The sequence below is a fragment of the Colletotrichum aenigma genome (assembly GCF_013390185.1).
Source record: "Colletotrichum aenigma strain Cg56 chromosome Unknown KSG_Cg56_contig10, whole genome shotgun sequence".
Classification (NCBI taxonomy): domain Eukaryota; kingdom Fungi; phylum Ascomycota; class Sordariomycetes; order Glomerellales; family Glomerellaceae; genus Colletotrichum; species Colletotrichum aenigma.
The window spans coordinates 474233-701435 of NW_023500916.1; the positions used below are offsets into that span (position 1 = coordinate 474233).

General features: G+C 50.7%; 64 protein-coding genes across 64 annotated transcripts; 31 read left to right on the forward strand and 33 right to left on the reverse strand.

The window, feature by feature from the left end:
• Positions 1-251: 251 nt before the first annotated feature.
• On the reverse strand, positions 252-1561 carry CGCA056_v013982 (Satratoxin biosynthesis SC1 cluster protein 4; the record flags this gene model as incomplete). The annotated part of the gene is made up of 3 exons (XM_037329224.1): positions 252-648; positions 705-800; positions 870-1561. The coding sequence occupies 3 exons, from the start codon at positions 1559-1561 to the stop codon at positions 252-254; spliced, it is 1185 nt and encodes a 394-aa protein (XP_037171933.1).
• A 2434-nt stretch (positions 1562-3995) lies between these two features.
• vpr-6 (Minor extracellular protease vpr) lies at positions 3996-7029 on the forward strand (the record flags this gene model as incomplete). Its single annotated transcript, XM_037329225.1, has 6 exons — positions 3996-4154; positions 4208-4549; positions 4601-4664; positions 4722-4824; positions 4886-5000; positions 5050-7029. The coding sequence occupies 6 exons, from the start codon at positions 3996-3998 to the stop codon at positions 7027-7029; spliced, it is 2763 nt and encodes a 920-aa protein (XP_037171934.1).
• A 437-nt stretch (positions 7030-7466) lies between these two features.
• Positions 7467-9250, reverse strand: CGCA056_v013984 (Maltose permease MAL61; the record flags this gene model as incomplete). Its single annotated transcript, XM_037329226.1, has 3 exons — positions 7467-7676; positions 7731-8989; positions 9046-9250. 3 exons carry the CDS (start codon positions 9248-9250, stop codon positions 7467-7469), a joined length of 1674 nt encoding a protein of 557 aa, XP_037171938.1.
• Positions 9251-10826: 1576 nt separating this feature from the next.
• Positions 10827-11417, reverse strand: CGCA056_v013985 (uncharacterized protein; the record flags this gene model as incomplete). The annotated part of the gene is made up of 1 exon (XM_037329227.1): positions 10827-11417. One exon carries the CDS (start codon positions 11415-11417, stop codon positions 10827-10829), a length of 591 nt encoding a protein of 196 aa, XP_037171939.1.
• Positions 11418-11453: 36 nt separating this feature from the next.
• Positions 11454-11756, reverse strand: CGCA056_v013986 (uncharacterized protein; the record flags this gene model as incomplete). Its single annotated transcript, XM_037329228.1, has 1 exon — positions 11454-11756. The coding sequence occupies one exon, from the start codon at positions 11754-11756 to the stop codon at positions 11454-11456; it is 303 nt and encodes a 100-aa protein (XP_037171936.1).
• Positions 11757-12452: 696 nt separating this feature from the next.
• LIP4-2 (Lipase 4) lies at positions 12453-14116 on the reverse strand (the record flags this gene model as incomplete). The annotated part of the gene is made up of 3 exons (XM_037329229.1): positions 12453-12810; positions 12866-12996; positions 13052-14116. 3 exons carry the CDS (start codon positions 14114-14116, stop codon positions 12453-12455), a joined length of 1554 nt encoding a protein of 517 aa, XP_037171937.1.
• Positions 14117-19088: 4972 nt separating this feature from the next.
• Positions 19089-22706, forward strand: LRRC40 (Leucine-rich repeat-containing protein 40; the record flags this gene model as incomplete). Its single annotated transcript, XM_037329230.1, has 2 exons — positions 19089-20996; positions 21045-22706. 2 exons carry the CDS (start codon positions 19089-19091, stop codon positions 22704-22706), a joined length of 3570 nt encoding a protein of 1189 aa, XP_037171931.1.
• Positions 22707-25178: 2472 nt separating this feature from the next.
• On the forward strand, positions 25179-27344 carry het-6-9 (Heterokaryon incompatibility protein 6, OR allele; the record flags this gene model as incomplete). Its single annotated transcript, XM_037329231.1, has 1 exon — positions 25179-27344. One exon carries the CDS (start codon positions 25179-25181, stop codon positions 27342-27344), a length of 2166 nt encoding a protein of 721 aa, XP_037171932.1.
• Positions 27345-27869: 525 nt separating this feature from the next.
• Positions 27870-29360, forward strand: CGCA056_v013990 (uncharacterized protein; the record flags this gene model as incomplete). The annotated part of the gene is made up of 1 exon (XM_037329232.1): positions 27870-29360. One exon carries the CDS (start codon positions 27870-27872, stop codon positions 29358-29360), a length of 1491 nt encoding a protein of 496 aa, XP_037172482.1.
• A 1350-nt stretch (positions 29361-30710) lies between these two features.
• CGCA056_v013991 (uncharacterized protein) lies at positions 30711-31250 on the reverse strand (the record flags this gene model as incomplete). Its single annotated transcript, XM_037329233.1, has 1 exon — positions 30711-31250. One exon carries the CDS (start codon positions 31248-31250, stop codon positions 30711-30713), a length of 540 nt encoding a protein of 179 aa, XP_037172481.1.
• Positions 31251-36120: 4870 nt separating this feature from the next.
• mxe (Interferon-induced GTP-binding protein MxE) lies at positions 36121-37742 on the forward strand (the record flags this gene model as incomplete). The annotated part of the gene is made up of 4 exons (XM_037329234.1): positions 36121-36351; positions 36404-36580; positions 36636-36949; positions 37193-37742. 4 exons carry the CDS (start codon positions 36121-36123, stop codon positions 37740-37742), a joined length of 1272 nt encoding a protein of 423 aa, XP_037172138.1.
• Positions 37743-51328: 13586 nt separating this feature from the next.
• On the forward strand, positions 51329-52628 carry bio2 (Biotin synthase; the record flags this gene model as incomplete). Its single annotated transcript, XM_037329235.1, has 2 exons — positions 51329-51649; positions 51702-52628. 2 exons carry the CDS (start codon positions 51329-51331, stop codon positions 52626-52628), a joined length of 1248 nt encoding a protein of 415 aa, XP_037172483.1.
• Positions 52629-53551: 923 nt separating this feature from the next.
• On the forward strand, positions 53552-55542 carry smtB-1 (Succinyl-CoA--L-malate CoA-transferase beta subunit; the record flags this gene model as incomplete). The annotated part of the gene is made up of 6 exons (XM_037329236.1): positions 53552-53823; positions 53884-54095; positions 54145-54863; positions 54920-55002; positions 55055-55133; positions 55180-55542. 6 exons carry the CDS (start codon positions 53552-53554, stop codon positions 55540-55542), a joined length of 1728 nt encoding a protein of 575 aa, XP_037172478.1.
• A 277-nt stretch (positions 55543-55819) lies between these two features.
• CGCA056_v013995 (uncharacterized protein) lies at positions 55820-56788 on the reverse strand (the record flags this gene model as incomplete). Its single annotated transcript, XM_037329237.1, has 1 exon — positions 55820-56788. The coding sequence occupies one exon, from the start codon at positions 56786-56788 to the stop codon at positions 55820-55822; it is 969 nt and encodes a 322-aa protein (XP_037172477.1).
• A 1172-nt stretch (positions 56789-57960) lies between these two features.
• Positions 57961-59731, reverse strand: POX9 (Peroxisomal catalase; the record flags this gene model as incomplete). Its single annotated transcript, XM_037329238.1, has 2 exons — positions 57961-59115; positions 59165-59731. The coding sequence occupies 2 exons, from the start codon at positions 59729-59731 to the stop codon at positions 57961-57963; spliced, it is 1722 nt and encodes a 573-aa protein (XP_037172480.1).
• A 1247-nt stretch (positions 59732-60978) lies between these two features.
• On the reverse strand, positions 60979-62928 carry CGCA056_v013997 (uncharacterized protein; the record flags this gene model as incomplete). The annotated part of the gene is made up of 7 exons (XM_037329239.1): positions 60979-61083; positions 61137-61348; positions 61403-61820; positions 61877-62145; positions 62196-62305; positions 62372-62722; positions 62786-62928. 7 exons carry the CDS (start codon positions 62926-62928, stop codon positions 60979-60981), a joined length of 1608 nt encoding a protein of 535 aa, XP_037172479.1.
• Positions 62929-63998: 1070 nt separating this feature from the next.
• Positions 63999-65072, reverse strand: fsdC-1 (Trans-enoyl reductase fsdC; the record flags this gene model as incomplete). Its single annotated transcript, XM_037329240.1, has 1 exon — positions 63999-65072. One exon carries the CDS (start codon positions 65070-65072, stop codon positions 63999-64001), a length of 1074 nt encoding a protein of 357 aa, XP_037172476.1.
• A 940-nt stretch (positions 65073-66012) lies between these two features.
• cocE-4 (Cocaine esterase) lies at positions 66013-67954 on the forward strand (the record flags this gene model as incomplete). The annotated part of the gene is made up of 5 exons (XM_037329241.1): positions 66013-66289; positions 66343-66421; positions 66475-66821; positions 66877-67066; positions 67114-67954. 5 exons carry the CDS (start codon positions 66013-66015, stop codon positions 67952-67954), a joined length of 1734 nt encoding a protein of 577 aa, XP_037172475.1.
• Positions 67955-68087: 133 nt separating this feature from the next.
• On the reverse strand, positions 68088-69910 carry sed2-0 (Tripeptidyl-peptidase sed2; the record flags this gene model as incomplete). Its single annotated transcript, XM_037329242.1, has 2 exons — positions 68088-69259; positions 69310-69910. The coding sequence occupies 2 exons, from the start codon at positions 69908-69910 to the stop codon at positions 68088-68090; spliced, it is 1773 nt and encodes a 590-aa protein (XP_037172038.1).
• Positions 69911-70990: 1080 nt separating this feature from the next.
• On the forward strand, positions 70991-72241 carry SAP2-1 (Candidapepsin-2; the record flags this gene model as incomplete). The annotated part of the gene is made up of 1 exon (XM_037329243.1): positions 70991-72241. The coding sequence occupies one exon, from the start codon at positions 70991-70993 to the stop codon at positions 72239-72241; it is 1251 nt and encodes a 416-aa protein (XP_037172039.1).
• Positions 72242-72414: 173 nt separating this feature from the next.
• On the reverse strand, positions 72415-73884 carry CYP505A3 (Bifunctional cytochrome P450/NADPH--P450 reductase; the record flags this gene model as incomplete). The annotated part of the gene is made up of 1 exon (XM_037329244.1): positions 72415-73884. The coding sequence occupies one exon, from the start codon at positions 73882-73884 to the stop codon at positions 72415-72417; it is 1470 nt and encodes a 489-aa protein (XP_037172036.1).
• Positions 73885-83652: 9768 nt separating this feature from the next.
• On the forward strand, positions 83653-87196 carry CGCA056_v014003 (uncharacterized protein; the record flags this gene model as incomplete). Its single annotated transcript, XM_037329245.1, has 4 exons — positions 83653-83727; positions 86342-86413; positions 86492-86670; positions 86869-87196. The coding sequence occupies 4 exons, from the start codon at positions 83653-83655 to the stop codon at positions 87194-87196; spliced, it is 654 nt and encodes a 217-aa protein (XP_037172037.1).
• Positions 87197-89518: 2322 nt separating this feature from the next.
• On the forward strand, positions 89519-89800 carry CGCA056_v014004 (uncharacterized protein; the record flags this gene model as incomplete). The annotated part of the gene is made up of 2 exons (XM_037329246.1): positions 89519-89677; positions 89738-89800. The coding sequence occupies 2 exons, from the start codon at positions 89519-89521 to the stop codon at positions 89798-89800; spliced, it is 222 nt and encodes a 73-aa protein (XP_037172034.1).
• Positions 89801-92025: 2225 nt separating this feature from the next.
• Positions 92026-93192, reverse strand: CGCA056_v014005 (uncharacterized protein; the record flags this gene model as incomplete). Its single annotated transcript, XM_037329247.1, has 3 exons — positions 92026-92232; positions 92286-92597; positions 92647-93192. The coding sequence occupies 3 exons, from the start codon at positions 93190-93192 to the stop codon at positions 92026-92028; spliced, it is 1065 nt and encodes a 354-aa protein (XP_037172035.1).
• Positions 93193-94073: 881 nt separating this feature from the next.
• On the forward strand, positions 94074-95740 carry CGCA056_v014006 (uncharacterized protein; the record flags this gene model as incomplete). Its single annotated transcript, XM_037329248.1, has 4 exons — positions 94074-94133; positions 94201-94707; positions 94768-94929; positions 94988-95740. The coding sequence occupies 4 exons, from the start codon at positions 94074-94076 to the stop codon at positions 95738-95740; spliced, it is 1482 nt and encodes a 493-aa protein (XP_037172032.1).
• A 315-nt stretch (positions 95741-96055) lies between these two features.
• CGCA056_v014007 (uncharacterized protein) lies at positions 96056-96367 on the reverse strand (the record flags this gene model as incomplete). The annotated part of the gene is made up of 1 exon (XM_037329249.1): positions 96056-96367. The coding sequence occupies one exon, from the start codon at positions 96365-96367 to the stop codon at positions 96056-96058; it is 312 nt and encodes a 103-aa protein (XP_037172033.1).
• A 3480-nt stretch (positions 96368-99847) lies between these two features.
• Positions 99848-101067, forward strand: MAN4 (Mannan endo-1,4-beta-mannosidase 4; the record flags this gene model as incomplete). Its single annotated transcript, XM_037329250.1, has 3 exons — positions 99848-100031; positions 100103-100467; positions 100528-101067. The coding sequence occupies 3 exons, from the start codon at positions 99848-99850 to the stop codon at positions 101065-101067; spliced, it is 1089 nt and encodes a 362-aa protein (XP_037172030.1).
• A 1209-nt stretch (positions 101068-102276) lies between these two features.
• CGCA056_v014009 (uncharacterized protein) lies at positions 102277-105006 on the forward strand (the record flags this gene model as incomplete). The annotated part of the gene is made up of 2 exons (XM_037329251.1): positions 102277-104080; positions 104828-105006. 2 exons carry the CDS (start codon positions 102277-102279, stop codon positions 105004-105006), a joined length of 1983 nt encoding a protein of 660 aa, XP_037172031.1.
• Positions 105007-105121: 115 nt separating this feature from the next.
• Positions 105122-106133, forward strand: CGCA056_v014010 (Uncharacterized protein; the record flags this gene model as incomplete). Its single annotated transcript, XM_037329252.1, has 2 exons — positions 105122-105261; positions 105314-106133. 2 exons carry the CDS (start codon positions 105122-105124, stop codon positions 106131-106133), a joined length of 960 nt encoding a protein of 319 aa, XP_037171467.1.
• A 3331-nt stretch (positions 106134-109464) lies between these two features.
• On the forward strand, positions 109465-110680 carry CGCA056_v014011 (uncharacterized protein; the record flags this gene model as incomplete). The annotated part of the gene is made up of 2 exons (XM_037329253.1): positions 109465-109471; positions 110256-110680. 2 exons carry the CDS (start codon positions 109465-109467, stop codon positions 110678-110680), a joined length of 432 nt encoding a protein of 143 aa, XP_037171466.1.
• A 5616-nt stretch (positions 110681-116296) lies between these two features.
• CGCA056_v014012 (putative oxidoreductase) lies at positions 116297-117071 on the forward strand (the record flags this gene model as incomplete). The annotated part of the gene is made up of 2 exons (XM_037329254.1): positions 116297-116640; positions 116705-117071. The coding sequence occupies 2 exons, from the start codon at positions 116297-116299 to the stop codon at positions 117069-117071; spliced, it is 711 nt and encodes a 236-aa protein (XP_037171469.1).
• Positions 117072-118842: 1771 nt separating this feature from the next.
• Positions 118843-119230, forward strand: CGCA056_v014013 (uncharacterized protein; the record flags this gene model as incomplete). The annotated part of the gene is made up of 2 exons (XM_037329255.1): positions 118843-118926; positions 119045-119230. 2 exons carry the CDS (start codon positions 118843-118845, stop codon positions 119228-119230), a joined length of 270 nt encoding a protein of 89 aa, XP_037171468.1.
• A 10935-nt stretch (positions 119231-130165) lies between these two features.
• Positions 130166-133987, forward strand: CGCA056_v014014 (uncharacterized protein; the record flags this gene model as incomplete). The annotated part of the gene is made up of 1 exon (XM_037329256.1): positions 130166-133987. The coding sequence occupies one exon, from the start codon at positions 130166-130168 to the stop codon at positions 133985-133987; it is 3822 nt and encodes a 1273-aa protein (XP_037171749.1).
• Positions 133988-137085: 3098 nt separating this feature from the next.
• CGCA056_v014015 (uncharacterized protein) lies at positions 137086-137820 on the forward strand (the record flags this gene model as incomplete). The annotated part of the gene is made up of 2 exons (XM_037329257.1): positions 137086-137139; positions 137188-137820. The coding sequence occupies 2 exons, from the start codon at positions 137086-137088 to the stop codon at positions 137818-137820; spliced, it is 687 nt and encodes a 228-aa protein (XP_037171748.1).
• A 962-nt stretch (positions 137821-138782) lies between these two features.
• CGCA056_v014016 (Uncharacterized protein) lies at positions 138783-139845 on the forward strand (the record flags this gene model as incomplete). The annotated part of the gene is made up of 3 exons (XM_037329258.1): positions 138783-139025; positions 139168-139579; positions 139637-139845. 3 exons carry the CDS (start codon positions 138783-138785, stop codon positions 139843-139845), a joined length of 864 nt encoding a protein of 287 aa, XP_037171471.1.
• Positions 139846-140976: 1131 nt separating this feature from the next.
• Positions 140977-143293, reverse strand: CGCA056_v014017 (Uncharacterized protein; the record flags this gene model as incomplete). Its single annotated transcript, XM_037329259.1, has 3 exons — positions 140977-142389; positions 142442-143239; positions 143291-143293. The coding sequence occupies 3 exons, from the start codon at positions 143291-143293 to the stop codon at positions 140977-140979; spliced, it is 2214 nt and encodes a 737-aa protein (XP_037171470.1).
• Positions 143294-144659: 1366 nt separating this feature from the next.
• Positions 144660-146101, reverse strand: CGCA056_v014018 (putative serine carboxypeptidase; the record flags this gene model as incomplete). The annotated part of the gene is made up of 2 exons (XM_037329260.1): positions 144660-145604; positions 145664-146101. 2 exons carry the CDS (start codon positions 146099-146101, stop codon positions 144660-144662), a joined length of 1383 nt encoding a protein of 460 aa, XP_037171751.1.
• A 661-nt stretch (positions 146102-146762) lies between these two features.
• Positions 146763-148598, reverse strand: liz1-6 (Pantothenate transporter liz1; the record flags this gene model as incomplete). The annotated part of the gene is made up of 9 exons (XM_037329261.1): positions 146763-146920; positions 146979-147078; positions 147125-147235; positions 147287-147476; positions 147525-147879; positions 147927-148103; positions 148154-148256; positions 148316-148382; positions 148441-148598. The coding sequence occupies 9 exons, from the start codon at positions 148596-148598 to the stop codon at positions 146763-146765; spliced, it is 1419 nt and encodes a 472-aa protein (XP_037171750.1).
• Positions 148599-148957: 359 nt separating this feature from the next.
• Positions 148958-150568, reverse strand: dmoA-3 (Dimethyl-sulfide monooxygenase; the record flags this gene model as incomplete). The annotated part of the gene is made up of 4 exons (XM_037329262.1): positions 148958-149660; positions 149718-149900; positions 149948-150018; positions 150293-150568. 4 exons carry the CDS (start codon positions 150566-150568, stop codon positions 148958-148960), a joined length of 1233 nt encoding a protein of 410 aa, XP_037171986.1.
• A 720-nt stretch (positions 150569-151288) lies between these two features.
• On the forward strand, positions 151289-152478 carry aflW (FAD-binding monooxygenase aflW; the record flags this gene model as incomplete). Its single annotated transcript, XM_037329263.1, has 3 exons — positions 151289-151531; positions 151583-151984; positions 152041-152478. 3 exons carry the CDS (start codon positions 151289-151291, stop codon positions 152476-152478), a joined length of 1083 nt encoding a protein of 360 aa, XP_037171648.1.
• A 2659-nt stretch (positions 152479-155137) lies between these two features.
• On the reverse strand, positions 155138-155794 carry CGCA056_v014022 (uncharacterized protein; the record flags this gene model as incomplete). The annotated part of the gene is made up of 1 exon (XM_037329264.1): positions 155138-155794. The coding sequence occupies one exon, from the start codon at positions 155792-155794 to the stop codon at positions 155138-155140; it is 657 nt and encodes a 218-aa protein (XP_037171987.1).
• A 2597-nt stretch (positions 155795-158391) lies between these two features.
• On the reverse strand, positions 158392-159822 carry CGCA056_v014023 (uncharacterized protein; the record flags this gene model as incomplete). Its single annotated transcript, XM_037329265.1, has 1 exon — positions 158392-159822. The coding sequence occupies one exon, from the start codon at positions 159820-159822 to the stop codon at positions 158392-158394; it is 1431 nt and encodes a 476-aa protein (XP_037171988.1).
• A 9039-nt stretch (positions 159823-168861) lies between these two features.
• CGCA056_v014024 (uncharacterized protein) lies at positions 168862-170274 on the forward strand (the record flags this gene model as incomplete). Its single annotated transcript, XM_037329266.1, has 1 exon — positions 168862-170274. One exon carries the CDS (start codon positions 168862-168864, stop codon positions 170272-170274), a length of 1413 nt encoding a protein of 470 aa, XP_037171982.1.
• A 220-nt stretch (positions 170275-170494) lies between these two features.
• Positions 170495-172734, reverse strand: ALOX15 (Arachidonate 15-lipoxygenase; the record flags this gene model as incomplete). The annotated part of the gene is made up of 2 exons (XM_037329267.1): positions 170495-172361; positions 172430-172734. The coding sequence occupies 2 exons, from the start codon at positions 172732-172734 to the stop codon at positions 170495-170497; spliced, it is 2172 nt and encodes a 723-aa protein (XP_037171983.1).
• Positions 172735-180012: 7278 nt separating this feature from the next.
• On the reverse strand, positions 180013-181128 carry azaJ-1 (Dehydrogenase azaJ; the record flags this gene model as incomplete). Its single annotated transcript, XM_037329268.1, has 1 exon — positions 180013-181128. The coding sequence occupies one exon, from the start codon at positions 181126-181128 to the stop codon at positions 180013-180015; it is 1116 nt and encodes a 371-aa protein (XP_037171984.1).
• A 3775-nt stretch (positions 181129-184903) lies between these two features.
• Positions 184904-186610, forward strand: CGCA056_v014027 (uncharacterized protein; the record flags this gene model as incomplete). Its single annotated transcript, XM_037329269.1, has 1 exon — positions 184904-186610. One exon carries the CDS (start codon positions 184904-184906, stop codon positions 186608-186610), a length of 1707 nt encoding a protein of 568 aa, XP_037171985.1.
• A 2656-nt stretch (positions 186611-189266) lies between these two features.
• FMO3 (Dimethylaniline monooxygenase [N-oxide-forming] 3) lies at positions 189267-191376 on the forward strand (the record flags this gene model as incomplete). The annotated part of the gene is made up of 5 exons (XM_037329270.1): positions 189267-189437; positions 189521-190015; positions 190072-190321; positions 190375-190764; positions 190817-191376. 5 exons carry the CDS (start codon positions 189267-189269, stop codon positions 191374-191376), a joined length of 1866 nt encoding a protein of 621 aa, XP_037171989.1.
• Positions 191377-191556: 180 nt separating this feature from the next.
• On the reverse strand, positions 191557-191988 carry CGCA056_v014029 (uncharacterized protein; the record flags this gene model as incomplete). Its single annotated transcript, XM_037329271.1, has 2 exons — positions 191557-191818; positions 191870-191988. The coding sequence occupies 2 exons, from the start codon at positions 191986-191988 to the stop codon at positions 191557-191559; spliced, it is 381 nt and encodes a 126-aa protein (XP_037171990.1).
• A 1151-nt stretch (positions 191989-193139) lies between these two features.
• CGCA056_v014030 (uncharacterized protein) lies at positions 193140-194584 on the reverse strand (the record flags this gene model as incomplete). Its single annotated transcript, XM_037329272.1, has 2 exons — positions 193140-194304; positions 194370-194584. 2 exons carry the CDS (start codon positions 194582-194584, stop codon positions 193140-193142), a joined length of 1380 nt encoding a protein of 459 aa, XP_037171436.1.
• A 1824-nt stretch (positions 194585-196408) lies between these two features.
• On the forward strand, positions 196409-198086 carry CGCA056_v014031 (putative feruloyl esterase; the record flags this gene model as incomplete). Its single annotated transcript, XM_037329273.1, has 2 exons — positions 196409-197138; positions 197221-198086. 2 exons carry the CDS (start codon positions 196409-196411, stop codon positions 198084-198086), a joined length of 1596 nt encoding a protein of 531 aa, XP_037171546.1.
• An 826-nt stretch (positions 198087-198912) lies between these two features.
• ACTTS2-0 (Trans-enoyl reductase ACTTS2) lies at positions 198913-200013 on the forward strand (the record flags this gene model as incomplete). Its single annotated transcript, XM_037329274.1, has 2 exons — positions 198913-198972; positions 199033-200013. 2 exons carry the CDS (start codon positions 198913-198915, stop codon positions 200011-200013), a joined length of 1041 nt encoding a protein of 346 aa, XP_037171441.1.
• A 521-nt stretch (positions 200014-200534) lies between these two features.
• Positions 200535-200915, reverse strand: CGCA056_v014033 (uncharacterized protein; the record flags this gene model as incomplete). The annotated part of the gene is made up of 3 exons (XM_037329275.1): positions 200535-200624; positions 200687-200795; positions 200872-200915. 3 exons carry the CDS (start codon positions 200913-200915, stop codon positions 200535-200537), a joined length of 243 nt encoding a protein of 80 aa, XP_037171435.1.
• A 1960-nt stretch (positions 200916-202875) lies between these two features.
• On the forward strand, positions 202876-204755 carry rglA-1 (Rhamnogalacturonate lyase A; the record flags this gene model as incomplete). Its single annotated transcript, XM_037329276.1, has 6 exons — positions 202876-203009; positions 203064-203441; positions 203506-203557; positions 203608-203792; positions 203844-204486; positions 204543-204755. The coding sequence occupies 6 exons, from the start codon at positions 202876-202878 to the stop codon at positions 204753-204755; spliced, it is 1605 nt and encodes a 534-aa protein (XP_037171434.1).
• A 754-nt stretch (positions 204756-205509) lies between these two features.
• Positions 205510-205958, forward strand: DPM3 (Dolichol-phosphate mannosyltransferase subunit 3; the record flags this gene model as incomplete). Its single annotated transcript, XM_037329277.1, has 3 exons — positions 205510-205557; positions 205624-205692; positions 205797-205958. The coding sequence occupies 3 exons, from the start codon at positions 205510-205512 to the stop codon at positions 205956-205958; spliced, it is 279 nt and encodes a 92-aa protein (XP_037171433.1).
• A 293-nt stretch (positions 205959-206251) lies between these two features.
• Positions 206252-206696, reverse strand: CGCA056_v014036 (uncharacterized protein; the record flags this gene model as incomplete). Its single annotated transcript, XM_037329278.1, has 4 exons — positions 206252-206344; positions 206401-206411; positions 206467-206612; positions 206665-206696. 4 exons carry the CDS (start codon positions 206694-206696, stop codon positions 206252-206254), a joined length of 282 nt encoding a protein of 93 aa, XP_037171432.1.
• A 1467-nt stretch (positions 206697-208163) lies between these two features.
• CGCA056_v014037 (AB hydrolase superfamily protein) lies at positions 208164-209222 on the forward strand (the record flags this gene model as incomplete). The annotated part of the gene is made up of 2 exons (XM_037329279.1): positions 208164-208558; positions 208610-209222. The coding sequence occupies 2 exons, from the start codon at positions 208164-208166 to the stop codon at positions 209220-209222; spliced, it is 1008 nt and encodes a 335-aa protein (XP_037171431.1).
• A 248-nt stretch (positions 209223-209470) lies between these two features.
• Positions 209471-209982, reverse strand: yjgF-0 (2-iminobutanoate/2-iminopropanoate deaminase; the record flags this gene model as incomplete). Its single annotated transcript, XM_037329280.1, has 3 exons — positions 209471-209537; positions 209590-209747; positions 209818-209982. The coding sequence occupies 3 exons, from the start codon at positions 209980-209982 to the stop codon at positions 209471-209473; spliced, it is 390 nt and encodes a 129-aa protein (XP_037171452.1).
• Positions 209983-211150: 1168 nt separating this feature from the next.
• Positions 211151-212915, forward strand: CGCA056_v014039 (putative transporter; the record flags this gene model as incomplete). The annotated part of the gene is made up of 5 exons (XM_037329281.1): positions 211151-211355; positions 211415-211797; positions 211855-212133; positions 212202-212577; positions 212632-212915. The coding sequence occupies 5 exons, from the start codon at positions 211151-211153 to the stop codon at positions 212913-212915; spliced, it is 1527 nt and encodes a 508-aa protein (XP_037171440.1).
• A 453-nt stretch (positions 212916-213368) lies between these two features.
• Positions 213369-214613, reverse strand: CGCA056_v014040 (uncharacterized protein; the record flags this gene model as incomplete). Its single annotated transcript, XM_037329282.1, has 1 exon — positions 213369-214613. One exon carries the CDS (start codon positions 214611-214613, stop codon positions 213369-213371), a length of 1245 nt encoding a protein of 414 aa, XP_037172128.1.
• An 81-nt stretch (positions 214614-214694) lies between these two features.
• CGCA056_v014041 (uncharacterized protein) lies at positions 214695-215799 on the reverse strand (the record flags this gene model as incomplete). The annotated part of the gene is made up of 2 exons (XM_037329283.1): positions 214695-215070; positions 215114-215799. 2 exons carry the CDS (start codon positions 215797-215799, stop codon positions 214695-214697), a joined length of 1062 nt encoding a protein of 353 aa, XP_037172129.1.
• A 367-nt stretch (positions 215800-216166) lies between these two features.
• CGCA056_v014042 (uncharacterized protein) lies at positions 216167-216971 on the reverse strand (the record flags this gene model as incomplete). The annotated part of the gene is made up of 2 exons (XM_037329284.1): positions 216167-216456; positions 216533-216971. 2 exons carry the CDS (start codon positions 216969-216971, stop codon positions 216167-216169), a joined length of 729 nt encoding a protein of 242 aa, XP_037172126.1.
• Positions 216972-217913: 942 nt separating this feature from the next.
• On the reverse strand, positions 217914-218506 carry CGCA056_v014043 (uncharacterized protein; the record flags this gene model as incomplete). Its single annotated transcript, XM_037329285.1, has 2 exons — positions 217914-218276; positions 218351-218506. 2 exons carry the CDS (start codon positions 218504-218506, stop codon positions 217914-217916), a joined length of 519 nt encoding a protein of 172 aa, XP_037172127.1.
• A 1464-nt stretch (positions 218507-219970) lies between these two features.
• Positions 219971-221659, reverse strand: CGCA056_v014044 (Satratoxin biosynthesis SC1 cluster protein 4; the record flags this gene model as incomplete). The annotated part of the gene is made up of 7 exons (XM_037329286.1): positions 219971-220257; positions 220315-220385; positions 220445-220833; positions 220884-220951; positions 221006-221042; positions 221099-221275; positions 221531-221659. The coding sequence occupies 7 exons, from the start codon at positions 221657-221659 to the stop codon at positions 219971-219973; spliced, it is 1158 nt and encodes a 385-aa protein (XP_037172131.1).
• Positions 221660-222622: 963 nt separating this feature from the next.
• On the reverse strand, positions 222623-223423 carry CGCA056_v014045 (UPF0651 protein; the record flags this gene model as incomplete). Its single annotated transcript, XM_037329287.1, has 1 exon — positions 222623-223423. The coding sequence occupies one exon, from the start codon at positions 223421-223423 to the stop codon at positions 222623-222625; it is 801 nt and encodes a 266-aa protein (XP_037172132.1).
• Positions 223424-227203: the final 3780 nt, after the last annotated feature.

Consider the following 227203-nt stretch of genomic DNA (forward strand, 5'->3'; position numbering starts at 1 on the left):
GGTACCTTAAACTGAAGTTAGTACTGCAAAGTAAAAGCCGGTCAAGCTAACCAGCTTCTCTAACGGCAACGACGTCGAAGCACGGACACACATGCCAGTATGAATCAAGTCCGATGAGATTGAAGAGATATCAAACTAATTGGGGTATATGCCAGGATCCCAAGATCCTCATTCTCAATCGCCAATGCAATGGTAACGCCCCGCAACCCAAATCGCTTGCTCGCTTGCTTCATATCGCTCGGTCGCTAGTTTCATACCATCTCCGTAGCGTCAACAGGCTTCTGCGGCGTCTTCCTCTCCGACGACACCCGATCAAGAGATATCCTGTCATCATCCCCATCCTTGAAATCAAACGGCGCGTCGTTCTTCAAGGGCCAGTTCCGCGTCATCGTCGCCGTCATGGGCACCAGGCCCTCCTCTTCTGGAACGTCCTTGACAGCCTGTCGCCCGAAGCTCTTGCGTCTTGTGGACCTGGGCACCGTGGGTGGCAGGTTCGTCATGGCGGCGGCCCTATCGAATACTGTGGGCGAGTTGGGCTCGTCGTCATTCATCGCAAACCGCTTGGAAATGCTGGGAGCGACATGTCTCATGAACGCCTTCAGGAAGGGCAGGCAGGTGCAGATGATGCCGACGTTGGCCTCGACCACGCTGTGAGAGCAACGTTAGGCACAGGGATCGATGAGGGGAGAGAGGAAGGTACGTACCACCAAATAATGCTGATCGATGCGGTCCAAGTAAAGTCAGAGTTGTTGAAGCCTATCGGGATCATAACCATTCGGACGATGCTCGGTCCGAGAACACTAATAGGCACAGCCAGTCAGCACTCGTTCCTCATTCTAACCTCAATAGACGCGGAGCTTCGGACTTACAATCCACCGGCCATCAAGAAAATCGTCATCTCAATCTTCTTGACCAGCCGTAGAGACAATGGCGAGAGAATCCAGATGGGAAGAAGCAGGATTGCGAGATCTGTGGCGACATTACACACAGAGAGCATCAACCACCACATTGCGCGGTCGACGCAAGTCCCCGGCGTCTCGGGCTCCCAGATCTTGGCCATTGGCGTGCAGAGGTAGACCCATCCGAGAGCACCAGCGACAGAGTAACCTATCGTGGCGAACATGACGAGGTAGACTGTTATTCGAACCATTGGCTTGAGTGGGAAGCGGAGGTAAAAGACCAATATCGACGCTTTTGTGAATAGAATCGAGAGGCTGTAGGCCGCCAGGTCGGTCATGCTCAGCTTGTGGAAGGCGACGGCGTCTGCCCTGGATACGTCCCAGATGTGGTGTCCCGCTCCATTGCGTGTCTCATAGACCTGAATGACGGAGTACGCGGTGGCAAAGACTAGGGCAATGAAGATGAGGTCGTCGTCGAGCTGGTGGCGATGAATCACGACGCGGACGGTGTACAGACGAATACCACAGAAGATGATGGCCAAGAGGTTTAGCAGAATCGTTACGACGAGAACCTGTGGCACGAGGGACTCTGAAGGGTTTTCGAAGTTCGAAGTCACCCCCGGTGGGGGCGGCGCAGCGCTGATGAGCTCGTCCTCACTCATTGCTGCCTTGTCATGATGAACCGGTTTGGAGATTAGTAGGTGAAAGGTTTGTCGGTTGCCATGAACGACGTAACTTGCAGGACTGAAGGATCAAAAAAGGCGTCCGTGGATATTTACCAACCCTGAATCGCGTCTTCGGGTCTGAGATCTTGGAATCCTCTCCCCTGTCGTCACGGAGCCCCGTGGGAGCTTTGAAACGTTGATGATTGTTTAGTCGCACTGACTGGTTCGACATCCATCATTCAACCTACAAGTCACGTTTCCCAATCGGCAAATGCTACCAATCGTCGCTTCATCCTGGAAGCTTATCCGGCTTAAGCCTGGGGTTGTCGCGGTTCCGGCAGCCAAGCATCATTTTCCAGGAGGGGAGGCGCGGCGAGTTTGGTGTTTCGGGAAACGGCAGGCAAGCGGTCGGCATCTTGTTACGGTTCCTGAATGTAGTTACCCCTTGTGCCTAGATAGCCCTGAAGATCTTCCCCCTCGCCAAGTGCTTGGTTGGATTAAGCTTGAGTCTAGGGCCCGCGAAAGAAGCATCGGGAGGTGTTTCCGACTATCCTAACTGGACGCTAGCGCGGGAGGGGAACAGCCGCAGAAGGGAGATGGTGCGGCGGGCAATGTTTGTTTCCAAAGCATAAACACACGGCGTGATAGAAACAGAGAGCGAGAACATCGCGATGTGCCGCGCTAGCCATCTGAGTTTTGCCGCGGCGGGGAGCGTCGCGATAGGTTGAGTAGCTTCCGTCGGCACGTTGTCAACGGTGGGAAGTGGGAGCGATAGAGATTTAGACTCCCGCCGGCGACTTATCAAGCTTTCAAGGCGGATCAAGGGCCTGCGTCGAGATCCAGAGGGTAGCGTGGCCGATCGTGTTGGAGGATGGTGGCGAAGCGAATCGTGTCGATGTTTCCCGCTTCGGAAGATTTCTGATACAATTCGTCGAGCATCCATCCCGGACCTGATGCACATCAACCCAAAGCTTAACCTAACTTCGGGCGGTAGAAGCACCAGCCCAGCCAACAAACTTCCAAGGGCCCTCACCCACTGCACAATTCTCCGGCTGGCAGTGGTGCTGCCGTTGGGACGGCGGCGAGAAGGGGCGGAGGAACTCAGCTCGAAGGCGAGGTGTTGGTGTGCAGGCTGACGATTGGCGGTGTCTCTTCGCGGACCAACCAGATAAGTCAAGATCGACGAGTCGTCCCAAGATAGACATTAGGAAAATGTAAGAAGGAAACGATATCGATGGGTTGGGTGATGGGAATCTTCAGCATTCGCAGCAATTTTGCCTTCAGAGTTGGCTCAGCCGCTCTTGGGAATTTTGATAGACACCTCCAAACGGCACATCGTCAACAGAAGGGACGGACTCTCGGCTCTTCGTCCAACAGCCGATGACAAGGGATGACGTCCGGTGGCATGGGCTGACGGTAGTCGAAGCCGATATATTGACGGTTTCAGACCAAACTTCGAGTTCATGTCACGGGTTGCGGGGAGAGCAGTCTCAGCCGAACGAAGCGATGCGCGCACGGTAGTTGGACTCCGGCACATCCTGATGTCGACATTGACGGGTGCTGTCATCTGTCTGAACGCTCGTCTTATCCCGCCAGATCGGAGTGAGAGATCAGCACGTAAGACTGACATGTCAAAGCCGTCGTCGATACGGTCTGCGATATAGCTCCTGTGCATCGAATTCTTGCAATGCACCGGGCACGCGTTTCTTGCAAGAAAACGTTGTTGACACTCCTAAAATAACAGAGTGTGGCCGGGAGGTTCGTCTTTCGTCAATAGCCGCTCCGTGTCCGGTGGCTTGGGCGGGCCCCGATTGGCATGCTCGGCGTGAGGCGCGGATGCAGTGCTAGGGAGCACAGGGGCCCCGTTCCTGCAGGAGACTTTGGAGAAAGAAGAAGGTCGTGATAAGGTTACATTGCCCACGGGGCGTGCTAAGCCCAAATGTGAAGTTGGCTGTGAATCGGCTCATCCCGACACGAGAAAAGGGAACGGTGGAGCCGACGTCGGCTTCTTGGTCGAGGGGTGTCTTAAATGAACTGCAGATAGGAGCATTCGGAATCGCGATCGTCGCTCTCGGTGTCGACTTATTGCTGTAACGTGACGTGCTTGTTTACCGTCTTGAGCGACCTGCAAGGCGCAGATAGGAGCAAGATCGCTTTGCCAAGATGCTTAATGAAGGCCCTTGTCGGCTGCCCATGCTAATAGGGTCGCAGCGCCGAAATACGAACAACGATATTGCATTGCCCTGCATTGCCTAATGCACCAACTCGCCGGTCGCGCGCTGGATATCGAAATTGGGCTGCCGTGATATGAATCGCGGAAGATGTGATGCTGTTGTATATAACACGATGACTCCACGAGGAGATGCAGTGAGCGTCCCTCATCGCCAGGTCTCCTTGTGATCCGCGTTTTGTTGTCGGTTGTAGTCCCAAGATGCATCTATCGCGTCTCCTTCTCGCGGTCTCCGGTGTGACCGGGGCCGTCGCCCTCCGTGACCACCCCTTGATGCGCCGGGCCGACGACAACGCCCCGGAGACGGCCGTGAACAAGACCACGGTTGAGCCGAAGCGCTTCATCGTCGAGTTTAATCAGGTGTGTTATGTCCGTGCCTCATAACCCAGACAACAACCGCTCACACCATCCAGGGAGCTGATGCCGCCGCCGTTGCCGACGATATCGCCAATCAGCGCGGCGCAAAGGTGCTTCGGGTATTCAAGAGTGACGTCTTTACCGGCGCGGCTGTCGAGACCGATGTCGAGAACATCGACTCGCTGCAGGCGCTTGAGCCTATCAAACAGGCGTGGCAGGGACGAAAGTACAAGCTGGCGCCCAGCGCGCCTCTGGCGTCCTTCAGCGAGAATGCGACGGCCATCGGCTATGATGTCCACCACATGACGGGTGTCGACAAGCTGCATGCTGCCGGTGTTCTGGGCAAGGGCGCCAAGGTTGCTGTCGTCGATACCGGTATCTGGTACACCCATGAGGCTGTGAGTGACGATCGAACGTCGGAGATCTAGAAGTTGTCTGACACCCTTCAGCTTGGTGGTGGCTTCGGCGATGGCTTCAAAGTTGCGGGAGGGTATGACTTTGTGGGTGACGGAAGTAAGACCCTCTGATCGGAGTAGTTCCTTCGGATGTTGAGATTGACCCGGTTCTCAGCATGGCCAAATGAGGGCGAGGTCAAGAACCCAGACGCCGACCCCTTGGACCAGCAGGGTCACGGAACACACGTCGCCGGTATTATCGCCGGCAATAGCAGCATGTAGGTTGACGCGAGAGATGCCCTCCACAACCAGCGCGGACCGATTTCTGACACCCTTCAGCCTTACTGGAGTTGCTCCCGAAGCCACGTTGTATGCATACAAGGTGTTTGGCAGCGTCGATGGGACGGACGAGGACACCCTAATCGAGGCTTTCCTCACGGCGTATGACGCCGGTGTAAGTAGCCTAAGGTTTCGGCGATCGGCTTCTGCTGACAGACTTCCAGGTCGACATCATCACTTCGTCTATCGGCGGCATCAGCGGTTTTACGGATAACGCTTGGGCCGTTGTAGCCTCGAGGCTTGTCGACAATGGTGTTGTTGTCACGATCTCCGCAGGCAACGACGGCCAGGCAGGTGCATTCGCTGCCAGCAGTGGATCATCTGGCGAGCATGTTGTTGCAGTTGCGTCAGTTGAGGCCGATGTGTTGGCATCGTCGTCTTTCAGGGGCGTCTTCAATTTGGACGGGCAGTCCAACGAGACTCGTATCGCCTACCGAGCTGTAGAGGACTGGTACCCTTCTGATGTGAAGGACTGGCCTATTGTGCCCCTGACCCTCAACGTCAGCACGGCCGATGAGGCATGTAATACTCTCCCGCCTGGCACTCCTGATCTGACTGGCGTTGTTGTATTGGTGCGCCGAGGAGGCTGCAACTTCGATCAGAAGCAGCGCAACCTCGCTCCTTTCAATGCCTCCCACATTCTTTTTTACAGTAACGACATGCCTTTGGTGAGGCCTACCACTGAGGACACCAGCAGTCTAATTGCCATGGTCGAAGCTGGTGTTGGTGCTGCCATCATCGGCACCATCAAGGCTGGCGGAAACGTCACGGCTGACTTCACTGAGCGCCCCATCTTCAACATTGTTGGTATCAAGAACGAGGAGAACGGCGGTGTTGCCAGCTCCTTCACTTCCATTGGTGCCACCAATGATCTCTTCATCAAGGCTGACGTCGCGGCGCCCGGCGGTCAAATTCTCAGCTCCTATGTTGGGGGCGGTTACTCCATTCTCAGCGGGACGAGTATGTCATGCCCGTATGTTGCCGGAGTCGCTGCCCTATACGTCAGCAAGTTCGGTGGTCGCAGTGTTCACGGTCCTGAATGGGCGAAGAGTCTTGCCATGCGCATGATATCTTCCGGCGAAGCCATCAAGTGGGATGATGGCGCGCTGGAGAACAACGAATATCCCTTCTATGCTTCTGTCGCCCAAGTCGGCACTGGCCTCATCAACGCCAGCAAGGTGCTTGATTATGAGACCACGCTTTCTTTTGCCAAATTCGCCCTGAACGACACCCACCACTTCAGCCGATACCACTCCGTCGACATCACCAACTCTGGAACCGAGCCGGTGACCTACAGCTTTGAGCAGCAAGAGTTTGGCGGTATGAACACCGTCAACCTGGACCCAACCGCCTGGGGAACTCCCAAGATCGCGTGGGGTGAGGAGGTCTTGGCCGCGCCACAGAAAATGAAGCCTCAGATCTCCTTCCCTGGCGCCGTCACCATCCAGCCAGGAGAGACCAAGACCACCCAGTTCAACTTCAAGTACCCCGAAAGCCAGGATCTCGACCCCGACAAACTCCCCTTGTACAGTGGAAAGGTCTTGATCAAGGGTAGCAACGGCGAGACGCTCGGCGTCCCGTACATGGGACTGGCTGCTGACCTGCACAAGGATATCGGCATCATGTTCCAGTACCCGGTCGGGTGGCCACAGATGACATCCACCCGAAGTGACATTCCCATCGCTCAGAAGTCCAACTTCACCTTCAACCTCGACCCCGAAGTTCAGGACTTCCCCAACGTGTACACGCGTGCCCAGTATGCCACGCGAGAGTTGAGGTGGGACATCTTTGAGGAGTCATGGACTGAACGGGATTGGAAGTACCCTCCTGTCGTCGGCGAGGCAGGCTTCGTGGGAGCTGCGACGAGCTGGTCGAAGGCGCTGGGCAAGAACTACATCGATCCCAGTGTCGACGACCCCAACGACCTCATCACCCTTCCCATGCGTGATGTGCCTAGAGACATCGTAGGTTTATACGGTACAGAGCTGTGGTGGCTCGGACGATTGGCGAACGGCACTCAAGTCTCGCCGGGCAAGTACAAAATGCGGTTCGCTGCTCTTTTCCCGTTCGGAAACCCAGAAGCCTCAGACAACTGGGACGTCTTCGAGACCCCGGCTTTTGAGGTTCTGCCATTGGAGACTTGAATAGACGGTGACAGTTATGATAGAGTTTCTTCCACAATTTCTTAATGTAATAAGAGGACTTGCACCTTGCATAAATTTCCAGAAGATTCGATTCATCTTGCTTTGGGTCGATCATTGACAGGAATGCCGCAAGTTCTCTGGTATCCCAAACTGACATATGAACGTTGAGTAGCGACGCTGGACGAAGAATCTGATGTATGTTCTTCATTGGTATTTTGAGGTTAGCGCATCAAGAAGAGATGTCACAAACGGGAGAAATGACTGAAATGGATTGCATCAAATATGGTGATCTCATGATGGGTATTAGATTTCAATCAGCGCGGAGGCGTCATCTTAGCAGACGACCGCCTCCTTACTTGGTATAAATAACAATAAATGGCAGCGACCCTAGGCTAGGGCGGGATGGGGTATCTATGATATTGTAGTCAGACGACAGGTCAGATTTTCTCTGTTCGGCCTCCGACATTGTGGGTCTGCTCGGCCAAGAAGACTTCATCTTGGGTAAGCTGGTACTTGGCCGACTTGCGGGCCGAGATGCGCTTCTGGAACATGACATCCATCTCACCGAACGTACGGCCCTTGGTCTCGAACAGACGGAAGTATCCCCAGATGAAAGTGAGAGTCGCGAGAACAGCCCAGAAGAATGCCTGGTACCGAGTTAGTTCATGGTACGACGAAGAACGGGGTTTTTGATAACTTACAGTCTTTCCCTTCAAATTCCAGTCACCGGGCGCGAGCATCTTCGGTTGAATCAGGCCACCGCAAATGACGTTGCCGACGTAGTATGTGCTGCGAGCCAGCACGACAGTTTGGGTACGGAGACGTGTAGATCCGACCTCGGACACGAGCGTGTAGACGATGGGGCCGACGGACATGGAGTAGGCACCGAGCCAGACGATACAGAGAAGGGACTGCGCCCAGATGATGCCTCCCTTCTGATTGGGGGCGACGGACAAGAAGCCGATGATCCAGAGGATGAGAACGAGGAAAGCAAAGCCGGCGAGCCAGATGGTGCGACGACCAAGCTTGTAAATGTAGAACCACGAGATAATGGTACCAATGAAGGCAATGCCGGTGCCTCCCAAGCTGATGCCGTACGAGGCGTCCTCCCCGATACCGGTCTGTTGGAAGAAGAAGGAGCCGGAGTAACAGAGCGCGCCACCGTTGGTGATTTGGGACATGAAAGCCATACAGGCGATCTCGGTACGTCGCAGGTTTGTGCCCTTGAAACAGTCGAACAAGCTGGCGCCCTCCTGCTCCTGGATCTCGAGCTTGTTGGTGTGGACCATCATGGCAATCGTGTTCTCGTGGTTGAGGTTGTGCTCCGGCTCTGATAGTCGCTCCAGAGACTTCTTGGCTTGCTCGAGCTTACCGGCGCGCACCAGATGCCAGGGAGACTCAGGCGCCAGGTACGCGGCGATGGCCAGGGGAATAGGCCAAACCCATTGAATGGCGAAGGGGATCTTGTAGCTCCACTCGTCGGTTCGGTTGACGAGACCCTTGAGGACACCGGCAGAGATGAACTGGCCGATACACCAGCAAAGGTTGACGTATGAGGTGAGGTACCCACGAATGGCCAGTGGCGTGACCTCAGCAGCGTAGGCTGGACCAGTGGTAGCAAAGACACCCCAGGGGACGTTGCACAGAACCTGGCCCACCAACTGCACCTCGATGTTGTGAGCGAAGAAGACGACGAAGACGAAAGCGCTGAGCCAGAACAGTGATCCGATGAGAATCCAGCGGTGACCGATCTTGGGGGTGAGGTATCCGTTGAGCAAAGCGCCGATAATGTTGGCCAAGGCACCGAGACAGTTGAAGCGCTGCTGCCACATGGAGGAGATCTGGTATCCGTGCTCGTCATCGAGGAATTCACCGTACTTCAATCGGAATGCTGGGTAGCCGTAGAAAGAGCTGAGAAGAGTAACATCGTAGCCCTCCATGATGACGGTCGTTGAGATGACTGACGGTAATGTTAGTTCTTGCGCCGACAACTCGGAACGAGGCGCGGAGACTCACGAATGGACCAGAAGGCGGCGCGCTTGTAAGTCCTCAGACCCTCCCAGACGCTGAAGCTGTGTTCGACGTCGGTAGCCTGGGCGGCTTCGGAGTTGAGGACCTTGTCATCGAGGGCGGCATCGTTGTACTGGCTGATATGGGGAGCGCCCTTCTCCATGTGGATGGCGTCGTGCGGCTGGGAGGCCGTGTTGATGTCGCGAGACATGGCTGCTGGATTGTCCCGGTTGCTTGAAGATGTTGACGGTTGGCAAGCTCCTGAAGCAGAGTCGTATCGAGAAGAGAAGGCCGATCAGAGGGTGGGCTGGGGGAGGGGCGATTGGGGTATTTTAAAGTCGCGTCGAGGCGAGATCAACGCTGGTCCCAGACGGCCGGCTTCTCGCGCGTCTCATACCACGGTTGCAGAATGCATGGTAGCAGCAGCAGCAGCATGGGATGGAATTGCAACCACTCGATCCCCATCCCCGTGGAGAGCATGCTCGCTTCCCCAGGCTTGGCCCCTTGCCAGCCATTCCCCAATCAGACGAGTTAGGGAATGCATGACTGTGCCGTGCCAGAAGACTATGCCGCTTGGGCCCAAGTCAGGCCGTACTCACGGGACCGGCAACAGAAAGGCAGGCCATGTGCAAACCGCAACCCGCAGTCGAGTGGAAAGGCGATCCGGGGCCCGGGGGTCTAGCGGCGGGATTGACGGTCTTGGAGGGCCATGACTGGTTGCAGAGGCCGGAGGGAGACAACTGCGGAGGAGGTCGAAGGGGGTTGGCGAGATCTGAGTGGCCAGACAATGGCGGAGGAGCCAACGGTAGGCGGGGAGGGGAGAGAACGGCAACGGTACGAGGCCGAGGGATTCGGCTGCCAGGGCTAGGATTGATTAGGACAGATGCTCGTCTGAGGCGTAGAAAGCGTCGTGGGGAGGCGGCGAGTTAGGAACGTCGGACCGTCGACTCTGGGGGGAGTCTTGAGGGACCTCTGGCAGGGTTGACTTGGCTTGGGCAGGTTCCAAGGCGACGCGACGGAGGAGGACGGACGACAGATTCTCGAAGCTTGACTGATCCTGGGCTGGCCTGGGGAATGGATGCTGGCGAGAGGATGGCTCGATTGGTGGAACTTTTCATGGAGATGGAAATTGATGGGATGGCGATGGGGTGTGGCGGGACGAAGGAAGGAACCTAAGGACTGGCCTGGACGTGGATCGGAAGAGATGGGTGGGGCCATCATCGCTGAAGTGGGACTAGCGTCATCTGAAGAGGATTAGCGCGTGTTAAGCGAGGCTCGGGGGATGATGTGGGGTAAGTCTGGGGATTTAGTGGCGTGATGGGCCGCACTGGAGTCTGGAGCCGCTGAGGAGTCGCTGGAGCCAGTGGAAGATGCGCTGAAGTTGGAGAGGTAGGTAGGTTCCCCAACCTGCACCAACACCAACACCACCACCACACCCTCTTCATCATTCATCATTCATCCCAAATACACCTGCTGTCACCCTCCAACTTCCCCTCAGTTTCCCCTCTCGGTGCGGAGAGAAGGCAAGTCATGATGTTGGCCTGAAAGAGGCAAACAGCCCAGAAATGCAAGAGAATTGGGGGGAGTTGCAGCTGCAAGTTGGTCCTGAAAGGAACCCCTTACCTGTGCCAATTTCCAAAGGTTCAATGAAATGTGACGGTACGTACTTAATTACCTCGGAAAGCTTAGGTAACGAGAGTCTGGCTGGACCAGGAGCGGGAGAATCCACTGCCTGCCCGGTCTCTTCCGGTCTGACGAGCAAACAAAACATGAACCAAACACAAATCTTATCCCCGAGAACATCGGACAAGTTGTACGATTGCGATTGCACTGCTGCCTCTCAAGCTGCCGATATCCCATTTCTGGCTTGCTTCCTCGTGTCCTGCGATGGGACCGAGACCTAGAAGGGTGTCGTCGTCGTGAATATCATTCTGAGTCTGGCCATGCGCCTTGCCAGTAGAAACGGCCTCAGCATCGGCGCTCTCCGAGACCGCCATGTCCGTGCCTCCCTTCTGCGTCTGCTCTGCGTGCTCGGCCTTTGAGGAGGTCTCCTCGGACCTTTGGGCATCTATGTTGTCGACGAGCATCGTGTCGTCGCCCAAGTCTTTGGCCACACCGTGCATCTCACTCGAAGTCTGGTCCTGATCTCCGGACTGAGCCTCCGCAGTGGAAAACAGCTTGACATAGTTGCTATCCCCAACCACCAACTGCGTGAAGTTGCCCTCTTCCGTATCGGTATACTTCACAAGCTTGAACGCCTTGCGCTTCGACGTGGGACAGAACCCATAGTCATGGTGGTCGCGATCGTGCCAGTGGCAGGGACGGAACCCGTCAAAGAGCCATGGGCAGTTCTCCTCGACCCAGTCGCCCGGGTCCATCTTGGCCTGCTGCCACACACACTGGTTGCAAGATGCCTAGACTTGCATACCGGTGCCTCGCAGGTTGCGAGGGTCTTTGGCGGGGAAGCGCTCGAACCACCACCGGTACCGCGTCTTCCGGCAGCGGCTGCAGTAGTGCGTCGATGTTGAGGTGTCGGGATGGACGGGGGTGTAGTCATCATCGGACTCGTTGTCTTCTTCGGTCTGCTCTGCATGAACATCGGCGCGGGTGTCGTCGGCGGAATTAGCTTCGGCGTAGGGAGTGGTGATGGCGTCGCTGCTGGCAACGTCGGTGTCGGCGGGGACCGCACCCTCCTGATGCTGGCTTCGGCCGTTCATCGTATCCATCTACAAATCATCAGTACCTACGCCAAACATGATGGCGGACGCAGTACTTACCGCTTAGCACTTCGAAGGCAGTGCTTGAGTAATGTCAAGACGGCGTCGTTTGATGATGGCGGTGGCAGTAGGTTGCTCTCTGCTTTTTCAAAGTCCTCAGGAAAAGTAAACAAACCCTCTGGTTGGTCCAGATGCTCGACGACTAAGCGGCTGTGAGCCATGGCGAAAACGAAGATTCTCTGCTGCACCATCACCAGCCGCATTGACCGGGGTTAGTTTATTGCGGCTGTGCGAGGGCGGAACCTCCAATCTCGATAGAGGTTCAGAGCTCATTCAAAGGCGACGTTTTCGAAGCCTTCTTCAACATCCAGCTGTTCGATATTCAGTGCCTTTCCAGGAGCTTCGCTAGACAAAGAACAAGGGTCGAAAGCTGATAGAGGGGTGGAGAGATTCTCAGAATCCTCGGCGATGGAAAATTCCCCAAAGACAACTCGTCTCTTTGAGATTCCGTTCTCTTACATCCGCAAAAAAAGCTCTTGAATATCGCAATTGTCAAAATCTCTATGCCGATTTTAGGGAAAAGCAAACGATCCGCCCTAGTCTTGCATCAAGTAAGACACGTCTCGATACGAGTCGAAAATGAAGTTGGTACATCTTTCTTATGTCAAATGTATTTCATGTAATATATACATCGAATTACAAAAGCCCCTGGTCAGCACAGCCCTGCTCGATAGAAGCCAGGGTCCTGCGTCCGACAGTGGCATTGTTCTCCCCGTAGGTCCTCACCTCGCGGTCCTCGGCCGTGTACACAGGCCAGCCGATGGCGTCCAGTCCGGCGGTCGAGTCCTTGATGAAGGTCGTCAGGGCGTCCTCCATGACGTGGCTGAGCTCGTACTCGAAGGGGGTCGAGTTGCCCCGGAAGTCGGCGTGCGTGCCGAAGATCATGGGCAGCTCGCTGCCGTGGTAGGCGCCCATCCACGGGCGGGGCGATGTGTTGTTGAAGACTGCGGCGTAGAAGAAACGGTAGGTCGTTCTTCCAGCGGCGAGACGCTCGCTGGGGGGTTCGTCAGTTTGATGCTCTGAGGGAGTGAGAGGCAAGGGGGGGTTACTTGGTGGTCTTGGTGGCCGGGCACCAGAAGTACTGGTACGAGAGCTGGTCGGCGACGGTCTGGTTGGGACCGCTGACGTTGTAGGGGGCGAGGAAGAGGCCCTCGTCGTGGTTGAAGCCGATGATGGCGGGCTGTTGTGAGTCAGCTTCTAACAATTCTTCAACCAAAACACGGAGATCAACGTACCAGGTCAGAGAACTCGCCAAGGGCAGCCTTCTCAGTGTAGTTGGCGAACACAATCTTGTTATCAATCACGGGCGAGAAGCCAATGGACGGAGTGACTCCAGAGTCCTTGAACGTAGCCACAAAGTTCTCGAGCTTCTCAGCGGGGATCTTGCGCATACACGCCAGCTCCGCCTCCGCGGTGGTCTGGTTGCCGCACCCGAGCTGCTGCGCGACAAAGGTAAAGTTGGACTGGATGTCGTCGTGGCTCATCAGCTGGTCCAGGTGCGCCGTGCCCGAGTCCATGACGAGGCCGCGTACGATGGGGTCCTGCGGGTACGCGAAGCTGTAGTAGTCCACCGCGATGGAACCGGCAGAGTGGCCCCAGAGCGTCATCCGGGAGGCGTCACCGCCGAACTTGGCAATGTTGTCGCGCACCCACTCGATGGCGAAGCGCTGGTCGAGCAGGCCGAGGTTCTGCTCCGTCAGGGCGGCGGAGTTGGGGAAGCCGAAGAGCTTCATGCGGTAGTTGAAGGTGACGAAGATGTGCTCCTGCGAGCGCTGGATCCACTTCTGCGGCATCTGGTACGGCACGTCGGTGCCGCCCGTCTCGAAGCCGCCGCCGTAGAACCAGATGATCACGGGCAGGCCGGCGTCGGTTCCGTTCGCGGCCGTCTCGCTGCCGGAGACGGCGGGGACGGCGCCGGCGGGGGCCCAGACGCTCGCGGTGAGGCAATCCTCGTCCATGCCGGCGGCGCCGATCATGAACTCGGGGACGTCGACGCGCTGGATGGCCGGGTGGATGGAGATGTACTGCCAGCAGGAGGGGGGCAAGGCGGTGGCGTTGAGGACGGTGGCGTTGGCGAAGGCGTTGCTCGACTGCGGGACGACGTACGGCTGGGGCGGCTCCCAGCGGAGGTCGTCGAGGGGCGGCGCGGCGTACGGGATGCCCAGGAACTCGGCGACGTTGGACGCGTCCGGGGCGAAGCGGCCCTGGACCGTGAGGCCGTTGTCGAGGCGGACGCTGGGGCCTGCGCTCGCAGAGGCGAGGAGGCCGGCGAAGGTCGCCACGAACTTTGCGTTGCACATCATGGGGGGTTGATGATGCCGGGTGGCGGTTGCACTCTTTTGGCGATCGATGGAGGGGAAGCCGAACCGAACCGCTGGAGTTGAAGACACAAGAGGCTCTCTCTCCCCGGGTCTTGGCTGCAGACATCAACGATATATATCTCTCATGCTCTTTTTTTCTCTCACTACTCACTTTTGCCGTCATTCATCAAGGGATTCGCCGGATGTCGGGGGGAAACCAGCTTTCGTGATTATCGACACGGGCATCCCCCCTGAGCAGAGGTCCATCGAATGGACCGATGCTCCACCATCACCGCGACTCTGCGGTGCCTATTCGGGAAATCTGGATGTTGCACGGATCGCATCGTCGGAAATTGCTGGGCAGAACCCCACAATCTTCATCGCTGACACCGGCACTTCTCCGCGTGTTGGACGGGCCTCATTGGGCGGTTGCGGCGATGTTTGCTCCTTTTATGGGTTCGGACGAGTCAACCCCCTGGCCGCGGGCATCCACCGAGGGGACCTGGCGATCAGCAATCGGATGTCATCCAAAGGCCTCACTTCGGACAAGAGCATGGCTGGAGGGGTTATTGAATCCACTTTCGCCGTGAGCCGTTGTCGTCAGCCATCTGTCAGCGGATTTTTCGCTTCGAGGTCCGAGATGGGGGCGGTCGAGTGGGCGTATTTGATGTTGTACGAGCGAGTCTGTTGGCGGACGTTAGAACTCAGTATGAAGCGTTGAAACAAAAGAGATGTCAGGACGACATTTTGGATTCCGAATACCTCTGCTGTGAAGATGCGTAGGATGATGTTCTCGGTGTCGAGGCTTTGGATGTCGCCTAAGCGCCTGCATCGAGGGCACGAGCAACGAATGGGCAAGTCGCGGCAGATCTCAATGCCGATGATGTTCTGGGAGAAGAGTATTTCTCAGGGCCGTCGGAAGAATTCAAAGCAAACTTTGAGAATTCAAAAGCGAATGTCAAATATTCTTGGCTGTCGCTGATGAGACTTTGATCTCGATTGCCTCGACGTATGGTATGTGGTTCGGCTGTCTCGTTTTCTTGATTATCACGATGTCCGGGCTCTTCGAGAAAGTACCTTAGCTCGTCTGTGAAGCCGAACTCATCAAGGATTCTTTGACTGAAGGGATTCAATCTTCTCTGTGCTTCGTTCAGAAACCGTCCAAACATTTCTACCTTCATCAAGTCCATTGTTAGCTTGTGTCTCACTCCAAGTATTGTGAAGGGACCCATCTAGGAACCATAAATGATGTGCCATTGTCCCTCCGAGGTAGTCTTCTCCTTCTACCAGTTTCTCGACAAGTCTGCTAAGTCTCAACTGAGAAGTATTCCCACCAAACACTAGCTCTGCTTTCTTCGACTTACCCAACAATCCCTTTCAGTCTTTCAGCAACAAGTTAGCCAAGTCATGGGAGATCATGCACCTTTTGCTTGAGCTGTGACTAGTGATGGGTGGGGAGTGTAGGTAGACTCGGGGCAGCTACATGATACCAGTGGCCTCAGGATGACCTCTCCATGATGGCCACTTCTCGACCACGCGCCGACCATGCACCAGCACTGGACATCGACGACTAAGCAGAGGGTGAAGCTGCCCTTCAGCTGCCCCCTCGAGTCCGGTCTCCCAAAGAAAATCTCTGCAAGCTGGATATTCTGGAAGCCCCTTGTGTGTTCACACCATATCCATCCCACGAGACAACGGCCAGCATGGAGGAAGAGAAGGTCGACCGTAGCAACTACGAGAGCTTCCGACGCTTGCCCGACGTCGCGGTACTTGTTTTGACCTTCTGCCCATTGCGGACCTTAGCTGACAGAACACAGGTAGACGAGTTGGGCAGAGACGAGCGATTCAAGTGTGACGGCCCCGAGAAGCTCGAGGATGTGGATGATGTTTGGCGCAGAAAGGCACCGGAGCTCTATGTTGACTGCCCACCACGAGTCAGCCGCGAGGAGGCCGAGGCGAAGGAGGCGAAGAAGTATGCGATGCGTCTCGAGGCCGAACGCGTCGATGACCTTTTTCGCTCTCTCGCCGCTAACCCCATCGCCGTCAACCCCGTCGCTGTTTACTCGCTCACGCCTGCGCTTGCGCTCACGCCCACACATGCGTCGTCCGTCAACGCTACTGGGGAATACTGTGACGACGGCGACGGTGAGGGAAGAGACGATAATGAGCATGGCTGGTAAGCACGATACCCCAGACGTCGACGGAAAGCTGATCTAACACTCGTTTAGGTCGAGCCTCTCCGTCATCCCACCTACCCCCACCCCGACGCCCGCTCCGTCCGCGACCTTTGCGGATTCGTCCGTCATCCCCGGTTTCGGAGAATACCAGGCCGAGGACGATGATGCAGAGGGAGAGTATGAGAGCGACATGTACACACACCCGTCATTGGTGCCTTGAAATGTGCTAACACTTGTTTAGGTCGCACCTCTTCGCCAGCGAGTCTCTCGCTCCTGCCCCTGGCACAGCCCGAGCCTTGGCTCCGACCCCGACTCCTTCTCAGACTGCTCCGGTGCCCGCTTCGTCCGTCGTTGCTGTTGGCGAGCAATACCAGGACGAGGACAAGGACGGCAGAGACGACACTGGTCCTCTTGCCTTTCCTGCCCCCCTTTCAGCCCCGGCTCCGACTGCTTCGGTTCCAGCTCCGAACGTCGGTGTTCCCGCTCCTGCTCCCGCTACTGCCGGCTCGTATCCGACTCTGGCTCCGGTCTCAGCTTTGACAGTCAGTGGCCCTGCTGCTGTTGCTGGATTTCCCGCCTTCCCTCCTCCGGCGACTTCAGCTCCAGCCCCAGCACCAGCCCCGGCCTTTGCTGCCGCTGCCGTTCCCGCTGCCGCTGTTCCCGGTCCGGCTACCGCTGGCTATCCCGCCATACTCCCTCCTCCGAACTTCCCCCCCATCCCCGCCGGTTTCCACCTTCACAGGGCTCGGGGTCGCTACTTCCTTACCGGCCCCGACTGGACTGGCGGAGTGCCCAACCCGCCTGCCATGAACTTTCTGGGATTGAGAAAGCTCGACGGGGCGGCCAACGAGAACAGCGCTTGCCGTTTCTGCAAATGTAGCAAATGGCTGTGGTTCCCAACATTCTTCCAACGAGTCGAAGATCCGCAAGGCCTCAAGCACATGTGCAATCGTTGCGCCTGCCGAGGTAGGACGTCCAACAGGAAGGAGGTCGGTGACCAGGAGTGGGCGAGGCAGAGGAACCAGTGGCTAGTGGTCAACCGGCCAATCATGTTCTGCTTGATCAGAACGGGTGTCTGAGGGCGGTGTGCCCGCGGCCACAGCTCGGGGAGGGGCCTCTGTGGCAGAAGTCCTAGGGAACGATGTTGTTCCTAGGCAAGGAGGGTGAAGATGAGTGGAAGTTGAGGTACGTTCATGTCTCCCTTTTTCGTCTCCCCCTATCGGCATCTACCGCCTGTGCCGTCAAGACATCAGGCTGGGAAGCGAGGCGAGGCCTCCAGGGTTGTGTATCACACTCTGAGGGGAACTTGATGATGAGCATAGATACCATCGATGAGCATGACGCTTGGATGAGCCTGATGCAGGATCTGGTCCGGTGTCACGTCCGATCGATATGGGCCGGATGCTATGACCATGCGTTGGGCCCAACCCCTGGCAGCTCTGGGACGGAACACTGGTTCCTGGATCGTGTGGCCGCTGGTCTCGGCCTCCCGGGCCGACTCAGGGACTGCCCCGGCTATCTAGATCGTCTGGGGCTGGCCGGCTGCCGTCAGGAAGAGGGGGTTGAAACGCTTTTCGAGATGCTGTCGAGTCGGAGATTCAAGGCTGACCACGGGAGATGAAGCAGATACGATTCCGATACGATGCTTTCGCATTTGCCAAGAAGTGCGAGACTCAAATTATGAAAAGAATCAATCACAAAAAAAGGAGGAGAAAGAGAGTTGTGAGAGTATTGTTGGTAAGTCTGTGTTTTCAGTCCACTCCAGTCGGAGCCTGCGTCGTCTCCGCCATTGTCTGATTGTCAAACGGACACCCTCGACTCAAACCAACCAACGGCAATCAACTGTCTCTCTCTGCGGGTGACCTTCCCCTGTCTTGAATTTGATTTCAGCTGCAGCAGCCCCTCGTTCGGCAGTGGGCGGGAATGGGTGGAAAAGGAAAAGACATGCAGGAACACCACGCAAAACTGACTGTTGGCGCTAGGATCAAGACGCTTGCCCCAATCGGAGTCGCCAGCTGGCATCCGGCGAGACCACGTGATCCCGCCAGCCGTTGGAGATGAACGGGTGGGAACGATGCTCCTGCCGTCGTTGCTGCCCAATTGGATGTTTTCAAAGGGTACGTACCGCCAGATTGGGGCCGAAGGTGGTCCGGGAAATTGGACAAGCTCGCCTATCCTTGTCGCTTTCCCTGCCCAGCGCTCATCTCTTCCTTGCTCGCAGAAGTCTGTTCGCGCAGCCGCCCGACCAGACGACCAGAACCCCCCCCCCCCCCCCTAGCACTGCTCATTATCGGTTGAAGGGTCCATCTCGTTTCTCTTCTTTGGGGAGTGGAGGACATGCAGCGAGGCCATTCTAGGTGAGTTGGCCACTGTTCTGTTTGTCGTCGTGTCCACGATCATCTTGCAAACGCAGCAGCAGTATGTACGATTACTGACTGGTCCTCGCCATTCTTCTGCAGCTTCCCAAACTCGTTTGCCCCCCCCCCCCCCCCCCGCAACGACTCGACAGCTTTGTTTCTGTTTCTGTTTGCAACGACACACGCTCAGCACGCGACGTGACATCACTCTAATTACCTTTGCTAGCTCCCGACTCGACTAGAGCAAACGGAACGCCTCCCGCGTCGACTGGCGCACGCGCTAAAACACACGCCTTGCTCCCGAATCCGTGCGTTCAATATTATCCAAAATCCCCTCTCCTTATTACCAGACAATCGACCCCGTCTGTCAGCAATTCGCCGAACTTCTGTTCTGCATGCTTTCCCAGCAGTAGCAGAAGAACCATATACGCCGCAACAATGGACGAGAAGCAGGCGTCTGGGAGGCCTAGCGGGATCCCGAGACTCTCTCGTCTACCCGTGCCCAAGCCTACTCCCGTCGCCAACACCAAGCCAGCTCCTACCGTGCGGCCTTCTCCTTCTCGCGATGGCCTCAACTCTGGTCTTCGAAACCCCCGTCTTCGACCCGCTGCCTCGCGAGACCAATTGGCACCGGCTCCTGCTCTTAAGAAGCCAGAGCCCCGGCCTGCCCCGAAGCTGAGACGAGAGATACCACCACCGTCCACGACTACGAGAAAGCCCGAGGCGAGAGCTCCTGTCAGCTCCTTGAAGAGCGTTCGCAGCATCCCACGACTCAACGCGGCCGAACCGACCGTCACGAAACCCCCGACGCCTCCAGAAGATGCCGAATACGTCGTTGTGTCCCGCCCGGCCAGCTCTTCGGGACGTCCATCCGAACCCTCTGCTTCGACACCAGAGGTGCCGCCGTTGCCCCAAGATTCAAGCTCTCCTCCCCATGACGCCGAACCCGATCTCCCAGACTTCGGTACGCCGAAGTTCAAGCCACGACCATCGCTTGCCGAGAGAACGATGGAGACCCTCTCCCAGCTGCAGTCATCGCCTGCTCTAAGCAAGAAACCGTCCTCCTTCTTTGATCAAGAGGGCGTCCTGCGACCCCGTTCTCGGTCTGGCAGTGGGAACTCGAGGCCTGGCTCAAGTTACACCTCCGACAGCTCCCTGCGCCCAACCTCGCGTCACAGTCGACCAGGCTCAAGCTCCGGCCCCGAAGAGAACCCGCTCGCCGCTCGAGGACACATGGCCGCACCCCGACCTCTGGGTGCCATCGAGGGTACACCGTCAAGGCGGGTGTCTGGTATCAGGTCTCTGAAGGCACCAAAAGTGAGGGCCACTCCGCAAGCTTCCCCGTCAGCACGGCCGTCTTCATCAGGGATCCCAGCCTACCAGAGCCCCAGCCCAACGAGAAGTGCAATTGCTATGCCCCCCCCGACAACGACAACTCCGGTGGCTGCGCGTTCTCTGAAGCCCCGAGCATCCGTCAACGGCCTGTACAAGAAGCCTTCCCTCCCAACATTGAGCCAACAGTCGCCAGCGGCAGCCGGCTCTCCTTCCCTGAAGCCAGCCCCGAAGCTGAAGTCTGCTAAGTCATATGGTGCTCTCCGAAAGCCTACGCCCACCAAGTCGAGTCTCCCTGCTCCTCCGACGCTAGCTGAGCCTCCTACCAACGAGTTCAGGAAAGCCTCAGCCTCTCTACGCGATCAGATTGCCAAGGCTAAGGCTGCGAAGCGTGCGGCGGATCGTCAAGCCGCAGAGGTCGCGGAAGTCACGGAGGTCACGGAGGTCCCCGAGGCCGAAGAAGCAACTCCTGCTCCTGCTCCCATTTCAACGCAGGAATCAGAAGTACCTGATCTACCGAAACCGCTCAAATCCCCCATTGTGCCAGCGGACGAAGGCTTTGACTTTGGCATTGGTGTTGCCATGACCACCGCCCCTGCCCCCTTTGACACCAGTGACCCTTTCAATACCAAGCGATCGGAGAACGCGACAGGAAAGATCATCCAGCAAAGGATCGGAGCTGGTCGAAGCACCGGAAGACTCAACATCGCAGCGCTCGGCTTGAAGGAGATCCCCACCGAGGTTCTCAAGATGTACGACATGGAGTCTATGGGCACGTATGACGGCTCATGGGCCGAGAGTGTCGACTTGACAAGATTTGTGGCTGCCGACAACGAGCTAGAGACTATTGCCGATTCGATTTTCCCCGATGTCCCGCCCGAGCAGATGGCCGAAGACGAGGGTTCCAGCGGCAACATCTTTGGTGGCCTCGAGGCCATGGATTTGCACGGAAACTCGCTGATTTCCCTGCCGATGGGATTGAGACAGCTTCGCTTGCTTACATCCCTCAACCTGGTAAGCCTTCACGTTTCACTTCACGGATTCACAGCTAACATGCAGCAGTCGCAAAATCGACTCGCCAATAACTGCTTGGACGTCATCACCGAGGTCACTGCCCTCCGCGACTTGAAGCTTGCCAACAACCTCTTGTACGGCCCCTTGGACCCCAGCTTTTCCAAGCTTGAGAACCTCGAGATCTTCGACCTTCACGGCAACGAGGTCTCATCTTTGCCCGATGGAATCGAGAATCTCTCCAGACTTCGCATTCTCAACTTGAGCAGCAACAGCTTTGAGTCGCTCCCGTTCACAAGTCTTTCCAAGCTGCCCCTGACGGAACTGCTTGCCCAGAAGAACAAGTTGTCTGGCACCCTCATCGAGGCCGGAGTACAGGCTCTGTCGAACCTCCAGATGCTTGACTTGTCTTCCAATCAGCTTACCTACTTGGTGTCTCCGGGCGCCACCATTAGCCTTCCTTCCGTTCACCAGCTCGTGCTGTCCATGAACCGACTCAAGGAACTACCAGATGTCAGCTCCTGGATCAGTCTCCTTACTCTGACCGCCAACGAGAACGCCATCCCCGAGTTCCCCACAGGCTTCACTAAGCTCGAGAAGCTCAGGAACGTCGACTTTTCCGCCAACGACATCCGCGTGGTTCCGCCCGAGATCAGCAGGATGGACAACTTGACCATGATCCGCCTCAGTGGTAACCCGTTGCGTGACAAGAAGTTCGTCTCTGCTACCACGGAAGAGCTGAAGGATGTTCTGGCCGGCAGACTTGAGCCACCTCCGCCATACCAGGATGAGAACGCCGAAGCCGCCGCCCCTGATTCGACCGACTTTGACGATATTGCCGACGGGTTCGGGAAACTCACCATCAAGGATGCGCCCCCGTTGCCTCCCGTTCCTGCCGATGAGGAAGAGCGCTCGGATGATAACTTCGCCACGCCCCCGACGTCGTCGACTACCTCACCTGCACGTGCTCGTTCCCAGACTCTGTCCAAGGAGACATGGCCTGTCAAGCCGGGAGGCCTTCTGGATCGATCCAACACTCAATCATCCTCATTGCACCCTGTCGTCTGCTCAAAGGTGGCGGCAGACAACAAGGTTCGCGAGGTCCAACTGCACCACAACCTTTTCACTTGCTTCCCGAACTCGCTCTCCTTTTTCGCTGAGACCCTTGGCGCTTTGTCTCTTGCCCACAACCAGCTCGTCGGCGAGACCTATCTGACCGAGGAGCTCGAGTTGCCGTCCCTGCGTGAGCTGAACCTGGTTAGCAACCACATCACCAGCCTCGCCCCGCTGACCACGCACTTGAATGCTCCGCAACTCGAGAAGATGGACGTTTCGCTGAACCGCATCACTGCACTGCCGCCTAACTTGCGACTGGTCTTCCCACGTCTGGTAGTCCTCATGATTGCAAACAATCACTTGATCGAGCTGGACCCTGATGCCATCAAAGGCCTCGAGGTTGTTGACGCTGGCAATAACGACATCGCTCACCTCAACCCGAGGATCGGCCTGCTCGCCGGCGCCGGCGGACTGAAGCGTTTGGAAGTCTCTGGCAACCGCTTCAGAGTTCCCAGGTATAGCGTCCTGGAGCGTGGCACGGAGGCGACATTGCGTTGGCTCAGGGGGCGGGTGCCTGTAGCGGAGATGGCATCCTGGAAGGAGAGCCAAGGCGACTCGGGCAACGGCTCCGACACCAGCTTGGCTGATGTTGACTAGATGGAGATGGCATCGGACGGTTCGGGGGATTTGCTTTCGGGGTTTGGGGCCTTTTCTTTGTGCTTCTTGCACATACTATTCCTTACCACTTGTGGCGCGCCTAGATACCACATTGTGTTTTGAGCCAACGGAGTTGAGGGATCTTTGTCATCAGTCGTCTGATATCCTGTACTACTACTGTATAATACTTTACTGTTAATATCAACTAGAGAGAAGGGTCTCTCGGAATTATGGTTTTCGTTCCTGGTGATCTAAATTTTCGGTGAAGCGGGCCGTAAAACATGGACACACCATGGCTGCCTGAACTGCCGAAGAGGTTCTCAATATTGATCTCGTACCCTTTCAACCTGTTCCATCTCCGCAATAAATCCGTCCCATGGTCATATAAGGCTGACTGTCTCCCAGCCCTCTCCTCTCGAACTTCCCTTTAGTGCCATCGATTGATCGACAGTCTACACACTTCGATTGCTTCATTCCAACGCTTGTACAAATCAAACAACAAACTTCGCACTTTGTTTAGACACCTCAAGATCCGTCCACACAAACACTTCCGTACAGTTATGTCGCCCTACGAGGACCTCAAGCTTATCTCGACAGTCACCACCGAGCGTCACCATCGCCATCGACTCAGTGAGGCGCCTTCTGATTGGGAAGCCCGCGCTATGCGTTCGAGGCTTTTTTCTGGGACTGAGGCGCAGCAGCCGGACTCTGCCGCCGACGATGAGGGGGAGTACGTCTTCATCGCCTCGTCTGAGGTGTCTTCTGCCGAGGACGTCCATCACGATCAGGCCTCCGCTGTCACCGATCCAGCGCCTTCATCTGGTACGCAGCAGCCGGAACCCGCCAAATACGACGACGAGCAAAAGGAGGGTCGACGCGATGATATGGCTTCGCCTTCTGACCGCGAGGGCCATGGGCAGCGTCTAGTCAATGCTGCACCATCAGACTGTGGCAGCTCTGCGCCTTCGTGGCGATGTATGCAATCTTGGCGGTGGTTCGGGACAAGTGGCTGGTCTATATGAGATCTACCCCTGAGCAGAGGAAGCCTGAAGATACGACAACCATGGCGGCGCTTAGAGATCTCGGCACGGCTGGCGCGGCGAAGGCGGCGCGTGTGGCGCTCTGGTGTGCGGTGGGAGAACTTTTTGGCATCACTAGGCTTTTCTTGTCTTTGATGGAGAAGTGGGAGTTTTTCGGACTGTTGGAGGGCTCGAGGGGTTTGGGACTGTGGTGAAGTATGGTTGAGGTTAGGTTGCCTCTTGTTTTTTCAGCGTCAACGACCCCGGCGGTGGGATACACAACTTAGACAGCGGACATCAGATATTAATGTTTTGACCCCTTCACTACACAATTAAAGGTGATGATCAATCCCGATGTGATGACCTTCAGCCTTTGTAAGTGGCAGGCTTGTTGTGCATAGTTATCCTTTCTGGAATGTTGAAATACGATTCCGTAGGTCTTCTCCGCCACCTTGGAAACAGCTGAGATTATTGAAACTCTATAGCTGCCGTCATCGCTATTATCTTGTGAAAGCTATCTGCCCAGAGGGCAAGCATCGGCTCGAATTTAAGTCCATCGCCTTTCACACTGACTGAGTGCGATAACAGAAGCTGGAATCATTTGGAAGGGAACTGAATTGGACCAGTCGCAGTACTGATTCAGAAATTGGGAATGTGATTAACTTCCAGCTCACACAAAACCCATGAATCTTGATGAAGTTGCTATGCATCATTGAGAAATTTTCGGAGTTGGCTTCTGGAAAGATTGAATGCCGGTTGAGGATTAGGCATCGTCGATTATGGACAACTTGGCTCTGGAATCCTAAGAAAAGAATCTATCATCTTATTCAAGTACTCAGACTTATGAAGAAAGTGACATTGCACCGATGCGCGTAGAATTAGATCAGGCTGAGACTTGTTTATCTGCACGAATGTTCCTACACATGCGCCATTCCAGTAGCTCAGGCTTGGCGACGAGGATGGGAGAACTCCATCAATTCTCATATTTCCGAAGCTTTGACGCATAAAGGTTTTGAAGGTTGGTTTCTTGTGGCGTACCAGTCTATTCTGATGGTCATTTTCTAAGAGGCCAGATTCTCGTCGCTGGATCTCCCAAAGATACGTGTATTAGAAACCGTCAACTTCAACCCTTTCCCCGGAGCCTGACATGATGTCGCATTCTCATTTCTTGCCGAGTGGTTCCCTTCCGCAGCTAGAAGCAGCTCAGCAGCCACATCTTGGCTTCTCAGGATGGCGGATTTTCATTCGCTCAAATACCGCCGATTCACGCCCTGTAAGCACCCACTTGGAGTGGCATGGTCTAGCTGCACGAGAATGGGTATTCGTAACGGTAAGCACAGGGTCTGCAGACAATAAGAAGCCATCGACGGCCCGGTCCTCTCTCCACGCTGAGGGATCCTCGGCCTATCAACTTCATTCCGACTCTGCGCTAAGTTGCGCGCCCCACTACGCGATGGACGATGCGACCGCAGACTTCTTCCAAATTGCGGGGGAACGTGAATACTGGACCGGATATGATATTGGCAGGGAGTTTGAGCTTGCAAAGATTGACGATCACGACTGGGTACCGGAAGAAACGAGAGCAAAGGTGCGCGAATGGGCAAAGACGAAGACGGTCCCAGTCCGACCCTGTGATGATGGCCAGCAGAAACCGTACAGGCCCATCATCGATCCGTACGAGATACGAGTCCTCGAGGTCAAGCCGGGTACCAAGGGGGATAAGCTCCGAGGCTTTCTACACCACTGCTCGGTCGAATACGTCGACCCCGAACCATACAACCAGTCCTTCATCAGGGTGCGCTACGCGCTCTCGATGGACGATCTCGTTACCCCAATATCCTACACTGCGTTGAGCTATACCTGGGGCGATAACATCGTCGACGCAATGATCGAATGCGACGGCCACAAAAAAACAATCACCAAGTCTCTCGAGTCGGCCCTCCTCCATTTCCGTAAAGAAGACGAGTCTGTGATGTTGTGGATCGATCAGATCTGCATTGACCAGGGCAACAACGACGAAAAGGGGCAGCAGATCCCCCTGATGTCAAGAATCTACCAGCGTGCCACCAATACTGCGATCTGGCTCGGCGAAGCGGGCGAAGGCTCTGACGTGGCGATCGAGCTCCTCGAGGAGGTCAACATCCGGTTGCAGTTCACGACGGAAGACGATATTGACCCGAAGGAGTTCAAGAGGATCGGCCTGCCGGAACCTGATTCACACGATTGGCGTGCTCTATGGAAGTTGCTGTCACGGGAGTGGTTTACGAGGGTCTGGATCATCCAAGAGGTCATTTTGTCGAGGGATCCATGGGTTGCTTGTGGTGACTCGCTCATCACTTGGGAGAATCTATCCAGCGGGTGCATGCAACTTGTCACGACTGGAATCTCTGCGTGGCTGCGGAAGAAGGCTCCTGAGTGGGCTGTTGAGGAGGCTGCCAAGGATGCTGGAAAAGCGGTTGCAAAGGAGGCTACGAATGATAGTAAAACGGATGATCGAGACATGTGCGAGCTGGCGTGGCAGCTTCACCGGATGAAGCAGTCAGCCCAAGACAGCGATAACACGCTGGTGCCGCTGCTCGTGCAGTCCCGTGGGGCGCAGTGCTATAATTCGAGAGACAAGGTGTATGGATTGCTTGGGGTGGTCAACGAGGATCATCAGGCCGCGGTGAAGGTCAGCTACGCGGACGACTTCCCTGCTGCGAAGCTGTACCAGCAAGTCGTGGCGCACCATGTTTCTCAACACCCCACGAGATGGGCACTGCACGAGGTCCTGGCGTGCGTGGACCATGATTCACCCCATTTGCCCTCTTGGGTCCCGGATTGGAGCAGGCCTCGTCTGACAGTTGCGTTGGGATACACGACTGCTTCCCAGGGGATTTACAGAGCCCATGGGAGATTTGAGCGGAAGATGTGGATTAGCGAGGATTTCAAAGACTGGGAACGGTTGCCTGTACGAGGCGACGAGATGTCTGTGAAAGGGTTCCTCGTCGATACCATCTCTACAACCAGTTGGGTTATCGAGAACCCTGATCTTACGTTCGAAAACCCAATGAATGGGAATCAGACACTGCTCGAGGTCTGGAAGTTTGTTTCTGAGATGGTGACGTACCCGCAGCCGCACACGCTATTCTCTGCGCTGTGTCAGACTCTCGTGGCGGGGAGAAACGACACCGGGAAGCAGAAGTGTCCAGAGTCGTACGAAGAGATCATCAGCCTTTTGCTGGACGCGTCAACTGGCATGGAACCTTCCATCTCTGGACAGACCTATACCGCGCGGCAGAAGATGCCCAAAGGAAAAGGCAGGCTAGAGTTGGAGAGGCTGAATAACCACAAGGTGGGATCTGCTGGGGATACTTTCCAAGAGCTTCGCACGGCGATGGTTAATGCGTTGAAGAATCGGAAGTTGGGCGTCACCGAGAAGGGCCATCTGGGATTATTCCTTGGGCATGCCAAAGTTGGGGACCAAGTGTATGTCCTGGAGAATTGTCATGTGCCGTTCGTGATGAGGAAGACGGATGGTGGGAGGTTTCGACTTGTGGGGGAGTGCTACGTGCATGGAATGATGCATGGAGAGGCTATCGGCTCAGACGCAAGTTTGACTGAGGTGGTTCTCATTTAGGAAGTTGAGTGTTCCAGAACTAGCTCAGAAACCAACGACGAAGACGAGTTGTGCCCGAAGAGTAATGCGACCCGTTTCTGACATCATTCTGCATGCTCAGCTAGACTCAGCTTATGCCATAGCTTCAGCCACAGTCTATGGTCTATTTTGTATGATACCTAGCATCTGACAGGCCGTCGAGCAGTAGCGCGTCAGCACTCGGGACGCTGAATCACCCGTTCTTGATACAGAATGTCTTGAATCCCACCGATTCGGTTCAGATTCTAGCCGAGCTTTTGAAGTCGGTGCAATATGTGCGACTCGTGATAATTGGTTGGGTTGCTGGGTGCGTCGTTTGAACAGCAATACTACATAAACTATATAAGTTAAAGAGCATATTAATCATGCCAGAAGTCAGGCTCCCAAGCGCAATCTGTCCACCCAGATAATCACAAGCTACTATCCACTCACCCTTGCATGCATCTTGACCAACTCTGTCAACGATAAAGACCTACGAAAATACCACCCAATACGTTCACGGTTAACATGCGACTACAACTACTTCTCGCCGCGATGGCAACCATTTTGGTGGCCCAAGCTGCAACCGACCTTAACCTTACCAGCCTGAACGCTAGCACAACCTGTGATGATACCTGCAAAGAGCTCGTCCTCCGCGTTTCCTCCTGGGAAAAGTCACAAAGAGCTTCAGACTTCTCCTTTTATGAGGTTCCGACCAACTTTTCCAACACCATGGTGCCAGGCACCGTCTTGTCCCTTGAGCCGACTACGAATTTGACGAGCTACACCGTACCAGCACCCTTGACCATGTCCCGAATGATGTACACGACTGAAGACCTCAACGGTACCATAATTCCCGCATCAGCGTACATCCTGTGGCCCTCAAGCCCGCTCAAAGCTCTGGACTCTGATTCATCAAACTCGACCTATTGGCCTTTGGTCGCATGGGCACATGGCACCTCAGGAGGTTTGGCGCCATGTGCACCGAGTTCCTACCGAAACCTGCAGTATCACTTCCAAGTTCCATACCTACTCGCTCTCCAGGGTTACGTCGTGGTAGCACCGGACTACGCAGGTCTGGGTGTTGCAAAGCTTCCCAACGGCGACAACATCGGCCATCCCTGGGCTGCGGCACCTGCCCATGCTAACGACGTTGCAAACGCCATTGTTGCCGCACGCAATGCTTTTCCTGAGCATCTCAGCCCTGTTGGGCCATTTGTTGCCATGGGCCACTCCCAGGGTGCTGCCGCCGTATGGTCGTTCACAGAAAGGCTGGTCGACAAGCCCATTCCAGGATTAAAAGGCGCTGTTGCCTTTGCACCGCCAACAGATATAATCAACCAGACCAGGAAGGCCATAGAAGATCATCAGGCAAACAAGACCCAGTTATGGACCAACACCTTCTTGAGCCTCCAGCCGTCCTTGGCAAAAGGGATAACGGCGGCGTATCCGGGATTCAACCTGTCCGGATTGACCGAGGCCGGACGCGACAGATGGGTCAATGCCCAGGAGGCTGTACAAGGCTGTCTACCCACGAAAGGAATCTCAGGCATCGGCATCCCATTAGGTCAGCTGGCATACCACGGCTGGACGGAGCAGCCGACTGTGTTGGACTTCGAGAAGAGAACCACCGTTGGGAGAAAGCCTTTCAAAGGCCCTTTGTTGATTCTGGCCGGGGATAAGGACTCCGTAGTTGACTTCAAAAACTTGGAGGTCAACGTGAGGGAAACGTGCGCAATGCTGCAAGGTGCCGGTGTCCACGAGAGTCTGGAGTTCTTGGAGTACACTGGGCAAAATCATTTCCCCGTCATCCAAGCGAGTCAAGGTAAGTGGCTTGGCTGGATCAGAGATCGCATTTTATCTACTGCGAGCATTAGCCACGGATGCAACTTTGGGACTGTGCGAGGGTTTCAACGCGAAGAGGCTATCAACTCCGTTTTCCCGAACTTTTTGGTCGAAATAGCAGGGCCTGGTGAAGGCTGGAAGTACAGTCTTCGAATTAATCTTGGCTTTGATTAGAAAGGTAATTTAGAAGGGTATGGTAATTCGTGTGCCTTAGAATCGGGGAAAGCTTTTGTTTTACCAGTTTTCACGCATTTCTTTGAGTTTCTCAATTTTGAGCGTTATTACCCGAATTGCCCTCGAAAAGTGGCAAAGACTACGTACGGCCTATAGATGAAGGGCAAAACTTGGACTACTCGTTTCGATTCAAATATACAGCAAATTCTTCTCGATTAGCAAGACTTGATTCAACACAATTTCAAAAGCTTGTGAGTCCGGCGTGGACAACATTCTCAAAAATGCTCTCGTTTCACCACAGTTAGTTGACCAGCGTCGTGGAAATCCGAAGGTTCCCAGCTCAGTGGACGAACCCAACACCGTAGAAAGAAATAAGATACTCCTTGACGTAAACGCAAGACTTAAAAATGACGTGAGTTTCCTATGTGCAGATCAACTCAACTCAAGCAGCTGCACAGCACGGGGTTTGGGATGACCCCGCCAAACGTTGTGGTGTGGGAGAATCAGAGCGCGATCGATCCTGGCTTTAGGTTCGTCCCATTCTCAGGGGTTCCGCTATAAATAAAAACAAAAAAGAAACTTGGCTTTTTGCTTAAGTGTAGAAAGTTTCGCTCAGACACCAGAACAACAAACAAGGTTTCAACCGAACTTCTTCTCTTTTTCGTGACTGGTGGAATCGGGTGGGCCTCGTCTTCATCGTACCAGACAGTATTCGGGTGGGAGTATTTGGTTTCAAGAGATTCCCCGGTGGTCTGAGTCAAGGGAAACGGGTCATGCGCCGGCGGTCATTAAGACTGGCATCTCCGTTGAAGGACGTCGCCGCGATTGATTGATGCGTCGTACTCGCGGTCTTTATCTTTTTTGGGAAACAGTTCCTTTGCAGATGAATCAGCTCAACTACGTGTGACCAGGTGTAGATCAATCTAGGTAGAATTACAATGCCCTCAACCTATCCTATCGTACACAACCCTCATCCGTGACATTAGGACAGATATCCGTATTACAAATTAGGAACGGATGTCGCGAACATTATTTGAAGAACCTCAACTCTCTTCACTGAAACTCGTCTAACTTGCGTCGCGCGCGACGCTTAGCCTTCCGCCAAATTGCGAGACCAGCAACGATGAGAAGCCATGTCGCCACTAAGTTTTCATACTATCAGCAAACCGACATGGGTATATGATAGAAGACCTGACTTACCGATTCCAGCCAAGAAACCGAAAATGGCTTCGCTGGATACGACTATGAAGCTTTGGTTGAGACCGAGATCTGGCGTGGTTGGCTGAAGTCTTCGAGGACCACCATCATTCCTCAAATCAGGGGCAGGAGTTGGAAGAACCAACGCAGCAGTCACTGTGACAGGCGCAGGGGTAACAGTGACAAAAACTGTTGTTCTCGGGCCCTCTGAGCTTGGTACCATCGTAACAGTGACTGGCGGCGGCGGTGGAGGCGGAGGTGGTGGTGGAGGACCAGGCGGTCCTGGAGGTCCAGGGGGGCCGGGTGGACCTGGAGGAGGCGGTGGCGGGGGAGGCGGCGGTCCAGGTGGCCCAGGAGGCCCTGGAGGCCCGGGAGGTCCTGGAGGTCCCGGAGGAGGAGGAGGCGGCGGCGGCCCTTCAGGGGGAGGTGGTGGAGGAGGTGGCCCTTCAGGAGGTGGAGGAGGAGGGGTTCCTGGAGGTCGTGGAGTTCGTGGAGTACCTGGAGATGGAGGAGGGGCATCCGGGGAAGGCGGCGGTGGTCCTCCATCCGGGGGTGGCGGTGGTGATCCAGGTGAAAGAGGAGGAGGCGGCGGTGGCCCTGGAGGGGGAGGACCTGGCGCGTTTGGCGGCGGAGGGCCCGGTCTCCCAGGAGGAGGCGGTGGTCCCTGTCGTCTCTCGTGTTGAGAATCAACATCGAGAATCAGATTAGACGGAGGCGACCTCCTGCGGGCCAAAGCAAGACGAGTCATCTTGTTTTCACGTTTCTGTCAATGACAACTGTGAGATATTAGCATCCGTTGCTTGCGATGAAGTCTTTGCTCAATGAGTGTGAAAAGTAAGAAGAACAAGACGAGGCATTTGTCAACTAGCATCCAGGGTGTTGACAGGTCCAAGTAATGGTCCACGTACCGTGTTACCGACGATCCGACTTGTGTAATCCGTTTCTAGTCAATGCCTTGGTGGTGAAGCGCTCAGCCTCGTCGGCTCTTGAAGCGTTAGCGGGATCGCTAAACACGTCGAGCACAAGACCAGTGAGACGGATGGCGGTTGACGCCAAGGAACCGAGATGGGGATTCTACCATAAATATTGGCCGTTGTTGTAAGTCCCCAGTCAGGAAACCTATTCTTGGCGATGCGTGGCGGCACGGAACCCCATCTGATGTTCGGTGCGTCACTTTGGAGATGGTTTCACCTCCTCTGATCCCGAGCCAGTGAGGCTGCAGTGCCTGCAGTAAGTAAAACTCAAACTCGACTTCCGATGAGCGACAGAAACCTTGTTTGAGGCTAAATACAGGATGGACTCTGTTGTGATGCGAGCCTGTCGTACTGGGGCGGGAAGTCGGCGAAGATTTCCTCTGCCATCCCTCTTGCGCAAGCGTGTCACAGTGAGCGGGGGACACTCGATCTAATGCACTCGTTATCGTTGAATTTGAAGACCGAGGGTCGTTTTCTGCCCGTGAAGCCCGGACAATTTCCCCATCTGAACTCGGGATTGCGGCACTCGACAGCAAACAACGGGCGATCGACGGTTTCATCAACACTGATTGACAGCTCCGGCGCCGACATGGCTCGATGATGTTTCTACATGGTCACGAACCGACTCGCCGTTATCATCAGATAGGTCCGGGAGTCTTCCAGACAGCGATCCGGATAACCGACGTGCAGGTATCTATAATTATCGAGGGGTCGGAAAAAGAAAGAGAATATGCTACGGGTGATCTGCATGTCGCTGTCATTGAGCTAGAGCGTTGGCGATCTGTCCTAAGTTAAGTAAGCTTTTGTCCTGCATGTGGTGAACCGGTCTGAATCGTTCCTGTATCGAGGAGGAACTCAATTGATATGACATGACTAGGAGGGTGAGTACCTTTTCTGTCGCCATTGAAAGCTCGCATGAGCTGTTGAATGGCAGATCATCCATGCCCAAGACAGCAATTAATCGACCGCGCTTATCACATTTCTCGAGCTTCATCCCGAATGACATGATTTCTAGCTCCAAAGCTACCAGAGCTTTCAGCTTGAGCTTGAGCTCAAAGCATGTTGAACTTAATTCGGCACTTATAACGCCGAGATAGCACTGGACCTTCCTTCAGTCGCAATAATCCCAATCGTAAGAAGCGGGGCTTGCGTCTCCCCGGATGTTTCTCTGTAGTTTATCAAAGATAGAGCACGGTTTGCCGAGTTGTCCTGTGGGGTGTGGTGGTTTCATGCTGTTCCGGTGGTGGGCACTGAGACTGCCCGCGAAGCTTCTGGACAGGGGTCGGCTCATGCCTAGGGCGTGTTTCCTCCTCCAATATTGGGAAACAAATAATAGCAGGAGATGCTTGCGGGATAAACACCGAATTCCGGAGCATACCACAATCGGGATATTCAGCGTGTTTCCTGTAGCCGCTTTATTAAGCCGAGGAATGCATCCCTCACCTCGTGCCGCCCATCCTGGTGATATCCAGCATTATAGGTGGTGAAATTAGACCTCTCTAGGTGAACTCACTTTCATCAAACTGCACCAACCAAAAGTGGACTGTACCGAGAGGTATCTTGTACGGCGACGCTAATGCAAATACCATATGCTCGCGCTGTGCTGCGCCCGTGGCGGATCTACCCGGCGGGTCCGGAGATTTCCTCTGGGCGAGATGTAGGCGAATGCTTGCTCCATGACCTGAGTTTGGATGCAGCTGGCATCTGCGTGAATGACCCATCTTCTGGCCTTTTATCTCCATTGAGACTGACAATGAAGAGGAGACATTTAAGGCCATACTCGATTGCGATACTCCAAGATCACAGTTCGTGTTTGGTTCAGAAGGTAACTCACTCACCAGTCTTTCTGTATGGAGAGTCGAACCAGACCTTGATGAGGCAAGGCGACATCTCATCATGCTAGATTCCACTACGAGCTCGGCGTTTGAATCTGCACGGCGTCTGACATACATCCACAAGCACCGTTGTATGCTGAGTACAAAAAGGTCCGGATATTGAAGTGTCAATCAAAAGGCGTCGTTGCGGGACTGATGTTCTATGTCCGCGGAGGATCGACGACTCAAGCGAATCAAAATGCCCAGATGGCGGATATGTGGAGCAAACTTGGCGACAAGAGTCATCAAATCCGACTACTAAGTAATGCTTACTAGAGGGAATTTCTTTACACCAATTCTCTAATTCGTAATAATCCTACCTCGGAAGCATCGTCTGCAACCTATAAACTTCTTAGTATTGTCGTCAAGATTACATATTTTGCGAGTTTCATTCACTGAAATTCCGTATTCACAGTGTCCGGGTTGTCCATTTCATCACCGGTTGACAGCGTTCTGGATGTCATAGGCAGAACACCATGCGTCCGTCTCCGCAAAGTTGTTCCTGAAGGCTGCGCCGACGTCTACGTCAAGCTGGAATACCTGAACCCAAGCGGCTCTTACAAAGATCGTATGGCGAGAGCCATCATCGAGGAGGCCGAGCGGAGAGGCGATCTTAAGCCTGGCATGACAGTTGTCGAGGCCACCGGAGGCAGTACCGGGTCATCACTGGCCTTCGTTTGCACCCTCAAAGGATACGGCTTTCGTGCAGTCTGCTCAAACGCTTTCGCTGCCGAAAAGCTGAGGACGATGGCTGCTTTTGGCGCTGACGTCGACATTGTCCACAGCCCGACAGGCAAGATCACCCCGGACCTCTTCCCAAAGATGGTGGAGCGTGCAAAGACACTCGCTGAAGAAGACAAGAGTTATTACGCCGCCAATCAGTTCAGGAATGCCGATGGCATTGTGGGATACAAGAGTTTGGGGCAAGAGCTTTTGGCCCAGTTTCCCGCAAGGCATTGACGCTTTCTGCGGTGCCACTGGCGGGGCTGGCATAATCATGGGAACGGCCACGGTACTCAAGGCGTCAGATTCTAAGACGCACATTGTTGTTCTTGAGCCAGAGTTGTCTTCGGTGATTACCAAGGGGCATGGAGGCACTCATGGTGTAGAAGGAATCAGCCCAGGATTCTTTCCTCCATTGCTGGATAAGTCACTTTATGATGAGGCCCGCGGTATCCCTGAAGAAGATGCACGAAAGATGTGCCGTAGACTTGCCAAAGAAGAGGGCCTACTCACTGGAACCTCAACTGGACTGAACGTTGTTGCTGCTATTCAGCTGGCGAAGGAGCTTGGCCCTGGGAAGACCGTCGTCACAGTTGCTTGCGATACCGGTCTGAAGTATATGAGCGGAGCGCTTTATCAGTAAACACAGGCACGATGTATTCTTCAAAAGAAATGCTTTGGAAGTGACTCCCTAACGATCCGATCTTCCAGGTTTGCTGAATCTGAACTGAGCACTATAAGGTAGAAGATCTGCTAGCCAATCCCGCTTAAGCAAGCTAGAAAGAACCGAGAGAAGGACGCCTCGGTTCACAGAGCAACAAGCGTTGATTTGCTGGAATCGGTGGAGACAGGGATACAAATGAAAGTACGCGGGCAGCAGAACAGAGTGCGCATTTGGCAGGCTGTTGCGTAAACCAATTGACACAAAACGGCAAGGAGTAGACACTAGTTTGTCTGAGACCGGAAATAAATCCTGGACGTGATCATATTCAGGGCGGAAATATTGCGCTCTCCTGCCTGCCGACGAATCTAGCTGAAGTGCAGGTGGGTTTTAGTCCAAGCGGAAGAGTGTGAGTCAACAGCTGAGTTCAAAGAAGCTGAACGGCTATTTAAATATTCGACAAATCGTCAACTCCGTAACCTTGACTTCTGTATATCATCAACAACCATCCCGCCACCCTCTACCAATATCTGCACATAGCTCTGAGTATGGCCTCGTTTGACGCAATCTTTTCATTCAAGTGCGATGCCAATAAATACTGCCGTTATCAAGATGGGTGCTACACCAACCGGAGACAACAATGGGAGAGTCGAAGAGCAGGCTGAGACTCAAGAGGAGATCAAACACCCCAAGGCGTAAGCACTTTTCAATTTACTCCTCGATGACTGCTGTTCCCTTTGCCGCGATTACCCTGCGGCACCCGAACCTTCAGGACTAACACGTAATACAGTCGCTACGCTTTGATTCTCATCGCTGCTTTCATGATCAACTTCATAGTTGGTGGATTGCTCTTTGGGTATGGCGTGTATCAAGCTCTTTACGAGACTATGATACAAGAAGAGGGGTCGCCCTTCGTCGGTGCCACATACGCCGAGATAGACCTCATTGGCATGCGAGAGAATCCATAAAAAGAACAGTTGGTATCAGCACTCATGAAATCTGTCTCGACAACTTCAAAATGCTTCTCTTGATACAATTTTGGTTGGCGCGCGGTTTCTCCAGCACTTCATGTTCTCATCAACGAGCGAGGACTCTTTTCTTTTCCATTACCCCTTCGCGTACCCCTGACAACGCCCCTTGATGGACCCTACCGCCAGGCCCAAGAGTATGACCGGCCACCAAACGCGTCTGTCGCGTCTGCAACATTGCCCATCAGCACTAGGCCGCGCTGGGAGGATGAGTCTATCACTATCGATAATTTGATTTGGCCGGAAGCAAGATCGCATTTTATGCTGTCTTCTCCAGAATCTTTGCATCCGTGGATCATAGCAATGGCAAACAATATTCTTGACCTCGCTGCTCCGAATGAGCTAAACAGTACCGAGACAAAACTCGTTTTCGACACCGTCGACAAACTTTTGCCTCTAGGTCTCAGCAAAATCGCCGATCTACCCCAGATAATTGTTGTCGGAGATCGATCTTCGGGCAAGTCCAGTGTATTTGAAACCATCGCAAATGTCCGCCTCCCGGGGACAGTGGCTAAAGGCCGTTTCGCGACTGAGGTGATCCTTCGCCGAGGGGTGCGCCAAATAGGTAGTGACTACAACGATTCAGTTCGCAGACAACACCAAATCGCCCCACTCACTGAAACTCACAACTTTCAACCGGAAGGAGATCGACGAGTTCATAGGAGAGATTGGGAAACAGATCGGACTTCCAGAATTGGGCCGCAATCTCTCTCTGGATGTCTTACGCCTGGAGATTGAAAGGCCCAAACTTATACCCATTAACGTAGGTCGATCTCCCAGGCCTCTCCCCCACGGCAGCATCAACACACCCAACCGAGGATGAGGCGAGTATGATGAACCTAGTGGCAGGCTACATGGAGAAGCCAAGCAGGATCATCCTGGCCGTTATCTCTGCCGAAAACGAACTGGAAAGTCAGTCCATTGTGCAAGAGGCAGCTAAGTATGATCCTTCCGGGCAGCGTACCCTTGGAGTCATCACGAAGCCGGACTTGATTCATCCAGGATCCCCAGAGGAGAACGAGTATCTGAAGATTGCTCGAAGCCGCGAGGCCGCTCGAAACTTGGGCCTTGGTTGGCACGTTCTATGCAACCGCAAAGATGACGAAGACCTCGATCCGCGGGAGTTTGTCGAGTAGGAATTCTTCGAATCAGGTCTCTGGTCATCAATTCCCGCCTCTGATCGAGGCGTACGAGATCTCCAGGCAAAGCTGAGGCGTATGCTCCACGACCACATCAAGAATGGTGTTCCCATGCTGTTGGGAGACTTTCAAGAAAGCCTATCCGACCGTGAAGTTGAGTTAAGTCAGCTGGGAGAACCGAGGACCACGCCGCAAGATATGCGAGCTTGCCTTACATGTATCAACATAGCTGAAAGGTTCCAAAAGCTTGCCCGCGACGGCATCTGGGGCCACTATGATGATCCGCTCTTCGGTGGCTTTAATGGAACACACAGAAAGCTCCGTTCTCAGCTGCGAGATCTCAACCGAGCCCTTCGGCATATTCTACTCACACTTGGCTCTGCTCAACTTGTCATGGGACGCCCGAATGCCGGCCCACTGCAATACGCGACACCTGCATACCTTGAGGAACTTCTCCAAACTTACACCGATGAAGTCACTTGCCCTCAAATCGTCGCGTGGGCCGACCTGAGTTCTGAACTGGAAACACAATCAGCTGCTAGTCAGGGAACACATCTTCCCCCTTTTGTCAATATGGACATCGTTATGCCGCTGTTTCAGAAACAATCTGCGCCTTGGAAGCGCATTGTGGAAATTCACATTGAGAAGCTCATATATACTCTGAAGGCATTTGTGGACGAAGCTTTAGAGGAGATTATCGGATCGCACGGCTCCAGTAACACAACGAATACGATCCTATCCACTTGTGTAGACACCTTCTTCGACAAGAAAGAAGACCTGCTGTGAGACAAACTTGGAGAAATTATGCGGCAATACAAGGAGGGTTATGCTTTGCCGCTTGACACTGATTTCCAGGAGACTTTGGGAAGGACGATTGCTGAACGCACCACCCCGCAAGCCGGGAACTTGGCGATCTCGGGCCAACAAACCAATGTTACAACAATTTCTTCAGCGGCTCACTGGCATGGGGTAGGTGTCATTTTTGACGGCATGCAAACCATTTACGATGCAAGCTTGGCACACTTGGTACCCAAATACCGTGGCCAACTTTCTCTCGATTTAGTCTGCCTTGCGACCATTCACTGATAACGTCATTAACCTCGCAATCGAGAGCTGCTTGATTCAAGAGCTCCCCTCAATGTTCACATCGAGGCTTGTCAATGATATGACTGATTGAAAAGTCCCGCATATAGCTATGGAATCTGAGTATATCCGCAGCTATCGCTCTCAGCTCGAGGAAGATATCAAGCAGCTGAAGCGGGGGCTCGAGGTATGTCGCCGCTTCCGACCCAGATAAACTGTTGCAAAGTTAAGGTCTACAAAGAAGAGCATTCATGAAACTCGAACGGCAACCAGGCCGACTTCGGCACTAGACGATTTTGGAGCCACGCCACCCTTCACTCAGCCACAAACATTTCAACTACCCTTGAGACGAATCCCAGAGATGCCAAAGCCCAAGGCAGACGTTTCGAAAGTATCATCAGGCGCGGGGCTGTTTGGAACATCAACAGCTGTACCCGGCCTCTCGACTTCAGCAACCGCGCCGCTGGCCCCTTCAGCTGCCCAAGAGACGAACACGTTCACTTTTCGAGACCCGGTAAAAGGTAGAGTCTACTCCTTGGGTATTCCTCTGGAATCTAAGCAGAAAATCGTGCCACGCAAAATGAAAAAGGCAAGGGGAGCTCCATCAGCCTCTTCAAATTCACCTTCAGTCCTAAATGGGAAGGTTTGGGGAGGTTCATTCAAAGAGTCCTTCAAGCCACGCTCACCAGCTCCCAAGACGCGCTTCGGCATTCAAACCACAAAGGACAATACAAGTGCATCCCCGCAGCCTGTAGCAGAGTAATGATTCAAACTAATTCCTAGCTATCAAAGACGGATCGAATACATGTCATGAGGACTGGCTTAGACACTGCATCATGTTGATCCCTACGTCGAAGGCCGAATTACGGGTATACCGCCATTCTCAATACAATGAAGGTTTCTTTTATCATCACATATGTGTCTGCAAAGAACATTTGGGTCTTTCACAGAAGGAGATCAGGTTGGCGGACTATTTTGCCAACTTCAAGAATGAATAAACGCGGGTGTCGGAGGGACGAACGTATGGTGAGAGCGATTTGTGGAGCGCTCATTGATCCACATCAGTTGCATTCTAGATTCCAAGAATAAGTAGATGTTTCATCAAGTATATTATGGGAACTAGAAGCTTTCAGTCTCTTTCAAGAATAGAATATGTAAGTATTAAGCTAACTCTAACTAAGAGTCTTCTATTAAATGAATGCTTAAATTGCTTAACAAATAGGTCCTCTATAGAGGTGGGCAAACCCCTATTATATATAATAAAGGCCTCGTTAGCTACACTTTTAGCTTTATACTACTATAGCTTAACCTCTATTTAATACTCCTATTTAATCTAAAGTAATAAGTTAATACTAACTAAAGAAAAGAAATAAAAAGTAATTAAATAAACTTTATAATATTCTATCTATATAATATTAAGTTTTATCTACTAACTTTATAAAAACCTTAGTATTAAAAAACTTTATAAGAAAAATAACTAGCTACTAAAGGGAAAAACAGTCTATTAGCTATACTTTTTTCTAAACTACTATATAAATATTAAGTTACTTCTTAATTAGCTTAATATAGTTCTAAATATAAATATTAACTTTAACGTTTTTATTATTACTATATTATACCTTTTCATTTTCTATAAATAATTATTATTAAACTTTATAAATAGTATATTTTAAATATTTCTCTAACGTACTCACATAGCAAGTCAGCTAACATAGCAAGTTAGCCACCTTCCTCTACCTTTCAACCTTTTGTATAAGTTAATTCAACCACAACATACGAAATCAATTAAAACTATATATCATCCTCTTCCTCATCACTATCCCAAACTACTTCACAGGTTCGTGCGTTATGTCCAGACTTTCTGTAATTGCCACAGCGTTGCGCGTGTGGTTTAGCACCTTCTGTATAACCCTCTTTCTGAGGGTTATTTTCTCCTCTAGTATTAACACTACTTTTTTCTATTTATAATGCTTCTACTTTAGTAGTATTAAGTAACCCTCTAAGATATAATTAGGTCTTTTTGCTTTTTAGCGCTTATTTAATACTTTATTTACTATATAAAGCCTATAGTTCTTAGTTTTAATAAGAGCTAGTTAGTAGGCTAACTTATTAATACTTTTTGCCTATAGGTTAACTACTTTATATAAAAGTGTTAATAAGTTATTTTAATATATTTAGATCTTCTTTTTAAGGGAGGAAGCATTTTATATACCTTTTAGTATTATAGTTAGTATTTTTATATCCTAAGAGCTTTAGCTGCTTAGCTATAAGTTTAATAGTATTAATATCTTTAGCTTAAAATCTAAGTGAGAAAGAACTACTTTAGGGTTAAAAGGTATAAGGCCTGGTTATCTAAAACTAGCTTATATATTCTTTTTGCCTATTGAGGTAAAGAATACTGCTTTAAAAGTAGGAAAGAAGTTATTCTTAATAATATATAAAATCTATATCTATATTATCTTCTTGATTTCCTTGCTATGTAAATATTTTAAGAAGCTAAAACACCTAATGTTAAGAGGCTAGAGCTTATGCGATAAATGGGGAGGTATATAAAGAGTAATAATACTTTATTACTTATAGTATTTATTAAAGTTAGTTAATTTATAGCTATTATAATTATTAAGGATTAAGAGGTGATAAGAGGCTTTTATATAAGTCTTTATATACTAATTAAAATGCTTTAGCTAATTTAGGCTAATATTATTTATTATCTATCTATTTTTGCTTAGATAGATATATTCTATAGCTAGGAATTAGCTATTAGTATACTAAGAGAGGAGGTGATATTTACCTTTTATAATAATATATAGAGGTATTACCTAGCTATCTATATATACACCTTAAATAATAGAAACCTATTCCTAATTATTAAGCTGCTTTATATAAAGCCTTCTCTTATAATTAGACGTTATAATAACTTTTATATATAATAGTATTCCTATTAGGAACCTAGTCTTATTAAAATTATAGATATTGCTATTAAATATTCTATATTTTATGATTATATTTTATATAAATATAAACTAACCTCATATAATTATAAGATCTTTAGCTAAAGCCTTCTAATAGTTAATTTAATATTAAAATTAAATTTTTAATTAGGGGATATATTATATAAAGTTCTCTACTTATTAAGGTCCTATATATATCCTATTATATATATTTAGAAGTTAGTCAGCTATTTCTTATATATCTTCTTATTACAGAAGAAACCCTTAATTAATTAGGTTAATAACTTATTTAAGAATTACCTCCTCTTGTGTTATAGTTATCTTTATTAAATTTAGTTATCTTTTAGGTTATGCGACGCATCTAGCGCGTCAGTCTTAGAGTGTCGTTCGAGGGACCTCAAAGGTTCAGGCTGCTTTTCGTATAGACATTTTTAGGTCTTTTTCGATAGCCTAGAGGGCAAGGATAATGCGACTTTCAATTAGGGTAGATTGTATGTTTGTACGTGGAGGAAAGTTAGTATAAAGGTTAAAGAGGTAGAAAGTAGGAATAGTGGCTGACTTGCTATGTTGGCCGACTCGCTATGCGAGTATGTTATATCAATATATAAAGTTTATAGAATATTATATTATAATTTCTTTATAGTCTTTTTATAGCTAATTATAGAGATTTCTCTATAATTTCTAAAGAACTACTAAAATCTAGCTATTTTCTATAATATTAGTTTTAATATTATTATTATAAATAATTAAGTATTTTCTCTTTTTAATATTAGATAGTATTAGAGTAGTAAAATAGTACTATTAAGTTTTTATCTATTTATTACTTTTACTAATTTAGTTTTAAAATAGCTTACTAAAGAATTTTAATTAAGCTATTTTACTACTTTTTAAGTATTTTAAGGAAATTACTAATAATATTAGTAGTTATATCGTTTTTAAAGTAAAAGAACTACAAGTTTTCTATTAAAGCTTTCGAGTAAATATAGGCGTAAAACCTTTTTAGGCTATTAAACTAGTAGTAGAACAGCTTAAAGAATAATATATATTAGCTACATATTTTAAATTTTAAAGTAGTATAATCCTTAAGCTTAATATAGCTTTTAATTTAAAATACTACTTTTTAAACGTTAATAATAAGTAGCTTTTTAAGCTAGTTAAGCTAAAAAATATTTCTAATCTTTTATGCTTTAATAAGTTTATAATATATACTTATTTAGCTTTGTTACTTTAAATCTTCTATTTAAGGCTTAATACTTTTTTTAAACTTTTCTTAGTAGTTTTATTAGTTTATTAGTAATTTATTTACTTATTAGTATATATTAAAAGTTAATAATACCTTTTTAGGCTTATTTGCAAAAGAAATAGTACTAAATATTAATATACTTTACTTTAGAGTAAAACTAAAGGTTTTTATTAAGTATAAGGGCGTTTTAGTTATTACTATATAATATTATAGCTATTTCTAAATTATTACTATGAACTACTATGGTAGTAAAAGTATTAATTTTATTTATTTTACTAATTAAGCTTTTAAACTATATTGCTTTTTTTATTACTTATACAGAGCTTTTATATTCAGCTTTATAGGAGGAGAAAATAACTACTATTTATTATTTTAAGTATTAACTAAATATATTACTACTAATATTAAATAAATAGCTAGCTATAAACTAATAAGTATTTATATCTCTAGCTTAATTGCTATTTAAAAAGCTAACTAACAACTTAATAAGCTTTTTATATTTTAGTTTAAATATTATAATACTTTTAAAATATTATAAGATATGTTTAATAGCTTTTTAACACTTCTTAGTTAGATTTACTATATACTAACTAAGTGTTAATATTATAAAGGCTAGGTCTAATTATATATTAAGTATAGTATATATTAGAGAACTAATACAATAAGTATATTATTTCTTCTGTTCTTTAAGTAATTTTTCACTTTCTAGAGCTTTTTAAAGCTTTTTATAGATATACTTATAAGGTTACAGTTTATAAAATTAAAATCTTAAAACATCTTTTTAATATAAGCTTACTAGCTTAAATATAAAGTTTTATTAACATACTTTACCAGTCAGCCGCATATATCAGTCAGCTGCACACTTTTCCTCATCTTTTAAACATCATATAAGTTTTTACAACCAGAACGTAGAAAATTAATTAGCTCTCATCAGCATCTGATTCACTAGACGATCCTACATCTTTAGAATACGTTCGCGCATTATGGCCTGTCTTGCCGCACATACTGCAACGCTGTTGAGCTGACTGACCCTTCTTCAACAGACCCCTATCTTCACCTTCTTAAGGCGCTGGATGTTTCCTTTTGCCCTTTTCTTCTAGGATAACCTGAGATTCTGCTATATTAAGTGCTCTTCTAAGCTTGATATATGTCTTTTTTGCTCTCTAGCGCTTATTAAGCGCTATATTAGCATCCTGAAGTGTGCGCACTTAATCTATTAAAATTGTGATTAAGTGCGCTATTACCTGTGCACCTTTTGCTAGCTAGTTAACTGCTTTAATTATTAGTGTTAGAGAGCTTCCCTAATAAGCTGAAATCTAAGTTTTAATAAAGTTTAATTATAAAAGCGCTTTATGTTAGTTAGAGGGTGTTTATAACTATTAGGCTGGTAGTGTTAAGGGATTAGTTATAGGAGGTGTAGGTGTCTATATATATATATATTAAGTTTTCTAATTATATAATTTAGGTTTAACAGTAGAATATTAGCTCTATAGAAAGCAGATCTAATATTTTTATTTATAAAGATCTTATAATAAGCTTTGTAAAAAGTAGTAAAGAATTTAGACTTTATAATATAGTTAATAGAGAATTTAATAAATAAGTTGATTGTATCCCTATATATATATTTTAAAGGTAAGTATAGCATAATATCTAATAGCTAGAGTAAGTGAGATAAATATAGAGGTATACTGATAATTATAATATTATTCTGCTTATAGTATTTATTAAATTCAGCTGATAAATAGCTCTTATATCTATTAATTATAAGAATCTAATAGATACCTTTTATATAAGCTTAAGTATGCTTTTTAAAATGCTTAATTTAGTCTAAGCTAGTTTTATTATTAGTCTATCTATTAGTAATTAGTTTAATCACTTAATTGCTTAGAAAGCCTGATTCTATTAACTAGTTAGTAAGGTGATAAGACCCTTAAATAATTATAAAAGGTGGGATATATTTCCCCCTTAAATTAATATACTTAATAACTATAGCCTATTTATAGTTGCTAAGCTGGATAGATTTCACTTTTCTGCATCTATTAGTATGCATAATAACTATTAAACTAATAATAACACCTACTATAAAGCTAGTCTTATTAAAGTTATATAGATCCTTGTTATTGATATTATATTTAGCTATTATATTACCTAATAATATAAACCACTTTGAAATAACCTCTAGGTCCTCTTAAAATACCTTTTAATAGTTATATAAATAATTAAATATAATCTTTAGAGTTAGCTATAAGTTAATAAACCTCTTAGCTTAATACTTTCTGTTAACACAGGTATAAGCGTATTCAGGGGCGTGGAATATGCGCCTATATAGTATAAGGTTATAGATGTGGTAATGTTATGATAAAAGGTAATAATTCTGATCATTTATGAGCATTTAATTGAATAGATAAGAATAAGGGAACAGATGTATTGTGATGAGTCTGGTTGTTGTTGTTCGCAGGTTGCATCCTCTAGTAGGGAAAAGTGAGGGGAAAGATAACCTGAAACGTAACCTGCTAAACTGCTAATTACATAAGGTGCTTACGTAACTATACGTATTACATAATCAATATTATAGTTATAAGTTATAATAAATCAAGTATTTTTATATAAGGTTTTATACCGTAAACCTTATTAGTTTATTTTATATAGAGTATTAAAGTAATTTCAGCGTTATTATTATTCTTATATTATTATTATTATTATTATAAAAGAATGTTAGATATTAACACTTTCTAATAAGCATCCTATTCTACATCTATAGCAGGAGATTCACTATATCTTCCACACTAGTAAGTTATAGGGGAAATCCCTCTAAGGCCTGCTTAATAATATATTAGAGAAGTGTTTTCTCTTTAATCAGATTAAGTTTATATTATTAAGGCTAGATATAGTTATAGTGTAGTTAATTATTTATTTTGTTGCATAAAGTATTTTTAGGGATACTATATATCTTTGTAGCGCTTTGCATACTAAGTTTATAACCTAGAGCATATGTTAATCAGATCACCTTAGTATCAAGAATGATCTTATCTTCTTAGGTGTAAATCGGCATTGCAGTTGTTATGATATTACGTGTTAAAGGTTTAAGTGGCTGGGAATAAAGCGCGTCATGGAAAAAGTGCGCGGCTGACTGATATATGCGGCTGACTGATATATGCGGCTGACTGGTAAAGTATGTTAGCCTTATTATAATATACTAATATATTTATATAGAAATAGTAAAGCTTGAGGTTTAATATCTTAAAACGCTAGTTTAATATATTTCTCAGCTTTTAAATTTTAGTTTTATCTAGTTTAGTAATAAAAAGTTATTAATATATATTATAATTAGAAGGTTTTTTTAGATAAAAATACTATTATTTAATACTAAAGCTTAAAGCTTAGTTTACTAAAGAACTATAAGAGAGTTTTATATTAGATTTATAGTGACTATTTTAAGCTATATAACGCTTTTTTTTAACTTATAGATTTTATTATTTGTTTCTTTAAAGCTATGTAGCTGCTTTATATATAGATCTTTAGTGTTAATAGGTCTCTAAAGGAATACTATCTTTATATTTATCTATTTAAGTTTTTAGTTAAGTGTAAGTACTAAAATAAAAATAACTTTATAGCTTATAGGCTTAACTATTAATATAAATATTTTATTATAATTAATGCTTTTTCCTTATTTAAAGCTTTTAATAATCTAATATGCTTTATAGTATAGTAGTTATGTATTAGCGCTACGTTTAATCTTAAAGACCTATTTACCTCTAAGGATATTATAGTTTAATTGAGTGTTAATTAGTTTCTAAATGCTATTATTAATTAAGGATTTCTTTTTACTCTTTATTATAGTATACTATTAAAGCTACTAATAATTTATTTGTATTTAATAATAGGTTTTAGGTTTAATAAGGTTTATAATAAGAGCAGTAAATATGATTAATACTATAAGTAGCTAGGAGTATAAGTTATTAAAGCATAAAAGATTAGAAATATTTTTTAGCTTAACTAGCTTAAAAAGCTACTTACTATTAACGTTTAAAAAGTAGCATTTTAAAATAAAAGCTTTATTAAGCTTAAGGATTATACTACTTTAAAATTTAATATATCTAGCTAATATGTATTATTCTTTAAGCTGTTCTACTACTAGTTTAATAGCTTAAAGAGGTTTTACGCCTACATTTACTATAATAATATTTAAAGTGCTATTATTATCACCTTTAAATAAGGAGGTTTTAACTAAAAAGTGCTAAGATATATTATTATTAAGCAGCTATAAATCTCTTATTAGTATACTAATCTTTAGTATAAAGTTTAAAACTTTTATAGAATATAGATATTAGATTTTAGTAACCTATTTAGTTACTAATAGGGTTTTTATAGAAGGTTTTACTAATATAATATAGTAAGTAATCTTTTTATTAAAAGTAATATTATTAGTTTTAAAAATGCAACCTAAGGCCTCTTTTTAAAAGATATAAATAGAAAGGCTAGCGTAGCTTAATAAGCAGCATTTTCTAGAATAATTAATAAGCTTATAGTGGTGTTTTATTATTTTTAAGGTATATATAAGGTAACTAATAATCTAAAAATAAAATAGATTAGGTTTTAAGTAATATTAAGCTTTATAAAGTGTAATTTTATGTAGTAACTTATTAAATAAACTCAAGGTGTATAAATAATTAATAATATTAAACAGAAGAAGCTAATACTTTATAAGTAGGTAACTATTAATAAATACAACAGTAATATATTGTTAAAGAATTGAGTTAAAACGTTCTATAAGACTATTTAATTAGTGCTGTTTAGTTAATATTACTTGTATTATAATATTATTTATATAATAATAATTAATAATATCTACTGAAATGTTTTTGCTATTTTAGTTTATATATAGATAATATTACTATTATTTAGAGCGCTTAGTTTAAGCTAAAAAGTCTTTTAAAACCTATAGGAACTAGGATGTTTATTATAGTAGGAACATTTAGGAAAACCTAGTGACTATATAGAGAAAAACAATTTAGTAATACTTATTTTAGATACTATTTAATTTAAATAGCTTATAGATTTTAGTATAGATTTAACTAAATAGTTGTCACGGGCTAGAGCCCGGATTGATATCTCCGGCTTCGCCGGAGCAGTTACTGAGATCCTGCTACATTGGACCCACTATTCTGCCGCAGTACGCCGCCTAACCCAGCCTGCTTCACCGCTGTTAGGTGCCTACTCTTATAAAGTCCTTTCTTCCTTCTTCAGCTTAGAATAGTCAATCGACGGCACCTCTATGTTGAACAAGCCTAGGGGCCAGCCCCTTACAATAGTGTAGTTATAGTTTTCACTATATTATTCAAATATAATTAAGCTATAAGGTAGCTTTTAGTATATATAGCATAGAAGTATACTATAGGTTTTAATGTTATTTTAGTTAAATATTTCTACAATTACTATAAGTTTACTTAACTTAGGTATACTATATAATAGTACTAAATCTTTCTAGCTAGTAAATTAATAAAATATAAGATAAAGCTAATAATAAGTATTAAGTTTTATTTATTAACAATATATAGATAGCTTTATAATATTATAGTAAGAATTATAGTGTTATTAAACATTATTATAGCGCTAAGTAAGTTAAAAATGAAAATAACGCTTTGTATAGCTAGTTAAAACATGGAAGTTAGGTTAATATTTAACTATAAATAGTAATAAATATCTTTTAATATAATTCAAAGTGATATTACGTTTAATAGACTTAGTTAATAAATTCTAACTTTTTTAAGTATAATAATACTTTTTATACTATATATAGGTTTATTAGTAAAAGTTTAGGTATTTATAAGTATACTAAGAGTATAAAATATATACTATAAAGTATTAAAGTTAAAAATATACATTTTTTGGAATAGTTTTAAAATAGAGGGAGTTTTAGTTTTATTTAAAGTGTAATACTATACTATAAACTAGAAATTAATACGTTTTAATATATAAGATACTTAAATAAGTAATAGATCTATTAGAATAAAACAACTTTTAGTTATAAATATAAAGAATTAAAAATTACAGAAGCTTATAAGCTAGAGGAATAGTAGATAAAAAAGGAATGTAATATATAGTATTTATTATAAGACTATAAGTTAAAGCTACTAATAATAAAATAGGTTTTAAATTATAGCTTAAAAAGAGAGTTTAGCGTTTATATCTAAAGTATTATTTCAATTTTTCTTTTTACCTTTTTTAGCTTTAAACTTAATATATTTAGTCTTTCTATTTTTATAGCGTTATTTTTATTTTTAATACAGATTAAAATACTTTTTAAAATAAGTAGCCTTTATATAACTTTTCTTTTAGTAAAATAAGTAAATATATTTTAAATATATATTACTAACAAATAAAATAATATTTAGTTATATATATTACTAAATAATAGCTTATTCGTTTTGTTTAGTAGTAATTAGAGTTTATTTAAAAGTAATAGCTAGTTTTTCTAATCTATTAGTGTTCTATTTTAATTGAAAGCTATAAAATCAGTTAAAAGATATTAAGAAAATAACATAGTTCAGCTTAAGTTTAATAAGAAACTTATAAATAAATAGTAGTTTATAGATTTTAATATTAGAGTATAAAGCTTTAAGTTTACTATAAGCTTTATAGAGTACAAATATAAATATGGTGATTATTCTATAATTTATAAGTATTAAAGTTTTATAGTATTTAATTAGAGCTTTAAAACCTACTATATTCTTAAAAGTATATTAATCTTTAAAAATGTTTATTACTATTTAAACTATAAATTAGCTAATATGTTATTTCTAATTCACACTCTAAATATAATAATCTTATCCTAAAGGTATTATTTTAAGCTATTATTAAGATAGAATTATATCTAGCTTATAGTATAATCTTATTTTTCTGTTTAAACAATAAAACATTTTTTGTATTTTTAAGTAGTTTTATTATTATATAAGCTAGAGTAATTTATTAAAAAGGTAAATGATATCAAGTAGTTTACTATTTAGAAGTAATCTATTATCTATTAATTGTATTTTATATATCTATTAGAGAATTTAAGCTTTATAACTTTAATCAAGCTTATAATACTTATTTAGCTTAAGCTTTTTATATTTATTTTATGCTTTTTATTTAAAGCTATTAGCTAATAATTTAAAAGCTATAAAAAGTTTAAAAATTGAAATAAAATATATTAAAAGTTTAAAGTTTAGATAGCTATTGTACAATATTGCTTTATTGTATAAGGATTTAAAATATAATAAAAGTATACTATAAACTTAAAGATATTTAGTCTACTTAGTACTAATAGAATACTATTAAAATATGTATAAAGCTTATAATCATAATAATTAAGGTTCAAACTATAGCTATTAAGCTATAATTTAAAGGATTATTTTATTCTAAGAAAAACATCTTATTATTTTATATATAGTTAAATTCTTCTATAAAATATAAAAATAATAATTTACTTAGAAATTAATATATCTATAGTAATGTAACAAAATATAGTTATAAATTATATTAATATTTTAGTATATTATTTAAAATCTTTAGTATTTAATTTAAAATTACTAATATATTATAAATATTATAAATACTAAATATAAGCTTAAAACTTATTTATTTAAAGCTAGTTAAGAGAAGTTTATTATATTGTATAATTTTAGAAGTAATTCTATTCTATAAAATATGTAGTTTCTAAAATAACTTTAAGCGTTTAGAATTATTATAATAAAGTTTTTAATTTAAATAATATAATAATAACTACTACAATATATTATATAAACTTATATTAAGTATAAGTACTAATTTATTAGCCTCTACTACTAGTTTTAATATTTTAATAATATTAAATTATAAAAGCTTAAAGGTGTAATATTATAAAGTATTAAATTAGAGTAAATAATATTTAGCTTATCTTCTAATTAATAGCTTTTTAGGCTTATAACTTATTAAATAAATACTTAAATTACTTAATAAATAGGTCCTCTATAGAGGTAGGCAAACCTCTATTATATATAATAGACGCCTCATTAGCTACACTCTTGGCCTTATGCTACTGTGGCTCGACCTCTATTTAACATCTTTAACGCTGGTTTGAATCCTCAATTGTTTGACATGCCCCGCGTGTTGCTGAAGCTATCACGCAACGGGACAGGGATAGAGCTCCTCAGTCTCCATCCGAATGAGTGGGCATGACGTACGTATCGCTGCTCGCTGTTATTAAGCGGTCTGTTCACTGCTCACCTAAACATTGGGGAGCGATCCTCATTTTGACTCAACCAAGATGGACTCGGTGATCCGAATGAAGACTTCGCTTCCGTTAAGACGGGAGCAGCAGTCGGGAATTTCTTCGCGGGATCCGCGGTCACTTTTGTTGGGGTTTGGGGGCGGGCAGAAAGTCAACAGTAACAGCTCAGCGAGTCACAGCTCCACCCGGTGGCATCAGCGTGCCGACCGCGAGAGAGCTTGTGCGAGCGGAATTACCCTATTGTATCGTTTCTTTTCTGGATGACCTGCAGCTGCTCTGCCCCTTGCCCCTCACCTCCATCCCTCAACCTCTCCACCCGTTTCCACCAATCCCCGGAGCCACATCCGCTTGGCCGAAGTTACCATGCCGGTGTACCTCTTAGCAGTGCTTCCTGAATTGACTCAGACATGCGACCGTAGCTAACCGCCGGCTTAGCTTGTTCCAGCGCCAGCCAGCCAGCACCGGCCTGGCTTGCTGGGCCTGATCGGTTACTCGGTCACTTTCTTGGTGTTGGCAAGGGGGGACGAGATGCTGATCGACCGATTCCCGAGACGTGTGAACCCTGAAGCTACAAAACCCCTCACCCCTCATTCTCAATGCCGAGTCGAAGCTCTTTGACAGCTGGTTCTTGATTTTGACCTTTCTTCAAGCTTTTGCGGTACAGAATTGACGGGAGAGAACCGGACCGTGACAGCCGGGCTAAGGAGTACATCTTCCCATTGGAAAGCCAATTGCCGAACAACACCGAGGCTTCTGTTTTACTATCCCTGACGCGTCAGTCACGCCAGTACATCAAGGTGCCGATTCAAGAAACACGATAATCATCAGAACGAGAACCAACACAATGGCCGTGGCCAGGAACGTCGTCACACGAGGCCTGCGACGGGCTGCCCTCGAAAGAAATGTTTTCTCCCCACAGATGAGCAGGCGGTCGATGCCGCTCGTGTCCCGGGCATGCATGTCATCCGTTGCCGAAGCCATCGCCGTTGCCCCCGCTCCGCCGCCACCGGTCGAGGACCCAAGCTTCCGCGCCGCCCAACGGGCCACGGAGGCCAAAGAGATCATGCGCCGCGCAGTCAATGCAACGGGAGTTAGACATGACTGGACGAGGGAAGAGATCTCCGCCATCTACTATCAGCCATTGATGGATCTGGCCTTCCAAGCTGTATGTCACTTCGTCCCGAATTCGAACCCCTGCTAACAATTCTTCTGCCCAGGGATCCGTCCATCGTCGATTCCACAACCCCGCTGAGGTCCAGCTCTGTACCCTCATGAACATCAAGACTGGAGGCTGCACCGAGGACTGTTCCTACTGCGCCCAGTCCACCCGTTACTCTGATGGCACCGGCCTGAAGGCGAAAAAGGTTGAGAGCGTCGAGTCAGTGCTGGCAGCGGCACGCACCGCCAGGGACAATGGCAGCACGCGCTTCTGCATGGGCGCTGCTTGGCGTGACATGCGCGGCCGCAAAAACAGTCTCAAGAACATCAAGGCCATGGTCAGCGGCGTGCGAGAGATGGGAATGGAAGTCTGCGTCACTCTCGGCATGATTGACTCCGAGCAGGCCAAGGAGCTTAAGGAGGCTGGATTGACAGCGTACAACCACAACGTCGACACCAGTCGCGAATTCTATCCATCCATCATCTCCACAAGAAGTTACGATGAGCGTCTCAAGACACTGAGCCACGTTCGCGATGCTGGTATCAATGTCTGCTCTGGCGGTATCCTGGGATTGGGAGAGTCGTCAGATGACCGTATCGGACTATTGCACACCGTCTCAACCCTGCCGTCGCACCCCGAGAGCTTCCCTGTTAACGCGCTCGTGCCCATTAAGGGGACACCATTGGGTGACAGGACACCGATCCAGTTCACGAGCATGTTGAGGACCATCGCGACTGCGCGTATGATTATGCCATCCACCATCATCCGCATTGCCGCTGGAAGAAAAACGATGTCGGAGGAGAAGCAGGCGCTGTGCTTCATGGCCGGTGCCAACGCCATCTTCACAGGAGAGAAGATGTTGACGACAGACTGCAACAACTGGGACGAGGACGGCGCTATGTTTGGCCGCTGGGGCCTGGAGCCTATGAAGAGCTTTGAGAAGTCTGAGAAGCCCGTAGCTGAGATTAAGTTGGTTAACCTATGATAAATGACTGATAGAGCAGAAGTATAAATGAGACAGACTGAGCGATTGGGTACTGATAGAAACCGACCCACCTGTGGGCTCAGCTGTGACTCTCGCACTGCATCTCATAAAGGCTGAATCTTTGATCCTTTTCACATGCAAGCCGTTATCTGTCGTGTAGAGAGCCACGTGATCACGTCACTCCTAGCAACAGTTGTCGAAGGATCGCGAGTGCTGTCTAGGTTTCGTCTGATATGATGCCACGCACGAGCCGACACGTTGACACCGAGCTTTGCATACACCCAAACATTTTGCGACACGCAGTTTCTTCCAGGAGCTAGCCAGAACACTCGAAAATGATGGTTAAAGCGGAATCCGGGCTCGTCAAGTATCCCGAAAGTAAAGGTTTCGCGTAGCAACAGCCGCTTTCCGAAGCTATGGCTACTCCGATGATTTGCATCGGGGTTGGCAGAAGCTCAATGCAAACAAACCGCTGTTTGCCCCAGCTTCAATGAGAATTATAGAGAAATACTCAGACTCTCTCCATTGAGCTCTTGAGCGCATGCGTTTGAATGCGCTCTGGAATATTAAAATCCAGGCCATGTGCTGCCATCAATCCGGGGAGAGCAGCACTCCGAACCATTTGTCCTAGCTTACAGAAGAAGTCTTAAGTATGGGACGAGGCCCGTGAGTCTCTTACCTCAGAAAATGGAAGTGAAGGAATGATTCAGTGACAGTCTGATGAGAGCTATCGCCGTTGATGAGACGATTCGGGGCTCACGAGGCGATTCTTCCGCTTCGGTACATGGAGGTGGCATCATAAAGCATGGATGAGCTCCTGCTAGCTTGCTCCCGAGCTTTAGCTCGCCTTCTATTATCTACCAACCAAAGTGAGAGCGATTTGCAAGCGTAATAGTCCACAATTGACGACATCACACGACATCATGGGCTCTCTTGCAGACTATTCGGTGCCACAAGAGGCTAAGGCAGCCTTCATCAGTGGGATTTTGGAGAACCCTCTCATGAAGGACATCCCGAGTGATCTTAAGTCTCTCGGGCATCATGTCAAGTTCGAGGGCACCAGCAGGCCTAGCATTCCCGTTAATTGGAAATTCGCGGAAAGCATTGCCGCATTGAAGGCATACGAGGCGACACTGGTTAATCGATTGATTATGAAAAAGTACAACAGCCAACCAGCAGAAGTCACTATTAACACGTAAGTAAGGCCAAATAGTGTGAATTCCTACTGAAAAGTTTACTGACTTGGAATGGGTAGCGATCATGCAGCATTATTCTTCTTTTCGCCCCTGATTGCCTCTTTGATCGGAGACGACGGCAAAAAGACTCCGATGGCAGTCGCAGGTTTCTTGCCCGAGGTGATGAAGATGTTTCCCAATACAGATTTCCATAGATGCTCTGCGAGCCTTCATAGACAACTTGCGACCAACATCTACAAGACCAAGGACGGGAAATGCTATCAGATGCACTGTAAGTCAGCGATCTCAATGAGATGGAGACGGCTCTAACGTGGAGGCAGCTGGCATTAACCCCGACCCAATCCTCCGGACCCTTGGCATGCCGGCTGACGGCGAGCCGATCGACACATACGACGCTGTGGTTGAGCGCTTTGCGAAGGTCGTTGCGCAGTACAATTGGAAGGAACTCGACGAGCTCCTGAACGAGAAGAATAAGCATGAAGGGTCCATTGCATGGTCATCTCAGGAGTACTTTGCCAGCGAGCAAGGCAAAGCGGTCGCACATGTTGGACTCTATGAGATCGCCAACGCTAATGATAGGTCCCATACGGGAACTTGGTGGCCTGAGAATGATAGCCTTCTCTCATCACCGCAAAGGCCCCTCGCAGGCCTCAAGGTCGTCGACTTGTCCCGCATCATCGCAGGTCCCGCAGTCTCCCGCGGCCTAGCTGAGCTCGGGGCTAGTGTGATGCGCGTTACGTCCCCCCATGTAACCGACATGTCCGTCCTTCACCAGGATCTCAACTGGGGCAAGTGGAATTGCCATTTGGATCTCAATAATGAGGCAGACAAGGAGAAACTGAGGGCCCTCATTCGGGATGCGGACGTCGTTGTTGACGGCTACCGCCCCGGTGTGATGCAAAAGCACGGTTTCGGTCGGGAGGACATCTTTGACATGGTCAAGGGCCGTACTCGAGGAATCATCCATCTCCGCGAGAACTGCTACGGGTGGCATGGGCCCTGGAAGAATCGTGGTGGATGGCAGCAAGTTAGCGACGCGGTGAGTCGAGACGAACATATTTTGGTAAAAGGACTGCGCTGACGTTTGATTCTAAGTGCTGCGGCGTTTCGTCCGCTTATGGTCGGGCTATGGGCCATGATGAGGCTGTGGTGCCAGCTTTCCCAGTGGCTGACTACGGGTAAGTGGAATTACGTTATCTAAAGAAAAACCTTGAGCTGACAATTGAATAGTGCCAGCATTTGTGGCAGCGTGGGTGTTCTGGACGCCTTGATGAAACGGGCGGAGAGGGGCGGTAGCTATGGCGTTGACGTGAGTCTTCCCGGAATCTTTTCCCTACATTTGCTGACCGACAAAGATTGCGTTGAATTATTACACCCAGTGGCTCATCCGCTCTTGCGGTGAGTATCCGGAGCCTGTATGGAAGGAGCTCTGGAAGCGCCATGGTTCACCTGTATACAGGCATTATCATGCTATGCCGTATACGGTGCCAGCCGTGGGGAAGCTTCTTTACCAGCATGATATGGACACCCTCTTCCAAGAACACTTCTTGGAGCCGCGGAGGTCACATGCCGTTGACGGTACTTTCATGGTGGTCAAGCCTGTTGCTCAATACGCCGACAAAGCTGTCGATTTGAAGTTCAATGTTGGCACGAGAGGCAATGGTGTTGACCAGCCGATCTGGCCTACGGATCTTTCTGTCGAAATCGTTGAGAATTAGCAAGGGGCTTGTCTTCTACGAATCCACAGGGGTGATGCACGTTGTTTGCACGTTGGAGTAACCGACTCAAGAATAACAAGAGTTACATTTTAGGAAAGCTGCTATCTTCTAGGTCTTGATATCAAGAGATTACAAAAGAATACGTTTGTTCCACTATTTCCAATCCACTATTTTCGGAAATCTCAGACGTAATTGTCGAGCGGAATCCCTCTGACTTGAAGTCCAAGCGCACTATTCCCCTTCGTATCACAATTGGATTTGCCATGAGATTATCTTATTAGGAAGCTATCTCTTTGCGTCGAAGTTCCTCAACGGCTATAGCCAATTCAGCAGGTGTGATCCCAGCGGGATCACGAAACTGCTTATACGACTCCCCGTCTTTTGGTCCCAATACCCCGGCGTCCTTCACGAACCCCCTATGAGAATCGAAGAAGAACAGTGTTGCATGTAGCTGGTCTGGCGCTACCTCTGTGGTATGAAACGCAGCTGCAGGAATAGAGTACGTATCGTTCCGCACATGCTTCTCGGTGGAGGTCTCGACGGCCTTGAATAGCTTACCTGTGTTTTGGACGATGGAATAAGCTTGATAGGTCTTGTACGTCGCATTCTGCCCCTTTCCATCATTCCACGCAAGTGCGTACCCTGCGTTTGTCGCCTCGTCCACATCCTCAACGGCATCGACTTGATAGGCGTGATCTCGCCCTTCACCCGCGAGAATCCAGCTCTGCGCAAAGGGCTGGTGTGAGTGTAGTGTGAAATCTAGGTTCGCACGCTTGCCATCAGGCATCCAGACGTGCAGACGGAAGAGCTCGTCGATGCTCCCGTCTTTGAGCAGGCTGCAGAGGGGAACGGCCAGCAGTCCTTGAGCGCTGCGGTTTGCGGTGAAGAGGTTTCGGGAGAGATTCTTGCTTGTGAGAGCTGCGCGAATAGTGGTCCATATCAGGTCTAGATCTTCCGGTGTTGCTGGTTGATTCTGGCGGCATTTTTCTCGCACAGAGGCGATTGCGACAGATAGAGAGGCAATGTGGAGGGAAGTCTCATCGAGGTCTGACATGGTTTCTTCGATTAACGAGTTCCATTCTTCGATGGAAATACCCTCTGAATTCGCCTTGTTCACTATGTTGTTCTGTCCTGATGACGCGAGCGCGACGTTGAAGTCAACTCTACTCAATTCCTCCTCCGTGGACTTTGTAGCATTTGCGATCCCCTGTAGGGACCTCAAAACTGAGGATACTGTGATCGACATTCTGGGCTGTTTGTTGGCCATCGTAGGCTTGAAGTGTGCTACTCGTATAATGGGATGTGTATGCACTGGTGAGTGATCATCTGGACACTGCCCATGCGACTACAAGAAGCTAAAGTTCTTAAATAAAAGATCTTGTAGATAAGGCTTTGAGTAAGGCGTTCCAATGGGCTGCATTCTGACCACGTTAGGCAAACAAGGGTAACCAACCAAAGTCGCACATTTGTACGACACAGCCTCACTTGGGGTATTCAGGCTGCAGGCAACAGCCCACTCCGCCCACAGCCATGTGGGAGTCATGCGGCACTTTTTGGAAAGTAGATAATGCATGGGTTCAAGGGGATAACTAGCTATGATACAAAAATTTCTATTGCAATTGCTTCGGTGCAACGACATACCGTTGGCTTTCTGCCTCATGGCGATGTTCTTAAAATGCACCAAAAAAAAAAAAAAAAAAAAAAAAAAAAAAAAAAAAGGTCGAAATAAGAGCTACGGGAGGTCTTATTCCGTCCAAGACCTGGCGGACCTACGGCTACCTTAACTAGATCCAGGTACCTCGAGGACACTGCTGGCAGTCAAACGCAGCGGGCTTAGGAACTAAGTAATCCAATCATTCTCCATCGCCCCGGTTTCCACTCCGACCCTGGGCTCACGCTCATCGCACTGGTCGCTTTTTCAATCTGGCTGTGATTCCAAAAGTTTTCCGTATTCTCTCATCCTTCCTCCAACGAGACACTTCGCGGGACCAAATCGTAGACGAGAAGGTACGTTTCAATCTCTAGATAGTCTAAAATGAGAAGCTTTCAATGCTCTCAGGGCGGATTAGGATAGGCCGAATCCCAGGAGACCGTCTCCCGCCACTGCCAGACAAAGTCTCGCACCGGTTAATGAGGGTTTCGGAGAGAAAGTCAAAGTAATCAATGCAATTCTGCCGCTTGGTTCGATTTATCATTCATCTCACTGGGGTCAAGCAGTCAAGCGGTCGGCTCTTGACTGTATTCTTGGAACGAAGACCTGGGGGTTTGATGTGGAGATGATGCATCACTACTTTGATGTGACCGCCGATGTACTCCCTCGCCGATATATGCATAACGTCTAACACTTAAGTCTGACACCATTAAATATTGATCAATGTTGATGACATGAGATTACATCATGATTAAGCTACGAGACTCTTATTTTCCAACCCCATTGGTACCCTGCGCGGCCTTGTGTGTCCCTGTTACAGGAGCGCCATTGTTGGCTGTCACACTCTTACCCTGAGATACGTTGATACCGTTCGCGTACCTATTCTTCTCATCCTTGGCAAAGCCGTTGTGAGTGCCGTTAAACCTCATGTTGGCAATGCCCTCATACCCCTTGATGCCAGTGCTCTTCTCCAGCCTCTCGGCAATCTCGGGGTCAACCTCCCTGAAGATGGCAATCTGCCTCTTCAATGGTTCCTGTTCCTTGCACAACTCCATCTTACCAGTGACGTTGTTGATGAAACGCTCACGGGCAGGCTCGTCCCATACCTTCTGCCACAACGCGCGAGGAGCAACAAAGTCCTCGGGTCGGATCTCGGATAGGAAGGTGATGGCTTCACCTGTGAAGTGACCATGCGCCTTATCCAAGTCGACGGTGCGGCTCTTAAATTGGATGGGTGCCACGGAGCTGAGATAGTTGGGCCTGGCGCCTTGGTTAAAGAAAGCCATGGCACCGTCCCGCTGGAAGTTGCCCGCGTTGAAGCCGTTCCGAGGAGCGTTGACCGGGAGTTGTTGGTAGTTTACGCCGATGCGGTGGCGATGCGTGTCTGGGTAGGAGAAGAGTCGCGACTGCAACACGGGATCGGCTGAGGGCTCGATACCTGGAGGCATGTGCGCGGGGTTGAAGGCAACCTGCTCAACCTCGGCGAAGTAGTTGACGGGGTTCTCGTTGAGGGTGAACTCGCCAATCTTCTTGAGCGGGTACTTGCCCTGCGGCCAGACGTGCGTCAAGTCGAAGACGTTAATCTTGTCGTTCTCCCACGCCTCCTCAGCCTGCTTGGGTGTCATGGTCTGAACCTCGACGGACCACTTGGGGTAGTCACCCTTCTCGATCGCCTCGAAGAGGTCCTTTCCGGAGTAGTCGGCTGACATGGTGAGGGAATCCTCCTGGGTGATGAACTTGGTGCCCTGCTGGGACTTCATATGGATCTGGGCGTAGACCCAGTCGCCGTCCTTGTTGACGAGCTTGAGAGTGTGTCCTGCATAGCCGTGCATGAAGCGGTAGCCGTCGGGAATGCCGCGGTCACCCATGAGGATCATGACCTGATGGATGGATTCGGGGTTCTGAGACAGGTAATCCCAGAACTGAAGACCATTAGTGGCTGAGTCTGTTGAATACACAAGTAAAACTTACCATAAATGAGTCGTCGTTGTGGTTGAGGTTGGTCTGAGGATTCCTCTTCTGCGTGTGGATGAAGTGAGGAAACTTCGCGGGATCCCTCAGAAAGAAGACAGGCGTGTTGTTCGCAACCATATCCCAGTTACCGTCCTCCGTCCTGAACTTCACAGAGAAGCCTCTCGGATCGCGCTGAAGATCAGGCGAGCCAGACTCTCCTCCGACCGTCGAGAATCGCACCGTGATGGGGCACTTCTTGCCCTTGGTGGAGAAGATGTCGGCCTGGCTGAGCTCGGGAATGGGGTTCGTGCACTCGAAGAAGCCGTGTGCACCACTACCCTTGGCGTGAACGACACGCTCCGGGATTCTCTCCCGATCGAAGTGTGAGAGCAGGTCGATCAGGTGGAAGTCTTGCAAGAGCAACGGGCCGTTCTCGCCGCATCGCTGCGTCTCGTACGGGTGAGGCATGGGCACGCCATTGCTGGTGGTGTAGATAGCATCCTTGGACTGCATCCGTCTGTCCTTCTCGTAGGTGCTGAACTGGTTGGCCACGTGGGCCTGGAATGAGGTGTCGGTGGAACCCATGTTGAACGTCTTTTGTGCTGCGTCGATGGGATGCTTAATGATTCTTTGGACTGTGTCCATTGGGTTGTACTACTATGCGATGGAGTGATCTTATATCTAGAGTCGCGGCTGGAAACATGCCGCCTGTGGCCGGGCTTTTGGCCCTCGTCTTATGTTATGTGTGGCGACCATGGCGACGGGACGATCAAAGTCAATGCCATGACGCAGATGAACATGGTTCAAACATTCCGGCAGCTGCAACGAATCAGGGACTTGATATTACTGCAGTGAGGTCCCGCGATGAGACAGCGGTGCTGTCTTGTGGCGTTCAAGCTATCCCAAAGGAGCCTTAGGGCGCGCCTTAGGGCAGCCGGGATTCTCAAGTCAATGACGCTTGGAGCGGAAGCTTGACCACTCGATGGACTTGCGTTCTGTTCCAGAAGAGCACTTGATCGGCGTTCATTGGCTGAGTAACAGTGGCCATTGGCTCTCAATCACAAATCGTGGTCAGAAAATGGATGTGAAGATGCGTTCACTGCGGGGCAGACAGCTTGAAGACGTGGGCTAGGTGCCGGGGGCATGCTCCCACTAAGCTGGAAACGATGGGGAGCTGTCTGGGGCAACGGCAGAATCTCCATCTTTCAATATGGAATTCCCCAAAGTCCATGTTCAAGAGACACAGAAACTACATATTCGGGGCGAAAGCACCGATCTGCATGAACACGCTCGATGATGTCTGCGAACGGGTGGCCACGGCCCGCTGATGTCATGGACTCGAAGCCCGAGCCAAGAACCGATGACAGCCCCCACTCCCGCCGCAACCCACTCCGGGATGACATCGGCGATGGTTATCGGTGTTTGATAATCTTTAAGAGGTCTAGAACGGCCTTCCGGAGCTTTTGATCAGCAGCCACGTGGAATTGGTCAAGAGTGTGCAACGAAATAAACAGTGAAATAGCATGAATCAAAACTTTTCCCATCTAAAGATACACCTGAGCCATGCATGCCAGTGTCAGTTTCTCTAATTACATATGTCCCAATCGGCAAGCTTCTATCTTTCTTCGAAGCAATCTAGGCGTTCGGATAGTACGTGACCGTTAATTGTGAAGTCGCTGTCGATAAATGAATGCAACGTCATTTGAAATGAGGGATGTCTGTCCCCGTCGACCAAATCGAGACTCGGGCCGGCCTGTCGGCACCGGCAGTTGGTCGAGGACGTCACCCGCCGCGCATGTATGGAATGCCTTTCACACGCGTGCATTATGCTTTTACTCCTGTGAACTACTCTCTTCAGTCTCCTCGTCAACTCTAACGCTATTGGGTGGTGGGTAATGCGCCAGGAGCAAGACACCGACGGCGACAACGGCGAGGGCCTAGACTGTGGTCAGCGGTTGGATGAACAAGTCCTGGAAATGAAACAACTCACCGCATTGCAAAAGAACGTCAAGTTAGGCTTGCCAATGGCCGCCAGGGACGCAAAGATGAGGCCGAACAGACCCTGCGTCGTCAAAGTAGCCGCGCTTTCTACGAGAGTGACTGCACTCAGGGCATCCTGACGCTGGTGGGGCGGGCACATCTCGGTGATGACACCCTTGGCGGCCGGGGCGGACCCGGAGGCAAACGGCAGCAGGAACGCGGCTGTTGGGATGTCAATATCGTGTCTTGCAAATGATATGAGGTGAGTGGGCTTACCAAGATAAACATGCCATCCCTCAGTTGCCCAAGCTGCAAGGGACGTCACGATGCCATCGACGACCAGAGACCATCGGAGGAAGAATAGATCGAATGTGCTGTCTTCATCCTCTTCTTCCGGGGGCGCTTTCGTCGGCTCCGAGGCATTCATCAGCCCGGGCGCCGGGTCCATGTCTTCGGGGTGGGTGGGGATCAAGTTCCGCTCCTCTTCAGTAAGGGTCTTTTGGAGAGCTCCCGCGTGGGTGGACTTGGCGAACCATCTCCTTCCGCCGTCGATGATTTCGGGGAAGATGAACATCAGGAAGACGCCGCGGATCCACGCGTTGCCGGACATGAGGATGCCGTTCTCTGTGGTGCCAAAGTTGAAGCGGGAGGTTGCGTACATCTGGATCAAGATGGGAGCGTAGCCCGTGGCAAACTAGAACATGCTGTCAATGTAACTGTCGCAATCAGATAAGCTGGGGATCAACGTACCACGCCAAAGAAGATACCCAGGGCGAGGAAGACCAAGCCGTAGTTCCTGATGATCTTGCCGTTCTCGAGGCGGTACTTCTGCGGCATGAGGACTTTGATCGGGGCCAAGAAGCCAGATGCGCCCGAAGTCGTCTTTCCATTTGCCTCATCGTCGTTTTCAGGTGGTGAAGGCCAGAAGATGCCGCCGTATGTCGTGGCAACAGCGAAGCAGCCGACGGCAGACACGAACGGGCTCACGATGCCAAAGACATCCCCGATGACTCCTCCCACTGCGATGAATTAGCCACAGCCCGCGATGCTCTCGAGATACACAACTTACGCAAGTAGCCAATGGCTGTGCCAATCATGACCGCACCCTGCAGCCTGCCAAAGACGCCCGTATGCTTTCTTCTCTCAACCACCTCCGCAACAGCGGTGTTCAGCACAAGCCTAGCATCCCGCATTAGCGCACCCTATTCAGTCACTGAGGTGGAGAAGCTTCCGGTCAACACTTACATGTATCCCCGCGGCCCGCCGAGGATGCCGATCAGCTGGGTGTACTGCATCAAATCAATGCCGCGCTGCCCGCCGGTCGAGACGGCGACGATCTGGCACGCGACGCGGATGCCGAGCAGGCCGGTCTGGCTGACGAGGGCCCAGCGGGTGCCCCAGCGCTTGATGAGGTCGCCGCAGATGAAGAGGTTGAGGATGCCGCAGATGGAGGTCGTCATGCCGAGGATGGAGACCTGGCGCGCCGTGTTGGCGTCGATCTCGCGGCGCATGCACTGCTCCGAAGCGGGGCCGTCGAAGGGCGGGTGCGTATTGTAGAACTGCTCGCAGGCCATCACGCGGAAGACGTAGATGATGCTGGGCTGACGTGTCAGTTTTCATGTTCCCTAGCAAGTAGAGATGGTTGTGGATGTCACGCACGGGACTTGTGTGATGCCGAGGGTGAGCGAGACCAGGAACCCGGCGAAGAGGATGCGGTTCGCGGGAGACCACAGGCCGCGGCCGACCCGCTTCACGGCCCCGGCGCCGGACTTGAGGAGAGGTGTCCGTTCATCTGCGGCCATTGGGACGGAGGACGTTTACGGAAGGTGAGGATGCAATTGCGCGATCTACAGCGCCGCCAATGGAGAGCGCGTGGAGGGAGGCTCAAGTAGAGTTTTTAACTGACAGAACCGGGAAGGTCGTCAGGGCAGCGAGGGGGGAGGGAGGGGAGGGGAGGGGATGCGAAAGGGAAACAGGGACAAACGGTGAGGAAAACACGGTTAAAGGAAGAAAAATGGTATTGTTTCCCTTCGGCTGCGGTTCTGTTTCCCCGGATAACGAGTCGCAGAGACCGTTGCGGAATCCCCGCTGTTGCGTCAGAAAAGAAATGGACCTTCCGCCTTTGGGTGCTTGTTGGCCTGGGACTGGAAGAGTCTCTGGTGAAAAGACTGGGAATTGCATGTGGAGCGCCACCGATGACTGACCGACAAAAGACTGTTCGTCTATTCTTTGGGGGGTCTCTTCGGCTCTTCTGGGCGGTTCTGTTGGTGGCGTTGTGTGGGACGAACCAGACACAGCAGACATCAAATGGAGAACAGACAGACACGAACCATGCAAGCAGCAGATTGTGCTGCAGCCGAGCGCGGCGTTCGTCTTGCCGACCCGGTGTGGGATGCTGTGGGGTGTTTGACTTTTCAGAGACGGTCATAGGCGGGAGATAAAGTCGCCGGAGACGTAACCGGCGCTCGACCGGAGCTTGGCCGGGAACTGCTGCTTATCGTCGGTCTGGAGCTGCCGAGGCGCACGGCACGATGATGCCCCGCCGCGGGAGGGCCCGATCCCGGAACCCTTACTGTTTAAAAGATGCCTGGGTTGGCTGAGACATGTGTTGATGATCTTGCTGTTGCTGTTGTTGTCGATGTTAATGGTGACTTGCATGAAGCTCTATGTTAGCTGCTGTTGTCCATGGTGATGCTTGTCACATGAATGACTATGACCTGCATTAGATGGAGTCGGAATTGCCCGAGGGAAACAGTTCGCAATTATTGGATATCATATCTCGATAGCTTCGATCGCGGGAACATGCCTGCTCCGACGCTATCAAACTCCGTCAAAGATAAGCAGCAGGGTGCAATCTCACTCACTCACTCACTCATGACAGCGGATGTCCCAACACCAACTTGCCAAACTTTCCCAGCACCGCCACCTTCTTCACTTCCTCCAGCGCCTTCTCGCCCTCGCCCTTGAACACATCCACCACCGGCAACTCAAACTTGCTGCCGTAGTTGTCCACAGTCCAGTGCACCGACTTCCACATCTTCGCCGCCGCCTCTGGCCTCGCAGGGATCTCGACCGTCGGCCCGCCCCCGAACGCCAGCTTCACCGGTGAATGCGCCGAGGCCAGCGGCATCTTGAGGCGCTTATTCTTCCCGCCGACCACGGAGAGCACGCTCGCGTCCGCGCCGACGCACCGCAGCATCTGCTCCGCCGAGCCGTCCTCGCCCACCGACCCGGCGCAGTCGGCGGCGTACGCAATCGGCCCCGCCCCCGCCTCCGCCACCGCAGCCTCGATCGCCGAGACCACGTCCACCGCGGCGTAGTCGAAGCAGCGCGTTGCGCCGAGTTTTTGCAGAAGGTCGTGCCGTTTGGGCGATGCGGTGACGAAGATGGGTGATGCGCCGCTTGCGCGGGCGAGTTGCAGCATGCACAACCCCACGCTCGTTGACGCGCCCCAGATGAGCAGCGGCCCTGGCGTGAACCCCGCGGCGGGCTGTTCTCCCGGGAGAGGGTAGTTGAAGATGCTGTACAGCCCGTCGGCGGCGGTCGCCACGACGGTGGTGAGAGCCGCAGCGTGGTCGAGGGGGAGGTTGGCCGGCACCTTGAAGAGGAGCTCTTCGGGACAGGCGAGGTACTCCTGGTGGGCGCCGTACTTCCACGGCTTGCCGACGCCGGTGGGCACATGTCCAGCCACGACGTCGCCGGCTTTGAAGGGTGAGCCCGGGTTTGCGCCGACGACGTGGCCGCTGAAGTCGTAGCCCATCACCGTGGACCGGACGCCGAGGTGCGGCGCGTGCTTGACGTCGGCCGGGTTGACGCCTGAGAAGGATACCTTGACGACGACCTCGCCCGGAACGAGCTCGGGCACGGGCACATCGTGGATGATTGTGTAGTTGCAGTCTTGGTCGACGAAGAGGGCGGGCGCTGTTGATTTTGAGGGTAGGGACATGGTGATTAATGGGCTGCAATCTAAGATGAAGATGATTGCGAGAAGGTAAACCGCAAAGATGCACTGATGAAATGCTTCGAGTTGCGATGCCTCAATAAAGTGTTACAGCATCAAGCACTCCGTAATTACATCTAGCGTCCACATCACCCGCTGCCGAGTCCCTTTCCCGGACTATGGACTTTGTCGGGGAGGCGGTGGGACATCGGAGACACACAGCCAAGCCGGCCGTTGTGTTACAAAACGCAGGTATAACTCCGTAAACCCGTCGGCGACAGGACATTTGGCAAACGTGCGACTTCCTCGCGAACTTCGTAAGAGTAGTAATCGGCGAGCGGCACTCTCAAAGTGTCCGTCCGAGCACTTAACACCACGCGCCACGCCGTTGGAGCCTCGGGACTCGGGACCCTCTTTACCATTACGGGACCTACAGACCGACAAGGGATGGATGGAACTCCAGTCTCCAGTGTCTCTGTCGCACGAGCAACTTCCGATGCGGGGGAAACTCTAAGCTTTTTTGGCGTGGTATCCCGCGGACTGCCCTGCCCCCCCGTCTTGAGGCGACGGCAGGGTCCATGTGCTCAGGAGCCTCAGATGACTCCGTCCCCGGCGATGATGGTGGGCTTCATGCGATGATCTCGTTTTACCCTGAGGCGGGAATTTCTAGATTAGTTGGCTTCTCAACAAACTGTGTAATGGCAACGGATTGACGGCTTTGCCGTGATGTGTTGCCGGTGAGGGGGCGGCCGTGCCCACATTGTTTCTGTCAAGATTAAGTTGGTGGTGTAGCACATCTACATGCACGACGAGGAGGAGGTGGATCAAGTGTCAAGATGGCTCGGCCCGTATAAGAGAGGAAGATGCCCCTTGAACTTATCGCAAACCTTAATAACAGCTGGGCCTGATAACGAATTTCATTATCTTCCACAAAAATATCCCGAAGATGGCGCCGTACTATGTCAACTCTATCGAGGTCCTGCAGCGCCCCGCGACCGCGCCGCCGTGGGAGCACCCCAAAGAGCCAACCCGTGTGGAGCTTCCCGCCGGCCACAAGAAGACCCCGGACCGTCGCCCGCTGGATTGCGACATCATCCTTGAACGCGACCAGTTGTTGACACTGCGGGATGGCGTGCGCATCCGGGCGGACATCTTTCGGCCGAAGACGGAGGGCAAGGTCCCGGCCGTGTTGATGTGGTCTCCGTATGGAAAGACTGGAACAGGTGGGTTTCTTTGGTGATTTGCAACGCACAAGACGGCTGACTTTTGAGCATAGGGGCTCTCAACCTGGACAAGGTCCCTCTTACAGCTGGAGTTCCTCTGAGCAAGCTTTCGGGTTATGAGTCGTTTGAAGGGTTTGTTCCCTCTCTAACCACATCTTTGCTTCTGAACTGACACTTTGAGGCAGACTTGACCCTGCCGAATGGGTCCCTAAAGGCTATGCCGTCGTCAACGCCGACGCCCGCGGCGTCGGTGATTCAGAGGGCGACATCAGAATCTGGGGCACCGGCGAGGGCCAAGACGGTCACGACGCCATTGAAGAGATCGCCAAGCTTCCCTGGTGCACCGGGAAAGTCGCCCTGGCGGGAAACTCGTGGCTTGCGTTGTGCCAATGGTTCATCGCCGCCGAGAAGCCGCCTCATTTGGCTTGCATCGCGCCGTTCGAGGGCTGCAGCGACCATCTCCGGGAGACGCTGAGCAGGGGAGGTATTCCTGACAAGGGGTTCTCGGGGATGATCAATCACGTCCTTAATGGTAGGTAGCGACTTTTCTCGCGGTAGTTCAAGGGATGCTTACACAGGGTTTACAGGCCGGAACATGATGGAAGACAACATTGCGATGCTGGACAAGTTCCCCAACTGTAGGGAGTACTGGGACGACAAGAGGGCTCGCATGGACAAGATTGAAGTCCCATCATACATCCTTGCCAGCTACTCGACCATGCTTCACACCGTTGGTAGTTTCCGAGGATTCGAAGAGATCCCCCATCAGAAGAAATGGTGAGTATTCAGAAGTGCTGCAAAAAGCCGATACTGACAATGACCAGGATCGCCGTTCACGCCACCCAGGAATGGTATGACCTCTACAGCAAATCTCGAGTCGACGACTTGCAACGCTTCTTTGACCGCTACCTCAAGGGCATCAAGAACGGTTGGGAAAAGACGCCGCCGGTGCGGCTCGCGGTCCTGGGCTTCAACAAGCCGCCAATTCTCGACCTCTCCTTCGACCATCTCCCGTGGCTGGCTCCCTACACCCCCACCACGAACGTGCAGAAGCTCTACTTGACGCAGAGCAAGTCTCTCCAGCTGGCGAACGAAGCTAACTCCAGTACTCTCGAGTACAAAGACACCGAAAGGCTTGAGCTGGCATACACCTTCCAGCAACCAACCAAGCTGGCCGGCCCGACTAAGCTGGTCATCCACACCTCCTGCCCCTCACAGACGGACTTCGACATCTACGTGCAACTGAGAAAGAGGGACAGCAGTGGCAATGACTTGGTTCACGTCAACATGCCCCTGGAGGATCTCGGTGTCGCCGACGCAAAGGAGGTTCCCAACATCAACCCGCTCAAGTACCTCGGGCCGACGGGACAGCTGCGGGCGTCGAGGAGGAAGCTCGCGCCTGAGTTTGAGCAGAGTTACTGGCAGACCTTGGCGCAGGACACGGACGAGCCGGTGAAGGCGGGGGAGGCTGTGAAGTTGGAAATTTGGATCTGGCCGACGGCGATACAGTTTGATGCCGGAGAGCAGCTCGTGGTGAAGGTTTCCGGGAACGGTATGAGTCTTCCCGAGTTAGAGCCGCTGGCGGTGCAGCCCAAGAATGTCGCGCAGCAGTTGGTGCATGTTGGCGGGAAGTATGAGAGTTATCTAGAGGTTGTCTGGATCTAGAGACATCTGGCTCGGGGTTTCGACTAGGTGGAACAGGGCATGGAGGAGTGATATTGGGAACAGAGCACAGAATGTCACCAAAACGGCGGAAATGAACGAGGAGGTTTGTTGAATCATTCGAGATCTTTAACTATTATGCGAGTGCCTCAATAAACTTGACAAAGTCCAATGTCCCCAGACCCGTCGCCGGATCCCACCCCTCAGTCGCCAACCATCCGCTCTCAACCTGGTCGCCAATCGGACAGCTGCCACTCGATCCGCTCGTCACATCAACAAACGCAGAGCGGAGCTTGTCCGAGTAAAGAAGAGGATTCAGGAACCCCAACGGCGCCTTACCCTCCCTCATCCGCTTATCATTCGCAAGCGCAACCATCGCCGCCACGACCGGGGTGCTCGCGCTGGTCCCCTTCTGCGTCCACCCAGGCTGCATCAAGAACCGCGAACCCACGGCAGACAGATCGGGGCTCCCACGACCGCCAGCCGTGTACCACCCAGCGTGCGATCCGTTGATGCGGTCAATGTACGCCTTGGCGGCGGACTCCTGCCAGGCGGGCCGCTCAAAGTACTCGCTGAACCCGCCGGAGCTGTACCACGCCGGCTCGGCGGGCAGGTAGTTGCCCGTGGCGCCGACGCCGGTGACGTACGGGCAGTCGACGGGGAACGTCGGGATGAACTTTGTGGTGTTCTTCCCGTCGTTGGACACGCAGTTGCCAGACCGCACACCGGCGGCGCCGCCGTCTCCCGTCGCAACAAGGACGGAAACCCCGCGGGCGGCGACTTGCATAAACAGGTCGCACACCTTGCGCGCATACGGCAGCGGGATGGCCTGCTCATCATCCGTGTACGAGATGGAAATCACATGGGGGATCGTCTCCCGCGCGAGCAGCGCCTCGAGGAACTCAACCCACGGCTCGTCCCCGCTCTCCTGCGGCGTCTTCTCCTTCCCGTCGTCCCCGATCTCGGGGCCGCGGCCGCCGGTGGAGAAGTACGTCACGTTCATGGGCTGGATGAAGGGCATGCTGTACTGGATGTCGAGGAGGGCTTCGACGCCGCCGCCTTCGGTGGTGGTGTTGCCGCCATTGATGGACTCGACGGTGAGGTTGTACTTGGGAGAGAAGCCGGTGGAATTTCGGCGGGGGCTGTAGGACGCGAGGAAGGCTTGGAGGGTGGGAACGTTGGGGTACTCTTGGAGGAAGCCCGCGATGCCGAAGTCCGTGGGGGACGGGCCGTTGGGAGGAGCGTAGTTGATGTTGTAGAGGTCTACGATGCACTGCGGCGTGGTGTAGTCCCAGCAGCTTTGAGGCACTGAGGAGTGGTTAGTCTTGAGCAACTGCGACTTGGATGGGAGGACCTACAACTACTGGCTCGCTTGGTCTTCTTGAGCTCCTGCACGGAGTCTTGTCTCTGTCTCTTGGGCGGCTTGCTGATGAATTGGGTAATCGGGAAGACGAAATCGACATGTTCCGCCACACGGGCCGGGACGGTGTACTCCTTGGCACGGAGAACAGGCTTCTCGCCCTCGAACTGGTACTTGGAGAGTCTGCAGTCAAGCAGGCGATCCGCCTTACCTACGGTGGTGTTCAGACGCACCCACGCGCCGTCCAGCTTGTAGTCGTGGATCTCATAGGTCTCGAGCCACGACGCGACAACCGGATAGGCATCCAGACTGGGCTCGCGGAGGATCTCCATGAGATCTCGAGAGACGTGCTGGCCATACTCGGGATGCGACGGATCGCTGGTGACATCGAGACGCTTCTTGAGCTCAGACAGCCCGGGCTGCTTCAGGGCGATAGACAGCCGCACGGTCAAGAAGTCTTCTACTGGGGCTACATGTCTCCATCCCAGAGGTAGTTGAGAGACGGATTCATGAATGGCTCCGTCACGCTGTGTCGGGTGGCTGGAAGCAATACTGCTCAACAGCAGAGCGCTGACACTCGCGATCCACGAGAGTCTCATTCTGCCGGTATCTCGTAGCAGACCGACTCGCGAACAGAAGATGAGAAGATGCTCAACAGGGAGGGACCGTCGCTCCCCGGCTTGAGAGACGACCGCTGTCTAATACCACGGCCAAGAACGAAGACAAGCTTTCTCGGCAGGGTCAGCCGCTAACTGCGACCCGCTGCTCGCCTTCGCCAAAGAAAATCATGTCCAATATTTTTGACATCATGATGAATGGCTCATGGGCTCGGGGTGCCCCTGTACCAGTCGCCTTATTCTCCGCCAAAAAGTTCGTATCCAAGAGATCGGACGACTGCCGAACCTGGCCTAAAAAGAGGGGGCCTCCAGGGGTTGGCCGTCTTATGCTTCTGGCCCCCGAGTTTTCCAGATGAACTGGTTCATTGCCTCGGTTCGCTGAGGGAGCAAGTAGTACGAATAGGCAAGATCTATGCTGCCTCTCGGATTTCTTAAGTCCCTCGTAAGGAACGGGTGATCAACAGCATCGTCAATCGTTGTTTTCGTTGTTGATACTCTTTGAAAATAGTACTGGTTCGTGTCAATGTTGTCCTTGCACAAATTTTTACAGAACTGTTCCTAGCTCTTCATCAGAGCCGGCAAATCGGCGCGCATTGAGCTAATTTCGCTTTCAGCGGCCGCTAGAAGCACCGTTGATTCCACCACTGGCCTCACTGCAACCCCATTTAAGCACTCTATGTGAAGGTTGGCACAATCTTAATACGAAGAAGGTTCTTTTGCGTCCCGCGGGATGCAGGTTAGCATGGACTGTCGAGGTTTGGGCGGAGGGTACGAGAAGATCGCCGCTCCGCGATCCTGCAACGGGAAGTTCGTTACGGCCCTGGTCGTGGTCACGATGTGATCCATCCCTCGGTGCTTCCCGGTTCTCTCAAAATAGCTTTTGTCATGCCCCAATTTTCATATCCGCCTCCGCGACCTCGTAAGGCGTGGACGGGAATAGCGGCAGCCTCTCCCAAAGACTCGTTAAGAAGGGCATCGTTCTCTCCCTCTCTCACCAGAGGGTTTCTTCTTCACGCTTTCGTCCTCCATCTGTCACTCGTTTAGTAAACCTCAATCGACAGGATGCGCACCCAGTCCCTCGCCATGGCGGCCCTGGCCAACACCGCCCTCGCCGCGATCCCGACCGTCAACATCCCGCTGCACTACTACTACGGCGGCGGCCACAAGATCGCGACCAACCTCGTCAACCCCAACTCCAACAAGTCCGTCGAGGTCGTCTTCGACCAGGGCTCCGAGAACTTCTGGGTCTTCGGCCCCGACGCCATCAACAACTGGGGATGCACCGCCTTCTTCTGCCAGGGCAAATGCAACGTCACCGTCGACCCCTTCTACGACTACCCCAACAGCCCGACGGCGCAGAAGCCCGAGCCGTTCCCCTCGCAGTTCGCCTACGGCGGCTACACCAAGATTGTACAGGGCAAGGTGAGCGTCAACGACACTTTCCACTTTGCCGGCGACGCGGGTCTCTCTTCAGACGTTGCCGCCAGGGTCGCGATCGCGGAGTACATGCAGCAGCGTCTGCCGGCGAACCAGGACGGCACCTGCGGCTCGGCCGGGGCCTACGACCTCGGCATCTTCGGCGTGGCACCATTCTACCGCACCGCCGAGTGGAACACCACCGGGCCGCACGTCCGCCAGGACCTCCTCGAGAGGGGCGAGATCAGCGCGCCCGTCCAGAGCATCTGGTTCGACGACGCCCCCGAGAACTGGGACGGCACCTTCACCGGCAACGCCGTCTTCGGCGCGATCGACCACTCCAAGTACACGGGCGAGCTCGTCAAGGTGCCCCCCGTGAAGAACGACGGCCTCGGTGCCACCGTTGGCTACTTCGTCGCTCCCCCCACCGTCAAGGTGAAGAACGTCACCCTCGACAACAGCGAGCTGAGCACCAGGTCGTGCATGATTGACTCCGGCACGCAGATCAACGACCTGCCCATCAGCTCGTCCGCGATGGATGCCTTCTCCGCTGCGGCCGGTCTCGCCCGGGACCCCATCGGCCACACTGCCTGGAACGGCAGCTGCGACTCCATCCCCAGGGATCTGACCATCGACCTTGAGTTCGAGGGTGTTGGGGGCAAGAAGGTCACGATCAAGACTCCTCTGCGCAACTATGTCCGCAACAACGCCGATGCGGCGCCTGGGTTCTGCGCACTCAACATCGATACCGGTGGCTGCATGCTCGGCGCTCCATTTGCGACGGCTGCCTTCTTTGCTGCTAACGACGCTGAGAATGAGATTGCTCTGGCACAGGGTGGCGTGTCGAAGCGTGGAAGCAAGCCTGATGAGGCTTCGTTCACTCTTACCATTGCTTGAAAGGGCTGGTGATGCAGTCTGATATTGAATAATAAGTAATACCAACACAAACGTGGCAATCTTCCGTGAAACGTGTCTTAATTGCATCATCATAAGATCTCATTCTACTCTGACTGGGCATGAAGGTTCATTAACTCGAGATATTGTTCTGGGTTCCTCCCTATATCAGGCCACTACAAGGAATACTTCTTCGTGCCCTTCCTTGGGGAAATTTTCACCCGAAAACCAATGGGCCGCTCGTTGAACCAACCGTAATGGTGCAGTTTGTAGTTTGGGTCAGCCAACTCAAAGTCGAACTCCTTGATCAACTTCGCCATCACAACCATTTGCCACAGCCATGCGTAGTGCTTTCCGATGCACTCTCTTCTGCCATTGCCATAGTATTTCTTGACTCCCTCCGGGAGCTTGTCGTACTTCTCCCCAACCATTCTCTCTGGCTTGAATAGGATGCCGTCCTTACCAAAGAAGGCTTCGTCTCGGCTTGCGCCAGCCAGAACGACAATCATTCCCTGGTCGTGGGGTATCTGGTACATGCCTTTCTCTCCAGCCAGAGTCACTGGGGCAGTGTCTCCCTTAGAATGAGGGAGTGGCTCGATGTTGAAGCCGGGTGCCGCGAAGGAAAGACGCAGCGACTCGCGAACAATGCCCTCAATGTACTTCAATTTGCTCACGTTTTCGTAGGTGAGTTCGTAGTCCCCGACCACGGCGTCAAGTTCCTTCCGAGCTGCAGCCATGACTGCGGGGTGGTTCGCGAGGTAGTACATGCCCCCAGCAATGGCGCAAGGGGCGGTGCTGCTCCCGATGGGCATGGACACGATCTCGTCCACGACTTCAGAATCCGTCTTCGAAACGTTACGCATCTTTCTGGGTACGTTGGTCTCGGGGTCGGTTGCAGTGGCGCTCAGCATGGCTGCAAGAAGATCTTTGCGATCTGTGGGGTTTTGTCGCCTGTAGTCGATCAAGTCTTGGGCGTAGGTCCTCATCTCGTCTGTGGCTATGTCGAGCTTGTTCTTGTTCATGAACTTTTGCCATGGAAGCTTTCTGGTTGGGCGTTGCACGGCTTCTCCGGTCCCCGTATCCATTGCCCCCAACATGTAGTGGCCGGTTTCGAGGCAGTTGAGCTTCTTTCCAAACAGCGACAGCGTTGTCGCCTCGAGATTGAGTCGATCCAGCTGAACCAGAGGCTCGATCTCGGCACCTGGAGCTTTGTCCCTCCACAAGTCGAAAAGCTCATTGGTCGTGTTGAGGAAGTCACCAAAGAGATGCTCGCATGATTCCGGCGTGAGCTTCGGCGCAATTATGTTGTGGTGGACCAGCCACTGAGGAGAATTCTGGTCAGCTGTGAAGAGCGCGATATTGACCGCTGTTCGAATCTCCTTGATGGGCGCGGTGACCTGCTTGCGAAAGCGCTGCTCATTGCACACTTCTTCAACAAGTTTATGACCCGTGATAAAGACGATAGTCTTTGGGCCGACCTTGGCCTGGAAGATCTCACCATGCCCGTCTTGCTCGGCTAGTTTCTTGAAGTATGGCCATGGGTTGCTGGCATTGGCGGCGAACTGGAGCGTGTTGCCGCCAATCTTGGGGACCCAGTTGGGGAGGAGTGGTTTGGCTTGGGGAATGGGGGTGATCTTGTCCGACATGTTGATATCCTGTTCGGAAATTCAAAGCCAAAAGTGGCAGACACAAGAACGACAGTGGAAGTCAAGAGCCGGGATCCTTCAGGTCTTGTGTTAAATAGATCAGGTCGTCCTTCCGAGGCAGCTTGACGGCCCCGAATATCTTCTGAATTCCTCATCTATCCGTTCGCGCGTCAACTGTCTCGCAATGGCTGTTATTTGTCTCACTAGACCACAGAATAGCGCATGCGCGACGTCCCGTAATCGAATACAGAGCTGTTGTCATTGGATCCCTGACTGTCAACCGCAGCTCGTTTTCATGCTTCGAGCAGAGCCATGTCTCACAGTGTCAGACAAGAGCTGATTATTTTCTGCTGTCAAACATGTGCACAGCATATTCGAACAAGTTGGCAAAGTACAGTACGCTATCTGACTTCGTGGTCACTTCCCCGCTCCAGCTTTGAAATCCGATATTTGACATGGAAGAATTGGGTGGTTGAGTTTACTGTTGCTGCTAGTTCGCTTGCTTTGGGCATTGAGTATGCCGGATTGAGGAAATCCTCAAGATGTTTTGTCTATGAATCTGGATCAAGGGAAGAACTTCGAGCAATGATCTGCACAGATCTACGAGATAGCTCTCCCTGGTGCGTCGTTGGGTGAGACATGTAATCGCAGCGGTGCTTGTCACAAGTTTACAAAGTGGGGTTTTGGTGTTGTGTCTCTCCAGCAGCACGGGAAAGCTACCCGTCCGTATTAGTGGCCGATCGGGGATCGACGTGGCCCTCTCCCCGCAACAGGCTTTCCGTGTGTGCTTGTCCTTGCAGCTGTAGTGAAAGCTTGCTAACTTGTCCAAGCCACAAATTTCGAGGGAAATGTGGGTTTGATAGATACCTAACTAACATGAGTGACTGCGCGCAGCATTCGACACAAAAAAAGGAGACTGAACTGAGTGAGATAAGACTCATCCGAGTCATGCCAACACTCTCTCGCAGGTTTAGGCGCATCAGGAGGCAAGCACGCACACACACATACACACCAGCAGCCAATCGATCTAGAACAATAGGAGAGAGAGCCCTCGAAAATGTCAAAAAGTGAAGATGCGGCCAGTGTGGATTGAACACACGACCTTCAGATACAATGATTGAAGTTTTCAATGGGTCGTAGAGACCCATACTTCAGTCTGACGCTCTCCCAACTGAGCTATGTCCGCCGCTCGTCTTCGAACCCAGTCAGACTGCAACACAGAGATGTACCCCACCACACGCAATAGTGGTTGACTGAGATCCACGCGCGGCCATTCGAGCATGCTGACGAGGCCTGACTTGATCGGATTCGGTCTTTCATTCATCATTGGTTCAAGTTAAATTCAAACCTCATGCCTTTGACATTCGGTGGAAGCTAGGTTCTTCTTCGGTAGGTACAGGATTGTTGGCTCGAGATTCGGCTCACTGCCGCCATTTCGGACAAGTCTGCCTCCGGTTCTGAATCTGACATCCGATATCAGAAGGTCCACTGAAGATCTCGTCTGTAAATTATCGCCAATGCGTCTAGTATAGATGAAGGATACGCTATGTATCAATCTCTATGTTATTGTACACTTTCCCCCCCTTCAAGGCCTCGAACGCGAATGATACAAACATCTTGACAATTCAGCAATTGCTGGGGGACCATTCTTTCTTGATTCGTCTCTTCGCAATTATTTTCCAAACCCACAAGCAAAGTAGGATGAGAAACGAATGCACCCATTCAAAGTATTCTCGGGAAACAATACCACTCATAGTACGAACAGCTCCATAGGAATAAACTCTGCCTATTCCCACCGTTAGTCGAAGGAAATTTCTCTATGCGGGTTACCCCGAGCGTTTATAGTAGCTTACGCATAAGAAAATGCCTCCATGACAAGATCAACAATCCGGATAATCCACGCCGAAAGCGTTAGTGCACTCAGAGTTGTTAAGTGTTGAATCAAATTTGTTGTCGTCGCAACCGCATCCCCAAAAGTCGTGCTTGCAGCCGGCGGTGCATCTCTCTCCGTTAGCGTAGTAAGACCCCACCCCAAACCACAGTCCACCCCCTACGACGGTCCACTACGTTTTTTGCGTTTCTATATCCTATACTATATAACATGCGATTTATATAACACGTTACTTAACTATAATAATATGAAATAAATATTTTTAAAAATACTAGTATATTTAGAATAGTTAGTTATACCTATATAGATATTAATTTAGTTATAATGTTAATTTTAAAAAGGAATTCTATCTATTTAGTAGTAAAATACTATAAAATATTTATATTAAGCTTTTAATATTAAATTAATAATATTATTATTATATAGAAATTAAAAAAACTCTATAAAGGTTTAATAAGTATTAAAAATATATTTAGTATTATAAATATTTATTTAAAGCTAATTAAGCGTCATATTAAGTTACTAATAGGTTTAAAATTTTATTAAGTAGATCTTCTAAGCTAGTAGTAATATATAGTTATTTAAGAAGAAGTAGCTAAAAAGCTTCTATATTATAACTTATTTATTAAAACGTTTAAATTCTAGACAATTAATACTTAATATATTAGAATAATTAATAAATAAAAAATAAAAAAGGTTTTTAAGATCTTTATTTTTCTAGCTATTAAGTAAATCTTTATATTTTTCTAATAAATATAAATAAAATAGAGATTATTAAAAAGAAATGAAGAGATAAATTAACATTAAGATATTTTCGAAAATTTTTAATTTTTTTTAAAACTTAGAGGATTATATTTAGATACTAATTATTAAATATATCTCTATAACTAGCTAGTATTTTAACTTATTTATAATATTTAAAGAGAAGACTATTTAATAATAATAGCTTTTAGAGAACTTATCTAAACTTAAAATATTATAATTTCTATTATCTAAAAACGCTTAAATATTAAATAATATTAACATTAAATAGCTAAAAAAAAACTTTATCTTTTTAATAAAAATAGAGGTTATTAAATTTTAATTAAAATATTGATTTATTATTAATAGCTATAAAAACTATATATCTAATAATTTTATATAGAAATACTTTTTTAAGAATATTTATTAAATCTTTGTATTACTATATTTTTTATATTTTATATAACTACTTAATATATTAATATTTTTACTTCTTAAAAAAGCTTACTAATCAAAGCTTTTTTAACATAACTTTAAGTTAAACTTTATACTAATAAAATATATTAACCTTTTTACTATTTGTTATATATATAGTAAGTAATATTTAATACATAAATGTAAGAGGCTGGCCCCTAGGCTTGTTCAACGTAGAGGTGCCGTCAATTGACTATTCTAAGCTGAAGAAGGAAGAAAGGACTTTACAAGGGTAGGCACCTAACAGCGGTGAAGCAGGCTGGGTTAGGCGGCGTACTGCGGCAGAATAGTGGGTCCAACGGAGCCGGATCTCAGTAACTGCTCCGGCGAAGCCGGAGATATCAATCCAGGCTCTAGCCCGTGACATCACCCCCCCGCTCCCCTCCAGCGGCGCGCCCGCGGCGCTAAGGCTGAGTCTCTATTATGCTCCATCGCAGAGCCATAACAGCGTTCGTAAGCCTCTATTGCTTCTGTCCCCTGGAGCATCTCAACAGGCTCCTATGTCCTCTCTATATATCCTTCCCACTTAACTAGAACTTTGTAGTATCGCTTACGCCCTTAATGCTTCTAGGTAGTAGCATTAATACTCTCTAAGCTCTAGGTCTCTTTGCCTTTATTATCTATAATTAGTAGTAGCTGCTTATTATCTAATGTTTAATTAGGTAAGGGGTTATTACCTGTATGCTTTAGGATATCTATATAAAAGCATAGGTATATAGCTGCTAGTATATTAAGCTCTACTATATATAGTGAGATAACTTTTATAACTATATACTTATAGTATAACTAATCTAATTTCTTATAAGGCCTAGGGGATCTATAATGCCCTATATAAAGCTAGACTTTATCACTTACTTCTAGTCTCTCTATAAGCTGGCGCTTCCTATTAGCTAGCTCCTTATAGCATTACTGTGTTAAGGTGAGGGTCGATTAAGCTATATCTATCACATCTTAAAGCCTTATTACCAACTTGCATGCTTAGCCCTCATAGGTGCCCTCAGGGCTTGCTGGGTCTGCTTCCTTAACCTTAATAGGCTCTAGGTTATATCTATGCTCTAAGAAGAAGCTACTCATCCTAATAGCGCTATTATTACAGCTATAAAGCGCTAGCTGAGTTGCTAGAAGGTTATATACCTAGTCCTTCTATAAGTAAGTAGCGTAGTTATATAGGTAGGCCTAGATCTCCTGGTTCATCCTCTCTAGGCCTCTATCAGTCTGCAGGTAGTAGGTGGTGCTAAGCTGCTGCTCTATTCCTAAAAGCTTATAGAACTACTGCTAAAAGCAGCTTATCTAATTGCTCCCTTTGTTGCTCTTAATTTAATATAGGGATGCTGTGAAACCTAAAGTGGCAGTTTAGGAATCATTTAGCGCAGGCTTCAGCTTCTATACTTTCTATCGCCTCAAGGGTTACACCTTTACCTAGCTAGTTAATAATTACCTAAAGATATCTCTCACCTTTATCTATAAGGGGAAGGTTAGTAATAAAATCTATAGTGAGGTTGCTTTATATATGCTATAGTATTAATAGTGGTTTTAGAAGTCCTTTATAATATTCCCTTTAGATATAACTATATTTATAACTATTGCAGTTATAGCAGAAATGCTATATTAGGTGTAACTAACTAGGCTAGTAGAACTATCTACTAACCAGTATAAAGGTGTTATCTCTTCTTAGATAGCTATTAAGCACTGAGTTGTAGGTGCTTTAAATGATATAGATATAGCGTGTTCATATTATTATCTAGATCTTTATTACCTAATACCTAAATCTAATCTCTAAACAGTAGTTAGTTACTATTATCAATTTCACACTTAGCGATCTAAACCTTTAGCTTAAGGCTTAGGGGGAAGCTTCTTTCTCATTATTTTACAGCAGCATAAGCCTGCTAATAGACTTCATCTTATCCTTAGGTTTAATCCCAGAGTTGCTATAGTTCTTCATCATTAGTAAATATAAGTATTAATAATGCTGCCTCTATATGTTATACATATGCTGAGGGTAGGGTTGCTTCTAGGAGGAGCTATAGGATTCAACCTTATTTACACTTATCCTCTAGAGATATAGGTATATCTTGTTCACATCTAGAGAGTATGTCTAGCACTACTGCGTCACTTCCTAGCTGGTATTATATCTCAAAGTTATACTGAGATAGTTCCTCTGCTTATTAGCTTTACTGTTCTATAAGCTTCTGCTTTGTTATAAAGTACTTTAGGTTCTTATAGTCTGATAGGATCCTAAAGTAGCTAACACTCTATAGCTTTGCTCTCTATTCTTATAGACAGCTCATAATAGCTAGCATCTCCTTATTATATATTAGATAGTTAAACTAAGCAGCATTAAGCTGCTGTAAGTAGTAGGCTACTATATAATATCTGCTATACTTATCTTCCTGTGAGAGTACGCCTCTAAGGGCAAAGCCTAAGCAATTAGCCTTAATATAGGTTATACGCTTAGGGTCCAGTTGATATAGAACAGGCTTAGCAGCAAAGATCCTCTTAAGCTCCTGGAATGCTACTTCTTATTCCTTACCCCAGCAGAAGGGGACACCTTTCTTTATAAGAGCTATCAGGGGTCTAATAATCTCTAAGTATGCTGGGATGAAGATCTAATAGTAGTTTGTAAATCTAAGGAAGCTTTAGACTCCCTTAACTATCTTTAGAGCTGCTTATTCCTTAATTGCCTTTAGTTTCTCAGGGTCATAAGAGATACTAACTCCAGCTGTAATAATAAACCTTAAGTACTTAACTATCTTCACAGAGAATATATCCTTATAAGGGTCTAAATATAGCCCTACTGCAGTAAGCTTATATAGTACTAGCTTAACCTTTGCTTTATAGTCTTATTATAATCTATTTAAGTAGATTAGGATGTTATCTATATATACTGTTATAAAGTCATCTAGATACTTTTAAAATATGCTGCTAATATATTATTAGAATGTGGTGGGGGCTTCTATAAGCCTAAAAGGGATAACTAGCTATTTAAATAGCTTATATCTTATCTGGAAGGCTGTCTTATACTCCTCTCCCTGCATAATCCAGATTTTATGGAATACTGCTACTACGTCTAGCTTAGTGAACCACTTAGCAGCACTAACAGTCTGTAATATCTCTTAAATTAAGGGAAGAAGGTATTAGTTATACTTAATAAGCTTGTTAAGAGCGTGGTAGTTATATAGAAATATAATCCTCTATTTGGTTTATATATGAATAGTATTAGGGCTGATGCTTCTGAGCTGCTAGCGTGGATAAAGCCTTTATTGAGTAGGTCTTATAGGGTTTTATAGAGGATGAGGAGTTCTTCTTATAATATACTATAGGGCAGACCTTATAGTAGTATAGCTTTATTACTACTACTATCCTATTTAATAAGGATCTTATAGTTAACCTTAAGGTGATATAGTGGAAGGTTGGCAGCTTTATTAGGTTGGAATAGCTCTTAGAACTTAGCTAGTATAGCTGGTGGGAGGAGGGCTTTTAGGTCTGCCTTCTCAGTCTTCTTTATAAGAGCCTTCTATATATCTGCTAAGCTGATCGCTTAAACTTTATAACCTGCAGTTCCTTTAGTGTGTTATTATGCCCTCTTATAAAGCGTTACAAAAGGGGCTCCTAGGAGGAGGCGGGCAGCTCTGATCTGGTGCACTTATCCTAGCTCTTCCTCACCTTTTAGATATAGGTTTATACTGCCCCTCTTATATTATATCTATTACGCAGCAGCATTATATAGGATGTAGTTCCTCTCTATCTAAGGCTTCCCTAGGAACAGATTGTTGCTAAGGCTATATATAGTATATATAAAGATCTTCTTATTATAACTGCATAGCTTAAGGTTAAAGATAACCACACCTGTTGCTTTTATAATGCTTATAGTGTTGCTGAAGCTGCCTAATACTCACTTAGAGTAGTCTACTATTAGTAGGTGGAGCTTATAGGCTAGGTTATAGTTAATAAAAGCATATAAATCACACCCTATATCTATTAGGGCGTCTGCTTAAATGCCTTTATATATATAGGTAGTAATTACTGCTAAGTTACTGCTTATATAATACTTAAACTGCTTCTATTTTGTGATATCACTAAGTCCAGCCTCTAACGCCTGACTTTATAGTGGAGTTACTCTTTTCCTAAGCTCTCTTCAGCCTCAGAGCTTCCCAGCTCCTCTATAGGACTCTTATTACTGCTCTCTTCTCGCTTCTTAGCTTTCTTAACCTTCACAGGATAGGAACGCTTCAGCTTAGGACACTATATAGTAATATAGCTAATCTGGTTGCAGTTAAAGCACTTATAGGTGTCTCTCACAAGCTGCAGCAGGTCTTTAGATAAGGAGCTGCTTTATTAGCAACATAACTTTATCTTCTCTTTACCCTTAGCGCAGCTAACGCTAGATATCAGTATATCTCTATCTATATCTTATTAGTAGTTAGGTTATAATATTTTCTGGGAAGTATAACTAAGGTAGTATTCCCTAAGCTTCCTGCTATCTAAGTAGGATCCTATAGTGAGAAGCAGTTTTATAAACTAATAATAATCCTTTAGTACTTCTAATACCCCTATTAATAGGTTGCTTAACTAGGAATTCAGTATGCCCTCTAAGTAGTTAATCTTAATCTTATCTTACTAAGATCCTCTCCTACTTACTATAAGCTCTTTCTCAAACTTAAGAAAAAAGGAAGTAAAACTCTCTTCCTCTTATTGCTATATAGTGTGTAACTTATCTAAAGCTTAGGCTTTAGCGTCTAGGTCCCTATATATTCTTTTAAAATAGTGTTTAAATTAAGCTAGGGAGGTGTCTCCTCAGGCTACTCTATCAGCAAAAAAGGTGGAGGATATCGCTTAGGTGGTTCCCTCCAGCCTAGCGTAGATATATGCGAATATACTCTCTTCTCCACCTATAGCTTCAGCATTAATCTATAGCTTTAAGTTTATCTCTAAAGCCTACTATAGAAACTGTTATCTTATGCTATCAAACTTTAGGGGGTTAGGAAGTATTAGCCTTAGTTATCTAGTTAAGGTTGGTTTATAAGGCTTAGCTACTATTATTGCAATACTATTACTTATTACCTATATAGTTATATTAGCTATAGAAAGGGTAGGTATACTATTTATAATTAGCATAAGGGTTGCTCTATCTGTTAATATAAGCCTATTTAGAGCTATTAAGAGCTGCATTATCTGGTCCTAAAGAGGATGTTGTCACGGGCTAGAGCCCGGATTGATATCTCCGGCTTTGCCGGAGCAATTACTGAGATCCGGCTCCGTTGGACCCACTACTCTGCCGCGTTACACCGCCTAACCCGGTCTGCTTCACTGCTGTTAGGTGCCTACTCTTATAAAGTCCTTTCTTCCTTCTTCAGCTTAGAATAGTCAATCGACGGCACCTCTACGTTGAACAAGCCTAGGGGCCAGCCCCTTACAGATGTATGCTTATATTAACCGCTTTATTAACCCTGCGGTTAATCTCTGCAGTTATTACGTCGTTTGCGCTACCTTCTAGCGAATCTATTATGTTGCACTTATGAGGTTTTCATATAGCGTCTTCTCGTTACGCTACCCTCTAGCAAATCAGTCATATCGCTCTCATGAGGTTTCATAAGCGTCTTTTGTTGTTAAGCTTAGAATATGTAAGGGGCTGGCCCCTAGGCTTGTTCAACGCAGAGGTGCTGTTGATTGACTATTCTAAGCTGAAGAAGGAAGAAAGGACTTTATAAGGGTAGGCACCTAACAGCGGTGAAGCAGGCCGGGTTAGGCGGCGTACTGCGGCAGAATAGTGGGTCCAACGGAGCCGGATCTCGGTAACTGCTCCGGCGAAGCCGGAGATATCAATCCGGGCTCTAGCCCGTGACAATAAATTATTAAATTTAAATAGCTAATAATAGAGATATAACTAGTCAATATAGAGAAGTTTCTAAAAAGTAAGTTTCTATATTATTAAATAGAAATAGATATCCTATAAATCTCTCTATAGTATAAAAGAATATTAGAAATATAAAGAATATTTTAATAAATTAATATAGCTACTTTTAAGAAATGAAGAAATATACTAAAGTTATAATAACTATAAAATAAACGCTATAGATATAATAGAATTTAGAATAACTTTATAATTTATAAATTATGTATATTAAAAAATTAATAAATAACTAGATCTTAATAATATACCTACTACAGATAACTAATAGATAATCTAATTATTATAAACTTAAGTTAAATATCTTAAATCTCTTTAGAAAACTAAAGTTAAACTAAATTAAAATACAAAGTTTATAAACTATAAAACTATATAGAAAATAAAATAGGACGTTAAAAGTTATCCTAATAAGTTAAAAAAAATATTAATTAAAAGCTATATTTCTAATAAATATATATATTAAGGTTTATATATAGAAGTTATAAATTAATAACGTTATACTATAATATAATAATAGGTTATTATCAATAACGTGGTTCATCAGTGAGTGGGCCACCATCAGTGACCGGGCCACTTTTCCCACCTTCATCACCTTCTAGCTTTAATACGTCCTTTCTTCCACAAAACAATGTCTAAAACCTCGCCCGAACACAGGATCATTCTAGCAATTGATGCGATCCGATTGACACTAGGATTAAGTATCCAACGTGCAGCGACTATCTACAGCGTTCTGAGAACTACCCTCCAGTCCAGAATGAAGGGTCAAAGTGCGAAGGTCGATAGCAGGAATGCCCAGCTGAATTTGACAGAGACCGAAGAAGAGGCAATTGTTTGATATATTATTAACCTGGATTCTCGAGGATTCTCGCCCAGACGCGTGGATGTGGGAGATATGGCTAATACACTGCTCCGGAAGTGTGATGGCCGACCGGTCAGGAAGCGCTGGATGGAACGCTTCGTCCAGCGTCGCCCAGAGCTTAAGATGCGATTTTCTCACGTCTATAACTATCAGAGGGGCCTCTGCGAAGATCATATAATTATTAAGCCTTAGTTCTAACTTATGGCTAATATGCGATCGAAATATAGTATTATAGATAATGACTTTTATAACTTTGATAAGACCAGCTTTATGATAGGTATGATCTGGCCTGGAATAGTTGTTATATATTCCGATTGGATTAGGAAGCCAAAAAAAGGTTCAGCCTAGTAATCGAGAATCGGCTACTGCGATTTGTTGTGTTGCTAGTAATGGTTACGCGATGCCGCCTTTTTTGGTGGTTCAGGGCTGCTTCCACCTCGCGAGTTGGTACTCTGAGGCCTAGATTCCAGACAGCTGGGCAGTCAAAACAACTTCTAATAGATAGACTAATAATAAGACTGCCCTAGAATAGCTTTATCATTTCGATAAATACTTAAAACCATAACTGAGAGGCATATATCAGATGCTAGTTGTTGATAGCTATAAAAGCCACGTTAGCAGCGATTTCAAGGACTATTGCAAAGAGAACAAAATTATAACTATCTGTCTACCAGCTTATTTATTATATCTCACCCAGCCTCTTAACGTTAGCTGCTATAGTGTCTTGAAGTTAAGATATAGCTCACAGATTAAGCACTTCATTGAGGCCTAGATTACCCACATCACTAAACCTAAGTTCTTCCTCGCATTTAAGGCTGCATTCCTTTAAACCTTTACCTATAAAAACGTCTATAGGGGTTTCAGAGGGGCTAGGCTTATTCCCTATAGCCCTCAGACTGTTCTTTCTAAGCTGGATGTGCAGTTACAGACACCAACAGCCCTAAACACTCCTAACAGGCTACCCAACCCTTAGGTTTCTAAGACGCCTCAAACCACTAATAAGGCTATTTCTCAGTCTTCACTTATAAAGGAAAGAATCTCTAGACATCAGGGAAGCTCGCTAACTCCAATTTGTGAAGCTGCTGATAAGCTTGAAAAAGGTCTGCAATATATTTCCCATGCAGCTGCCCTTATGGAGGAAGAGCTACGCTATCTTCGAGAAGCAAATACAGCCCTTAGTAAGCGTCAGAGAGCTAAAAGAACTAGACTATAAGACGGAGGGGCACTAGATAGGTCTCAGGCAAGGGAAGTCATGGCCGAAAAGGGTGTTATTGAGGAGGAAGGGTGTGAACAGGAGGAAAACGAGGGGCCGTCAAAGCGTCGTCGGACAGGTTTACAACATTATGGTATCTGTCGCAAGACTGGCCACAACGCAAGAACCTGTCCAGAGGCTGTGGAAATAAATAGTTCAAGTGATTCTGAGTAGTTGCAATTAATTTAATTGATTTTAGTTGAGATATAGAAGTTGTGAGTGATGAAGGTGGGAAAAGTGGCCCGGTCACTGATGGTGGCCCACTCACTGATGAACCACGTTATATTTTATAAATTAAATAAAAACTAAAACACAGCAATCTATTAAATATGTAAGTATCAAATATTTAATATTAAAGATTTCACATTATTATTTCTAAATATATTATTAGATATATTTAAAATATTATTAATATTTTCAGTAATTTATAATAATATTTCAAACTTAGTAAAATCAAAACTTTTAAATTTAAAACTTATCAAATCATTTAGTTAGATTTCAAATTTAATAAATAATTAAAAAAGACTTTTTTAAATATTATTATTTAGTTTATAAATATTATAATAAGTTTTGTAAGTTTATGAAAACTTCTTATTATTATTGAATTAAAGAAATAATTAAAAAATAAAACAAAATACTTAAATAACTAAAATAGTATAAAAGAAATAGATTATAATAGTTTCTTATTATTAGAAATTAATAATATATTATAATAATATAAATTATGTTTTATATAGGTTTAATATTTTAATTTAAAATTTAAGTTTCTTTTTTAAACCTTTTTTAATATATTATATTTATAAAATGAATTATTATTTAAAACCTAAATTCTAATCTCTATTTCATTTTTATACTTAATACTTAAATAAAAAAGTTTTACTTGTTATTTATATTTATTTAGTATTTACTTCAATATCCCTCTATACTTATAGATTATATAGGTATATACCTATATAGATATCTATAGATAATTTAAAGCTTAGTTTCTTAGCTCTAGTAGATATCATCCCATAGGGTTAATGATTATGTTGACTTGGGCAATACTTATATGTTACGACCGCTACAGTTGGTCACTGTAGGATTGTAACTATATAATGCAGAACAGGGGATAATGACAGCGGATTTGTCATTAGCGAAGCTTTTGCTTTGTGCCACAGTTGGTTGCCCTGACCCGCTCGTAACATTATATTCATTCTAGCCCCTTACGCGTTACGCTTGGCCTCGCGAAGTCTTCCGTCCTAACTATAATCACTCTTAATTTTCAGCAGTCATCGTTGACTTTATACGAAGCTCTTCGGCTATCCTTCAATACTCTTACAACATTTTACCCAGTTCGACCACTTCGTCCACACTGCTCAGCGCTTCAGAAACATCTTCATCCGTACTCTCATCCTCATCAACTGCGTCATCTGCAGCTACAGTATCGCTTAGTTTGAGCTCAAGCCCTATACTGACAACGACCACTGTCGACCCGTCAAGCAGTCTTACCTCATTGCCAACTGGTACTGCGCTCTCTACGTCAAGTTCGACCATCATCTCATCCGCATCTACGACGATCAGCACGTCAAGCAGTTCGAGTTCGTCATCAGCCATTATCACTGTGTCTTCCTCAAATTTAATCTTAGTGCTGTCGACAAGTTCCACTTCATCAAACAGCGTCAGTTCGTCTTCGACTAGTTTTGGGCTGTCTACCACAAGTAAATCCATCTCTCCATCTAGCAGCTCCTCCGTCGGATCCACCACCAATACCTCACAAGCATCCATAATTGCAGGAGGATCCTCAAGCAAAACGTCAACTACCTCATTCAATACCTTTTCTATCCCTGGCGCCAGTTCCATTGTGAACAGTAGCATCGCAGCTTCTTTCAGCACAAATGGATTGTCAAGCTCCAGCGTGCTTCTCAGCTCGACGCTTACTGTATTGCGTACTTCCTCAAGCTCGAGTGCTTCTTCGGGTTTGAGTACTTCTTCGAGCTCTGGTACTGTCTCCCCTACGACCGCATCTTCATTGGCATCGATAAGCTCTACAACAACGCCCTCTTCAAACACAACATTAGTTTTAACCTCTGCCAGAGAGTCTCAGACTACGCCTTTGGAGGTACAGACAACATTCCAGAGTCTTATATCAGATGGTTTCTCTTCGACTTCCAGCACTCTCGCTATCTCCTCATCGGCAACGACGGTTGAACCTCCTAGCTCTTCGCCATCATCAGCTACAACGATATCTCCCGGAGTGTTGTTTGTGCTCACCATTTTTACGGCACCTCAAGCAACACCATCTTTTCCATAACCTAAATACCACCAGAGAGGTTGATGATCGTGGACTGCAATAAAACCTGAACCATTAATAACTACAATAATTGCATTAGGAGGTGCTGTCGGCATATGAGTCGTTGTTCCATGAAAGCTGAGGTCAAATTAGCTCACATGATGTGCCGTTAGTATTGGCTGTCTTCCGGTTAGACTGAGTTCAATTTCAAGTTGTCATAAAACCCATTCAATCTCGCTCGCTACATGATCTTCATCGCACCAAGTTCCGCAAAACACATCACATCGAATCGAAGCCTGAGAGTGTTCGTTTCATGGCTCCAACAAGGTGCCCCCTCTCGTTTTGAATAAAGACTCAAGTCTTCCTTGACCGAATCAACGAAATCTGCTAGCCGTTTCGTCCAGACAATATGAACCCATTCGTCAAATGCCTCGGCCCAATAATCCGCCATTATCTCAACATCATCTCTCTCGCCATTTGTGAGATATCTGAGGACCCTGAATGCCGGTTTCGGAACCTCGACGTGCTCGAGTCTATCTATTATCCCATTGGCTTCAGGCAGGACAATCGATATGGATTGCAGTTGCGGCAAGTATTTCATAGCCATCGGTAGCCAAAGTCCTCGGTCGGTGACTGGGAGAGGAAGTGCCAGATGCTTTGTGGCGGAAGGCCATTCAACTCGACCGCATGCCTGACAGAAGTTGTAGAAGTTGTCGCTATCAAGGTAGAGCATGTCTTGTTCTGGGTTGTAAAGCCGAGCTCGGGGCAATTTTAGAAGCGCGACTTGGCGGGCCTCGGTGTTGGTCGCCAACAGTGGGGAATAAGGATTGTGAATTTTCAGTGTTGGAACGATGTCCAATTTGAGATCCGATGGTGGAATGCAAATGTTTGAGAAGGTCTCGAGGCAGCACTCCCAAATTCTCTTTCTAACATGGAGGGGGAGACGCGCAAAGTATCTGAATTTAGGTAGCGAAGGGTATTGGAAAGCATCTTGTGGGTGGATAATGCACCCTAGGTTCAGGAACAACATGATGTAGGTTTTTGATGAAATGTTGGAAAGGAAGATAAAGGCTAGAACTCCTCCGTCAAGCGTAATGCTCATGAGTATCTGCTTCGGCATGAGAACAATATACGTTTAATGAATGGGTCTTTGTAGCCAAGTTGGAACAAACATAAGGACATCACATATCCATTTGAGAGGCCGCCAGCGATATAGAGGAAGCCTGCTGCTTGTTGACCCAGTGCTGCCTAGACATCTCGACGCTAAGCATTCTGCCTTGCCAATGCCGCTGTAGCCGGTGGAGCCTGTCATCTGCACAACCTCACTGCGCCTCACACCGCCGCATCAAATGGACTCACGAAATAGCGAGCTCTTGGCATCTTCAGAGGAAATAAAGCGTGATGACAAGAAAGCTTCTCGAAAACATCTGGAGCTCTCTTTATAGAGAGACACCCGAGAATGCGCACTTCCTTAGGCAAATCTTGAACCGGGGAAACAAACAATATCCATGCATTTGTTTCTTCGGCCGTGGACAGACCTATTGCTGCTGAAGGGGTTTGCGTCACGGTCGAATATAATTTAGGCCAGGCTGACCAATTGAGTAGATTGGTGCTGGTCAACGACTGACTGTATTTATCATTGGTCGGAGTGTTATCGATGCGAAGTACGGGCAGCTCCGTTACTTCCACAGAAGCAATCAAATAAGCATCTTGGCATGGTAAACAAATTTCACGACTTAGAACAACACAGCATGACTTCAATCGGTCAATTGTGTACTGGTAGTTATCTTGTTCGATAACACAGAGGTGGAAACGGTGTGAGGCAAGGCGAGTCATACTCCCAGCTTGGATCGGAAGAGCCCCGTTATGCCACGGACTGGACCAAACGGATTCTCGCAACACCACTCGCACTATAAATATAAGCTGGGGTAAAAGAGTCATGTATTTTTTTGTTGAAGATCGCCTGGTTTTTGTGGCGGAAAGTATGGAAGGAGAAGGGGGGGGGGGGGGTTTGATTTCAACTTTAGTGTTTTGTGGAACTTGGTTCCATGAAAATGAAGCGGTGTATTGGAAGCCGCGTAATTGTTAATTTGAAACCTTCTCTTCTTCATACCGCGCTTTTGTCACCTTAGTCAAATGAATTCTTCAAAAGTCTGCGCCGGCCTCGTCTTGCTACACTGTTTCCTTCTTTCTTCACAAATCATCAGCTGGCGTACATCGATTCACCTCTTTCATTCACAATGCGCTTCTCCAGCCTCGTTCCGTTCTTCGCAGCCCTGGTTCTAGCTGAGGATCAGGGCAAAGGCTGCAACCCTGACAAATACACCATGGGATGCTCAGGCCTGAACATCGTCAAGTGTTATACCTGGCCTGGTCGATCCAGCCCAACTTGGAACTTTGTAAGCCAGTGCTCACCTAAAGCGTTGGCTGTAAACGTGGAGAACACTAACTCTCCTCAGGTCGAGACTTGCGAGAAAGTCTGCTGCAACGGCATTTGCACCGACACCAAGGAGGGTTGCTAGTCGCAAGAATGACTTGACATCATTGTCCCCTGCATCGGGTGCCGGGAGGTTGGAACAGAACACAACGATGATGAAGTTATCGATACAAGGCTCGGCTACTATGTAAACAAACACGCTCAATACGACAAGGTAGGCTAGATACCTCCTAAGTATGTAATCAATGAACGATTCTTCTACCCCCTTTCGTCGAAGAAACTTCGCCACCAGACATTTTCTATGCCGTGAACGGGTGGGGCCGCGCCAACCGGGGCCGGTGTCAGCCTGCGCAACTTGGCGACCTTGATCACTGCAAATTCCATGGATGCGACTTGGATGGTAAAGAGCAACGAGCGTCTGTTGATGCAAATCTTGGAGGAGAGGTCTTAAGGAAAACGCAGGAGGACAGTCGTTTTGAGACAGTTCAGGTTACAGGTTGCGCGTCGAACTTTGCATGCACCTCATTCAATATAGATGGACTTCATATTCAGCACCCTTTTACCGACTATGGTTCTTCCGTTCTACCGCTAACCCCAGCTCTAAGCCATCTCAATGCAAACTGTTGAGGGTCTTTTATATCCATATCGACTTGCTTGCTCGTAAATGCCGGATTCGTCCTAACGTCTAGTGCAAATACAGCATAGGTTTGGGCATTATTAATTCGTCTTAAGTCTGGCAGCTTGATGCATCTGCGGGTAACTGTTTAGTCAGGGTATCGGGAACACTATAGGAGTCTTCACTTACTCTGACGGCTTGTAGGCATGATCGGTGGAAGCCAACTCATCTGTCCAATATTCAAAATCTCCAACCACACCTGTGATGTGGGTGACTTCATGCAGCAAAGCAAACCCAGCAGCAGGTAGAAGTTGTCGTTCCAGCCTCCAAGTTGACATCGATTGCTCCTCTGCCTCGTCTGATGCGACAGCTCCGTTATTGAAGAAGTATGACGGACAAATGGTAATGGTGTTCTTCAACTTATTGGCAACAAGGTGGGTGCCTCGGGCACGGCAATCATCGGTATTGCGAACAGTTCCGCAGCCGATGACTAAGGTCTCTTCTAGATCCTCAAGTTCGGCAACGTACCATCCAGCTGAAGAGCCCAACGCTTCAATGGGATCGTACACCTCCCTTCTGATAAAGTTGACTTTGTCGGTATTGCTCGCTGGTACATAAGAGTAAGAATCAGCATCTTCGTGGCCGCTTCGGGTTACAAGGGGAAGACAGAGAGGAGCGGGTAAACTCACCGCCAAACCATCCAATGAATGCTGAAGTTGTTTCAGAGCCATCCTCATAAAGGAAGTCATAAGCAGATTTAGCATATCGATTCATCCACATAATAGACCTTTCGATGGCGGCAACCTGGTTGCTGTCGCAGAAAAATTGGCTGTTGCGACCTGATTTAACCAGCAACGATCCCGATGTTTTGTTTTCGGCTTCTCTTACTTAGCAGTGATGGATACTCCACAGCTGCACAGTGGATCAGCATACAGTAAGAAAGGAGCCATAGTAGAACGAAGCGCATTGTTGCCCTTTGCAGAATGCAACATACGTAGGTAGGGATGAAATTGATTATGAGTGCTACGTCCGCCCTCGTATTATGGCGGCGAGTTGGTTCCTACTCATATATGCGGGTTTGCAACGGGAGGTCTTGATGGACATTTCAGAATCTCATATTGTTGTAAAATCTGGATGCAATCACATGGATGACTGAGTGGTCATTGCTGATGTTCTGGGGCAGACACGGCGCTATTCGGGCGGCCCGTCCGAGAGGCGAGAAGTCTACTAACCACTCACATCGAAAGTTTAAAAGCAAATCAAGACATCTTCCTTAAGCTTTGTAGCTTTCAAGCACCTGCTTAAGAAATACGTCAATAATATCATGTTTCGTGCTTCTCTGTAGTGACTTTAATTCAGTGAGTTAGGCAGCATGCCAGTTCAGCCTTTCGCACGGAAATGCCCGAAGAAAGCTGTCAATCTACCCGTCGAAGTTTTAAACAACAGTGGAGGAGTTCTCTAGCAATAAGGTTTGAGTGATTCAGTCATACTGTAGCCTCAGAGGAACGGCCAGCAGAATGCAAGGACCAGGTGTGTTGGGTTAACTCAAATGTATTGCGGCTAATAACCCGTTCTCATGCGCCGAGCCCCGTGCTCGTATTCTGAATTCTCCACCTTTCCAGGCCGCCTTCTGGCCGAGGCCGGTCCGGACCGAATGCCGTCCAAGTCCGGATGAACCATAAAAATTTGCAGCTTCAGTGAGATGCAAGCTGCGAAATTGAGTCATCCTGGGACGGCTTGTGAGGGACCTGGCCCGGCCTATCCCCTGGCTGCCACTTCTCAGAGTCTCCAATCCGGTCGGCTGTGATTCCGGCTCTTCCGGCAGGATGGAGCCCAGCTTCGAGTTGTCTCTTATAAGAAACATTGCGAAGTCGTTCAGCCTCTGCAGGTGTGAGATGCAGCTGGAATAAGTTAACTGATTGAAAGTGTGACTTCAATTTACAATTACACTCACATAAATCTCGATCCCGATGGCATGAATAGCCAGGGCCAGCCAGACAGCCATCCCGAAGACCATGCCGGTGGCTGCTCCAGCTTCAGCAGCCGATGTTGCGCCGGGAAGGTCGGCGTGGACGACTGTTTGCTGACCCGGATTCTCTCCTGAAAAGTATGAGGCACAGTCAGGGTACAGAGCCAGTGTTCTGTTCACGTTGTCTACCATGAACGCAACTTGGTCGCAAGGACGCGATACATAGTAGGTTCCCATGTTGCTGATGATAGTGGCTGCAGTGATCTGAATTAGCCGAATAGTGATGATGGATCCGGCCTTGTTCAGATATTAGCATGAGATTATTTGAAGCATTTGCCGCACATACATAAAACCAAGCTCGCAACATCCAAGCTCTGTGTTGTTCAATCTGAAGCTTCTTGATGTTGATGAACGCCAACATCATTGAGCCGATGAACATGATCGATAGGAGGCCGATGCCAGTTTGTGTCTCGATGCCGCCTCCGAATGCGTTCCGCAAGAACATGAAAATGCCCGCTGTGCTGACGAGGGACAATAGTATGATGAGATAGCCGTTAATGCGATGGAAGAGCAACACCTTGTGACGAATTACTGGAACGAATTGGAAACAAGCTAGAAAGCTGGCCGGGAGGATGGCGCCGAGGTGCATCTTGATGCCGATCTGCTCGATCCGCTTTTGGTAGTAGAAACACTCCCCAGGGGCTGCACCACCGGGTCCACAGAAAATGCTGAAGTTGAGGTACTCAAAGCGGGCGAGTGTAGATCCCATGAAAGCACCGAAGAAGATGAAAAAGAGGACGAAGTTGTAGCCTTTGGCGAAACCCAATGGATTGTAGACTTTCCGTGCTGCTGCAACAAAGCCGTTGGCTGGAGGTCGTGTTGGCTGAACCATGTTCGCGATTGTTGTCAGCCGAGTCTGATTTAGTTGTTCAAATTCTTGTTCTTCTCGAATATAGATTCAGAGTATGAAAGATGGGTTTGCGGTGTTTGAAGCTGCTGTCTTCCAATCTTTGAAAAATAGAAACCGGAAGCTCATTGTCTTATGTCTCATCGGGAAATCTGCGCAGACGCGTCTTTAGGGCTGGGAGGCGCTTGAACGGTCTTGGAAAGAAAATGCGCGACAAAGTCGTAGGCGGCATTAACCATTGTGCCAGGCAAGGGAAATTGGAGATGAATTCTACCGCCAGACGCCCGTCTTGGCATCTAACTTCAGCCTGCTCGCGCATCACGAAGATCGGGAAGCTGGTTCAAACACCCAATCGAGTCACAGCGCGCAGAATGCTTCCCAAATGGGCCTAGAGGTGGCCTGCTTGCCAGCGGTTGAGTGGATCGCTAAGGAGGCTTGGAATCCTTCGAGCGTTTGCAGGGCTGAAAATAAGCCAATCCTTCGTCTCCAGCAACGTGGGTGCGCCTTTTGTGTTACTTCAAGTGTCGTCGTCATTGATCTCCGCGTGCATACTTCATCGTCTACCAGCATTCCTGACAAGTGGTTGCTGCATCATTCGTCGATTTCTAAGCCTCCACGACAACGTCGCGCGTCCAAGCCCGCGGCCCCGCGATTGAGGCTTGCTTGGTCCGGGACAGATCAGATGCAACCGCTCCGCCGGGAGATAAGCCTACTTTCCGATCGCTGTCACTCCACCGATGCCCCGGAGTAGTTAAAACGGCTCTGGCGCCCACGGCCGCTCACCATTCCCAAATCAGAAGCATCCTGCGCCGGGTGATTCTCTCTGTGCGAACGCTTGCTTTACCGTCCGGGATCCCACTCACAAGATGGTTGGAGTTCCGGGACGATCCAAGGGTTGCAACACATGTCGCAAGCGGAAGAAAGGAGTAAGCGCACCAAAACCCTTGAGCCACTATCATACATGCGCCTGATCATTGACCCCGTGTACGGTAGTGCGACCTCCAGAGACCGGTATGCGGGCAGTGCCTGAAGGCTGGCATCGAGTGCGCGGGTTATGAACGGAAGCGCATCTTCGTCAATGTCATGCCCAACAACCCGAAGCCTAAAAATACAGCTCTAGCCCGTGTGGCGCCTCCCACGATCCCAGCACCCCTGTTTTCGCATTCCGCTTATGAGGAAAAGATTCTTGATCTGTTTTGGGAGACATACATGCCCGATGCCCCGGCTTTCACCCCAGGAACCCCCATTGTCCGGTACTCTCATTCAGACTGGGCTGCTACAGTCCAGGATCTTTATCGAACGGATGCAGCACTGCGCCAGAGCCTGCTGGCTATTAGTCTTGGGACCATCGGCCGACGCGACAAGCAAGTATGGATGATAGATGAGGGACTCAAGTTCTACTGTCAGGCACTTGGTGAATTGAACACTGCTCTACGGCATCCTACGAGATGGAGGTCAGATGCGTTGATGGTGGCTTCAAGGATCCTCGGTCTCTATGAGGTATGTGCATTCCAAACCACCTTCTTCCTCTGCGAAAAGCCAAGACTCATTTCATTTCAGCTCTTATATGGCGCAGATGATAGAGAGAGACGGGGCATCTCCCAAGCCCAGAGCTGGGAAGGTCATGCCATGGGAGAGATGGCCCTAGTGGTGCAGCGAACACCACAGAGCCATGTCGACGGCCACGCGCACCAGCTTTTCTGCTCTGGGCGTGTTCATCAGGTACAACAATTCTCATCAACTATTCTTGTGGCTTCTTTTATTCTAACGCATTAATAAGACAATTACACATATCAAGCGGCGGCAAAGATGTCCTTTGAGCCATCCTATCTGGAAGACAGTACCCTGGAAGCGTCATTCAAAGTCTTCCAAAGACGCACTAGTAGACATCTTTGTTGATATTCCGGGTATCCTCGAAGATCTCGACGAACTGCGTGATTGCGAACCAGGGATTGAGAAAGAGGCAAAACGGAGCAGACTGGTGAATGAGTGCTGGCGCATCGACAGGGAACTTACGCGGTGGCTTGACAACATGGGCCCGACAGAAGAGCTGGAAGACCTCGAAAGAAGAGGTGTCGACAATCCCACCATGTGCGACGTCGTCATAACGTCGATCATGACCTTGTTTTGGACAACTTCCATTTTGGTCTACAGCACTCTTCGCCTTGCTCTTGGCCCGAAGCCTGACATTGAGCTGCCGGAGCGAACCAATCCTAGGGTTTTCTGTACCAAGATCGCCAACATCGTCGATGTCTTCTTCCATCCAAATGCAGGGACCTTCGGAATTTCATCTGCGCCTTTGCCGATCGGCATGGCGCTGGTGTACCTGAACTCGACTGAGGAGGGGTTCAACTCAGAGGATAAACGGAAGCTTGTCAGTTTCTTCGGCATGCGGGCTAACAACGGGATTGGAATTGGAAAGTTCTTGATCAGTACCCAAAGCGACGGCATCGTGCCGAGGGGGGGAGTACAGTATCCGAAGTTCGATGCTATCAAGGACAAGGCAAAGAGGTGGATGGGTGCTGTAGGGTAGCCAGATCGTTCGGCTGTGAAGTAGTCCCTTTATTCTAGCTACCTAGCTGTTTTGGATATTCAAAGTATCCAGTAAATCCTTAGGATAAAATAGATAACTCATACATCCAGTACATCCGATACACCCTACTTCCATCCGTACTACTCCCAAAGTCGCATAACTTAAAATAGTTCTTTCGTTCCAATGAAGCCCAGGTACACCCATCGCCGCTTACACGTTTCCTACGTCGCCAGGGTCAGGCGGAGTTGCTGCAACAGTCGTGCTCAGTGAGTCGTTACACTAGGGTTCAACCTCTTCACGAGGTTTTCGAGCAATTTAGGGATAGTAGCAGCCCCAGTCGTACTTCTTCTTGCCCTGAGGGTCAGCGTAGGCGTTGCCGCCGTATCCACCGGCGCAAAAGGCACCGACGTCAAGGTTCCTTTGATTGTTGCCATCCGTGCAGTACCAGTCGTAGGTACTATTTGCAGCATTGTCTGCTTTGTCGTTCTGAGCATGGAATGATACAGCCCACTGGCTAACGCAGGCCGCGTCCATATCAACGCCGCCGGCCCAGGGGCGGGCGGACACGGGGGCCGCAAGCATAGCGAGGCTGGCGACGACGCTAATGATGGTGTCGCAAGCGAACATGTTGGTTTGCTTGGGTTTGTGCTGTTGAGTGTTAGAAATGATGGCATCAGTATCTGCTTGCGAAAGGTCTTACGTACAAGACGGTGCAGAAGCAGAGACAATTGGTGAGTGGAGGTATTGAACGGTGTTGTGAGCATGATAGTGAGTGGTGAGAGAGACTTAGGATCTTAGACTCCAAAGCCGTATTTATAGATAAATCTTCAGTTGTAGGACTGGTCTGCCGCAGTGTACAGAAAGCATGATATGAACTCCAAATGGACACTTCAAATATAACTAATCCCCTTTGACACTGCGGAACACGAGGTTGTACAAGGCATACAGGTACATTGCGGTTGCATATTATGCCCCAAACGGACTCAACCACATGCATAGCTATTGGATCGGCGAAGATTTGATTCTTTTTTTCCGCACTTAGAGTCAGATTGATGAGCAAGTGGGTAAATATTGCATGCATTATGCTTAGACTGTGTGGCTCTGTAGTTGCCTTACTCAATTAGGGTGAGTCCACAGCTTAAAAGACAGCTGCCTACAGCCTGATCTAGGAACTGAATGTTGCCATTCATTCAGCTCCTCACAACATAGCCAATAGTTAGTCTTTGTTCCGAAAAGATGCTAATTCGGATCTGCTGGAAGCTTTCAGCTTCTGTTAACGATGGAACACCAACATCAATACGCACAGCATATTTCCACCGCTGACAGATCTTCAAGGTCATCAACAAGTCAATCCCAAGTGCGAACAATAACAAAGTCATAAGTTTGTACAATCCCCAGTAATTGACGCCACTGCTTTATGCTAAATGTTAATCATAACGTCAATAAAGCAAAAATCTATTTTGATCCCTATTGCCTTATCGAGCCCACAATGCTTTTCTTTTGCTTCCTCTCACGAGGCTTCATAAACTTTTAGCGAGTAAGTTGCACAGAACACAGTCAGCGCTAGCAGGTACTCCACCGTAAGCAAGAGGGGCGCAACAAACTGGCAGCGTTTCCAGACAAACAATACACATCTGTTGCAGCATTGCATTAGTGTATTCTTCTAATTCTGTGAGAACAATTCATCCAAGCATCCCAATTGCTTCACTGAAATGGATGGAGTTGTCGCTGCGCCGTTTCCGAAATTGTTCCGACCTGCTCAGCATGAACCCCTTTCTGTACTTCTGTGGCTTGCGCTAATACGAGCAACTTCTCGGACACCGGGCATAACGCTGCAGGAGAGACCACTTTCCTGGGGACACGAAGAGTATCTGGATGACCGTGTAACGATACATTGACGGGGGAGCTCACCGTCACTAGGTAGACCACATGACGGGCCAGTCATCCCCATAATACGTCTGCCCGGGTTCTTTAAGCTTTGTCATGCCGGTCGATTGCTTCAGCTTCTACTTGTCTCCGTCCAGAACGGGTCTAATGTCATCAATCCACATCCGGTACCAAACAGCTCATACTTACTTGAGTGATCTCGAAGTTCGTAGGCTTGCTGAAAGCAAGCCCGTGACTTGAGAACACAATGACATGACTCTATTCAGAAGGTGTATTCGCAGCTGAGTTCTGGGTTAGTCTGTGCCCACACTCACGTCATTGTCGTTACGTACATCCAGTATTCGTGTGCATTCAGGCCTTCTTTGCTGGTGCCGTGCTTGCAATTACCTCAGAAACGTTAGTGTCAACATCCATTCAGGCACTTTGAGCCTTACCAGCTTCCCATGCGTTGATCGTCTGCCCCTGAACAGTGAACTGTGGGTTGCAGACACTAACGACTGTCAGTGTGTCTGTGGTAGGGCGCCAAGGGACAGCCATCCACACTACATACCTTCCAAAGGTACCGCACAAATAGTTGGTCCACTTGACTTTGAAATCACCCAGCTGGCCGTCGTGCCCAGAAAGTTCTTGGCCGACGGAGCAAGGCGCCGAGTCTTTGCGAGACAACGCCACATCCGGGTTGTATCGGGAGTGATCGGAGTTTGTGATCTACCCCACGTGTCAGTCTCTTCTATCCAGTCTGTCTTATGGAATTCTAGACGAACAAGAAGATTACAAGTCGCCTTGTTCACGGGTCCGGGTAGGACGCCCACGGTTGGTCCTCCGAGACCGACCGAGACCCCAGTGTGGACTTCAAGCCAAACAGAATTAGCTCGCTGCACAATGTTCGCAGAAGCCCCGTTGTTTCCCTTGGGTGTGGCTGCAGGGAATGCTCCTGCGCCAAAAGGCAGAGTCCAAAAGAGAAAGTTGGCATGCATGTTAGAAGGCAGGATGGGAATGCTATGAGATGAATTGGAATAAGACTGGTTTGGCTTATTTAGTTCTACATCGTGATGTGCAATTGAGCTTTAATAGCCCATGAGAATGGAAGTTTATTGAAGCCCACTCCAATCTCAATGTCGATATGTCTACACAGTCCAACACCTGCTGTATACACGAAACTTCAAATTTCTGCCTGAAGCTTGAACGTCGTCTTGACGGACTGCCCGAATGGTCGATGAAATGCACGAGACAAAAGGGGCAGTTGATGGGCATGTTTGCACCCCTGGTTTTTACACTTCGCAATGGCAGCGGAGAATACTGCTGTGTGTGCTTGGCTGTTCCATAGCTTCACCCAAATCCCCTATCATCTTTCTCGTCCTGTGATCGTCGACGTCTTCCTTATCTGAAGCGCATATCCCCTGGTCGCTGAGTCCGGAAGGTCCGGCATACCCAGTGACAGCCCATGAGCTTCCCTTCATGTCAATGACCGCCCATGCTTAAACGGTCGTACTAGCTCGTTTGGCTGGGAAGGGCTTCAAAAAGTCCAGGCCACTCATGTAAGGATGCATGCATTGTTACCCCAACGTGGGGCGGGCAACAGTTGATCGCCAGACAGGGGAGTATCAATATGACTCGTAGCATCGCGCCAATGTTGCACGGCTCCCTACAGCAGTTGAGCATCGTATTCGTCGCCACAAAAAGGCCGAACTGATCCCATGTGAAGCACCGGTCTTATACATTACCGACAATTGTGGTGTGCAGGCCTCCTATCCCATCGGCTGCTACGACATGCCAGAAAACCACCCCAAGGCAGAGTAAAGCCAATCACCTTACGCCGAGAAACACGAAATACTTTCAAAGTACACCTGAGTACTCTGAATGCAGGTTGAGACATGACCATATTGTGGGTAGATTGTTTTGACGTTTGGTGGCAGCCGATGAGACAGACATTCCCTGCTAGTTTGAAGCCAACCCTGTTGGCAGATTCAGCTGCCGCTTTCAGCCAAGAGATGGTTCATCGAGCGGGACTATATGATTCCATTTCGCAGAAGCTACAGCGATCTCTCATTCTGTTAGCAGTGTGCGATCGATAGATCCAAAACCTCACTTTGTGGTTCTTAAGAATCACAATATTTAAAAGTAAACTATAAGCCCTTTTTGTTCAGCTTTCTGGGTTTCCCTGGCTTCACCATCGTATTCAGCTTCATCAGCCGTCTGCTCTCGTACATGTATCTTACCATGAAGCTATACAGCCTCTTTGCTGCCTTGCTCAGCCTATCTCTCTCTGTAACTTGCCAGGCTGCCAAGTCGTTTTCGGCTTCGAACCTCTACTATGCTGCTGGCTTAAACACCCAGCAGCAGACATTCCTGTTCGAAGGTCTCCAGAGCGCCGGTATCAAGGTTCTGCGCGTTTGGCTCGATGGTAGATGTCCCTTGTGATTCTTCAGAGTTCCAAGTAATTTTGCTAACCTAGTACCCTACCCATCGACACAGGCCAATCCGAAAGCCAGAAGGGCAGCAACATTGACACTTTCAACCCTCTCCAAGGCGACAGTCCTGACGCCTGGGACGAAACAGTGCTCAACCGACTTGACAGCTTCATGAACCGCGCCCATGGCTATGGCATCAAGCTTCTCATCTCCATCCACAGCTACAACGCGCTCGAAGGAAACCGTGACTTCTATGGAAAGTGGTATGGCACCGGAGACTTTTACACCAACAACGATGCCATGGCCTACTTCAAAACCCGTATCGCACGCGTCCTTGGTCATGTCAACCCCAACAACGGCAAGACATGGGCCCAGAGCTCCGAGTACATCTTTGCCTTTGAGGCACAGAATGAGGCCATGCATCCTCAGGTGAACATAGATCTGACCATCGCCAGAGTACTTGACTTAACTGACTCTCTTCCACCACAGGGCAATCCAGCAGCTTTGGCCTCGTGGCAGTGCACTATGGCCCAGTCGATCAAGGACAACCTCAGCGGGAACTCCGATATCTTAGTTACAACCGGAGGCGGTGCCTATGTCGACAATTCTCTTCTGGATCCCTACTTCAGCTGCGCCGCTCTAGACGTTCTTGCCATCCACGCATACGGTGTAGACGATTTCGCCACGTCAAAGCTTCAGCCGTATGTCACTAAGGCCCAAAATGCCGGAAAGAAGCTCATCATGCAAGAATGGGGCGCTTGCTACACGGATGCTCCCAATCACGACTGCAACGGCGGAAGTCCGCTCGGCACTAGCACCAGAGACTCGAACATTCGCAACTGGGCCGCCAGTATTGATGCTGCAGGGATCCCATGGTTCTACTGGCAAATCCTTCCCAATGCCGACCCCCACCAGGGTTGGGATTACGAGGTGGGAATCAACGATGTGAACTGGGATGCAGTCAAGACAGCTGGGCTTGCCGCTGGTCAGGCTGAGTCTGCCTTTGACTTTGATCGTTATCTGTTGTAGGAAACCAATTTTATGGGGCGGCTTGAGGCAGCGAACACCGCAACCTGGAATTGCAAGGGAATATTTATGGGATGGGACATGCGACAAGCTGAAAGACGCAATCATCCCTGGTGTGACCCCTGCGTAGAAAATCTGTCCGGGGTGTGTCACACTAGGGCAATCTAGAGCAGGCAGCAATTTCACACCTGTAGGGTTGGATTCGGTTTCTGTGACTCCACAACTCAGCCCACAACCTCAGCTTCTTATTGCATAAATTTTGCAGTCTTACCCATAGCGACGAGGCTGTATCCTCGTCAGCTTCTATCGCCCTGATGGTCTAGCGGTATGATTCTCCCTTAGGGATTTGGCGTCATTGAAATCCACATCTGGGAGAGGTCCCAGGTTCGATCCCTGGTTAGGGCCCTGCACTTTTGCAGATTTCTACATCCATTTTTGCTGGTGTTGAACATAACCCGGCTGCTGTTTCGCATCACACCTCCAAGCAACTGACCGCCGAACGAGGTGGAAACACAACCGGCGTAATGAACTTGGCGAGCTTCTAGCCTTGGGTGCCAGACTTCTATGGCCATTGTAAGCAGCCACTATTGTGGAAAATCAGATTAATGCACATGTGACCTGACGATTACGATCTCTCCCGAGCATTCGCTGAAGTTGAGCCTCAACTTGTCGGCGTAAGCCATGACGATCCGAAGGCATCAAATCACCAGACCCAGCTTGAACACCGCTCCAACTCAGATCGCCAGCGCGCCGACCGTCAGATCTGCAGTGTTACAACTCAATTTCTCAAATGAAGCAAAGGCATCTGACGCGGTGGCTCACAGATGGCGAAACAAAGGCATTGTGGCTGGCCCTAGGGACTGGTCAGCTAACCGCACCACGTTATGCTTGTTCAAACCGCAAGGCAAAAGCTAGCCCAATTACAGCATATAGCGGGCGGCCCGTTGCACTAAATCTCAGCCCAACGACGATCGTGCCCGCTCGAGTGCGAGAAGGATCAGAAGGCAGCAAAATTAGTGACAGAGCTTGCAGGGGGATTGGAAGCGCTGGGCTGAGCCGTTTCCGTTTCCGTGTCCGTGTCCGTGTTGGGGGCTGGATCACACAAAACCGCTGCATCCCTTCGGACGGGGGAGTGCTCGCGTGCTCAAAGTTTCCGGGTTCAAAATTTTGAAGCTTTCAAAGCTTGAGGGAATTTATGATATTTTTCTCATCATGACTTCCAGGGTCGAGTACAGTTCTCTTAGAAGAGACGTCTCCGACGAAGACCGGAACTCGGCCGAGAAGCCGTCTGCAGCATCATCAAGCGGCCCGCCTCAACACGATGGGCAACACCAGTACCCGTACACAGGCTCGACAGCAGACCGCATGTTTTCATTCAAGGATTTCAAATTCCTGAAGATCTACATTGTCTGTATCTCGGTTTATGTCGCCGCTGCCATTGCAGCCGTGGTTTGGACTTACCAGGGCCCCGAGGTCAACGGCGGATACACCCGAAGTCGAGTCTTCCGGACACCAGACGAGTTGAAGGTCAACCAGCTCTACTCTGGCTTGGCTCTCTCCGCCCTACTCGCACCGGCAGGCATGCTGGTTCAATGGATCATGCACGATTTCCGGCATCTGCGCCTTTTCGCACTCACAGCTCAGAGGCCCGTCTCTCTAGCTGACCTTGATAAGATCGGGGACGACTCGAGCGCGTGGACTTTGAGGATTCTGGGAAAGTACTCGTGGTGGTACGCGGTGATGCAAGCCGCGCTCATTGTCATCCGAACCAGCATCGTTCCTGTCGGCACCCTAATGCTCACTACTGGGGTCTTCGTTGAGAACAGACCTGGATTCGATGTTGTTGGGCTGCCGATCCTACCCTCCGACGATTCGAGCGTACGACGACTTGCCAATGCGATGGGGTGGGATGGAAATGGGACATTCTCTCAAACACTAAACGACAACGACAATTTCTTGACCCAAACCGTGTACACCTTTGTTGGGAATATTGTCAGCCAGAGCGCGCTGGTTGACGTTTTTTCTGGTGTCATCGGCCCCATCCCCACGCATAACCTCACCTTCAACTCCAATACAACGTACAACGGACTTCTGCTGTACCACTGGGACGCCAACTGCGAGGCTGCCATCGATGTGCCTTACACAACGTCCTTGAATGGTTCAAATGCAACCTACACCTTTACGATGCCAGACTCAAGTAGGCAGTCCATCAACGTAAGTGTCCAGAAGAGAGAGTCTCAGTCTCTGAGGCTCTGGAACAGCAGGGCAAATACTTCCATCAACGGGGTACCAATCAGCGGTACAACGTACTTTATATCAGCTGGTCCTTCATCAGCTCTCAACAGCAAGGCCCTTACGGAAAGCAACGACACTAGCCTGACGCAGACGAAAGAGGGTCATTGGATTTCTCGGTCTAGATGCACACCGGAGTTCCGATGGGAGGTTGGTTCGTGTATGTTCAACGGCACGCTCATGACGAACTGCGAGGGCAAATCCAACACCAACACAACGGCCCTAGACACCGACGCGCTCGACAAACTCGCAGATTACATGACGGCCATCCCGTGGTGGATCTCAAACGAGCAGCTTCAAATCATTGACAAGACGATCGATACGCTGTACTCCATTCCTACAGCGCAGGACTGGGGTCACTTCTTTGGCAACATCGCTCAGTCAATTGCTGCCATCTCAACAGCGGGATATTTTGGCACAGCAACGGTGCCGGTGGTGACTGCTGTCTCGGAAGATGTCTACATCATGCGGACAGTAGTCTTGTGTGTCGTGTTGGCTATGCTGTCTGCCGTTCTCATCTTCAGCTGCTTGGATATTTACCGGAGCAAGTCTCGAGGCTTGCCGTTCCGTGCTGCAACTTTCTTGGCAATTGCGAATGCCGTCAGGGGGCCTTGGTGGGATCAGGAGCTGCATGGGAGTTGCGCTGCCCCCGAGGTGGCGATGCAGAAGCGCAGCTCATCGTCCGTCAGATTCGGTGTTGATGTCGATAATCCGTATCACGTCGGTCTATTGCCGAGTGTTTTGCCCATTCAAAGGGGGACGCCATATTTTGGTGTAAGAAACAGCAGAGAAGATGGGGGCGAACCGGGGTCTGTGTAGTGACGAACAGTCTTCTACCATAGGCTTGAATTCAGTAATTCGACGTTTCAAAACTCGGCATTCACAATCAATTAGCGCAGAATCGGTCTTTGACCGTTGTTGGGGTTCGAAATTCGGCGTTTGTAGGTGTGGCGTGTGGACTTTGGCGCTTCCACACGCCAGCATCGTCACGCCTTAATCTTGTGCCCTTGGAGTGCGACCTAGAGCATTTCCCCGACGGATAGATTTGTGTGACTCATTGTTGAGATGACAACTGATAATATGATGTCATCAAGTGGCATTCATCTTTGCCAGCATCACAGTCCATAGCTCGAACGCAAATCATAGGTGTGGGAGGTTTGGTTCTGTGGAACGTAAGTTAGAACAAGCTCTTGGACCCGAGCCTTAGTCGATCCGCGTTCTCCCGTACTGCGCCTTAGAGGAATTCCAGCGTGCATTGTCCGATTCGATTAGTAGTATTTAAATCGAAATGTCCCCGATAGGATAGATTGAGGCTCTTCAAATCTGTTTAGCAATCACGTTACCTACCTGTTGTTCTGAACACCTTCGTCCACCAGAAGCTGAAAATGCCTGCAGCCATTGTGACTGGTGCCACAGGCATGTGTTGCCCGGTCTATCCTTCGTGTGCGCTTGCAACTGACGCCGAGGTTAGGCATCCTCGGTCGTGAGATCGTTAAGGAGCTCAGCAACAGCACGGAAGAATGGTCGAAGATCTATGCCCTCTCCTGGTCAAAGAAGGAAGACTTCCCTAAGAATGTCGTCCAAAGCCATCTGGACCTATGCGCCACCCCTGAAGAAATGGCGAGAGAGCTTCAAGGGGTCGAAGGCTGATTAAATCTTCTTTGCCGCTTACTTGGAGCAAGATACCGAGGCCAAGGCCAGCAAAGTCAATTGTGAGATTGACTGACCCCTGTACGAATCAAAGCACTCATCAAGCGCAGGCGATATGTTGGATGCGTTCCTCAAGGCCTTGGTTTTGAACAACAGCGCTTCCAAGATCAAGCGCATCATTCTCGTTTGCGGAGCAAAACAATATGGCGTCCAGCATGGTCGGGTCAAGATCCCGATGCAAGAAACGGACCCCTGGTACGAGCCGAACATGTAGCCATGACTGACTTGGCGATTACCTTTAACCCAGGCTTCCCGAGGACGCCCCATTCGCACCAAACTTCTACTACCGCCAGCAGCGCATCCTTCACGCCTTCTGCGCCGCCCACCCCAGCATCTTCTGGGTTGTAACTTACCCAAACGAGGTGATCGGCTTCGCCAAAGGCAACTTCATGAACTTCGGCACCGCCGTCGCCATCTACGCCGCGGTCCAGCGCGAGCTTGGCAGCAACGAGCTCGTCTTCCCCGGCGCCGAGGACTTTTACACCAGGCTCACAATGTTTTCAGACGCCCGCCTCCACGGCCATTTCTGCCGCTGGGTCGCGCTCGCCCCTGACGCCGGCAACCTCTCCTTCAACGTCGTCAACGGCGATGCGGCCTCTTGGCAAGACCTCTGGCCGCGCGTCGCCCGCTACTTCAGCCTCCACGTCCCGGCAGACCAGTTTACGCGTCCGGCCCCGGCAGCGTCGGCGCGCAAGCTCGCCGCACGCACGCCGTTCTCCCTCTCCGCGGAGGCGATCGGCGTGGCGACGAGCAGTGCCAGTGGCGAGCAGAAGCAAGAACAGTCGCACATCCGGCAGAGGATCGACCTGGTGGAATGGAGCAGGAGCGGCGAGGTCCAGGAGGCGTGGAGGCGGCTCGCCGCACGGGAAGGCCTCGACGGGGACGCGCTCGACAGGGCATCGTGGGCCTTTGCCGGGTTCGCGTGGGGACGGGACTACGATGTCGTGCTGAGCATGAGCAGGGCGCGTCAGCTGGGGTGGACAGGCTACGTGGACTCTTGGGACGGGTTTGAGACGGTGTTCCGGGGACTGGCGGATGCAAAGGTCATTCCGAAGCAGAAGTGGTGAAGTCGCAACGGCCGAAATAGCTGTCACGTCCATAGTGGTATTAGATGACCCGGTGACCTTTTGGACATGTACCGTAGCATTGCGAAGGAAGTTAGCATGTCGATTGTCATTCCTCTTCCCCTTTCACTGCATTTCTCCAGAGCCACGTATGCGTCGTTTGAGTCCAGCACTGACACACACCTTCCTACGCTTCTTCACGCTTGGAGAGAGACAGAGAGGGTCGAAGGAGGATCCGGTCTCCATTGAACAATCCATCGAATCCATCATGGTGCGTCGGAAGCTAGGCCGGCAGTTGTCAGCATCAGGCTACTTTGTCGGCTAAGCAATCAATTCGAAGGAGTCGAGCACGGCATTAAGGCTTAAGCTTCCGCGCTCGCTTGTTAGCGGGTTCCATCGCGAAGTCCGTTTTATCAAAACAAAAGAAGCACTGCAGCAGTAGTGCAGAAAATAAAATCGGGCATCACCGGATAAACTCCATGTCCCCAAATCCACCTTTTTCTTCTGGGTGTTGCATCGTCGACGTTGCGAGTCGAGGGGATAAGGGTACCTTAGCCAGGGGGGGCAAAAGCAAAAGCAGAAGCTCAATCGGAACAAGGGCCCGGAGTTGCGTCCGGTTGTAGGTAACGGTAGCACGGAGAGTGGGATGAGCAGAATCCCGTCAACAGACCGCACTCAATCCGAAACCGAAATCTCCTATTCCTAGCCATTGTGGCCCGAGTTCGAGCTCTGTGCCGTGCACCAGCTTTTGATCAATGCCACATTGTGCCTGGCGAAACACCAAGAAGCGCCACGATGTTCACACGCAAGGGCAGGGCAAGAGCGCGTCTAGCTCGCTTACAAGGTTACATTGATCGAACCGTTCAGCCGCTAGAGTTATGCGCGCGGGCTGTGTTGCGCTGTTTGACATGGCTTCCTCTGCCCTACAGACCAGGTGTACGAGTCGGTCACCTTGTTTGCCCAGGTTCGTGTTGTCCGATTCATGGCCTTTTCGATCAGCCTAGACCCTTTTCTGCACCCTGGATACGGCTGGATATGGGATGGTAAAACGTCTACGGGGATAAAATCGCAGTATTTGCCGCATGCTATGATAGCTCGCTGATTCTATGATAGCAGAACGGACGAGTGATAGGCGGCCAGGCCAGGCACGTTGGTCTGAAGTTCGGGACACATTGCCCTTCAGGCAACGATATTCCCACTTCGGGCCGGAGTCCACAGTGTACCTCGTCCGTCCCGTGGATTGCCCTTGGTTATCCCGTCGAATGAGATATGGGCAGGCGGACGGTAAAATCGCTCACTGGAGCTGTCCGTCCGCTGTGCTGTGCTGTGCTGGCCGAGTCGACAACAACAACAACACGCAATATGGTCGTGCCAGCCCGTGGCCCGCGTGCCTATATGCACTCACCCATGACCTTATGCCATCGAAACAGTCTGATGCTGCTGACAGGGAGGCTGACGGGCGTGACAGGCCTGGCTCCGAGCCTCTCGGCTTTGCCAGACAACGGTGCCAGATAGAAGGAAGCTGAAAGAGAAACAATCTATCATAAGAAAAGGTTGAGGAAAAGCTGAAGGTTCAAGGGACGGGCGTAAACTCTCGCCGAATATCGATCGAGACGGAAATATCTATTTCGGCGCAAGGGCGCGATGGGAATGGAGTCAACTCCACCCGCGATGAGCTTATACGAGGAAAATGTGAAAATGTGATTTGACGCGCCGCTCTCATGTGCTTGTGCATTTGTTTTGGTGTCGGTGCAGCTGTCTGTCAGTAGAAATGATAGACGCTGATCGCCGTACCAGCTCGTATCGAAAGCCGAGGCAACGACTTCGAAAGATGCGTCCTGAAGCGCGGCCGTCCAATCGGCGTCAAACGGTTGAAATGACAGTTCCTCGTTTTTTCGCGCGCTCATCTCAAATTTCATTACATGAGAGACGCCTACCGAGTCCTTGGGAAGCGCCCTTTCATCACGTCAAAGTCGCACTAAGCGGGATGCGAAACAGCGCGACCGCGACAAACCTCACCATTGATTGATGAAGCGTCAAAGAAATCCAGCCAAGCGCGCCGGATGGGAATCAGAAACAGGCGCACAGAAATGAAAAACACACAAGAAAAAAAAAGGGAGGAGGAAACTTGGGGGCCGTTTCTGCCCAAGGGCTCCAGATGGCAGCTTAAAAGGTTCAACTCAAAATATTCGCAAATGCAGCCCCGAGGGGCTGGCCGCTAAGGAACGGAATCGCCATATCACGCACATTGGACCCTGAAGCCAAATAGAAAGATGCAACCGTTGATCCATTGATATTGGTGAAAATAAAGAAAGGCAGCGGATGGAGGTGAAATTCGTACGAGAATAGAGTAGGCTCGTGTTTCTGAAACGCAGTCAATCTGTTCTAGAATCCTATTAATAGCGGCCGCATCCTTGAAGAGCCCTCTAAGCTTTGAGGCACCCTTTGAGCTTTGAGCGCGGCCCCGGAGAGTCCTTGTGAGGTCCCCTGGACAGCCCTGTTTGATGGGAAATGGGGAAGAGGAAGAAGCCAATGCGAGATGGGCAAACTTCAAAGCAAAGAAGGATCCCTGGGTTTCTCCGTGGGAGTCGAGTCCCGTCACTTCGGCAGCCAGCAGGCAAAAGCATAGAGCTGCCGGAGCCTGATCCTTTCCACTGCTCCTCTTCTCGACTCTTTGGCCAGTAGCAAGTCAGGCAAACGGGCAGAGAACCAAGGACAGGCCAGGTGCAGAAGACGGCGGAGACAGCGAACAGGTCCCCCAATTAAGGTGTTCTTAGTCATTATGCGACTCTGCGCTGCGCAGATGCCATGCAGTCGAGTCTGGGCAACGCTGCATCATGACACGCTGGGCCGTGGCCCAGGCTGGGCTTCTAGAACCGGAACTGTATGACAAGGCTTCCAGGCCTCTGGCCATCCGCCATCGTGTGTAGGTAGCATCAGATGCTGCTGCGCGTGCGTCCGCAGCAGGCAGCCCAGCAAAAGAACCGCAAAGGCCGCAAAGGCCCAGAGGGTTCCAGCAAGGATACATCTGGTTGCTTCTGGAGCACTGGTCAGTCTCTGGTACACTTCGCGGTCCTTTGTCCCTTGCCCATTTTACTCCACACGGACAAGCAGCCCAGAAGGAAAGAGACTGGCCCAGCGGAAAGCCAGAAGCCCCGGCCGGCTGCCAGAGTGCTGCTGCAAGAAAAACAGACAGAGAGAGCCACAGTTTGGGCCGAACCCACAGGCCAGGGACCGCTTGACTGGAGATACCCACAGTCCACGGTCCAGCCAGACGCCCGTCCAGGGCGAGCCAGACGCCGTGGGCCCCTCTCCAAATCTCTCTCTCCCAGCCATGGCGAGTTCCCCCCCGGAGCCGTGGGAGCATTGGCGGCGAAGAGAGGATGCGCAAGGCCCAGGGCAAGGCATGTAGATACTGCGGTAAGGCCAGGTATGGCTAGAACTGGGGGACTCTACTCTGTAAAGAAAGTAGGTACATCTGCTGCTGCTGCTGCTGCTGGATCCATACATGCCGCATGGGATGGAGTACCTATGGTGCTATGTATGGATGTGGTATATGGAGGGTACGGATACCGTATGTAAATGAATGAAGGTGGATGGATGCCGTCTGGTGTAACTCGCCCGGTCTGGTTCGTTGTCCCGTGGATGCCGTGCCGTAAGATGATAAAGACCCTTTGAAATCCCCTCCAGCCTCCTTTCTCCCCCCCGTTAGACTTTTTGTGCATCTGCCTCGTCTTGGACAACAAAAGTTGCTGCATTTCTCACTTGTGTCTTCTTCCTGTTTTTTTCTTTCCTTCTCGTACCTTCCCACCCCAAAAGTAACAGGTTCCCCCCAATTTGCTTTGAGGCCACTTCCGTCACCGTCCGCCATCTTCAGACGATTCCCACAGCCACCCGACATCCTCGGACTTCCAGACAAAGACATCCAACCGACGCATCATTTAGTACCTGCAAGAAGTCTCTAGAAGATTACAAACTGTCGACACAAACCAACAACAGCAGCATTATCACCAACAACAACAGCAGAGCAAACCCCCACTGCTACTCCACCGGATCAACACTCGCATAGTCTGGAGCCACCATCATCCAGGCACACAAACAAATAGCAGCCTCGACGACAAACAGGAACCGTCCCCGTCTCCGTCTTCGTGTTCGTCTTCGTCTTCCTCCGCAACATCGACGACATCCCATCGTCGATAGCCTCACTCTCTCCCAACTACACCCGCAACACCGCCACCACGGCTTCTCCAGCGATCGCCACCATGGGTTCCCCGAGTGGAGCCCTCCGCCCCCGAGCATCGTCAAACTTCATGGGCATCTCAGCAACAGGATTCCCGCCATCAATGACGCCTCAGGAAAAGCACCTCTTCTCCGACCGCGTCAACTCGGCGACAACCCGCCTCTCCAGCACAATGGCCGCCAGCGAAACCGACACCGGCTACATGTTCGTCGTCTACTTCCACAAGAACACCGCCGCCGACGCCCTCTCCCTGCTACAGGCCGCTGACATCCGAGTCAGGGGCCACCCGATCCAGTTTTCCTGGCACTGAACTCTGCTGGCTTTCTGCTGCTGATCCTCAGCCAGTGTGCCTGATCGATGGGATGGATGCGCGCGTCCAGTCACTGATGTGCGTTTCTTACCATCATGCAAAGTGGTCTGGTCTGGTCTGGCCTGGCCCGGTCCGTTCTGCCAGCAGCCCCAGCTCTGCGTCTGGCTGGAACAGACCGAGGGTTGATCCTTTCTTCTTCCATCTTCCTCTACAGCTGCTTCCTTTCTTTTCTTTGCTTTTTCTTTACCGATACCCAAACTACTGTTAGCACCACAATTCATCACTACATCATTTTTTCATCATCCATCATCCGCCCGGCATCAGCCAGAACCACAACCACTAGCACACAGTCACCTTTGCATACACACACTTCCACATCCGAAGAAGAGGCGAGGACATGCGGGAGGATTAGGAGGGAGACAAGAGTCATTGGTCCATGTTCCCCCATTATTCCCATCTCCAACCATGATCCATCCAATTCCCATGCCCTCTCCCTAGGCTTCTCCAAGGCTCTAGGCTCGTCCTCCAATTCCCGCCCGACCGCCCCGGGAGCGAATCCTTCAGCGATCCATCGTCCCTCCCACCCACTCCCTACCCCCCTTCGGCGATCTGCAAGTCTAGGCCACCCTAGGCCACCCTAGGCCACCCTAGGCCACCCTAGGCCACCCCCGTCCTCCAGGGCAAATCGCAAATCATCCATCGGGGGCCCCCTCCACCCTATCTCCATCATCTCACCTTATCTCATCAAGAATCACGCAAAGGAAATTCAAAAAAGTACTTGTATATCTCTATCACTTTTTTATTTCATACCGTCTTTGGACACCCCTCCCCGTTTACCCACACAAGGGCACACTTCGCTTCGCGTTCGCGACCGCACTCGATAATGTTGCAGATGGAACCGCATCTTATTGCAGTTCTTCCTGCACATCCGACTGCCCACTCTTTCTGCTTCCCCGGGTGGACCGGCCGCCCTCGGCCGGCAGTAGCCCATGTGTCGAAAGGGGTGTGTGTCTGTTGTGACTGAGTGTGTGTGTGTGGGTTCAATCTGGCCTGTCCATTGTGTTTCCTTCCCATGGCGAACCGGAACGCCGTTTGTCACGCCGTCTGTTCTGTGCACTACGCCCAGTGTAGTGTACAGGCAGCGGCAAGGCAGAATCTCTCACAGCAGCAGAGACGGTCAAGAGGAGCCAAAGGAAAATTCGAGATGAGGTGAGGTGAGGTGACGCGGAGCAGGATGGACGTTACGCGGCCGGGCTTTCGTCACCACCAGGACCAGGTTATCAGGTTTCTCCCTCAGGTCTGGCCGTCCATCCACCGCAGCCTACCGTCCGCCTGCTGCAACCTCTTGCAAGGGGTTCCAGTGCGAGTGGAATTGTGGATTGCGGGTTTGCGGATTGCAGCATGGCACGAACGGGTGTGCACAAATTTTTTTTTTACCTTTGGGTTATTTCGTTCTCACGTCTCCCTCGCGCTGGATCAGGGTCACATTCGTTCGGCAATCGGACGGCCAGTGTGGGACGCCGCCGTTCATCATTCAAATTGCACCACCGCCGCCGCCGCCGCACTTCGGGAGCGAACCACAACGGGGGACCACCTTAGATGAGACGCGCCAACGCAATCATCACCGATGCGAAATTCAACCCAACTGGCAGCCGAAACCTGGTCTGATGAGGGGCCCTTTTTCGAGACGGGAACGGGATTGCGGATGGATACGCGGGAATTGGACTGGATGCAACACGGAAGGGTGGAACGGTGATTGGGAAGAATTCGACCCTCGCTGCAATCGGGAAATCCAAGAGGTTCGTGCACATCGCAATCATTTCCCCATCACCCTGATTTTACTTTTTTTTCCTTTCTGTCTGGCCTTGTCCAGACGGTTCCAACGGGTTCTGGCCAGTGTCAGTGTCAACACCCTCTCGGTTGGTCCTCGCAAGGATCTTTTCTCACTGGCAAAAACGTCCAAGCGGAGTTGCCTGGAGCGAAGGCGAACAGCCACACGCTACCAATGACACTTTGTCCTTGCATACAAACATCGGCTGATAGGAGTTCCAGACCAAGTTCGATTTTGATTACCGGCCCGACGTGGGGGAGCATGAGGAGGGGACCGGGGTTTGGCCCAAGGCAACTTTGTGTGGCGGGAATACACCAGCAAGGAGAAGGGAAAAAAAGAGCAACCCCAATCATTCCCCGCGCGAGTGAAAGGGAACCCTGAGCCAAGATGGATGGGCCAAGAGCAACGCAAAGCAAAGCAACACCGCATCGCTATTTTCGCGCGTCATCCCCTATTACTCGCCCACTGCAACAAAGCCTCCGACAAACTAGAGTTTCCGGAAGATTGTCTTCTGGAGTAAACACTCTCTTGGCCCTCCCACCAAACATACCAACCCCGCTTCACCTGGGCCCCCTTTCTTCGACCATCGCCCATTCACGACTCCATCTCGAATTTGCATCGGACATCGGAGCAAGCACGCAGTCGCGTTCACCCTCCCGCCGCAGGGTCCTCGAACAGCGGGCGGACTACACACAGCGCGGGCTGTGTTACGCGGCAGCCTTACCTGTGTGCATCTTGGCGCGATGGAAGGGAGGAAAAAGGGACTTATTGCTGTGTCACACGAACGAAAGGCAGCAGAAAGTGACCATCACACAAAGGCTGTTGGTCACTTTATGCTTGGCTTTTGTCATCAGATCATGTACGCGGGGTTCAGCAATGCCAGGCGACAGGCGAGAATGCAAACCAAACCAAACAAATCATGAATCACAAAAAAAACACAGAAGAAACTTTCACACACACAAAGAACAAGGTCATCAGACCGCCGCTTTCTCATCCGTTGTTTCCGTGCGCCCCTCTCGCTGTAAACCTTTGGACAGAACAATGTGAAGCCATCACCACCATCAGAAAAGACCCATGAACCATGACAAACGAAACCGTTAATAACCACAAGCCCACCCCATTGTCCTATCCCATTTAATCTCCGTTTCGCCCAACTGGAATCCAGATGGGCCGATTCCCACCCCCGAACGGTTGCTAAAACTGAAACAGGGGAAATTTTTACATTGCGCGGTCCCGAGGATCCGGGTTTGTCCTTTCTTTTCTACGCAGCGGGCGAGTGAAGTACATACTTCGCACAGGGCGAGCGTAAGGGACGACGGATAACCGTTAAGCGGCGCCCCAATCATCAATGAATCCCTCGCGCGGGAACAAGCAGCCAGCGAACGGACGACGGCACGGACCCCTGGTGCTGGGTTGATTGCGTGTAATTCCCATCTACATGGATCCATGGACGGCAACAGGCGAGAGTGACCCCCCCTCCCCTCCCCTCTCCCCATCCAGCTGCTGACACCAAACCCGGCGTTCCGCGTTCCGGATATCCCGCGGCAAATCCAATCCCCGTGTCCCGTGCTTTCCAGGCCTCAAGCGAAATCCCGGCGTCGGCGATATTGGTTCTGCCGTTCGTTCCTGAGTTGGCGAGGTTTATCGGCGCGGGGCCCGAGGATCTCGGACTAGCCCCATTGTCGCTCCGAGAATCAGACGGCGATGCATAAAGATGTAAGCCGAGAAGACGCCCATCTGTGGGAGAGTGACGAGTCTTGAGCCATCACCTGAGTCTTCCAGAAGGATGGTCTACGGGTGGGAGCAGGTGGGAGAGGGCGGCGGCCTTCAAGTCCATGTCGCCACAACATGCCCGCTACGGCCGACAACGCCCCCAACCGTTCATGCCCTCGCCAGCTGAAAACTGCTCCAAGGAGAGGGGCTCGCAAGCTTACACCCTCACTGCTCGAAACGCGAACTCACTGTGCTGGGGTGCTCTGTCAGAATGCCATCGGCTTACAGTCCCCCACCCCCGAATCCGGCCTAGCCTCACGTCACGTCTGCCCGTTGTCTTTCACCTGCCTTGTCGGTTCCGCGGATATGCTTATGATGCGCTCCCTCGGCATTTGGCGCAGACGCGAGGCTAGTGAGGCGGGCTTGTTTTTGGGTAGCGGCTCGGGAGCCGGGTGACTCAGGATTGCGCGTGGCCAGCAATGCAGCCGGCTTACAGTTTGCTTTCCGAAAGGGGTTTAGACGGGGTCAGGCTTGACGTCGGGGAGGTGGCCGATGCAGACGGCTTACACTGGTGATGGCTTCATCCGTCGAGAAAATAGGGGGCTTGTGTCTTGGTGATGGACTGGTTAGGCTGCCGCGTTGCGACAACAGCAAAGCTTGTGGAATTGGAGGGGAGATGGGCGGATGAATAACATTGCCGGCGGAGCAATTCAATTGCCTTTGCGTGAAGATGCAATGATGATGTGTTTGTAGGCTTGAACATGTGAGGCGACGGTCTTGAATGTCTCTTGACGACGAAGCTTTCCTGGTATAAATGGCTGAGCGCCTATCTGCTTCAACTCTGAGTGCCAGACATCTCTGCGCCTTCAATCTGATCATTGATCTAGAACACCAAGTCCTCAAGGGCAGTTGACACAAAACTTTCGCCAATTTTCCAACCAAACAGAGCTCTTAGTATCCGACTTCTTCACGTACCGGATTCGTCTGAGACTTGACATCGTCTGAAGATACGGTATCAGTACACGGACTTCGGTGTGTTGCCATAAGCACCGGACGAAATTGACATCACTTCAAGTAAATCGACACATACATCATCAAACTCCACGGTTCACGCACGTCGGCATCTTCTGTTGAGCAGCAACAAAAATCTTCATCGCCAGTCTCGGAACACAGCCAACTGCTTCGTTCGCATTGTTTTGCATCGTCCGCCGTTCGTCCCCTTCTTCGTTTCCGGTTACGTCCAACGATCCACCGATATCAAAAATGAAAGCCCTCTTTGTTCATGAGAAGGATCTTCATGATCCAACTCCGTCGATATCGTCCCTTGAAGGGAAAGTGATATTTGTTACCGGAGGTAAGGAACAGCAGCCAACACCCACCCCAATACACACTCTCTCTTGTCTCTCATACTTCTTTCCGCGCTCAATATTTGCTCTCATCGACTTGTTATGTGGGATTGTTCTACTACTACCCCATCACCTTCATTTCTGTTGATAAAATGGTAATTTCAACGTACATGCTTCCAAGTTCTACGTCGTTTCAGCCAACTAACATTATCGAGTCTGCAACATCACCTGGCCCGCAGAGCGAAGCCAGCCTACTGCTTCACGCTGTAACGGTTCGGGGCCAACTCGACTTTGATCAATTATCAATGATAGCTTCATGATTTCTTATTCTCATATTATCATGGCAAAGCAGAATGCTTGCCATAAAAACACTTGAAAAATTATTACTGGACGACGGACTCGAAATATCTAACTCATACTTCTTATCTATCAACTTACCAGCTTTCACCTGCCTTCCTTCACTCCCATCTACTTTCTCAGTTGTTCACCTATCACAATTCCAACTCGTTTCTCTTCATCTACACGACTCCATCTTCATCTTATCCCTCCTCGATACTAACATATAATCTAGGAACAGCGGGCCTAGGCAAATCCACAATCACCGCCCTCCTCCGCCATAACCCCGCCCATATCTACTTCTCTGGCCGGTCCCAATCCTCCGCAGATTCACTTATCTCCTCTCTTCCCGCGTCTATTCCCTCTCCACCACCCCTGACCTTTGTCAAGATGGACCTCTCCTCACTCTCCACGATCCCTACCGTGATTGCCAAATACTTCAACCACACCCGCCTTGACATCCTCGTCAACAACGCCGGCATCATGGCTACCGGACCCTCCCTCTCCGCCGATGGCTTCGAGATCCAGTTCGCCACGAACCATCTGGGTCATGCCATGCTCGTCCGCACCCTCATGCCGGCTCTCGAGCGTACAGCAGCCTCCGGTACCGATGTCCGCATCGTTAACCTGGCCTCCGTGGGGTATCAAGGCCACCCCCGGGACGGCATCTCCTTTGCCGCGCTTCGCACTACGCAAATCGGTCCCCCCATGCTCGGGGAGTGGATCAGATACGGGTGAATACTTCCCTACTTTCACCATTCTTTCAATGATCACGACATATTGAGATCCGCATCACAGCCAAAGCAAACTCGCAAACATCCTCTTCACCCGCGAACTCGCCCGCCGCCACCCCTCCATAACCTCAGTCGCAGTACACCCGGGCGTCGTTGACACAGGCCTCGTAACAAACCAGAATCTCAAGAATCGCATTCTTGTGTATCTGCCTAACAAGCTCATGGGCGCTACGGTGCTCACCCCTGAACAGGGCTCCTGGAACCAGGTCTGGGCCGCGGCTGCGGCGCGGAAGGAGGACCTCGTTAACGGCGGATTCTACATGCCCGTCGGACACCTGGCAAACGACAAACTTGATTCCTGCGCGACGAACGACAAGTTGGCGGGGGAGCTGTGGCGATGGACTGAAGATGTGTTGGCTGGGTTTGACTGAAGCTCAAGCAATGAGAAGGTTCAAATCATAGTTCATCTCTGGATGCTGATTGTCCGACTAAAGAAATGAGAGTAGAGTTTAGGTCTTCTCAATACCTAAAGCCATATAGAAACTTCATTCATCAATGACGCAGTGTTGGTACTCATACAGATAAGTGCAATGTTATCCGATCAAACTCCCTTGTTCATTCAAGATCCGAGAAGAAGATATCAGTACCTTTCAAGTATTGAAATACCAATCCCTAGTCACAGTTACCGTTAATGGAGATGAATTGCTCACAATCTGAACCATTCATAGCTCCCCCAGCTCGTCTCAACAACCTCTCTCAGAAGGAAAACTGCTGCTCAGATCGAATAACTTCGACGATAGTAAGCACAAGAATGAGACGGGTTGATGACGTAGCCTCCAGAATGCACAGAGAAGTTATGCAAGCTTGCATGCACGCCGACTGCTATTGACGACGTCAGCGTAAGCCGATCACACCCACCACCGCTGCGGTCGACCGGTGAGTCACAACGCAGACTCCGTCCGCATCTGTCATAATGGCAGGATCGCTCGCCGTACAACGAGCACGGTGGCGCAGTGGTTAACGCAGTGGACTTGAAATTCACAGATCCCTGGATCGAAACCAGGCCTTGCTCATCTACTTCCTTTTTACTGCACGTGGCGGTGTCGACAGTCGACAACGCCTTACACGCCCTACGATGCCGAGATCATCCTTTTTGGACGGGATGCCGCGAGCGATTCCGCCGACCTGCGGGCCAAAGATTGCCAAGGGTGTTGACGACGGGTCATAGACTATACCGGCGACTTTGGTCTCGTCCTCGCGGCCTGCGTGTGAGTCGCTCGGCAATATGGGATCATTGATATTGGCCTGCTTATGATATTCACCATGTTGCCTTCAAGCCGAAGGGCATCGTCGGCTTACGTGTCTATGTAGCATTTTACTAGGGCGCTTGTATAAACATTGCCGGGCTTTTATCATTCTAAGTGCTGCTTTTATAAATAGCGGAATGGTAGACTATCTACTAACTCTCAAAGTGTGATGTTTAACATAGGTCAAATCCGCGTCGCCTGTGTCTTGGATATCTAGCAAAGAGGCCAAAGTGTAGGTGTGCAGATCGTGACTTTTCTAACTATTGGATGAGGTATTCTTTCCTTATAGCCAGTTCCAACTCCATAAAAAAGCCCTTCTAGCACATAATCCCGAACGACTGTCCCCGGGGAGACATTGGCGTTGCCGGTGGGACGCTGCGAACGAAATGGCGGAGCCAAAACAGGATATCTTCCTGCCGGGATTCATCTAATCAGATTCCATCTGATGAAGAGCTCGCAACAGAAGGTCGTCGCTTAAGTGGATACTTGAACCATTATTCTATGCTGTTTAGTTTACTGAAGTCAAGAATATCCCAGCAGACACGCCTTGAGAAGGCCAAGGAGGACCATTGAATGGGTCTAGTCTCGGAAACCAAGTTCCGATGAAATGACTGATTGATGGAAGATTTTACGAATCCTGAAAGGGTGCCACATTGAGACGGTTTGCTCATGTGACAATGCGTTCGTAAATGCGAGCACATGCTATCGCCAGCAGATTGAATCAGGTACAGATAGCTTAAAAGATAGCATGGCTTCAATGAACACAACAAGAGGACCGGATGTGCTCTGGCATTGACGCATGGAGTTCATCTATAAAACATCTCATGACTCCCTTCCATCACCAATGCCACAAACCACACCCTCTCAAGCATCGCTCGCAGCAAAGGTCTTCAAGATGCAGATCACCGCCCTCCTCCCCTTTCTCGCCCTCGCTTCCAGCGCAATGGCCAGCCCCATCGCCGAGCCAGCCACAGCTCTCGTACGTCCATCTCACACCTTTCTCCGTCGTGCTTCCTTCTCCTTCCCTTCTTCCTAAAATCATGACGGCACCATCCAAAGACTCGAAACTCGCAACTGACCCATTGACGTGCCCACAGGATACCCGCGCCGGCTGCCCTGCCCAGGTCACCAGCTTCTGCAAACAGTTCCGCGAGGTGCTCGGGAAGTGCCGCAGCGGCCAGTGGAACTGCGTCCATGGCAACCCGCTCACGCTGGACGGCAACTACCCCATCTACACGCCTGCCGGTGTCTCGTGCTCGAAGGAGGGAGACACGTGCTTGTGAGCAGTGTAAGCGCGCCCGTTGGTGGTACTTGATAAACGTAGTGTTGACTGACACGCGAAAATAGCCCATGAACGTGGGCCGAGAAACCGTCTTCGACCGAGCACACAGCTGCCATCTGGAATCGACGGACGGCGTGTTTAGAGGGAGGTTAAATGTAGACAGAATCAGTCTCGTAATATGACTCCCAGCGGCCATCGTCTTGCATGATGTTCACGTGCCTTGCCGCTTAGCCAGTCCTGTCAGAACGCAACGCTCCTCAGGGACTGAGATGTTCTTTACAAAGCTCAACTTACAGGACACCGAGCCCAAAATCAACACCTCAGGCCGAAGCGGGGGTGCTCCGACCAAGAAGGACGCAACAATGTCAAGAAATCACAAAACAAGAAACGCTCGGAGAAGTTGGCCAAATATCTTCAGATCAGCTGGAACACTATCTCCGTCGGTGCGGATTAGCCTTTCCTATGGTAGTAGTCTCCATTATGACACGCACACATCAAGACAACCCTCAAACCTCCGAGTCTGCGTCAATGATCAAGTGGCCTGGAGAGTTCTCGTCACCCTCCCCAACCCGTCTAAACGTCAAGGGGGAACTAGACCACGTTTTTCGGGGGAGAAGCAGTTTCTGGTGGACCTGATCTATCATCTATTCTCACTGCTCGAAGAATGGTACGTGATGAGAATGATGAGAAATTTGAGCCCAGAAAGGGATCGCCTTGTTCGAAGCGGACGTCGCGAGAGGAAATCATACCATCTACACCATGCGCAACACATCGAGAGAAAGGTAATATTCGCGTACATCTGTGCTGGATAGCTACTACTGGGACGAGTGTCTCCAGAACGGATCCACGCACGAGTATCCGGATCACGCATATTGAAAACCAAATATCGGAGTCATTGGTCGTGGCTGGAGAGTGACCACGCAGGTGGTCGTATGAATCCCCTGCGTTTCAAACCGTTTTGAGGGCCATGCTCTTACTCGAACCCTTTTCGACATCCAGGTCTCATTAGAGATGACTCCGTTGAATACGATACTTCAACCGCAGAGGCGATCTCGAAGACCTTACATGCACGGAGGATGGGCTTGTTTTAATCATATCGCCGTGACGGGGCCTGGGATGGCTGGAGCCGACCTGAGTCTCCTGGCTCTCCCAAATCACAGTCAGTTGGTGGATGGACGGTAGAGCATTCGCCGGTTCGGCGCAAATGTGGCCGGGAATATATCCCGCTGAGGTTGATGAAGTCAAAGGCAAGCAGACAAGCAGAGAAAATTTTCTGGCGGAAAAGACAGCTTGTGGAATGGTCCTAAAGGGAATTAAAATGGTCATTGGCAGCTATGTTTGCTTGCAACATTGGTTGCTTATCATAGCGGTAGAACGATGCTATCGGTTAAACGATCTCGGCAATCGCACATCTACGTCACCGGATGTGCCTTGAAAACCAACACGACGCAAAGGCCGACAGAATTGACACCTCAACTAAGTGAACCGTTGTAAATCAAACCACCTGAAGTCGCGACATGTGTCACCGTGGCTTGACACCTGGGGAGATGCCGTGGCGTGCCCTGCTGGTTATAAGCAGCCGGGCCGACGTCCCATTAAGCGCTGGTCTGAAGTCGGAAAGCCGCCGACTGATATTGGGCCGGCAACGGACATATACCCGTTTCCTACCGTCTCATCTCAACTCTTTCAAGCGTCGCACCGGACCTCGAGGCCGGGTACGAAATGGCACTCGACCACCCCAAGGTCTCCCCGGCGCGCTCAATTTCAATGCCACCTCGCACCATCGCGTCGCCGACGCGCCGCTACAATCAGCAGGTCCCCTCATCTGCGCCAGCCGCCAGGAGAGACCGAGAGAGATCAGTGATGGCGGAAAGTCCCATCGCCGCGTTTAATTTCCCATGCGACTTTTTGACATTCGCCTCGCAGACGCCTGCCCTGGCTATCCCAAAGAGACCTTATCGCCCGGCCTTCCGCAGGTCGCCTCTCTGCCGACGTCACGTCAAGAGCACACCACCAGCGTGCGCGCCCCTCTCGAATGGCAATCTCTCCCAGTCGCCAGGGTCGGCCTGTGGCGGACGTTAACATACCCCGCCAAACGCCATCGCCGCACACCCGGTCCGCGCCTTCAGAACCGCGTCCATCATGACGTCCCGGGAAATTTGTAAACAAAACAAGGCGGGCCGGCATTGGACGTCGTCGTGAACGCGTGGGTGCGCGCAATTCTTCAGTTCAATCTATCGCCCGTGTGCTGTAGCGAGCGCCAAGCGGCACACTGAGCGCCAAGCGGCACACTGCAGACGACATGAAGCTACTGCGGTGCACTCGCACAGCGTATGCCGTGACCACGCCCTGCAGCGAGCATGTTTGAGAGCAGTGACATAAGCACGAAGGGTTCGAATGGCATTGTTCAAGACGGGGCCGCTTCTGTGCGACCGCTGTTCGGCCAGTGGCAATGAGCCGATCCTCTGACCAGGGAGTCGAGTCCCAGCCCCGAATCCGCCGCTTCGGGTTGCATTCCTCGAGGCAGGGGAACAACAAGCACGGTCGGCGACACGTGGGGAATGAGATTCTCGTCGCCCTGCTCCCAGTGTTTTCCAATATTTTTGAAAATCCAATCGAGGTCCAGAACTTTTGTGCGAAAACTCTTCTACGACGTCAGGTCCCCATTTGCCCTCATCATCGATCAGAGTTTCCGCGAGCCCTGGCTTCTGGCCCGCCCTGTTGGAAATCGAGGGGCGGCCCAACCGGAAGGAGGGCTGCAAACCGCGGAGATTGCGGGCGGTCCAGCGCGGCGCGGAAGCGAAATAATGTCGTCGTGTTAGCGCCGACAAGGGGCTTTTGATGTGACAATGCCCTCCAGCCAGCTGCAGAGCGAGAGGCAATCAATCAAGGAAGGCGTGAGGCCGCAGTCTGTCTGCAGTGCCCGACTGCCTAGCGGAGTCATGAACATCGTGACTCGTCGGGAATCGCCATGCGTGAAGTCCATCTTGTGGGGGTCTTCCTGCGCCTTCAATTTTTTGTCCATATTATTTGTGCCCTAGATTTAACGTAGAGAGCTTCGTATGACCGTTGATGAGTTGTTCATGATCTGTAAGGGCCGGACGTAGTACGTATCGGCAGTTGTCTTTTGGCAGCACCTCGTTGCAACGGAATGGCAGCTCCATCTTGCGGCAAGAAATGCCGAGTTGCATCATTTTTCGGGGTCTTTTAACAGGCGATCTTCGTCAGCTTGTTAACTCCCGACGACGACTCCGGACGCTCGGCATATTGTGCCTGTCTTGATTCGATGAGTCCATCGTCAACAGGTCATCTCTCCACTCGGTCAGAGGCCCTCGTCTTCCCCAAGCGATCAGCCCCGGGACAGCCTTGCCGGCAACGTGTCGTGGTGTGGACCGTGGAGACACGTTCTAGTGCGGGAAAAAAGCTTTGGACCGCCAAAACAACTGCAAAATCTTAAAGACTGGGAACGGCCCGGCTTGTGCAGAGGCGAGCGTCATCATCGGACGAACCGCGAACAACGCATCTCGTGCTGACCCCATACTTTTGTTCCCAGTCAATCAAGCTGCAACAACCTCAATCTGCGGCTCTACCGGGCCATCGAGACCCAGGCCGACGAGATTCATGCCGTAGTGGCGACTGGGACAAACCTGGGCCGCAGCGGGGAATTACTTCGCCGTTTCAACAAGCGGGAATTTTGGGCTTTCTTGGAAAATTGGAACACACTTCCATGGCTGAGTCGACAAAGTGCTCGAACCCACTTCCTTCATCAATGTTGATTAACAAGAAAAGTTTGGCCTGGATCTCGATGTATCCTTTTCACTCTCGGTTGATGTGCGCTGGAATTAACAGGGCGCAACCTCGGACGACCGTCCGTTATCCGTCTCGTCCCTCGTGGGAGACACTGCCGATCAGTTTCGACCTGCGAAAATCAAAAGCTCATTCCCGTTGTTGGCCGCCAAGAAAGCACGTCTTGAGATTTCTTCCTGCGCCGACACGGTCAATCTCGAGCTTGGATCTCGCTCCCACCGCTGATTGAAATAGCGCTATTGACCAAACCAGTCATCAACCAACGCCCTGGAATTGGGAATAATGGTTCTCTGCACGAAAAAAGCCCTGTGTTTGCCCATCTTCATATCGGATTTGCTCTGCAGCCTTCCCGCCCCGTTGGGCTTAAGGCCGCCTGTCGGCGAGAGGCTCTCGCCTAACGTGCCTCACCATCCCGACGATCGAATATTCTTTCAGGCAGCGGATGCCGGGATCTGAAAGTGAGATCTGATACCCGAATCTTGCACTTGGCTAGGTACTGCATTGGTGCGGCGTTCTCCGGGGCGGCGGCGTTGCAAGAGTTGTGCAGAGCGCGATGCATTCTTCCGTGACCTTGGCTTATGTATCAAGTCCTCGGGGAATCACGACGCCGACAGAATATGCTGCATCCCTTCTCAAAATAAGTGTAAGGTGCGGCGCTCATTGTTCTCTATCACCTAGGCTCGAGTCTCCCCGTTGCATTGTCTGGAGCAGGTGATAATTGCGCTGGCGGACGATAGCAGATGGGTTGTTGCACACGCAGCGGCAACGCCATCACATCACACCTCATTGTGCAAAATGTAACCCCCCACCACCAGTCAGGGGTAGCAGGCTCATCACCGAAAAGGGCAAAGGGCCAGGCACGCACTTCTGATTGGTCGCGGAACCACGCGGCCGATCCGCAGGGATGCGCCGGGAGTGAGTCGTCTGCTGGTTTTCCCCTCCTCAAATTTCGAAAAGGGGGTGTGTACAGAAAGATTGTCACTGCCTGCTTCTGACAGCGAGCGTTTGCTTGGCTGGCGGGGTCATCGCTGCCCTCTTTGCAAGTGGACAAGGCATCGTTGTTGTCTCTCGGGAGTCGAGACATCCCTGAGAATGAAGTCAACTCGCACAACTCAGCGAAAGTCGTTTTCTTCTGCTGTATTGGCCGACTGAAGTATACACAGGTTCTTTGGTGGCTGACTCTAAACACTCCTTCGTCGAGTCGAATAGCCCACCACCATTAGTGTGCTCGGCGTCGTCACTCTGAACCAACTGTGAATCAGTGTGTTCAAAACTTTTCTGGACAACTGTGAAATGCTGACCTCGGTTTGCAATTGTGGTGGGGCAGCTCCCCGACGCATGCGTGTTTGCAAGAAAGAAGGCATTTGCCGTGAACAATCGGACTTGGTCCTTCGGCATCTTGAGAGGATGCTGTTGACAAGGATGCAAGAGTTGTGTCCTGTCGTGTGTGAATCGACAACCGTTCCCCGTTGACCACGCCAGCGCCGTTCGTCTCGGGCAGGGCGATGGGTTCTCATCCGTAGCCCAGGCGGACGAGGCCCGGACGGAGCAAGGGAAAATATGGTCAATTTCCAGTGTGAGACATGGCCCACTAGGCCAATTGCGAGAACGAATCAATCTGTCACCGGCACCGAGACATACGGACGTCGAAACAAACGCCGATCCGAAACCAAACGGGTGACAAAACCCAATGATTCATGAGAAGGCTTGGATGGACGCTTTTCTGCTCTGCGCAGGCCGAATTGAACCTTTCGTCCAAGACTTCCTCCCGAGGGTTTGAGAGCGAGATGCGCGGAAGCGCTGTTGATTGGACAAGAGTCGAAACGCGCATTCACCACAGCCAGCGGAAACGCGGGGGTTGCATGGCAGCGCGGGTGATTTGCAAAGTGGGCGCGGGCCAATGCTGACCTGGTAAAGCGTATCGGCACTGCCATTCGAAGTCTCAAGTGCCACAAGGGGGATTTCATTGAACTTGTCGGTGTCGGGCGTCCACTGGTTGCAAACTCGAGTAAATAGCCTTGTGCATAAGGTTGGGCAGACGGATTTATGTGTAACTGTTCGTATTCCGTCCCTTGCTGCTCACAGCCAGCAGTCGCGAGAAGCCAACCTCGAGAGTTAAGCTCAGAAAGGGGGCCGGCGGGCGGAACGGGAAAGTAGTGGTGGCAGCAAGCTCCGACGGGATCTTGCGTGACGCCGCCAGGATACACCAGCCACCTCCGAGGTGACGACGGCGGCGTGGCTATCTTGTGGTCCTTAATCATCTATTGGATATTGGGGTTGATGGCATCCCGTAAAGACAGACGTGTAGACCGACCGTCCACCGCTGGGAACAAGGCGTGAAGTCAAGCTGAACTCGTTGCAGTCGAGCAGCACAGGTTTGGTTGCGTCGGTGCGATGTATGACACACAGCAACGAGCTGCCACCTCAGATGAGCCGAGGCTGAGTCAAATGATGGAGGTTAATGATGGGCCATCGTCCCAATGGATGGTATTCGTACAATCCGTGACCAGATTCGCCCTGCCATAGTTCAGCTGGGCAAAAGGGTCCTGGAGTCCCAGGGTCCAAGTCTCGCATCACATTCGTGTGCTTCCATGGGTTTGTCTCTAACGCATTGCATTGAACAGTGGCCTGGAGAGTTGGAGTCTATTGAACGACGGAAAGACGACATGTAACTTTCAGCAGCCTTCAGCCGAGCCGCACAGCGCTTGCGCCGGCGACTGTTGCCGGTCGGGCTGATGTTGTTAGCCAATGTGTCCAGACCAACCTTTCGCAAGCGCTTCAGAAGCCATGGCAGTTCCGGCTCGGCTCTAAAGTCAGAGCTTGCGAGCCGTCAGAAGATGCGGCGAGCTTGCAACGGCTGGCGTGGTGGTTCGGCCGGGTGGTGAGACAGGTTAAAAAAAGGCGTGGTTTGCTAGCGAGCCCCTGAATTCTTGGTATTGTTGCCGACACGCCCCGTTGAGCGACGATGCTCTCTGGCCATGAAGCATTCCAGGGACTTGGATTGACGCATCTCGTTTGTATTCTAGCGATCAGCATGGAAACGTCAATGCGGGCCAGCGTGATCTATGTGAGGATATGACATCTTGGCATGGTAGGTACTGCAAAGCGTGCCGTCTGCTTCTTTTTAAGGTTAAAAAAGATGATGCTGAGCGCGGCCTCTGGTGGTCGGTCATGCGGTCGAGATAGGGCGACGCAGGGCGATGCAGGAAGACGCAGGGCAGCGGCGTGCAGTGAGCGCGGCGGTCAGTACAGGCAGGTCTTCCGGTGCAAAGGCTCCTTACTTTGTCGGTAGTAGGCAGCTGGAGGGAACTGCTGAACCGTGTGGTGCTCAGTGCTGAAGCAGCAGCCAAAGGCTGGCCTGAGATGACGAACCCAATGGCAATTTGGCGGAGCAGCGGGCATGATGATTAGCCATGCAATCTGGAGCCAACTCCCGTGGGTGTTAGAGGCACGCCTCCCCCTCCTTCAGCTGGCCGTTTGGACGAGAGGCGGCCAGCAGGCTGCGGGATGAAAGCTTCTTGGAGCAGCCCTCAATGCATATGATGCGAAGGAGATGCCGGCAGAGAGCAGGATACATGCAGCTGGCCTGCGTATTGGGCTTGAACAGCGGGCGGGCGGATGATGGTTGTGGCTGGTGGCAATGGCGATGAAAGTGGCAGGCAGGAGGGCCGTTGTCTCGAGGTTCGGGGGGCGAGACCAGGAGCGTCGGCATGCGGAGGTCAGTGTTGCTTGCGAGACCAGACAGCGGCTCACGGGACCGGGAAGGTGGAGGGCGCATATCCCGACGATTTGTTTTTATTGACGATGATTTGAGTGCAGCCTGTTTCGTCCGTTTGCCGTCGAAGCGCCTCTCCTGGGCCCAGTGAAAGAAGGGGCACGACCTAGTCTGCGCATCGGAGTGAACAGACGGTGACAATCTCGCAGCGCGTAGGCAGACTGGACGTGGACGGGACGTGGAGTGGCTCGGACGGTCGATTTGTGGTCACTTTGCAATGATGCTGATCAAAGCTCCGGATCCCAATCAATGGGCAGCATTGCGATGGCGGCGGTAGATGTGGTGTTTTGTGATTTGTATGGGCATTGTGAGAGTTTCCATTGCTTGAATGCGACTGCACAGATGGTGCTGGACCGAGGACGAGATCAAACGGCGGTGGCGGATACAAATGACAAAAAAACAAACGGAGGCGCTGTCGATCGAGGGAAGCTGGCATCGGGCGGTGTCATGCGCATGCTCCTGCTCCTGCTCCTGGAGCGGTGGTGATGTTGACGTGTTTATTCTTTTTGCCGCCGTAGTCGAGGCTGGCGGTGGCCATCGGCGTCGGTCCCGGTGCGAATGATGCGGGCTGTTTGGGTTGCTTTGATGATAATTTCTTGTTCGGGCCATAGAAGTGGGATATGGAATGGAGGATCCCGAGTTATGGCCTGCAGGAATGGACTAGACACACATTCTGGTCTGGTGAGGAAGGCAGTGTGAGAAGCTGCTGCCGCCGTCGTGTTTGAAATGCGGGAAGGAGCAGATGCGATGCGTTTCCTTCCTTCCTTCCATCCATTCATCCATCCACCCAATGTCCAATGTTCCTGCTAAAATGGAAATTGCCTCCTCCTGCTTCCTGCGTGCTGTCTCCTGCGCCTGCCTGTCGCCTGTCGCCTGTCTCATGCTGTGTGTCTGTGGTCTGTGCCATGTGTAGAAGGTGCTGATGAGTGTTGGAAGGAGCAGCGCCGGGCGTGTACCTGCATTTGCTGCATCTGCCGTAGGTATTTGCATGTCCCGGCGGTCGGCGCTCCTACTTGCTGTACCTTACGAATCGATTCCCATGACTGCTCTGGTTGGTTCCTTCCTGCCGTTTGACCAGGCTGTGATCGTCATGTGCACTTGCTTTTTCGCTTCAGATTCAGCAGAGCAGGTGCTTGTGCGTCCCCTTGCCTGGACTGGACCTGCTTCAACTGTGCACTTGCAATACCTACCTTACCGGAGAACACAGTGGGACGGGGACGTGGAAGGACTCAAATTTGGCATTCGGTGCAAGTGAACATCACATTGCGCAGGTGCACCACCACCACCCACCACCCACCCCCCTTCCCTTCCCTTCCCGTGGGCCGCACCTACCTAATCTCTCCTGATCCCTCATTGGCGCATCTCGTTACTCCTCCGTTAAGCCCCTGCCGCCATTCCACACCGGCGTCGCTAACATGGCACCCGCCAGTTGGTAACTCATCCCACCCCTCTCACATCTCTCCAGTCACCCAGTCCAGTGTGGTGTCGCTGCACTCTCCTCTCCACCTGCCGCACCGCTTAAACCACCTCGACTCAACGCTAAACGGCTCTCTCCCCTGCGCCCCGGTCCCCTGTCCTGAGCCAATCCTGGGCTTGCCCTGTCCCCCTCGTCCAATCGCAGAGCTCCTTGCAGCTCCCACAGCAGAGACCAGACCAGACCTAAGCCAGACAAGCCAGGCACAGGCACAGGTACAGGCACGCTCAATCCACGCCTGTCTGCCAGGTACCGCACCTTAGGTTGTCCACCACTGCCAGGCGCGGGACCAGGTACAGGCCGCAGGGGGTCTCTTTTGAGAGTTCTTCCTGCGCTTCTCCAATCTCTCGCTGCCTCTGCCCACAGTCCACGGCCCTCGAATGCCCCTGTCCCCTGTCGACCATCCAGACGACCGACTGCTCTTTTTTCCCTCCTGGGTCACTCCTTTCCCTCCCGTCACCTTCAATTCCACCAGGTCTCCAGTCCTTCTTTCCCACTCGCCTGCCATTCCTTGTTCTCTCTGATCAGCTACACCCAAGTCACTCCCTTTCTTCTTCCGGGTCGTTTTGTTTGCCTGTCACGGAAAAAAATAGGTAGTAAGGAGGAACGAGAGGAAAAAAAAAATTCTAAACAGGAGGACCTCCCACATATCCAACATCACGCCTTCTTCTGTCTCTCCTCCTCCTCTCGCCCCCTTCTCCGTCGTCTTTCGACACCGTCGACTACCTCGATCGTCAAAGCAGCAAGTAGCAGTCTCTCGACGACTCGCTTGGACCCAACAACCGAGAGAGTGAGAGGCACAAAGAGAATCGAGCGGCCCTGCGAGATCCAGTATCTCTGCAACCTTCCACCACCCCATATCGACCCAAAAAGGACTTCTCGACCGGGATTGTCGAATAACCCCCCCGACGGCCACGACTCCCTTTTGTCTTATCAACGCGCGATTCAGCAGCTTCGCTTCTTCACTTCGTTTCTCCCTCCCCCGACCTCGATCTCGACTTCGACCTCGATCCACCGCCTGGCTTCCCTTGCGGTTCCAGCACATCACCACCACTCCCAATCCGACCCCGAAGTCGAAGCACGACTTGCTGCCGCCAGCCTATCGTGCAGGAAACCATTGGGTTCCGTGTGCGACTTTGAACCCTGAAAAGTTCTACGTCCTTTGCACCAAACCACCATACTGGCTTAATTCGTCGTACCACCGAAATCTTCGATTCTCCTGGACCGACGACGATTTTTTCCAGTTTTTTTCTTCGATCACGAATCCTCCACAAGATCGACGCCGACGCTACCTTGCGGCTGTTCAAAAGTCAAGTCCACTTGCGACGTTGACAGCCAGGCACGATCCCCATACTGCTGAAACACTCCCGACACAGCGCAATCGCTGAACCAGGTACGTTTTTGACATGTTCGCTTGCCACCAAGCCCCTGGCCCTCTCCAGCCTCGTCTCTTTGCCTTGGATATTCGTCGCATTCATGTCAAAACTCTGGCCCTTCCCTCGTCTCAATCCACTTGCTGCGACGGGGCTCAAGCACAGCTACTGCGTCTCCGACGTTTGCTGAACTCAATCGTTGTTTCCCCACGCTGCAAGACGTCTGGAGCTGAGACCGGAACGTGTTTGTTTGTCCAAGGGTTCCTGTCAAATCTTTGCTAACCATACTATTTGTGTCCAGGCATCCCATCTTCAGACGCATTCTCGGCCAATCGACGACAACGCGTTTTCCAGTTTCAAACAAACTTTCGCCCTTTCATCCCAACTTCTCGATCTACCATCCCAACCACCATTAATGGAAGCTGTCTAATGAAGAGCAACCCCCGAGCTCACTAACCCGTCGAAACACGATTGTTCAGCTTGTCGGTTTCTCGATAATCAGTCACAATGAACCGTTTTCGCACAAAGAAGAGGGCCAAGGATGATACCTCATCCACGCCCCGGGCCTCTCAGGAGTCTGAATCTCCTGCCCCCTTCAGATTGTTTGGCAAGGGCAAGAAGTCGCAGGAGGAGGAGCCCAAGAAAGAGCTCGACCTTGAGAATGCCCTACCCTCGTCTGACGACTTCCGCACAAGTCTATTGATGACTGGTCTTTCAGCGAGGTTCTCCATGCTAAGAGAGCAAGATGATCCGAACACCAAGATCGGCAAGGCTAGCGACGACAGTGTCCTTTTCCCCAAGCGTGCATCAAGAATGGATTTTGGATTCGGCGCTGGTGCGAGCGGTCTCTCGGACATTGCTGAGGTTGAGTCCATCAGGAAAGAGGCCCCTTTTGCCCGCATGGATCGCATGGATTCATTCCACTCCTCAGACGGGAACTCTGTCTCGGGAAGCATCATGGACCGGTCCAAGCCGGGAGAAGGGAACAACTTGTTTGGTGGACGCCAAAAGATTTATAAGATTGCCTCAGGAAGCGCCTCGACGAAGAATGTCGATGGAGGCGGAATGAGCCACCGTGCTCTGTATGACGACGATGTTGCCATGTCCTCTTTCCAGAAATGGAGGCAGACGGAGAAGGCGAAGATGTCTTTCGACGGCGACCAGGACCTGGTTCAATCCACATCAAGCCTCGATCTTGCACGCGCGGAATCCCCCCCTCCCGCCGGCTACAACCGCAACAGGGAGACGAATTCAACAACCTCCTCAACGCCATCACTCGGCCGCAACTCCACTGCTGCAACTTCTGTGATGTCCCAACCAACATCTTCCACCAAGGATTGGCAGTCTTCATCAACCGCGCCGAGTTCTGCAGCGGGCACTCCTCTGCTTGAAAGAAGCATGACCCGCACGAAGCGTCTCTACGAGACAGGTCTGAACAACGAGCTTCAGGAGCAACAATCTTCGGCGTTGTCCCGCATGGACACGCTTTCCCGACAGCGTGGCTTTGGCAGCAGGACACCCGACCTTCAGAGTGGTCCTTCGCCAACAACGGGTCTTTTTGCGGACCGATTTGGTGAGCGCAGAATACTGGCCAAGGGAAGCGCGCCCAATCTGCGATCTGCCAGCCCGCCGACGGCCGCATCGCCCATCCAACCAATGGACTTGGGTATCCGGAACCAGGATTTGAGGCCCTCGTTTGGCGGTGCGCCGCCTCTCAGCCCGCCCATCAGTGAAGGGGAGGAACATTCGATTCTTCCCAACGACCGAGGCAAGGCCACAGCCATGGGTATGTTCCAGAAGCCTCTTCACTCTTATGACGATACCAGGTACGCCCAGAGGCAACTTCAACTCCAACAAGGTCGAGAGACGCCTACCAATCGATTCCGCACCGAGTCCAATGCCTCGCAAACCACTGGTCGTTCCCGGTCGTCTTCGTCCGCACAGAGACAGCCTATTGAGAGACCTGAGCCCGTCGTCCAGGTTGAGCCTACGTTAGAGGAGGAAGACGTCGCGTCGATTTACTACAACGAGAAGGAAGAGGAGGCACAGCTGTCTCCCATGGTCACCAGGCGACCAGCGGACCGCGATCATCCCGCTTTCAGAGACTCGGCTATTCCCACTCCGCTTTCACTTAGCGGTAGGGAGTCAGTTGAGCCCTCCCCAGTTTCTGATCAACCGTTCCCTTCGGCACCCGCCGACCAGCTCGGCGCGCCACAAGACTCGCCAACCCTGCCTTCATCTGCAGGCCTTAGCGGCATGGTTCGCGCCCATCTTCGAACAGACAGCAACACCTCGTCAATCTACGGCTCGGCGCCTCAAACATCCACTTTCGCCTCCAGATTCCCGCTTGATCCTTACGACCCGTCATCCCTGGCTGACTTGGGAGTAACGGCAAATCCCTGGGAAGTGCAGTCGCCAGACTGGCAGTCTCCGACGATCCCGATGTTTAACGAGCAGGCCACCAAGGAGATCAAGGAGACCAAGGAGGCTCCGGCGCCTACCTCTGCACCGCCGCCCACCTCTGCACTGCCGCCCGCTCCTACTTCCGCTCCTGCCTCAGTCCCGAGGGAGAACCCACCGACAGCGCCTTCTGAGCGTCATACCGGCTCCAGCACCGAGATGGAGAAGGAGCACGACGAGTTTGCCAACCAGCTGGCGGATGCCCAGCGCAGGGTCCGAGAGAGACTCACGTCCTATGTGGAGTCTGATCGTGACAGCCGATCTCTGTCTCGCTCCTTGTCCCCTCACTCTTTTGAGCGCACTAGAGAGCCCTCACTGCCTCGGCCTAACCCTCTTGGAATCTTGAGGTCCAAGACTAGCCGAGGTTCTTTGGCCGACCGTCCTAACCGTGAGAACAGCCAGCATGCCAAGGCGATCAAGATGCTGGGACTGGCCACTTCGACAATTAGCAGCGCTCCCAGCCCGAACAAGACCAGCTTTGAGGAGAATGAGCGCCAATCTCTCGGCAAGGAGGAGCGCGAGAGGCCTGAAATTGCCAGAGCTGAGACGGCACCCGCTCAACCCCAACAGGAGCAACCCAAGGAAGACGATTCAATGCACGCTGGGTTGCGGGCTTTTAGACAGGCTCGCAAGCAGCTCTTGGAGGCTCAGCGTAGCCCGACATCCGGCACAATGCCCATTCTGCCTGGCGCTCTGGGCGGCTCCACGATTGGTGCCATGGTAGGACCCCCGGCATCACGGACGGCACCAAGCCGAGACCGCACCCCGGGCACTCGCTCTCCGTCGCGCGAACGCCGTCCTCCTCCCGTGACTTACCAGCGGACGCCAAGCGAAGAGCCTCAACCTAGTGCGGGGCCTGGGCGTGGCGGATCACGCCCTCCGTCACGCACGGAGCGGGATCGTAGCGGTTCCGAGGCGAGCAACGGTGAGAGAGCTCAGCGCCCTGCTAGACTTCGCACCGTCTCGTCACCGTATGAGGACCGGCAAGCAGGACTCAGTCCCAACGGACCCCCGCCTTCTCGGCCGCTGATGCCGTCCCCCGGTTTGCCCGGTACCAACATCCGCCGGTCACCGCATATGCCTCCCCAGCCATACCCTGGAGCTGCTGCTGCCCCAAAGGCCCTTGATCGATCTGCATCCCAGGGCAATCTCGCTGTTCAGTATCGTCGCAGAGGACCCGACTCCGGCCAACCATCCCCGGTGTCTCCGATGGCACCCATGCCTTCGCCTCAGATTCCTGTTAGTCAGTCCACGCCTACCTTCAGCCCCCCGCCTCGCCGGCCGTCTGCTCCTCCGCTTCCGTCTCCTGCGGCGGAGAATGCTCCCGTCACCCGCCTTGATGAGTCGATGAAGCGAGTTGTCAAGAAGAAGGACATCTCTGAGCCCACTTTTGTATCGTCTACTTCCCGGGTCCCTACTGTTGCTCTTCCTGAGACATCAGAGTCCCGCTCGAGGAGCGGTTCTCGATCGCGGTCGGGAAGCATCTTGGGTGCCGCTGCGTCCACGCCCAATCTTCATGCTCATGCCAACATCAACCCTCCACCAGTGCCTCCGATCAACCCCAAGCGCCGGAACATGATTGGCTCCATCATTGGCCGCAGGGGCGAGGAGGATATGGGCGCTAGCTCTCCTCATCTCCCTCTGGCGCCGCCGCCACCAATGGCTAGCGACCCCAATGGTGATGGCAACAGCGCCTTCTCCATCAGCGACGATGAGGATGCCCAAGGGGGCCAGCGACGCCGACTACGCAAGACCATCAGCGAGGCCAACGGCATGAACATGCGTGCTCGCATGAACCGGGGCAACAGTCCTCCAACGGCTATCCCCGGCGGCGTTAACAACAGCTCCATGCCGGGCGGCATGATCTAAGACATTTCAGTTGGTTACAATATTTCTATTTCGATTCTAATCTACTCCCATTATCGCACGGATAGCTGGAAAAGGGGACGGGAGAGAAAATGGTCATGACGAATCTATGAAAATCCTTTCTATACTGTTGTTTTACTTTCTATTTCCCACTACATGATCACCGCACAATGGTGTGGTCTCTATTGTATATTTCTTATTCTTACACTCCTTCTCACTCGCCTCTCTCGTGTGGGTGAGCGACTTATTGGATCTTGACTCCTGGAGAGATCTTAATTAGGCGGGGTCCTGGGTTTCGCGGTAAATGGAGTGCGTCTTGGAGGTGGGCCTGGCGTCTGCCGCGTGCAGGATCTCAATATTTTGGAAGATGGGTGCATGGTGGTTTCAATTTGGAGAATACCAGAGTGTTTCTATACTGTATTAAGGATGGGGTTTACGCTGGGCCGATATACCACGTACCAGGTAGCGTACCGTGGGAAAAATCAAATCATTCGGGCTTCACATCGTTTCTTCCTGTGAACATTCGTACTTGACAAGTGTAGTGTTTGTTTCTCTTGTTAGTGTCAGCCCACAACCTCGCCGGCTCTTGATGCTCCGGATGGATCGCCGACATGTCTCGTGGCCATATTGATGATGATTGGTACTGACACGTACTCTCTTCCTCGAGCAAGGCCAGGCAAACCTTGTCGCATGCACAACTCCCTCACGTCCTCGGCGCAGGCGTGGTCTCGACGATAACCCCACGCAACCCCGCCGCAATACCTGTCCCCTCTAGCTAGGTCAAAATCGCCGTAAAGCACTAAAGGCCATCCTACACTCTACCTACTACTTAGCTCACTATTATAAGCTGCTATTTAATGCATTCCAGATAGCTTGGTACCTCACGTACGAATGAAGCTAACAAACAAACAAAGCAAAGTAGGCGCAAGAAAACGCGAACAAAAAATCAAAGATTGCTATGTTCTGGCACAACCTACAAAAGGATTGGGCCCTAACCAGGGATCGAACCTGGGACCTCTCCCAGATTGAGGCGTCGTGAAGACAACCCTAAGGGAGAATCATACCGCTAGACCATCAGGGCTGAGTGTTATAGGCGATGACCCACTTGTTGGGATCCTGTGGTTACGGAGAGGCCTACGGAGCATCGCGAAGCCTGCGTCCCTTCTGGCTGAGATGAAAACCGGGGTTTGGTTGTTCTGTGTCGGTTCTCTGAGTGAATAGATGGGACTGACGTCTCTTACCGAGTCTAGGATGGCGCGTAGATAAGAAGTACGGAATAAGTGAAGCAGGAAGCGCCTGTAGAAAAAGAGTTCGGGGAAGAAGAGAGAGGAAAGTAGAACAGAGGTCGGGTTCTTGCAAGAGAAGCATGGAGTTTTGATATAGAGGAGGAGTCACTCAGTGTATGAATAACAGACATGATGTGAGTATGACCATGACTTCTGTGATCCTGCGGATGGCAATGTCCATGCCAATCTAGTCAACCGAAGCTGTCGTTAGATTCAGCTATACCTCGCCTGTTTGCATCCCGCCATTGAGCTTGCTACCAACGTGCGCTTTCGGACTTGGGCAAGCCATGAAATCGCCGTATGACAGAATCAAGACCCGAGATGAGCGCCGCAGGTTGCAAATCAGCGGTTGAAACAGGGCGCCGTCCTTGAATCTTCCATGGCCTCCAGTCTCGGGATTGCATTTCCAGGACAAGATATTTCCGAAATCTCCGTGTCCATGATCAAGTTTCAGGAAACGACGTGTGGAGAGAGGCCTCGCTGCGCGGTGAAACATGGCATACTTACGGAGACATCTTTCAGCAGGGTGGCCTTTCTTATACCATAACAAAAGCAGCGGGTCGAGTGGCATGTCTGTCGGAGAGACTTCTGGCAGAACCCGACAGTCTGGCCTGATGAGCCCGAGGAGGAAAGCTTCTGCGATGTTTGGACGAACTTTATCACGTCTGAGGCGGACAAGCCCGTGACGCCGTGGGAAATTACCTCCGCATACGGCAAGATCGTCCTCTTTTGCAAAGCGGTGAACACGACTCAGGCGACGTCGTCTGAAACTTGGGACCAGGAGCTTCGAAGGCTATTCGGTATGGCACTCGAGATATAGGTCTCAGTAGATACACAGGACTCGATAACTTGCTCTTCGGAAAAGGGCCCGACGGGGTTTTTCAACGGTATAAAGACACGCTTTCCAGCACCTCCTCAACTCCCGAGAAAGCAGACTAATACCACAGCCATGCAAAGAATCTTAAGCCTTGAAACAGACTTGTCTAAATTCGCCTGAGTAACACTCCACGAGCCGCAAACATGAAGGTCCTCTCGCTCTCAATGCTTTTCGTCACGTTTGCCTGCCTCGCGAGCGCACTACCACAAACACCAGGAACGGGTTGCGATTCTGTCGCCATTTGTAATGACCTTTGCGGGAAGCAAGGCAAGGTGAGTTCAACTCCTCGCTGGTAGATGAAATAGGGGGAAAACATACTTCATGAGCTACCGTACTGACGGTTGAATTTACAGAAACGCGGGGGCAGCGCATGCACAGGCAACAACGCGGCGTCATGTGTTTGTGTTCCCAAGTAATGGATGGAGATTCTGTTGCAAATGGAGCAGCAAGCGACATTGCCAGTGGAGTGAATCTGGCTCTGTTTTTTATTCGCGGAGCAATGATAAAATCTAAAGTACTCTCTTCCTGCACAATTGCCGCTTAACAGTCTTCTGTGAGATGAGATGAAAGGTGGCATTCTTCGGCGCAACTCTGCAGTGCGATGCGGGGGAACCAGCATCGGCCCGGAATGCCGGCCGGGCGCTACTTAAAACGGCCCCATGACCGGGCGTCGAACCTTCCGTAAGCATCAACCGATATCGAGTCTTCCTGCCCGCCTACCGAATCCAGTTAAGCATCTCGAGCATCACGATCATCTGCTACATTTGGCTGAAATACCCGCATCGGATCACTTGAGTCGACATTACTCATCGCGAACCATCATCAGAGAAACCCCCGCTCGCCGGTGACGTATCACACCTGCTGGCTAAAGCGCTTTGAGGCCCAACGATAACGTCGAGTCCTCTTTCCGACGCACGCTAACAAACGACTCTGTCACCATGTCCTTCATCCGCAACTGTAAACCCTCCGATTTCGAGGACACCGCACACATCGTACGCACCTAATCCCACATCCGCAAGCCCTGCTAACCTTGCTCTCAGTGCCGCGCAACCCTGCCTCCTTCCCTCGACAAGTCCGAGGTAGGCACTCGGATGGCGCCGTTCCTCTGGACGCACCAGTACACGCTCCTCTCGCCCTCGACCTGCCACGTTCTCGACGACGGCACCGGTCGCGTGGTGGGGTACTGCATCGGCTGCCCCAATGTCAACGACTTCGCGGCCGCGTATGATCGTTACGTCAAGGAAGTCCTCGAAACGTCACCGGAGCTGGCTGGTAGGCGGCCTCAGAGCCTCGAGACTAAAGCGCCGTGGAACTTGCCCTCGGGAGAGGTGAACGAGGAGGCTTTGCTCCAGCAGGCTTGGAACCCGACGTGGCTTGTGCTGGACGATGAGAGGAAGGACCTGTGGGGAGAGTGGAAGGGTACGATGCATATCGACCTGCTCGAGAACTACCAAGGCAAGGGATGGGGGAGGAAGCTGGTTGGCAAGTTTGAGGAGAGTCTGAGAGAAGCTGATAAGGCCAAGGGTGGAGACGAGAGGTTGTACGGCAAGGGATGGCACATTGGTGTTGGTGGAGAGAATGAGAAGGTTGTCAAGTTTTATGAGAAGATGGGGTTCCGGGTCTGGCCTACTGCCGAGAAGGGGTCCATCTGGATGGTGAGGGATATTGAGTAGAGTGGCGCCGGAGAATGGCATAGTGGCGTTGACGGACAGGTCTGGGAGAGGGTCACTTCAGCTCAGTGTCAGTTCCATTCCCAATTTCTCTTTCACACGGTAGCTGGGGTTTAAAGAGTGTTGCGCCAGTTCCCTCTTAAGTCTCCGATACGTCGCCAGAGTCAAGACAAACTCAACAGCCCAGACCAGCGAAGCCGCACACTAGTAAAAGCTTTAGAGAGACGTTCCATTTCGAAGCCAGCTTCTTATCATGGCCTCCCTATGATGTCGCTCATCGGGGATGGGTCTCAGTTGTGGCCAACCGCACTATCCATGCAGTGGCCTCTTCCCCTGAAGTCCTTAGCATGTCATCTCGCACTCCGAAGCAAGCCTTGTTGGCTAAGTGGTATAGCGCCTCACTAGTAATGAGGAGATCGGGCGTTCGATTCGCCCACGAGGCATCACAGCCTGGAGAATCTCCAACGGCCGACGTCTTTTTTTTTTTTTTTTAATTTTTGTTTTCGCTGTTCAACAACCTAACCTGCGTTTAAATCTGGTACTTAATACACTAGCGTTTAATAGAGAAATGCGCGCAATGAAAATTTAGACTGCTCCGGTTATTTTAATCCTTTGCTTGCCTCTATCTTCTTGAATTCGTACGGCTGCTGTTGTGTTGGTTTAGTCCTAGTATTTGTTGCTTAGATGGCTTTGCAGGTAACCGCTAAACCTTAGTGCTCCAGTGCCTGGGCAAGAGACTCCGACACTGATCGGAGTCTCCTTCCGTGCGCTAAACACCGGAGTCATGTTGTGGAGATAGTGGGCTAGCGGCTTCGGATCACGAATCTCGGCCTTTACGTAAGGGCGTCTGCGGGGTTTATCATTGATGCCCGCCGTTCATGTTCTTAAAGTCAGAGTCCTCCTGGATGACTTTCTTGATTCCTTAACCAATCTTGCATCTTTTTGTACAACTTTAGACCTGGAAAATGTCCGCTGCCGATATCGACCCCGCCCAGCGGCTCAAGGACCGCAAGCCGATCCCGAAGCCCGTTCCGGCTTATCTCGCCACGGCCGGATCACCACTTACCGTGGACAAGGTGCTTTACGAGTCCGCGCAGAAGGCTCCTAGAGTTTTGGTGGAGGAGTTCACCTTGCCTATTCGTTCTGGCAAGGCGTGGAAAGCGCCCGCTGGTTCGATTGTGAGGATTAGCACGCCTGAGGGACCTCAAGTTGGTAAGTTTGGGCGAATGCCCGATCCCTGAGCACCGAGTGCGACTGGTGTCGACTAGTCGAGCAATACTGCCCAGTGGAAGTCCAAGCTGACATGACGCATGCGACCTGAACATCTGGAACGCTCACAACCCCCGCGAGCGGTTCTGGGCCTCTCGCACTCGTCAGCTGCACGCAAGTCATGTCTCTGTTGGCGACCGTCTGTGGTCAAACCTGCCGTACATTCGTCCCTTGGTGACCATCATCGCGGACACACTGGCGTGGTACGGCAAGGATGAGCATGGCGGACGTGTGCACGACTTGCTTGGTACACGATGTGATCCGTACATCAACAGCATCCTTAGCGGAGGAAGCTACGATTTCCAGTGCCATTCGAACCTCACTCGCGCTGTGATCCCTCACGGATTGAACGAGAGCGATGTTCACGATGTTATCAATATTTTTCAGTCAACGGGCCTGGATGAGCAGGGACGGTATTTCATGAACCCCTGCCCGGCTGGACCAGGGGATTATATCGAGTTCCTGGCAGAGCAGGATGTTCTCATGGCTTTAAGTGAGTAATTGCTTACGAAAATTGACAGTGCGGAATGGGCTGACACAAGCTGAATAGGTACCTGCCCTGGAGGTGACTTGTCGCTTTGGGGTTTCGGCGAGGACAGCGAGGAGGAGATGATCAAGTGCTGCAGGCCGCTGAAGGTTGAAGTTTTCAAGATCGAAGATGAGGGATTACTACAGCGTGGCGGATGGAAGCCTGCAGAGGTTTCGCCTTACAAAGGAAGGCACGGAATGAACATTCCCCTAGGGGAGGTCCGCAGCTAAGAGAGTGACTTAGGGGCACCCTGGATGAAATGTAACAAGACGTGCGGGTGGCTCTGTGTAGCGTACAATGCAGTGACAAGACTCTCTTGTGCGCAACTCAGCAACAGCCATCCAGTGTTAAGTACACTCTATATCAATTTGGGCCCTGGAAAAAATAAGACCATCATTTCGAAGGGCTGTGGCGCTATGCTAAGCTCCTTAATAGAAGTGTGCATCGTGCATGTTGACTGGGTAAGGTTGGCAAACGTAGGGCTGCATTATTACCTGCACTGCAATTTACTCACCCCTGTAGAGGATGGAGAGTTCCCAGGGACCAAGCAAGTGCCTTGTAAGTCGCGGCATAGGACACATATCCACGGTTGTATGATGCCTTTGTCACTGCAACAGGTAATTGAGTACTCAAGATGTGCTTCACTTGCTACCTTGTGCCATTGCATCCGAACATGAAAATTATTACTGAGGTCGAAATGGCCATTTACTCCGTTACATCAAATTTTAAACAACCAAACACGCTGCACCTCCACTACTTGCTCAGTACCTTGCCATCTTTCCTTGCCGCAGTCCTTCATCAAATGAACCAGTCCGACGGAGCCAGAAACTCCTATTGATTCAGTGATAAGTGCCTGGCTCTCAAGACAAATCAGATGACTAGAGGTTTGGCACTGGGTAAATGGTAGCTGTGGAAGAGGAGTGTTAGCGAACCAATAGGGAGCACCTGAAATAGCTCGCGTATGTTCACTTTTGGTACAGGTACTGTTGATGCCTTTTGACTAGTCAATATGAGGGGTTATAAAATATGGGTGAAATTGCATGGTATATTGAAGTTATAGGTGCAGCTGTGAGGGCAGTGATATGGCGTTGAGAGCTGGAGAGATCTCTGGCCTCTCATTAGCTGGATTCTGCCGCATCCATGCTGGGCGGTGAGTGTGGCATCATCCCGACATTCACTGCAATTTATTCCTCGCCCAAGGGAATGAAGCCTGATCACTAGAAAAGGCACAGCTGGCCGAAGGTGCATTGCTTGCTACAACATTATGTGGATGCAGACGTGAACACAGATTGTGCGTACCAAGACAGTCAATGACTTTGTCCAATATCATTACTAAACTAAGCGATTGCAGCGCGTACAGCTTACTTGCTCATAGCCTTGCCATCCTTCCGTACCACAACCCTTCTTGCTGGCTTAAACCCACGAACCAGTCCGTTCCTCAGATCCCTACGCACTCCTCCTCCAGTAGCAACACCACTTCTTTTAACACCTATCCTTCTCAAACTCCTCACAACCTTGCCGTAGTCTCCAAAGAACTGATGAGCACGCACATCCCGTCCCGTCACAAGCCCGTGACCCAAAGTAACACCCCAAATGCCCGCAACATTCACGGCATGCGCACTTGCATCCATATCTGGTTGTAGAAGAACTGAGTAGATACATCCAGTGTACCTCACCGGCCTCAGCGCCACATTGGCGGGGAACACCCAGCTCTTTCCGCTGTCCATGGAGACAGGATGCCATGGCGTGACAACGAGATCGCCGACGCGACACATGATTTCCCGGTGGACAGGCGTCTTGAGCACGGCCACGACACGTCTAGAACCAGACGGTGTCTGTACCGCCACACCTCTTCGGAGAGTCTTGATGGGAACCTTTCGGCCCGAGGCTAGGACAACTGGAGTGGAGGCGATGAAACATACTCCAGAAGAAGTATTATATGAACTCATCTTGATGCGGCCTCGGTGGGTTGCAACCATATGATTTGATGGCGTTGGCGCGGGCAAGTTATCAAACGCGTTGTCGAGTCTATCCCTGCATGCGGTGAAAAGAGGACTGTCGACACCGTACTGAAGCGGTCCGGGATCCTTGAAGGTATTGCAAATCTGCCTGGTGTGGGCGTTTAAAAGAGAGGGAAAATAGTGCACACCCCATTTCGTGTAGTATTCTGGGTTCTTGAGAGCGAGGGAAATTTGGCCCTTTGGTTGGTCGCCTGACAGATCCTCGATCAATGACTTATTTTTCGGGTCATTGGGAAAATTTTGTGCTGGGAGGCCTTTGATGAGAGTTTCGAGTGTCTCAATCTTTTGCGGGGAGATATCACTCAGCGCCTCGTGCTCGCCGTCTTCTCTCAAGGGTATAATCGATGACAGGTAGGAACAAATCTGAGAGCGGGAAAGATGATATGCGATCTCGGACTCTGGGAGAGTGGTGGGACTTGAGAGAGACTGTTCAGTCGACTTTCTGTAGATAGCACTTGTCATGCGGGAGTATTCAAGTGAGGCGATGACGCTGGACTTTTCGAGAATAGAGCCTTCTGGAGTCTTGATGTGCAGATAGATGTCCCGAGACTGACCAAATTGCAGGTTTCCAAGAGAGATGGAAAGCTGCTTTGGCTCATCTTTTTCGTCGGGCAGGGTGAGGACTTCTTGCTTGTCGACCGAGTCTCCCGTGGCTTCCTCGAGGTCGATAACTGCTGGGAAAGTGAGCCGTAGAGTTGCGTTGATAGCATATGTTGCCTGGAGGTTGGCGACTGCGTGGACAAAAACAGTCCCCTGGCATTTGTTAGCGCAATAGGGGGTGAGAGTGGGAACCATCTCGACTTACAATCATGCCAGCATCCGGAATGAAGGAGTAGTTGCCACCGCCAATCTCGGCGATGGACTTCAACAAGCCAGACCTCAGAGAGTATCCAAAGCCAAACGTATGAACTGAGGCAGGAAGCTGCTCCATGCCACGCAGCTTCGGAACGTATCCTTGCACCGGGCACATGTGATTGGGCATGCCGTCCGTCAGTACCATGATGGCAGGAACCCTGCCAGTGTTGACCTCGCCACCTTCCTTGAACAATTTGATGCTCTCGAGAAGTCCATGCCAGAGGTTAGTGGCGTCGATTGGCCTCATGCCGTTGATGTTCTTTTCGGCCAGCGTCTTGTTCTTCTTATTCATAGGCATCAGCTTCTGAACAACCTTGGCTTTGGATGCGAAGGTAATGATGCCGAGTCTGTCGGTCTCGTCCATCGTCTCCAGAATTGTGCGAGCGGCATGCTTGACCAAGTCCAGGACCGACAGTCCGTAGTTTTCGGTCTTTTCTCCCGGGTTAGCGGGGACAGGGGCATTGCAGCCCATGCTTCCCGATACATCAATGACCAGAACGATGTCGCAAGGCACATGATCAATAGACTTAGAAGGTGCTTCTGGGGAAGTTATCTTGGCGATAAGCCCGTCTTTCGTGGAGAGAGGATGGATGGAAAGGGCGACATCGTCGGAAGAGGTGGGTTCCTCTGTGTCTGCCTGCATGGTGCTAGTTGTGGTCCACGCCGAGAAGGTCGACCTGATTGAGTCGGTACGGGAGACCGGAGGCGAGCTGCCCTTGGAAGGGCTTCCGAACAACCACTTTTTGACCTGAGGCATGTCAGCAGGGGATATCGTCGTCGTATTGGCAGGGGGACCAACCATCGCGAGTATGTCTCAAGCCACCGGAGATGTTGGTTTTGACTGGGTTGCAATGAGGAAAGAGTGTAGAGACAACGAAGATGCAAGTTTCCGGGTCACACATATATCAAACCGTTGGTCACAGGGAGTGAATCACCGGCGACTTGATATTTCCAAGTTGGCCTTGCGCATATTCACTGGTCCATGTCCTGTGATGAGGGGCTGATGCGGTAAGACCGTCTAGGCTGACGCCTTTGGCTGGATTCGGCCGCAATAGAGGCCAAAACATTGCCGTGACCAATCCCTGGCGTCCAGCGCAGCCTCTGGTGATCAGCCAATTAGACCGCGCTGCTACTCTCATCTGAAGTGATACACTGTTTGCTGCCTCAAGGCAAACGCCCTCATAAACTGGCAAAATCCTTTCACAAGTTTGCTTCCCTTCGCGAAATGGAGCAATTAACCAGGCAGTGTTGGAACTAGTGTGTCAAGGCGTCTCGCCGAAGAGTGTTGTTTGTGGGGTGAAATGAGACGCCGAGGCCTCGGACCGGGGAGTCGGCACCGGGCGGTAAAGGCATTCTCTTAGGCATTCTCAGGGGCGACGGGGCGCAGTGGATGCCTGTCGGGTCGCGTGAGTCCCGTACGTCTGGGACCCGGGACCCAGTGGCGGGCGGCTCTGTTGGTGGTGTTTGCTTCGCCCCCCCCCCCCCAGCAAACTGTATTCGGAGATGTCCTAGTGTCCTTGGCGGTTCATTGGTAATAATTGTTGGTTGGACACAATTACGAAGAGAATAAAGGCCTCCCATTCCCACCTTCGCCATCGCTTACCGCAGTTTAATTCCTGTCCTGTTTACCGCCTCATCCTCCAACACGGCGAAAGGCTTTCCGGGTGGAATGTGCCCTGAAAGCGTCTGTGTAGACGCTTCGCTGGGTGTCAAATTTACTGGCGTAGAATCCGAGCGCTGACGGGGAGTGACTCAGACGCCGTGTCTGATGTCAGACGGCGAGGTTAGGAAGCACTTCTGCCGAGCTGGCTGTTGGCATTGATGGGTAGGCAACCGACTGGACCAAATTCACAAGATTTCAGACTTCATGCTGCCAGGCATCACTCGTGGCGGCTGCTCCTCTTTAGGCTCTTTAGGCTCAGTCGATCTTTAGTCCTCAATGTTAGGCCGTCCGTTTTTATCGTGCTGCCATAACATGCCACCTCAGTGCAAAACACAAATCATGTACCATCTTCATGAAATTAGGCAGCATGCTTTTCAACTAATGTCGGACGGTTTCGAGCGTTCTACAAGAACTTAGACAAAGGTTTCCGTAAAGCATACAATCCGCCCTTGGGCCAACACTCTTTGGAATCATGGTTCCTGCCGCATGCCTCCATCAACCATGCTCAAAGAGCCAGCGGAGTCGTGTCACTAAAGTCCTTGATGCGCCCAAGAAGTAGCTCCAGGCTCCGATAGCCACTTCCTGCAGACCAACCGGGAAGCTCATGACCCGCCAGTTGTATTTCATAGAACGTCACTCCTCGCTCATAGCCCCAGACACCAAGGTTTCCCGCCCCAGCCATGGCCCCTCTGTTCTGTTCGGCGTGATACGGCACAAAGAACGGTGTCGAGGGTTTCTGTTGGAACCCTTGAGCACCATTCCACGTGATGTTTTGCAGCGCCAACAACGTTCCGTTAGTCGGAAGGATGAAGTCGAGTGCCCCAGAGCCGATGATCGTGTTGTTAAGCCCATCAATCACTCGTGTGAGCGTATCGTCGACAGCCGGCCCCGGTGAACGGTCGTCGCCGAGGAAGCCACCACTGAGCGAGCACGCCCACCAATAGGCTGCGTCGGGAACGTTGAGGGCTTTCTTGACATCCGCACGATTGAAATAGGACTCTGGCGCCGAAGGTGGCACGTAGTCTCCACCATTGATCACACCAAGAGGCTGGTAAGGGAAGGGGCACATATCAGTGATGTGGTAGACATTGAAACAAGGATTGACCTCCATGACAGCGTCGATAAAGTCAAAGTAGACTCCGCAGTCTGATGGAACCGCGTCCCATGGCCTTGGCGGAGGGGGAAACGCGAGGTGCTTATTCAGAAAGTCGGCGTAACCACACTGCTGCTTCTGAGAGCTCAGGCTCGACATGAAGGTGTCGTTGAGGCCCAAAACATTGTTCCAGTATTCAATAAAATCCGGAAGGATGATCTCCTGTTGAAATTGAGCATTGCCAATGAATGGGTCGTTGATGGCAATTCCCTTTATGTTGAAATACTCTGTGTCACTCTCTTTGAGAAATCCATCGCTGATGTAGGGGACGTAGAATCCGGCATACGATTCACCCGTCTATTATGCTCAGAAAACCACTTCAAACCAAAATTTGACACAGCCACGAGTCCACTCACCAAGTAGATCTTTCTATCATGAAGATCAAACATGTCCATAAAGTTTCTCCAGAAGCCCTTGAACTCTCTGACGAGATCATCCTCATTCAGAATATCTGGCTCACCCGTAGAGTACCCAGTCTTGACAGGCTGATCAATCCAAACGAAATTGGTGAGCTTGTTCCAAGCGTACGGATTCTTCGTAGGCCCATACGTTCCAGATTCCCAGAGGATAGGTCCGTTTTCTTGCAGCAGGCCCAACATCGAAGAACAACCTGGTCCTCCGGTGAACCACACTGCTATCTCGTCGGTGGCAGAGGGATTCTCTGACGGAAAGAACCAAAAGAAGAGCTTGCGCGTCTCGCTCGCATTTTGCGAAATCTGCAAAAGTCCTGCGTACGACTCGCCGATATCCCAGTCAACGAGCGGCACTCCGGTTCCGTTCACGGCGAAAGGCATTGTCTTGTTTGTGAGGTAAGAAGTTGAGCGCGGCGCATTGGAGGCTCGGTCGACAAATGCCGCCTGTCGTTGTCTGGCTGCTGCCCTTGCATTTTCTAAATAGTGAACTCTACTCTTGAAGCTGGAGGCAGCAGATGGTGGCTGGTCGGCTGCGGCTGCAAAGGCTGCCAGCACTGGCAGTAGCAACAAGTGAAGGAGCTTCACCATGACGGTTTGCGAGCCTGAAAGAATCGGAAGCTCCGGAGAAGTGAGGAAGAATGCTCTGCAGATGCGTTGACGAATGCAGCCGCGAATTTTCAGGACTACGTGAGCTCAAAGCTTGTTTTCGAGCGAAATGAGCTTCCTTTAACTCTTGAATACCAGCTTTCCGTCTTTGGAAGGTAGTAATGAGGTTTCACGAGGTGAATGAATACGAGATCGACGCCCAAGGATAATGATAGTCGCTGCTATCTAAGTTGAGAAGTTTGACTACTGATTGGGCCGCTAACACGGCATCTGGTGATTGGCCCACATTTACGTCCATGATTGAATGCCGCTTTGCCGATGAACATTCGCAATCGCAGGAATGCTTGACAATACGTTGAGTAACACGGATCAATGTGCATCTCAATATCCAGGACGGTTGCAATGCAGACCGTATTCAGTGACTAATCTCGTAGGATTACACTCCCGATATTGCCCTTTCCTCCTTAGCCTTCTCACGTTCTTCAAAGTGCTTAATCAGAAAGATGCTTGAGAGCTCCAGGACGCTTACGCCGCACATGATGGAGACTCCCATGTGGAACGAGGGCGCATATTTCCCAACGTCGAGAATAACCACTGATACGCAACGTTTCAACACGACCATTCACATGCGAGAGCATCGGGGATGACGAACCTGGGACCCACGCGATGAAAGCTTGACCAAGGGTCTGAGCGATTCCAATGACTACCGCTCGCTCCTCCATGTTCTTATGCATGATCTCAATGGCCCATGCCTACAATGATTCAGTATGATGAATGCAAAATGAGCAAGAGACTTACATAAAGTACCGGCCAAAAGCCCCAAGAAGCCGCGTTGATGAGATACCCAGCGAATGTCAGCGCGTAGGTTGACCCAACAGCGACCATGATCATACCGATCAAATTGATGATCTAATGAATTTAGTGAAAATACATATACTGAGGATGATTTGGGATACTAACTGCGGGTATGAGCAGGACTTGCCATCGTTTCTCCAACCCATCAGAAAGCCATGCATAAAGCAATGTGGTGACCAACCCAACGGCCTGCGCAGCTGTAGGGAAACGGTTGATCTGGTAGACTGTGAAGCGGTCTAAAGATTTGAGCCATACCGAGAAGTAGTTGAGTGGCTGCGTTACCACACAATGGCATCTTGTCTCAGTTAGTTTACTGCTGGGTATTTCAAGGAAAGAGTCTTACATCAACGTAAAGCTAAAGACGTAGAGGGGCCAATTAGTAAATATCTGCCAGACTCTCGACTTGGTCAATGGCTCTGGCTTTCGCCGGTCTACCGCCTCCATGCGGCGTATATGCTTCTCTTGCTCCCCTTGCCGCATCCATCGAGCCTTCGTGATGAACGGGATGTCCGGCACGGCGAAGAAGCCCCAAAGTGGTGCCCATATGGAGATGAAGCCGCAGAATATGAAAAGCCAGCGCCAACCAGGTAAACCGCTCGCCTCGTCGAGGCCTTTATAGATAGCAGCTTGAAAATATCCACTAAACATACTAGCAGCGTAGCTGGCCGAATAGAAGATTGATATACGTTTAGAAAGTTCTTGAAAATATTAGTGATAGTCTCTTGATTGCACTGGCAGTTATTACCTTTAGGTGTATACCAGCTACCCATGATTGTCAAAACACCAACTGCGAAAGGACTTTCTAGGAGGCCCAGTAGAAACCGCAAAGCAGAAACTTGGCGAACGCTCCGGACCGAAGCGAAGCAAAAAGTGACAATAGTCCACAGAAGCTCAGCCATCGGTAGATATATCGAGGGTCGAACTGATCATATTAGATGGGATGGCCGCAAGTAGTCTTATATCAATACATACCGCGAGTGAGAAGAAACTGAGACGGAACCTGGCCCACCAAGTAGCCGCAGGTGAAGCATGTCTGTAGAAGATTGTACTGGTTGCCTTCAAAATCCAAGTCTTCCTTCATGCCACTAATGTAGGCATTGGATGAAGCGTGGTTTGTTGATTTGAGCTCAATACCTGGCTAGACTCACTTATGTTGCTTGAATCGAGTAGTCTGACAAAGTAGCCGAAGGTTGCCCAAATCCTACGTCACGGTGATGTTAGAAAGAAAAGCCCGTTGTAGCCAGAGAACAAACACTTACAAGACAAACAGATCAAGTCTTTGAATAAGCCGCTTCTCGTCTTTCGACCGAGGGCCGTCCCAAATCACTTCCTGAACCCGTTCCCATTTCGTGCTGGTGACATGTGAATCCTCTGGCTGTTGAACGCTGTCTCCCTTGGAAGTCGTTTCTGATTCCATCTCATGAAGAATGACGCGAAAGATAACTTTGATTTCTGAAGACCCAAGTATGGTGTTTTGGGAAGGCAAAAGTAAAAGCAACTGGTCAAATCCCCGTGCAGAGTTATCATTTGACAGCCGTCGGCACGATTCGCTTTACTGATTGACATCTCGGAAGAAGGCCGAGCTCTTAGTGCTGATGCAAATTTGGGAATGATGGCGACATTGAGGCAAGGTAGTGGATTGGCTACTGCAAGACGTGATCCGCGATATCGCACTTGTACCCATGCTTTCTTCGGTACGAATAGGTTAATCCAAAGCCGTTCATCGCAAATTTCATACTGCCATCTGAAAGCAGTGGTGCCCTTTTACCTCTGCTATCAATTTCCAGAGTATTTTCCATGTTTGAAACGACTCCCAGTGTGGTCGTCGCGCAACCGTTTCTGCCCCGTGCCGTAGATTCTTTCGCGTACGGTGCCGCTTTCGCCCAGTGGTGCATAGACACCTCTTCGGCGGATTTCGGGGACAAGCAAATCTACGACGTCTTCAAAGCTCCCTGGGCTCGTCACGTATCCAACGTTAAAGCCATCAAGACCTGCCACTTTCACCCATTCCTCAAGAAAATCAGCTACCCGTGATGCGGACCCCACAGGCACCGGCCCATTCCCGCCGATAGCCATCGCCTTTCCGATATTTCTGGGTGTCCAAGTAGGAATATCGTCGCCGCGATACTTCAAGCTGTTGACGAGCGAGTGCACTCTACCGTCAATCTTGGCATCATCGGGCTTGATTTCTGCGTCAAGATCATACTTGGAAAGGTCTATCCCAGCGTTGCCGGAGAAGAATGCAAGACCTGGCTCGAAGCTTGCGTATTTCAATGCCTCTTCGTACTTGGCAGTTGCCTCCTCATTGGTTCGGCCAATGATTGGGGTAACTACTGCAAATATCTTCACGCTACGAGGATCGCGGCCAAACTCTGCTGCCTTCTCGCGGATGGCGGCCACACGTGGTGCCAGGATGTGGGGTGAGAGCCCTGATACCATGATAGCCTCAGCATGCTTAGCAGCAAATGCAATTCCGGCACTCGCATGATGTCAGTTTCTACGCGCGTCTAGGTATATCAGAACAGAAATCACTCACGAGGATGTTCCCGCCTGAAGAAGAAATGGCGTTCTCTGAGGGGACGGGTGCAAAATATGTGGCGCATCCACGTTGAACCTCGACGTATGATGTTTGACCCAACGAATACCATCAGGATCTGCATAAATCTCGTTCGATTTGTCTCTCTTCAGAGCATCATCTGACCAAGAGCCCTCCCATATTCTGACTTTCCGTTAGTCGTGCCTGCTTTTAGGAACGTTTCAACTTACTTGTAAAGAAGCTCAACATACTCACCCGCAACTGCGTACCGCTCATCATGCTCGACGTATAACACACCAACCTAACATGAATGTTGGTGGGCAGAACCTGCGTGGTGTTGAAATGGGTACTCCACTGCTTTTGCAGCCGACTCTTTGAACGAAGTCACAATGTTCCATCCAAAGCGCCCTTTAGTAAGGTGATCTAGAGTTGAGAAGCGCTTCGCAATTACGAACGGAGCCTCATAACTCGTGCTTGTCGTGACGATGAACCCAAGGTTCTTCGTCACTGCAGCCATCGCAGTCACTGGCTACCACTGGTTAATGCGGTTCTTGTACATGACGCCCCATACTCACCACAGCTGGGTCTCCCATAGGGTACTGGCAGCATGTTCTAATGGTTGGCTCTGCGCTTCCTTTGTAGATATCATGCTGACCGTACGTATCTGCAAGAATCAATGCGTTGATGTCTCCTCGCTCAAGCGTTTGTGCTAGACTCGTCCAGTAGCTGAGATCACTAAACTTGTCAGAAGCCGTGTCGTCGAGTCTGCGCCACTGGCCGAAGCACAGATGACTAGGCGTGAACATATCAAACGCATTGAGAATGATTCGTCGTTTTTCCGATGTCGCCATTGATCCCATTAAACGATACACAAACACCAAAGTGAAGTTTAGTTTAGGAGCACAACTCGTCTCATCGCCTGGATCTTCCTTGTTGCCAGATAAATGAATCAGCTCTACAGCTTGTACCACTACGTATTCACTGAAGAAGACGCGACCGAAATCGGCAGATTGTCAGACTTCTCGATCCCTTACATTAACCCAACAGTGGGGTTGCAGATTCGCAATCGGAATCAAGGATGGCGTGCGCCACACCACATCAACGACACTGTTCTGCCTGATGAAGACCAATGTGACTTTCAGTGCCTACCGGCTACCCAAATACTTCCATGCAACCCCGGTGAACCATCTAGATGCTGCCAATTACTCCGATGCAGAAGCAGGCAGGTGGAGAAATCAGCCATCACGACAACGTTGCTCCGCTAGCTTTCTCTGCTCTTATCTCTCCCGCATGTTGAACTTCTGAGAGATTGCTAAGCATTTCCTGCTACGGCTCCAGATCTGTTCCCGATTACTATCATATCTCTATCACGCCAGCATCGTTCGAAACTACGTGCTCCTAGTTCCATGCATGCAGAATCCTACCAGGCGATTTACCAATAGTGAAAAGCGTTGCGTGATTGAAGATCTACTATCTTTTATGCCTGAACATTTCGGCTTTCAGTGTAATTGAAGCAGACATTCATCTCTAGTGTCCTTCATGGATGGTTTATCCATTCAATTCCCAACGATATGGCCCCTACTGCTATTGCTGACCTGGTCAATCACGACCACAACGCAGATTCGAGGGAGCATACGGATGTTTTGAAAACCATCGATCCGCATTTTGCGATCGAGGAACATCCCATCGATGAGTATGAACCTATCCGAGCTATAGTCGTCGGAGGCGGCATAAGTGGAATTATCGCCAGCATATTGCTGCCGGCGAAAGTTCCCAATCTAGACCTGGTCGTCTACGAGAGAAACTCAGATATTGTATGGACACGGTGACGCCTTATTGAGCTTTGGTTACTGATGAGGCAGTAGGGAGGTGTTTGGCACACCAATATTTACCCAGGCGTGCGATGCGATGTTCCGGCCCACGCTTACCAGGCAACATTCGCCCCCTCAACGACATGGACGGAGGCGTACGCGACTGGGCCTGAGATATTTGCCTACTGGAAACGCATCGCAGATCAGTATGAGGTGCGCAAGTACATCCGTACCTGCCATACCGTGACCTCAGCAGAATGGTCCGAAGAGAAGGCGAAGTGGATTGTTAAGATTCATTCAGATGAAGGAGAATTTGTTGACGAGGCCAACTTCTTGATTACTGCCACAGGCCATTTTAGCGACCCGAAGCTCCCAGATTATCCGGGCATCAAGGACTTCAAGGGGCACCTCAGACATACCTCAAATTGGGATCCAACTTCAACCCGAAAGACAAGCGTATCGCCGTTATTGGAAATGGTGCTTCGGGACTTCAGGTGCTGCCACAATTGCAGAAAGTCGCATCGAGAATCGACCACTATGCTCGCAACAAGACATGGGTGGCAGCGCCGATTGGAGGAGAGGATCTTGCAGACTTTGTCGCCGATAACATCGAAGACGCGCGATTGAGCCCAGAGAAGTACTTGAGATTTCGAAAAGCTCTGGAAGCAAAGCTCTTTAGTCGCTTTGGTGGCATTTTCAAAGATGGACCGCAAAACGCAGCTGCCGAAGAGTCTATCCGCAAGCTGATGAAGGCTCGCCTTTCCGGAAGCGATGAGCTAGCAGAAGAGATCATTCCTGAATTTTCCGTTGGCTGTCGTCGGCTAACACCAGGACCTGGGTATCTGGAGGCGCTGACGGCGGACAACGTGAGGTACATCAGGGACCACATTGCAGAGCTCACAGAAACAGGTATCCGAACGGTTGACGGTAGGCCTTTCAGTCCCAGTTAAAAAGTTTTATTTATTGATACTTGTAACAGGAAATCACCGAGAGGTGGATGCTGTCATTTGTAGTACTGGGCATGACATTACTTTCAGCACTCAATTCCCAGTCTTGTGTAATGGGTTCGATCTGCAGAAAGCTTGGCGGCCCGGTGGCAATCCCGGGTTCCCTGACACATACCTCGGCATGCTCGCTCCAGAAGTCCCCAATTTCTTGACAGTACTCGGACCAAATGCCACAGGTCCAGCAGGTACCTTATGCCATGTTGTAGAAAACCAGCTTACCTATGTTGCCAAAATACTGCGCAAAGCTGCCACGCAAGGCATTCGAAGTATGACACCTACAATTGAAGCGACTCGTGACTTCCGGGCCTACACCGAAGCTTTCTTCCCTCGTACCGTCATGAGTGAGTCATGCAGTTCGTGGTACAACGGAGGGATCAAAGGTGGCAGGATTCACGGGTTATGGCCTGGCAGTGCTGCGCACGTGGACTTGGTCCGGAAAGACCCTCGATGGGAAGATTTCAGCTACACGTACAACAATCCTCAAGGAAACAGATTTGGATGGTTGGGGAATGGATGGACGAAGAAGGATGTGGCGGCGGCAAATGGTGAAGCTCCCTCTGACGTAGATCTTACGCCATGGCTTGAAAAGGAAGCCTTCAGTGGGAATGTTGATCTACGGAGTTACCACGAGAGGTGGTGGATTAGTTGAGCTCCTTGAAGAGCCACTCGTCACAAATTGTCTACGAATTCGGGTACTCGGGAGTGAGGTTCTCTCTGTTGGTCTCATGAATCCGTCATGACCCGTGTAAATCTGTGAAGAAATAGTTGCCACGCCTCTTTCGAAATTAGACGACGTCATTAAGGGCTATATCTGTACCAAACGTCTATGAATAACAAGTTGGATCGGGAGTGATGAAGGGTTAATCCGACATGAACCATGGTGTTCAGTCTCTTTCATCATCTAGACATGGATTGCAAGGGTGAAGACCCCAGGTAACATTAAGGTCCGGGAAAGGAACATGATTTCAACGTATGGGGTATGCGGTGCGACACATGGCTGGCGACTAAGCAGCTGAAGTCTGAGACTGTCTGAGAAAGAAGGCGTTGAGTTCAGAGCACCTGTCTGAGATCTGCCAAGAGCTGAGCTCGGAAGCGTCGACTGCGGCAGAATGTGTAGCACATAATCGTCGGTGTTGCCGAGCTTGATCACTTAAATTTACGGCCCGTGGGTTTCATGTCTTCAAAGCATTTTCCCGTGTAAACCATACTTACGGAGCTTGCCCTGGTCTTACTGAAAGGCTTCAAAGCATCTGATAAGGTACACCTTCCTTTGAATATGGATATCTTTCCCAAAGGCCCGAAATTACCATCCATAGCAAATAGTCGAAGAACTGTATCGGCAATAGATTTTCAACTGACTTGCTAATCATCCTGCATGCAACAGCGGCTGAGTGGTCGATGGTGAGGCGGAGAGAAATTGGCTCAATAGGATCCGTGCCTCCAGACCCAACCAGTTGGTACGCATGCCATTGAAAGGAATTTCCATTCTTGAAGCCAAATTTTGACCTCGAGCGCAACACAGAATCCACATGAAAGGCATGCACGTTGATCCGCCCAACTTATGGATACTGATACCTGCTCCAAGTGATCCCCCCCCTGTGATGAAGCTGCAAGACAACTTCCAGGCGTATTTTGAACCAGCGTAATTCAATGATGCATATCTTAGAAAGAAAAAGCAAATTTCATTGGATTGAGTGGAATGACACAGGATTCGAATCAGCCAAACCGTCCCTAGAAATATTATATCTTACCTTATATAGTGTTCGTCGCACTTGTTGTGCACACAACATCAATCGCATCTCTCGATTCGATCTTATCGGCAACCCGCAACCCTGCAATTCTTTTGAGAATGACGAGATTCGTGCGCAGTTTCTGCGCTTGTGCATCATTATTGAGCCTAGCAGAATGCATCATCATCAGATCTGGGGGTAGTGCTAATGAACTGGCAACCGCGGCAATCCAAGATAGTCGTTTGACACCGAGAGGACCCCAGTTCCCCACAGCTGCCGGCGGCCCTCTTTCCTATGGAACGTTCACAGACGGCCCCAACGGACTTTCCGGAGTTATTCTAAGTACAGGAAAAGTCGAAGATGCACCAGTAGGATACCAATGCCCACGGGAGAGCGTTCGGGAGAGCGTTCGGGAGAGCGTTTTCACAGAGCGGAGAGTGCCAAATCAATGCGTACCCAGCACGGCTTTTGGCCCAGTCTATAATAGAGGATGTGGGGATCAATCACAATTTCAGATGGATATCGAGTTTCCTGAAGGTATAAGCGAGCTCAGATTGACACTCATTTTTGCCACGGGTGAAGGGTTTGTCGGCTCTGAACTAACCGCATCGTTTTGCGCTGACAGTAAGCAGGTTACTTGATCAAAACGATCTGCTTGACGTACAGTGGGATTTTCCATCAGACTATAATTTTTTCAGATCTGCCCGGTCAACAGATCTGTCCGTCAACGGCGCAGACCTCGGTCTCTCATATCCTCGAGCTCTTACCCGAACCATTGTTTTCCCCGTGTTATATGCTACGCCAGCTCGTGTACGCCGACGTCAAATGATCCAACACAATTTGTTAATCGGTGTTTGTGATAACACGAATGCCTATGTCGATTCAGCAGTACTTTTTGCCGTGTCTGGATACCCGGCCCCGACATCTTCGACGGCAATATTGACAGAAGGATCCTCGACTACAACCACCACTGCCTCAGAACCAGAGCTTCTATCAACATCGGAAACCTCTACGGAAAGCTCGACAGGAGCATCCTCAGCTACGACAACCAGTGTCTTTGAGCCAGAGCTTGTAGCAACCGTGTCATCTACGTTGTCTACCGCCAGTGACATATCAACAGAAACAACTGCGTTTTCATCGTCGACACTCGGATCAAGCCCATCGACTTTCTCACTGAGCCGCGCAACGATTGAGACTTCTCCTGCAACAATAGAAGCTTCAGCCTCAAGCTCTTCTGGAGACGCTATGACTACTAGCACCCCGATAATATCTTTTCCATTGATAACACCGACAGCTACTGCAGATTCGCTACCATCCGACCTCCCTATCACAACGAGCCTGACGATGTTGGAGACGGCATCGAGCAGTAGTTCGGCTCTTTCGACTGCACCACCAAGTGCGGAAATATCCCTTGGCGCAACCACAATGTCCACCACCACAGCAACAACACCACTTGACGCGGCGGCGAGCAGTTCAGAAACCAGAACTACAAATACAACATCCACGGAGTCTGCACCGTCTTCGCCCATAGCGCAGGATACACCGTCACAAACTTCCCGAGGCACTACGTCAGATATCTCTCAATCCTCCCTGATGGCAACTTTGGACCTAGATGTTGTTGTTTCGTCACCAGTCGGATTGATCTCGGTGGGTTCAACACTACAATTCTCGGCTAGCTTCCCTTCTTCTACCATCAGACCTGCTTCATCCCCTGAAACCACTACACCCACGTCCAGTCCAGCGACATCCAGTCCAGCGACATCCAGTCCAGCGACATCCAGTCCATTCATTGACATACCGGCCGCCTCGACTTCGGCAACGATGACGATACCTCAAACAGAAACTCAACCAGCCGCCACAAGCACGCTGCCTTCAGCTGAGCCCACAGCATCCAACGTACCTGTCATTAACAATCATGTGTTCCGGGGCTGCTTGGGTTCTCAAGCTGGCTACCCCTCCTTCAATGAGGTTGGTAGGGATCCCGCCATGACCCCTCAAAGGTGTATACAGTTGGCAGGAAGTCTTAGATATGCTGGCGTCTTCTTCGAGCAAGTACAGTTCTACAAACACCAGTACTCCTTGTAGCTAACATTCATCCCCTTTCAGCACCTGTTACGGTTCAGACTCTCTCGAGTCGGCATCATTTGTGCCCACAGAGGGCTGTGGAACACCGTGCCCAGGAGATCTTCAGCAGATATGCGGCGGAAGTGTGGCCACAAACATCACCAGGCTGCGCGCGCGGCATTTCAGACCACAAGTTTCCAAGCGAGCTGTCCCTGGCAGTGTACTTCTCACCATTTACGAACGGGTGGATTCAGTTGTCGTGACCCCTGGCACAACTACAACGATCATTCCTGTTGGAGGCGACTCGGTCTTGCCATCGACGGCAGCAGAGAATACCACTCCTATTATAAACGGAGGCACACCTTCAGGTCAGCTCACAACGATTGGAAACACTCTTGATCCTGCCGTTTCACCACAGTCGAGCTCTTTCACGAGCGTGTTCATTGTTGACGGCGTCCCAACAACATTGACAGGGGTCATCACACCATCCACAACTGCACCGACCTCCCCCACTATCACGGCGATCCCTGCCCCAGGCGATGATGGCGACATTTTGAACCCTTCCTCCTTGGCCGGACTTGCTGGCTCACAAACAGTACCCAACATGGGAACGCCGACTGCAGGTTTTGGAGCCGGTATTGGAGATGACGGCGATGTACTTGATCCCTCGTCTTCCGTGGGACTCTCCGGCTCACAGACTGTGTCCGACGTGGGATCATCCACCGCAGCTTCTACTCCTGGGCTTGGGGGCGACAGCGATGTCTTGGAACCCCTTACCACAACTCTTGGTCTTGCAACGTCCAGAATTTCATCGTTTGTGGGGAGCGAGAGTGATGGCAATCTCGGTGTCGACATGCCCATGACCTCCGTTGTGACCACGATAACATACACCACGATCAACCCAGCAAATCCCACAGCACTCATGGAAACCGAACTTTTCTCGACGCTTTATTTCCCACACTGCGGTTGCCCGACACAGGTTACCCCGACCGTCCCGATGACTACGATTGAGGCATCTTGCAATAGGTGCGGCTCCAAAGGCGAAAGTTTAGTCACGCTTACCGTTCCGGAGAGCCCATACAGAACTCAACAGTCCGTTGTCGAAGAAAAGTATCGTTCCGGAGGAAACCACTCACAGCCCCAAGAAAGCAAGCTGTACCCCGAAGAGAGCCAAACCCAGCCGAGCAGGATTCCTGTGGAGGTGGCGCCAGCACCAACCGACTTATCGGACGCCGGCAAGCCAATTGTTGTACCTCAATCACCTGTCGCATCTGTTGGTTCAGTTGGTGCGGCCGACATTCATTCTGTTGCTGCAGCTATTCCCACGCAGGTTGTCAGCTCATCAAAGCCAGAAAGCTCCATAGCAGGCTCCTCAGACGTTGCTGGTGCGGGTCCCGGTGTCGGTGGCACGAGTCCGGGCGGCTCGGACTTCGTCCCCGGCTCCGGCCCCAGCTCTGGCGAGGAGCCCTTATCGCCCTCCTCGACCGAGTCAATTACTGGCGCATCAGTATCTTCCAAACCGAGCACGGTGGTTGTTTCTGGTTCTTTTAGAGTGCAGCAGTGGTTCGATAGCTTCTTCTTTGGTTCTGCAACCTTGCTTTCTATCACATTTGTTCATCTCCTCAATTAAGCTGAGCGTGTACTCGAGCAATAAAGGCGTTTTGTACTTTCATGAACATAGTTCCTGTGAATTCATTCTGGATTCGTCAGCTTTTCCAGTTAATCAATTGATCGGCTTTGAACATCTATTCATCAATTGCGAACCTTGACTTCATGTTATAAGCAGTGGACGCTGAAGTTGTTGATCCTTTGAGCGGAAAATAGTACATGTAGATATCACATGGTAGTCTCAGAGTGGCTCTAGGCAATCACACCTCCAGACAAGTTTGATCGTCTCCTCCTTCGCATCAGAGAACAGCTCGAAGACCTCTGCTCTCTCCTGGAACCCCTCGAAGGAGTCCCAGATCCCAAAGCCAATCCTCTCATAAGTGTCCCTCTCGCCGGCCACCCTCCTGAATACCAGAAACCCGACAATCACCTGCACCCCATGCAAATTGTGTCTCTACTCTCTCATGTGTAACTTTTGCTTCTGGAAGGTATATAGCTGAAGGCAAGCATAATACGTTTTCACGTCCCACGGGTAGCAATTCAATTCACCCCTCGGCCGCATTGGGGACGTCCGGCAGTAGGCATATGAGCTCCCCTCATCTATCGTTGGACGCTGCTCGACGTCCAGAAGCACCCGCCAGCTCTGCTTCTTCCGCGTGCGGGCGAAGGATGTCACTCTGTATCTCCCCTTCCCATCTCCCGGTGATTGCATTTGATTGTACCACGTATAGCTCCATAACACCGAGTCATCCTTGACATGAAGCGTAGCCAGGTCCACCGGGGCCAAGAGACCAGAGACAACCACGGACGCCGACTCCATTACTCCGCCTGTGGGATTTGCGACGTTGCTCGGAATGCACGCGATGCCCCTCACCTTCACGTCGCAACTCAACTGCGGGTTGTCACCCTCTTCGTACCTGCCAGCGGTGACTTCCATGTGTCGGAAGACTACGGGTCCGTCCACCGAAGCCCACGACCAGCTCGGCGCACAATACTCCTTGTGATTTGAGTGCTCAGCATGACCCGTCTTGTTCAGGAGGGGATACTCGACCGTCCAGGCAAGGCCGAGGACGAAGCTTTCTCTCCAGAGTCCCGCGTAATAGGATGCGGGTAGGCCGGGCGCCATGGGGGGATCCAATGTTACCAGCGTCTTCTCGTCAAATATTGCAATGATATGTTCGTCCCGGGACAAGATCTTCGCGCGGGAGAACCTCTGCTGGAATAATCTCGCCAGACCTGACAACGCGACCAGCTTGTCGCTGGATCTCGTCAGGAAGCGTCGCGAATACAGCTCGACCAGCTTCAGCCATTCCCGGTGGAGTTGAGAAAGTTCCTGGAGGTTTGTCGGTCCGTCGATTGAGCCCGACATCAGCGGCTCATCGCCGGCGTCGACATCCTCGTCGAGATGGCCGCACTCGCACATGTTCCTCTCGCGGCAGCGCCACGCCATTTCCCGGCCGTCAAACACCAGTCTCCGTTGCGGGAGGATGTTCTCCTGCAGACACCAGCCGCGGGAGTCCAGGGAAAAGACCTGGAACTGCTCGACCTCGCCATCCCTGACGAAGAGGCAGTCTCCAGAAGGACCTAGGCCGGGCGGCACGTGGGCGCAGATGGGTCTCTGCCATCCCGTGCTTCCCAGCTGCTGCTGGCCGAGGAATCCAACCTTGCACGAGCTCGGTGCTCTCGCGGTGATGGTGAAGAAGGAGTTCGCGTAGATGTCCATCATCTTTGCGGATTCGACGTTCCAATCGGCGGCGTCGTCTTGGACGATACACAGCGCGTCGACCCAGAGGTACTTGACTTGCAGCTTGACGCAGACTTTGATGGTGTCTTGGACTGTCTGCGGCAACTCTGACACATGGATGCCGCAAGCGTGAGATGACATGTTCGACTTCACCGTCGTCCTGACGCCACTCGTGTCGGGGCCCCAGCAGTAGCTCAAAGCCGCATACCGTAGGGGGCCGATCCTGGAGGACTCAACGAGAGTCACTTGGTCGCCCGAAGGGCTCTGAATACTTAAGAGTCGGCGGGGCGCGAAACCGGGGTCGCTAGGCCGACAGGCGGGATGTCTTTCCACGCAGTTCCGCAACCATAGTGAGGCTCTGGCGAACGCCAGGTCAGAGTCTGATGACGGCGCTATTTCGATGCTCTATCCAAAGACAATCTCTTCGAACCTGTCCAGGTCGCCTGATTCTAGCTTCTCGACATCTTACACGTCGTCAGTTACCTCCGCCCTCGTTTGGCAGTGGGAATTTCGACAGCTACCTGTGATGCGTCGATAGAGCTGTAGGTGGTCTATCGGCTTCGTAACTTCGAGCAGTCGAATGGTCCCAGAGCCTACCGAGTGCAGCGACGACAGGTTCGAGTTGAATAGCCATCTCTGCTGTGGCCTGATAGAAATATAGAGGTCGCGTGCCTGCGCTTCGGACAACCACCACGGCTTCGTCTGTCTAATGATGTCGATCAGTCCTTGGCAAGACGAGCAGCCCTTTTCGGTACATTCTTGAAGACTTTGAATGGACTACGGAGATGATAGACGCCGTAGCAAGGGTCCTCTTTGGCAGTCTTGCCCCTGATCTTGGCTGTGCATGCCCATTGTCGAAGGTGTCTCAACGGAAGACATCGAGTATCTGTCTAGCAAATGCCTCGCGAGCAGCCAGAATAATCGATTACTTCTCACCAATTAGCAATATTCCAGCACTGTTAGTTAGCTAGAGTCATTAAAGTAATGATTTCATGCCGGATAAAATGTGTCTTGTCACACGAGTGCAGTCGTAGCCTGATTTTAGCAAAAGGGGAACCAATCGTGTTTGGCCACATGGATACTCCACTAGATCTTGAAATGCCATAGGCGAGCAATGTTTTCCCTCGTGACCTCTTCCAAGTCATAAATTTAAATGAATCACCAACCTATTCCTGGATGATGCCTAGGTAGCATGCAGCTACGGCTCCTATTTCCAGCCTTAACATCTCCTAGAAGTAACACCTCCCCTGGAAAGGGAAACATCTCTTCACAAAGAATCTTCCCTTCATGTAGGAAGAAATTTATGTGATCTTGAAACCCAAAGATGTGTCCCTGCATCTAGCATACTGTGATGGTTTCACCAAAGCATTTAGACATGCGGTCTAGGCTCCTGCCTTCGTCGAGGCCGTAGTACACGCCCCATCATCAATCGGCAATTGTTAAACACTATCTAAAATTTCTTATCAATAAGAAAAGACTGCATCGGTGTCTTTGTCACAGTACCCGCGGCACGTTCCTAAACACCGCAGGGCTGCCTGTCTTGTCGGTGGGATCGATGGACACATCTACTTCAAGCAATTTGTAGTTTCCCGAAAGCCTTCCGGTGACAATTCTTTTACTTACTCAAACTTCACTCGTAGATCTTAAATATTCTTCATTGCAAATGTGGAATTGTACAAATTACCTAGGTAGGTCGTTGAGCTTCTTACTCTTAACCCTTTACTTGATTGTTTGAGGCGGTGGTTAACAGTTGTAATCCGAGCGATGCGTCAATTGAGGTGCTATTTCACATCGGAGGTCTTTAACGTCTTAGTTCAGAGACAGAACACCTCTTGAATTCAAGGTGATATGAGGTCTAACGGCAGAAAACGGAGACCTTTAACCCGAGGAACAAGATTTTCTGTTAGCATTAACTCGGAGCAAGAACTTAGGTTCGCCTTGGCATCCCATATTTCTCGAGATATAAAATCTTAAAAGTTGTCGCGTGACCATTGAAATAGTACATTCAAGTAGTTGGAGAAACGAGGTGTTCCAGGGAACCCTGAGCAACCAACCAGAGATCGACAGAGCCCCTCATTGGTTCCGTGAGAGTTGTCGTTTCAACTAGTGATTCGCTTCTCGAAAGGGGCGTTGGGCTTCAACAACAGGGTCCTTGGCATATCTTTTGTTGCTCGCGATGAAGCCGGTTTATTGTAGTCTGCGTTGTTGAGGGCATGTGTGGATCACGAGTAGGCGCTCATCTGCACCGAAGCCGAGGCGAAAACGCCGACGCGTTGTGTTCTAGACATCTGAACACCACGCCCCTCATCGTTCCGTCCGTACTTCTTCTCACAAGGTATGCAAGGCCTGCCTTATCCGGTATTTGCTCCAGAAAACATACCACCTCGGCCGCCGATCCTACATCGTCGGTGGATGGATGCCTCGGGACCTCATGCTACAGCAAGTCGCCCGGCCGGCTGCTCAGTGCTCATAGACATACGCGAGCCAAACGCTGTGAACCGCAACGCACCACGACTGTTTCACGATGGGCCGACTTTAAATTGTGGTGGTCAGTCGAAAGCTTCATGCCAAAAACATGCCATTTCTGCCCCTGTGGTCCGTGGAACGGTCCCGTCCGGTGGGCTGCATCGGGTCGCAGAAGAAAACCGACAAAAATTTCCGGCGCTAACATCGCTGCGCAAGAACCACTTTTCCGGGTCTTGTATCACCCACATTTTCGGTGTGCAGGCCGTAAGGCAGACGGGCAATTACATTCAGCTCAGTCTCTCCACGAAAAGTGTCGCAGCAGAGGGTTGCGCAGAGTCACTAGGGCATAGAAAGGTTAGACAAAGATTTTCTGATTTTCTAATTGTTTTAATGGAATAGTAGAGATGTTTTGTACAAGTGCTCGAACAAAAGTGACCTGAAGCACTCCTTGTCCCCGAAACCCTTCTCCGAGCAGCCCGCCGTTCTCGTTCCAGCGCCGGTGCTAAAGATATCCAAAACAAACAAGGGGTATGGAGGGTATTTGATCATGAAAACGCGAAATTAACGACTCAAAAGGGTCCATCCCGACGCCGAACAATCCGCCTCATGCCTGTCCTCTCGCCACCGGAAATAAGAAATCGTCACACGCCGAACCCGTGTGGTGGATGGTGGGTGGTGTTGAAGATGACGCCGAAAAATTTTCGTTGGAGCCTCAAAGCTTGGGCATGGCAGGCTCGGAATTCATCGGCTTGCTGCGATGCTAGGAAGACTGAGTGTGTGGGGGGTGCCACTACAGTCTGTTTTTTTCTTCCTGGCTCAGCCTGGCCTGTCGCGCCAAAGCGCGATCAAGGCGTTTGCCATCCGTCCATTGGTTGTGGATGTAAGGCGCAGGTTTTGGTTTGTAGTTTTTGTGTGTGGTGATTCGTCGGAGCCTCTCTCGGTGTAATGAAAAGCGCACTTCAGCCGAAGCAGGGGAAGAAAGGTTTTCACGCCGTGTTCTTCCCGAGCATCTTCTCGCTCTTCATGTGGGTTGTTTAGAGGCAGGTGCGGCACTCGTGGTGGCCGCAGGACGGGCACGAGTTGCTGATGACGATCATGCTTCCGCACTTGCAGCAGGAGGGAGCAGCGGGCATTTTGATGGTTGGGTGGTGGTGGTGTTTGGTGGTGTGAGTAGTTGTTTGTGCGTGTAGGCTGATTGCTCGAGGCTGAAACTTGTAGTCTTCAATGGTTTATTTGTCGTCGAGAGTGATGGATGAGGAAGAAGAGAAAAACATTGGAAAACAAGGAGGAGAGAGGCAGGAACTTATAGACGTTTCCTGCCTCCTCCTCCCACCCTCGACTCTTCCTCTTCTCGGTCAATCTGCCCTCGACCCAGCAGGCGCCAGCCCTCTCGGAAAGCCTTGGACCCCTGGTCTGTCCGTAGTGGTTCAATGGTGGTGTGGTGTGGTGGACGCGGACGTGGTGGTACTGCCGCAAAGAAAAGGTGTGAATGGTGGTGTACGGATAGCCGGGTGTACATAGCGAGCGAGAGAGAAAGGAAAGGCATGGAACATGGTTGTTGGACCCTGAGATGGTGGCCGCGCAGAGAGACCAGCAAATCGGCGCCGATCGAATGCGGGGTTAGTTCAATAAGTGACAGGGCCTTATTACAACTCGAGAACTCAAAAGGAATGCTGCCTCGTCTCTCTCTCTCCCACCACCGTTGCGCTTGTCGAACTAGAGAGAGTGAGTAGTGTCTCTCTCTCATCCTTCTTGCGGGCGAATGACAGGCCGAGTTGACCGACACACACACACACACACACACACACACACCCTGACCCTGATGAGGCCTGACGTAGGTGTAATGTACGTGCGCACGAGCCAAAGGGCCCTGCGCAAGCGAAGAAAAAAAGAATTCCCATGATTTCTCTTACCCTCAGCCATCGAGTAATAACATGTTCGTTTTTCTCGCTCAACGGCGCCTTACACTTTCTGCCAAGACCCCTTTCCTCCTATGTCGGCAGGCTCCGGGGTCCGGCGCGTGAAACATAGCGCTTGGAGATGCACAGATGGGATTGTCTCTCGAGTGGTGGGATGGCACACTCCGTTCGGCAACTCGCTCATGGACCATCCCTCCTCTCTGCCCCCTTCTCGTCTTCAGTCTGCTCAACTCCTTTTCATTCGCAGCGTGAAATCTGAAAACGCGGCGGGAGACTGAGGCACGGCACTACGCCAAACGCAGCCATCCAGCTCGTGTCGTGTCGTGTGCTGTCGCACCTCAACGCCTCCTGTCCTACCCCAAGACAGCTCAGAGCTAGCTTCCTACTGCTGCTGTAGCTCCCTCAAGCTCCGACGAGTCCGGCCTCTAGGAAAGGGGGAAAGGCGACCTGTCATTCCCTCTCTCTCCTGCGCCTCATGCATGCAGCACCTGAAGGGCAGAAAAGTGAGGGCGAGAGCCAGCAGTGACGGAGGGGGGGATTAAAGGTACTCTGCAGCGCCAGCCAGTCAGACATCCGGACAGACAGCCCACTGCAGTTCGTCTCACAAGCTTTCTCGCAGACTTCCGGGACTGCTTTCCCCCCCTCCCCCCACGTTCGCTCGGGCTGCAAGTGCGCTGCACGACAAGCCCTGCACCCAACAGGCTCCTCCAGGCTGCTGCTGCAGGCAGGCAACCCCTCCCCCCGTCATCTCACCCTTCCATTGGACGGGGGAGCTATTATGCGAATGCTGGGGAAATGGAAATGGAAACCGAGCTAATGGAAGGGCCCCGATAATGGATTGTGGAGGAGCCGGGGTGAGACAGGGAAGGCTGCATGCACACTTGGGGGGAATGTGACGAATGGGCCGGGCTGTTCGGATTGACAGCCGGCGATGGGTTATTTCTGACTGTTTCTGATGACTTGGGCTTTAGCTTCACCGACACCGAATGCACCTTGTGGTAGAGGCCTCTGTCTTGCTCCTCATCTGACAAGTTGTCGAGAGGAAGCGATACCGGCGATCCTGAGTGACTCTTACTGTGTATGCCAATAATGATGGATGATCCCTATCCCGTAAGGTCTGACCGTCGCCACCTCTCAAACCCTCGAAACCATCTACGCATCCTCGTTGGCCAACCCCGCAAGATGAGCAAGATCAACCGAACTGAGATCTCTCAGCCAACGGTCAGACGCATTCCGGGGGACGGAACGGGAACGAAGCGGAGGATGGGGAGGGGTGCGACTCTAGTGTAGGGACACAATCTGGGGCGCAAGGAAAGAAGAGCAGAAAAAGGCAAAACATAAAGCCAAGAAGTCGCATCAGTCCGCGCCACGAAGCTACATCACCTTGACTGGCCTCATAGATGCTGGGAAACCGGGAAAGATTTGGGGTAGCTTCGTTGTGACTCGCCGGTCGCTGAAATGCCCCGAACCCACAAGCAAAACGCCACAAATCGTGGGCGTGTGTCATTTACAATCTGGGGAAGTACAAAGGCCATAAACACCAAAAAAGAACGGCACGCGCAGTCGACTCATTAATAAGGCATGTATTTGTGACAAACCCCGATGACGGTTTGAAAATGGCCCAAAAATAATTGACAGGACAAAGGAGATGGGTCCTTTCAATGCGGCCTGCATCGGCTCATCACTGACGAAAATGTCCACTGTCCGCGACTCAAGGCCAGGCGCTGGCGACTCGGTGAAGGACCACGTTCCCGGCGAATCCGGCCAAGTTCGTTGGAAAATGGGGCCTTATGTCTCCATCATCGGCCGACTTCCGCTGCCAATAAGTCCGAGCATTAAAAGCGAAGTCGTCGCGAGGGACGTCCAAGGGGACCTCTCTCAAGCCGATGTATTTTCGTGAAAGGCCGTGTGCCAAGGGTTGAGGCAGAGACACCCGGCGTCATAACCACAGACCCTCGGGAGGAATTCACACGACGATTTTTTCTTCTTCGTTTTGCAGGTCGCCTCGTGTCGTCTCGGGGGCGGGTCTCTTGTGCCCTCCGTCATCGCATGTCCCAACGCCTTTTTCAAAACCTAAGGACTTGGGCCTTTTCTGCAAAGGCACAAAGGGTTCGAGGGGACTTCTTGGCGTCCAGGCAATCAACTGTGGCACAGACTGATGACGGTGTCAAGGCGTAGTCCGATGAGGTCCAGTCAGCGAGGCGAACAACGTGTCTCGCCTTTTCTCGTCGTCTTCACTTAAGCAGTCATCGTCTGCGGACTCATCGGCGAATGCCGTGCCTCTATGTTCTGGCGCCGGGGCGACCGACGTTGAGGAAGGCCGCTTACAACATTCCATGAATTTGGCCCCTGACAGCATTTGACAGACGCCCGGCGACAGACAGCCTGCCACTGAATGACACTAACTCCAGGGGACCTCACGTTCCTCCGGCGCAACAGTCGCTGAAAAGGGCTTCGCCTGGGTAGAGTGAGGCGGGCGGGCGGACCCCAACCCAGCCGACTCGGCGCCAAGAACTCAATGCCCCCCAAAGCGAAGCCTCAAGCCTCAGCCCGCCCCCTCTCAACACCTATTTCCTGCTACCTATGACGCAAATGTTTCTGCTAAAAGGTGGACGACACGTGAAACCCTAAAAAAGGGCAGACCTGGAAGGCTGGAGTTAGCCTACAGGGTCCCTTGTGGGGAAATACTATCCCCTGTGCCGAGGAGGATGTAGGATGCAACTCTGCCGACTGTTGGGATATTTCGGGGTGGCAGTGCAGCGCAGCGCCGTGCTGGTGTCTTGCAATGCCGTTGGCTGGTTTGTCGCGGGGCATAATGCAGGTTCCCACGGCCATCCTGGATGACGGAGGACCCCCCGCGGTGGCAATCATGAATGAGACGTTGGGTCGGAAGAGGCAACTTTTGGGGGCTTGTCGTCCTAACTGATGTAACTTGGTTAGCTAGCTGCACAGATGAGTTCAATTGCAAGTTGGTCACGCGCAAACCTTGGGTAAACTCTGTGCCGGCCAGGAGAACGCTTTGACTCTTTGGACAACGTTGATGCCCAAGTTGCAAGACATGCGAATTTGTGCCAATCCATCATTGCTAATGAATTCGGAGATATTGCAACAGTTGAAGAACGGTTGACTTGGAAGCAAAATGGCCAATCCCAAGGAGCGAAGCGCTGGTCAACAGCATCATTCAATGTTTTTGTCATCCGAAACTTGATTAAGAGACTAGCCAGAGATACCAGGTCCACGATCTTGCCTGCATTGGCTTTTCCAAGTTGATTAATGTGATTACGTGACGTGCTGCGTAGATCACCATTATGGGATGTCAGTCACGGGAACAAACAAGCTGACGCAGATTCAATGATGCCATGATACGAACAATTGAGCAGCGGGGCCTACGATTGAAATCCAGGGGAAAACGCAGAGTGTTATGGCGCAACTAAGCTGCATGCCTGGTTAAGAGACTCGGTTACCTGACCCTAAGAAGCCATACTTTCAGCTATCTGTTCTACTGGCAAACGGGAAGGCATTGTGTTAGAAGCGCAAAGCACTCACATGGACAACACTATGATATACTAGCGGCCCTGAGATGCCTAGCGAAACGAAATACCTAAGTGCTTGAGGGGCAATCTCAATGACTTCTACTACTCAATGGGCTCTGGCTGGGAAATCATAACCGGCTCATCAGTTTCACCGTATGACGGGGCGTCCCTGTAGAGCTTCATAGGAGTTTCCTTCGACGGTTTGAACAGAGATCAATGTCGAGATACGGAAAGCCTAAGTTTGTCTCTAAATATAAGAAAACACCTTAAGACTGGCTCCTTTCTCTCTAAATGAATCTGGGGGCTCTGTAAGGTATAATGAGGCTTGAAGTTTGAATAGCTATTGATTGAATAGCAACAGCTATATGAATTTTCTTCATCCCAGAAAGGAGGGACAATGAATCTGATCGAGTCTCGACTGGGGATTTAACTATGATGCAAGGGGGTCAGTTAGTTCAATGAATTGTAAAAACAACAAAGGCAAGAATGACTCTGAACAGTAAAGGTTCACACCTAGAATAGACATCATAACTCTTTCACTTATTCTCTTTAACATTCAAGTCTCTATTGATATTTTAACAAAGCTATAGATAAAACGTACTCTGAAATCTAAGGTTTGATGTATTCCTCAGTCTTGGTATCGATGAACAGATCCTAAGATGATATTTGTCTTGGGTTAAGAATCATAAGGTAGGAGCTAACATCGTTTCCTCTTTCCCTTTTTCAAATCTCAGCTGTATGTTCTGGATCACAGGTTAATGTCCTTGATGGGAAGCATTTATAAAAAGTCCTCAGTCCATTTATGAAGAGTAAAAAAAAAAAACCATTGTCTCGACTTCACCTTATTCTTCACGGGATCTTTTTCTTTCACAGCTTCTAAAGAGCGACTGGCACCCATTTTCAACACGCGAAAATTTCAGTTCACCTTTTAATTCCAAACAAGGCAGGGCGCTCCAGCTTCCATACCATCCCGCTCTTGCCTTATGTGAGGCAGGTGCTCACTGAAAAATTCTCGCTCTTTCCTCTTTTGCCATACCTGCAATACCTCAGCTTTCACCTTTTCACCTCAAACGCTGGATTCTTACCCACGCACAAAACTTCTCCAGTTCACACAAAAACAATCACCAACCCAGCTGCCAACTGCGCTCGCTCTGTGTCGCCTCAGCCCAACCATTGCGCAGTCGAGAACAACCTGGAAACGATCGAAATTACCCAGCCTCACCAGACGAACCTCACGATCACAAAAGCATCCGCACGATACCATGGCGGCCCTCTCCAAGCTTCCCCCAGAGTTGATTCGTGAGATCTGCCTCCACATCCACGAGCACGATCTTGACCAGCCCGACAACCTGCAAGACTGGGATATTCCTCAGAAAGCCCTAGCCTCGCTGTGCAAGGTCTCAAAAGCTTTCTGCAATGCGGCGCAGCCCATCCTATTCCGAAGAGTTCACATCACAGTCAGACAACAATATTTCATCCCCCACAACACCAAGCTTATCGCTCTGCTGAGGGTTCTGATCAAGCGACCCTACTTGGGGGAGCAAATTCGCCTGCTGAAGCTGTCTGTCTACAAAGCCGGGAACACCTGGATAAACCGCTTCAACCCCATTAAGCCCGTCGAATTCATACCGCTGGCAGAGGATGATTTCCAACTATTCATGAATGCTGCGAAGAGAGAAAGCTGGATGGGGGATCTCAGCGCCCTTTGGGACAACAGCTTTGTTTCAGAAGAGCAAGTACTTTTGCAGCTTTCACTAGCAAAAATGCCCAGCTTGAACGAGATGCAGCTGGCAATTTCCTATGAGACCATCAGCATGTCCATGTTCTCTCATGGCTTCCGCCAGGCTGTGGCGGAAAACAAGATCTTGAAACAACTCAGGGCAGTGCACATGCACGGTTTCCCTAATCCCAGTCACCCTGAAATGAGGTATACTGTTATGCGCGAACTTCAGCCCTTACTCTTCCTCCTCCAACCGCAGGTCACAAAACTCCATATTGAGAATTGTCTCGGTCACTGGGAACCGATAGCCTGGCCTGAATTTGCCCAGCTCGCCCACGTCAAGCATCTCACCTTGCATAATTGCGAGCTGACACGATGGGACTTTGACATTTTTGTCACAGCATGCCACAGCCTCGAGAGTATTGCCTACACAGCGCACCCAATTGGAAGCCCCACCAGGGATCAAGAGTCACCGGAGACCTATGTGGGGGGCCTGCAACAGCACTCGCGCACAATCAAAGATCTGCACTTGGTAGTGAACCCCAAGAAGCAGAATGAGATGTGGAAGGCTGGATACAGTTCTTTTGAGTCCTTTGAGAGCCTCGAGTCACTCACAATCTCCCCCAGCGACTTTGGAGAGACCTTCATTGTTCCCGGCACTCTTGGGCCAAAGGCACTCTCACAGACACTGCCCAAAAGCCTGAAGCATCTCACGGTAAAGCGATGGTGCTGGCCAATGAGAATCGACATTGACTGGCTGGCCCAGGCTGTCTGCCGTGGAGAGCTGGAGAACCTCGAGACGCTTGACATCGAGTACTGCTTGAGCGCAACTAAAGACCCGATTTCTATGGCAAACAACCTCAGAGCCGAGCTGGAGAGAAGCACGGGTGGCGCTATCACGTTCTTCATTTGCCTGCGAAAGCTAGGGAATTCACACAAGGATGCGCTTTGGTGAGGTGTGACGCCGAAGACAGCTGACGATGGGGGACAATGACGATGGGGGAAGACGACAGTGGTAGACGACGACGGATAATATTGATAGAGAGGGACGACGACACGGAAAGACGACGGCGATGGTGGCATTGACGGCGGATTAATATCAAACTGGTGAGGACCTTTACCGCTAGAAGCACCGAGAGATTGGCAAAGAAACACGATTATTAATATTAGAATGCCTAGATCAGAATCGAAACAGCAGTATTGCTGGGGTCCATGACCATGTAAGGGATGCTGCCCCTGTCCATCTGCCTGCTCGTGACAGAAAACTCGACCTCGAGGTCCTTGAGGTCATAGAAGAACTCCTCGGTCACCTCCCGGATGTTGGCGCTGTTCCTGCCCGCGCGGCAGTGCGTCCTCCACTGCGAGTGCGCAAACGAGATCAGGCTGCGCTCGCCGGCGACCTTGAAGCTGAGGAGCCACGGCACCTGCGCCGCGAGCAGCCACTCGCGCTGGCGGCCGATGGGCAGCGCCTTGGTCATCTCCACCTCAGAATAGTCCAGGAGCTCGTCCAGGGTGCGCGGTGGCGGGCGGCAGAGCATGGGGGGCTTGGCGAGGACGAAGGCCTGGTAGAAGTTCTGTAGGTAGTTGACCGTGGTGTGGAAGGGGGCCGCGATGTGGATGCTCATGGTGACGGCGTCGACGAGCTGGTCGAGCGACTGGATGTCGGGGAAGTTCTTGATGCGCCCGCCGGTCTGCGCCTCCTTGCACCAGTCCTGGATGAAGTTGTCGTTGCGGATCTTTTCGTCCGCGGTCTCCTCGTCGTAGTGCGTTAGCAGCATGCCCTTGACGTACTTGCGGATCGTGTTCCACATGGAGAGGATGTTCTTCGCGTAGGCGTAGTTGTTGTACTTCTTGTCGTCAAGGCCTTCCTTGGTGTTGGGGAAGCCGCGGTGCTCGAGGTCGTTAGGGACGTAGTTCTGCTGGTAGTCGAAGTTCTCGTACTCGTACGCCATGTACTTGAAGCACTGCTCGGGGCTCATGCCGACAAGGTCCTTGATAACCTGCGGTACAAGCGTATCGCGAGCTCCAGCGTTGAGGGAGAGGGTCTTGTACCAGTGAGGCTGGAGCAGCTTGTAGACGATGTGCTCCATGGGGATCGTGCGGTGCGTCGCTACGATGACGGCCTCCTCGATGAAGTGGGCGCGGGTCAAGTGGACGCCGACCTCATGGCGGAACCAGTCCGACACCTGGGCACAGGTCTTTGCGTAGCGCCAGGGCCAGTCGGTCTTCTCGAAGATGGAGGGGTCGGAGGGCCTGTGGCGGCGGTTGTAGATGGTGACGGAGGTGGCCATGCTCTCCTTGTAGTCGCAGACGATGGCGACGGGGTGCAGCTTGCCGTCGCCGAAGAGCTGGAAGAGCGTCACGGCGGCGCAGCTCCAGTTGTTGTCGGACTTGGGCTCCTTCCAGGTGAAGTTCTCTTCGGCGTTGACGCCACAGGCCTTGCGGAAGTAGCGGCAGTCTTGGACGAAGAGGCTGGCCGGGTTGAGCGTGGCGAGCGTCTTGGCCCAGTAGTCGTATCCGGTGCGCTTCGCCGTCTCGATGAATTCCTGGAGCAGGTCCTCAGGGACCTTCTCGATGGTGGTAGGGTTCGTGCCGGTGAAGGACTGCTCGGCAAAGCGGCGGTCGGAGTACCAGTCAGGGAGGAGGCCGATGTTAGCGCCGCGCTCGACGTCGGTACCGGTCTTGCGGAAGAAGAGGTTGTAGCGCTCGCAGTCGGCGATGGTGGGACCCGCCTGGGGCATACCGCCGACCAAGCTGCTGGCGACGCCGGAGACAAACTTGACGGCTGGGTCGTTGGCAAACTTGTCGGGGATGATTTGATTGAGCATCACTGCAGTCTGAGCGACTCCTGCGGCGTTGAAGATGGCGATGTTAGGGGTTTTGTCGGTCAGAGGAATGTGGTCAAGATGAGGGGGATAGGCGAGACCACCCTCGGCTTTGTAGGGGTACGAGGAGTAGCGGTAGATTTGACGCTTGAACTCAAGGTCAATGAACCGTGGGATTGTTGGCTCGATTTGGAGGACGTCGAAGACGGACTCATAGCTGCGTGGTAAAGGCCGTGGTCAGTGGACGTGGTACGTGGATGTCTGGCACATGATGACTAGACTTACGTTTTCTCAATCATCTTGTACGCTTGTGTGAGAGCAGCTTGGGTGCCATCATAGGTGCCAATAATGATGTTGCCCTTGGCGATGGCGAGCCTGTTCGCGGGGGTGTCCTGGTCAACTCGAGCCACAATCTGTTGGCTCAGAAGCTCGACGTCGAAGACGCCAGGGTCGAAGTCGGTAAGTGCAAGCTCCTCAATACGAGCATGTAGCTTTTTCCTGCGCTCCTCGAGACTGGGCTGCCTGAGCACATCTTCGAGGTTCATGAAGGGGACGTGCTTTGTGCGCACGAGATCGAGAAGGCCAGCCATGATGTTGGAGAATTGTGGATCGAACGACTTGAGGAACGAGAGACTGTGAGTGATGTGATGAGCTGAGAGCCAAGGAAGGTGTCAATGCCTCCCCTTCTTATACAAAATGACAGACTCATCTCTCGACCATATTCCCCGTGCCTGCAACGTGTAGTTGTTAGAACGCCTGTGGAGATTATCGACGGTTGCCGCAAGCAAATCTGTTTCGTTGCTTTCGTCCCGGAGACACCACCTTTTTGGAACTTTTAGAAGCTGTGGCTGAGCTGGAGAGAAATGCCGACTGCGGAGGGTATTCTAGAGAAATCCGAGACATGGGCATGCGACCACTCGGCACTCCAACACCTACCGCATCGCCCTGCTCTGGCGGATCTGAGCTCCCAAAGAGACCTGCATTAACCACACGCGCTCTGTGATTGTTTTGGCAGGCTCATCCCAATTGAAATACATCTGCTCTCACGAAAACGATTGTCAAAAGACTTGTGTTGCTCTCTGCAGCACTTGCCATTGAAGCTCCAAAGATGCCCTGTAAAATTATAAGACCTCATGTCTCAAGCTGGGGAAGCTATCGAGAAAAGAGTTCGCGGTAGCTGATACCAACAGTGAGACATCCTGATAAGGAAGTCGAATGGCCGGATTGATACAAGCCGATAATTCCAGCCCAACCGTTGTCGGGCGAGCTTTGGGTGCCGTCTTACCTCCGCGGGCCGCTTCCACGTTTGCGGAGAGCGTCGGCTAATTTCACGTGGCCAAGTGCCCCCAATATTGTGCCTTCTGATCGAATTCGGAAATCGAATTCCTGGAAAGCTGATTTACATGTGGAAAGAAGCATCTGACAGTTTTGAAGTGTTGGAGCTTGGCATGCGGGGGGCTGAAGCTGGTACAATTCCTCCGTTCCCAGCCAAAGTTCTCCATCTGTATATGTGGTCTAATGGAAGCCTCGGTGAGGACTTGACTATTCTCCGTGAAAACATATGCGCTGCCATGATACCCGTGGTACTCGATTCATTGGCCACAATTGATCACTTTTGAGAAGACGTCCTATCCTTCCCTAACTTTAGTGGCCGATTCCTGTGGTTCGGAGTTGCCGCATGATTAATGGCTGTCATAACAACATTGTGCATGTCTCAAGAACAATCATCTTTGTTTCAGCGAGTATTGGTTCGATCTGAATGTGATCGTACCTTCAATAACACCCTGCACTGGGCAGAAGCAGAACGGACCAATGAAGATTCATCGCTCGAGACATCATGAAAGTACTTGCTTGGATCTTAACCACCAACAGTCCATTTGGCGTTATCGCCAGTATTTTAAAGGGCTTAGAGTTGTGATCATGGAATCTTCAATTACTACCGTCCTTCGTCGCTAACAATGATTCAATAATGAGGCAAGACTCATCATGTTAGCACCAGGCTTCAATCGCTCAATCAGGCAATGTTAGAGTTCACTGCTGATGATTCTTGCGACTGGGGCGTACAAACCAATCATGCGAGCCTCTGTGGCACATTCACCCCGCGTGATAAGTCACTTTCAAACAAGGTTTAGCATAGAGTGACATTGTCAGCATGCAGCACACCAGGGGCATAGAGTAGTTGATATCTTCGTTGATGCGGCTAGAGACATTGTAGAACAGTTTCCTACGTTAGACATCCTAGCAGTGCCTCAAGAAGATTCTAAGCCGAATCACTGACCTACCATCCTGGGTTCCAGACTGGAGTTCGCCTACTTTCGCCAGCTCGTTGAACCACCGACTGATCGACGAGGCTTATCTCCATAACTTCGATACCGCAATCTTTCTAGAGACTTCAAAGGATATTAGTTTTCGTGGCAACATATTGGGGCTCAGCGGTACCGCTTTGACGAAGTTGTAGATGTGGGATACGTTGCCGACCCATATTTGACAGTACGAGAGAACGGGTCATTTGAGGCTTTCACCGGCTGCGCTCGCAGTCTTCAGTATCAGCCTCCAGCTGAACTGTCTCCACCTTTCCAGAGGATCAAATTGTCGCGGCATGATTATCCTAATGGTCAACATTGTTTCGACGCATTTGTCCGGACTATATCTCGACGACTTCTCAGGACGCTACTCAGTCGACCAAGCCGCCGAATACTATCGGTGTCTCTTTGTGCCCCTCTACGTAATCGGAAAGGCAGGCCGAAACAGATCACCTAGGATGTCGGTGCCGCAAAGACATGCATATCTTCTATACAATATCTTGGGGACGCTTTTCGGGCCTGCAAAGCCCACACCTTCGCCTGTATGGCGACTACAACTTGCGCCGTCCCGCTCCAAGTACTAGCAGTCAGCATGCCCAATGACATAATCTTAGACGCACGGAATATGTCGGCGGATAGGAGGATGTTCCGAACTAAGTCTGGCTACTTCGGCCTCGCGCCAAAGTCGACTCAGAGGGGCGATTGCGTCTTTCTAGTGAAGGGGTCTAGGACTCCTTTAATGATGTGTCCGCAAGGTTCACATGGTTGGCAACTCTTAGGTGACTATTACGTTCATGGGATCATGCAAGGCGAGGGTTTCGACGGAATAAGGTGTAGACCGTTTCAAGTGCTCTAACAACACTTATATATGCCTCATTTCAAAGAAAAGCCAGTCAAGCTCCCGTAAAATTCTATTTTAGATCACGGTTTGATTTTCATGAATAAACGCGAGAGGGAATGTCCATTTGTTACCACTACCATCACTGGAGCGTGCCAAGCATATTCTCAACTACGTCTTCTGGGTCTGCTTCTCCCCTTTATGACAATCTTTCGTCGCGACCTTTCTACTTCCGGCTTTTGGTATGTTGATTGAGGAGAGTTGGATCAGACGATCCTGAAATGATGTAGTCTCGTATATAAAAGCGGCCAACACCGACTCGGGGCCGCCCATACTATACCACCAGCCCGGTTAGATCCATGAACTATGCTGAAAATAAAAGCTCAAAATGAAAATGAGAGAAGAGTTCTCAACCGTTTCTACTCATCGTGGCATTCATACCTTGTCTCGGCCAATATCCCCACAACTTCAAACTCGTAATGCGACGTCATGGTTATTACTGGCAAGTACTATGCGGAATTTCGCTGCGATAGGAGATATCCGCGTGCTGGTTCGGATCTCAAAAATTGAATAAAATACAAGTGAACAACGCTTCGTTTCTCCAATTTACGAGAAAATTGATCTGGAACTCAAAATGTACAATAAGTATATTTTCCCATGTTGTTTTCGCAACTGAAATCAGCCAGGCCTGAGTTGGGTCTTTCTCGACTCAGCTACTGAGCCATTGTGTCCATAAGTACGCATGCTTTCTTGTGGTCTTGAGCATCTAGATTTTCAGTCAATTGAGTATAAACCAATCACACGACATATTTTGAGTACTTTACAGGAATGCAGAGCTCATCCTCTCTGTCTCTCGATCAGAGGTGTATTAACCAATCAGCGCAGACTGGAACGCAGGGGCTGATCTCGTGCAACATTAATCTGCAGAATGTGGACGCCTTGCCAATCAACATCGCTGCAAACGTCGGGGCTGTGAAAACGACGTCATAGGTCACCGACCGACGCGTAGGCAGCACAGCTCATATGAGCAAGGCTCTGATGGAAAATGTTCAATAGTCGGTGAGCTTATTCTTTTTCTCTTAAAATCGCGGCGCTGACTATGTTCGATCATTGAGTCAGAAAGCTTTGAGCACCTTCAGAAGGCCTTCTAGCCAAGAGGTTCATTTAGTTGTCGTAAAAGCCATGTCGACACCTCCACCCATGTCGACTATCGATCAAGAACGCCTTGCGGAATTGATTGAGCCCGAGCCTTGGAATGACATTTCGCGTTTTCGAGCTCAGGTTATTAGCAACGAAGAGATCGCATCGAGGAAAGGAATGATTTCTGAAGTATGGAAGCCCCTGCGCCAGGGATCTGACATTGCTTCGTTAGTGGTCCAACCCGAGAAAGACGGCACTCTTCTAATAAAATTGCAGAAATGAGAGTTGGGAAAGGAAGCAAGAGTACTCGAGGCTCAAAATCAAGAGAGCTCTCTTCGGGACGACGCCCGCCGACGATGACGAGCCTCGAGAATATCAGACGGCTTCGATTATCGATGGTATTGAGCATCACGATTCAGCGCCTGGAACGCTCGTCTACACTGATCATTTTGAACCGTTGCCGGTATACAACCCATCTGCCCCAGAATTGAGATTACTTTTGCCTTCCACCTTCTTGGCTCTGGACATCTACTGCCCACGAAATTCTGTCTGTCTGGGGAGGACGGGCCATGATGAATGCAGATGCATCTGCGTCGATTCCAGGGACGATCCGGGTGCGTACTGGACTAGTCCATCAGGCTTGTCCGCTCATGGAAGGGATGTGATCATCTCGGGATTGAACAACGAGAATGAGCAATTTCGTGACTGTTTTGGGAACACAGCACTACATCTCATAGCTGCTCGCTCAAACCCAGACATTCTCTTTCAGTCATTGGAGAGAGTGCCATATAAAGAAGCAACCAACTCCGGTGGCCAAACGTTTTTACACGTGTTGAGGAAGGATTGGTTTCGAAATGACTTTGCACTGCTTCCGCAGCTCATTGATCGAGCTAAAGCCGCCGGAGTTGATGTTTCGACACAAGACGCTTACGGACAAACCCTGGCTCATCTAGCATTGCGAGGCGCTACAGAGGGCTCGCCGATGGAAGAGATATTTCGGCATTTTGACAAACGGACTCTGTCCAAAAGAAATGCCTTCGGGCTGAGGCATGATTGCCCAGTACCCACGCAGAGGGGATCTAAGGAGACTCTTTTTGTGAGAGAGGATATAACCGGGAGCCCGCCCATTGCTTCGGCTGCCGTTATTTCGCTTTGGCATTTGGACCCTGCTGCGCCTCTAATGACTGCAGAAATCAGTAAGGTTGCAGCTTACGCAAGGGTTCTTCGGAAAACCGCTTCACAGGCACTGAAATACCCAGAACTCGAGGACTCACAGGGTCGGAACGGATTGCACTGTCTGGCAGTCGCAACATTCGCCCGACTGCAATGCCCACCGAGCGACGTGCACAAAGCCCGCATTACGAGCGCCCTTGACAAATCACGGATTTACGTGTCAAAGTTGTTGGCAAAAGGTGTCGATGTCAATGCCTACAACATCTATGGCAATACCGTCTTGATGGATTTTATCGCCATTCTACCGGAAGATGCCGACAACACCCAAGTTGATATCATTTTACAGTCACTAATAAATGCTGGCGCAAACCTTGAGTCGCGCAACCGACGAGGGGAGACCGCCATACTGATAGCAGCGCGCTGTTGTAGGAAGACTGCCTTGAAAAGGCTTATCCTCGCCGGAGCCAATACAAAAGCCAGAGATGCTTTTGGTTGTGATGCAATTCAATTTGCAAGCGTGGGCTTGTCAAAGTTTGACCGAGGGACGGACACCCACGAAGGGTTTGAGTGGTGCATGGAATTATTTCCTTCGGATCCCGAGCTACAGGCAACAACAGCGACGAGCGAATGGAGCCTCAAGAGAAATCCTGAGCCAATACTCAAGCAAAGACAATATTTGAAGCACTCTACGTCAATGCAAAGTCTTCCTCAAGATGTTGACATCATCGTCGATGACATATGCGGCGTGATCTTATCTCAAGCGTTTGGGCTGCTAATCGACGATTTGGCGAGGCCTCAAGACGCAATTACTTGCGTCAGGCAATGCTTGACTGAGCTCCAGATTGTCATTTATGAGGATCAGAATTTTGCTAGCGAGGCTGCGGACTCAAGTGACAATGAGCATTGGGACGACGATTCAGAACGCAAGTCTGGCTCTAGGCGCCAACAGTGCTCTGGATCAACCACTGGATCAAGAAAGCGGTCCTTGAATTCCCAAGATCAAGAGGAAGATGATTTGAGTGACCGAGAATCCGGTTCGGGACACGACGGCAGTGACAAAGGCGGCAGTCGGACAAAGTCCACTCACGCCCAAAAGAGAGCCAAGGTCACCAAGCAGATCAGCTGTCCCTTTCGAAAGCGCAATCCAACAAAGTTCAATGTGCGAGATCACCGCCTTTGTGCTACAAGTTACTTTTCGACGATCATTCTTGTCAAGTGAGTACACAACCGTCAATGCAGTCAAATTTCCACAGCATACTGACCAAGCCAGGCGTCACATTGCTAATGTCCACAAACTCGATCCATTGAAGATCAACCAAATCATTGCCTGTGTGCGTTGCAAAGAGAGGTTTGCAACGTCTCAGCAACATGAAGCACACATACGGGTGCCTTTAGAGCAGATGTGTCCTGTCAGGGATCTTACGGACAACCTGCTCGATACGCCAGACCCAGAAGATGGCATCAGTCCTCAAGTTGACAGCAAGCTTCGCGATCGACGAAGTGAGAAAAGCGTAGCGACCTGGGATTCCCTGTGGCGAACCTTATTTTCCGGAGACGAAGATCCGAAGTCAGAGGGTAAGCATTCACGTGCTGCCATGTCTCTTAGAATCGAACCATATCCTGACTACTCTCTTTGCGCATAGACTTCGAGCCCGTCATTGAAGTTGAAGAACTCAAAGAGGGATTTGAGCAGAACACAGAGACATGTATTTCTGCGCTCCAAAAGCTCTCTTCAGACATGGCCGTGGACACAAGTCGAGTGACGCACCAAGAGTTCAGCCAAATGCTGTTGGCGCTTTTTCAGACGTTCATTAATCATGCTTTGCAAACCTGTAGGAAAATGCTGATAGGCCCCTCGGAAACCGACTCTGGACACATGATCAACACATCGAAAACTAAACATGACTGGGGCCAGGTCTCCTTTTCTATGCCGAGACAATTACTTCCTCGGAGTCCTCCAATATGTCAGGCTGTCTCTCCTAAGAACGTCCCTCTGTCTCTTGAGTACAATACCTCAGCGGTTTTGCCCATGCCAGCAACACATCTGAACCCAGCCCCACCAGAGGCACATGCTGCTGCAGGACAAAGTCTCCAATTGCCCACGCCTGAAGACGGTGCGATTTGCAACTTTCCGTTCCAAACCCTCGAGAATGAGGTTCTTCTTAGCGCTCGGCTCCCTGTACGTCCTGTAGAGAACTTTGTTGTTGAAACAGACACATGCACCCTATGCTTCTCGCAACTACCATGCGACTGCTTTGACGACTTATTGAAGCACCATGGCGAGAACGATGAGCCTTTCGACATATCTTATGACTTCGGGATAGCTATAAACTGATGGTAAATCGACAAGTCGGCGAATGGGAGATGAAAGGATAACAGGCACTGATCAATTTATCACAAAGTTAAGCTAGATCCTAAACCGACACTACAATCTTGGTTGCTGAGACACCTTTCATGACCACATCACATCCATCCTGCACAAGTCCCAAACCCTGTCCAATAATCCGAGGCTTAGGGGCAGGGACATATCTACCCTGCTCCAAAGCCTCTGGTAAAAAGTCACGATAGACAGCCTCACCGACCTCGCTTTCTATCACGTCGCTACCCCAGATGAACTTGTTCCCAACCCCATTCAGCTTGCTCTTAACAAAGACAACCATGGACTCACATGTGACTGCCCAGATGATCGAGAACAAGTCCTTTGCAGTGGAGGGTGGCCTTCCTGGCCCAGCAACGCTAGCCTGAGCAACGAACTTCCGCCCTTTGACAGCCGACACAACATCTACGCAGTGAACCATGGAGCCGGCTCCGATGGCGAGGGCGCCAGCACATTTCCGGTTCTTGTATGTGCTGATAATGTCTTGAACGACAGTCGGGCTTCGGTAGTCGGAGACCTCCTTGGCACCTAGGCTCTTAAGGTATTCGAAGTTCTTGGGCGATGCCGTTGCAATGACTTCGTAACCTGCTCCAACAGCGAGCTGTATGGCGTTGCAACCGACGCTGGTAGATCCACCCCAGACCAGCAGAGTTTCTCCGTTGGGTTTCGAGTTGACGTTAGGGTATTGCAGACCCAAGAAATCTTTCATAAAGAGTCCGCAGGCAGCTGTCGATGCCCCGAGAGGGATGACACACGCCTCCTCAAAGGTCATGGATTCCGGAATCGGGGTCGTAAGCTTGGTTCTTAAGACAACATACTCCTGGAAACCACCCTCAGAAGCCTTGTTGCTGCGCTTGTCCAAGCCGACGGCATGTCCGAGAACTCGGTCACCGATCTTGAAGCGCTTGGCACCGGCGCCGGGGCCGATCTCGACAACTTCGCCGGCAACATCATTACCCAAAATGCACGGGTATTGAACCCAGCCATATAAGATGTCTCCAGCTTCTTGCTTGAAGCAGTCGACCGGATTGATGGCGACGGCGCGGTTGCGGATGACGATTTCATCTTGGCCTGGGGGCGTGTAAGGGGCTGGGGCGACTGAGAGAGGCTTGACCTTCTTGGCCATCAGCCATGCTGCTCTGTTCTCGGGCATCATTTGAGACGGAATAAATTTGAAGCGTATGGTTTGATTTGAGGATGCGTTGACAGAAGACAAACTGGCTTCTTGGGATGTTGCTTGAGATGTCTTTTGACTTGGGGGAATTAGCACCACTTAAGTACTTCTGTGAGAGAGAGTACATTATCTGCAAGGTGGAGAATGCCTCCTAAAATTGGAAACGAATGCATAATTAGCATCATATGAACACGATTACGGGCTCGGTAGGATTAAGAAGGTTGCCTTGATCATGAAAAGCTGGTCACGATTTGAGGCTTCAGCGTCCGATGCGATGAACCTCTCGCGCAGAATGGTTCCCAAACAGTCTTAGCGCACTCATTTGCGTTTGCGATACCCGAAACCCCTATTAGTATGCGATTTATCGCCCCTTAAACAGGCTTTTTTTCGACGTTAATTAACCTCTTTTTCGATAATTACGTAACGTATAGCGTATATATTTAAATAAAAAAGATGCCTCTAAAGTTACTAAAATTAAAGTTATTAATTAGTATACTTTTTGATTAAATATATTAAGCTTTTAAGAAGTTTTTTTTTAAACTAAAAATAAATAAAAAATAAGAAAAACTCTATTTTAAGGAATAATATGTTTTTTTAAGGATAAATATAAAAAATTAATTTTCTAAAATAGTAATATGTTTAATAAAAAAGTATACTAATTAATAAGCTTAATTTTACTAATCTTAGAAGTATCTTTTTTATTTAGGTATATATACTACGTACTACGTAATTGATAGTTTTTTCTACTAAAAACGCCCCTTTTTTAGGCTTTTTTAGCTATTATAATAAAAAAAGGCTGTTTTAGCCCCTAACTGCGATAGGGGTTTCGGGTAAGGCAAACGCGAATGAGTGCGGCTGCTCCACGCGTACAGGGAACTTTCAAGGCCCTGAGCCGCTAACCCTCGATCGTATTCCAGCTGCTCAACGATTGGTTTCGCCCCGTTCCTGATGTCAGATTTGGGCATTCAAATCGGGGTACGATTTTGTCCCGGCGCAGGAGATGATGGTCAGTCTTTCTTTTTCCTCCGTAAACTTTCAGGTTAGAAACAGCTTTCTGAGCGGATGATCACCCAGTATTCGGCGCCCCCTGAGGCTAATGAGCACCCCCTGGAGGAATGCTGTTCCCGTCCCAACGCGTGCATTGGCTGCCAATTTCCAGACGCGAACTTTCAGGAGACTTAATTAGTCGCGTCTTCGCGTTTTCACACACCATCAACCCCGATCACCAACATCCGTCCTCAACATCTAATGCCGTTGAATCCATCTTAGCACAAACCCAACGCTCGCAACTGAATTTTCACCATGCCTCCCAAAGCTGCTACAATGACAGCGAGCAGGCCTCGAAAGCCTCGCAAGCCCTTGAGAATACCGACGCTTCCGCCCGACGTACACAGGCAGATCTTGTCTTTCGCGTCCCAATCTACCCTGCTCTCTGCGCGGCTGGTCAACAAGAACTTCAGCTCCATCGCCACACCCTTGGCCTTCCGTTACCTCTATCTTGGATCAAAATGGGACTGCGACCGCCTCGTGTGCGTATCCAAAAGCCCCAAGCTCAGTGGCTTTGTGGAAGAGATTGATCTCGTCGGCTGGATCGAAGAAGCTGAGTGGTGGAAGCACCACTACCCCTGGAGGAGGATGCTCGCGATCCTGCCATACGTCAGGAGCTTCCGGAACTTGAAGTGTTTCTATCTTGGGATGGCAGGTTTCAATTTCAACTGGCAGGTCGCTTCCCTCTTCGGAGGTCCATTCGCGGCAAGGGAATTGAGGAGCGCCCTGCTCGATACACTTTTTGCCTGCATCGCTGGGGAGTGGACGCAAGAAGAGCATGCCGGCTTGTTGGCCTTCATAATCGCCCAGAAGAAACCTGAAGACGACAAAATGTACGTTGAATGGATCCCTCCGGACGCGGAACCTGCGCGACCGGACGTAATCGACTTTGATGAGGATATGTGTGCAATCATGTTAGAGGAAGAGTTCGGCAAGAAAAAAAAAGAAGCCCAAGCCGCGGAATCGTCCACCTGACGCGAAACTACTGCAAGATCCCCTTTGGCAGTCCTGGGAGAATCTTCTTGGTCCTGCTCTTCCTCTAGAGACGCTGAGCATCGGAGGTCTCGCCCACAGTGACGACTTGGAGGTCTTTAGGAGTTCAGCTTTCAAGAAGATTGCCTCATTGAAGTCGTTGACAGCATTGAAGTTCTCGGTCTCTCACAAGACGGATTCCTACGCCAAGTCTGCCACGCAAGTGTACCGGTCAGACTCGCCAATGCTTCACTCTCTTCCAAAAACCCTCCTTTGTCCCGCGATTGCAGACAACTTGAAAGTACTATCACTCTATGGACCCAATAACTTCGGCTGGCATCCGTCTCTGGACTTCCGCCGGATCAACTGTAAGGGCAAGTCTCCGCTCATGACGGGCTTGCCCAACCTCTGCGTGCTTGCGTTGGGCGGGTTTGCTTTCACACAGACTTGGCAAGCCGATTGGATTGCTTCACTCGGCAAGGGCTACGGAGGCAGTGGTTTGAAGGAGCTGTATCTGGATGATTGTCATGTCCTCACTGAGGCTCGCAAGTTCCGCCTCCAGTCTGGCCAGACAACCATCGGACGAGACTCATCAGGTCAAGCAATTCAAGTCGACAACTCTGATTTCCCGGACGCCGAATCTATCGTGAACGGCATTGGGTCGGATCGGGTGCGCTTTGACCTGCGATGGCATCACATTCTCAACTCATGGCGTCAGAGCATGACGGCACTTCAGGTCTTCGTCATGGGTTGCGGAGATCATGGCGACAACTGCCTCCGATCAGTCGTTGAGGCCAATTATCCCGATCAACTACCCATCATGAGCGACCATGACTGCGATCCGCGCTTCTTCCGGCACGGAGAAAAGGCTTTCCTCAACTACGAAGCACCGCCCCCTCCCTTTGATCACGAGGAGCCCCTCGGCGATCGTTACTATAAGAAGAGAAATCGACCCGGAGCGCCGCAATACAAATACGGGGTCGGAATGACAGTGAATTGGGACTCAGAATGTTCATGGCGAAACAACGGCCCAATCTTGCGTTATACCAAGTTCGACGGCGGCACGGATTATTACCCCTGGACTGAGTCTTATGACGACGAGAGGCCAGACTTCAGACATCAAGGCATGAAGACTGATGAGCCAGATACGGTGAAAGAGGATATGAAGGCTTACGAGTTGCTCATTGCAATTGTGAAGACCAGAGCGGCATCCTGAGGCTAGTGGGCGTCTTCGCCAAGGCCCAATTATTAGTTCTGTATTTGTAGGATACACAATTCGATGCAGGCTTGGTTGTCAAAAGTATGCCGAACTACTCAAAAGAAACCGATTTAGCAGGATTGCAGTTTTTGCCAACATCTCGCCTGGTGGCATTTTCAGTATTCGTCCGCGCATGATGGCCAGCAACGAGAAGCTAAGAGAACATGGTGTTTCGAGACTTGGCTAATTTCTTCTCATCGTCAGAAGGTTGGTATGCATACGTGGGAACAACTTCAGCGGCCGTCCCAAGCGTTGATGACCAAATCACACTATCATCACGTGAGGCGAGAGAATTGCTTCTTTCTCGGCGACCTGCATGCTCGCTCGCGTGGAACGCGGCTTTACTTTTGCCCCTCGGCTTCTTACAAATACATCCCCCCTTCAATCAGCTGCAGTCAACAGCTCATGTCGCGTTACGTTGCAACACATTCACGCGTCCAAACACAACTCCTCGCGTCGCTCGCGTAGTCCGCAAGCATGGAGAAAGCTCGCCCCCAGTTCTCGACGCTTCCGCCGGAGCTCATTTACCGCATCATCTCACATGCACCAAAGTCGACTCAGCTCATAGCACGATTGCTGAGCAAAACCTTCTACGCTCCAGCTACTTCCGAAGCTTTCAAACACGTGCGACTCAGCGAGACAAACGCAAGACAATTCCAGAAAATCGCGTCGACGCCGGGACTCAGATGCCATGTTCGACAAATCACATGCGATGCACGGGACGGCATTGTTTTGAACAATGGTCCGCCTGATGTGTATCGACCTGGAGGTTTTCTTGCAGCTCTGCCGTCAATCAGACTCTTCACGAATCTGAGAGCCTTGAACCTGGTATTCAGGCGTTATTTGGACGCTTTTACACCGAATGGGCGCAAATACATAACAGAGGAATCTGATACCATGTACTTCTTCAGGAAATGGGTCCTGTTTGCCGCATTTCACTGCATTGTAGGCAGACAGGTTATGCCTTCGGACTGTTTCTTGATCACTCTCCCACCTCCTCTCATAAAGACATTGTTGTATCTCGGGATTCAAGATCCTGAACACTGGGGTTTCCTGAAGGAATGCCGGTCTTCCATTCCGTTGGAAGAGCTCTCGATAACGAATCTCTGCGAGATGGGTACAAACCGGGGTGAGCGGAGCGATGCAGCAGCTGAGGAACACTGGTGGGCCTTCCGAGAGGTCGCAAGTCTTCCAAGTTTCAGGAAGCTCAAATTGATGATTACACCCAACAGAATTGAGCCCCGAGAAGACGATGAGTGGCAGGAGCCTGCAGTCTACTCCACGAGAGATCGATTCGCTTTGGTCTCGAAGGTCCTGCCTGAGTGGTTCACCCCGTCTGCCGCCCGCAACCTCACTGTTCTGTCTCTTCACCATGACGAGTTGTGGGGCTACGCTCCCAAGTTCGATTTTCGCACCATTGGTGCTGCACCGGATCCGGGTCTTCCACAGCTACGAACTCTTTCTTTGTCGAGGTTCTGCTTCAGTCATGAGTGGCAGATCGACTGGGTTGCGTCTCTCGGGAATGGAGGTCTCAAGGAGCTCTACCTGGACGATTGTGTGCTACTGTCGGTGGCGTACTGTACAATCGCTTCAGGAGAGGCAACAACTGAACCCACCTGCATTGAAGATATTGACGGCAACAAGATTCAACTCTCCAATCATGGCTACCTGCCGGACTCGTGGCAAGGAGGCAACAGCTGGGACCAGTGGTCAGTGTACTACCGCTCCAACCTCCAGTGGCACCAGTTATTCAACCACTGGCGCAAGTCGATGTCTTCTTTGATGGTCTTCAGGATGGGCTCTTCGGAGGCCCATAAAACATGGTCCCACGTCAACTTATCAGACTATTGGCTGGATCCCCTACCTCGAACCACGATCCCATTGGGTGCCCACTTCATCTTCCTGAAGGAAAACGCCCACAACATGTTCCACGACGATGCCTGGCGCGGGAACGCTAGGATTGCTGAGCTTAGAACTCCATTCTACGTCAAATACATGCCGGAGCCCCTTGATAGCGATAACAGGGATCTTCGGCCATGGACGTTTCTGCCACCCATGAAGCACGAGGCAAAAGGAAGCAAGCAAGCGGATGAAGAGGATAAGAAGCAAGAGGACGACGATGTGATGGCACTGTCAATGCTGAGGCACGAGGTGCAAAATCGCTCAATGGGGTGGACATCGTGACTGCACTCTTGCATCTTGCGAAGTTGGGGTGTGGAGGAATGCCCGCACTCGGTTCGCCTTGGACTGCACAACTTGGGCCATCCTCTTCGACTGCAAGTTCTTGCTGGTTGTCAGTCGCTGTTTTAATTCTTTTGTACTCTGATGTTTTTGAATTGACATAACCTCGTTCCGCAAATACAGAATTTTTAAAGCACGTTACGTCTTTTCAATAGCCTGAACGTTGTCTTCATGCATGCACTTCATCGGCATTGAAACCCCGGGCCCTGTATCATGTGAGGCGATAACACTGTGGACTCGGGGGGAAGGTTGAAGGTTGCATTAGCTGCATAATCAAGAGCACCAACAGAGACAAAAGACAGGCTGGGCTTGCATCCCCGTGGTAGGGACTATTGTTTCAACTCGGTGAATATTCCATTTCTGGCCTGACAGCCGACGTTGGCTGGTTGGTTGCTTCAGCAAGAGCTCTCTTTCTGCCGCTTCAAGTTCAGAGGCGTTGGTTGACTGGCTAGCTTGTTGGCGGCAGTTGCAATTCAACCGGGAATCAAGTGCAGCCACCGGACTACCCACCACTTCAATAATGCATAAGCTGAGATCTGACAGAAAGTCTACAGGGAAGTTCTGGAGACCACGTCTTAATGCATTGCTAAACGTTAATCCATTTGTCAAAGTCATGAAGTTCGAAGTGATAGCTTTCATCCACCAAACGTGTTGGTCTTAGATTGGCTGGTCTTGACCTGACGATGTAATAATGAGTATTCCTCGCACGCAGAACTCATGTTCGTCTTCGTGATGTGCATAAGTAAGATCCACGCAAGTAATGAGGGAGACGTTTGTCCGAATATAGTCAAGGATCTGCGTATCGGGGAGGCCAAGACCCCGTGCCCGACCGTCCCCAGCATTCGCCACTCAACGTGTCAGAAATTGTTTTGCTGCCGATGCATGTGAATGGTCAGAGTTGTGTCATCGACTCAGGTCAGGATGAGTTGAAAAATGATTTAGAGACGGAAAAGAGGAGCGTCACTTGGGATGCGAGTCGTTCAGTTCTAGAAACAGAATCGAACACGGCCATTTCATGCGCGTTCTGCGGTGCGACAAGCGGGACTATCCGCAAACGAAACGTAGCCGACGAATTGCACATGGCGATGAGAGCAAGGATCTGGGACGAAAGTGATACATCATTGGCCGTTGCAGGGAAACAAGAAGAGTGGTGGAGTTTTGTCGCTGAATGTTCATCATACGATGGAGAACGGATATGTACGAAACAACGATTGAGGGAAAGTCGCAAACAGGACGTAATTTACCTGACTGGTGCTACGACGCCGAGACCTCCCAAGTTTGAGCGGAAGTGGAGATGTTCTGCTCACCGAGCCTGCAATCGTCCGGTCCCGGTCGAGGATATCAAGTTTCGGGGTGAAAGTGGCGGTCAGACACCACTTGTCCGGGATTCTTCACTCGCTTCGTCAGCAAAGCATGAATTCAGAAATGTGACAGAATTTTGTCTTCGAACCGACAGAGTGGTACGTCCGTAGACGTGGGCTGTTGCTAGCTCTGCAAGACAACGGACGATTAAGCTCGGAACCGGCACGGGTGTGGCAACCAACCACTGGACCAAAGCATTAAATAGTCTCAAGCCCACCGGACGAGAAGTCCGGAAACACCGGGGCATGACGCCGTTTGCTTTGTCTCAGTCACGACTCTGGCCGCGCCGTGGCGCCGCGTAGCGGCAGTCTTTGTCTCTCCGTCTCATAGAATCCAAGACACAGCAACGCCGGGCCCAGACCGAATGCCACCGACCCGCTCGTACCGATAGAATGGCACATATGATGCTACGCTGATGGATTCGCGCTCAAGTACCGTGATTGCGCAGGTCCCACATCACGTTCCCGAAGACTGAAAAACGACATCCTCGGCCAATCTAAGACAATCGATAAATAACCCAAAAGGCCGATCCCTTGCCGCGGGGCGGTCCCCGCTGGAGATATTGCCTACCCCGCTTGCGACCCGAGGGTCTCATGACGAGAACAAGGAATGCCCTCGTTGCGACGTCGCGCTACTGCACACTTGGCAAGGTCAACCCACCGCAGCCGAACCTCACAATTGGGTTCGCCCAGGGGGGTTGGAGGGTCCGTCCAGCGGGCTGGGTTCGCGAGTACGCACGTATGGGACCCGATCCATTAGCTCGGTGTTAGGCCCGGTCTTATTCCTCTTCCTCTTCCTCGCCCTCGTCTGGGCTGGGTTGGGCTGAGTAGGGGTTCCTCCTGAAGTCACTCAGTCCCTGACGGGCCACGCCGCGGCGATAGGGAAGAACATCCAGAGACCAGACCAGACCAGTTCAGACCCTACCTGGCACCCTCCTCCTCGCGCCTTTTTCGCTCTTGGTAGGCAATCCAAAGCGCCGCCATCCCGTAGCTCATCGTCTGTGCGAGCTAAGAAAGAGCCTATGGCAGCCATAAGACTCCGCCGTTTTCCCCCCGTCATCCCATCAGCGGAATTTCCCCCCTTCCCCCAAACTGCCCGTTCCCATCTGCGCCCTTTTCGTTGCTTCGTTCGTGCCTCGTGGCGGTTAAAGGGTCTGCGCCCCGATTGATGTTTCATAACATCGAAGGACCCTGCTAGACGGCCGCGTTCAGAGTCACGAACCACATTCGCGCTAAGAATGCCGCTCAGAGTCGCTGTCATCGGTGCCGGACCTGCGGGTCTAGCGACAACGCGGTACCTCAAGTGGGCGCATCAATTCTTCGCCATTGAGCCCATTGAGGTTCGTGTATTCGAGAAAGAGGATGATATCGGAGGGACATTCAAGTATCGCGTGTATGAAGCTGCCGAGGTAAGCCCAACGATTCGAGGCTGGAAGTCTATTTGACGTCTTGCCCTGAGTAGTGTTGACGACGCTAACACGATCAACGATAGCTTGTGTCGTCCAAGTATCTGACGGCCTTCTCTGATCATCGCTTACCACCAGACGCCCCTGACTATCTTACTCCAGAGCGCTATGTAGAGTATTTGAACGAGTACTGCGACCGTTTCCAACTCAGACAGCACATCGAGCTCTCATCTCCGCTAACCCGCGTTCGTCGAAGGAAAGCTGGAGGGCACGTTGTCACAGTATCCCGTGCCGATGGAACCACATTCGAATACGAGTGCGACGCCGTCGCTGTCTGCTCCGGCCTCAATGTCGAACCCCGGATTCCACCTGTGAAAGGACTCGAAAGAGTGCCAAAAGTTCTCCACTCCTCGGAATTCAAGACTCGGGATCAACTCCGAGCCATCAAGAGCGAGAAGCCCACTGTAGTGATCGTCGGCACCGGAGAGACAGCTCAGGATCTTGGAGAGATCACTGTGACGACAGAAAATATTAAGCATGTTGTCATTTGCCATCGCGATGGCTTTATCGTAGCCCCAAAGGTATGCGACCAGTGTCGGTGGGAAGAAAATGTTGACGAATGCTGACTTTCACATAGACTGCCCCTGCACCGGTCATGTTTGGTTTCTGGGGCAAGGGCCAGAAGATCAAAGAGAAGCCAGTCGACTGCTCTATTGCCAGTTTATTCGATACAGCATACGTCCCTCCTCGGCTGCAAGCGAGCCAATTTCTTTGGGACTTTTACAACCAACAGATCGACGTTACATTTTCTCTAATTGGCGGCACGTTGGAAGGATGGGACCAGCTGGTTGGCGGTATGCGACGCGAAAGGATGCACATCGACCATTGTAAGCTGACCAACATTAAAGTGACTGATGTGCTGAACTAACATGTTCCACAGTCTTCCCTGCCAAGTCTGCCCGAGCCATCCCGTACATCTCAGCTCCTTGGCGCAAGCCACTTTCCCTCCGAGAACGCCTTCGCAGATTCTTTTTCTACATCAAGGAGTTTGACATCGATCCTAAGGGTCGCTACATCGACGTGGCACCCTGGCCCGATTACGTTGACGACGATGGCGTGATGCACTTCATGGACAATGGACGGCCGGAAGCTGAGAGGATGAAGGGAATTACTGTTAAGCCGGATTTGGTCATCTTCGCGACGGGATACACGCGACGCTTCCCCTTCCTCGACGAGAGCTACGGGACGCCTGACTCGGCGGACGTACGAGCTGTTTATCACAGCCATGATGTTACGACGGGATTCATCGGATTTGTTCGACCCAATCTCGGTAAGTCTGTATCAAAACGATACTTCTAGCATGCTTTACTAACATTGCGTAGGCGCCATACCTACCCTAGCCGAAATGCAAACTCAATTCTGGATCCTTCGTCTCCTACAGTCAAGATACCCCAACGTCCCCGGCCTCAACCCATCACCAAACGGCCTGCCCTTAGATCCCAACGCGCTACCCGGCTACGATATCGATTGGAAGCTACACCCCCGCTGCGGCCGCGACCCATGGGCCGAGAAGCGCGGCGTCGACCATGAGAGCTACGTCTACCAGCTAGCGCTCGACATTGGCTCGGCACCACGCTTCAGCTACATCCTGCCACAGGGCTTCCGCGCCGCTTACACATGGGCCATGGGCAGCAACTTCAACGCCAAGTTCCGTCTCGTCGGGCCCTGGAAGAATGAAGAAGAGTCGTTGCGCATCATGCGCGGAGAACTGTTTGGCATTGTCAGCCAGTCTGGTGGATTGCTGTACTTTTTCGCTAATACGTTGATACCCATGTTCATGTTCGGAACGATGAGCGTTGCTATTCACACTTGGGACTGGGCAAAGAGCCTGGTTACGCCGTGGAGACGCAAGGAGGGCCGCATCCGTCTTTCTCATTGTTAGTCATGTGAGCGTTGCTTTTAGGTGAATCACACTGATGGTTCCTGTCGAAAATCAAAGCGTTTCCTATGTTCTATCAAGGCTAATGCAATCTTCCTGGACCAAACTCAAGCGAGTGTATGTGCACCCAAAACATGTGCTCCGTTGTATGCATGTGCTGTGTGTCTGAAGACCACCGAAAATCTAGTTTCTCTCGGCAGAACCCCATCTGACACACTGGATACGGCGGTTGTCACCATCTCTGCCGTCCAAGTTTACACACGGGTGGTCATTGTCGTTGTTCCATCTTCCCAGAAGGTTGCCGGTGCAGCCACCGCCGTTGCCAGTCTTGCCATCGAAGAAATACCACGGGCCGGAGGCGAAGTAGACGGAGTGGCTAGTGTCGTCCATCGTGACGTCAACGTTGAAGTTGCTCTCATGCTCGTAAGAAGCGGTTCCCTGGGCACTTTCGAGAGAGTTAGTACGTGTAGAGTTATGATGGCGAAGTTTGCATTACCAGGTGCCGCTGGAGAACTCATTGGCCTTGCGGTTGGCGCGAGGAGCAACTGCTGCGGCAGAGGCGCCGGCGGCAGCGCCAAGGGTGAGGACGATGTTGAGAACGTTGGTGAAATGCATTATGTTGGAGGGAGGGATTATTCAAAGATTTAAATGATTGAGGGGACTTATGTTTGTGAGGATGGTGGTTGATATTCTGCTGAATTGATGAGATTGTTGTGGTTGATGCTGGATGAAAGAGGCTCTCTTCTTAGAACTTGAAGGCCTTTATATACTCTTTTCTCCGGCATCATGAGTGTTGAGCAAAGTGCATCGGTCATTGAACAATACACGGAAATAGGACCATCAAGCAACATCCCCTAGAATGCGGCTGGACAGTTACACGAAAGGATCTCAGCTGCAGGACTGTCGGTTTTCGCCAAATCCATCGACCCCAAAACTCTTAATTGGCTGGCAGAGCTTCGCGGCCCTGATCGGCACCCCGCACCCGCCCTGTTGCAGGCAGCCACGATCAATTGGGCAGTGCTACTGCAACTCTGCGAAGGCAGATCTTGGGCGCTTAGCCAAGCTGAAAGAAAAAGCTTCTTATTTCGAAGAAAGTCTACGCCCCCGAGCCCGGGACGGCACAGGGGCGGAAAGAATCCTTCCGACGATCAGCCTCATCCCGTTGGTCGGATCGGATTCACGTCCAACAGCGGCTCCGTTATGTGTAACTCTGTGAACCCTGCAGAGCAACACCGCATTTGCGGGATGCCGGTGCCTGAACTCAGATGTTCGCCCTGTGCTCAGCCACTGCACCTATTTTCAGCCGGCAGCACTGCAACTGCGTCTTTGATGACGTCTGTTTAATCACGATGTGCCTGATCAGGGAGCCAGAATCGAAGAATAGGAACGTCTAAGGATGGGCAATTCTCTCACATTTGGAAATGAAATGCAGTGAGAAATTAGAACTGTTTCTGTCGCAGTGGGTCGTGAGAATGACTTGTTGAGTACCTGGAAGTGAGACAAGCTCCTTCGTCTCGTGATGAGATCATTCTTGATTAGACATCCGACCTGAGCTTGAACGTGGCCCAGTCAGACTCAATGGTCTGCTTTTCTTCTCTTTCTCATTGCTTGAAAGCTGGTCTGGTGAAAATTTTGGTGAACATTATTAGAAATTACTGCGGGAAGGAAAGTCCTCGCCTCTATCATATGCGCCCCCAAAACGCCTATATCGTACACTCCCTCTTCACCCATGCGACATGCCAATAATAAGAGCAAGACAAGCCATATTACGACCGTCTCAGCACCCATCCGTCATAGGTCGAGGAAGGATACCGGGGATCCACCTTGCCTTCGTTGGCAGGATTCAGCGTGCTACCAGGCAGCTTCGCCTGCTTCTGAATGATCCTGCCGTCAAGATCAGGGTCAGGGGAACGATAGTTGTACACCGAAGAGTTTGTCTCCGGGATCTGCCTCGGCCTGCATGCAAAGAGCAGCTGGTACACCTGACTTTGTTGCCACTTGCCAAAGACCGTAGACAAGGCCAGGTCGACGTAGCGGCCGAAGGGAGCGAATTGGACGATCCGCTCGTAGACGTCGCCGTCGCCAGTCTTCTTGGTCGTGAAGATGTCATGCTTGAGTCTATCCAGCTCCCCGTACAGGTGCTGCTTGGGGATAACGAAGCCTGACGGGTCGTGCTCGCCGACACACTCCAACATCCACTTCAGCACGAGATCTGCGAGTACTTCGTTCGGCTTGATCGTTTGACTTGTCCATGCCCAGGCAGGAAGAAGGGCTTGCAGTCGCTGAGGCAGAACATCTCTGACAAGCTTGAAGTGCTGGCGAGTGACGTCGTAGTGCGTGCCAGGGAACCAGCGCTCGGTGATGCCGTATGATGGTCCGTATTCCGTGTCTCGGGAGATCAGGCACGGCTGGAAGGCGTAGAGTCGGTCATGGAGAGATACGGCGTGGTAGACGTCGGAAACGACACTCGAGACGTGCTGGTCGTAGAACTTGGGCCAGTCGGCGCTCACGCCCTCGGCGAACTCGGGGATGCCACGCTCGCCGACGGTGTCGAAGATGCCCATGAACCGAATCGGTGCGTCAATGACCTCGCCATCTCCAATGAGGGGCCAGCTGTACATCCACCTGAACTGTATCGACTGCTCGGACTTTGGCGCAGTCGCGTCGGACGGATCGCGATAGATGCGGTATACTTCCTGGCAGAGCTGATGTGTCTTTTCCTCGTCGACATCACCATTCGCTTGGTATAGCGGCTTGACGATGCCGCAGTTGTTGATCATGCCCGCTACGGAGCGGACGATGTATGCACCGCGGGATGCGCCGAACATCCAGATCTCGGTCTCGAGAGGGGTGAAGCCCCGAACGAGGTACTCATATGTGTCGACGCATTGCTGCTCGATATCTTGAACGTTCAACCCGTGAAAGACATGACTGGCGCGATGAAGATGTCAGTAACCATGTATCTTTTGATGCATCGTTTGCTCAGAAATACTCACTCCATGAATGTGCTACCAGGCGGGACGCTGTTGGTGTAGTGGATCTTTCCCGAGGGGTGAAGATGTGCCCGGTCATCATTCTTTGGCAGGCCACGCCCTCCCCATATCAGGTTTGCGAGGAGGTAGAGGTTGGATTCTGATCCGACATCTCGGCCGCTCCATGAGCCGTCGGCGAGGACAATCAGTGGGTTCTTCTGCGGGCCGCGGTAGGACATCGTGGGTCTACAGGCTGTTGGAGTGATTGAGTCTGGTCACGCGAGAGCATCCATAACAGAAAGAAGGGCTAACGCAGCTGATGTATGTGACGGTCAAAATGTTTAGATTTTCGAACGAGCTTCATTGGAATGATACACAGTCTGGTATTGTGGAGGAAAACAACTCCGAGACAGTTGGGCACAGTCCGCAGCCGCTTACATTCCAGAATCTAGATGTTGTTTTTGAAAGCGAAGTTTGCGCATTGCGACGAGTAAATACTGCAGAGTTTTTGTAGGTAGGTACATCATTCGTCAATCAAGGTGTGATACACCAGCGACGCTTTCTGCCTCATGCACCTTCACCAGTTCTCCGTGTCGGACTCAATGGTGCCGAGGTCGTGATGGAAGTCGTCGTGCTAGAGTCCAGACCAACACAGATGGGATTTCGGCGCATCCAAGAATGCCATGTTTCAATTTCCGTGCTTCCGGCATTCAGACTGCGTTGGTGTAATCTAACAGCATGGGGGCGGTGGCCCGGAAATAAAGGGTTCTTGGCCACGACCCCTGAGGGATGGACTGGGACCTCATCACAGAGCCCTGTAAATATGACTCGCCGCTAAGCAAGGGCCCTTCATTTCCCTGGCCGTTCCTCTTCGCACTCGGTTCGAGGTTTGTTTTTTTGCGCGCCTCCCTGAAGAAGTTCTGTGTCACAGTCAAGCATCGGAAGTCAGCACGTATCTCACCTTTCCACTCCATCGACAACGACTTCTGGAAGCCGTAACCGCCTGATCGAACACTTTCCTCAGTATCGTGTTGGGTCTTAGGGCTCTTGCTGTTGCCACCAGTCATCGGCAATCGGGCGCTTGGTCTAGGGGTATGATTTTCGCTTCGCACCTTCCAGCTGACGCTGAGTTCACGATGTGTTCCAGTGTTGATTAAGTTGCGCCTTTGTGAAAGGTCGTGGGTTCAATTCCCACAGTGTCCAAATATTTTGCTTCCTTCGTGGTCACAATTACGTTTTTATTTGTGATGAAAGGCTCTTTTCCCACTTCTTTCGATTACTTACTGAGCAAGAATATGCAGGTGCGTATCTGCTGGTGTTTTCTTATTTTTGCCTGTAATGATCCTATCCGGTAATTCACCCATAGGCTAAGGGTTCGTCCTCGAGACTTTCGGACTGTCGTTTGTGGGGGCAAACCGAGCAAGCGGCGAAGACATCATTAGATGACATTGGCTGGTTCAATAAGTGATGAAGCACACCAGCCACTCCTACTCAGTTTTCAACACTTTCAAACGGAATACAAAACCCGACGTCAATTGACGTTTTTCCGGCCTTGAAAACCAATATTCAATGCCCAGACGGTGCCGGCTCTTCATCCGGCAACTGAATGTGGGGGTGGGACAAACAGAGATCGTCGTATGCAGCAGGGATCTCACCCACATCGGCAATCGCTTCGGCTTGCGCAGCTGCAGCTCGCACGCCGAAGAAGGCCAAGCTGTTGGGCCGCCGTTACACGAAAGGCAGGTACGGACGAACCGGACTAACCAAGGAGTTCGGATTGAATAAGCGAAGCGGGGAATTGGACGGCTACTGCAGCATTCGGAGATTGCAGACGTGGAAAAGAGTGCGTTTTGGCAGCTGGGGAGCAGGTTTGTTTACGTAGTCATGCCTTGGCTTTGGGGGCTTCTCTTTCGTACTTGGTCCGAGGACGTCGGAGCTGCCCCGATGCGTGAAAAGGGGGCTTTATAAGTCAGGGATCGTGGCCGGTGAGTCTGGTGAGAACAGTCTGTTGTGATGTTGTCGGCGCACATTCTCTCGAAGTCAGCCAGCCTCAGCAAATGACCATGGCAGCCCGTTCGGCACGCTCTCTCTCGGTCCTCGGCGCGGCGACGGCTGTCGCCGCTGCCTCGAACTCCAGCGCCTGCACTTCGGCGACCTTCGCCTCACTGACGCTGAGCAACATCGAGATCATCTCTCTTAATGTCTCTGCTCTGCGCAACCAGTCTCTGGCCTCCGGTCAAGACGCTGGAACCGGCGTTGGTGTGGGCATCATCTCGGCTCCGACGGGAGAGACGGCCTCCGGCGTGGATCTCTGCCAGATCGCTATCCAGTACACCCACCCCGGACAGAACGACAACGTCAACACTTACATCGGACTTCCTCTTGAGGCGGCGAACTGGAACTCCCGGTTCATGATGGGCGGAGGTGGCGGTTGGGTTGCTGGCGGATCGGGCGTCATCATCGGCCCCGTGGCATCTGGTTACTCGAGCTCGTCAACCGATGGAGGGCACAACTCTACGACTACGACCGCAGAATGGGGTCTTGTCAGTGAGGGCAACGCCAACTGGCCGGCGCTGAATGACTTTGCGTCTGTGGCCCTCGATGAAGCTGCGAAGTTGGGCAAGGCTGCCACGCAGATGTACTACGGCAAGGATCCGTCCTACTCGTACTGGAATGGGTGTTCAACCGGAGGACGACAGGGCCACATGATGGCGCAGAGATTCCCTGAGCACTTTGACGGCATCCTGGCCTCGGCTTCGGCGTTAACTGGCAGAAGTTCCAGACTGCGTCCATGTACCCGGCCTTCTTATCTGAGTTGCTGGGTAAGCTTTGCGTCACCAATTGGAAGAGGAAGAGTTGACTGACATGATTACAGACGTGATCCCCCCATCCTGCGTTCTTAACGCCTTCACGGATGCTGCTATCGAGGCATGCGACGAACTGGACGGCGTCAAGGACAGCATCATCTCTCTCCCCGGGTCCTGCAACTTCAACGCTTCTTCTCTCATCGGCCAGACCGTCGCATGCACCAACCCCAACGCGACGATCACCATCGATGAGAAGACTGCGCAGTTCGTGCACGGCTTCTGGGAGGGACCCCGCAGCGCTGAGGGCGTTTTCCAATGGTACGGTTACACTCAGGATGCTCCTCTGACGGCCGTCTTCAGCCCGACCTGCACATCGGTCGATAACTGCACTTACACGCCTTTCTCCGCTACGAACGACTGGTTCGGCGTCTTCCTCGAGAGGAACTCCACCTGGAGCATCGAGAGCTCCGGTATCACCCAAGAGCGGTTCGACAGACTGCACCGCATCTCCGTGGACGAGTACACCTCCTCCATCGGCACCGACAACGTCGACCTGACGGACTTCAAGAAGCGCGGAACGAAGATGATCACCTGGCACGGCATGCAGAACCCTCTTATTCCGTACAACGGCACGGTCGACTATTACGAGCGCGTCAAGGCCTGGGATGCGAATGTCGAGGATTACTACCGATTCTTCCCTGCTCCGGGTATCTCTCACTGCGGTGGCGGCGCTGGGTTTGACCCGAGCGACTACGTCTTCGACGCGTTGCGCGCCTGGGTTGAGAACGGCACGGCGCCGGAGACTTTGACTGGCCAGAGAACTGCGGTCGGCAACTCGAGCGAGACCCGTACGGTGAACTTGTGCATGTATCCCAAGGTCCTGACCTTTACTGGAACTGATCCTGATGATGCTGCTTCATATGAGTGCATCTAGGTAGTCAGCAGCTTCAATCCATGATCATTAAAGTTCAGCAGTTTTTGCAGCACGTCTGTTTGCATACTATCCACCTATAGCAACTCGTTTTCATTAGCAAAACCTTTCGACGTTGGCTCGACTGTGTTTGGAAGTGCTCCGCGAGTGCCCCAGTTGGCAGCGGGCCTGTTAGCCAAGATCCCGCAGAAAATCCATATCGTCAACTCCGATATGGTGTAGTGGCCAACATGATGCCCTCTCATGAACTTGAGAGGTTAGGCATAGCCCCGAGTTCGATTCTCGGTTTCGGAACAATAGCTCCTTTTCTTTTTGGTTAGCTGTTTGATATGGACGATCGGAAGCCAGAGACGCTGTTACCGACTGAGTGCATGCAACATGTTTGTTGTGCTTGTGGTGAAGCGGCAGCTTACTTCCGAACTAAGTCCAGGACGTAAGATGTGGTTTGTAATCCTCAACTCCAACATCTCACAACGATGAAGTTATAAATCAACAGCAGCTTGAATTCGTGCATCCTCATCGTCCGCTTTGACGTGTGGGGGTGACCCGGTCCTACCACTTATCTCTATGCGCAGATCCAATGCCAAAAGATCCCCGCTGCGAATGCCGTGCAGAACCGCCTCGAAGTCTAACAGTTCAGCACAAGATTTGTAAGCGTTTCATCGGCGAACGCAATTATTCAGACAACACTTCAACGTCACTCCCCACTTTAAACCTCTAGCCGGATAAAAGTCGTGATCCAGACGGTCAAGTTTTGACACATATGGCCGACCAGCAACTACAACACACACTCACTTAACAAACTCATTCACACAACCCAGTCAGCATCATGTCGGGAACAATGAAGGCCCTCGTCACAACCGGCGAAAAGACCGCAAAGATCGAAGAGGTGAGCCCCATCTCATGACGGGCACACTTTCAACCCCGCATTCACTGACATCCCACTCAGATCCCTATCCCACAACCCGGCGCGGGCGAGATCCTCGTCAAAGTCCACTACGTAGCTCAGAACCCGACAGACTGGAAGTCCACCGCCTCAGCCAAAGACGCCGGCCGCACCATCGGCTGCGACTTCGCCGGCAGCGTCGTCAACCCCAACGGCTCGCAGTTCAAGGAGGGCCAGCGCGTCGCCGGCTGGGTCTTCGGCTGCAGCCCCGACCCCCCGCGCGGTGCCTTCGCCGAGTACCTCATCACCGAGAGCAGCCTGGTCTTCCCTGTACCCGACAGCACCACCGACCCCCAGGCCGCCGTCGTCTCGCTGGCCGTCGCCACCGTCGTACAGGCCCTCTTTCAGCGCCTGGCGCTGCCGCCGCCGTCCAGCCCGGCCACGCAGCCGTTCCCGATCCTGATCAACGGCGGCACGAGCAGCGTGGGGCTCTACGCGGTGCAGCTTGCCAAGAAGGCGGGCCTGAAGGTCATCGCCACCGGCAGCAAGAGGAACCACGAGCTCCTGAAGAGCCTCGGCGCGGACGTGACTGCTGACTACCGCGACGCGGACTGGATCGAGCAGGTGAAGAAGGCGGCGGGCGACAAGCTGCAGTATGCGTTTGACTGCATCAGCGAGGTCGACACCACCAAGGCCGTTGTGCAGACGATCTCGTCCGAGGGCGGGCACGTCATGTGCATTCTGCCCCGCAAGGCCGACGAGGTTGAGGCGCCGTCGTACGTCAAGGTTGAGAGCACTTTGGCGTACACCGTCTTCGGGAAGCCGCTTGAGTACGGCGCTTTCGATAATCTGAAGGGTGACAGGAGCGGCGACAAGCAGTTCTGGGAGAAGTACCTTCAGGTGATTCCCAAGTGGCTAGAGGATGGTTATCTCAAGCCGAACCCGCCAAAGGAGTTTGGTGGCCTGGAAGACATCCCGAAGGGCTTCAAGTTGCAGGAGGAGGGCGGTGTAAGTGCTGAGAAGCTTGTGTACAAGATTGCCTGAACCAGACAGGGCGTATGAGCATTCAGTAGTAGGTAATGTGGAAAGTTGCTGCCAATAAAGCAAAAGTTCGCGTGTGAGATTGGGTTTTAGCATGGAGGAGCATGACGAATGACTTCTGTTTCGTGGCTTATGAGTATCGCTTTTCTCCATGCACCAATGTGCGTCGAGCATGTTCTGCGCGTTCTCAACCGAGCTTTGTCTTGTTGAGCTGTCATCCTTGCGCCATGTCTAGAGATCCAACGTGCCACAAGGTTGTCATCTGTTTCAATGTCCGTCTTGATGGCCTCGACGCCAGGTGAGAGATGAGAATCAACTGCCTAGTAAGTCGAGGTGAACAGCAACGTTGCCTAGGTGACCTTCCTAGTTCAACAAGAGGTTTCGAAGATCACTGACCAGACATTTCGACATATCTTCTCTATAATCCTGATAGACTATTTGGTATTATGCTTTCACATTACGCTCGTGGTATCCCAAAAAACACTCTCGCCTTCAAACGTCCCAAGCATCGACTCGCTCGCTCTTTAGCAGATGTAGGTGTACTGCGCGCGGATGCCGCCGTTGTCCTTGCAGCCCTGCTGGTAGGCGCCGAACTTGCTGTCATCAACGCAGCACTGCAACAATTGTCAATTAGCAAATGCGCTCCTGCTCCAAGGCGAGACTTGTCACGACTTACCGCCGCAGGGTAGCTCTTCTCCGGGGTTCCGCCGACTGCGGTGCAGATGTTGGTGCTGGGGTTCGGGTTGCCGCTGTTGGTGACGCAGAGATAGCCAGCGAATGCCGGGCTGGCGCGGCAGGTCTATTAGCGACGGAAACCCAAAATGATTAAGGTTAATGGCGTGCGCTGGCGGGTGGACTTACGCGGCGTGCGCCAAGGCGAGGGCGAGGACGACGGTGACCTTCATGATGATGATGTGAATTTCGATGTGGTTTGGTGGGAAGCGGGTTGTGTGAATTCGATCGTGTAGAGATACTGTAGCTTCGTGAGAATTATAAACCTGATGATGTTGCTGTGAGGGAGGAGCGAGCGAGATATAGCGGTGCCGATTTCCTTGCGGCGCGAGTTTTGGCAGCGCGAACGACTCATTGACGACATGGATAGCCATGGAGGTCTGGGGGAGCGACGGGGGATGACCCCTGGCACAATATATTTTTGACGGGACATCAAACGGTGTGCCTATGCTGTTCAATGTGGCTTAAGTGGCTGTGGTGACCTGTTCCTCATGCCGTCTGCTAATGTCTTTGCCGCTTTTCAGGATGATGGCGTCGGCAATCGTGTTATTGAGGAGCCAAGACTGGACTTGGTTCTACCCGAACAGATCGCTTTATAACTCCCGGCGAAGACACACGCAAAGAAGGATAAGTGGCGAATGCTTTCTGCTCTAAATGTCACTTGCCATTGATGGCGGCGTTATAGAAGATTCGATGATTTCCCGTTTAAAGAAGGGGTCTGGACTCTGGTCTATTCGCAAGGGTTCACGTACAATATCCATACAGCAAGATGTGCTCGGATATTTCCAACACCGAAACCGAAGTAGAAGTCTCTTGACTCTTCACCTTTCTGGAAAACTTCCAATTCTCGCTCAAATGCATAGCGGCATCTTCCGCCAGAACACGGGGCCGAGATCCCGTTGAGATTGCGAGCGGCACTGAAGCGTGGGCCTGGGGAAATGCCACCAAAGCCCCGACGAGTCAGTGATCGCCGCGGTGTTGGCTGTGCGCGCGCCCTGTCCTGCGGCGGGCCTCTGCTTCATGAAGTCCAACGGTCCCTTGAGTTGGGGGAGAGCGCCAGTCGGACGATACTCCGAAGGATCTCTTATGTCGACAACTTTGGGGAAGCATGGCCTGCTTTGGGGCCTTGCGACGCGCTGCAGCGTTTGGGATCTATTGCTAACGAACAGGTGCTTCGTCTGAACGTCGAAGGCCTCCGGTGAACACCCCCCAGCCGGTTACATCCAACTAATCCTTACAAGCCGCCGCGGCTCCCGTGGACATCTTATGGCCAAGCGATTAGCCAACAGCCATTTGGATATTCTGCTCTAGTGATCGTCCTTGGCACACTGTTCCGGGCAGTAATTATCCCATGACGACCGACACGTCTGTTTTTCATTTCACCGCTCACCACGTGGTGATGTGGTCCCGGTGGGATACTTTGTGTGAATACCCCCAGCCGGGAAGATGGGCAGTGACCAACAACAAAATCAACGTCCGTCGAAACAGTTTGGTGGACGTGAACTGCAAACTGCGTCGCCCTCCTTTTTGCTCGCACCAACCAACAACCTCTACTCCGTAGCTCACTCATAGTAACAATCCCACAGGATCCCTCGCATTACATGCAAACTAGATACCATGCTTCTGGATGTCGTTGATCGTGATTCGCGGATCTTTTGTCTGCTCTGCATTCTATCTATCTCATTCAAAATAAGCTCGTCAGCCGAATGCTTATCGTCTCCAAACCGTAACAGGTAAACAGCTGTGTCTGGCTGCAGCTTCGAGCTAACGTATCACGTAACACCATCACGGACCACCGCCGCCGCCTTTTGCTGCAGATATTCCCGGGAAAGGGCAGCTCGCTCAAGGTTTGGGACGAAATGAGGGGATCTTGCTCCAAATCTATGTACTACGCGTCGCGCCAGAATCAAGCTTTCGGAGAATTGTAGAGGACGGGAAAATGCGTGATGGTTCTCCGCGCGGGAGAACTAGTCGACGATGAGGGGGAATTTGGGTTTTGAGGCGACGATAAGTAGGCTATCTCGCCCGTTGTGATGCGTGTACGAGATGGGAGCGGTCCTGTTGATGAGTAGTTCCTGTACGGGATCCAAGGTACTGTTAATCTGATCGCAAGGTTTCCGATTCGGGGTCGAGATGCACTACATCAGCCTCCTCACCAGCCTGGCGTCCCTCTTGGGCGCGGCAGATGCGGCCTTTGGTCTAGCAGCCGGCAACAGCACGACATACAAAGTCGACACCAACGGCGGGCTCGTTTTTGAAGTTAACAAGTAGGACCTTTCATGAAGATTACCCCATCGATCAGCTGGCTAAGAAAGATGCAGAGCAAATGGCGACATCACAAGCCTTCTCTACAACGGCGTCGAGTACCAGGGCACCTCCAAGATGTCGCAGATCAACTCCGGCCTGGGCGCGTCCACGGTCACGGCGGAGACGGTGGGCGGCGTGGTCAAGATCACCGTCAAGGCGGGTTCGCAGCCGCTGACGCACTATTACGTCGCGAAGCCCGACGACCCGACCATCTACATGGCGACGCACATCACGGGCGAGATTGCGCCCGGAGAGCTGCGGTGGCTGGCGCGGCTGAGGCGGGCGGCGGTGTCGACTGGATGGCACGGTGATGTCGCTGATCTTGATGGGTGTACGGCGTTTGAAGGGAAGGACACGTTTAGGTGTGTGGATAATACGACTCGTTGCAAAATGTGAGTGTAGTTTACGTGCTTTCACGCCTCAGGGGCTGGGTAAGGTTGACACTTTCGGGGCTAGGTACACCTCAGATCGATTCATCGACGACAAAGTCCACGGAGTCACTGGAAACGTAAGTCTGCGCGAGCCACAGAGGAGGTCGTAGCTAATCCTTTGCCGCAGAACGTTGGCGTCTGGATGATCATGCCAGGCAACGCGTACGAGCACTCGGCCGGCGGCCCCTTCATGAGAGACATCAACTCGCAGAGCACCGGCGACCAGGAGCTGTACTGGTACATGAACAGCGGGCACGTCAGAACGGAGCCGTGGCGGTTCGGTCTCCTCGGTCCCTACGCGATGCGCTTCACGTAAGATTCCCCCGGGCTCTTCCTTGAAACTTACCGCTGAAGCGAGATTAGAACCGGCGCGCAGCCTTCGGCCGACCTGGACACCAGCTTCTTCGACGCCCTCAAGATCGACGGCTACGTCCCCGACAGCGGGCGCGGAAGCGTCTCGGGCACAGCCACCGGCGTCACGGGCAACTTCGAAACGGTGGTGCACTGGTTCAACAGCGACGCGCAGTACTGGACCAAAGCGACCGGCGGCAAGTTCACCTCGCCGCTCATGAAGCCCGGGACGTACACGATGAAGCTGTACCGCGATGAGTTCCCGGTGGCAGAGGACAGCGTGACCATCACTGCCGGCTGCAAAATCACCAAGGACATAGCCTCCACAGAGTCGAAGCCGTCGGTGATCTGGCGCATCGGCGAGTTCGACGGCAAGCCGACGGAGCTGAAGAACGGCGACAAGATCGAGCGGATGCATCCCTCCGACGCGCGCATGGAGAGCTGGGGAGGGACATACACGGTCGGCAAGTCGCAGGCCAAGGACTTTCCGATGGCGCTATTTGCGAAGGCGGGCGGCGTGGCGACTGTCGACTTCGACCTCGCGGGAGACCAGCTGGACGGGGTGGTTCTCCGGGTGGGCACGACGCTGTCGTTCAAGGGCGGACGGCCGTCGGCGAAGATTAATGACTGGCAGGCGAGTGATCCGGGTGCTCCGGTAAGTTTCTTGAGGCATATCGATGATGCTGCGAGCGTGCTGACGACTCTGCGTAGACTTTGATCGATTCTCGAGGGGTGACTCGGGGCGCGTATCGTGGATTTGGCGATGTTTACACGTGGGATGTGCCGGGCAGCGCGCTGAAGCAGGGAGCGAACACCCTCACGCTCGGTGTTCTTGGGATGGGGGACACGGCTTTCTTGAGTGCGAATTACATTGTTGATGCGATTGAGCTCCAGGGTAAGGCGGGTCCCGATAGCCCCAGGTAAGCACGGGATTTTCGACGTCATGAATTCATGTAAATATTTCTGTGATAAGCCCCGTCAGATGGCAATTGGCCATATCCTTCGTCCATGCTGTGTAAGACATCGACTGGTGGCTTGTGCCGATCTAGTGAGAAGTCGAATATGTCGGTGGCCGAGTATCTCAAAGAATGGATCAAATGTTAAGAGACTCGTCTGAGCTGAGTAAAAAGAGAGGCCGTATTGGGATGACCGAAAAGAAAAGAAAAAGACACGAAAAAAGGGACTCGAACCCAGAGGCTCCAGCGGCGGTTAAGCATGATCTCTGTGTTCAGCTGGCATACTAGTTCTACCATACTGGGCATATTCACGGTCACTTATTCGGAGCGCTGTTGCTGAGGCTGGAACACAACCTCCTCATATACCTACGTCTCACCATCGCTCCTGCCTTCAGCTTTGACGAAGGTGAAGATGAAGGTGAAGCCCAGCGCAGCGGGTTCAGAGGCAGGTGCAGCGTCATTGGTGGGTCCGTCGCGTGTAACCGCGGGAGCGCAAGCAAGTGCGCCTGGGAGTCCGTGCTCGGCTTAGTCATGCGAGCTCCACCGTAACTTTTGGACAGCTTCGCAACTCCTTTTCACATCTGCCACCCGAATCGTGAACCCGGCAGAATTCAGGATCGCGACGAACCTCAGTTCCCAGTCACTCCTTTGCCACCGCCAACTTCATTTCGACGCAGCCAATTTTCGACAAACGATCACTTTTAGTTAAGGCAGCCGTAACCATGACCCGCGCCCAGCAGACCATCTCCCTCGCGCTCCTCGTGAGCTCGGTATGACCCCTCCCTGGTATCCCACCTCGAACCCGTAAAACAGTCACTGATCGATGAAATACGCAGCTCTACCTCGCCCTCTACCTCCAGCTCATTCCTGCTCCCGCCAAGGTTCAGGAGCAAATCATTCCTGTCGTACGTCTGCTCTTTCCCTCCAAGACTCAGCCCGCAGCTTTCTGGCGGCGCCAACCCCTGCGGCCTCCTTGCAGAAGGCCACCTAGCTAACAAACATCACGCAGCTTCCCTTCTGGGCTCTCGTTTCCTTTGGCGCATACCTCCTCGCCCGACTCGGCTACAACGTCATGACCTTCAACGATGTCCCCGAGGCGCACAAGGAGCTGATGGCGGAGATTGACGAGGCTAAGGCCGACCTGCGGAAGCTGGGTGTCGATGTCGACTAAGGAGCTATGAGGGGAATGGATACCAAAATACCACATGTACGGTTGCGATCGATGCGATTTACTACGACAGGAATGGAGTCTCGGGGTAGATATGGCGAATCAACTCAATTGATGGTGTTCGCTTCCGCATGGCTGAGAACTACAGGACGATGTACCACAATCAGTGCATGCACGAGCGAGTCTCCAATGCTCTTGAGCGAGATTCCGATGCTTTTTTGGGGCACTGATGCGATGTCTTGGGTGAGAGGCCACCAAATGCATTCAATTTAACCAGCCACCGCCATCTACCTAATCTAGTCGAGGCAGCCCGTGGTCTGCAGCCCAGAAATCTCCAGACAGTCGTTCTTAAAGTCGTTCTCCCTCGTCTCGTCGGCGGCGATGATGCACTGTCAGGTCGTGAGCACATGCCACCCCTTTGGCGAGCATATGTATGCAAACTTACCGCGTTGCCTCCTACTTTTTGTTAGCTGTCTGATCTGCGCCCGTGAAGATGACCATCAAGACTTACTCATGAATCCTTGATCCGCACACGCCTGTGTCGTCCAGCCCACGTCGACCCGCTCCTCCATCGGAGGCGCGCCCTCCGATAGATCTTGCTTGGAGCAGAAACATCTTCTTTCGCGCTGCGCTACCACTGTCGCGGCCAGCAATGTGCTGTTCTTCAATTCAGCACGGCACTCAGTCGGTGTTATGGAGACATTCTTACATGGAAGAGAGGATCTTGGCTGCGGACACCATCTTGACGTGAGACACTGCGTGCGATGCGAAGAGCTGGACAGATAACTGTTGGAAGGAATCGTGGTGATTAGTGAACTCTACGACTTGGAAAGTCCTCGCCTTTTAATATTCCATTCACGATCAATTGACTTTGGCAGACACGGCCACTTTGCGACGTCGTCGACAGACAGTTTCCATGTCGCCAAGTCGCAGTAATATCACAAACATTTCGCATCCTTCAACGCCCTACATTGCGTTAGCGAGAACGAAATCACCAGCCACCGGGGGCCTATTTACAGCAGACCCAAGTAGTCGGATCGATCGCCCGCGTGGCGGTTCAGACGATGCCAAGGCCGGTCCAGCGCTGCGTGTCAAACCTTATTCCGACTTTGACGCTTCACGATGCCCTTGCTTTGAGTCAGGAACGAGCTGGCAAGCTTGCTGAGTTTGAAGCCGGGATGAACCAGCCTCATTTTCGGGCATCGTCTGCTTTGTCTTTGCGACTGGGCGACGATCAAATCCATGCTTGGCCTTGGAGAATCGGATCGGTATCTGAGTCGATCTGGCGGACAACGCTCTCCAGGCGAGAATTAACACGTTTGGCGTGGCTGTGCCTTCTCTCCTCCAAATTGTTGCCGTGTCCTTGGCCGTGTCCTCGCCGTCGGCTTGCCCGAGGGATCGACGCAACATGCCGCCGGCAAGCATTGCCTGCTCCCGACGTCTTGGGCCGCTGTAAACTGAAACACCTACCTTTTAAACCACAAAGAGCGAAGTAGACCTCGCGAGTCTGAGTGTCCTAGTTCAGAACCTCGGTAGTTTATTTCATCGCATGGTAGGTTGCTGCGCTGTCAAGTGGACACAACGTAGAATGAGAGGCCCACGATGAAGACAGCAGGCCTGAATTATTCATCTTCTAGCAGGAAACCCTTTTCCTTCTGCCAATTGCTGCTAATTCTGGGCTGGTCGTTGAATGGCTTTTTCAGAAAAGCCCATACGTAACACAAATTCTCTCAATTGCTCCCCCGCGTTCCCGCACATGAGAAGCGACCTTGGGAACCATTAAATGTCCGAACATATCGTATCGACAAGCACACTGAATGCGGGGTTAGCTGTGTGACTGAACCTAATCCTTGCAATGATGCAACCACGCATACCGTATCTTTTCCAGCACCCTCCCTCTCCTCTCAGATAACGCTTCAACTGTCGAGGGGCCCTTCTTTGATAATTACGTGGGGGCGAGAGTTCACCTCCGATTGGGGGTCATTGTTGCGCTCGGGCAACGTTATCGGCCAACTGGGGCATCCGTTTACCGGAGCCCTGGATCATCGGCTGCCGTGCCCGTCTGCAGCCGGCGACATCACCACATCTTCGTCATATAGAAGCAAAAAAGGGCTGTGATTCTGCGAGATACACACCCTCAAGCTCAAACAAGCAACCTAATCGGTACCCCTTGCCCCTCACATACCTCTACTTCCACCAGACCCCATCATGCCTGAACCGCCGTACCCCCTGCACCCGTCGGTCCTCGACCGCATCAACCCGGAGTACAAGGACTTTTACAACAAATTTGTCTTTGACAAGCAGGTCGTGCATCACCAGCCCATTTCGGCGTCCAGGGCCAGCGGCACTCTCATCCCCGGTGCCGGACCGAAGCTCGAGGTCGCGAGCGCGCAGGACTTTCACATCCCACGGAAAGAGACGACCGGGCCCGATATCTTGGTTCGTGCATTCACGCCTTTGGGGGAGAAGCCTGAGAAGGGGTGGCCGCTGTGCATCTGGTTTCACGGAGGCGGGTGGGTGTTGGGGAATATTGACACTGAGAACGTGATTGCTACGAATTTGACCAACCGCGCGAAGTGCGTTACGATCTGCGTGGACTACCGGTAAGTTCCCCCAAGCCTTTCAAAGTGAGTTGCGACTAAGAACATCCCCAGACTGGCCCCAGAAGACCCCTTCCCCGCCGCAGTCGACGACTGCTGGGAATCCCTCCTCTGGGCCATCTCCGCCGGCGCCTCCAAACTCAGCCTCGACACCTCCCGCATCGCGCTCAGCGGCTCCTCCGCCGGCGGCAACCTCACTATCGTCCTGTGCCAGCGCGCCACCACGCGCAGCGACATCCCCAAGATCGCGGTCCAGCTGCTCTCGGTCCCCGTCGCCGACAACACCGCCGTCGTTGAGTCTTCCGCGCCGGAGCACGTGTCGTGGCGCGAGAACGAGTTCACGCCCGCGCTGCCGGCCGAGAAGATGCTGTGGTACCGCTACCACTACCTGCCGCGGCGCGAGGACTGGGCGCACCCGGAGGCGAGCCCGTTGCTGTGGCAGGGGGATTGGGCGAAGTTGCCGCCAGCGAGTATTGTGGTTGGCGAGCTTGATGTGTTGCGGAGCGAGGGCGAGGCGCTGGGGAAGAAGCTGGCGGACGCGGGGGTTGCGGTGGATTTGCATGTTATGAAGGGGCAGCCGCATCCGTTTATTGCGATGGATGAGGCGTTGGAGGATGGGAGGAGGGCGATTACGCTGTTTGTGGAGAAGTTGGTTGAGTTACTCTAGAATTTGAGGAATTGGGATATACTGCTCTGAATATTCACTTGCTCCCGGATGACTCTGACTATAACGTCGGGAAACGTTCATAAAGCCTTTTGCTGAACTCACCGAGCGCATCTTCAGCGTAATGAGTTGTTGAAGCCATAGCCGGCTGGGGAAGTCTTCATTATAAGATTCATTGAGATATCTGAGGGAACAACATTTTTGAACTTTTACATTTGTTACTAAATCTGCTTTTCAGCACGCCAACTAGCTTACAACACAGCGATGCACTCAATCTCAACATCAACGTTGAGAGGCAGAGTCTTGACCGCCACACAACTGCGCACAATTCATCAGTAAACAAGCAGAATTCAATCATCAAGCAACTCACGTTCTAGAAGGCTTGATATCGCCCCAGTATGTGCAGTAGACCTCGTTCATGGCCGCAAAGTCGTCCATGTTGGCCAGGAAGACGTTCACCTTGACAACCTTGTCAATGGTGGTACCGGCACCCTCCAGGATCGCTGTAAGGTTCTTGATGCATTGGTGCTGCAACCACAGATTAGCTACCGCCAAAATATCCCATCGGGACTTGCCAGTAGGGGTTTCATGCACGTACGGTGTGCGCCTGGATGTCACCGTCAATGATCTTCATAGACACAGGGTCCATTGGCACGGCGCCGGAGCAGAAGACCATGCCATTGGCGATGATGGCCTGGCTGTAAATGCCCGGCAGGGGCTTGGGAGCCTTATCGGTGAGGACGGGGGTCTTGGTAGAGGACATCTTTGTTGGTTGTTGGTGGGAGGATGGTGTGCTAGGTTAGGCAAGGGTTGTTGATGCAGGTCATAGTTACTTGGGTGGTTGTGTTGGTTGTTTGACAGTAGTAGTCAAAGGCCTTTCTTGAGAAACTCGGATTCTACATCAGACGCATGCTGCCCGCCGAACTGGCTCAGCAGCATGTCCGTTGTCGGAATCGGAGCACTGCCCGCGGAGAGTTGAGGTATGATCGTCCTATCAACTCAATTCCCCGCACGGGACTTGCATGATAAATGGTTCCCCCCCCTTATCTCTTCTCGATATCTGTTGGCTGTGGATCTTCCCGTATGTATGACACGAACCCCTAACCAACTTTCAAAAGTAACGTTGAATGAAGGATTGAGTGCTACCGACAAGAACGGTTTCTGGGCCCATAAGCCTGTCATTCGCGACCCCCACGGAACGGCCCCTCTTTAGCCGGTCCTCCATCGGTTCCTAATGCCGGTTTGATAAAGCTTCACTTGACTCCACCCGCACCGATACGACCGTTGCAGGTCAAGCTTGAAGTCACGGGGCGATTGGGGAAAATGCGGGGTGGTAGCTGACCTCGAGAATGGATGCGAGCTGCTCTCGCATCGTTGCGTAAAGGGTTTCGTCAAAATCCTGGAAATGGCATCCTTCCGTTTGGCCGTCCTGTACGTGGTCAGCGTTCGCCCAGGTATGCGACCGTCACGGGGCGTCAATCCCGGCCAAGTACGCAACAGCCGGGAGCATAGCTTGAGAGTTGAGACCAGGAAGAGAGCTTACTCTGCCGATCGACCTGGGGTTAAACCGAGCCTGTCCCTTGAGGAACTAGATATCCCTGAAATATTCCTTGGAGAAGGCCCACAGCTAGTATCACCCTTATCTTTAGCTGCCTCTACATACCCCAACACCACGCGCGAAAAGCAGCCGAGGAGATCCTGCCTTGCGTATTAGCCGACCAGCGTGATAAGATATGCTGTGACGTTCGACTTGGGGAAGCGATAAGCACTCCGATTGAGTGTGACCCCAAATGTGACTTTATCTACGCAGGCATCCTGTCCAGTTTCGTCTGAACATGCTCCCTCCTTCATCGCACGACGCCCAAAGCGCGCGACATACCGCCACCTTCGCCTCCTGAGCAATTCGTTACGAGACGACTCCGATTCTCACCATGGGCGACGAGGCTGACAGCAAGATCACGCGGGCGGCCGACCGTGAAGGCTCGATCCGGGAGGGCTCGACGGACGGGAACGAGATTGGGAATGACGGCAAGATCGATGCTTACGGCGACGAGGTGCACGTGGTCGACCACGAGGCGGAGAGACGCTTGTGTCGCAAGCTGGACTTCCGGCTCATGCCTGTGCTTGCCATCATGTGTAAGACAGGCACCAAGCGATCAGCACGTTGTTCGCGATCACTGACTTCGTCTACGCAGACCTGTTCAACGCCCTCGACAAGGGAAACATCGGAAACGCCGAGACCGACGGCATGAGTACCGACCTCGGCTTCAAAGACGGGCAGTACAACCTCATCGTCAGTATCTTCTTCGTGCCGTACGTCGTCGCGGCCCCGTTCGTCGCCTTCGTCGGCAAGAGGTTCGGGCCGGCGGTCATCCTCCCGATTCTCATGTTCACCTTCGGAAGCATGACGCTGCTCATGGCGGCTGTGCAGAACTTTGGTGGCGTCCTGGCGTTGCGATGGATCTTGGGCATGAGCGAGAGCGGCTTCTTCCCCTTGGTCATCTACTACCTGACGACGTTCTACCGCCGCGGCGAGCTCGCGAGACGACTTGCTATCTTCTATGCTGCATCGAACATTGTAAGAGACTTGCTCTCCCCGAAAACTCCCAAGGATAGCGACTGACAAAGGTTTTAGGCTAATGCATTCTCGGGACTCCTTGCCTTTGGTGTCTTTCACATCAAGAGCACGAGTCTGTACCCTTGGCGCTGGTTGTTTATCGTGGAGGGAACCGCCAGCGTTCTCTTTTCCATCTTCGCTTTCTGGTATCTGCCCCGGAGTGCTGCGGAGGCCAAGTTTCTCAACACTGAAGAGAAGCAACTTGCCTTTCACCGCATTCGAGTCGACAGTTCTTCAGTTGTCGGCGAGAAGATGAGCATCAAGGAGAGTGCAAAGGTCTTCAAGCACCCCAGTACAGTGAGACCAACCCGGAATATTTACACGAAATTTGGTTTGCATTTTCCCGCTGACCACTTGCTTGCCAGTTCGGCTTCCTTCTCATTGAGATCTGCCTTGGTGTTCCTCTCCAGAGTGTCAACCTCTTCATGCCTCAGATCATTCAGCGTCTGGGCTACAGCACCGTCAAGACCAACCTCTACACCGTCGCGCCTAATGTCACCGGAGCCTGCATGCTTCTCATCCTGGCTTTCCTGTCCGATTGGCGCCGCCTTCGGTTCCCATTCATCGCGTTGGGTTTTTCTCTGACGTTCATCGGCTTCATCATCTATGCCGCGATCGACGATGTTGAGAGGCAGATCAAGCTGGCTTACTATGCATGCTTCATGATGACGTGGGGAACTTCAGCCCCCAGTGTCTTGTTGTCAACGTGGTACAACAACAACGTTGTGAACGAGAACCAGCGTACGTCATCTATCAGCTATATTTACTCACCAAAAGCTGACTTGAAAATACCAGGTGTATTCTTGACCTCGATTGGTGTTCCGTTGGCAAACCTCATGGGTCTCGTCAGCAGCAACATCTTCCGCAAGCCCGATGCGCCAAAATACGCACCTGCACTGATCACGACAGCCTCATTTGGTGGCACTGGCATCCTTTGTGCACTGTCGCTGGGTTGCTTCATGATTTGGGATAACAAGAGGAGGAACAGGGCGCAGGGTGTCAACCTGACTGCCAGTGACGTGCCAACATCCAAGCTGAACGATGGGCCTAAGAGCCCCGACTTCAGGTGGTTCCTGTAAGATTCAAGGATATTGTCTAGGAGATGCTGGACTAGTATTGAAGATACACAATTGGAAAAGGCTTCATGTACCATGAACATCTGATTGACTCATTGACACTGACAAAGGCGCTCGTCTGCCTACTAAAATGGACCAGAAAGCGAGCTTGTGTAGATTAACATGATCAGGTTGAGATCTTCGTTGCTTGCCCTTTGCAAAATCTAGTACATCTGATTTCAATCTGTCTTGTCGTCCTAGTTGATCCGACCTGTTCCAGTCACCGCTCTGGCGCGTCACACGGTATCTGATCAGCGAGTAACAAACATTAAAGAACCATCTAAATGCTAACCAATCTCAAGTGCAGGCTAAGATGCCTCATCTGTCCCATTTTTTCCTAGGTATTGTGTCCTCATGCCTTCTTCATTCATATCACCTTTCTGAGAACCAACGGCCTACCCGATCAGTCGATCTTCATCACATCAATACTATTTCACGAACATTCTCTTTGCCGCCCCAAAGACTTCTTAACTTGGCTCGATATGCCTCCTTCACAGATTTCATGCTGTCCTTCTCAGTAGATCCTGGCGCTAATGGTTCCGTTCGAGTATGTTGTGAGTCCCACCAGCCAACACGAGACCATTTGTTGTTCTCTTCCTCCGCTACTATAATTCCTTCTAGAATTGACCAACCGGTTTGGACGACAATGAGTGCGCTCAACTTTGAAACAGAGTTCTGTTGCAATCTGGGGTCGTCGGGATAGTCAATAATTGCCGGCATCTCCATCCCCTCAACAATGATGACTGGTATCCCATTTTCAGCACTTATGGTTGGAAGTGGGATCCCTATCATCAAGCCACGCACACGAAGCTCGCCCTTCTTGACCTCACCAAATGGCGCATCGGCAGATACGAGCTGAATATCGTGACTCAAGATTTCGAAGTCTGGATCCTTCTGTTTCTCGAGATGCGTGTTGATCCATGTGACATCGTCATCGTAAGCCGACCAGCTCCATGTCGGTGTGGGCCTCTCGACAGGGCCAGGACGTCGGACTGGGTTCTTGTTGTCAATTTGAGCGAATTGTGAAGACCACAAAAGCCCCGATGGCAGATCTGATTTCCAAATACCACAGATGTACTTGTCTTTCAGAGCCACCGCAAACTCTTGCGCTATTGCAGATATTGCCGGCAAGCGATCGCTCTGATATGTTACTTTTCGGGTGCAATACATATCCACAAGCTCACACCAGTATTCGAGAAGCTCACTGGAGTTGAACTGGGCATCACCAGGGTTCTTGAGTATTTCCATCACATCCGAGAAGGTTTCTTGCTCCGCAATGCCATACCCAGGATGTGTGTGTGCCTTTCCGATGATCCAACCATCGCAATGCTGGACAACCTGTTCTCCACAATAGCAACTCCATGTTGTTAGATTATTCAGATACTGAAGGCGACGTCTTGAGAACAAGAGTTCCTGGAAGGTCCAAGCTCTAGTATACCACGGCTCGGGGTAGTCGAAGTGGTACGGCGTGAGAAGAATGGGGACTTGGACATAGTGCTTCCCACGCTTTCCGTATGCCTTGATTTTGAATATGGGCTGAGGCGCCGTCATATCTCTTGCCGGTCCAATAGTCGCATGCCGATCCCTGAGAAATCCTTGCTTCACGCCTTTGGCTGCCGAGGCAATGATTGTGAACGTAGCACACTGGTAAATGTTTCCCATTTTCCCCAGCTCTTTAGCTTTGAAGTCGTAATCGTCTTGTATGATGCAGAGGGCATCAATCCACAGAAACTGGAAGTTGAGTTACCTGGTAACTTTCATAGCGTCCTGGATCGTAGGGTCGAAGTGGTGTAGCTCTATTCCGGACATGAGATCGTTCTTGTTGCCGATGTTCAGCATCGTCTTCTGGATACCGACTCCCCAGCAGTACGACAGCGCAATGTATCGCTCCCTCATGTCTTGGGTGACTGAGACCAGCTTGACCTTTTGTTTGCAGGAAACATCCAGGAGAAACGATGGCATAGAGGAGGGTCGATCCTTGATACCACATTTGTGGTCAATCTCGCATTTCCTCAGCCAACTCTGAATCAGAGACATCGATCCCAAGCTTTCCGGTGTTGTGTTCGATGGAGAGCCGACGTAAGTCTGTCTGGCATCTCCGAAGTCTCCTAATATCGTTCTTCGGTAAGCAGTTGGTCATTCATGCATGATGAGCAGCTTACTTGCCTGGAAGTCCCAAGGCAAAGAACGACACCCAAAATGAAATCCATCGCACACTCTTGAATCGTTCTCCGGCTGGGTTAGGCCGCATAATGATGTTAACATCAACTTTTGCTGACTGGTCGTCATAGTCCCCCGGGTTGTCATCGTCGATATTTGTGTAAGCCAACAGGATTCTCACGAAGTCTTCTGCTACATCTGCGGCAACTGCCCCGACCGATTCGTCGTCGCGTGATGCGGACCGCCAGGGTAGTTTCCTCATGACTTGACATAGTCGTTGATACTCCTTCACCTTATCTTCTCCCATAGAGGCTGCGAGGGCTTCGTAGTGCACGTTTGACCAACGCCCGTCATGCTTCTGAAGGTTGTACTCAACTTTGCTGCATTGCTGCTCCAGCACCACCTTAAACGCTTCGAACTCCAGGCGCTCTTGGATCATGGTCCAGAAAGCGCACCCGGATGCTGCCATCTGTTGGACCTTACTGGTAGTCACGTCGAGCCGGAAATAGTCTTTCGACTTCGTAAAAGCGCGCTGGAAAGGCTCTGGAAGTGGCTTGACCAATATACCGATGCATTTGTCGCAAGAATGTTCCCCTGCATTAAGCGCCACAATAGCTCGCTTCAAATGAAGAATCTCGTAGTCAGTCTCGGAGGGAGGCCCCTGGTTACCTCTCTTCTTGGTCCTCATTGTACTAGAATCTCGAGCATCTCAAGATACTCGATTCCAGCCCGGCGATTGATCTGGTGCATTTTAGGCATGTCAGATCGAGGAAAGCGGAATCAGGCTATTCCCCCCTCCCTGGTGCTCGCTGAGCACATGATGTATGATCGCAGCCAGGCTGGCCAATGGTTGAATATGCGGGGCACTTCTGCCTAGATCAACCTACATGATGTCGTCAAATGCTCGCCAATGATTGTCGGCCCACACGTAAGACATTGGAAAAAGACAAAGAGCGAATTTACCGAGTGCATGGGAGAGTCAGAGGTCAGGTTGCAGCGGTTAAGATCCAATATTCCCTAAAGCCAACGGCAGGCCCATCATTGTCAATGTAGCTCTATGCACCCGTAGTTTGCGCAGGGTTTTCATGTCGACTGCCCTCCTGGTTCTTCGCCTCTCGCGTGAGAAGATAGACCCAGTATCCACAGCCCCCATACTTGGTATCGTCCTGGTAAGCCTTGTGAACTTCTCTGAGCCCCTGCCTTTTGTAGATATTCACAGCAGCCTCAAATGATAAGATGAAGACGTCAGCTCCCATTTCCTCGGCAAGTCGTACACCATGCTGAACGAGAGCAGTCGCAACACCCTTGCCCGTGCTATCGGGATGAACAGCCAGGTAGTCAAGACCTATAGCACGGTCAGACTCCATCACACGATGAGGAGCTGGGAAATGTCAATTCCCCGATGGACATTCTTCACTTACTGATGTACCTGCCCTCAGCCAAGATGCGCTCCTTCTCGGGGCCGCAGTCATTGATGCCGTCCATGCTGTAGGGCTTCCACCATGCGCCGTCGCTTCGTTCCTTGATGGCGTTCCTCTCCTCCTCGCTTACATCGGGAATCTGCGCATCTGCCCATTCCGGTGCATCCGCGTATTTGGCGGGCAATTCCCAGCGTGCGTAGCCCACGAGAGCACCCGTCTCGGGATCAATTGCCTTGAAGTGACGTAGCGTCTCGCGATTCTTCAGGAGGTTGTTCGGCATGCGCTTGATGACTTCGCCAATGAGAAAATCGAGTTCGATATTTTGAATCGTCCAGCCGAGTTTCCAGTTTTTGTCCGTCGCCCAGAAGGCGTTCATGTTGTTTCGCGCCAGAGCCGGAGCATCGGCGAGTGTGCAGGGCACAATCTTCCAGGCAACCATGATTCTAGGGTTAACTGCTAGCTGCTAACTTACCCCAACGGGCAGGAGTTGATTTGTTGTAGGAGCTTGACGCAAAATTAACCTTTTGGTAGAGTTTTCATAAAGTGCGCTAGGACGGATCACCATAAATGCTCTTTATCGCGCCCATTTGTTGTTTCTTGGATACGTTCAAACACGCTGCGCTCTACGTGGCCTCCTTGAAGCCCTGCCGGTTATCCGGACTGGGATGACGCTGCGGAATATGACACGTTTACGACCAGTCTCCTTTTGGTAGGCAGGAGGCCTCCCCTTCGATGAGAACACATCTCCTCCCGAAGATCTCGAAACAGTCAGCTTCTTCAAATGACGCATGAAGAAAACTGGTACGGTCCAAAGTGATATCTCTTTCTGGAATACTTGGTGTTTTTTGGCCGGATTGCTGTTTCCCCCCCCGGAAGCCGTGAGCACACAAGCGGGCCGTCAGTGAATTCTCAAACTTACATGACACCCGGTTCGGGACTTTGGTATTGCGACCCCACAGCAAAGCTGGAAGATCAACCTAATTCCCACGCGTAAGCACTCAAATGAGCTTTCGAATTTTGACTACCCTGGGAGCTTGCGGAGGATGTAAGTTCATATATGGAAGATCACGCCCGGAGATCGGCATCGGCGAGCGGGATACAACACCGATGTTGGTGGGGCCGGCCCGGTTTCTTACTCGGGAACATGCACGATCTTTTCAAATATTGTCATCGCTTGAATAAAAGCTGTTGCACTGGAGATTTCAATTGAGGTTGACACATACAAATAAGAAATGGTCTAAGTTGAGTGTCTGAAGAAGTCGGCCATAGTGCCCAACTGAGCCGAGGGAAATGAGACCAGCCGCCAGCGCCCGAGCCTGAGCTCATTGTATCTAAATTCATTCTAACTTCCCTTAATATTTATCAGGGACAATGGGAGTCTTCAAATTGCACGGTTGTAACCCGAACGGCCGTCTGTCTCTGCAGCCTTGTTGTACCCAGACCGACCGTCTTCCTCACGCTTGTTATACCCAGAGCGTCCATCTGTGGTAACAACTGTGTCTCCGTTGTCATTTCGACGGTTGTAACCAGATCGGCCGTCAGTGGTAACAGTGCCCTCTTCAACACTGTTGTATCCAGATCTTCCATCTGTCTCTTCCCGCTTATTGTATCCAGAACGGCCATCGGTAGAGACAAGGGCTTCGACGTTGTCGGTGCGAATGCGGAGACTCGAGCTTTCTTCGTTGACAGCGAGCATCGCTTGTGGGCTCCTATGGTTTCCAAGGACGATTACGTTGTTGTTGATCTATTGCAGAGTTAGCATGATAAATCTTACATGGTTACTTCGTTGCTTGAAGAAGGAAAAGAAAAACAACTTACCGATGACAAAAGACTGTCAATTCTTAAGACTTCAACAACCAAGGCACAAAAGACCAAGGAGATAACGACTGCGCCAAAGGCAGAGCGACGCCCATTGCAACGGTTGTTTGAGGTCGGGGCCGACACATGGGTCGGGAGAATAGGGCCCTTTTCCATAGTTGACTGATAGATTATGGTGTTGATACGATGTGTTTGTATGGATGACAGAAACGGGCTGTCGATGGAATCAAATGGGACTTGACTGAGTTAACGAAATGTGAAGACGTTATGTTTGATTATTTCTACAAGACCATTAAAGCGCGGAAGATGATTCATTATAAATATTCTTTCAAACAACAGGCTACCATCATTTACCACAACGAGGCAATCGCGTACAAAGTCTATGGGGGCAATTAGTGAGGCACAGCTGAAGACCCCATCGCTATTGCGCCCGAGTAGTCAAATGACACAGCCTCCAACAGTAGCCCCCATGCAGGCTGGACTCTAAATCGTGGTCTACGATGACATCTTTCGGTCATGCCGGAAGGCAGCAACATTTGTTCAATATTGAGCCGACCGATGAGCATGCAGATATTGTGTGACGCCCCCAACCCAAGCGCCCGGTGAGGTAAATGTAAGATTCGCCAAGCTGTGAGGTCCAATACGCCACTGTTTCCCACCAAAATCTTGGGCCCTGGCACCAACAGCACCAACAGCGCAAGTTATCGCCTTCTCAGGCGGACAACCCCCGTTGAAGAGAGCGCCAATTCTAGTTCCTTGTCGACCAGGATTTGCGCCTCTTGACAGGCTACTGGGTCGGGATCTGATTAGGTGTGTCGGATCTTGCTCACCGGGGGCCAGGCCCGGCTCTGGACAAGGCATTGTAGTGCGAGTGTGCCAGCTTCCAACGAACCAACAGTGAGGTTCTAGCAGTGTTCAGAGTACCTTTCTATCGGCCCCCAAAAGTCCTTCCAAGACGTGTGGGGGTTCTTACTGGTGACCCGAGTGAAATTACTGTTTAACGACTTACGATGCATGATACGACGACACCGAAGGCGGCAACGTCGCATCGATGGGGGTGTTCGGCGCCAAGACGTAAGTGCGAGTTTACCCACGTGCTGCGCCTGGTAAACATGTGCGTGATAAGCCCATCATCATGCAGGACGACCTTCAGCTGGCGCGGGCTAGACTTGTTAGGGAAATGCGCGTAGTTGCCAATAAGATTTGTGGTGGTAATCCGGGCGAACTGCAACATTTCTCAATCCTGCGTCCTTCAGCCCTATGGAGATCGAGACTTGGTGTTACCGGAAACTTCAATCGCTCTCTGCAGGCTTCGGTGGATATAGGAAGGAGTTCCGGTGTGACATGTCTTACTAGTGATTGGCAGGGTTTGAGTACGTCGACGCCAAGGGCTGGCAGGCAGACAGTGTGATGAGAAAGATGGGCTGATAGTCATCTGCCCGGGCTTCACCAGGCTGTGTGCGAAGAGGTTCCCCTTTTGGGGATCAGGCATGATACCATTGTGAACCATGGAAAACTTGGAATCAGTATCGAATTAAAAAGAAATGGTATCTTCTCCGAAAATGGTCAAATCCGTTCAATATGGTACATAACATCCTCCTCCGGTACAGGTACATATGGCTACATGTTTGGAGGCTTAGACGGCGTCTGGGGAGACGATATGTCATCCATATCGAGGTTGTCCAGGTCATCAAACTCGCTCAAATTGTGCGATAATGTAGACCTCTTACTCCTGGGTGTCATGTTTGAATTGGCGCTTCCTGTGAGGGCCGAGTTGAGGCGCTTCTTCTTTTCTGACTGCCCAAGAATGAATCTGACAAAGAACTGGCGCAAGTTGGGTATGCAGGCTGTGAATACCCCCACATACAGCTCAATGTCGGACCAGATAACACTTGGCATCATGGCGACTGCATGTGTTAGTTTTATGGAACGGCACACTGTGTTGATTCGGCTTTGGCACATACCAGTCGGATTCAAGGGGTACTTCTTGAACTCCAAAATCTGCGTGATGCGGTAGCAGCACACCACAGTAAGGCTTGGCAGTGTCAGTCAAGGTGGTCATCTTGAGTGGGCAAGCTCGTGGCAAGTACTCACAATAAGCCGAGCCCAAACATGAACATGATGGCAAACTTCTTCTTTGTGGCCAGGTTCATGTTCCAAATTTGCGTCGCCGGTATGATGAGCATCCAGACGTCCAGAGCAATGTTGATGCCCGCATGTGCAAGGGCGAGCTGCACAATATCAATGCACTTTCCAGTCACCTCTCCTGTCCAGAACTTCCAGGCCAGGCTAATGGGCTGGCATTGAAAGAGGCCGACAAGAATAAAGATGATTCCATTCAGGATGTTGAGAATCAATGTGACCCAGAGAACGATGCGCACCTTTTCGCCGGGCAGGTGGAAGATTCGGAGGTACATGAAAAGAATAGAGGCTTTGATCAGGTCGATGCAGGAGTGGTAGAGGACTTGGAGAGCATAGAAAGCCTGAAGGTTGTCAGTCCGGTGATTTAGCCTGGAACACACAGGCGAAGTACCTTGAAGAAATTCATGATCTGACGTTCGTTCAAGGTCCAGAGGTCTTTTCCAGCTCCATTATTTTCGACTAGAATTTTCGTCAGCGCAACCTGCAGCGGATGGAAAACAGTTGGAGACTTACGGTAAAAGTGAAGCGACACGTATCCGAGTAGAATGACCTTGTGACATTTCAGTCATCATTCTGATGAATGTTCGTTTTACAGCTTCGACTTACATATGACACAAGAATGGTGTAATCATCCCAGCCCCATGGCGAAAGTCTTGCAAACTTCGTGACGACTCGGAGAATTACGGATAGCGTAGGCAGAATGGCGAACAGGACAATGCGTACGATCTTGGTAGCCTGTACTTCGTCGTTTAAAGGAAAGTCGCAGGCGGTCCAAGTTATATTCTGCGTTTCTGGGAAATGTTAACAACAGCAACAATAAATGTGAATTAACGTTTCAGAAATCCATACCCAGAGCGCCTATTAGCGGGCAGCTTACGAGAGAACACCCCTCTACGTATTTGATGTAATCTTCATCCTGGCAAAGACAGGTTTGGTCCCCGGGAGAACAATTCGTCTGATTCAGTCCGTCCAGCAGACATGGAATCTTCGATAAAAGTCAGTGGAGAACTCTTTGGAGACGTAGGAAATTGTGCTCACAGCGCATGGTGGGTTGTCGTCGAGAGATAGACCAGGGATATCGGGAAGGTTAGTCGGTGCGGGGGGCCGTTGAGCGAGGATCGTCGTCACGGAAAGAGCGAGCAAGGCGGGGAAGAGACTCGTATACATTTCGATGAAGCCGTAGGTCGATGTGGCTCCGACCGAGCGATGCTGTCGAAATGTCGTAATACTTCGATATCGTCTCCGAGCCCAACTCTGATAAGCCACTTGTTTACGGACTTTCGTAAAGCGCCAAGAGCGTCAAAATAGTTGCATCAAGATGACGTTCCTATATATATCGCGAGGAAAAAGCACTCGTGGTAAAGATGAATGCCCTTCACGACGTGGGTTCTTTTTGTTAAAGGACCTGCCTCCGCCCGTCCGTTCTGCGTGGCTTGCAAGACATTGATGAATCCAACCATGCTCAGAGACCCGATTGCAGTGGCCTGAGATATGGTTCCGGGCCCCGTGTCTTGGAGCGGCATTCTCCATCGCTCAGGAACTGGGCGTAGGGTGGCATCGGATGGAGTCTCGATTGATGGCCCGAGAATGAATTGGGTTTGGCGTGGTCAGGCAAGACCCTTTATTTGGGTGATCTGTTGAGACGTTTGCGGATGTTCCAGGGCTGAGGCGGCTTACATACTATCGGCGGCTCGCCGTAGTCACGCGAAGACATCCGACTGACGACGATTGCCCCTCAAGCCACATATTGAATGCATCGTGGCGAAGGGGCGGGGGTTGATTGGAGGTCAATGGCAAGGGAGACTAGAGAAGCTATTTGGCTTCATTCTCATTCGATTCATTCCACAACTTCAGCCTTAAGCACGTCTTCCAGAACCGACCTCGAGGCAACCTTTGAGCATTCCCGATGAGTATAAATGCCTGACGATCTGTCGGCAAATCGTCTATCATCCAAACTAGCAATACCACCGATCATTAACACCAGCATTAAAAGCCATGCAGATTAGCACTGATGGAAATTGGAAACAAGTCTATCAGTTCGCTGATGGGAATCTATAATCATGAAACTCCGGCTGGTCAATGAACGAAGGAGACATGAAAAAGAGGTGGTAGGCCAAGTACCGTGACCCCTCAGCCGCCCACCGTTCCCTCTTTCTCATGCTGTACTTTAAGCTTTTTCTCCGTCTTCATAAACTCGCGAATGCCAACCGGAATATCCCCATACAGCTTCTCGTCCCACATGTCTTTGGCGATCTTGGGGTCTTTCGGCACCCAATTTGTTTCTGAACCGCCGCCGTCGTCATCTATGCTCATCGTATCCGCAACAGCTTCTCCCTTATCTTCTTGTTGTTCCCTCAGCTTCAACTGCGCCTCCGCGTTCGCCGCCGACCATTCTTCCATCTCCTCCCTGAACCGGTCCCAAACGCAATTCACACAGCCGCTCATACAGCAATTATCAGGCTCCTCGGGCTTTGGGGGTATTACGACCCCTGCGACCGTCGTACTCTTGGCGCGCATCTCTTCGAGGCGCTTCTTGCGCTCGGCAGGCCCGGCGAGGGCGGAGCCGAAGACGATGGCGGCCTTCTCAGCCGCGGTTTGCGGGGGCGGCGTCGGCACCGGCTGTGCAGAAAGAGCTTCAGCAGAGGGTTCCGGGTGGGACGGGGAGAGAGGCGAGGTCTTACGGCCTTGCTGCTCCTCCTGCTTGGCGGCGGAGGACGAGGGTGGCTCCTCGGGCTTCACGTCGGGGATCGGCTGGGGGCTCGTGAGAATGGACTCGTAGTAGGCGCCCAGCGGGTGTGCCTGGGGCTTGGAGGGCTCGATCGGATCGGGACCCGTCTGGGCTTGGATGGTAATGAGGGCATTGCGAGGAGGGCGCGCAATGCGAGGCACCAAAGGCCTGAGGCGGGGGAGGAGTCTACCAGGTGTCGACATTGTTGCTGGTGTTTTGTATCGAAGGTCCTTGGTCCAATTCAAGGGTTGGAATTGGAGAGTTGGACCTTTTGGTGGCTGCTGAGTGACGCAGGACGCCGACCTGGTTCACTGCAGAGCCGAAAAGGAAGCGGAAGCGGGCGACTGGAATGCGGTCATAGCCGCGGACGTCATCGGTCTAGGATTTCTGCTTATGTAATGGTGGGAGCATTGCATCACGTGGTCACTTTGGGCCAACCATTCAGAATGATGTTATTTCTTTGAAATACCATTATCGGCCGTATATTAAGAATAATTCTCGATTCATCGCTTAATGCTGAAAATTTTGAAGAAAATATATCCGAAAGTTAAGGCGTTGAAAGAAGGTTTTCGATTCGCTTGATATCAGACCGCACCAGAGACAAAGGTAGGTTTGATAAATTAAGCAGAAGGTGGAGTTTTGCCCGCAAAGAAACATTCTGCGTACAATTCATAATTCGGAGAATTTGAAGATGTCCGATAATATTGGGTAAAGAGCTTGCATGCGACTTTTGTGGCAGGAATAGAGGTCTTGTGGGAAGGCAGAGAAAGGGAAGTATGGAGGGAGGGTCACTTGATTCTAAGTGGTTGGCTCAAAGCAAAATTCACTAGTTTTAAAGGGTTCAATTGCTGATTTTCAAGATGCGGGCGGTTGGCAAAGATAAAGTTGGTGCACTCAGGTGCCAACCCCAACCACAATCTCACCAAGTAACTTTCGTTCATATGAGACAACCTAAAGCTGCGTCCAATTGAGCTTGTCAGAACGACGCCCAATGATCTCACCCTGGTCACCTTAAGTTTAACTGCGCACAAGATACTTGGGAAGCTCTTGAGTTCTATCTCGACTGTCAAGATTTCCAAAACATTGGACATCTGCAGCCATAAGCTTTTAAACTCCTACGACAGCATCTGACTACCAGATCACAAACATTCTCTCTTCAAGCCCGGGCAACTTGAGGGCAGCTCCATTCATGTATCGGTCGAGGAAACACTCTCCTATGAGTGAAAAGCCGTCTCCAATATCGGACTTACGCAGCAGAACAGGAATGCTGCAGCCATAGAGCACACAAATCAAATCCCCTTTCGTTGCCTTTTCGGTAACCATGCCAATACTTCCTTTGCGAGTAAGCATCAGTCGCAGGGACAACCTTACAACTGTATCGAAAAACCGCCCAAAAAAGGTGGAAAAGTAAAACTCATCTTCATTCGGTGCGGCGTCTCTGGAGTCGCTGTCATCCTGTAGCTTGTCGCGTAGGATGCTCTCGAAGCTGCGGCCGTGGATCTGAAGGAGTCTAGTTTTCTGAAACCATTCCTGTAATTCCTTGGGACCGGAGGAGCCCGATCTCGCTACGATCCGCGCAAGAAGGCAAATAAAGTCCTTGAAGAAGTCTTCAGTGGGCATGGCGAATCTCAAGTATCGATCCTTCCGGTCCAACACCAAACTTCGGCACACACTAATCAGGATTTCCGTTGTTGAGTATACAGAAGAATTGAGGCAACCCGAAAAATGCAGAGAGCTCAGTTCGGAGCTTTGGATGAAGTCGAAATTTTTCGATCCTGCCAAACCATCAACCACGTCGATGATAACTCCTCGGGCGTATAGTGCTGGACCTACGAATTCGAAAATGGCTGATGTGTCGTCAGAGGCTGAATAGTGGACTGAACTGTCGAATGCAAGGTGCTTTGGGCCGCGAAGATTTCCCACATGAGCTTTACAGCTTTGACTGGTCATTGAGGGAATTACTAGAGGATTTCGCTTCCTCCAGTCAGGTACCCAGGATGGCCGCAAGGAGCCCGGCGGCGCGCTATACGTTGAAGCGAGACATATGATGTCCAGAGACTTGTGTTCAGCGATGAAAGATTGTGTGTAACGCAAGTAGACCTCCGGGGCGCTGAGAAAGTAATCGACTTTTAAGCCCGATGGGTTGGTAGAGAGCGCCAGAAGGCCATACAAACGATCTCGATCATCTGTAGCGTTCATACAACAGAAGTATGCGGCCAAGGCTAGAAGAGGCAAATTAAGCCTAGCTCCTGGCTTCTTTCCGGCTTTATACAAGTCCCAAGCTCTTCTCCGGTTATTGCCATTGGTGAACGCAATCGTTTCCTTAAGTCCACCAGAAGTGCATTGGTCGGCCACTTTTATGCTTCGGCAAATTGCCACCCTACTAACGTTGCGCATGCCGCACCAGAAAGAGACGCTTGAGGACAGAACAAACTCCTGCACAGTCCAGATCCTAGACCACCATTCACGAGCGAGGAGATTTGTCAGTGCTGTCCAGTGGGCGCGATAGTGATCTTGTTGTAACATGGATCGAAGTTGCGTAACACTGGGTTTGCGCCGAACGGTTTGGTCAAGGAACCGTATGAAATTGATAGCAAGGTCGCTGTCGCTGGACGCCTCTCCGAGCCAGACAATGACTTGTTCAGCCTTCCGGTAAATGAGTTCCATGTGCTGGACTTGTTGGGCTCTCTCTTCCAGATTCGTCTGGTCGATACAGATGGAATCAATCCACCACCACTTGCCGTCAAGCAGAATATCCTTGGATCTCAGTGTTTGAAAGAAAGATTGAAGTGCGTCCAAAACTGGGAGCAGACGTTTTCCGACTTGCATCGTAAAGATATTTGAAGCGTCTTTTCTATCGGAAACCCATGCGTAGCTAATGGAATGATAAGGAGGGAGCGGTTGATCGATGGAGAAGGCTTTGAGTGCGGCACATGCATGTTCACCATCTTGGATGAATTTCAATAGCCTGATCTGATTGTGGTGGATTGGGGCATAGGTGTAGAGATTAGGATGAGCCATGATTGTTGTAGTAGACCAAGCTAGAGGCAAAGGTGCAACCTTGTCGAATGAGTGCAATGCTCGCGGTGATTTCGAGTGGAAAGAGATGAGGGGTGTGTTTGCATAAGAAGTGTCCCTCTAGGTCCTAGTGAGGCAGCCGCGAATTTTGTTCATGACTCTGCAAGGTTCCTACAATGGCACCAGTGTATGCAGCAGGTGTCAAAGGGGGGTAAGCGAGACAGGATCTATTGCTGTTGATTGGGCGGATGGGTGGATTGGTGAACGGAGGTGCCCCTGCAACTGGAGTAAGTGTAAAAAGCTACCTAGTACTTGTGACAACTTCTAATCTGAAAATTTTCACTCAAACCGACAGTTTTCATGAGTAGGTATGAGTCCGAGATTGGTAAGTCACGGTACTTAGACACCTAGGTAGGTAATCACACAACGCGTAGAGTCCAGGACTATGATTTCCCATAACATGATAACATAACAGGAATCCTCACTCTCACCATTCCCGTCATCAGCACATCAGCGTCCACAACCATCAGGTGTGATGGCTACATTTGCATCTGAACTAGGCATGTTTGTGGCGGCACTCCAAGCGCCGCTCCGCCTGCCGCATACGCTACGACGTAGTTCATTCTTGGACGGTTCTCGTTCAAAGTGCTCATGTGTTAACATCCTTGATGCTGGACATGCGTATACGCTCTCCTGAACTCTTGTGCTTGATATACCTGATCCTGGCGACTCTGGAGATTTTCTCTGTTTATATATCCCAACAAAGTTCGTGACTGGTTGCTCATATTTGCCATCTCAATTGTGACAACGCGGCACGTCAAAAACTCATTGCCCTTGTTGTTTTCACTTATGTCAAGCTTTTTGCCACTTGAACTAGACGCATGAGACGAATGAAATTTGTTTTTGGAGGATCAAAGTAGCCGTCGCCCGATGTGAGGGCTATGCTGGCCTTTTGTCCAGGCTAC